Raw genomic sequence first — 288,358 nt, forward strand, 5'->3', positions numbered from 1 at the left:
TATGATATGCTAAAACAAGCACAAGTCCGGATGTACAGAGCAGACCCGGCTATCTTAAATTGCCATTAATAATAAATTAGCCTACTAAACGTAAGTGATAAACTTATTTTATATAACCTCATAATAATCGCGGAATTCGGAACCGCATATTACTATACTACTCGTACTGTTTACCATATCTTACAATGGCAGAAATAGTAAGTTTGTTAGTGTGAGAAGTTATTTCCATAGACAGTATATAAACGGTTATTTCTTGTGTCGTGGTGACGTTTTCTCAAAATGGGCGGGGTCATTGGGTTCTGCTTCACGCGCTGCTGTATGTCGGTCAGCTGATATTACCACGAGTAACTTTCCAATGGGAGTCCGCGCACCGCTGTCTACGTGACATCACCGTTGTGACCAAATCGAGAAGCGTTATTTTATCCGTGATTGCAGCTTCATCGGGTTACGCCGGACTTCAGCGGCGGAATAATAACATAACCAAATTCTGAAAGACAACAAAGGAAATACTAGCGCAATTCGCTGAAAAGAAACAGGGTTTTCCTCCAAAGGTAAAAAAAAACAAAAAACAAAAAACATATTTGCCTTTTCAATATAATACACGCTAACCAAATATAATGTTTTTCGTCTTAGAAATGATTTAGTCTCATTTGCTAGTGATTATGTTTGTTTTTTTGGTTCTGTCAAACATTGCCCACTGAATGGTAGGGTTGGTAGTCCTCAGGGTCTTACCGCCCCTCCATTTTCCTCCACACATACTATGGCGCACAAGAAATATCTCTTGCCCATGAGGATATTTTGCTATTCTATTATTAGCTAGTGTGACACATGGAATATATAACGTATTATTCAAGTTGTTGTGTTTGTACTTTAAACTACTGTGTTTTCATAATGTGTGTGTGTCGCACATTTATTCGCGTGGGTAAATGAGATCCTGACCTTTGTTTGGCAGCAGGTGAACAATCATCTTGTTGTGAATGGATCAGATCGCCTGATTCTGATTATTACTGCAGTGTCTGTAACACTACTGCATTCACCGTCATAGAGAGTGGGGCGTGTTAATGTATAGGCCAAAAACAATAGATGTACTTGACACTTTTTATCATCATTAGTTCAGTTCAGAGTCAGACTCAGCTCATTTCAGATGTGGTGTCTAGTTTAGCTAGGTATCAGCATGTACTTTGATCCTTCAGCTATTTTGCTGTCACTGTCCCTATTATTATCAGAGCAAGTTTGTGAAATATTTCCGAGTGCATGAAATTGTGTGAATAATAAATTGGAAGATTGAAGTATAAATTAAATGATCAGATTGAATTCATAAAAGCATCAATCTGCTATATTGGGCCCATGGTCTACAGTAGCCCAGGCCCCTAAAACACACTGTAATACTTGTGTGTGTGACATATGTAAATGGATATGCCTGTTAAATTATACATTTAAGGGTATGCAGAGCAAAGATTAAACCTAAAGTTTGGAATTCTGATTATGTTGCAATATTGTCCAGATCCACAACAATAGTTTTTTTGTGTGTGTGTGGATTTGCTCCGTGTGTATTAGTCATTTAATTCAGCATTGTCTCTGTGTTGTTTGAGTAATGCATTGTCAGCTTGTTCCATTAAGAGCCATTAAGTTAATAATTTACCATCACTGAGTCAAGAGAGCACTGTTTGACTTCAACTAGATCAAATACTCACACCGCCATTGTAAGTGTATTAGTCAGCGCTGATACCATTTCCGTGGACAGAATACCCATTGTTAATGAGGCTTGATATTCACTGATCATATAAAGAAAGAGGTGTTTTTTTTTGTGTGTGGCCCATGTACAGAGTGATGTTTAGAAATATGACTCATCATTTGATGCATCCAATGATTCAGATAGAGATTGGCTTCCATTTAAAAAAAATCCCCAAAACAATCACTTTGAAAAAATGACAGACTAGTCAAAGTAAACAGCTAAATGTCATTTTTAATAAGATGTGATTGAAAGATATAAGTATGTCTGTCCATCATAGCCTTATTGTCTTTTATTTCAAATGAACTATGCTGTTGATCCTCAATACGGTCTATTTGTTAATCTAACAGTTTTGTTTAATCTCTTGAACATTTTTATGTATATTTATATGATATACAATATCGTTTTAAAGTTTTTATTTAAAGAAATAATATCAGTTGATGGGCCCCATTTACTTCCATAGTAGGAAATAAAAAAATACTATGGAAGTCAATGGCTAGTCAACTGTCTGGTTACCGATATTCTTTAAAATATCTTCTCTTGTGTTTAGCAGAAGAACGAAACTCATACAGGTTTGGAACAACTTGAGGGTGAGTAAATTGGGACATTTTTGGGTGAACAGAAGAAGAGTAGTATAGTTTTACAGCTAGATACATGTCTAGCCTGTTAAAAACAATTAAACAAAAAAGGAAAAGTGCACATTTTAACTTCATAATTGTAATAAACAAAACAAAAACACAATTGCAATAACTCTTAACTGCTGCCTGAGTAATATGTTTAGCCAGTTTAAGAAGATGAGAGAGCCATTGGTGCACTTTGTTGTCTTTTGAAACTGCGACAGGAAGCAATTATAATTTGTTCATTGTTTTCTCCCAGCTAGCTAGCTCAGTTCCAGCGTGTAGATGAATTACGAGCAGCCTCCTCCCTACACAGGGCCTGGTCCCACCGCTCCGGGATACCCCCCTCCCAACGCTCCCGGATACCCTCCTCAGGGATACCCTCCTCAGGGATTCCCTCCTCAGGGATTCCCTGCACAGCCGTACCAAGGATATCCAGTCAATACCGACCAGCCCAACCCTGGTTACCCAAACTACCCTCCTGGACCCCCTGGGTCGTATCCAGTCCAGCCAGGATACCAGGGGTACCCACAACCACAGTATGGAGGCCCAATGTATGGGGAACCTCCTAAAAACACTGGTGAGGTTCTTGATTTCCTGTCATGTTCTCATTTACACCGTCATTGGGTTAGTGTCACTCTAATTTCATCATAAACATCCTCATTTGTACCAGTGGAATAAACAGATTTACACAAAACACAGCTAGAGCAGTTAGTGGAAATGTGTGTTGCTCATAGTTTCAGGAAACAGTCATGTAATCATTAATAGCTGTATTATTTTTCCTGGTGTTCTTATTTTTAAAACAGGAAGTTAACACAGGTCAGATGATTACAGTAGGTATAATAGCTCAATTACATACGTTGTTTAGCTTCGGTCACCTAATAGGTTTTTAAATGATGATTTAATTAAGTCTAATGGACTTTCACATACAGTGGGGACCCTTTGAGAACACTTTAAAAACATAATTACTAAGAGATTCTGATATTATCTATTTTAAAGTTGTTTTGGAGGTCTCCTACAACAGGTTTACATCCATCAAAGGTCAAAAAACGGTTTTAGTTTATCATAATATACATTACATTTGCACATCACCACATTTTTCAGTGATTCTCAAACGACTCGTCAGATGAATCGGTCTCTAAATCCCTCGTTTCCGCGAGCTACTCTGCTCTGATTGGCCAGACAGCTCAGTCTGTTGTGATTGGTCTACCGCATACAGCGCTCGTGTCGAACAACAAAAACGCCCATTGCCATAACTGAACGCCAGCTCTGCGTGTCCTGAGGCTTCCTACACCGTAAACTAAAGACAGTAACGAACAATGGCGCTGATTTTACCATATCAATCCGAGCGCGAGTCCGATGATGAAACATTGGAAGAACTAGTTATTCAACCCGAACCTCCGACTCGAGCAGGACGTTTCTCAGTGATACACTTCTCAGCTTGAGGTACATTATGAGATGTTGCAGCTGTAATTCCTCACCATCAGCATTAACAAGTCCATGTCCATCAACAAACTGATTATATTACTTGTACTTTATTTACCGATGTGTATTTTTCTAATTTATTGCGGTGAAAATGTGGGAACTGTTTCAATAACAGCGCATATGTTAGCGTATTTTTTTAGGTAATAGTGGCCCACAGCTGATAAGCAGAAGTATTTCAGTAAGACAGTAATAAGTAGGAGACCTAGACAATATAAAACTCAAAACTAAATATTTTGAACACCGGTAGTAAATGTATACATCAATAATTAGTCAAACTTACAGGTTGTGATTCTGTGGAGCAAGTTAGTCCAAATTAACTGGGTACTGACACGTCTTTCGAGAGCAAGCGTTTTGCGAATTATGCATTTGAACTCCGAGATTTGAGAAGCAGTCGTCAGTAAAATAAAGGGAACACAGCAAAAGTTTAGGATTATACTGCTGTGGTATCGTGGTAAAGATTAATTTTAACCACTGATTCTTCACATGCTCGTCCTTGGGCAGTGAAAAACAAACTGGATTTACCTTTACTTTGTAAAGCACACCGTCTTAGCGACATGATGCTGTCCAGAGGGTGTCTGCGCGCGCAAAAAGTGGACGGGCAATATGCTAATGTTTCGCCTTGACGTCACAACGTCAGATTCATTTAATTGACTCCGAGTCGACTCTTACTTTTGAAGGACAATAACTTTATATACAGTGCACTTTCAGATTTAAAACTTTGCAGGAAGTTTTCATTCACTTAGAGCTATGTTACAAACTACATGAAAGGTCATTTTCAAAAATCCAGAATAGGGGCACTTTAATTTTTCAATAAAAAAAAGTAAAATTGTGATCTATTCAATATTTCCGAATCTGAGCTGTGTGTGTGTGTGTGTGTTTTTCCTCCAGTGTATGTTGTGGAGCAGGGCAGACGGGAAGATTCTGGGGACCAGGCATGTTTAACTGCATGTTGGACGGCTCTGTGTTGCTGCTGTCTCTGGGACATGTTGACTTAAACTATTGAGGAAAACCCCGCTGTGACCCCCTTCTTCATTTGTAATGAGCTTTCACTCCATGTTTCAATCCTTATTTAATGTATGACTACTGAAAAATAACTGAGAAACAAAGAGAGCAATGTTTTTGTTGTAGCCTCCATTTCCAGTAGTCCAGCTTGAAGCACCTCTTTTTATTCCTTCAATGACGCACGATAAGCACTGAGAGACTGATTACACTCATTGATCTTATATGTAGAGGCATATTAAACAGAATGTTTTTATTATTTGTCTTATACAAATGTCATCTTTCTTTAATGAATGCAACAATTTTAACTTGCTTGAATATAAGGCCAGATTTGATAATCAAATATGGCCTTGCGAAGTCTGTGAATGTTTGATCTGTCTTAATATGAGTCAATCAAAGACAAAAAAAGTTTGTTTCTATTAATAAAAATGATGGAAATAAGCCATGTCATCGCTTTTGTTTACTCAAAATGTGTTTTCAGTGTAGGTTCTGCGCTACTAGCATCATCAAATGGGACTGCCAAACCAATGAGTTTTCAAGCAAATTTTCCGGGCACTCCTCCGGTGTTGTGTTGCTGTGCCGGGAAGGTCTTTGTGCTCAAACAAGCTGTGCAATGTTTTTAAAGCACCACAGTGTTGACCTATTTTGAGGAAACCAACTTGAGATGGAGATATTTTAACATGTAGTTTTATGTATTTATCTCCACCTCTGAAGCATCTGGTAAACATCCACTCTGAACATTTCATTGCACATCTTGTGACCTTTTTAAACACAATATGAGGCAACAGACCTGAATCTTTGCCACAAAGTATAATACATATTCAACTGATTATTGGCTAATTATCAGCTTTTTTTTTTGTCTGCATTTTCAGTTATAAATGTAAAAATTCTAGCTAAACTAAAATAGTATTGACTGGGATTCCTGTTAGGAATTGTTTGCTGAGCTACAAATGCATTTTTAATGAGGAATCTTTTTCTCACCGGCTCTTCATAGTGTTGTGTTGAACTGCTTCAACTGTCAGATACTACATCTACATGCCTTTATCTACTCTCAAAACTAATTTCTGACAGGAATCTAGTCAACGCTGTTGTATGCACTCAAAAAAATGAACTAGGAAGGTTGTGCACTTTACATAATATATTTATATTTAGTTTACTTATAATAATTGTGTTTGTTGACTTGAAATGTTTTTTCTATTAAGGTCCACGTAATTATGTCTCAACTTAACAGTACAAAATCCTAACGTGTTGTCTAAACACAAAACATTCATGTTAAGTAAAAAATTATTACATCCGGAGGGTGGCGGTATAGTGCGACGCCAACTGCCATTTTGCCCTAACTTAATTTGATTGTGTTCAATCTGCTTAAATGTAAAATTTAAGTTTACTTAATCCGTTTGTGTTGGATTACATGAAAGATTTGTGTTGCATTAACTGAAACTGGACGGTGCTTGTTAGTTCCCACCATGCTTTGCATATGGTTGAATTAAGAGAGAATAAATGTTAAGATTTAATTGTTATTCTATGTTTTTTTGAGAAAATTAGAAAAGGGGAAGACTTGTTAGTGTGTAATTGTGTTTAATGTTCAATTACATTGGAATTATTAGAACCATTTAAATTACAGTGGGTTACCATTGTGGAGAAGAGTGGAGCATTTTGTTTGGCTGTGGACTGATTCAGTTGACTTTAACTGCGTTGGCTGAAGGAGCATGTAAATCTTAGCATGTAATGCTACCTATAGTCTATATCAATTTTATTATGTGTCATTATAATAAATTAAATACTAATGGATGAATGAAAATAAAAAACACCTGAATCATGTCGGGAAACCTTAAAATAAGTTGGGCACTATTAAATTAAGCTGTGCCCAATCATAACAATCAACCTTAACAAAATGAAGGTGACCCAACGTAAGTACATTAAATTGGAATAACAGAATTGCACAATGCTGAAATAAAGCAAGTTAATCATGTGGAAATCCTTTCCATGAGTTTTTTATGTTAATTCAAAGATTTCTTTTTTTAAATTTAGACAGATTGATCATAAGGCTTTGCCTATGTTTGCCATGTTAATGTTTTACGTATGTTGGTGTGTGTAGAAATAACCGAGGTACAGTAAGGTAATCAGCGTTTATAAATAGCTGACATACCGTGTTTGTTTTGAGTCTTTTCAACATGTACTTAGCAGAATCTCGAGAGCAAAGTGCAACACTCTTGAGTGGTTTCTTCCCCCAGCACCAGTGTTCATCAGTTAACTGGAAGTGGTTACCATGGGTGTAAACTTAACTCCCACATTGCAACATGCTATTTAAAGCCGAGCTGTGTTACTTTATTTTCACTCTCAGCAATGACAGCTACAGCTGGCCTGATCAGTGGCCATTCGGTCTGACCCCTGAATGGCAATGACAGCTAAATAATTAGATTAAGGCAGAATTTATTATTATTATTATTTTTTACAAAGTTTAATATGAATCTCCGTAGCCGTTTATGTTTGTCAGTCCACTGAAATCTTCCCAAAACTCTTCCTAATGTTCTTCAGCTGACTGTCATTCCACATCACTGGCCCAAGACAATCACTGTTTGACTTCTGGCATTTTATCTTCAATTCTGGATAAGGGAATAACAGGACAAGTCATTGTTCTCTGTGCGTTCACAACGTAACAGTGTTATGGAACTGCCGAGTCAGTAATTACAATATAGGCTCAACTGCAGAGACATATATGCTGGTATTTTAGGTCGAAAAGAATCTACTACAGAATATAGTGCAATTTTGACGAAACTTTGGGAATTTAGATTTGTGTTGAGTTGACTGATCTTAAGTCATAATTATAAACAAAAACAGACATATTTAACAAAAACGAAATCCTTCCCCCCCAAAAAAAATCAAGTTACATTTTAGAAAAAAAATAAAAATGACATAATGGGAAAAAAAATAACCATGTACACCTAAAAAAAACGTTTTCTTTTAGACAGAAAGAGCTGTAGGGATTGAGGTTGGTCTACTGATAAATTAGCTGTTGCTCTTTATATTAAATAAACAGACAATCACCTAATTTTCATTAAGTGAAATCTGAACTTTCGCAGCATCACTTATGGCATTGATGGAACACGAGTGTTGGAACACTCAGCTGTAAAGGAAAGAATTCAAAATACAAATGCAAATGTTTTATTTTCATAGAATTTCCAAAGAACCTCCTTCCACCGGCGTCTGAGTGTAACTTTTCTAGATGAAGCTCATATCCACACTGACTTTACCACAGTCAGAAGAGATTTTACATCAATAAAGAAAAAAGGCCAACGGCTGCTTTAGCTTTCATAATATATAAAGAAAACAACCTCTGCGATGAGTCTTGCGATGGATTTTCACATTACGTAACGATGAAGCCACTTCCTCTAAATGATCTCACCCAAACTGTTGTCAATGAGAATATTTTACATGTGTAGTATGTTTCACAGTTTTAAAAGACTTAAAAAAAAACAATATATATATTACGCTTTCATCTGATATCACTTGTCAAGTTGAATTTAAATTAATAAAATAATAATAAAAAACCCAGACAATCAATAATCTCTTACATATTATACAAAACAGTAGTCCCATGTACAGTTCATTGATCAACGTATCAGCCCCTGTTGTGATTGTCATATATTACGGACAGAAGAGGACAGGTGGTGTGAGCTGATGATCAACACATCTAACGAAGGCCAATAAGAAAGCTCATACAGAACACTGCAGTGATGTCTGCCAGGAAAATTCATGAGGAACGAGACGAGGAAATGTCGAGATGCTGCGGTTCCTTTTGAATGTGTTCCAGTGTAGTTTCACAAACATGTATGAGAGCAGGTGACTGTTTATTGGGCAATGCAGCCCGGCCAGAGTGTGCGGTGAACTGTTTGAGTGTGTTTTTCTGTAATGTTTTGATATGCAGTCATGAAAAACCAAAGCAGTGAGCCATCACACTATATCATCACATGAACGTCCCCCACTCACAGCCAGTCTGAAATGACTAAAAAATATGTACCACTTCCTATAAAGTCAAAATGTCACTACAAAATCATTGTTCACAAGTGCTTTTTTTTCAATATTGGGTCAGTGTTCTTGCTGCTGGCTTTCGGTTCTCCATATTTGGGAAACGGCTCTGCAGCGCGCTGTTGTTTCTCTCCGTAGGAGATGGTGTGGCATCAGCAACAGCTGAACTCTGTTACCTCCTGCCCATCTCGTTCTGTTTGAGGAACTGGATGTTAGCGCTGCTGTCTGCCAGTTCAGGGTACTGCTCCACCGGGAGCACGTAGTAGCCCTCGTATCCCACGACCTTCCCCAGTGCTAACAGTTGTTGCTTCTCGTTTTCAGCCCACACGCGTCCTCCTTCCCTGCCCTCGCGCGCTTGCTGCTGCTCCCTGGCCCAGGCTCCGGAAAGCGCCCTCTGGTGGGCCTGTTCCAGTACGCGGCTCCGCTCTTTTTCCATAACCTCTGCTGACAGCCCGTATCGGACACTGTATGTGAGTTTGAAGGAGTGGATTTCTAGAGTGACGCCGCGGCGGGAGCGTCCGCTGATCGTTACATTTATCCCGCTCTCCAGCGATTTGTGGCCACCGCTGAGACCCAGCGCCAGCAAGTCGCTGTCAGCAAGTCCAAGCTTCACAAAGAAGTGGCAATCCCGGCCGTCGATGGTGTAATGAGTGCCGTCCAGGTAGATGGCGTTGTTGAGGATCTGTGATATTTTGCGACTGTCTTCGCTAGCTGAGCTGGACAGGTCTGTTAATACATGGCCATCCCTGATGGCGAGCATCATGCCTTTGCCCACGATGGGGGTGCTGGTGCCAAACCAGTAACCGGGCTTGTCTCGCTTGGCGCGCCGCAGTTTATTGAGCCTCCTCCCCTCAAGAACCATGAAGGCCTGGTTGTGTCTGTCTACTGAATGCTGAACTCCAGTGAAGAGCTGTAATGGAATGAATAGTTAGTGACACCTGATAAAAGTGGTTCTCGTTATGTAAGGTCACCTTCAGTTCTAGGTTGTCAGATGTGTCGAAGGCAGGGGTTCTCAACTCTGGCCCTCGAGATCCACTTTCCTGCAGAGTTTCCCTCCAACCTTGATTAAACCTCACCTACCTGCAGCTTTCTAATCCTGAAGACCTTGATTAGCTTGTTCAGGTGTGTTTAATCAGGGTTCATCAATCTATACCCTGCAGGAAACTGGACCTTGAGGGCCAGAACTGCTGTGGACTAGTACATTGTTGACACTAAAAATGTTAATGTTAATTCTGTTTGTCCATTTTATAGCCTCACAAATTTAAATATTTGGATTTGGTGCTTAAGAAATGCTGATTTGGTGCTCTTATTGTTATCAATGTTAAAAACAGTTGTGCTCATTATTTTTTTGTGGAAACCGTGATTCATGATTTTTAAAAAAGCAGGGTTTTTTGATTAAGTGAAAATTCAATGCTAGTTCTATAAACAGCAATTATTTGAAATAAATGTTTTGTAACATTAGAAATGTGGTAACACTTTACAATAAGGTTCATTAGTTAACATTAGTTTACTTCCTTAGTTCACATGAACTAAGAATGAAAAATACTTATTTTTATAAAATTAATCTTAGTTCATATAAATCTCAACATTAACTAATACGTTTTTAAAATCAAAAGGATGTATTTGAGCCATTTGCTCAGCAAATGTTGACAAATTACTTTATTTAAAAAGGAGCGCCATCTTTAACTCACCTGAGTATTATCCGAGTCCTGACTGGCAAGTATCTCATAAGGAGGGTCAACAAAATAAAGCGAGTGTCTAGGAAACCCTGGTATGATGTTGCTGAGCTGGAAGCCAAACATAACCAGCCAACTCTTCACATCTGCAAGACAAACCAATGTGAGTTATTTATACATAACTTCTGTTCAGTCCACCAATACCAAGCAGGAAGCTTTATCACGCTCTCACCTGTCACATAGTTTTTCACATCAATCATATCGCTGAGTGGATTATTGTTCTTGAACATATACAGGTTGAAAGGAGCTGGCTCTTTGCCTATCTTCGGCCACAAAGTATGGTCAGGTGCAATCCATCTTCCTGCCAGCACGTCATAGTCTCTCTGGGCAAAGTGAACCAGTTTTGTGAGAGGATCATAAAGCCCTCCATGAAAGCCCAATATGAGCTGGAAATCCGGGTTGGAATCATGGTAAATCTCGCCGTATGCTGTGTACTGCATCTGCTTGACCATTTGCCCATTGCTGCTGAAGATGGCCAGTGGAGTGCCTACGTTGTCGGAGGCGATGTAGTATTCCTCCCCACCGCTGACCTCCATAGCGAACAGATGACCCTGCAGGTCATAGTAGAAGGAGGTGATTTCAGCTCTCGAGTGGTTGTAAACATGGGTGACCCGAGTGGGGTAGTTCAAGTCGGCGTAGAAGTATTGCTGATGCTCGCCTTCATTAGTTCTGCGGGAGACGCGGCGGCCCAAGCCATCGTAGCGGTAGCGGACGCTCCAACCCCCTGCCGTGCGGCTGTAGGCTCGCTCGAGAAGACCTTTGGAGTTGTACTCAAAGATATCCGAGCCCCTCTGTGCAAGCATGCCGTCCTCATCGAGCTGATACTGCATATCACCGAGCCGCGTGATTCGGTCTCGAAGATCGTAGCGTAGAGGCAGCAGACGGGCACTGTTACCAGGGTTTAGCAAATGAAGATTGCCATTTAGGTCATAGCTGTAGCGCCACGTAGACCAGTCGTCTACTTTGACGCCCACAAGCTGCCCGTCACCGTCATATTCGTAGCGGTACTGTGTGGTATTAGCATAGGGACCGATCTTTAGTTCACGTTTGATAACACGGCCCATGCTGTCATACTGCACCGTCATCCAATACATCAATGAGCGGAAGATCTCGTACTGCACTTCCTTGATGCGGCCATGTGCGTCAAAATGCTTACTTAGTGTCATCACAGCCGTAGTGATGATTTGGTTGATGTCGTAGTATATGATGCCAAACTTGCCAAAGTGTTCGACCTTACCGGATATTTCATCGTAGCGGTACAGGTCCACAGCAAGTGGGGTTTCCCCTATAACTGGCTTTATGCTGGCCACCCTGAAGCTGTTGTCATGATAAGTGTAGTCAAAGCGAGCGTTGACCATTCCTTCCTCTGAGAAGCGGTACATCTGTTTGTCCACTAGGGGGCCCAGTTTGCGATAGCGAATGGTGCAAGAGAAGCCTCCACTCTGCAAGTTGACCATTTTGAGCACTCCAGTCGTCTCATCATAGCCAAAGGTGACCGCAGTGGCATCATACAGCACCTCCGAGAGCTTTCCCAGCTTCCCGTACTTGTAGAGCACACGTCGGCCTGTTCCGAGGTAGAACATGGCACGTGGATGGCCATCCTCACTGAAGTCATGGATAATGGTGGCATTACTCTCTGGGGGGTTGTAGGTGTTGCGAATGTAACCAACAGACACATGGGTGGCCATAGTGTGTCTGGCCATACTCGGCATAGTGACCGCCGTGAGCCGGCCTGCTGTGTCAAAATCAAAGACATACTGTTTCTGACTCTGCTGGAGCAGCAATACCATGGACTGTAGAGTGAAATAGAAAAAGAAAAATTAAAAGGTGAGCTAAATGCGTTCATACAAGAGTACTGTAGGAAAAACAAATCTCCACTGCAGTTGAAAAGAGTCAACTCACTTTGTCCATGTAGCTGAAGCTCCACACTTTCCCATCAACAAAGGTTCGAGACAAGATTCGTCCGAATGTGTCAAACTCGCTTTTCTCGCTCATGCTGCCCCTCTGCAAGCCCACCAACCGTCCGGTGGGTGAATAAGACACATTGACCAGGGCTAAGCTGCTGCTGGGGAGCCAGGTGGCTGGTCGGCCTTGGGCGTCGTAGATGATCCTCAGTGTGAATTTGCGGTGGTCATCGTAGATCTTCTCAGTTCTGGTGTTGCGGTCATAGTCAATGGACAGAAGATTTCTGCTGTGGACCTACGGGAAAACATTTAAGGTTTTACCAAGATCTTAACTCTTTTACATTTCAAACATCAAATGTTGCAATTTTACATCGCAAATCTCAACTGACTGTCTCAAAATCTGTCTCAAATCTCAACTGTTTATATCGTCGCCAAATGTAAACTCTCTCATCGTCCAGCTCTGAACTGTTACATGTGGACTATTAGGCATTAAAGTATTATAAACATTAATGTTATGAATTTCTGTGAAGCTTCTTTGAAACAATGTTTATTGTGAAAAGCACTATATATAAAATTGACTTTACTTGTCAACTAACTTCAATGGTAAAACGGAAAAACTTACGCGTAACTTTCTGCCAAACACAGTGACCTTGCCCTTGGTCAGCTCTTTTCTCATGCGCCATTCAATTGAGTTGAGGCCGCTGTCAGTGGGTAGGGTGATGTTGCGCCTCCCGATGGTCGGGCTCACAGATCCTGCAAGGACGTGGGGCTCGGTATGAAAGCTGATGCCCATCCCATTAGCATAGGACACCTGCAGTGTGCCGTTGTGGTACAACTGATAGCTATTCCGCACTTGGTCTGTGAAAACATAACAATAAGTTGTAAAAGAGGTTGACAAGATTATAAAACCAGATTATACTCTTTAAATAATAGAGTATAAACAAACATTATTTCATATTTCACATAACATTATGAATTTACACATACACACTACTGTTCAAAAGTCTGGGATCCGTAAGATTTTTCAATGTTTTTGAAAGAAGTATCTTATTCTCACCAAGGATGCATTTATTTGACCAAAACAGAGTAAAAACTGTAATGTAAAATATATATTGTTTTATTTGAATACTTTTTAAAATGGCATTTATTATTGTGATGGCAAAGCTGAATTGTTAGCATAATTAATCCAGGCTTCAGTGTCACATGATCCTTCCGAAATCATTCTAATATGCTCATTTCTTATTATTAATGTTGAAATTGATATTTTCAGGATTCTTTGATGAATAGAAAGTTAAAATAACAGCATTCATTTGCAATATAATATTTTGTCAATTTACTGTCTGAAACTGAAAATTGAAACTTTACTGTCAATTTTGATAATTTTAATGTGTCCATGCTAAATAAAAGCATTAATTTCTTTAAAATCTTACTGACACCAATCTTTAAAACGATAGTGAAATGAATATGAAAATATATAATTACTGTTTAATGTGATGAATATACATGAACTACTGTTTATCTGTGAAGTATTTTACAATGTAATGTTTGTATTGAGGCAAGTTATTATGAAGTGTTCCCTAAAACCAGCCTCATTTCATTTAGTATGAAGCATTAGGTCTGATCTGACAGTCTATTGTGCATTAGGGGAAACGCAGCACTGTGGGGCGGATGTGTGTAATGCGGCTTTTGGTTATAAAGAAGATTTAGCTTTGGCTAAAAGCAGCACAAACATCTTCAGTTCCATTTACAAGCTATAATTGGATCAGAAGCTGCTTTCCACAGAAATTTACCTGGGAAATACAATCATGTACAATTTCAAAGTCATAAAAAAAAATCCAAGTGCATTTTGGTATACTGCTAACAAGCAGATGGCACCCAAAGGGTTGATTTTCATGTAATTTGTCTTGAGTAAACAGCAAAAGCACTCTTTACAGGAAGTAACAAGTAAGTTGCGTGAGAAAATCCATCAACAACACATAATCCACTGGATATAAAGAAAATAATTTAAGCTTTCAAGCTTTTGCCTCCTGAAAGAACCCCTAAAGGAAGCCTATGGTAAATTGTAAAATGGGGATTTTTCTGCTCTGTTGGATTCCACACATTCAAACAATGTGGCCTCCCTGTGGGTAGTAAAGAGAAAAATCAGTCTACCTGCCTGCTGTGTGTTTTGGTCTTAATGGATGTGATTTTCAGGAGAAATGGGGGGCATCAGCATGAGATCTGGACTGAGATTTGTTCTTTGTGTGCTGTGTGTGTACCTTGAACCACAGTGTAGGACGCCTCTACAGATGAGAGATTAGTGATGACCGTGACATCATCATCTCGGTTTGAGCTCTCCATGTCAATATTGATGGACTCCTCCATCTCGCGGCGCAGACTGGTCACCACACCAGTGGGATATGTGACGTTGGTTAGACGACCCTCACTGTCATAGCTGGGAAGAAGAGAATCAAGACAAAACTTACTGTGATTGAAATAAATAGCCAGCAGTGCCTGTAGAAATGAATTCTTTTTAAAATTAATTTATAATTAATTTGTAATGTTTTAAACTGTTTAAAACCAGTGTGATTTTAGTATTATTTACATAATATAGTATTATTATCGTGTTTATTCATATTTTGAATTAGCTTTTATTTTTTAGATATTCAGTTTTCATTTTAATTTGAGTTTAAGTTTGAGTAATTTTGCTATGCACTTTTGTCATTTAAAATATATTTATATATAACTGTAATGCTTCGACTTGAACCTCAGTTAATTGCCAAGGATTTTTTTTAAGATTAATTAACTATTAACAATTCTAGGTTTAGTTAACAATAACAAAACAGTTTGAAAAAACAACTGCAATGTTACTTCATCTATTTAAGAGTCTTTTAAGAGTTTATGAGTTATTTAAGAGCAGTTCTTGCATACAGACACTAGGTGGCTGTGCTGTGCTGCAAACACATCCTCTGCTCTGACAGTAGATGAAGATACCAGGCATATGATAATAACCACAGTGCTTACACTCATAAAGAGTCCCAATTCATCATTCAGGAGAACTACCATGCTGAAAACACCATGAGAATCTGGGGTGCTAATTCTGAACAGTTGCACCCCTTTTCCGCTTTTCATAGATATGCAAAACATTTCAGCAAAAAAACCTGCATTATAATCACTCTCCGGGTTAACATCCATCTAAGTAAATGTCAGTGTTTTCAGTGCTAACAGGCCTCCTATTATGTAAATTGGTCTTATTATAGATTACCTTATTAACATAGGCCAATAAACATTGCGCTATTACTTCCCACAGAAAGAGATTTTAATGCACATTGCAGCAGTCATTTATCAAAAGATTTTTCTGCATTTTAAAAAGTTCTGTTGTCATATCCCACATTTCATACTCACTCGTAAAAGTTGGTCCATCCGGTCTCATCCGACTTGGAGGCTAAAAGTTCAGTGCTAGCATCATAACTGAGCTGTGCCACCTCCTGGCTGAGGGCGGACACTGAACGTAGGCTGCCGGCTGGGTCCATTCCCAGTGTCACCACCTGGTTCTCTGGCAACAGCACAAGCCTGATGGAGCCAGACGCCTCCCTCCTCACCCGAAGTGTATTGTTAGAGGCATCGGTAACTGCCGCTAACTCTCCGTCCAGTCCGTAGGTGAAGTTATACAGGGCCAAGCCTGTAATGAGGCTAACCGTTTGCTTATGAAGGCCGTCGGAGCCAAACACATAAAGCTCTTGTTCTAGAGATGAACCCACTTCATATTGTCCGCTTGCTGTGGCGTTGGGCCGGTTGCTGCGGACCGAACGCACACGGATGTTGTTCAGGTCAGCTATGTACAGGGTACCATCTGGTGACACCGCCAGCGAAGCGGGACAATTGAGGCCGGCGTCCGCAGCGTAGCCCTCATCTCCTGAGAAACAGTTGCAGTTGACGTCGTTCTTGCAGTCGCATTCGGAGGCGGCGCCGGCTAGCAGGGAGATCTCGCCGCTGGTGCTAACCTGCCGGATGCGGTTGATACGCTTCTCGTCGGTTTCGGCAATGTAGAGCACACCTGTGTGGGATATGGCGATGGCTGTGGCGCTCTCCAAGGCAGAATGGATGGCTAGTTTGCTGAGCGAGTAATCAATCCCAGGGACCTGGCAGTGCATGGGCCGCCCTGCAATAATGCTGACCTGGTGGTTCTCAGAGATACGCAGGATGATGTTGTTCTCCAGCACGTACAGAGAGTTGTCCATAGGGTTGATGGCCATGTCTGTAGGCCACTCCAGACGTACCTGAAACATCAAACGTTAGATAAACATTAGAGGAAAAAGTACATGAACACAAAAAAAGTACTATAACTGGGGATGTCGAGGAGTTGTAAATTCAGCTTTGCCGAGGGGTATTTTTCTGCCTCTGCTTTTGATATCGCTTTGTTCATTTTATCCCTGCTTCTGGTCAGATGGGATGCATTTTCCATTTCTGGCTGTAGATTTCCTACTGGCATTTAAAAAAAATGTGTTACAGATTCTTCTGAGTGGAACGAATCAGCGGGCCTATGAATTTATTACAGTGATAGACAAATGATGACAGCAGCTTGATTGATAATCCAGTTCCATTGTTTGTCACTGTCATTGTCAAACGTTAATACCCAAAGAGAGACTCTGACAAGCAAATATTGGCTAGTGCTATAGCTCAAACACGCAAGGATGAAACGTAAAGAAAACACATTTCGTAGTGCAGACTGAAACAAACAGGCTGACATGTGTTCACACAACTGTGTTCGAAAGCTTATCTAATTGCTTCGCAGGGCCTGTAAATTGTTTCATTTTGTATTAATTACACTGTATTTTTACATTTTCTCAACTTTCCATTAATACTTCAATAAAGACATTCTCATTAAAATGCTTTTTTTAACAAATGACACATTGTGTAAATTAATAATGATCAAACTAGCTCGAAAATTTTGAATTTAGAATATGCTCTCGTACAAAAATGATTTCTCGTTGATACCATAAAATGATAATAGATTGAGAGATTTCAGGAATCTGAATCTCGTTTAATGTGCAAGTGCAAGATCATTACAAGTCATTACAACCTGGCTGACGTCCATGCTGGAGTCACAGCTGAGGGGCCTGACTGCAGTCAGGTCATTGGTCTTTATCAGAGTGGAGATAATGCCATTCTGATCCACTTTTCGTATCATGGTTGCATCCACAAAGTACATCAGGCCATTCTTATCCAATGCAACACCTGCATGAAAGTAAAGAACTCAAAACTTGTGCATACAACTTATATTAAGACATACTACAAATTGCAAGAGACATGTATGACTACAACAAAGTAGAACACATTCACCAGGTTTGAAAAGGAAGGTTCAGACAGAATAATTATCTTTTATAATAATTACCTAATAATTATGATAATGTTCTTCTTCCGTAGAAATCACTGCTGACTCTTCTTAAGAATTTCACTGCTCCCTAAGTCTCAGATTTATTTCCCTCCTATTCTGATAATCCCCGGAGGAAAGGTGTTTTTAAAGGCAAAATAATTAGTAGTCTATGTGTGTAGGAGCAATGACCTGGAAAAGAGTCAGACTGCTACAGTTTGATTCACGCTGTCATGGTGATCATGTCTAGAATGCGTTTTATTCTGAGATAAGAAGGCAGAGTTGGTCTCTGAGTGCAGTCGGCTAACCTTACGATCTCTCTTTACCTTCTGTGTCATTTATTTCTCCTCACATCAGTGGGCCATGCTGGGCTTTAAGAATGATGTCTGGAGTCTAGAGAATTACAGGTTACTGAGGTTTGTGATATCGCAGAAAATGACAGCACCTGGTAACTGTCTAAGGAATTAAATGCTAACGGTTTCTAGGATCATGGAAAATAAATGAGTCTCAGACAGCGTGGAAATGCTGTCTCAAAAGCTGATTCTAAAGGAGTTCAGGCATTTATGTCTCACTCAGCTCACAGAGTGAAAAGAAAACGGGTACATTTCTTAAAAACCATCACCTCTCGGGCTCATTAGGGTGGCCTCCACTGCCTTGCCTCCGTCGCCACAGCGAGCCTCGTCGAATGGGACACACTGCTCGCCCGTTCCCGCCACCACCTGAGCGTTATCCAGCAGTGGCCGCGCACCATTCAGGGAGCGTATGCGGTAGATCTGCCGGGAGTTGGTGTCTGACAGGAACAAAGAACCCGACACAGGATCCACTGCCAAGTAGTACTTATGACTTGGACTGTTGCTATGGAAATAGGGCAAATTGGGAGAATGTCTCTTAATAAAAACCTCTGACAAACAGCATGGTTACCTTGGTGAACATGATGAAATGTGAATACTTCATTGCTGGTAAAGTAATTGGAGCTCAAAAAAGAAACCACTTTGATACAAAAAAAAAGAAGAGTGAAATTCTGCTACATAGAATGAACTAGAAAACAGCTACAGAATAGGGCACAAGCATAGAAATCTGCACAATATGTTTTATTTTTTAAATTAGCATGCTATTTAGACAAATGATGAATATTTTTACATTAAGCATTTATTTGAATTACCTGTGTCTCAAATCTTTATTTCTTCATGGAGCAGTGAAAGAGAAGAGACAAAAAAGTATGCATCAATTAAAAAATCATTCAAATATATTATTGTTAAAGCTATTCTAGTAGTTAAGAACCTATTTATTTAACAAATGTCCTTGGGATAGTAGTGCATGATTCATCAAGGCATGTTCATCAAACTGCAATAACTATTGGCTTTGTGGTCAGCTATGGTGCTCATGACAGACCCGGATTTCTCTCTCTCCCTTGACTTCCTGTCTCCCTCTACTTCTGTGTCTACCAATAAAATGTCTCCACACCCCTGAAATGCCCAATGATAACAGCCCACTTTTTATGGTTCAATTAAATTCTGATGGATAAAATCAACTTCAAAAAGTAACAAAAGTTTCAGGCCAACATATTAAAACAGTTATTTAAAATTTTATATAATAATATTTCACAACATAGTATAACATATAATATATTGTGTAATTCCACACTCCAAACCAAACTAAAAAAAAAAAAAAAATGAAGCTTGAAGAAAAGTTTGAATGATTATTTTTCTTCTTCAGTAAAGCTTTTTCTGTCAGTGGATCAAAGCATTTTTTATTTAAATGTGTTAAAATCAGTTAACTCCAAACACTGAATATCGAGTTGTGCTCAGTAATGCGTTACATTAAAGAGGTGAAATGCATTAAAAATGCTGTATCATGTTGTCTTTAAGTGTGCATCCTATCAGCCTTACCTGAGCTCTAGTACAGCTGTGGTATTGAGGGAAGGATAGACCCTCCGCACAAAGTTAAGGTCACCCACGTACAGGTTGCCCTCTCCATCACAGGCCACGGCCACCGGCGCCAGCAGCTTGTTGCCCTCTGCCATCCCACTGCAGCTTGGGCAAGAGATGCTGCGTCTTCGGCCGTTACCCATAATGCTGTTAATGATGGGCGGCTGCTGCTGGGAGAGGAAGATGTTCTCGCCGCTGCCCTTATGAAGAATTCCTGTGTGGAAATAAATCAAACACTGTCACTGAATGCAATTGAGTGAGATTTCAAACATGACATATTTCTTAATGGTCTTTACACGCACAAATGTGATGCTTAAATGAAAGCATCAATTTCTACACTGTGACATATTTATTGCATTTCTTGATCAATAGCGTGAAACCAGCAGTCATTAAAGACCTCATAATCATCAATAATGACAAAAAAAAAAAACTTGCTGGTCCCTCAAACACAGAATTTCACCCTAATACAGAGATGAAATTATGAGTAATGACAAATGTGCAGAAAAAGAGAAACATTAGGCAGCGTGTGCATGTTATTTTATAGTCCACTGGCACGCCCTCCATCCCTGTGTCCTTATTTGACTTCCCACTAGCCAAGTGGGAAGTCTCCAATCACAATCATTTATTTTTTTTATGCAAAAGCCTAAAGATAAACAGGTGTAAAGCAGCAGTTCTATACTAGTGCTTTATACCAACACGTTTTACACAGTTAGTCAGAAATGACAGAGAAAAAAGACGTTTTGTTATTGGAGAAGCTTGTTAGGCCTTCAGCTGCAGGGACGACCTGTCTCTTCTTCACTGTCAAACGTATTTCACAAAAATAAGTGACTCATAGGAAAACTACTCAACAGTGTAATTATTCTTATTGAGGAGGGTTTATTTGTTGTCGCGTGTTTCCATCTTATAATTCAGGAATGGGCAATGTGGTCCACGAGGGACACTGAACTGCAGTGTTTAGCTCCATCCATAATCAAACACATCTATAACTTAAGTCTTCAGGATTACTTGAAAACTACAGACAACAGTTTGAGTAGGGATTAAGCTAAACTTTGCAGGACAGAGGCCTTTAAGGAACGGACCATCCATGTTCACATATCATAGGCCCTCTTAACCTGTAAATATATCAGTCATTAGACTGATGTTGTGTTCTCCTGACACTTATCAAGTGTGTATTGTTGTTATACTGCAACATAATATGCAATATTGTGATTTATTTTATCCACATGCATTAAGAGTGTATGTGTGAGGCGGCCAATTGACAAAAAAAATATCGTTGCTGTGTTCGGGACGCCGAATTTGATCATTTTGACTACTTGGGTACTTGGCGAGGAGATTTATGCACACATTGTGTCTGTAAAAGAAACAATTTTGTTGTGTTTCTTTTTTCATAAATATGTTTAAAATATTTTTTTGCTAAGCTGACACTGTATGTTTTGTCCACCCACCATTAAATATAAAATGTATAAACCTAAGAACTATGGCTGTCAGTTCTCCTGATTTCTGACCAGTCTTTAAAATAGAAAATGAAACGGTATTAACGTACAATTTGGAAATTTCAATAAAATAAATGTTATTTTATTATTATTATTATATATTTTTTTTAATCCTTCTGCAGACTCTCTTGGAGCTCCCAGCAACCAACTGAACCCCAATGTACCACCCAAAATGCCACAGTAACCCTGTTCTGGACGTTTGTGTATAGCTGATTTCAAAACTTCCAGTGACAGTCCAATAACAAGTCCCGCAATTATTTCCATGGCTGATCATTGATGTCACTTGTGAGTTCTCCTGCCCTTCCCTATCGAGCAGATTAACCTTTGTTTGAATGGGTTTCAGTAGCGTACCACTGCGGACGTTCAGGATGTGGTGTTTGTCTAAAGACCAGCCGCCCAAGTTCGAGGGGTTGAGCTCATATCCCTGCAGCACAGCTGTCCTCTTCTCCCACAGGATCTGACTGGGACACGTCTCATACTCGTACCCCACAGACACTAAAGAGAAAGATTGACAGATTGAAAGAGGGATAGGCAAGAAATGTGAAGAATGAAGGAGAAAATGACAAAGAGGGAAGACACTTAGAGGAAGAGCAAAGCTGTACTATCTTAATTAAACACTCCATCACCGAGCGGGGACATAACAATTCATTAGCTCACAGGAGGAACTTGCCGCTGGCATACACAATAATGGATGAGAGACAGACAGTCTCATTAAACCGAAACTATCTGTGGTTTGGAGCTCAAATTAAGAGAAGACACTGGGGAACAGACAAAGGCGTAGACAAGAAACAAGATAACAGCTGAAATACACCTGTTTCCATGACTCCATATATCACTTACCCAAAGCCTCGGTCAGGCCATGGACCCTCTGCCTGTAGGCATCAGTCTTGTCCCAGATATAAGTGTATGCCAGGTTAGGAGAGGCATGGAACCATTTCTGGAGGAGATGGCCCTCCACGGACACCATCAGGTGCACTTTGGCCAGGCTGAGAGGCACTAGAGCTGGAGTCATGATCACCTTAAGTAGCGAGAGGTAGCCTGAGGTCCTGGAGCTCAGATAGCAAAGTTTAAGGCCAGAGCCAGGAATTTCCACCTGCTCGTGAAGGACCTGGAGAGAGAGAGAGTAATGTCAAGAATCAAATATTCTTACAGCTGCCATCAGTCTTGAAAAACGGCCTAAGAAAGCAGATAAAAGAGATGGAAAGTGAGCAGCTGAGAGAAACTGTGATTGCGAGAAAGGTATGAGAAAGTAAATGGGTCAAAGGGAGTGAAAACGGAGAGAGTGAGTGAAGAGGAAGAGTAATAGAGAATATAAAATGCAAATAAAAAGCCAACAGACGAGTGTAATGACCTACACGAACATGACAGAAATAAGATGTGATTAGAGCGGTGTTGAATGTGGCACCTGGCTCTCGGGGAGGATGTGTCTCTCTGAAGGGTTGGAGCTGAAGAAGGAGGACAGTGGGGAGGGAAGCACCACAGGATCGGGCCTGACAAAACCACTCAGGTCACATCTGGCTGTGGTTTTCTCCTCTGTTTGTAGCACCAGATTGTCCATGGCGTAGAAGCGATTCCAGGGCAGCCACACCGTCCGCTCCTGACTCAGAAACGGAGCCCGCTCGAACCGCAAAGTAAGAGAGCCTCCGCCGTTGGCCACCAGATCAAAACTAGAGAGAACCGGCACAGGAAACATACTTCAGCACATATTCAATAGCAAAAGGGGTTCAAATAAATTGAAGCTACTCACGTGCCATCCTGGCGGGTCATAGTGTGACCATAGTAAGGGTACTTCACAAAGGTCACGTTGACGCCCACCAAAGGAGTGCCATCTGAGGTCAAAACCTGACCTCGAATTAGAGATGCCAGGCTGCAATCACGCACACAAATACAAAAAGTAATATTAGAGCATGATAAACCATGTCTTTAGTCCATCAAAGGACAGGGCAGATGAGGTACCTGGCATTGAAGGGGTTGATTCCTGGGATGATGTGAGTGCTGTCTTTACCCACAAGCATCTTGATTCTGTCATAAAAGGAAGGGACTTTCTGGACCTCTGATTGGCTCTGCTGAATGACCAGGAGAGGGTCACGTGATCCACGGCACAGAGGATTGGTCACACAAGAGCTCTGCGTGCAGCAGTCCGGATCCATGCAGTCAACAAGACCATCTGAGTGGAAAAGATGTCACCACATGTCATAAAAACTTTAGATCTGTAGCATGCATTAGCAGTGTGACACATGAATTTTGTATGAAAATAAACCCACACTAGGGTTGTCACGATACCAAAAATTCATTTCTTGATAGAACTGCCAGTGTCAATATCTCAATATCTACTAAATATATTCTATTAACAAAAGAATAAAGCCTTCACTTATTTCTCAGTCAGTTTTAGCGGCATTTTTGCTGAAAATGTTCCTCACCGTTCAAAAGTTGTGTGCTCAGTAAGATTTGAAAGAAATTAATTATTTTATTCAGCAAATATACATTAAATTGATTAGTTACAGTAAATGCATTTATAATGTCTATTCCAATTAAATTATGTTATTTTAAACTTTCTATTAATCAAAGAATCATAAAAAAATTTAATCATGTTTCCACAAAAATATAAAGCAGCACAACATTTTCAAATATTGACAATAATAAGAAATGTTCCTTGAGCAGCAAATTAGCATTAGAAAGATTTCTGAAGGATCATGAACCTTCTGAATTTACATGAATATTTCTTGATAATATTGATAATAACATGATAATATATTTTTTTAATTGAAAGTGTGCAGCTGCATTTTACCAAAGTACTGAATTTAGTTTGTACTTAATATTATCAATACCATAGTACTTTAAAAAGAAATCTAGTATTGACTTGGTTCCAGAAGTACCAGCACATTTGACATCCCAAGCACACAAAGTTTCATGATTTCAGAGTGGCAGATGGTTTAAAGCGACTTCTGAAGTCTCTCTGTTCGGCTGCCATCTTATTCTCCGAGTGTGTACGTTTGATGAACCCTTCTCAGTTCAAAACCCAGCACAGCTTTGAAGTCAAGAGAGGGAGACAAAGAATGTGATTAAAAAAAGAATTGCTCAAATGCCGAATTTCTTATCATTATGGAAATGAAATTGAACAAATACATTTATTTTTTCCCTATTGTGGTAATGAGCTCAGCTGATAGAAATGATCAATGAATCGAAATGATGCTAGTTCCACTCTCTCTACCCCCGGTTTCACTTTTAGAGAACTTACATCAAAGTCACAGAGGGCATCGCTCACACCCCTGAGAGCTTCACTTCTCGTTTCATCTTTCTCTCTGTCTCTTCCCTTCTCTTACTGGCTGCATATCGCAGTGCACTGTACAGGTACATTCTCCTTAAATGGGTCTTTCTTGATCCGGAACAAACTCGCAACAAGCGCCTGTTGCCAGAGACGTTTGCTCCATGTTGTTTTTGCTTGTGCTCTCTGATCTCTGAAACCTCAATGAAGTAACCCCCAAACGAAGGGCAAAGAAAAGAGAGAGAAGAAAAAAAGCAGGAAGTGGTGTATCCTGGAGGACGCTTTTCTTTATGCTGTTTGTGTCTGGGATAGACTGAACATTGCCTTCAAACGTCTGCTTTAAGAAGTATTTTGTGATCATCTTTAAAATTTAATCCACAAGAAGTACAATTAAGATTAAATAAATTGCATTACAGCAATTCAAGTTAAATTAAATCACACGTTTGATGGTCTAGTATGATTGAGATTCCTAATCCCCTTCCCCTTTCTATATATAATAACCTATTCTAATATGAAAGACCATTTAGATTAAAGGGCCTAAAGTATTTTTAGGCCTAAAGACAACAACATCGTGATACCAATGGTTAGGGGTTTGTTCAAACACCTGCATGTTTGCCAGGCCATGTATGTAAGAGAGTGAGAGAACAATAAAGAGTAGACAACGCAGAGAAAAAGAAACATTTTAAAACAAGACACAACAAAGAGCTCTTTCTAAAAGCCCCTCTGTGCTGTTTATTGGTCTAGGGAAGACGCTCAGTGCTTAGGGCTGACTGTGAACATCCACCCGTTATATAATCATTCTGCCTTGCGGTAGTTTCAAATCCCTCACTCTGCCAGCCAACAGACGCATCACCTTTTCATACGGTTGATTGGAGCTGCTCTATCCGGTCGTTCAGAGCGTCTTCATATCTACTAATAAATTGGCATAAAGCAGCAGTTGATGTATATATATATATATATATATATTTTGGACAAATCTCAGAGTAAAATCCATTCTTTATGAGTGGGGAAAGGATGGCAAGGCATCAATTCTTTTAGAGCAGGGTTTCAAAAACTGGGATTTGTGAGGGAGCTGGGAGTTTATGAAAATCTGATAATGAATTAAATAATAATATATATATTTAAATTAGAGATGCACCGATTGATTGGCCGATTTTCACGTGATCGGCCATGACCAGCGACCGGCCGCTCTCGGGCAAATGCACTCGGGCGCCGCATGATTAACACCGAGCAACATCAGCATCACACGTGCACATGTAGGAAACCTCATGAATTCTAGTCGTTTCACACCGCAAGCGTGAGTGGCGCGTATTTTTTCTGGCTTGCATGTTAATCAATGAGTGCATTCACACCGGGAGCAGGAGCAGCACGTGAGCATCAGGCAAGCATCGCGTGAGCAGCAGTGAAGCGGGGGTTTCGCCGCAGTCTATTTTTGCTGCGCAGCTCACGCTCAATTAAAGTGAAAGCACACTTTTGATGGACAAAATAAATGATTTCACACAAAAAGTGGCCAAAACGCACAGAACTTGCATGTCTGGAGTAGGCTATGTCAGAAAAGAAAATGAAGACTGAAAAATATTTATAGAAAATGTACCCATTTACATTTGGGTAAAAGTATATGGTGTTTTTATAAATATATAAAATATATAATATATATATATATAGAAAATAAATATTTGTGTGTGCTGTAATGTGGTTAGAAAAAATATAATCGGAAATCGGTCTAGAAAATTGTAATCCGTGCATCTCTAATTAGTAATTTGAAATAGTTTATTTGTTGTCCTGCTGACCATTAACCAACATCAGAGAACCATGAACATGTGAATGTGTTTTTAAATTGTTGTAATTTTAATCTAAACTATCAGGTGGTAATTTTGAAAATATTGGGAAAAGGTTTGGGAATTCAGGCTGCAGGATTTAAATAAATTTATTATTATTCGTACAGTATGTAAAACATGATCTAACTCTAATCTAAAATAATAATAATAATAAATAAATAAAAACATTTGAGCTTTTAAAGTTCTAGAAGCTTCCAGAATTTCAAAATGAATTGTGTTTTTTTTTTGTCATTGTAATTTGATATATCAATACTTCCAGTTTCTGTAAATAAATAAATAAATAAAGGAACTGTTTGATTCTCGCATACACGTTGTCTGTTTAAACCACTGATCTATATAGAGAACTGGATTGCTCATGACGTCATAAAAGTGAAGCCATCGTGCCGCCATATTGGTATTCCCTAGTAAGCTCACACATTGTGTTGAATTAATAGGAAATTATATGATTTTAATCAGAAAACATTGCCTAACAAGACACCTTTTTATATAAGTCTCCCTGTACATTCTTACAATGCAAACGTCCATGCGGTTATTAGTTTAAAGTAAAAAAAATCCCTTGCTTAACAAAAAGTTACGTTTAAATTCACAGTCGAGAACATCAGCTCGGCTGGCGGACGAGACACTTCAGAATATGCATTACAAAAGTCAAAGTGCACATTCTGAAATCGGAATAAAGTATGCCTTGTAACCTGCAATCGCCTTGTACTGTTCTATATTTATGTTGTGGCATTGTTTTTATTCATACAGCAGGCTTTCAACAATGATTTCACTAACATAAATATATCGTAAAACTAATCCTGTGAGACTGCGATGCTGAAAACCAGGTGACTTTAGGTCAATGCTTTGGCTGTAAGTGAATGATGGCCTCTGTCAGTAGGGAATTGTAAGATGGTCGCTCGAACGCTTCCGGAGGCTTCATCGCCTGCTGGCAGTTTAGAACGCAATGAGCAATCCAGTCATTTACATAGATCAGTTACCCCGGTACACAGAGCGCTGTGCAACTTTCCATTTCTGATGCCTACTTGTCACAGAGAAAAAAGGAAGTCAACAGTATTTATTTACACGTTTTCAAACAGCTGTTCAGATTTTTCTATCCGCTATGGTGTTCATCAAACAACACCAAATACAAGAATACAGAGACAATAGAGCCGTTTGCGTTTTTGTTCCTCTGCTATTCACTGTCACTTAGCAAAACACTTGATCATGAATGCCAACAAGTCATAGTTTTATATAAATGCAGCTGCTCTGGGCACATGACAAAAAGAAAAACAAATCTTATTGTTTGGCCAGTTTTATTCACAGTGCGAGGAAATGAAATTAGAACACCTCTCCGAACAAAAACATTCTGTCGCATTGACGGCATATGAAAGTTAGTGTCGGTCTAAAGAGACACATTAACAACCGCTCATTCAAATTAAAATGCTTGTTGCACCGATTATTTATCGTTGTGCGAACAGGCCTTTGCAGTAGTCAGATAATAACTGTCTTATATCTTAGAAGTTTAGCATTTTCCCCTTCAAGTCTTGACAGATATGATGCAAATGAGGCCAAATGAGGAAGAAACAATTTCTGCATTCATCATGCATTTCTTACCTCCTTCATTGTCCTTATTGTCATTGCAGGAGGTCTCCATGGCAACACTGCAGCCCGGCCCTCTCCAGCCAGTGTGACACTCACAGTGCCAGCTGTTCTGACCCATGATGCATTGCCCATTCCCATTGCACAGCCCTGGACAGCCATCTGAAAAAGGAGAGAGAGAGAGAGATTGATCAATTGTGTGATTATATTGGATTTGAGATGATTTAGTTTGATGCCCATAAGAAACACAAGGAGAAATGTTACTCGCCACTTAAAACTCACTACCATACCGACGGCATGCAAACTGTCAGACAAACTCCTGATGGACATCTATTATCAATGAACCCAAGCGAAACCATTATGAATGACTTTGGTTTGACTGCTGCACTTTGGATGGTGAATTCAGTGTCAAAATGTGTTGTGTGCTCAGAATCCATCAGCTATAATTGTCTGAAAACAATGATTTGAAAACGGTGGCAGAGAGGGAGTCCGTTAGTATTCTACTTCCAGCTGGACTCCAGAGCTCAACAAGTCATTTAATATTCTTATAGATGCGGATCACACGGTGAAAACTGTATCCTTTGCTCAGAATGTGATTATAAAACAATGGCAACACACACAAACATAAGCATACGCACAAATATGTTTATGTACACGCGCTGATGCAAACATGAGCAAATCAATCAAGACCAAACAACAAAACAGCAGCTGAAGAGTCTTTGAAAAAGAAGTCGCAGAACCGAGGGAAATGCCTTTGACTCGCTCAAAGCTTCAAAGCAGAATAAGAGCGTGTGTGTGTGTGTATGTGTGTTTACCGATGGTGCAGTGTTCTCCGTTCCAGCCCTGTTCACACTGGCACTTGCCATCCCTGCAGGTCCCATGTTTCACACATTGTGGGTTACACAGTCTCTGGTCACAGCTTGTGCCTGTCCAGCCCTCCTCGCAGTGGCAAACGCCCCCGACACACACACCATGACTCCCACAATCTGCTGAACACACCTCTGGAGACAGAGAGAGAGAGAGTTGTTTTTACATTTGTTTTTCATCTTGCATATTTATCTTAATTTTATTCCTTCTTAATTAATTGAATTATTATTGTTTCTTTCAAATGTAAGCAATTTGCAGTTTTATTCTGTTATTTTAATGAATTGCTATTTGGCTTTGCACTGTTTTAATGATCTGCAGCAAAGCTGCAAATGCTTTGGCGACGTAATTAATTACATTGCCAAAAAATAACACAAATTATTGTACTGAATGCCATTTATGTCAATATCACAGTAAAATTGCTGTATTATTGACAACATTTTGGAGTCAGTAAGATTTCTTGAAAGAAATTAGGACTTTTATTCAGCAAGGATGCATTAAATTGACCAAAAGGGACATTAACGGTAAATGTTATTATAATATATATTATATTATAATAATTATTATGTTAGATATTATATCTATTTCAAATAAATGCTGTTCTTTTGAACCTATTCATAAAATAATCCAGAAAAATCATTGGTCAGCATAAAACACTTAATTAAAAATGTAAATCAAAATTAAAAATTAATTATAAATATTTTTAAAAAACTACTGACCCCAAACTTTTGCATTACATTTTTACCTACAAAATATTTGTAAATATGCATATTTGAGCACAAAAATATATATATTTTTAAATATTATATATATATATATATAATAATATTTTATTCACTAATCACTCACCCACACTTTCCTATCTAGAGAACTTTCTGTGCTGGTTGCGGCATGCATATTTTAACCAAGTTAATTTCATTATTAAATGAATCTCCTTTATGTAAATTAGAATTAGAATGATTGGTAACACTTTACTTAAAGCCTTTATGTATAATGCATTATAAAAGTATTTAAAAGCCAGTATTTTAATGCATTAATTATGCCTTGAAATGTATCTTATAATGCATTGTATGGTCTCATGAATAATTGTAACCAAAGCTATAATATTCTTTAGAAAAGTATAATGCATTAAAACGCAACAAACAACCAATTTCAGATGTAAAAAGGAATCTTTGAATATTATAATGCATTTTAACTTTGGTTACGATTATTTATTAAAAAAAAATATATATATATATAGTTATTATATATTTATATAGTCATTATAATGTACATTATGAATACCTTTATAATGCATTATAGATAAAGGCTTTAAGTTAAGTAAAGTGTTACCGAATATAAAAATATATATATATTTTATTTATTAAGCTTATTTTGGATTGCACCTCATCCACACAAGTTTGAATTACGTCCACACATTTTTTGAGGTGTCTTATTTACATATGAATCTGATGCTAAAACAGCACACAAAGCAAGTGCAAATAAACAACGCTATCAGCGAGCGCAATTAATGCTTAGTGAATCCCCCCTGAGAGTGTAGATGGATGAAAATGAAAGATTGCAATACATCGCAGCACAGCTTGAGAAGAGAGCGCGTGAGGAGGTGGAAACGCACCCGTGGAGCAGTCAGGGCCCATCCAGTTGGGGTCACAGCTGCAGAGGCCCGTGTCGGGGCTGTAGACTCCGTGGCCGTTGCACTGATCCGGGCACTGGGCTCTGGACACATCACATAGAGGCCCAGACCAACCCGGTTTACAGTGGCACTGACCGGACACGCAGCTGCCATGTCCAGAACACGTGGGGTCAAGACAATCCACTGGAGAGAAAGAAACAGAGCGTTTAAAAAAGCTTTTTTTTCTCCTCTCATTCTCTTTTTTTCTTTTCGCTTTCCTCCTCATCTTTCACTTCTCCTTCCTAAACTCACCTCTGGGATCTCAACACTTTCAGAAACCAGCTGCTCATATGAACATGCACTCAGAGACTCCGTTTCAGCCCAATTTCTTAAAAGCCCGATCAATAGAATGGATTTCATCACTTTAATAAAGTTTACTATGCTTGTATCAGCACGCTTTTATAGCAGACATTTGAAATCTGAGATTCTCAGAGGAAGAGGTTTTTTTTTCCAAGAGTGCTGAAACAAGTTTTGAGAATGAGAAGCTGTCGACACACTCATTACCTTCCTCGCAGGACTCGCCGCGGTAACCCGCTTCACAGGTGCAGCTGCCCTGGGCGCAGGTCCCGTGACCGCCACAGCTGGGGTCGACGCACTGGCTCTGGGGCACGTCACACTCCAGCCCCTTCCAGCCGCTGTAGCACATGCACACACCCTTGCTGTACTGCCCGTTCCCACTGCACAGCACGGGACAAGCCACTGCAATGGAGACAGGACCAAAGGATGCAGGAGGGAAAACAAATGAGGGAGTGAGGGAAGGACAGAAGACGAGGATGTTTGAGAGGAATTAGTGAAAACCAGCTTCATTGAGAGAAGTTCAGGTATGAAATGTAAGATAAGATAAGAGAAAAATGAAGCATAGAGTTAATTCAAATGAATCCACTAAACTGTATGAAAACACCTCAAAGTTGTGCGTCAAGAATAAATCTGAATAGAATAATAAATGACTAATTTAATGCGATTGTTTTCTGGCAATAATCAAATGCCCCCTCCAGAACTGTCCGGACATATATGTGGACTTGGGATGTTGGATTTGTTTTAGTGAACTGGTTTGATCAGATGAACAAGATTGAAAAGAAAAGAAATTATTCACCAAACACAGTCTCTATGTACAATCAACTCTATGGCAGAATGTTCCATCTTTTATATTGAAATACACATACATAAATTGAACTCTTAAGTTTAAGACACCCTAATCAAAAGTCATCAATTAACCATTATTATTATTCCAGTCTTTCAGAAAATGATTAATTTGGTGCTCAAGAAACATTTCTTATTATTATCAATGTTAAAAACAGTTGTACTGTTTTTTGGTGAAAACCGTGATGCATTTTTTTTCAGGATTCTTTGATGAAAGGACAGCATATATTTGAAATAGAAATATTTTGTAACATAAATGTCTTTACTGTGACTTTTGATGAATTTAACGAAGCCTTCAAAATAAAATAATAAATTTAATTTAAGATTAAAATAATTAATTTCTTTAAAAACAAAAAGTAAATAGTTCAAATGAACCAGATTAAAGATTAATAACATTTGTGTGTAGAATCAAACCTTTGGTGGAATTTGGTTTCTTTTATATTGGAATATAAAGTACATTTCTTTCTCCAAGTTAAATTACTAAATAAGATTTATTAAAAGAAAAAAAGCTTTTGTGCCAGTATACTGCTGAGATTAAATTAAAATTTGTTATAATCTGATATTATACTATTATATAATCTGAAAAATTCCATGTATTGCCACCTAATCACCAAGTTACAATGTAGTTAGCTCATTTTGATTACTTTTTGTAAAAAAGTAGCCTGACTAACCAAACAAGTAGCTTGTAACTTAACAAGGTATACTTCCTTTGAGTTTATCCAACATTAGCCTGCATATCCTCAAGCTAAGCAGAAACTTTTTAGAAAATCTTACAGTTTTCAATGAAAACTTGCCTAATGAATGAATATAAAGAAGAAAAGAATCATGCCTCGCTCTTTTCCGTCACAGGGTTCGATATTCGGCATAAACGCTGCATGATCTCTCTGTATAGCAATAAGAAAGACTATGCCATGTGTAATTAAGGTAGCCCGCTTCAAAGGTAATATCAACAGTGCTCCCTGCTACTCAGAGGAGACAGCGTTCGACAGTAATAAACTAGCCGTATATAGCCTCAGGTGAGCTCACACATATTTCTCTTTACGAAGCCTCCACTGAGAGCACTTCATCACTCAAAAAGATTTATCTGGCACAGTAAAGCCAACAAACCCATTAGACATTTTGGCATAAATGAGACGGGATTAATCAGGGATGTTGTAATTCATCCGTCTGGATCTCAGAGTGATGTGACAGTGTCATAGAGCCGTTACGACAAATGTCCAGAGCTTATGTACACTGACGATCTCGTGACAAGTTTTGAGCTCGAGGGAAAATTCTGCCATATGTTTCACACATCAATAACAGCTTCAGAATCAAACATGCAAGTCATATTTAAAACGTATGGCAAATTGCACATAAAAACTCACTTAAAAATAAATGCAGTGGATCACAAAAGGTTATTTTTAAGTCATGGTAAGTAAATGTAATATAAAATAAAAGGTTGAATAGCAACCAAGTTTTAAATGACACAATAATGATATTGTAATTTCTAACTTCAATACGATACCTTGAAAAATATTGATATTCAATGACATTTTCGATATCACAGGGGAAACTGCCATGCATCCCATCATACAAATAATTTGTTTTTATCTCATCATTTTGTGAAAATAATTTTGTAGTAATAGCTTACGCACAGCACACGGATGCTTTATTTGAATCACTGAACTGTTTTTTTTACTGGTGTGTAAACAAAATGAAAAAATTATTTTGCACCTGGCTTTATCATAAGTTCAGATCTATCGCGTATAATGATAATGCCTAATTTGCATAATTAAACATACAAATTTCAAAAACTTGTAATACATTTTTTACATACTGGTGTAAGTAATCAACTGAGGAAGTTTAATGGTGATATCTATTATTTTAAAATGGCCTATTCTCCTGTAGTGTCTCGCCTTCAGAGCTTATGCACGGATCACATATTCTGTTTAAAATCCTGAATAAAAGCTTCAGTGAGCGACATCTTCTGTTTTGTCATCAGTAAGACATTACAACACATGTCATTTTATTTAAAAGACAACACTACAAATTATAATAAAATGATGAACAGCCAACAAGAATGACAGTGTGACAAACAATGGTATATTCATTCCTAATTCCGTTTACACGAAACACTTTAAGTCATCCTTTATCAATTATTACTGTGCTAACTCTAAGTACTTCAACTTTATTTGCCACAACCAGGACTTATAAAGCATTTCTAATAAGCATAAATGTTCCTATGTAACTATGTAACAAGATATTTTTCAACATCAGAAGTTTTCAAAATAATTCCACATGTGTAATGGCGGGCACATTGAAAATGATTTTTATACGCAAACTGTTACCCAATCAGTGGGCGTTTACTTCAAAGTCTTGAATACTACACACCCATCAAAATTGAGTGTTTGAAAAAGAGGGTCAAAATCAGTATTGATTTTTATAGAAGTATAAGTATAAGTAACATTATAAGTGGACATCAGAGAACATTATAAAAAAGGCAGTTCATGACCCCTTTAAAAATAATACCACAATGTGAAAAATCTTAATTGTCATAATAAATATAAACTATATAATTTATTTGCATTTATATATGTGAAAGCGAGGTTTTATTTACTGCACAAACTGTTTTTATACAACACAGCTTTTCTGTAAGACTACTAAAAAATATATTTTGACAAATGCTGCAATGTGAAACAACATTTCTAATGTAAACTCTCCTGCAGTGTGACAGTAAACGGTACCTTTGGAGCAGTCCGTGCCGTGGAACCCTGGGAAGCAATGACACGCTCCTGACATGCACTCTCCGTTGCCATGGCAATTCTGCGGGCACTCTTCCACTGAGTCTGAGACGACACATAAGAGACGCACGCATTTTACAACCCTCAGTTATTTATGAGGGACAGTGGAATATAACATTCACAAATCAAGAAAACCTTTTAAACGCTGTTGTCTGACAGAAGAAAGCGAGTCATAAAACTATGAACTGTCTTGCATTTTGTGAGATAATCTTTTACACAGCATGGTGCAACGTGAACTTTCAGTCAGCGTTATTGACAGTTCAGTGGCAATGTGTGAATTACTGTGACACATTTCACCAAAGCCTTATGGGAAATATAACACTATGACTGTGGCAAAGCTAAAATAAATTATGCTTTTCAAATCAACAGTAGCCATCAACCGAATGTTACATACACACATTAATAAAGTATGTGATCGTTTCATTTGATCTCCAGATCTAAGACACACACACACGCACGCACGCGCACACACACACACACACACACACACACACACACACACACACACACACACACACACACACACACACACACACACACACACACACACACACACACACACACACACACACACACACACACACACACACACATTTTATATTCTATATACAGTACTCTTTCCCGTAAACCTACCCCTAATCCTTACTGATTAAGGATAACATTTATTTATTTATTTTTAGGTTATGTTTAGCTTTGGAGATAGGTTTAATGTATTTGTAAACATTGGAATGAACTCAATAATAATGGAATTTTTTTATGCTGTCTAATAAAGGTTGGTTTAAAGCACTTAATTTATGTAATTTTCCCATTTTACGTGACCTAATCTAAAGTGATAACTATTTACAGTTAATATGTTGTTAACAAAGCATGATCTAACTCTTTACATATGAGCTAATTGAACACTCTAAAAAATGCTGGGTTGTTTTAACCCAATTTTGGGTCAAATATGGACAAACCCAGCCATTGGGTTACATTTTTACATTGCAGTTTTAACCCAACATTTGAGTTTGTCCATATTTGACCCAAAATTGGGTTAAAACAACCCAGCATTTTTTAGAGTGAACAATAACACTTTGTTAATTACAGTGACAATGAATTAAGAACTCACTATTTGTATATAGTCTATTAATGTATTAACTACAGTTTATAATCTATCAATTAATTATTTGAAAATGCTTTGTAAATACTTTATTACAGTATACTTGTTATAAATTGTTACCAACATTTCTTATTATTATCAACATTGAAAGCAATTGTTCTGCTTAAATTTAGATTCTTTAATGAATAGAAGGTTCAAAAGAACAGTATTTCTATTCTACTGAATTTTGTTTGTAATGTAAAACAATGTAACACTGAAAAAGTCTTGACTGTCACTTTTGATCAATTTAACGCATTCTTGCTGAATAAAACAGTTGATTTATTTTTTAAAAAGAAGAAGAAGAAGAAAAAACTAGTCAGTAGTGCATTAATAAAATATACTTTTTATAAAATAAAATAATAACACATTCATCACATATTTGGTTTTAAATCTGATTAATAGATTTGTTTGTTTGTTTGAGATAATTTGGGACACAGTTCCTATGCATTTTCACTCATTCTTTGTCCATATATTGAAGCATACAACAGTTGCTATGTTCTGAATTTTGAATGAGTGAACAACTGAGCAGTTTAAGCATGAATATTTAAACATACAATATATACAGTACATGAATATGTAAAATACAGCAATGCCTCCTATACGCTTCATGAGTTCTGCATCACTGGCTGATATCATGACAGACAGGAGGTCAAATTCCCACTTTTCCATCCTTCACTGACAGCTCCTCTCAGCTGTTGTAGAAGAAAGCCTCGAAGTTGGCATTGCACTTATGCGAAGTCATCACTATGGCAACCTTCGTGGATTTAGTGGATATTGACTAAACTGCCAGGACAAACATTTTTCAGTGCTTACTTTTATTTTACAAAACCAACAGTTCCTTGTGTTTGCCTTAAGAAATGTAAAGTGAAAGCTCTCCTTCAACTGCACACATTCAAACTGAAATATAATATGAGGTTAAGGGTCTGTGTATCCTCTAAACAGAAGGTCACCAAGCAACCAAGTTTGTATTTTACCATCTTTTTGAATAGGTTGACCCTCAGTGTGTAAATAAAAGCTGGAGGTGTGTACCTAGAGCCACAGTGCTGAATGAGACTGGCTCTTTCTCTCTGCCGTCATTGTAGAAGGCCAAGTGCCAGGTGCCGGGGTCCAGATACTGAACAAAGATCGCCTCATTCTGAACAACGGTCTGAATACTGCGCCGCTCACGAGGAGACTCAATAACGCTCCACTTCTCCTTTCCATCCAGCCTTTCCATAAAGTCATACTGAAGAGACACAGAGAGAGAGAGAGGTGAAAACAGGATGTCATCTTCACTAAACACTGTAATGACAATCAAAAAAGTCAAATTAAATCAAAATGTAGAGGAGATAACAACTCTGAAATGTGATAAGACACATGTAAGAATGCTGTAGACAAATATGCAGCGATAATTTGGAAATCATTTACAATTCATTACGAAGAGTTGCAAAAAAAAAAGCCTGTGTACACAGATGGTCTCTTCATGGTAATTAACAAAAACCTGTCTTTTTAAGGAGGAACATTATAGAGAACCAGATTTCCTTGCTCTAAAACGGTTACCTCACACACTGTCCCACAAAATGGTGACAAATCCCAGTTTTCAGTGGTTGGGTTTTGTCAGATCAGTATGTTAACCATTTCTGTCAGGACCTCTCCCGTCAAATATGATTGACCAACATGAATATATTGCAGATATTTTAATGTAAAACAATTATTCAGGGGGAATCCGAATGTCATACAGACTGATGAGAGGAGGAGCTGGGGATGGAGGAGGGTAATTCGCTCCAGAGAAACACGATAGCTGCTGATAATACTGAAGGAGCTTATATATGTATACAGTGATAGGCGTTGTATTCCTATAGGTAGACGTGGATCAGCTGACAGTCAGCTGATGCGAGCTTGACTAACGTGAACTGCCAGAACTGACGCTACGCTTGATTTTGGTGTTTGCTGGGGCAGTGTGAACATAACAGTGTCAATCAATAGATTACGATATCAGCACTTGAGTATTCTCAAAAGCAGCCTGTTTAATTCTAAATCAGAGAGATTATGGAAAATTTTCATGAAAAACAAATTAGGTCTATAAATGGTGCAAAAAATACTGACTTACATTAGTTAGGATGAAAATCATCAGGATTTTAATTACCGTATATACCCAAATATAAGACGACCCTGAATATAAGACGACCCCCCATTTCCAGACTTATTTTTGTGGAAAAAATCTGGTTTTCAACAGAAAATAATTTTATTTGAAAATTGCACTGATAATTCATTCTCTCTCTTCCAGCACGCGCGCACACCTTTCTCTCTCTCTCTCTCTCGCTCGCACCTCTCTCTCTCTCGCTCGATCGGTCTGCGTCTCTCGCGCGCACTTCTCTCTCACTTTCTCTCGCTCGCTCGCTCTGCGTCTTTCTCGCGGCAGAGAGAAGCAGCGTTTTAATTCAGTTAACTCCTTATCAAGCGCCCCCTTTTTTTGAATATACATGAAAATGCACATTCCGAACTTAAATGGTTGTAATTCAAGAATGCTTTGGAGTATAGATGTAAGATTGGTCTTGTTTTTAAGAAGACATTTGGCAGATTTTTGTAGAAGAGAAATAAATTAAGAAAGTTAAACAGAAAAAAAGTTATAGAAGTTTGAGTTTATGGAAATGTACAACGTTAAAAATTTAATTATTCATATTTTATATAAAATATATATTTTCAAAACCTGGAGGACTCTAAAAATGCAAAAAAATCAAAGGCAAAAATCTGAACAAGTTGTGTTTAAAATTTTAGGTTGATATCTCAAAAAATAAGCTTTCAGTGAGATTTTGTTTGGGCGCAGTACCAAACTTTTTCACTAGTTGACATTACTGCCCATATAAGGGCGCCTCCATTTCCATATGTTGTTTGGGTGATCTGAACCATTATTTTTACAATTTTCATACAATTTATGAAGTAGAAATCCTATTCAGAAGTAGTGTTGGAAGTTTGGCAGATTTTTAAATGAATTCAACCTCTAAGAAACACAAAAAGAACACGTATATGTGCATTATAGCTCGCTGCCACGAATGGTGAATCACAAATGGTAAATCTATAATTTTTTTATTTATATTTAAAACATTTTCAGACCTTTTTTTCTAAAACAATTGAATGGATGCTATCTTTTGAACTCTTGGCATGAAAACAAACTGAGGTTTCTACCATTCTTTCATGATTTTTCATGTTCATCACTATTTCAAAATAAAGGTCTGAACACGCCTTAGGAGTATGAAAATATTCTTGTTGCACATTGATAAATTACGGCTCCTCTGTAATGTATTTTAAAAATCAGTCACCACAAATGAAAACTAGAGATTTTAAGCTTTCAAATGACATATAGTTTGTCAAGATTGGTTTAGGTTTAGTATAGGATATTACTGTTTAAAATATATAATGGCCGCGGGCCCGCCGGCGGGCCGGCGCCAATATAAAGGGTTAAGCACATATATTATGTTGCTTCTCTAATTTTACATGCAAGTATTGCCGAAATCACAGCACAGATATTGTTTTTATCTTATGTGTATTTGATTTCATCAGACGACGGCTCGATTATCAGGATTTTTGTCCAGATTAACATCTTGGAAGGGAAAGCTAGTTTTGTCTTAATGGGTCGCGTTTCAGTCACTATTTCATATCAATTCGTTCTTTCTCTCTTTCCCCCCGTGATTTTGTCTATATCGCGAATATAAGACGACCCACCATTTTTCAGCCTATTTTTAGGACAAAAACCTTGTCTTATATTCTGGTATATACGGTATTCTGATTTAGATTCAGATTCCATTAAGGACCCTTATAAGGAATCATAAAAAAGAACTGCCTCATAAGATTAATTCATTTGCAACACAGTTGCCCTAGTTAAGACATTTTGTCGGTTTAGTGCTCATTATATTATCTTTCTGCCTACTCTTTGTCTCTCAACATATTCAATTAAAGCTTATGAGCGTTAAAGAGATAGTTCACCCAAAAATTAAACTTGTGTCATCATTTACTCACCCTCATGTCGTTCCAAACCCTTAAGAATTTTGTTCACCTTCGAAACACAAATAAAATTATTGTTAATAAAACCCGAGAGATTTTTGTCCCTAAAATGAAAGTCTATTCCACCAACACTTTCATGATTCAAAAAGTCCATAAAGACATTGTGAAAGTAATCTATATGAATTGAGCTGTCTAGTCTAAGTTTACTGAGGAGACAATATCACTTTATATAATGCACAGATTTAATTTAGGCTTTTATTTACATATAAACATCAACACTCATACAATAATCAAATCAAATAATGTATGATAAACAGAACCAATTTAGATGGATTATGTTTATATGTCTTTATTAAATTTTTGAATTATTTTGGTGGAATGGACTTTTAATGAACAGACATAAATCTCTCAGGTTTTATTAAAAAATCTCATTTGTGTTTTTCGAAGGTGAACGAAAGTCTCGGTTTGGAAAGACATGAGGGTGAGTAAATCATGACAGAATGTTTCAGTTTTGGGTGAACTAACGCTTTAACAAAAACTGAGCCGAATGTGGTTTCAGTATTTAAAAACTGGATACTCGACCTTAATTATAAGTGGACATGGCTCCTTTAAGAGAAGAAACAAGACATGAGGCGATTTGCTCACCTGAGCATGTGAAGGAGGCAGGCCTTTCCGCATGTAGACCCCAAACAGTGCGTCCTTGCCCAGGGAGATGTTGAACTTGAGGAAGTGTGGTTGGCGCAGATGAAGCAGAGACCTCCAGAAGACGCCTGGGGGAACATCCTGACTGACACGCTGACCCAGCTCCAACTCCCCGCTGTTTATACTGCTGTTCTTCAACACCCACGGCCCTGAGACGGACGCCAAGAGAAGAAACAAGATTCGTTTGATAAAAAAAGTCTTTCAAAGACAGGGAGAATGGGGAATATCCTCAGCTGTGTGTATAAAGAAAAATCAACATATATTATCCCGCAGAGACGCAGCTCTGCGCTAATGAGTGTGTGGTGCGGGCTGCCAAAGTCATCAACCCTAAATCAAACCCTGTCTTTTCCCTTGAGATCATAATACCTCTGCATGACAGCAATGGCCACACACGCACACTTCCCTTCCCACTACACCTGCTAATTCTGTCCCCTAGAGAGAAAACTGCTGCCATGTTGACAGCGCAGATAGATCGCAGCAACTCCAATCACAAAATAACACAGCAAACGGGCCTTGATGGTATCAGAAGCAACATACACACACAAACACACTCTTTTTTGTGTCTGATGGGCCAGTGCAACATGAGTGGGCTTGGTGTTAGCTGTCAGTCTAGTCGGCGTTCTCGATGCTTGATGTGCCCTGATAAGCAGAGACAATCTGTTTCCTTGCCTGCAAAAACCTCTGGCTGCATTTAAACGAGTTATGGAGGGAGATGAATTGAATTGATAGAGCTCAAGCAGGCTCTTTCCCTAAATGGATCAAGCCTCCTTTTTTTTTTTGCCGGAGAACATGTGCACGTACATGCAGTGTCAGGTCTGAGTGACAGGTCGGTTAAAGCGGCCCATTCTGGTAACCAGTGGGAGCTCGCACCAACCTCCCTCATTAACACGGAGCACGGATGAACAGCTCTGTGCTGAAGGAGAGCAATACACTCAGAGAGTGAGAGAGAGATGGAGAAAATGAGATAGGTGGGGAAGCAGAAAAAAGTGGGAGAGAAAATCCCATGGAGAAGAGTCTTCTGTTGTGGAGCTAAAGTTCACACTCCTCATGCTCTCAATCTTGGTATGGATGGACTTTCTTGTTTAGTCTGGATACAACTAAGTCAGTCACCTCAGCCTGCCTTTTATAAACCTACAATTACTCTTATGAGTGTATTAAATAACATACTCTAATAAATTATTAGCTATCTCTAGAGAAAATGACAGATTGTATCAGTGTATGAGGAGTTTAAGGGACTGAAGAAAGGCTGAATGTGCTTAGGAAGCCATTATCCACACATACATAACCCTCTGGGGACATTCCATGTAAGTCCATATGGACCTCCTAATTCCGGTGTGTAATGCCCACAAATAAACTGATTCTGTAAGGCTGGTTGGCCAACAGTGGTTCAGACGGCAGGTTGCCGATTGACTAAAGAAACATCATTAGCAATATGGTATAAACCAGTAGATTTCTTTTCTTTTTCCATCCACTGCTACTTATACCAACGATGGAAATAATAGCAAAATATGTGGGAGAGCGTTGCTATAGTATGACGATATAGTATTGCAATAGGTATGTTAATACTGAATCAAAACTAGTTAGCACAGGTTACAATTGAGAAGGTTTAACAGTATTTGGTTATGGTCACACTTAAATTAGTTATAAATTCTATGTATAAAACTGAATAAAACACAGTTAATTGTACCCAGAATACAATGGTGCTGAACTCTGTATGTAGAATGTTACCTAAGAGATAGATAAAGAGAGAGAGAGTGAGCAAGAGAGAGAGAGAGAGAGAGCGAGAGAGAGAGAGAGAGAGAGAGAGAGAGAGAGAGAGAGAGAGAGAGAGAGAGAGAGAGAAAGTGTAGAGAGAAAGAGAGATGGAAGGCAGAGCTCAGGTGTATGAAGAGCAAAGCTCACAAGAGGAGAAAAGAAGAGCCAAAAGAGACCCGCGAGCAACAGTTACAACCTTCTTTCATCCCTTCCTTGACCATGTGACTGAAACCCAAATGTGAGACATTCAAACTGACCAATCAGCAGATTGCAGATTCCCAGCTTCACAATTAGCAGACCCTTAATGAACACACATCTTGGCCCCTGATCACTATCTCTATCAGTATCTCTTTGCCTTTAGGAATTCCAAATGGCCTTAGGAGGGGGTTGGAACAGAAAAGCAAAAGTCTGTTCCTTTTCAAGCCTTCAATTCTCAGTGGATGAAATCAAGTAATGTCCTATATTTTCCAACTGAAAATTCAGTTTCACTCAAATGTATTTCACATTACAAGTCAAATGACCTGCTATTGTTGATTCAAGCAAAAAACGTAGGCGAAGAATCTATCACCTCATAGCAAGGGCATGAGCTTAAAATGATCAAAGATTCCTCAAAAGGCTTAATTTATGTCCTGTAGAGGTTGCATTAAGACTGCAATAATGTAAAAAATGTGATATGCAGTCAAATGTCCCGATGTGTATGCTGTTAAACGAGTGTTCTCACAGGTACGCTTGTTGTGCTTCATGGAGTTTTGATGTGTTTTATAGACTCGATATGGTTTCTTATTCAAATGTGTTCAGCGATGTATTCTATTCAGTCTTGACCTCTTTTGCTTGCTTTCTGTATTTTCTGTCTGGCTTTTTTAATGCTATATGCATACATAAAATTGATTGTCCGTGACGCTATCAGAAGCACTTTTCATGAGGAAGTCGAAAAGGCACATGATGCTTGTGTTGAGAGATTCACTGAAGTCCTGACATGTATATCCTCATAAACAACATTCAAACTGGAGAACGGTGTGAGCCCAGCATCATGCTTCTTCTCCCCCACTGACAGCTCACCATTACACATGTGTCTGTGTCTGTAGGACAGCTAGCCCTTCTCCAGAAAGCTCTCCATCAAAGTGAAGGGGGAAAAAAAACACTTCAGAAAAGAGCAGGAGAGAAAGCAAATGCACTCTAAAGCTTTTGCCCATGATGTCCTTTCCTTCCACATTATGTTCATCCAGTATCAGACAGGAGTCCTTCCATTACCAACGCAGGCTCATTAGAAAAACGTGCCTGTGGCATTTCTGCAAAATGATATTGCGTTGCTTCTTGCATGTTCTGCTGCATTTTCAAAGTGGCAAGTCCAGTAAGTGGTGCATGTTCAATTTTCTCTGAAAAGGTCAATCACATTTGAATGTAATGTACATCTACATTAAATCCTACCCTAAACATAACTGATAGTGTTAACAAAAGCAAATGTGAGTAAACCATGGCATTTTAGCTTGCTTATACAAGTGTTTGAGCGTTGTGACTCGTGTTTCACAAGACTTGTGTCAGAAAAGCTATACATATAGAGCTGGTTATGTGAGGCAATCGGTAAAATATATTTGTTTAGGTCTTAACAGTATTGCATGTCAAGAAACCATCCAAAAGAAAGAATGTATTAATCGATAATATGTCCCATAAATCATAATTTGTGTGAAAGGAAATAAAAATTGTTGGTGTTTTACTTCCAATAGTGTTTATTTCAGCTGGACACTGTAGTGAATTGTATGTATAGGTACATTTTTTGATTTTTTCTCTCCAAAAATGTAGGTAGAAGCACGTTTTTCCAATGAGCCTATGTTGTGCATTATACAGTCCAAAACAAATAGGATTGTGCACACACACACACACACACACACACACACACCCCAGTTGAAACCATATTAGCACCTATGTGTCCTCTTCCATGAACAAACACTCTTTTCGAGCTATCTAAAGGGAGAAGAAGCTGTACTGTGTGTGAAGAACGTCAATACCGGCACTCTCTAAAGGTCAGCGACAGTCGTTATCATCTAAACGCGTTGACACTGATAATGATAAATCATTTGAGGTGAACGCACAACAGACAGAGAGATTCTTTGTGTCTGAGCCATTGAGAGTTAGCCAGAGCTTTGAACCATTAACTAAAGTCCATTGAGATCTAAATAACACTGTTTATCAAAGGTCGCTGTGAGAAAAAGGCACACAAGACTGTAATTTTACACTAATGAACTCTTTCAATATACAGTAAAGAAGAATCACTGTTTGGGCTCAGATTATTCTTACAAAGCCTCAGTCTGACGTAGACTAACATCTGTAATAACAAGCCAACTGTGACTAAATCAAGCATCGTTTCAAATAACTGCATTAGCATTACATACAGAACTGCAGGAGGAGCATTGAGAAGAGTTGGACCAGTTGAAGACAATACAAAATCTATTATAACATGGCATATTTCTTAGTGAAAAAAAAAACTCAGTTGGAAAAAATGTAAGGTTGCACTTACGCTATAATGTTACTGTTAATATTTTATTAAATAGCTATTGTTAGGTCATATTAAAACAATTTAAATTAATGAAAAAATATTCAGCAACAAAAATGTATTATTCTAAAATAGATTATGATGTAATTGATTTATATTTCATTACACTGTTATTATTTCTATTAGTAAAATAGCTAGAAAAATATAGAATTGGGTTTGATTTGTGAAACAAGCTTACTTGCATTACATTGTTTTATTATGCTATTACATAGTTATTACATTACAAACAAAATGTTTATTTTCAAATAATAATAAAAATTAGCTAGAAAATTATGCTAGAAAACATGCGTAGAGATTCGCGGATTAGCTCTAACGTATGGAGTCAAAATAGGGCCATATATATCTGCAAAATAAAACAATGTTTCGCAAAAAAAAAAAAATGTTTTGCAAAAAAAAAAAATGTTTTGCAAAAAAAAAAAAATGTTTTGCAAATAAAAATAGAGTATTGAGGAAAAAAAATGTTTTTTTGCAAGTAAAATAAAATAATTGCAAAAGAAAAGTTAACCACTGAGAGAAAAAATAAAGTTTAGCAAAGTAAAACTTCAGCAGCATTGACTGCAACACATATTTCCCTTTGCGCCGCTCCTTTAAATCCGCGTTTCTGTCATCCGTGCCTCTGCGGTGCACGCTTTCCTTTGCGCTTCCTTTTTCTTTGCGCCTCGCTTTGTGTCCCTGATTTGACGTGGGGGGTGGGGTCAAGAGGTTGGGGTGTGTACAAGGGACGAAGGCGCGTCCCTCTCGCTTACGTCATCAGCGCGAGCCCCAGACCGAGTGGATCGATCGAAATGGCGGAGCAGTAGTGATGGGATTTATGGCTCTTTGAGGGGATCCGTTCCTTTCAAAGAGCCGTTCAAAAGAACGGCTCTTTTGGCTCTTTTTAAATATTTAGTCAGTTTTAAGAAGCCAGCTTGGGAGCATCTTAGTTTATCCTCACTGGGAGGAATGATGAGGTGAGATTTGTAGTCAAATAATTAAAACTCAGATATCACACACCAATAGTTAAATTATTCTGAAATATTGATTATTACCTCATTTGTCATGTGTGGACTATATTCCATTGCACAACATCCCTCTGCTTAGGAAGTGACATCACTATTTTGGATTTACCTTTAGTACAAAGTGTGTGTATGTGTAAAGCTATGTTGACTTATGTTATTCATACAATACCTAACGTTACTCACAAATAAACATCAAAAACAAAGCCGGCTGCAATGAATTTCTGTGCAAAACAGCTTTTACTACAAACACTTCCACACAAGAACATTTTGATAAAAAACAAAAAATATTTAAAGTTTTAAAGGAACACTTCACCTCTGGAAAGATGAATGTGTATTTAAAATGGGTCATTTATGTAGAAGAAATGTGAAATTATTTTTGAATTTGGAGCCTTCTAGACTGAGAAAAGCCAGAAAATTTATTTTTGGCTTATGGGGATGAAAGACAACAACTCCCAGAATGCACTTGCTTCGCTGCCCTAGGAGGCCACGCCTACCGGTAAGAGATCACAGTAAACAACAAGGCTATGCTACTAGTGAGTCTCCGTGAGTCTGCTCAGTATTTTGATGTCGCCCAAAATGTCCAGGATTCGGCTTTTGCGTTCTACAGTCGCCATTCCTCATGTTTACTGTGACGAGCAGGAACGAGACTGACGGCCGCGGAGAACGATGCGAGCCCGGTGGCGTGATTACTGATGAGTGGCGCCGGCGCCTGTGAGACGCACCGGTCTCGTATCTCTCACGGAGGAGCGGGAATTTTCTTAGCAATGTTAAAACGCACATCAAACGATCACTTGTTTAGCGTTCATGTAAACACTACATTCAGATTCACCAATCGGGATGAGTTCAGTTAGATTGAAACAAAAGGTGTGCATGTAAACAATGAATGCGACTGCAGAAAGCAAAAGCCGAATCCCGGACAATTTGGACCATCTCGACGGCCGGACATGTCCGGGAAAAAGAGGATGGTCACCGCTACTACTCAGCTTTCTCCACAGAATAAGAAACTGTTAGCTTAGCGGCTGACACTATATGTACATTCTGTGAGTGAAATCCCTCTATGGGCGGGTTGAAAACATGCGGAACAGCGCCTTCTACTGGATAAATGATGAGCTAGTGTTTGTAGTCTTACCCTTTTCAAAGAAATTTGACTTCCTGCTTTTTATGACGCAAAATGACGATTTTTGCGTCATAAAAAGCAGGAAGTGGAACACTTAAATCCTTATTTCTCCCATCTAAGGGGAAAATAAGGGAATAAACCATGACCATTCGAAAATGTGACTGGGTTTCTAAAGATACAAAGTCTAATGCAAATGGGTGAAGTGTTCCTTTAAATATATAGTAGATGAAATTAGAATAAATAAAATGGAAATGTCTACATACAATCCACTATTACTACTGTAAACTTTGCAAATAGGACATCACCCGATGATCGATGATGTAATATGGTTATGTATGATCAACTCTGGAAATATTCCTTCATTCAAAAAACGTAATTTGATTTAAGGATGGAGATTGCACAGGAAAGTAAAGTGAGTGAGTGAAAGCAATTGGGACATTGCTTAATTTGTATTATCTTATTGGTGTCGTGCTACAGACATAATTTAAATATTATGCAGGAAACAGAAATCCGATCGGTTATCCAGATACATTTGTTAATATGAACAAATGTAAACGCACGGTGTTCTGATTGGCTAATGATCCGATCTGCTTGATCAGATCATGGTGATCGCATGTTAATGCCAAGTGTAAACACAGCCTTTGTGTGCATCTGTGTGAAACACGCATAGGAAAAAAAGAACGACAGAAAGAACGGCTCCCCTCCAGCCGCGACTCGGCTCCCATCGTTCATGTTTATGAGCCGTTCAAAAGAATCGGTTCGTTCGCGAACGTCACAACTCTACGGAGCAGAGACATGCGGGTGATGGATCACAGGTATGTATTATTGATAGCTTTCTTATTATTATTATTAGACTCCTATATTATTAATAACAGATACTTCAGACCGGCTAGAGGGTGGTATTTAGCAGTATCTGTTATTAATAATATAGGAGTCTAATAATAATAATAAGAAAGCTATCAATAATACATACCTGTGATCCATCACCCACATGTCTCTGCTCCGCCATTTCGATCGATCCACTCGGTCTGGGGCTCGCGCTGATGACGTAAGCGAGAGGGACGCGCCTTCGTCCCTTGTACACACCCCAACCTCTTGACCCCACCCCCCACGTCAAATCAGGGACACAAAGCGAGGCGCAAAGAAAAAGGAAGCGCAAAGGAAAGCGTGCACCGCAGAGGCACGGATGACAGAAACGCGGATTTAAAGGAGCGGCGCAAAGGGAAATATGTGTTGCAGTCAATGCTGCTGAAGTTTTACTTTGCTAAACTTTATTTTTTCTCTCAGTGGTTAACTTTTCTTTTGCAATTATTTTATTTTACTTGCAAAAAAACATTTTTTTTCCTCAATACTCTATTTTTATTTGCAAAACATTTTTTTTTTTTTGCAAAACATTTTTTTTTTTTGCAAAACATTTTTTTTTTTGCAAAACATTGTTTTATTTTGCAGATATATATGGCCCTATTTTGACTCCATACTAACGTCACTCGAATCCGCTGTTAAAAACAAATCATCCATCAGTCAACCCGATCTGCATTTACAATAATTCAGAATCTCAGCGTTATGTGTGATGATATGGTCACATATTACACTGAAGGCTGCTTTTAAATGATCATTTATTCAAAGCAAAAGTTCTTCTTTGGCAAAATGTTATGTCTTTAATAGCCTAAACTAGGGGTCAGAAACCTATATGGCACACAGAGGGGTAATGGCGGGCACATGCACAAAAGTGAGAGACGTGTGTTCAATTCAGATAAAGTCCATCGCACATACAGATCTACCTTTTGAGGTAATTATTCATCATAGTAACACAGCTTGTTTTATTAAGTTAGGAGCTATAAATATGATTGTGTGAGATTTAAATCACGCAAGTCAATGGAAGCGCACACTCTGAAAGCACGAGCGCTGTGCATCACGCGCACACAAAAGTTACAGCTTGTTCACATGCATTGCGTTTTACCGTGAACTGACAGTTGCAAATCTTTATTAAAATCAACACACATTAATGATTTATCTCTCATCCATCCGCAACCCACCGGCAGGGCCGGATTAACCATTAGGGCAACTGGGCAATTGTCAAATATTATGTCAAATATTATGATTAAAATGTCTCCACGATCTGCTTTTGAAGAAATATCGTAGGATCGTGCATTCTTTTAGTTTTCAGTTCTGGCGCCTCCGTCTCAACATACTGTACAGCGCGACGTATATTCACATGAAATGTGCTGCTGATGCGCTGTTCTAACGGGCGCTTTTCTGAGCGCAATAACGTTACACCCGCCGACGCGCACATGCACTAAAAGCCTGTCTAACAGCGCCTGGATACTGGACTAAGTTATCTTTCGAGTCTTATTGCTCTAATACCGTCAAATACACACAAGGTTTACATAAACAAAGTTTGTTATGTCTAAAGTGAAAGAACAGTAGAAAAAAAAAAGAAACAAATCTGCTTGTCAAATGCGTGTGTATTAGGCTATATTAGACTCGTTGCGGGCAGATCTTAAAGAGACAGTAGCCCTAATAGTAAACATGCTGCCGCTTGTCCTTAAAGGGATAGTTACCCAAAAATAAAAATGATGTCATTATTTACTCACTCACTCTAATGTTGTTCCATACATGTATTAATTTCTTTCTTGTGCTGAACACAAAAGAAGATATTTTGAGGAGTGTGGCTAACCGGGCGGTTGCTGGTCCCCATTGACTACCATAGGAAAAAAACTATTATGGAAGTCACTGGGGTACATCAACTGTTTGGTTACCCACATTCTTCCAAATAACTTTTATTTTCAACAGAAGAGGGAGACTTATTTGGGTTTGAAACGGCTTGAGAGAGTAGGCTAAATGATAACAATTAAAAATTTCCCTGTTAATAAAACAACAAAATACAAAGAGCAAATCCCTCACTCTTGACTGAGAACTTTAATAGTAGCTTTAATAAGAATCAATGTACAATTTATACAGTGACGTCTATGTTGTGTTTTATTTTCATATTTCATATAATTTAAAGACTTTCTTCAATGCTGTTAAATACACATACTGTAGCTGAAAAAATAAATATTTTTATTTTGGTGGGGGGGTCCTACAAGTCATTGTGCCCAGGGGCCTCTGAACTCTTAATCCGGCCCTGCCCACCGGGTTTTTTTTTAGGGGCCAAGCACTGAAGGTGCGGGCACCTATTGTATCTGTTCCCGTTCTTATTAGGGGCCAAGCACTGAAGGTGCGGGCACCTATTGTATCTGTTCCCGTTCTTATTCTTCTTTTTCTTTTTAGGGGCCAAGCACTGAAAGTGCGGAGGCACCTATTGTTTTCGTTCCGGTTCTTATTATTATTAGGGGCCAAGCACTGAAAGTGCGGAGGCACCTATTGTTTTTGTTGGCGTTCTTATTATTATTCTTCCGTTTCTTCTTCTTCTTCCGCCATTGAAGTCTATGGCAGCCCTATGAACCGCTTGCGGGAAAGTTGATTTTATTTGACATTCTGATAGAGGACAGTCCCAACATTAAATACACCAATTTTGGTGTCTCCAACTCATTCCCTCTAGCGCCACCAACAGTCCAAAGTTTCACTCATGTCTATGCTGATAACTTTTGAACCGTAAGGGCTAGAATCAAAATTCTTTTTTCCTCTGATTCCTGAGCTCACGACGATTCGATTGCACCCTATGACGTCATTTTCCGTCATAATAGTTTTCCCGCCATTTTGAATTTTCCAAAAAACCTACTTTTTCGAACTCCTCCTAGGCCGTTGCTCCGAATTTCACGAAAATTGAACCAGATCAACTCCAGACCATGACGACAAAAAGTTATGGAATTCAAGTTAATTCGAATTACTGTTCTCGAATACCGCGCAAATAAATTTTACGTAGCGCTTGCAAAAACAGACGTAAGGCCGTATCTCCACAACGCTTTATCGGATTCAGACCAAATTTGGTACATGTCATCACAAGCATGACCTGAGGCTACATGCTGCGTTTCGGCGCAGTGCCACCTACTGGTCCGGAGATATGAAGAATTTATATTTTTGCTTATAACTTCTGAACGGTTTGTCCAAAAATCACAAAAGTGGTCTCGTTAGATTCAGGGCATCGTGCTGAGTCGACTGATATCCAATTTTCCCATATCGGCCATTTTGGCTGTCGGCCATTTTGAATTATGTGCTAAAATGCTGTATTTTATGAACGCATGAACGTATCGTTACGAAACTCAGTATGGGTCATCAGTACAACGCCCTAAAAGTACTCAAAAATTTATGAGACAGCGCCACCTTTTGGTCAAAAGTTATAATGAAATTTCCAAAAATGCTAATAACTTTTGAATAAATTTGCCTATAGTAATGACACTGATCTCAATAGATTCCTTGGGTTATGCTGAAAACATAGATACCAATTTTGCCATAGTCAATCAAAGTTCCTGTCCGCCATCTTTATTTTCTTTTAAAACCTACTTTTTCGAACTCCTCCTAGACCGAACGTCCGATTTTCACCAAAATCGGATCGTGTCATCTCCAGACTGTGCCGAGTAAAAGTTATGGATTTCGTGTCGATAGACAAAACCGTTTTCGTATACCGCAGTGGCAAAGTTGAGGCATGATGCCAAAATGACTATTCAGGCTTTATATCTGCAATGCCTTGACATATTGACACCAAACTTTGTATGTGTCATTGTCACTTCACTCTGACCACATCACATCAGTTTCGTAACTGCGCCACCTATTGGTCGAAAGTGATAATCATATTTTTAGTTATTGTATGTGATTTTTCAACCATTTTGCCAAAATTCATCTTCAAATGTCTTTAATTGCTCCTTGCTGCAGTGGGTCTCACACTCCCAGCCACTTTGGCATGTCTTGTCGTCTTGCTTGCGCTTGGCCCCGGTGATTGCTGCTTGCAGCTATATTTATTATTATTCTGCTTCTTCCGACTGGGCGTCTATGGCAGCCCATAGAAGCGTATGCGGGAAAGTTGTTCCGGTTTGACATTCTGATAGAGGACATTCCCAACAGTAATTGCACCAATTTTGGTGTCTCTAACTCATTCCCTCTAGCGCCACCACCTGTCCAAAGTTTCACTTATATTATGCTAATAACTTTTAAACCGTAAGGCCTATCAACAAAATTCTTTTTTCCTCTGATTCCTGAGCTCACGACGATTCGACTGGACCCTATGACGTCATTTTCCGTCATAAAAATATGGCCGCCATTTTGAATTGTCCAAAAAACCTTCTTTTGCGAACTCGTCCTAGACGGTTTGTCCGATTTGCACCAAAATTGCACCAGATCATCTTCAGGCTGTGGGGACAAAAAGTTATGGAATTCAAGTTGATTCGTCAAACCGTTTTCGATAAACGCGCAAACAAATTTTACGTAGCGCTTGCGAAAACAGACATAAGGCTGTATCTCCGCATCGCTTAATCGTATTCAAACCAAACTTCCTACATGTCATCACAAGCATGACCTGAGGCTACATGCTGCGTTTCGGCGCAGCGCCACCTACTGGTCTGGAGATATGAAAAAAGGCTATTTTTGCTTATAACTTCTGAACGGTTTGTCCAAAAATCACAAAAGTGGTCTCGATAGATTCAGGGCGTCATGTTGAGTTGACTGATATCCAATTTTTCCATATCGGCCATTTTGGCTGTCGGCCATTTTGAATTATGTGCTAAAATGCTGTATTTTATGAACGCATGAACGTATCGTTACGAAACTCAGTATGGGTCATCAGTACAAAGCCCTAAAGGTACTCAAAAGATTATGAGACAGCGCCACCTTTTGGTCAAAAGTTATAATGAAATTTCCAAAAATGCTAATAACTTTTGAATAAATTTGCCTATAGTAATGACACTGATCTCAATAGATTCCTTGGGTTATGCTGAAAACATAGATACCAATTTTGCCATAGTCAGCCAAACTTCCTGTCCGCCATCTTTATTTTATTTTAAAACCTACTTTTTCGAACTCCTCCTAGACCGAACGTCCGATTTTCACCAAAATCGGATCGTGTCATCTCCAGACCGTGCCGAGTAAAAGTTATGGATTTCGTGTCGATAGACGAAACCGTTTTCGTATACCGCAGTGGCAAAGTTGAGGCATGATGCCAAAATGACTATTCAGGCTTTATATCTGCAATGCCTTGACATATTGACACCAAACTTTGTATGTGTCATTGTCACTTCACTCTGACCACATCACATCAGTTTCGTAACTGCGCCACCTATTGGTCGAAAGTGATAATCATATTTTTAGTTATTGTATGTGATTTTTCAACCATTTTGCCCAAATTCATCTTCAAATGTCTTTAATTGCTCCTTGCTGCAGTGGGTCTCACACTCCCAGCCACTTTGGCATGTCTTGTCGTCTTGCTTGCGCTTGGCCCCGGTGATTGCTGCTTGCAGCTATATTTCTTTTTCTTTTTCTTTTTCTTCCGACTGGGTGTCTATGGCAGCCTATAGAACCGTTTGCGGGAAACTTATACAAATTGGCACAGTGATAGAGGACAGCCTGAACTATCACCATAGCAAATTTGGAGTCTCCAACTCATTCCCTCTAGCGCCACCAGCTGTCCAAAGTTTCACTCATGTTTATGCTAATAACTTTTGAACCACAAGGGCTAGAAACAAAATTCATTTTTCCTCTGATTCCTGAGCTCACGACGATTCGACTGCACCCTATGACGTCATTTTCCGTCATAATAGTTTTCCCGCCATTTTGAATTTTCCGAAAAACCTACTTTTTCGAACTCCTCCTAGGCCGTTGCTCCGAATTTCACGAAAATTGAACCAGATCATCTCCAGACCATGACGACCAAAAGTTATGGAATTCAAGTTGATTCAAATTACCGTTCTCGAATACCGCGCAAATAAATTTTACGTAGCGCTTGCGAAAACAGACGTAAGGCTGTATCTCCATAACGCTTTATCGGATTCAGACCAAATTTGGTACATGTCATCACAAGCATGACCTGAGGCTACATGCTGCGTTTCGGCGCAGCGCCACCTACTGGTCCGGAGATATGAATAATTTATGTTTTTGCTTATAACTTCTGAACGGTTTGTCCAAAAATCACAAAAGTGGTCTCGTTAGATTCAGGGCGTCATACTGAGTTGACTGATATACAATTTTCCTATATCGGCCATTTTGGCTGTCGGCCATTTTGAATTATGTGCTAAAATGCTGTATTTTATGAACGCATGAACGTATCGTTACGAAACTCAGTATGGGTCATCAGTACAAGGCCTTGAAGGTACTCAAAAGATTTCAAGACAGCGCCACCTTTTGGTCAAAAGTTATAATTAAATTTCCAAAAATGCTAATAACTTTTGCATACATTTGCCTATTGTAATGACACTGATCTTAATAGATTTCTTGGGTTATGCTGAAAACATAGATACCAATTTTGCCATAGTCAGTCAAACTTCCTGTCCGCCATCTTTATTTTCTTTTAAAACCTACTTTTTCGAACTCCTCCTAGACCGAACGTCCGATTTTCACCAAAATCGGATCGTGTCATCTCCAGACCGTGCCGAGTAAAAGTTATGGATTTCGTGTCGATAGACAAAACCGTTTTTGTATACCGCAGTGGCAAAGTTTAGGCATGATGCCAAAATTACTATTCAGGCTTTATATCTGCAATACCTTGACATATTGACACCAAACTTTGCATGTGTCATTGTCACTTCACTCTGACCACATCACATCAGTTTCGTAACTGCGCCACCTATTGGTCGAAAGTGATAATCATATTTTTAGTTATTGTATGTGATTTTTCAACCATTTTGCCAAAATTCATCTTCAAATGTCTTCAATTGCTCCTAGCTGCAGTTGGTCTCACACTCCCAGCCACTTTGGCATGTCTTGTCGTCTTGCTTGCGCTTGGCCCCGGTGATTGCTGCTTGCAGCTATATTTCTTCTTTTTCTTTTTCTTTTTCTTTTTTTTCTTTTTCTTCCGACTGGGCGTCTATGGCAGCCTATAGAACCGTTTGCGGGAAACTTATACAAATTGGCACAGTGATAGAGGACAGCCTGAACTATCACCATAGCAAATTTGGAGTCTCCAACTCATTCCCTCTAGCGCCACCAGCTGTCCAAAGTTTCACTCATGTTTATGCTAATAACTTTTGAACCACAAGGGCTAGAAACAACATTCTTTTTTCCTCTGATTCCTGAGCTCACGACGATTCGACTGCACCCTATGACGTCATTTTCCGTCATAATAGTTTTCCCGCCATTTTGAATTTTCCGAAAAACCTACTTTTTCGAACTCCTCCTAGGCCGTTGCTCCGAATTTCACGAAAAATGAACCAGATCATCTCCAGACTATGACGACCAAAAGTTATGGAATTCAAGTTGATTCGAATTACCGTTCTCGAATACCGCGCAAATAAATTTTACGTAGCGCTTGCAAAAACAGACGTAAGGCCGTATCTCCACAACGCTTTATCGGATTCAGACCAAATTTGGTACATGTCGTCACAAGCATGACCTGAGGTTACTTGCTGCGTTTCGGCGCAGCGCCACCTACTGGTCCGGAGATATGAATAATTTATGTTTTTGCTTATAACTTCTGAACGGTTTGTCCAAAAATCACAAAAGTGGTCTCGTTAGATTCAGGGCGTCGTGCTGAGTTGACTGATATTCAATTTTCCCATATCGGCCATTTTGGCTGTCGGCCATTTTGAATTATGTGCTAAAATGCTGTATTTTATGAACGCATGAACGTATCGTTACGAAACTCAGTATGGGTCATCAGTACAAGGCCTTGAAGGTACTCAAAAGATTTCAAGACAGCGCCACCTTTTGGTCAAAAGTTATAATTAAATTTCCAAAAATGCTAATAACTTTTGCATACATTTGCCTATTGTAATGACACTGATCTTAATAGATTTCTTGGGTTATGCTGAAAACATAGATACCAATTTTGCCATAGTCAGTCAAACTTCCTGTCCGCCATCTTTATTTTCTTTTAAAACCTACTTTTTCGAACTCCTCCTAGACCGAACGTCCGATTTTCACCAAAATCGGATCGTGTCATCTCCAGACCGTGCCGAGTAAAAGTTATGGATTTCGTGTCGATAGACAAAACCGTTTTTGTATACCGCAGTGGCAAAGTTTAGGCATGATGCCAAAATTACTATTCAGGCTTTATATCTGCAATACCTTGACATATTGACACCAAACTTTGCATGTGTCATTGTCACTTCACTCTGACCACATCACATCAGTTTCGTAACTGCGCCACCTATTGGTCGAAAGTGATAATCATATTTTTAGTTATTGTATGTGATTTTTCAACCATTTTGCCAAAATTCATCTTCAAATGTCTTCAATTGCTCCTAGCTGCAGTTGGTCTCACACTCCCAGCCACTTTGGCATGTCTTGTCGTCTTGCTTGCGCTTGGCCCCGGTGATTGCTGCTTGCAGCTATATTTCTTCTTTTTCTTTTTCTTTTTCTTTTTTTTCTTTTTCTTCCGACTGGGCGTCTATGGCAGCCTATAGAACCGTTTGCGGGAAACTTATACAAATTGGCACAGTGATAGAGGACAGCCTGAACTATCACCATAGCAAATTTGGAGTCTCCAACTCATTCCCTCTAGCGCCACCAGCTGTCCAAAGTTTCACTCATGTTTATGCTAATAACTTTTGAACCACAAGGGCTAGAAACAACATTCTTTTTTCCTCTGATTCCTGAGCTCACGACGATTCGACTGCACCCTATGACGTCATTTTCCGTCATAATAGTTTTCCCGCCATTTTGAATTTTCCGAAAAACCTACTTTTTCGAACTCCTCCTAGGCCGTTGCTCCGAATTTCACGAAAAATGAACCAGATCATCTCCAGACTATGACGACCAAAAGTTATGGAATTCAAGTTGATTCGAATTACCGTTCTCGAATACCGCGCAAATAAATTTTACGTAGCGCTTGCAAAAACAGACGTAAGGCCGTATCTCCACAACGCTTTATCGGATTCAGACCAAATTTGGTACATGTCGTCACAAGCATGACCTGAGGTTACTTGCTGCGTTTCGGCGCAGCGCCACCTACTGGTCCGGAGATATGAATAATTTATGTTTTTGCTTATAACTTCTGAACGGTTTGTCCAAAAATCACAAAAGTGGTCTCGTTAGATTCAGGGCGTCGTGCTGAGTTGACTGATATTCAATTTTCCCATATCGGCCATTTTGGCTGTCGGCCATTTTGAATTATGTGCTAAAATGCTGTATTTTATGAACGCATGAACGTATCGTTACGAAACTCAGTATGGGTCATCAGTACAACGCCCTAAAAGTACTCAAAAATTTATGAGACAGCCCCACCTTTTGGTCAAAAGTTATAATGAAATTTCCAAAAATGCTAATAACTTTTGAATAAATTTGCCTATAGTAATGACACTGATCTCAATAGATTCCTTGGGTTATGCTGAAAACATAGATACCAATTTTGCCATAGTCAATCAAAGTTCCTGTCCGCCATCTTTATTTTCTTTTAAAACCTACTTTTTCGAACTCCTCCTAGACCGAACGTCCGATTTTCACCAAAATCGGATCGTGTCATCTCCAGACTGTGCCGAGTAAAAGTTATGGATTTCGTGTCGATAGACAAAACCGTTTTCGTATACCGCAGTGGCAAAGTTGAGGCATGATGCCAAAATGACTATTCAGGCTTTATATCTGCAATGCCTTGACATATTGACACCAAACTTTGTATGTGTCATTGTCACTTCACTCTGACCACATCACATCAGTTTCGTAACTGCGCCACCTATTGGTCGAAAGTGATAATCATATTTTTAGTTATTGTATGTGATTTTTCAACCATTTTGCCAAAATTCATCTTCAAATGTCTTTAATTGCTCCTTGCTGCAGTGGGTCTCACACTCCCAGCCACTTTGGCATGTCTTGTCGTCTTGCTTGCGCTTGGCCCCGGTGATTGCTGCTTGCAGCTATATTTAGGGGCCAAGCACTGAAGGTGCGGGCACCTATTGTATCTGTTCCCGTTCTTATTCTTCTTTTTCTTTTTCTTTTTTTTCTTTTTCTTCCGACTGGGCGTCTATGGCAGCCTATAGAACCGTTTGCGGGAAACTTATGAAAATTGGCACAGTGATAGAGGACAGCCTGACCTATCACCATAGCAAATTTGGAGTCTCCAACTCATTCCCTCTAGCGCCACCAGCTGTCCAAAGTTTCACTCATGTTTATGCTAATAACTTTTGAACCACAAGGGCTAGAAACAAAATTCTTTTTTCCTCTGATTCCTGAGCTCATGACGATTCGACTGCACCCTATGACGTCATTTTCCGTCATAATAGTTTTTCCGCCATTTTGAATTTTCTGAAAAACCTACTTTTTCGAACTCCTCCTAGGCCGTTGCTCCGAATTTCACGAAAATTGAACCAGATCATCTCCAGACCTTGACGACCAAAAGTTATGGAATTCAAGTTGATTCGAAATACCGTTCTCGTATACCGCGCAAATAAATTTTACGTAGCGCTTGCGAAAACAGACGTAAGGCCGTATCTCCACAACGCTTTATCGGATTCAGGCCAAATTTGGTACATGTCATCACAAGCATGACCTGAGGCTACATGCTGCGTTTCGGCGCAGCGCCACCTACTGGTCCGGAGATATGAAGAATTTATGTTTTTGCTTATAACTTCTGAACGGTTTGTCCAAAAATCACAAAAGTGGTCTCGTTAGATTCAAGGCGTCGTGCTGAGTTGACTGATATCCAATTTTCCCATATCGGCCATTTTGGCTGTCGGCCATTTTGAATTATGTGCTAAAATGCTGTATTTTATGAACGCATGAACGTATCGTTACGAAACTCAGTATGGGTCATCAGTACAACGCCCTAAAGGTACTCAAAAATTTATGAGACAGCGCCACCTTTTGGTCAAAAGTTATAATGAAATTTCCAAAAATGCTAATAACTTTTGAATAAATTTGCCTATAGTAATGACACTGATCTCAATAGATTCCTTGGGTTATGCTGAAAACATAGATACCAGTTTTGCCATAGTCAGCCAAACTTCCTGTCCCCCATCTTTATTTTCTTTTAAAACCTACTTTTTCGAACTCCTCCTAGACCGAAGGTCCGATTTTCACCAAAATTGGTTCGTGTCATCTCCAGACCGTGCCGAGTAAAAGTTATGGATTTCGTGTCGATAGACAAAATCGTTTTTGTATACCGAAGATGCAAAGTTGAGGCATGATGCCAAAATGACTATTCAGGCTTTAATATATGCAATGCCTTGACATATTGACACCAAACTTTGTATGTGTCATTGTCACTTCACTCTGACCACATCACATCAGTTTCGTAACTGCGCCACCTATTGGTCGAAAGTGATAATCATATTTTTAGTTATTGTGTGTGATTTTTCAACCATTTTGCCAAAATTCATCTTTAAATGTCTTCAATTGCTCCTTGCTGCAGTTGGTCTCTCACTTCCAGCCACTTTGGCATGTCTTGTCGTCTTGCTTGCGCTTGGCCCCGGTGATTGCTGCTTGCAGCTATATTTTTTACTAGATCCGCCCAACCCGCGGATTATCCGCAGTGTCCGCGGAAATAACCGCGATCCGCGCATCACTAATGGTTACTTTTATTACACTGTAATTATGTTTTTACAATTACAGAATTAGGACTAACTTTTTTTTACCCTACTAGAACAACATGAATGCTCATGAACTGTGAATATGAAATGATTGATGTGTAAACAGAGAGCAGTTTGGATTTTTATATTATAAGGGGGATTGCATTTAATGTCATCAGGTGATTTGGATTGCACATGGTCATGTTTCAGGGTTTCAGGGTCGTGTTTTGCTTTTACCTCTGCCTCCGGAGGGCACTGTTGCCACATCGCCAATGCCAGGAATACTCATGCTGAGGCCAGTGTTCACTAGATGCCCTTCTGTGGGCTTCAGCCGCCAATTCAAGCCAAGCAGATTAAGAGCTATAAGGGAGAGAAAGAGAGAATTAAAAAATAGAACATGACACTACATTACACCTTCCAACTACTTTATGTATGCACGGATGACACGTCCTGACAGCTGAGAGCCTGCGACACACAACAACTATAACTCGTGCTGACAGAGGTGACTTTAGCATACAAATACACTCATTACAGAAAATGACACTTTGACTGCAGTCTGTGCTTTGTTTGGGCTCTGTGCCCAGACAGGTTTTGTTGGACCAGGTTTAATCCAAACCACTACAGGAATGCTAAATCCTCCAAAGATATGAATATGTCACACAGAAGCGGGTGGCAAATGAGAAAAAACAAAACGATAAATGCAACACAATACGATTTCAGAAAGGAAATGACACTTATCTTGAAACTGCAAAGCAAGGTGAGAGAGGACAAGAAAATTGTCTTGGAAAAAAAATTAACTGAAGCCAGTTTAAAGTTGGTGACAGATGCCAAATGTTCTCCACACATTCTTGTGTGTGTGTGTGTGTGTGTGTGCTTGAGAAGATTTTTGGCGAGATGCCTGCTTCTCTCCGCACCCCATATGTACTATAATCAGTGCTTTAGTGCTTCGGCACTTCCAAGACTTTGTAGAGACTGATTAGCTCCAATGGAGATCACTCAATATGCAATATTCAAATATGTCAAGTCTGTTTAAGAAATATGATAATGATCAGAGAAAGTTCGTTTTTGTGATGTACTGGTGAAAATTACAAACGAGGTGCCCCAAGGGAAAACAAGTGCAGTCATACACACACGCGCGGACATCAAATATTGCGGGAAAATGCTAACGTTTGCAGTATCAACCATAACACCTCACCTCCGCCCCCTAGTTCTTCTATCCCTCCCTCAATCTCATCCACGCAAAATCAATGCCAACTCAGTTTTTTGGTACCTGACTGTACGTCTGAGGGTGTGTTATCACTCTTGTGCAGAGAAGTCAAAAGAAAAGCTGACTCCTTCAGGCTGTCAGATGCTCTGATGCCATCTAGTCATTGTCCCACACGCACTATTCCTCATCTTATCTCTCTGTCCTCTAATCAGCAATATCTCTCGCTCCTTCGTTGTTCTTTTCACCTTTCCCGTATCCTCCATCCCTCCTGCTTTCTTTTTGTCCATTTCTGTTATGACCTGAAACATCTTGTCGCAATAAGCAGTGATGTGGAGAAATACTTAACATAGGGTAATGTGTTATTCCTCTGCAAGCTACTGGTTGAATCAAAGTTGATTTTGCCACACAAAAGCAAATAGTTCATTTATATTATATATTTAATTCTATTAAATGTATACAATTAATTTCTTGTTTTTTTTTAATAAATAATATAATATGGCAGAAATGGCTTTCATCTGAAATAGATGCATATTTCTCCTTTATAATAGAGAGTTATCAGTCATATGCTTCTGGATTTCTCTTAAAGCAAGATGCCAGTGTCCAGGTTGCATCGAGTATACTTACAGGGCAGCAAGCACCGGTGAGCCATTGAAATGAATTGAAAGGCTAATGGGTTGCTCTCTTCACGTATATTAAACATTCTTGAATTCAATCACAAAGAAAAGAAAAATCACTCAACCTTTAAATATCACCGAAAAGCATTTTAGCATCAGTTTAAATTCAAATTGTAGCAAGTGTGGTCAACATATTGAGATTAAAGCATGTTTTAATACAACGTTTAAAAAAATAAATGGTAAGGATAAGGGTAAGGATGGAAGCCTTATCAGTTGTACAAGCCAACCTTTTCAAATCTCTGATCAATTAGCTTCAAATGTATTTAGCAATCCATGCGCATTTATATAAAGCATGTAAATGCCTCGTGAATTTAAATGTTCAGCCATTATAACACCATGTTTACAAGTTTTCATTTGCTGCAAATGTGTTAACAAGGCAACTATTTGTCAACAGAGGATATCCAATTAAGAGTAACAACAGTAACCACAGTAACAGTGTAATAAACAAATATAATTAAAATAATTGTTACATTAAATTACATACAGCAGGTTCATTCAGCATCCATCTAGAGAATAAACCTGACAGCACAAGAAGTACCTGGTTATTTCATATCCTCCGTGGAGGAATGTGGGCATAGTAAAGGGTCAGGTAAGGGCTGCACACTGGTCTCATCTGGCAGCATTAGCATTAGCATTAGCGTAACTGCACTTTTTTTTTGCTTATCAAATTTGGAGATCTTCAACAAACATTTTTGGTCTGTGCGATAAGCATTAATTATTAAGAGAAAATGTGTTAGATGTGAAATTCATGAGATGCTGCCTCTAACTTTATGTAATCTCTATGTATAATTCACCTCTTCAAAGTGATGAATAATATTACCTACCTAAAGCACGGAGAAAGAAACAGGAAGAAAGAGAAGGAGTGAGAGAACAGATGGGAATACAGATGACAAAAGTATTTCCCTGTCTTGGCTGAGTAAGTCTGCATCTTCAGTCTGGATTTCTTCTCTGACTTAAAAGCACTGAGAAAATGAAATCTAAGCTGCCAAGCTTATTTCACTGAGCTGTACCAGCTGAGTTGGTGCTGACAGCATTGCAAAAGTGGAACTCTTTCTTTAGCAATCCATTTCCATCACAGAACAGTAATGCATTTTTTACCTTATACGAGTCACATATTTAGTTTAGGGTCAGATTAGGGCTTTCATCTGACCCTATTTACACTAGAATGTTGAATCCGATATTTGACAAAAATCAAATTTTTTATCTTGGCTTAATAAAATAATTTTACTGACATAGCTATCTGGGTTTACACTAGGTTCAACAATATAAAAATGATGATAATCTATTAATTATTTTCATATAATTGCCCAAAACCACTGAAATTATATTATATTAATAAAAAAAAACATTGATAATAATAATAAATGTTTCTTGAGCATCAAATCAGCATATTATAATGATTTCTAAAGGATCATGTGACACTAAAGACTGGATTAGTGATGCTTTGCCATCACATGAATAAATTACATTTTAAAATTAAATTTAAAATGTCAGTTTTTATTTCAAATTGTAATAATAATCACAATAGTACTGCTTTTACTGTATGTTTGGTTACATAAATGCAGCCTTGGTGAGCAGAAGAGACTTTTCAAAAAACTTTTGTTCAAAAAACTTAACTTGCTGGCCCCAAAAAATTGAAAGGCGGTGTGTATATATATATATATATATATATATATATATATATATATATATATATATATATATATATATATATATATTAAACATTTAGTAGAATTAAAAAAATATTGTTTTAAATTAATTGTGCATCACAATAATAGTATGAAAAATGGATATTGTTTTTTAGATCTGTTGGTCAGGCAAACTAAGAACTCATTATTTTACTTGGTACATACATATAAAGCACATCTATTTTGACATTTCTAGACAAGATGTGTGTGTTGTTCAAAACCACTGGTGGTCCATAAGGGGCCTCTGATAGATGTGTACAGTATATGAAGGTGCTGCTGATGTGATAGCTACAGTATGAGCTAATGCATGAGAAGCTCTGCCCTCAGGCTCGGCCCTGAACAAGCCACAGGTAAGTCAGCTGATCTCCTTCGTGAGCTCACGCTTGCAGAATAACTGGAGAAAAGAACTGACTTACCTTTGACAGCATGAGAGATGCTTGGAAATTGAGGACGACACTAAACAGATAGTGGTGTCAGCTTTATGAAACAACTATACGTGGTCGATGTGCTGCTGAGGTGCCTGCGGATAGTCTCTGGAGGCTTGACGGTGTGTGTGAATGTTTGAGTGTATTGCTGTATTATGATTTTGCTCTGCATAGAATAAAATGCTAAGAGGGTACACAGAGGCTAAAAGTATTTACACAGAATCCAAATAAAGGGAGACAATATATCATGTGCTTAAATGTTGATTATTGATCAGGTGCATAACGAACAGAACACACACACAAATTAACATGATCAAGGAGCATCTGTCTGCCTTTCATGTGAAGAAAGGAAAGTTCCCTTTCGCTGTGTTATGATGTTAAAGGGGTGTTTGTGGCGAGCAGGACGAGGTCGAGGGCCGTGAGAGGACGGCACGAGGCCGGTGGCATGATTACTGATGAGCGACACCTGCGTGACGTGTATCTCTCATGGAGGAGCGGAAGCATAAAAGGGGGAGCGACGACAGTGGAGATCGAGAGAGGAACAGGCCTGATTGTATGTTGTGTTTTGTTTCTCTTTTGTGTGGCCAGCAGTCGTCCTGCCCGCCACAGTGATATCATGCCCCTTTTTACAAGATGTAAAATAAGTATCTGATGTCCCCAGAGTGTGTATGTGAAGTTTTAGCTCAAAATACCCCACAGATATTTTTTAGCATGTTAAAATTGTCCCTTTTTGAGGGTGAGCAACAACGTGTCGTTTCGTGTGTGTCCCTTTAAATGCAAATGAGCTGCTGCTCCTGTACAGAGGGCGGAGCTTCAAGAGCTTGTGTGTGTTAGCAGCTCTGATTACCTCACACAGACAAGCACTAAAATCTCAGAAACTGTTCTGCCTTTTTATGTTCAAATCGGTGTCGGACAATGATGAAGAGACTCAAGAAGTGACAATATGTAGAATCCAACAGGACGTTTCTGAATGGTTAGTTGATGAATTTATGTAGCTTATGTGGAGTTAACTATCTTCTAGTCATTGATTAGCATATTCTGTCATTATAATATATAAAACATGTAGTCCCTATCAGTCGTTTGTTGTCCTTAAAAAACGATTTCTGTAAAAGCACATATCTCCCTTTGCTTTGAACTTTGAGCGTCATAACTTTGCAGATGTAGTTTATGCTCAAACAGCAACATTACACTAAAGTTAGAAAAGTGAAATCATAATCAACCACCCCTTTAACACTATGGGAATGCTTCTGCGTGAGCCAGTGTCTAAAGCACATGTGGAAAACAAGCCAAGTACATAGGCCATAACTGTCACACAGCAGAGAAACAAAATTAAAGAAATAGACTTATATTAAAAATGTTATTAAACGAAAAATTTTAAATGCCGGAGAAGACCATAACTGCCTGTCTCTATTCTGTTGCACCCACAATAAGAAACGCTTGTGCATGATGTCACAATTTGTAGGCGGAGCCCCGTCTCATGGTTTGCAAGGAGGCCCCAGGATTTGTGGTACACCAATGTTTCAGAAAATCAAAAACACACAGACGACTATTTTACATAGCCAGCAAACCCAGTTCTACTGGCTATTATATTGCCAGCCTTTGAAACACGGCTCACTGCCAAATGCTTCAAATAAGAAACTACTGATATTTGCCCGCCGTTTCATTATTTAGTAAGCCTTGTGTTGCATTTATACCCACAAGGGATATGTATGGATGAGACAGGCTGCTCCCTATGGGCACCATTCCAGCAAAAAGCAAATAAATCGCACAATCTGAAGCCACTTTGAAGTCCAGCTACAAAGGCTGGGGGGACCAGAAGACAGCTAGATGTCCAGTGAACCCAGTGAGAGGGAAGCTCACCAGAGGGTAGGAGCCCTATTCATGGAGCTCCAAAGCTTCATCGTTCCAACTTCCCTCTTTGTCTGGGAAGAGTTGCTACCTAAATAACCTGTGTGAATGAAAACAGTCATGCAGTGTGTCCCCATGGAACACACACACACACAAACACACGCACGCACACACACACTGATGTACCTAAATCAACCTGACGCAACTCATCCTCACTTCACAGCAATCTTCACCTGATGTTACAGAAGACCTGTTTAATGTCTACACAAGGGCTGTGCAATGAATCTAAATACAATCAAAATCACACTGCAGGCTATTGCGGTTGTTATACTGCAAAAGGCAGTGATTTAATTAAATAAATCTATAGTCTGCATGCACTGTGTGCTTTAAAGTAAAAGAGCAGCACTCTGCCCTGCCTGTTGTATACTACACACTACACACATTCATGAGCTAATGATACAGTTTTCAGAGTCTTTAGATCAGCTTTCAGTTTGTAAAAGCTCCACAAAAGTGGTTTGTTTCACAAAAGGAATTAAGACTCTGGGGTTCAACCGAAATAATGTGGCATGAACGTAAAGAAATGACAGAATAAATATTATATATATATATAAAAAAATATATATATATAAAACTCTAATATTAATTAATATTATTATATTATAGTGGTTTATAATAGTGGTTTGTTTGCAAAAAATACTAAAAAAATAAGGGGTTAAACCAGAGTAATGCAGCATTAAAGTAAAGAAATTATGGCAGAAATAGTACATACAATTTAAATAAATTATAATATTCAGTGATCAAAAATAATATTAATACTTTTGTGGTGACATTATGCACAAGCATTTGTATAGGGATGAAATAGTATTTCTGATAAAGACAGACAGTTTTTTTTTTGGCAATATAGCGTTATTATTAATATTAAAAAAATATATCATAATAATAATAAACTATAAAATATAATATTCATGGGGACTGGATAAAAAAAAAGTGAATAAGTAACTAAAAGCTTAGTTACAATGTTTAGTTGGCGTGAAAGCAGTTTGCTGAAGGTAGAGGAGTACATTTGCAGATGGTATAAATGTAAATAAATTTTCTTTTTAGATTTCTGAATTCAGCAAGATTCTGAACCAATGAAATGTGATTTTCAAATTCATCCTTATGTAAACAAAACGATCTTACGCGCACTGACTGACAGATCCGAAGCGTACGGACAAAGACACCTCAGACACCGCGAGATCCCGACATATAGCCTACACAGAATTACAGTATTTCATATAAATATCTGTCTTGGTGAGTATTCACGCAAACATGATCTGTTATGTCTTAAGTGAACGTTTGGTTAACTATTGCGGGAAAAAATATCTGATGTGTAACTCTAAATTGACTTTGCTGACTGTATCGATTTAAAATAGGTGTAGCTCAGAATTTTGTTTGTCTGATTCCAACAAATCATACATAATTTGGAAGGTTTTTTAATAGAGAATGTGAAAATAACAATAACTAATGTGTGGAAATTTTCTCATTGTGACTAATTTTGCCAGCACGGGTCAGTGAGAATTAGAACCTAAACTAAAGTGTGACCAATAATTACAATATGATTTCTGACTTCCTAACTTCCTAACCCTCTGACTGACCATGAAAGAGGAATGCAAAAGCAAACACACACACACACACACACACACACACACACACACACACACACACACACACACACACACACACACACACACACACGTGCACACACGCGCACACACACACACACACACACACACACACACACACACACACACACACACACACACACACACACACACACACACACACACACACACACACACACACACACACACACACACACACAGTACTTACAAAACTAGTACTTTTGATGTGAGTGTGCGTTTAAATGAATGTGTACTTGTGTGTATCTTGTGTGCAGTGGCCTGTAAAGTGTTCTGTAAACTATTCCAAAACCTCAGGGACTTTCGCCTGTACAATGGGACTCTTAATGCATATGTGTGGCCCACTGAGCTGTAACCACCCAGTTAGCAACACTGTTCATTGCCTGAATCACACAGGTTCTTTAAAGTTTACAGTTAAAGTAAACACAGCCAGACTGAAAGCCAAAGCTTGAACCCAAACTCGGAACGGTAATGTATTTATACTTTTTTTTATTTGGAACTGATGGTTACACCACAATTTTTGAGTTGTTTGATTAACATTTTATGGAAAATAGCATTAAAGATCTTCCAAACCTAATGAAACTAATGAGTACATTATTAAGAATCTGCCACACGAGTTGTAAACTAAAACTAAAATATTTTATTTACCGTATATATATTTATTTGTATGTATCTATTTAAATATTTCACTTTATTTTAAACCCACTGGCTGCCATTCTGCCAGTCAGTGATATAAACCAGCTTCAAAAAGGTTTTTGAGCATAACCATTCCCAGAACTCCAAGTATGCTCCCATTCAAATCCAATATCCCAGTGCTTTGTCCAATACTCACCCATGGCCTAATTACAGTGTCAATCTCCTGGATGGCTTTTCCTGAGAATGTTTGTCTTGCCATTCTTATGTCAGAGGCAGCATCCCTTGCTTGAGATCAGGATACAGGTTGCTAGGAGACAGGTGTTGCAGTCCTGATGCGGGAGGCACAGCGGCTGCATCTGACTGCCATAAGGCCACTGCGACTAATGTGGACTAATTGGTGTAAGATGATGAAAGAAGCAGATGAAAGAAGGGGAGATAAATGATAGATGTCTAAAGGCTAAGTGAAGTATTCTGCCCCCCCCACCTTCCTCATTGCACATGTGAGCTGAGTGCAATGTTCCCTCTAAGCTTGGCCACAACCTTCTGATGTCTCAAACACGCAGAAAGATTAAAAAACGCACAAAGGGCAGACCCAAAATGTGTGGGGAAATCCATTCGATTGTAATCTAAATGAGAAATAATTGCAGTGCTCTGGTCTACCGCTATAGAGTTAGTGTCGCTATAGAGTTAGAACTGATGAATGCGGTTTACAGAATTCATAGAAAGTGAATTATGTGAGCACGTGTGAGCGGCAGTGAGCCAAATCAGTCGTTGTATTTTAATGTTTGTGGACCAAATAGCTTAATACCAGAGGCAACACGAAACGCGAAGACGTAAAATAATACGTCATCATGTTGTGGATTGATTAAGTGGTGGAAATAATGGATGATGTGCACAGCACGGTAACAAAACTCTGAGACATTACAGTACATGCCCACGACAAACTTAAAATACATCAGTTACGTTTAAATAGATTTGTGTTTGGGGGGGGGGGGGGGGGGGGGGGGGGCGGAGGGTCATGGATGTTTAGATAACTATAAAATAATTCACATGCTCACGTTTGAAAATATTTAGTTATTAGATCTGTTTAAATGCTTCAGTTTTTCCATATAATAATAATATAATATTAAAACAAGTTGAAGGATTTAAATTGATATAAAATATTATATTATAATAGTTTAAATACTTGAATTAGTTTTAATTTGATATTATATGTATTATATTATACTATATTTAGCATTTGCATAATAAAGAATTGATCTCACAAGGGGATTGTTAAGGGCTTCTTTCCATTACAATGTTTAAAAACCCCTAATATAGACAATCTTGCAAATTCATAAGCAATAAACAAACATTGAATTTTGATTGTTTAATGCTGTCTGTTACCAATTATTGACACGTACAAAACACACATGGGTTGTCCTAAACCATGTCACGATCACCAGTGAGAGTGCCCGGGATAACAATCAGAGGGCACTCCAACCCGGACAATCACCACACATCCACAAACTACATTTCCCATAATCCTTTGCCCAGACTTTTTTTTTCATTTGTTTTTGTCACATAAAAATTCAAGTGACTTAAAAATTATTTTAAATGAAGAACTACAAAAAATTGTTGTCTGGTTCAAGTGCAATAAATTATCCCTCAACATTAAAAAAACGAACTATATAGTGTTTCAATCAAATATAAGGGCATCAGCTACAAAACAGTTTTGCCTCAATGTAGATGATGAGGAGATACTATCAACCACTTCTACAAAGTTCCTGGGGGTTCACATTGATAAATGTCTAAACTTTAAATGCCACATTGATCACTTGATACACAAGCTTTCAAAATACGTTGGTTTGTTCTTCAGAATACGGCATTATCTTACATTACCTGCTCTTCTTACCTTGTACAAAACCTTGTTCGAACCTCACATTAGTTATTGTAACGTAATTTGGTGTAATACCTACCCGAGTCACTTAAATAAATTGATAAGTCTACAAAAGAAGATAATACGAGCTATATCGTGGTCTTGGTACAACACTCCTACAAGACCTCTCTTTCACAGCTTAGGTCTCCTTCGGCTTACTGAGTTGAACATATACCACAATGCGTGTATTATGCACCAAGTAGTTAATGTGACAAACAGCAGGCTATCTCAGCTCATTCCAATTAGTAGTCCGCTTCATGCTCATGCCACTAATAACAAACATCAAATTACTGGTAAAATCAGAAGACTTAAAAGTGCAAATTTGAGCATTACAAGTAGAGGCCCAAAGATTTGGAATGAACTAGATGGCAGGCTGAATGTGTTAAAATCCGTATCCATCTTTAAGAAAACACTAAAAAACTTTTACGCTTATATCTATAACTTTTCCAGTAGCTTACCTAGACTACAGTTGATCCTAAAAGCATTGTCCTGTCCTTGTGTGTCTTATGTTGTATTGTGTATTTTCGTATGATATCATTGTTGTGTGATTGGTGTTTAGTTTAAGTACTTGTTCATAATGTATCATTTCAATATGTCCTCAGGCTCCCTATTATAAGCTTTGAATAGCTTCTGTGGGAGACCTGATTCACACATTACAATATGTGCCACTTGGTTGTGCCAACTGTCTTGATTTTATGTGTGGATGAACTAATAAAGAAAGAAAGAAAGAAAGAAAGACTAATCAGCCACGATCACTTTCACCTGTATGTCATTGCCTTGTTTAGCTCACCCCATAAGGCATTTCAGAATGTTTGTAAACAATAGGCACAAAGATACGGTAACACTTTATTTTACGGTGTTCGTGACACAGAGTAATTACTTAATTAATGACTTAGTAGTAGACGTTGTAATAACATGTAACAAAATGTAATTAACATGTAATTAAGTTATGGAACAGCCTGTACTTACAGATTGTAACTATGCACATGTAATAGCAGTTTGTGACACCATCTCATTGTACCTCATTTCTTTTCTATTATTCTATTCTATTCTATTCTATTTTATAAAACGGTTAGTTCCAATCCTTGATTCTGATTGGTCAATAGCTGTGTTTTATTCACGATAAAACGCGCCTATGACCGCTTCACCCAACTGTTCTATGTATCACTACACAACACCCCAACCACTCTTAGCAACTTAAACACATGTTTGATCTCATCGATATTGTTCATATCGCTTCGCGTCCTGCAAATTTAACTGTTCTGCGTAAATTTTTTACGTTTTTGTTTTATAGAACTTCTTGGCAAATGAGCTTGATTTAGTGACTTTAACTGATTGTTATATAAAATATAAATAGCACATTCAAGTTAAATGTTAAAACTGCATGATGTAACCACTTTTTGTGTTTACGTACTCTGTACAAGTATGGTATAAAAATGTTTTTGCTCAGGTGGCCAAAATGTCCGCCCAATAGAGAAAAGTTTTTCTTAGCAAGAAAGAACAATTCTTGAACAGAGATTTGATCGTGAGATTAAATATTTCCGCAACATGAAATGACATTCACAATGCACTTCCAGGTTTTTGAGTAAGTAGCCTACATTTTCAAGGGGAAATTATTTTAAGGTGATGTATATATCACAATACGGGTCTGCACTAAATTTCACCTCAGCAGAATTTAGTATTTTATACTATAAACACTGCATAATATAATTTATGCAATTTTTTCAATAAAATAGCTTTAGCTACATCATCGTTCTCAGCAAGGAATCTGTAACATCACTGTTTTTGAAGAAGTTAAACTCTGTTTCAATGTCAATAGAGAAACGCGGCACAGACTGAGGTAATTCATACATGCACTCTCTCTCTCTCTCTCTCTCTCTCTCTCTCTCTCTCTCTCTCTCTCTCTCTCTCTCTCTCTCTCTCTCTCTCTCTCTCTCTCTGTCAGATGTATTACACTTTTCTGTGAATAGAATATCGAACCGGAGATCGCTAAACTGCAAGCTTACCGTGTTTTCAAAAAGCCGCTTTTATCCACAGTGGAGACAGAGCGCTTGCACATGGTTGCCCGGTTGAGAAAAATAAGTCAAACACTTAGCAGATATTTCTGTATTGTGTTAGTGTGAAGCTCTGAATGGGGTATTTACGGCTCTTGGTATCAGGCAACCCCAGTTATGTTCCTCTGCGGTCCAGATAAAACCTTGTTCTAACCTATGTATTATATTATATTCATTAATTTCAGCACATTTCCACTGTTTTACTAACACGCTGTTCTTGTATTCAAATGAAGTGCGGTCCACCGCTGCGCACGTGCTGCGGAATCGATAAAGAAGCAGCTGTATCAGTACTCTTATCGACAAGTAGTACTGTATGTGACGATACATCGTTGTATCGATGTATTGAACACAGCTCATGCTCCCTGAAGCCATGTCGTGTTCTGTTCCCAAGCCTTGTTCTGCCAAGTCAAGTTGATTGGTCCTGTTAATCACACTGTAGACCCTTCTCTTACATCTTAAGCCACCTTTTAACCTTGAAATACCCATACTACCAAACCTGTCTGTCCTTATAACCTTATCCCATATCCCACCTCATGCTTTCAAGTGTTTCATGTCAGAAAAGATTTGTTCAATAATTGAGATACATTTAGGCTGCATCCCAATTCGCCTACTTATACTACGCCCTAAAAGTATGTACTCTTTTTGTGATTTTTTTTTTTACATACTTTTGAGTGTGTAGCAAAAGAGTTGGCAAGCTTTGGGACATACTACTTCCTCATCTTTAACGGACAGATCTGTGTGCATCCTGTCAGTAAACTGCCCTGTCAATCATCTTGTCAGTTAAAATCCTCCATTCAATCTTATTTAATTTCCTACCGTTTCGGAGAGAAATGTTGTAGCACGTTCATCTGCCAGTCGCGGGTCTTTCATGGGGAGACTCTCCTCATGTGTTTGCAATTTGAATGTAATGATGCATTTAAAAGTTAATGGCTAAACGTGTCTTTACAAAAGTTCACAAGCTGCTGCAGATGCAATATAATGTAGACAACATTGAATAAATAAATTTTTGTCAGGTTAGATACTGATAATTAATCATTCAAACCCCTTTATTTAAACCTCTCCACATAACCGTCCTCCATGTCTGTAGTTTTTTTTAAACTCTTTTCACTCGTGTTTGTAGTTCTAACTGAATCATCGTCCAACGCGTGATGGGTTGAGGGCAATATTAGCCGTTAGAGTGTGCATCGATCTGCACTTCGGATTCTGACTGGAAATAGTAGACCATCCGTGTGTCTTTGGAACACTCATTTCAACATACTACGATTTGGGACGTACTTTCGAAAACTATTTAGGACGGATAGTATGCGAATTGAGACGAAGCCCTAATCGTTTCGTAATAGTGATTCTTTGAATCGGTTCTATGAATTGTAAGAAGCCTAAAGATTCTCATCCCTACTGTTGAATTATGTACATTAGGGATTGTGAATATAAATAATTTATTCAGTTTTGATTTCCCGTTGATTGTAAATCATCTATTCAGTTGCAGAGCGATGTGTGCCGGAAGTGTAATGACTCACCATTCCATCTCCTGCCAATGAAACAGTGACTTGTTTATGAAACAGGTCAAGACTCTGTCAGGTCTACGGTAACACGCTGTATGTCAGTCAGAATGAGTCATCATGTGTCCATTTACCACTGCTCTCTGTCAGCAGGGACTTTTAGTGCCTATTTTATATTTGTCCTCACCACACACACACACACCCTGGGAGCCTCGTGGCACGCTCCTCTGCCCATACGGGCACGCAAACAAACACAACAATCAGTCACACACCTACACACCCCGAGATCTTGGAGATTCTGTCTTGTGGAGATAATATGTTCACCAGCCAATCTCTAACTCGCAGCCCTGTGCCGTCTGCCTTACTGACACACTCCAGCGTACATGCCCGAAGCTGATTAAAATGACACTTTTCATTTTTTACTTTCACTTTTATATTTACTTTCCCCTATATTCTGTGTTTTTCTGACATCTGATTAATATTAAAGCCACTGAGTGACAGGGGAGCGAAATAGTTTGATTAGAGGTTTGCGTGCATACGCTCGGATCATCGCAGGACAGAGATTGTGGGATCCCCATCGTCACTCTATACCTGTGATAAAAAATGCTGTCAGTCAAAGCGTCAGGCTTTCCGCTCGTGCATAGGACTGAGAGAGGGAGAAGAGGTGAATTTTCTTTGTGTGTGTGTGTGTGTGTTTGTTTGTGTGTGTGTGTGTGTGTGTGTGTCAATACCGTGGGGGGTGATTGTTGTGCTCTGAGTATTTGACAAGCTGAGTGGAATAGATTGGATCCATCTCGTCATGCCCACGCAGGAGGTTCGGGGAATGTGTGTGTGTGTGTGTGTGTTAAACTCATAGACCTTGCATGCCTGAAGCAACATCCATGATTTTTTATTTATTTGTATTTTTTGAGTGCATATATGTGTGTGTGTGTGTGTGTGTGTGTGTGTGTGTGTGTGTGTGTGTGTGTGTGTGTGTGGCATTATAGGACGTTTTATCTGGGGACTGGAAGTTTTCCCAGGGTACTATGAGAGTGTTTTGGTCAACAGTCAAGACTGAGTGAGCTGATGTAATCAGATGGAGCTGGTCCTCGGGGTGTGGCGGTTCACTGTAGCCTTTCATTTATATTCATAGCAGCAGGACTTGTGCACCTCAAATCAAAACACACATCAAAGCCACACACACACTCGAAGGAGATCAGCAGCAATGCAAACAACGTTTCACCTTCAGGGAGAGGCTGATTGTGTGTGTGTGTGTGTGTGTGTGTGTGTGTGTGTGTGTGTGTGTGTGTGTGTGTGTGTGTGTGTGTGTGTGTGTGTGTGTGTGTGTAAATGTCTGACAGTATTGAGGCAAAAAATGGCTCTGCAATGTGCACAAAAACTAAAAACAAGGCCAGAGCCAAAGCTCCTGCAAAATAAACAAGGAAAAACAAATGAGATGTTAAACATGTAAATGTGCAGATTATTCGAGCAGAAAAGGCTGCTTATTTTCACTGCTTTGTAAAGGTGCAACTCACAGGCTGGCACACAACTCAAGGTGCTTGGTGACATTTACCGTTGACTGTATTGCTGGAAAGGGTCCGACTCTTATCAGACTCGACACGCAGTCTCTTTCTCGCATTCAGTGCCACCTTTTCTTTCCGTTCAAGTGCAACTCTCAGCAATGAAAAAACACCAAAACGTGTTCTCTGTCTTTTCTTTTCTTTCAAATTCACTTGAGGATGCATCAGAAAACCCTATAACTTTTCACTGCTCAGTTACTAAGAACTTAACCTACAGTAACTCTTTTAAGAAAAAGAGAGGCACTTTAGACTTGAAACTGAGCAGCACTCCCTGCAGAGGTGCCTTGATAAGACCAAACCCTCCTTCCCCAAATACATCCGAATCACAGCCCATATCAAACGGCGGATGAATCACACATCGCCGTCTGAAGTAAACGTCCACACGCTGAGGCTCCTTCCGCCCCTCTGCGTGGGTATTTGCTTTGCTGCAATTGTACCACAACAATAACACACATCAATGGTTTATCAAAGAAGCTTTGAAGCGCTTCGTTCTTCGTGATAAATGTCATTCTTCTGAGCGAGTCATCTCAGGGTCATTCTTTGAGCTTTGAAAGGCCATGTTGTGCTAGAGGACACTGAGCACTGCCCAGTCAACTCTCTGCTAACTACACTAACTTGTGCTCGTGACATTTAAGGAGTGTCTAATTACATTAATTTATTCATCATGCCGTGGTTGCTGACTTATTGTTTAGACAGAAATAAATGATCCATCAAGGATCCGTGAATTCAGTTCAGGAGCTAATTATGCATGACTGAAATGTAAAATGTGAATTAAATATCACTGTTTGCATCATGCTACATTTTAAATTGCTTATAAAGTAACAAGTGAGTTTTTCTACATGTCTCAAGTGTAAATCCTCAAGGACAGCGCAAAGAAAATGGATAATCACATTTAAGACTATCACTCAGCAAAACAAATTCAAGTGCTAGATTGCCATTCATTTAGGTATTGCCATCAATACCTACTAAGGACAAGAAAACTCCATCTGAACAACTGGAGATGCTTTCTCTGTAGCACACCCCAGTTGCATATTATTTGGGGACAAAATCTCCCATGGCAAACAATGAATGGCATGTTGCATGACATGCACAATCTGCAAAGTTGGCACAAAAATGAAGCCTATGCTGACCCAAGTACTTCTACGAACTGTGAATTTGACACACATATTTGACCAATGCCTTAGTGAAGTAACAGACTTCTTGTATAGTACAGCATAATGATTTTATAAAGAACAGTGCTTTGAAGAACATACCTATGACATAAGAGAGGAGGACGGCCAGCAGCACAGCGGCTGCGATCGCAGACACAGCGGCACATTTCCAGCTGCAGTACTTGGAGGGCTTCTTCAGCTTAAAGGAACTCCTGGAGAATGTGTTTCTGGGTAAGAGTCGGGGTGGTGGGGAGTAGACGGTGCCACCGGTCAAGGGATAACCTGGTGAAGAGCTGCTGAACAGAGGAGTGCTCCCAGACGGTGTCTTAAAAAGGAAGTGCCTACAAGAAGAAAGAAAAAAGAACAATAACATGACTCATTTTAAACATGACTCAGCTGCTAATCTGAACTAATGCCAGAAGAAGACAAATCTCTTATCAGTATCACTAGTCTAAACGTTCTGAAAAGTGTCAATATGCCCACGGCTTTACTGGGCTTTGATAAATCTTATAAAAAAATCTTCTTTAATGAGCTGAATGACTAAAAAGAAGCCTGTTTAAGCGTGCGTAATGGGGGAGTAGGCTATTTGTTTCATTCACATTTTTCAGAAGCTCATGATGTTCATTTCATTCTCATGCTGTAGTTCTTTCTAACAAACAGGAGTTCAATTTGTACATAATGGCTTTAAATGAGGCTCATTTAACACAGCTCTGGCCATTTAAAAAGTATTAGGCATTAGACTACTACTTTGTGTACTAGCAGTGTAGACTGAATGCATCATAAAGACAACTCCAATCGACTGCTCAGCAGAGAGAATTGATTTTTGTTGTTGTTAAATCCCTGTTCTTGCTAAGATTCAGTAGGATGCTGAATAACACAGTTCTAATCACCCTGGACTGCATCAAACCTTTAGAATTCAAAAGATTATGACCATCAGACAAAATGAGAGGTCAAATGATAAGGTGGATGGCAATGTTATTGCAAATAATGCCAGATCTGGTAGCCAGAGTCAAAGGTGGGCTGGAAGGGGTAACGTGTGTGTGCGTGTTTGGGGACGGGGGCAGATGGGAAGGGGATGAAAGCAGATGACAGTTGACCAGGAAGCTTTGATGAGCACTAGGTTTGGCTCAGGCTGAGGGTCCTATGCTAAACCAGCCTCAGATCTTTGTCCATGTGTCTTGTTCGGGACAGGAGGTCCAGTCAGACTCCACCAGGCCTCTCTGTTGCTCCCTGCTAGGCATCCAACTGCTCCCTGCTGCCCACAGCCAGAACAACCCATGAGCACTGGCCAGCATCTCAGTTCTGCAAAACTCAGCAACAAATCTATCGCTAGATCTGAGCTGAACCTGCTTCACAGTCTAGAATAACATGTGACACCATTTACTCACCTTCATGTCACTACACACTACCAATCAAAAGTTTAATATTACCAATTAAAAAAGTTGTTTTAATATAATTTTTTATATTTCAATATTTCTTGTTCTTATGCTGAACAAGGCTGTATTTGTTTGATCAAAAATACAGTAAAACAGTAATATTGAGAAATTAAAATAACTGTTTTCTGTTTTAATCTATTTTAAAATGCAATGTCTTCCTGTGATGGCGAAGCTGAATTTTCAGCATCATTACTTCAGTGTTCAGTGTCACATGATCCTTCAGAAATCATTATAATATGCTGATTTGCTGCTCAAGAAATATTTCAGATCATTATCAATGTTGAAAACAGTTGTGCTGCTTAATATTTAAGTTTCTTTGATGAATAGAAAGAACAGGACAGCATTTATTTGAAACAGAAATTATATTTTAAATGCCTTTCCTGTCACTTTTGAATAATAGTATTGTCAGTGTCCTTGCTGAATAATAGTTTTATTATTTTTTTTAAAGCTTAGTGTATGTCGTATGACTTTCTTTTTTCCTTAGAACCCAAAGGTTTTAGAATTTTTTAATACAATAAAGGAATGAAGTGATGAGCTGTCAAGCTCCAAAAGGAAAAATCACTATAAATATATGAAAGTGGTCAATATGAAAGTGGAGTTTATATAGGCTATATATATAAAAGAGTGTATTGGTCACTGTATTCTTTAACTTTATAGAAAAGAGCAGCGTGAACATTCTTCTGAACATCTCTTCTGTCCCACAGAAGTAAATAATATCCTTTGGAAAGGCAAGGTTGGGGAAAAAAAGAGAGAATTTTCATCTTAGCAAGAATTGTTCTTTAAAATCTTTTCTGCATTCGGTTCCTGCTGCTCATTTCAGTGCTGGAAAGAAGTAACAGGTTGTGAAATGGCAGTCAGGTTCCTGCACAGCTGTGGTTCGAATTCACAGCAGTGAATTGAACTGTGTTTTTCATATGAGCTGGATGAGAGCAGTGAAGTGGGTATAGAAAAAAAATCTGTCATTCCCTACTCCACTGCCTTTACTTTGTGTGTGTGGCCTTGCACTAAACAGTGCAATCTCACTGGGCAGACACGGTCATCTGTGGACAAGCTCAGGCTCAAGTAACTCATTCAAGCCTTTAGGATTCGTCTGAAAACAAACAGACAATCTTTTTACCAATCTAGCTTAATAATAATAAGCACATTATATGAAACGTTGTCCTACTTTGATAATATTCTTTATATGATGTCCAAACATATTTCATCATATGGTTTGACAGACATGTGATAAATCAACTTAAAATAAGCCTTAAAAGCGTCAACCCTCAAACTACATTACACTGCCGTGGAAGAAGAGAAGGGGAAAGATGTGTGAAAGTGAGACGGAGATGGGGAAATGGAGAAAGACCGAAAAGGAGGGACAACAAAGCAACAAATAAAAGTGTTATTGTAGCAAAATATTCATATTGTCAACCACGGTTATTAATCCCTGAACTGCATCTACAAGGTAATCTACTTAGGTTCAGTTCACACACACACTGATTACAGTTTTTCTCAGTCGCTTTGGTGCATTTCTTAGGTCAAAAGTGCAATTCTTGATACTACTTGTACAAATTCCAAATCATCTAGTCACTTGTGCACATCATTAAAGCAATTTCTTATTCCTTTGAACAAATTGCAATTGCTTTTGTACATATTGCAATTGATAATGTACAAGTGTCACCTTTTTTCCACATTTTCAATTGCTCATGTCATGTTGATCAAAATATAGTAGATGGTTCTCTGTTGAATAGTCTTACCCCTCAAAACATCTAGGCATTATTTCCTTGCATAAGCCATTACATGCAAAATTGTTGAACTATTTGTCATAAACTGTCAAGCATAGTTTTACACATTTACACAAAACAAATTCAACTGTGTGCTCTGGGATAAAGCGTATAATGGAGTTGGAATCAAGTGAACCCTCTCACAACTTTGTATACGTGGATGAGGCTGGCTTCAACCTGACCAAATGCAGAAGGCGGGATCGGAATATCATCGGTCACAGAGCTACTGTGGATTTGCCAGGCCGACGGGGAGGAAATATCACCATGTGTGCTGCTATTTCGAAGCATGGTGTGCATATCCCCCTTATAGGGCCATACAACACCCAGCATCTCCTCAACTTTTTAGAGACTCTACAGGGCTGTCATCCCTGATGATGAGAGGGGTCTGTTTAGAGAGGATTTGCCAAAGTATGTGGTCATTTGTGATAATGTGAGTTTCCATCGATCAGACAATGGTTTGTGACCCACCCGAGGATGCTCATAGAATTCCTCGCACCTTATTCACCATTCCTTAACCCAATTGAGGAGTTCTTCTCCACATGGAGGTGGAAGATGCTCGTCAGCCACACACACAGATGACCCTGCTGGCTGCAATGTGTGAGGACGTCACAGTAGACGACTGCAGAGAATGGATAAGGCATTACAAAATATTCTTTCCATGTTGCATTGGAAGGGAAAATATCCGGTGTGATGTGGATGAGAATATGTGGGCCGACAGACAGGAACGTCTGGCTGTGCCTTAGGGGTGTTTCCTGTGTCTCTTTCTAATTTAGTTTTTTTTTCCTTTGTGCCCCTTGTCTTTTTCTTACTGTAAATTATTTTTCATCTTTCATAAAGTAGCACTAGTAAAAGCTGTGAAAAACAAAATCCTGTCCAGTCTCTTTCAATCAATAACCCACATACAGTAATATGTAAATAGTACTGTTGAAATTGATATGCCATAGAAGTGCAGCCTTGTGCATTTTCAATACAGTAACTGTCATCCAAACTGTAGCCAAGTTTACATCAGGTAATACTGTCAAAGTACACAGTTACATTGACAACATGCCTAAACATTTTGACGACCTTGTTCGTGAACAATGACTCAATGACTTATCATTCTGATGACACTGACATGATCATTGGGATGAATATTTACTTTTGAGAGATGTACTAAAGATTTTTAGTGACTGACTAGCTTTAGAAACATATCCATTGTATATTGCAGTTTGTACAAATTGTTCTGAGAAATGCACTTATTATTTTGCACATGTTAGGGATGATGTGAAAAATGCACCAAAGTGACTGAGAAAAACTGTAATGAGCACACATACAAAGACAAACAGGACAGACCATGTGGTTATCACATGTGTGACGGAAAGCTACCTGATGGACACTAACTGTAAAATGGCATACAGAAGGTAAATTAATTGATGCTCCATCTTATTCTTTTTTTAATGTAGCTGTGCTTTTCACTAGAAGGTTTGAAGATTATATTGCATTAAACATATGGACGGACGGACGGACGGACGGACGGACAGACACAGACGGACGGACAGACACAGACAGACAGACAGACAGACAGACAGACAGACAGACAGACAGACAGACAGACAGACAGACAGACAGACAGACAGACAGACAGACAGACAGACAGACAGACAGACAGACAGACAGACAGACAGACAGACAGACAGACAGACAGATAGATAGATAGATAGATAGATAGATAGATAGATAGATAGATAGATAGATAGATGATAGATAGATAGATAGATAGATAGATAGATAGATAGATAGATAGATAGATAGATAGATAGATAGATAGATAGATAGATAGATAGATAGATAGATAGATATACTCAAGTGTTACTGCTTAATGCCTTTTCAACTTCCAACATAAAATCACATTAATTCCTCAAAATTATAAATGTTTATCACGGTTTATGCCAGAATATGAATTCCTATAGCTTCTTCATCACAATGAATTTGAAAGGTCCCTGTTGTAACACATGATGCTTATAATTACTTCTGAAACTTTAACCAATGTCAAGTTTTTGCACATTTTTATTTGTAAAAAAATAAATAAAAACTTGCTAACTAGTGTTAGCGAAAAAACAACAGCGAGCCAATCAGAGACTGCTTGCCCTACTGGGACATCTCACCAGCAAACCATCCACACCAACAAGCGCAAACAGAGCACGACCGAGAAACATGGCAATAAGCAAAAGCAAGGCAAAGCCGCAAAAATTCTCACTTTCACAGTAAACACCGTTTCTCTCCTCCTGTGGGAGAAGAGGAAAGGTCCAGAGCAATTAACAAGCAAACATGAGATTTAACAGAGAACGCAAACAAACACAAACATCTCTCAAGGTGAATTAGTATTCCACACAAATATATAAACAGTCCGAACTGTCCAAAACATTCCACTTAATTGGGATTTCCGAATCAGTGAGGAAGCTTCTGGTTTGGTGTTCAACATTTTTTACAGGCCCAAGGTCCTTTACTGTTTGCATATAACGTCCAAAATATATAGTCTTTTCATAGAGGCAAGTCTGCTGTTTATTTCCACAAACTCAAAATATGATAAATGCCTCCAGGAAGCCCAGCCAACCAAAAATGGTTTTATGTTGAGATGCATTGAAATGACTCACTGGAGACACTCTCTCTCTTACAGCACATCGATCTACCATTGTCCCCAATATAAGATGCGGTGGCAGCATTCAGAAACCTCAAGCTGAGGCTGTTACATCCTGTCCACTTTATTCTAAACCATCTCCAGCTAGTGAAGTGTCTAGATAAGAGTGATTCCAATCCACTTATGAAAATAATGTCACACAACGGATCTCCTTTTTGTACCATGTGAGAATTGAAGCGTCCACACTCTGGTCATTGAGAGTGAGGAAAAAAACAGCAGTTCAAGTAAGTCTGAAATGCATTTCAAATACACAACAACATCACACAGTTCATCAGCACAGATGTAAACCACAACTCCAATAAAATACATAATTAATACATGCACAGTGATATTAAAATATTTTTAAATTTAAAAATATTTTTTTTATTAAATATTTTTTTATTAGTGATGTCAGTAATATTTATATTTTTTTCAGGAAGGATACATTAAATTGATCAAATGTGACTTTATAATGTTACAAAATATTTATATTTCAAACAATGCTGTTCTTTTGAACTTTCTATTCATCAAAGAATCCTGAAAAATGCCAAAAATATTAAGCAGCACAACAATTTTCAACATTTATAATAATAAGACATTTCTTGAGCAGCAAATCAACATATTAGAATGGTTGAAATGAATAAATTACATTTTAAAATAGAATAAAACAGAAAACAATATTATATTGGTGAATTCTTTCAAAAACTTAAAGAAATTGTACCCAACACCAAACTTTTAAACGGTAGTGTATATATTTTCTGCTACCACTGAACATGTAGTACTCTCATCTTAACACATTTGACCATTTGTTTAATTCTTTGAAAAGATTTCTCCCCAAAATCTGCGCAAAAAGTATGCAGATTCCAACTGATTCCGCCGATTATATCTGGCGACGAACAAAAACAGTAAGTGATAGCTGAGATTCAGAGCAGGAGAGGCAAGAATTTCTTCTCTGTATTTTTCTGTGGAGAAGTTCGAGGCCTGTTAGCGGATGACAAGTCATGTGCAGAACAAGTGAGAGAAATGACACCGGTGTTTCAAACAAGCCCACAGGGAGAGCAATAGAAGGGGAAAAGAAAAGAAAGAGACAGCAGGCAGACACACAACCTCTTCCCTGACGCCTAATAGAGAATCGTCTCCCATTTCCGTCCACTAAGATGGAGCACACCGTCATTAGCTCCAGCTCAGGGGGGCACTGCAGGAGTTTTAGTCCAAGTAAACCACCTCTAATTGGGCTCTGTCTCTGTGGCAGGCCCAGTTTTTTTTCTGGATAAATACTGAGCTTCCTGAAAAGGAGCCTTAAATCTCAAGACTATGGAGGAGAGTTCCCAGAGCTCAAGTGTTCAGTGCACTCTGATGCTGCGCTAATAACACACACTCACGCTAACACTCGGTTGAGATTTTGATGGTGGTGTGACGTCCCGGAGGAAAACAGTTTGAGTAAAAAAAGTTTCTTCCCTCTGCTGTTCCTCAGAACTGGGCCATTTTTTATGCACTGACGGGAGATAACGATGGAGATCATATTTCATAAGATAATTAGTCTTGCATAGCTAGTCACAGTGAGCTTGCATTTTTTCAAACCTTCGAGCATCTGGAGTTTCCCCTCTGTGCTGCTGAAACCCAGCAAAACCAGGAATGGTCGTGTCAGAGTCTGTTCATTTGGACCAATACACTTGGGAAAATGTGCATATTAAGGTCCAATTGTGAGAGTGACCGGCATAACGAAAAAATCTGTCACCATAAGATTTAAGATTAGTATCAATTAAAAAAATATAATAATAAAGCGCAGGGTGCAAGATCACTTTGATCACTTTGATCACGTTGTGAACCCCCCTATAGGCGCACATTACTAACATGCTCTTTAAAAAATGTAAACAATATTGCGCCATTGACATTAGACTAGGTTTCAGTTGGTCAATGACGCAGTCTATTTATGTTGCCTCAAAATAGCAACGCGCCAACAATGCGCCTGAACACACCTGAACACACCTCGTTTTCAGACGAGGAACGCCCATGTGCGCACAAATGGGCGCAAATGCATTTGCTATTTAAACAACGTGGCGCAGGACGTGAAAATGATAACTGCGTCGGACTGAAACTAGCGAAAAACACTTGTGTCGTGCTTGGCGCTGCATTGCGCCGGGTGTAAGATAGGGCCCACAATCCAGGCAACTAAAAGAAGCTTCTAATGTAACAAGAATGTTTCAGTGTAGTAGTTTTTTGCATGACAGTAGTTAAGCTGTTTTCAAAATAAATAAATAAACAGCTTTTTCAGAAACAAGCTACTTTTTCCAACAAGAGACCAAGGCTTAATTTTTGCAGAAAAAAAAAGAAAAATGGATCCGGTCCTGGCACCTCCTAAATCCGATCCGGCACCTCATTTGGAGGATCCCCCATCTCATACACTAGAGAAACATATTTATGTTATGACCTGTGTACATATCTTCAGTATAATTAAAATAATGTTGTTAATAACTTGCTATGTTAAATGTATACAAAAATGATTAAGAAGTGGAAGAAATGCAGCTACAAAGAGGTTCTAGCTTGTTTTGGCAATGATTTAATGAATTTGATCGCTATTTGCATTTGTAACGCATGACAAGCATATTATTAACATATTGCCTATTATATAGTGTTGTGGGCAATGGTGCTTATAGAAAGCATTCAAATGAAGTTTGTTATCAATAAATGTTAAAAGAATATTCCTTATAAAAAAAAATTACAGACAGTCTTTTATATCCATTCACTGATCATTTTTTTATATATTTTTTATAAATAAAAAATGTAACCAATAATAATACAAATAATAATATATTATTATTGTTATTTTTTATTCATTGGTTACATTTTTTATTCATTGTTATGTATTTGCTTTATTATACCCTTCAATATTTATTTTATGTTACATATAATATTTCTTATTCAAAATGTATGCACTAAGTCAGTCAGCAACTTTTTGTTAGCAGCTTGTTTCATTTTATATTGTTAAATATATGTTTATATAGTTTATTATGTTGTTATATTGCATGTATTTAATATATTTGTAAACATTTTAGTTAATTTGCTAACTGTTTTTTTTTTAAAGGTTAGCTTTTCAAGTCCAAACAGCAGCATCAAATAGTGGGTGAAATCACCCCACCGACTCCACTACAAAAAGATGGCAGAGCTAAGAGTAGCTCTAAACTGCCTCTGTAAATACCCAACGGTATTTATCTCATTAAACTGTCGTGAGAAGTGCTGGGTTTGCACTTTGTGGCAGACAGGGCTGTCTAACAGACAATGCAATATGAGGTAGAGGCTGTTGGAGGTCACGTCCATATGCCCTGAAAGAAGTCATTCTAATCTGCCAGCCAAGGATAGAGCTTTGAAGTGTCAGGGGATTGTGGGTAGTCCATCCAACGTCTGGAGGCAGCTTGATACGTTTGAAGGATCTGAGAGTGCATTTGCCTGTGTGTGCATGGAGAATATTGAAGAAGCAAACCTGCAGCCGCTCAAAACTGTGATGCAGCTGCGTGTCGGAGGTAAAAACTCCTTCCGAACTTTTGCCTGCTCCACCTGCGGTCCCCTCGGCTACAAAATCCCGACCACTAAGACACTCTATTTCATGTGACAGCTGCACATTCCTCACTTTCTGTGACTCTCAACCAATCTGTCACCATATGGCCTTGTTTCTCTCTCCTGCTAGCACTCTAGCATTCAAAGCAGAACTTCTCGTATCCCGTGCTCGCCGTTGCAGCCCTGTTTTGCATGCGTGCCATCGCATGACCTATTTTTCAGGCGGTACTTGCTTCATCTGAAAGTGAGTGTCAATTTTTTTTATGGGAGAGAGCGACGGAGACAGAGAGAGGAAGGTATCTGTGGAGATAGACGGTGACTGGTGCTGATGGACGTGGAGTGTGTGCGAATGTGTGTTTATACGTGTTCATGGATTCTGTGGAGTGAACGCATATGCTGACACGGTATTGGACACACAGCGTGGTGCTGGGTGGGGTACTAAAGAAACTGGTTTGTGGTGTGGATCGGAGCACCTGGTGAATAAAACATCTGAAGGATAGGGGGATGGGACCCGAAAGAGAGAGAGAGAGAGAGACAGAAAGAGAACAAGAAATAGACACGAAAAGAGTGTGTGTCTCATAAATAGTGCATACAGCAATAGAGGAGAGTATTGTTGAGTCAAGGGGAGCAACCCTCCAGTCCTGCAAGAAAAGATACCCTATACTACACAGTAAACAAACACAAGTACAACCCACAGAGACCCAGCAGACACAATCCAGTGTGTGTGAGTGCGACAGGCTGTGACTAAGTGTTCGTTGAGGGTCTCTAGAAGGGTGGGTGATATGAGTCTGTGCCGTTTGTGTCTGCCCTGTAGACCAGGGGCTAATTACATGCAGTGACTGCCAAATTATATTACTAAAAATCTACTTCCATAATCTAAAAAAAAAAAAAATATATATATAGCCTATATATATATATATATGTGTATAATTATGTATAATTGTATAATGTATAATTATTATTATTATATTAGTAGTAGTAGTACTAGTAGTAGTAGTAGTAAGTGCTCATTCAGGTTGAGTTTAGAAATAACTAAACTCGATAACTAAATTCAGGTTGAGTTTAGTAATAATAATAATATTAATAATAATATATAGTGTTCATTCACTTTTAGTTTTTAATTTTGTTACTTTCAATGTTTTTCTACATTTGATAATTATCATTAATCACAAAAACAAATATATATATATATATATATATATATATATTCTTATTTTATATAATTTAATTTATTAAATCGAATTAAATGATAACATAATATATATATATATATATATCTTTTAAATAAATTTTAACATAATTAAATGTAAATTAATTCAGTTTTATAATTAATTATAATTTATTTATTTTTATATAATCTTAATAATATCATTTTATTATAGAATTTTCTATTATATGCAGATAAAAAACAAAACAAATATGATAACACCATTCCCTTTATTAGAACATAACACATGGGTAAAAGATCATTAATGACTATAATGACAACTAGAAAGTATGTTTATCCGCATCACACATCATGATAATGCAGCCAATAAAAATGGATAATATCTCTGTAGTTTTCTGAAAAAGGAATCTGAGGAACCCTAGCAGGTATCTTTTGGTGTATCTGTGAAACTAACCGTGTCTCCAGCGGGACACTGCTGTTGAGAGCCCAACTGTCCTGGAGCTGGACGGATTCAGGGGTGGAGGGTCCATCTGCCAGGGCCGCGGTAGGTGCGTGGCTCTGCAGGTTCCGCCGGCTGGCATGGTTATTGCGATTGAGGGAATTAGCCGATGACTGGTGGTGGTTGTGCGGGGGAGGCAGAGGAGGTCGAAGGGAGGTCTGACTGTGATGACCGGACGCACCTGAAAGAGAGAGAGAGAAGAGAGATTAATCACAGAACATCTCTTCCTTTATGTTGCCTCATAGGATGCTGTCTGTAAAATGTTTTCAGACCACAGATTCAGAACATCAAGTTATTTAGGTTACTTTGATTCAATGCAGCTGTAATCTGTTTACTGTTCGCTAGCCATGCGTGAAATGATTGTAACCCAAAGGAGGAGAGGTGAAATGCTAGACATTTTGCAACTGAGAGAAGGATCAATTATGGATAATAAGATAAGCAGACACAAAAAGAAGACTTTGATAAAATCTATTGCTAGGAGGAAAAATAAAACAAGCCTGGATTTCTATTAGATTGAATTCTCTGTATGAAAACTACAAAAATTTGTATTGCCTTCTAGCTCCTGACATGCTTGCTACAAAAACATTTATTTATTTTTGGCTGTGAAATCTTCACTGATTTTTAGAAAGTAAAAGTAAGATTTTTTTGATATTATTATAATATGAGATGAACATTTACTAGAACATTTATTCTGACAATAAATTAAATATGATACATCAGGCTTTTGAGGAATGTTTATTTGTACATCTTTGTACATTGATGAATGACTATAGAGCTTTGATCATAGAAACTACGCATCTGATCATAAAACTACGCATTTAAATATCATATTAGACATATTATTAAGAGATGCAGCATGACAACTGATATTTATATGCACTTTATTTAAGTAGTCTGCTATTCTTTTATAAAGATCTCATTGATTTACATGACAAGCTAGCAGAATGTCATCTTACTTTGTGCTAATTTAAATGTCACCAACTTGCTTATTTTTGCTCTCTTATTATTGTTCCTTTTTTTAAATAGATTTTTTTCTGACTATTATTTCATGTTCATATGACTATTATTTCATATAACAATCTAACATAATACATTACATTATGTTAAAATATAACATAATGTAATGTATAATATAATATAACAAATACAATATAACCTAAATTATTAAACAAAACCTTCATAATTACGCGACTTTACAATAATAATAAAAATAGCCTGCAGTGTTTTATGATTTAGGCATGTACGTATAGGTGTTCATTTAACTTATGAAATAAAAATGTGTGATTATCTCAGCCTGTTAACAACTGGGATACATTGGAAGGTAAGATTTCTCACAGCACATAAATGAAAATATTTGCCCCACTTGACAGTCTCTGAACAAATAGTGCAGTCAAGCGTGTCTAGAGGTTTAACAGATGAGTCTCCATTCCTGAGTGTCAAATGTAAAAAATCAATTATCCACATGAACTACCACAAAAGGCCTGGGTTTATTTCTGTCACATATTCCACCTTTATTTGTTTTTCTTCGACGTAACGGTTGCAAATAACACAGCGAATATGATAATGCGCATTTCACACCCTCCGCCGCACCTCCCGACATCCGCGCATGAGGTCAAACGGAAGCAAATTCCTCCAGGAGCCTGTGAAAAGAGGGGAAAGCAGGGGATTCAAAAGTGCCTTTGTGTCCCTTAAGAAGAGGTTCCGAGATGAAAGAGGATTTTAGACCAACGGGAGATCGGCTACGGTCTGAGGGCCAGGGCTGTGTAATCTCTCTACATGCAGTGTGTCAGAGCGCTCTAAAAACGGAGCGCGACAAAACCCGGCCGGGCACAAAGCCCTGCTCTCTCAGCTTACAGCACCAGAGGAACTCTGGAGGAACTCTCCGGCTCCAACAATGGTGCTCAAAACACTGGATTATCGCCTGATGACATGGCCATCAAAACCAGCCAGGCCACTCTCCACACACTGGAACAAAAGCATGGAGGAACTAGTGCTTTTATGGGCTCAAAGCGCTGCCACAACCGAGGCCTCATTCTTTGTTTTGTTTTTTCAAGGGGACCTGGCGTAGTCGGAGGAAATTGATGCGACAGGCGCAGAAGAAGCGCCCTGTGAATGGGAGCCTGTGACAGTGGCCTTCAATGGCCAAATGAAGGAGGGCGCTGGTGGGATTTTCTTCTCGTTCGCATGCGAGAGAACGCCTCGCCAGGGGTCTCAGTGTGAAGCGCTGCAATCACAGAGGGACAATGGGCCGCTCCTGGCGCCTCCATTATACCGAATGTGGAGCTCACGGTGCACAGCCAGAGAACGGCGCTAAAGTCAGTACAGTAATGCAGAGATTACAGGCGACTACTGATATTAGCACAGAGTTACGGGAAAGAGCTTAAATACAAAATCTCTCACTGTAATGTGCACGTCGTACCCGAGCAGGAGGCAGAAGACAGGGGGTCGTTGAAGACGCCTGTGGAAACAGATATTGATTGCCAGGGTGTGTAGCTATGAACTTTCTGTCTGGGACTTTCCTCCAACGGATGATATGGCAACTTAATTGAACATAAACAAGTGGACAAGAGGTCGACCAATAGTGGATTCTGCCTGATACATACAGTATAACTAAAGGGCGAAACTATATAAATAACAGATTGATAATATGCCGGAGTCACGGCTTACGGACCTTGTCTGATTCTGTCCCCCTCACTCTCCCACTTCCTGTCTACTCTATAATCAGGGGTGCACATAACTGGTACGCAGGTACGCATGCGCGACAAAAATCAGGAATGCGTAATGCCACTTGTGTTACTACGCGCCTTTGCGTACTGTCGCCAAAATGCAACCTAGGCAGTGTTAATTTAATTTTTTCACAGATGAAAACGAGACGATAACTAAATAAAAACCTTGTTTTAAATGACGACCACTATGGCGAATAAAAACTAGACGGAAATGTAAGGGAGGGACGATTGGGGAAGTGATCCAGTCAGAACTGATTTGCGTTTGTGGAAGATGCGCACATTTGAATTGTAACGTGCTGATCTACCGAGTCGGCATGCATGTCTCAAATCGTTAAAAAATGTAAACGTCTGGGAGAAAGAGAAGAGCAGACGTATGGATAGATCTGAATAAGAGTGACGATGCGAAAGACAGCTTTATTCTGTATTTTTTTCTGTGCGAACACACACACACACACGACCCGAAGCGTGCAGTCCCGCACATAGACACAGCGCGCAAGGACTGAACCGAGCTCTCTTTCGCGTCTGAATGGACAAATACACACAACATTATGTCTAAATGTCCGTTTTGGAGAGTATTCACGTAAACACAGTCGGTTATGTCTTTACAGAACGTACCGTGCATCAGTGCAATTGGATCTGCACACTCTTAAAGTGACAGTGCGTAATAAACCTAATGCCTTCTGTACACTTAATATTGAAACAACAAAATAAAAAGAGAAAATTCACTGCTCTTTAATATCTTTAATAAGGATTAATTATATTTAATTTATACAAATAAATATATCTGAACAATCAAATAACACTTCAAATAAATTTTTTCCAAAGGTGTTTTCTATCATTTTAGGTCGTTCTTTTCACGCTGATGTAAATTTAAGTGTTCGTTTATTTTTTTTTAATAAGTTTGGTTTTAGTTAGTTATTTTATGCTATAAAAACGGAAATGTGACGTCATGATTGACAGCTGTGGCCACGCTACATATGGGGTGAGTACCAAACACCATCTCCTGGTCCTCATCTGAGTAACTCACTGAAAAAGTTATGTGCACCCCTGTCTATAATATCCTGTCGCAATAAAGGAATTTTTATTTTTTAAATGAATGATATGAATGAAAACTCAAGTCTTTTTTCATGTTATTTTATAATAGTATTGTGTATTACACATGTTACAGATTTATATCATTTACTATTTTTAATTAAATAAAATTAAATAAATTAAAATAAACATTAAAATACAAACTTTTGCCAATAACGATAGCTCCTATCAGCACCAATTATTTGTTAAAAAAAAAACATTATTCTAAACCTAAAGCACTGGGACAAAAAACAGTCAAGGTGGTTCTTCTTTTCTCGCAATAAAGAAAATACCAAAATTTCACCCTGGATTGATTCTGTTAAAATGAAGTAAAATGGCTTTATTTGGGGCTGAGAAAGAAACCCTTTCATGACACAAGGTCACAGATTCTGCTCTGCTGCAGCTCGTTCCCTGTCAAAACTTCCGCTTCAACACGAGCTTCATAAAACCTTGATTTAGTGGGACACGAAACAGCTGTGAAGCTATTCTGTCCTCCACTAGTGACATTCATTTATTTCCTACCAGCCTCCATCACTCTCTCTTTTCACAAGGCTGTTTTCTCTTTCTCCCTCCGCTTTCCGTTCTTAACCATTTAGCAGTGTTTATGAATAATTGAGTTTTGATTCAGCGAGCGAACGGCGGAGGCAGACAAAATAGTCGACAAGCAACACAGGGAAAGCGACACTATGTGGGCTCAGAAAAGGCCTATTCGCCTGATTTGAAACTTCCTGCTCTTCCTGCCAGCCTGTCCTTCTCTACAAAAGAAAACAAAAAGACACATTTACATTCAAGGCATATAAATGAGAAACTGCTATTAAGATATAGTGGAAAGTGTAATTTCTTTCCAGCTTCCTCTGTCTGGCTACATGAGCGACGGGCGGAAATCAAGCTAAATAATATAGAAAGTGTGTCTCTTGCCACGCCCCAGACACACACACACACACACACACACACACACACACACACACACACACACACACACACACACACACACACACACACACAGTGAGTGAGTGTGTGTGAGAGAGAGAGAGAGAGAGAGAGAGAGAGAGAGAAAGAGAGAGAGAGAGAGAGAGAGAGAGAGAGAGAGAGAGAGAGAGATAAAGAGAGAGAGAGAGAATAGAAAGTTCAAGATGATATCTACCTTGCTTCCTTGTTTACTTTTACTGAACCAGGGACAAGAAAAGTATCTGTATAATATGCTAATTAAAATGTAACAATTAGGTTTGGACCATTTTCAAAAATATTTTAGGTCTGCTGTTGAACAGTCTCAGCCCAAACTCATGCCATTGGTCGAAACTGCTTTGTCAGGATTATTATTATTTTTAATATTTATAATTTTGTTGTCATTTCTATTTATTTAGTATAATTACTTGATTTATAGTTGTCTTTGCACATTAAGTTGGTATATGAACAATTTTAGCATTGAAAAAAATACGCCAGCTTTAACTTGAGCTACATCATTAGTAAAAAAGAGTGTAAAAAGAAACAGTAAGAGAAAGACAGATGCGAGAGAGTGAACGGGCCAGAAGAAATGAGCTGGTGCTGGTGAGACAGGCGGAGGAATGGAGGAAGAGACATGGGACAACAGCTCTGCGTGGCAGCTTCTTGTTTCCAGCGCATGGCAATGGTAAAATTACTGCAGCCAAGCTTTGCTAGGCTATAGGCCATGCCATGACAGGGATTAAAATAAATTGCCCAACATGAGCGGTGGGAACGGTGGAAAAACAATAGGAGTAAAAGCATAAATGTCAATTTGGAATGATAAAAGACACAATCTAAATGTGGCAGGAGGAGCCTGGAGACAGAGCGGGGGTAATTGAGCTCTGTGCTATAGAGTTGAGTGTTTACAAAAAGAGAGGGAAAGAGAAAGAAAAGGAGAGAGCTATGAGGTGTCATGATTGGTGGCCAACCACCTTCTGTCTTTCATCCATCCTCAGACTAATTCTCCACGCACCAACCGACGTTTTTTTCTTCCCCTCGCTCGACAGATCTGGCTAGACGGTATATGACAACCAGCAATATTTCAGAGGTCTACTGAGTGGGAGTACTTGTCAACAACATGTTCACACTTTCATTTGAAGGTATGAACACAGAACATGTGGACACAGAACTAATATATGAAACAGTAATTACAAAACATACAAAAATAAGTGCAACTGTAGTTCATTTGGAACTGAGCACTACAGTTACAGCACACACTGCCTTTGGAGCTGAGCCAAAAACATTGCCCAACTGCAGTGGTTCTCCAAGAGTGGGGCGCGCCCTCCGGGGGGTGTTGGGCACACAGGTACTGCAGGGGCGCGGAAGATCAGCAAAAAAAAAAGGAAAGAAAACAGTCGTTGTAACGGCATTCAAGTGTGTGAATAGAGGTTGGCGCTCTGCCTTTATAAAGCGCCACTGAACGCCAATTCCACTGAATCGTTCTTCTTCAGACCATTGGATTGTCACCGTCTGAACAAGCCCAACAGAAGGTCCTCTCCATTGGGATCAATAAGATTTTCTTTTATTCAGAAGATATGCATTAAATTAATCAAATGTGTTACAAAAGATTTATTTTTTTATATATTTCAAATAAATGCTGTTTCTTTAATCTTTCTACTCGTCAAAGAATCCAAAAAATATAACAAAAATGTATCATGGTTTCCCCAAAAATATTAAGCAGCACAGCTGATTTCAACATTGCTAATAATAAGACATGTTTCTTTGAGCATTAAATCAGCATATTCTAAGGATTTCTGATGGATCATGTGACACTGAAACTGGGGTAATGATGCTGAAAAACCAGCTTTGACCTCAGTCAGGAATAAATTACATTTTAATATATTAAATTTATATTTTATTTAAATATCAATTGTAATAATATTTTACAGTATTACAGTTATTACTGTATTTTTTATCAAATAAATGCAGCGTTGATGAGCAGTAAGATGTCAAAATCTCAAAAAACATTTAACAATCTTACGACCCCAAATGTTTGAACAGTAGTCTTTATCAAATTACACTGTAATTATGTTCATATTTAACAAATGACAGTAACTTCATCAACGATAGACACAAAAACCAAAAACATGCAATTATTTTGAATTATCAGTCAGGCTGATGCCTGTATAAAATATCTGTATAAAAACATGTAAAAATGTATATGTGCAATATAAAATCTTATATCAAAAATTATAAAACTGCTCAATTGTGACAGGATGAGCATCATGACCGTGACCGTACATTAGTTTGACAAGCATAAACAACAAAACTGACTTTGTGCCTATCAATAACCTTTAATAACAAGTTCTCAAGCTCTCACGTGTGAAGTGTAACGTCTTTCCCACTAATACATCTACAGTGGCAGTGTTCCCACACTTTCTGACCAATTAATTATTAATTTTAAATACAATACACTGTCTTGACATATCAAGCGGTTTTATTCTCAATAAAAGTCAAATCTGCGTGCAGAGAGATACAGTGAGATCAGCTGATGTCTCCCTCCTGTGTTATTGAAGAACTGAGAATCCAGAATGGACAAAAATAGCTCGGTGCTGGACACCAGCTGGCCTTTTTCCTTCTTCTCCATCTTAGCTCTAGGATTTAAATCTGAAATGTGTCCTTTTTAGATATTGAAAATACGTTCTCCTCTTCCAGTTTAATTAACAGCTATAATATACATTTAGTAGTTAAGGGATAGTTGACCTAAAAATATAATTTTGTCATAATTTACTCACCCTCATCTCGTTCTAAACCTGAATGAATTTTTTTCTTCTTCTTACTTTTAAATATTGTAAAAAATAAAAAAATAAAAAAAAAGGTCAGCAAAACTGTTTAGTTAGCAACATTCTTCACAATATCTTCATTTTTGGGTGAACTGTCCTTTTAATTTCCCCCAAAAGTGTGTTCAATTTCATATTCATTATCGCTATCCAATTAAGCCTAACACTGTAGCTTAGCCAATAGTGTGTGTTTGAGGTGGAGATATAGTTCAGCCTGACCAATGACTGATGGAGGAACTGTTCAGAGAAACTGTTTAAAAACAGTAATTATTTTTTTTAATTCGTTTAAAAATATATGTAATAATATAAGTGAGTGAAAGAGAGAAAGAAAGTTCATCGCTATTCTGAACACATTGTTTGGTCAGTCTCAGACACTTGCCTCCACTAATTAGGGAGTAATAACATCCTACTCTGATTACAAATGTCACCCAAACGCATCCTCAACACGTTCACGAATGCATCGCAATTAGGCTACATTCATTATACCACTAATGTTTAGGTCGCCGAATATACAATTTATTCAGATGCTTGACTGACACAAATGAAACCGCTTTATTTGTCTCACAGCCGAGAAAGGAGAACTCAAACATTCAAGTCATAACACAAACCTCCACCAATTTCCTTATTATACATTTTTTTCCCACAGTCAAGACACTCCAGAAATAGCAACAAAAAAAAGCACAACACAGAAACCATATATGAATAATTTATCAGCGGCATTAGCACGCTAAGAGCGAAGCTCTTTCCAGGAGCAGCGAGTGTCGAGCCGCACAGAGGGCTGAAAACTGGGTGAACAGGATGACTCGAAATGGAGAGGATGACAGAGGAAGGAAGGACAGAGAGGAACGAAACTGGCGGTGGAGGGAGGAGGGCGATTGAGGGAGAGAGGGAAGGGAAAAAGAGCAAGTGAACTGACAAGACAGGTCTCCCAGACGCAGGTTAAGCTCTGGTTCCCGAGCACACCTCGCCCGTGAGGATGAGCGCGACCCGTCTCACTGCAGCACACACACACACACACACACACACACACACACACACACACACACACACACACACACACACACACACACACACACACACACACACACACACGCCGAGGAGAAGAACATCAGTGCATACCAATGACTCTTGCTTCAGGGGTGAAGCCGTGCTGATACAATATATCAGTATTGACCAATATCAGGTTTTTTTATATACAGTATATCAGTATTAGGCCTAGACAGAAACTTGTATGGCTTATTGATTTATTCATTTCATTTCACTCATTTTCAGTGCTAGGTATAAAAATGACAAAATTATTAATCTGTACCATTGAACATTATGCATCATAGAAATTTTAGATACAATAGCATTTTTATTACAGCCAATTCATTATAATTAAATTATTAATATTAAGAACTAGTATGACGGTTGCGCATCAAAACCATGCATATATGCAAGCTAAATAAAATATATGCACTTTTTTTTAAATTTTTTTATTGTATTATGCATGCAGTATATTTGATATATTTGCTTGAATTTTGCATGAATAAAAACACAATTTTTAACACCCAGGAATATATTTGATTTAACTTTAATATGCAAGAAAAAGTTGTTTTGATGTGTAACCATCATACTAGTTAATACTATTAATAATTATATGATAATTAAAAAGCTACTTTATTTGCAAAAGTTTCTATATTGTTGCAAAACATACAAGAGAAAATTATAATTTTAAGTTATAATTGTAAGTTTTTTTTTTACAAATCAACCATCATAAATAGTTATCATCTAAAACATGAAAAACAATGTTGCAGCTATCATATCTACCAAATGAATATTCAGCACAGAGATAATGCTGTTTCCTGTAGACTCATGACGAATTGTGATAATTCACGCATTCTTAGAGCTGACCGTGGTTTAAGTTTTCAGTGGAGGAATAAAACAGTTCTTGATGGCCTGTATATTAAATGTCTGCAAGTGTTTCACATGCACACAGGAGTAATATAACTGTCATGTAATGAACCTTCATTATGAAAGGATTACTGAATATAAAAAGCAAACATCTGTGGTATATAATCCCACCTTTCTTAGCAAAGATAGGCCTATAATTTCACTTCTCTAAAATGATGACCCATTTCAGAAGCCGCTGCAGATATGATCCGTATTATTTCTGCTATGCTGACTGATAAAAAAAACGACTGATATAAATATCAAAGGTTTTTCTCATTCTGCATGTTTTCAAAGAGTGTTGAAAGACTCATAGTTAATTAACACTCTTAACTTAAAAAGGTGTCAAAGCTTGATGTTAATATATTTTAACTGGAATCATCACAGCCTTCATAATTCAATTAAACAGACACTTGTTTGTTTGCTAGGTTGTGTAGAACGCAATATATATTTCCCATGACCCTGAGTCAGGTTTCATTAGGTATGAAGAAGAGAAAGCAGTGAACATTTTTTTTTTCAATCTGATTCAATACATTATACAATTTAATAAAATATTTTCTGTGTAGAAAAAAAAAAAAAGACTAATATTATCATATTCATGTGGTAAATAATTACAATCTCACGCTATTTGATTAATTGCCCAGATGTAACAATTATTTGAATATAATTATAAAGCATTATTCTAAAAATCCAGTTGCTCTGATCATGCCAGTAAAGTATCTACTAAATGTATCACAACAGATTAGAGTACAATGGGTTAAACACACACAGGACAAAAGGTTTTGAATGTAAAATGTGTAATGTATACACAGTTACTACTGAGCAAAAAGTAGTACAGTCACACACACACACACACACACACACACACACACACACACACACACACACACACACACACACACACACACACACACACACACACACACACACACACACACACACACTGCATTAGTGTGAAATGATTTGCCGTTTCTCACACATACTGTATATGCATAGATAAACTATGGGTAAAAAAAACCCCAATACAACATATCAGTATTGAACAATATCAGAGAATTTTATGACTTATTTATTTCACTAATTTTCAGTGCTAGGTATACAAATTAAACAAATTATTCATCTGTACCATTGGACATTATGCATCATAGAAATTTTGCCAGATACAATAGCATTTTTATTACAGCCAATTCATTATTATATATGACAACCAGTATTGATGGTTGTGCATCAAAATCACTTTTTGTATGGATATATGCAAGATAAATATATGCATGATTATTACATACCATTTATGTGGTATTATATTATAATAAATAAACATTTGGGGGCAAAAAACAACAACAACAACAACATTGGATTTTTGTGAAATAATATAATGATTTTATAATAAAAAATAAAAAAATAAAAAAACACACACACCAGAAACACAGACCTTTGAAACTACAATACTACATCTAGTATAGGTGTCTGCATGAATGATTTGTTATGTTCTAAACAAATGACTTTGAATGCACAGGTAAATAAAAAATATATAATTAATACTCTGAAATGTATTTAAATAAAGCTTTATAGCATTTATCACACACACACACACACACACACACACACACACACACACACACACACACACACACACACACACACACACACACACACACAATAAAAAAGTGTGATTTTATATTCAAATAATAACATTGCTAATGTTATCAATGCTATCAATGTCATTTTTATTTTAAGAAATGCAAAGCAAAAATTTTCACAATTAAGTTAAGATTTCACAAAAGTCAAGGCCATTTTTTGTTGATTTTTGGAGGAAAAAAAAATACATTACTAATAATAGATTTAGCTATTAATATGCTAAATCTATTATTAGTAATGTAATTTTTTTTTTTCAAAATGAAATATTTTAGGCAAAAATGACAAGAAGGTTATCAGAGAAAACAGTAGGGTTTCTTTCATCCAAGTTTAACAATTCAAGCAGGATTATGTTTTAGGTCAAGAGGTTACGGAAAACAGGAGGACTGTCAGTACAAGCGTATGGAGAGAGAAAGAGAAAGCGGTAAAGAGAGAGATTGGGAGACAGAGCAAAAGCGCCGCTGCGGGCCGAGGGTGTCAGGCTAGAATCGCCTCAGATCTCGTTCCCGTGACGCACTCAAACACAGCACCCGTTTACATGAACACACACCTGTGCCAAATGCCCATGCTTTTTATGATAGAGCATATTACAAAATGTTGTTGACAAAATGTGAACAAAAATATATTGACAAAATGCCAAATATATTTGTACTCAATTATTGATATATTTGTTATTTATAATTTTACAACTGTTGGATGAGTGTAAATTATAATATGAACCAAGCGCTTAAATATTTGTGATCAAAACAAGCAAAGAGTTCACCTGACCCATTGCTCTCAGCTGAACGGTTCTGACCCCCCAAAAATGGTTGTGTTCTGATAGGCTCTCTAACAGCAGGGGGAAATAATGCTGAGTGCAAATGCAAACACCGAAAGTTTGACCTCATCCTTTTAAAAAATGAGCACAAACTGTGCAAGGTAACAAAAGATACGACCGAGACTGCACCTTTAACGAGAATAACACGGTTTGTGCTAAACACAGTGTGTGTGTACAATTAATTATTAGCTGCAGGGAGCATGAAACCTTTGAAATCGAAGAGACATTTAGAAATTATTTTTGTATTTTTATGAAATGATAAATTTTTCCATCCAGCATTGGTAGTGTTAATTATTTTGTGTACAGTTATATGAATACATTTAATTTGAGGTAAATGTACGTTTACTTTTGTAAACATGACATCCGATTTATAAATACAGATATCTAGATAATACAACTAATTCAACAGATTCTTAAAGAATCTGATTTTTTAAATTATTTTTTTATTATAGTCCCTGGCTCAGTTGTGCATGAACAATCATTTCATTTTGAAAGAAAAATGTTTTTCATATTTCAAAATGTAAAAAAAGAAAAAAAAGAAAGGACTCTTCACCCTCTGAAAGGACTGCTGTCATTTTACCAAAATCAATACTGCATGATAATATCATTGCTTAGTTTTCATTTACCGTACAATCCCTTTTGATTTCTGGTTCTGTTTTAGTTGGAAATACATTCCATAATAGAAGTTAAATGTATTATGAACACAGTTGTAGCTTGCCTTTAAAGAACGGGATAATAATAACCCTAATCTAATTTACACCCTATTCCTAAAATCTGGGTTATGGCAACGGGACAGCCTTGTACAGGACGCTTCAGAGTCGCAGTGTTGATTTTGATGATGACGGTAGGGTGCTGGATAAGATGGAGAATGCGGCAGCGCAGACGCTCTTACCGATGGTGGGGGGCTGTGCACGGAGCAGGTAGGAGTTGGGGGAGAACTCGTCGTCAGGAGGGGGGTCCAGTATGGCATGGGATGAGCCGTTGTCCAAAAGGGGCATCTGACACTCCCTGATGGAGATGGCGGCCTGGTGCAGGGGGGCGGAGGGGGGAGGAGGGGCTGGGGGAAGCAGGCTGGATGAAGGCGTGGGAGGGAGGGGGCGACCTGAAGGGGACACACACACACACACACACACACAGTGGGAAAAGTGTGTTACATTATGGAGTGAAGTTGGTGCTGTTTGAACTGAAAGTGAATCACAAGTTTTTTTTTTCTCCATTTCAGTTATATTTAAAAAATTTAGATACCCTTGGTTTGTCTCTCCTTCAATACTAATGACTGCTGGCAGCCGTGTGTGTGTGTGTGTGTGTGTGTGTGTGTGTGTGTGTGTGTGTGTGTGTCAATTGCTGAAAGACGCTACGAACAGACATTAGCTATGTTTCCACCCACAGTTGTGAATTTACCTTGTGCGCAAAATCGAATAATATCGAATAATATGGAATATCGAATAAAACACTGTTTCCTTCCAGTGAGCCGAAGAAAACAAAATTGTCACTTCCTGATGAACTGGCGCTTAATATCAGTAAGAAAAATGGAAGTTGCTGCAGTAGGAGAAGACACTGTACAAAATAATTTTGTATATAATAAATGATTTGCGCTTCAGAGAGCACAGATGAAATGCAATAAAGTTCTCTTGCTTTGGAGGCAGATTGTGTTGTCCAGTTCTGGGAGGTTATTACCGTACACTGAACCACTTTGATGACAGACCAAAACAGCATTTCAGAGATCGGTCCGCTGGTTTGTTCATATGTAGTCCCATCGCAAAGTCACGTCTTCTTTGATGTGCATTGAGGAATTTATTCAATAAATGTGTTTCCATATAGAACAAAAGTTTATCCGACTCAATTGAGCGCATAAGTTTCTTATGTGCATTTTTAGAACTTATGCGCATTTTGCCGTTTCCATCCAGTTTTTTTTATTTTTTATGCGATATCCCAAAATGCACATACAAATAGATGGATGGAAACATAGCTATTGGTGCTCAAGGAGACTGGGAATATTGAGAAAGAAGGGCATGTAACCTTTTGAATAAAATAGTTTCAATTCAAAATGCAATTTTTATGATTGCAATTTATTTATTTATTTATTTAAAAAAGAGAGTAGGAAACAAATGAGAGCAGGACTGTACAGTATGTGCAGCATAAATCCAACAGCACTGATTTTAGATGGCAACACTATCTGCTTCTAAACTGTCACCAAATACACTTTCTTTCACATATGTTTGTTCTCTGGATTTTCAATCTCTTCACAAAGTAAACTCTGACACGAGGCAGACAAAAGAAAACATAAATGAAAACTCAGAAATGGAGCATTGGAATACAAGGTAGAGATACATCACAACCAGCAGCTTGTAGAATAAATACCACATTGAAAAGAAAGAATTGTGAAGCTTTGAGACGCTCCAAAAAACCTTCAACTATAAAACCCTGGTCTGAAAGGAGGTCAGCTTTGATGTGGCTTTTAAATTAATGAACATGCTACATACAGATAGAATATGCAGATGATCTGTATGCAGGAGGGATGCGCAATATAGCGAAAATAGAAAATCCGATATCTTGACATTTTGACCAATATTTATATATTTGCACTTGGCTCAAAATATATTTTTAAATATATATTTTTTTCAATAAGAGGAAGCATTTAAACCAAACAAGCATTGTGGCCAAGTAGATTTTGCATTAAAAAAAATAAGAATAACCAAGCCATGTTTTCCTGATTTTTATCACTAAGTTAATCAAAAAATATATTTAATAATTTAAATTTCTTCAATTCAATATATAAAATTTTAATTAAATGATGTGCATCAATATAAGAACACGCTGTAATAATCGGCAACATTTATGTACAAAAACATCACTTTTTATACAAAAAGATATCTGAATCGATCAACTAATTCATGTAAATGATAAAAACATATCAACTCTAACACTCTTTTTACTAGTTAACAGCTGAGGTGCTATTAATAGTCATCTTACCACATATTGTAAAACTAGTCTAACGTCAACTTCCAAGAAGCTTAATGTCCAAATTAAAAAAAACAATAAAATCATCACAATGAGTATGATGGTTAATTTTACAACAAAATGATTGTGAATATATTATGAATCTTCAATACGCCGACGACATCAAGCTGTAAAATGCTGCAGTGGTTTTCTCATTTGGATGGCCATGGTGATGACACAACAAGCAGAGAAAGGGATTCAGATACATGATCAAACCATCAAGCACATGCTGGGTTTGTGATTGGGAGCAAGGCCAGCTGATATATTCTGGACATTTTACCACCCCATGCTATCTGCACTCGTGTGCAGCCAACAGTCAAAAGAACTGCTGTGCCGGAGTGGAACTGTGTCATCGGGGCTCTCCATGTCATGTCTACAGTGACTAATTGAATCAATTCCTCACACACACACACACACACACACACACACACACACACACACACACACACACACACACACACACACACACGCACACACACACACACACACACACTTTTTATACTGTACAAACTGTATATGCTATCCCCTACTACACTAACAATACACCTAAATCTTTCCATCACTAAAAATGTTCTGCATTTTTACATTTTCAAAAACATCACTTGAAACATTGTGTGATTTATAAGCTGTCTATTAAACAAAAATGTCCCCACAAGGACAAGGATTTCGGATATTACATATTTGTGGACACACACACACACAAATACACCAAATGTAATGGCTCTCATGCACAACTAATTATGAACAAGTGTTCTTTCTTACTGCTGTGTAAATGTCCTCGCACAGAACAAAAGGGCCATTTGTTTTTACCCTATTTCTAATATTTGGGAATGTGGACTTACAAATACGAATGTGGAATACAGGAATTCCTACACTTTTTTGTCAACTAGCCTAACACCTTTAACCTAAAACATTTTCTTGAAGTACCCCCTGAAAATGTAAGTTCATATTTATCACGGTCACAGTTCTCTGGCGTCGTTTAGTCTTCACAGTGACATGCAGGTAAACAAAAATATAATTACTTTTTAAGTTTTATTTTATTTTTATTTGTTCTTATTTTAAATAAAATTATTTCAATCCACATTGTTATGAGTAATGAATTACTATCCAAAACCTGGCTTAATAAATAGAATAATTTGTACTGAAATAATAATAAGCGATTATGTCAAACTACACAATAAGTTTCCATTCCATTCTTTAAATGAGACTTTTCTATCAGGACTGTTAAATCAACCTGACATTTTTGCCTTCATGCCCAATTTTTTTTAATGAAGATATTACATTATACCAAGTTATAATATAATAAAAAGATAGTATGTTTATACACTGAAAGGTTTGTATGTATCTGAATTGCATTGTTTTGTGTATTTTTAAATGAACAGATGCAGACAAAAAAATGTGCGTCATAAAATGAACTCAGTGTTAAGTGTTAACTCAGTGATGAATCACGATTTCTGCACGAAAACGTTTGCGTATGCACAGATATGTGCGTATACCCGGTCACAGTGATGTTCCGGCATCAACGTATTTAGATCAGCAGGAAATGAATAACAATGATGTGGAAGCACCAAACCCTGGCTGTGAGCCTAAACTTGATATAAACTTGTCCCTCAAATCTGATTGGTTGATTGGAATGTTGTTCCAGGTTCAACAAAGATGTTGATCCAGAAACATGTAGCACTTGGTGAAATCACGTTCACCGCGTATACGCCTTGCCCCACTGTTATTATGATTTAACATCCTTTTTCAGATGAGTGGACGAGAAAGAGAAAATCTGCAGTGGCACTTTATTGTCTACCATCAAAGGAGGAAAGATGGGAGAGGACGCAGTCCGACTGTGGGAAAAAGAGTGACAAATCACACCGTAACAAGCGCAATTTATCACTCACCACACTCCTTTATCTGTCGGGTACACAGAGCAGACACCTGTGGCAGACCAGGAGACAACAGCACACACACACAAGAGCTGCAAACCACACACTCTCTCTCACACACACACACACAGGCGATCGTGTTGCCTTTCGCTGTCCTCTGTGAGTGTGAGTTGGCAGGTCTTCAAGCTGGAGTGCAGCCGTTAGCTCTGTTTCAGGACTGATCCTCTCAGGCAAACACAGTGCAACTCCTGCACAATCCCTCTAATTCATTCTCCCTTTTTCCCTCTCTTCCTTCCCAACCTTTTCCTCTGTTACATTCTCTCTCGCATTCCCTCTTGATCTGCTGCATCTGCGTTCACAATAGTTTGGTCAGTGACATTTGTGAAGATTTATCATATCGGTGTCCAACACGACAAACAAAGGCAAAAGAGGATCATGGGCACAGAGGGGGACAGTGAGTGTGTGTCACCCCACACAAAATGGGGGGAATCATAAGTCATGCATCAACCGAGCAACACACGAGGCCGCCAAACAAAACAAATGTTATTGCCAAGATTATCTCGCAGAACACAATTAAAGCCTTCAAACTTCCAAAATAACTACAGTTATCAACTCAAATCAACTGTAGCAAGATCAAACACAATTCTCTAATTGGTCAGGTTAATCACAATAAGCGTAATAATGCCATTTTGCCAATAAACTTTGAATGCAGCTCTAAAGTCACAGAAAAGAACAGAAAAGAACACAAAATAACAGACTCACAATATAATCATGGATAATTTAGTTATGGAATGGGATCTGTGTTAGACCGGATATAGAGGAACCATTTATTTATTTGGAGGTTAATGTTTTATAGTTCAACATAATTCATTGAGTTCTAATTTATTTGTCATATTTGCACAAACTTTATCTCAGATTTTAAAATCCCTAAACATTGGTTCAGATTATCTATATATATAAAAAAAGAATCTTACGCAATTCAAATCCCAACACATATTGTTTTGGTGTACCAGCTTTCTTGAAGGGATAGTTCAATCAAAAAAGAAAATTACATCATAATTTACCCTCATGTTGTTCTAAATCTTTATTACTTCTTACTTTCTTAAAAATAAATAAAACAATACGATGGTGTTCAATGAAAATTAAATAAATAAGCAAATCAATTCAGATACTGTATTATAAAGATCCAATTTAAAGAAAGCACCTTATCTAAACTATAAATGTTCAAATTTGGTAGAGGTAGCACAGTAGAAAACTGCTGTGAGTCCTCTCGACATCTCTTGACTGTCTGAATGTCAGTGGTAGCAAACACACTGGCCAGCTGGACAATCACAGTCAGCAGGACTGAATCATTTTTTGGGTAACCTCTTCAGAAGTGCAGTAGTTCCCATGGTGACTGGGCACCTGTGGTTTGTAGATAAATCTGAGGGAAATGGAGTGGGCCACAGTAAGTTCCCTTGATAACACCCGTAAGCGATAAGTTCAAAGCAGCACGATGCTTCAGCGTCCTGGATGGTTTTGTGAAGATGTGTGTGGGGGTAATTATGGAGACGTTAAACTTGAGAAGAATATCTAGGGAAAAATGAACCGCTTATGCCAAACACATGCAGAACTATCAAGAGCTGTGCAGGTGTATGTGAGGATTTCTCTTTTCTTTTATAGCTTGGTTGAAAACAGGTGTGGGAGCTACCTTTTCATCTCACCGTCTGTCTCTACCCATCTGTGTTTCCTCGTTTCTCTCTCAGTCAGTTTGCGTACAGTGATTCTCCATTTCAGTGTTGTGGGATGCAGTAGAGCTCATGAATGCCCAATGTCTGTTTTCTGTGTAATAAATCTCAGCCTTGGACAATAGCAGAGTAAGTTCTGTGTGGTAACCTTGGCATTGATTTCAATGACCAACACACATTCATAAAAGGCCCTTATCAATAACTGTCAAACTCCCATCAAATCCTTTAATCCTTGAAAACTACACTCTAAAAAATGCTAGGTTGTTTCAACCCAATTTTGGGTCAAATACGGACAAACCCAAACGTTGGGTTAAAAATGTAATTTAAAAATTTAACCCAACGGCTAGGTTTGTCCATATTTGACCCAAAATTGGGTTGAAACAACCCAGCATTTTTTAGAGTGTATAATGGCCAAACATCATGAACCGATCAAATTGAAAATAAGCCACAACAATGTATTTTAAAATTGCAGCATCTATGAACACAAATGCTCTATAAAGTCAGCCAACATCAAGTCAAGTCCAACTATATATATATATAGGCTATATATATATATATATAGCCTATATATATATATATATAAATGTTTTGCTGTCAATTCAGTGATAAAGGAAGTAGAGAACAGACTGGAAATGACAGGCAGAAGCCAGATTTGAACTCATCTGTACATATACACGAGACGCTGTGCAATATGTCGCTGCAAATGCATGACACAGGCTGCGTATCTAACGGTTCTTTGCTTCTTACATGATCTAATGCACTCTAACAAGATGTGATAGTTGGCAATAATGTGAAATGACACTGATGTCACTGAGATTTGACCCTTCCTCTTTAAAAACCCCTGGAGACAAATTGCTAGTAGGGAGGGGCTCTCTATTTTTGGGAAAGGCGCAACAGTTTGGGGGCACATGGGACATGACATTATAGCTATGTTCAAAAGCCAAGAGAGCTGCCGACGGAGACAATATTTTAAGGCATTATAGGTACGCTTCTGACACTGCACACATTTAAAGACTCAGTTCTTGTTTTCTGCCATGTTGAGGAAATGATGGTGCTCTCACTTTACCCAACTACTAGCAGACTAGCGCTCAAAAGATTGCGGTCAGTAGGATTTTTTATGTTTCTGAATAGAGCCTCTTATTTTCACTTTTCAAGTATGCATTTATTTGATCCAAAATACAGCAAAAAAAACTGTAATATTGTGTAATATTACTACAATTTAAAATAACTGTTTTTTATTTTTATATATTTTAAAACACATTTTCAGCATTCAACAAACAGTAGAGCCTATGATTGCCGTGAACACTAATAATAATAATGATATATTGATATTGTGACAATCTGCGGCTGGAGTGCCCGCATGAGCCACTGGGGGGCACTCCTTCTCTATGTTTCACTCATTATTATGTTTTACTCTGGACTGATTAATGTTGATTTTATGCACCTGTGTTTTATTATCTTGTTTAGCGCACCTGTCTTAAGCCTGAGTGGCCCGTTGCACCAGTGCTCAGTATTGTTGTTTGTGTCTTACTGCATTACCCAGCGTTTTCCGAGTTCCTTTGTATTTTCTAGTTTCACTGTTCCTGGATTCTTTGCCTGTATCTGGTTTTCCCGTTTGCCTTCTCCCTGCATTGTACTTCTGATATTGGACTGCTTACCTGGTTTTGACCCCTGCCTGTTTCCTTGTACCTGTCTCTGGATTCTCCTCTCATTAAAGCCTGCATTTGGATCACCACTGTCTGCGTCCTCGAGCAGTTTATGACAGAATACTGAGCCCCTACTGATCCAGCGGCTGAGAGAGACACGGACCTCGTCATGGATCCCACAGCGCAGATCGTATGCCTCCGTCAAGGGGAACGTCCTCTCAAGGTTTTTGTGACCGATTTTTTGAAGCTCTCTCGTCAGTCCTATTTAGATGATTTCTGTTTAATGATGTTCTTTCGGGGAGGACTGTCTGAACCGCTCGGCTCTGCTCTACCGTTTCCAAGTTCAAGCTGGACTCTAACCCAGTATATTGACCTGGCCCTTTCCATGGGCGGTTCGCTTTTTACTGTGGATTTTTTGAAACTTTTGCTTCACAGAAAGCCAGACGATTCGCCATTGTACACTGAATCTACGCGTCAATTGTCTCCCGGTGAAGCAGCGATTCGTAAGGGGTCCGCCGTAACCACGCAACATGTGAATCCCGACGTTCGGACACTTCACGTGAGCTCAGTTGTATTCCTGCCTCAAGGGTTTTCTACTGAGTCTGAGCGCGTGCCAACCGAACCCACGCTTCACGTCAGCCCAGCCGAGACCGCGCTCGAGGAACCAGAGCTTCACGTCAGCCTCGACGAGCCAAGTGAGCCAAGTGAGCCGAGTGAGCCGAGTGAGCCGAGTGCGTCCTGTGAGTCAAGTGCATCCTGTGAGTCAAGTGCATCCTGTGAGTCAACTGAGTCAAGTGCATCCTGTGAGTCAACTGAGTCAAGTGCATCCTGTGAGTCAACTGAGTCAAGTGCATCCTGTGAGTCAACTGAGTCAAGTGCATCCTGTGAGTCAACTGAGTCAAGTGCATCCTGTGAGTCAACTGAGTCAAGTGCATCCTGTGAGTCAACTGAGTCAAGTGCATCCTGTGAGTCAACTGAGTCAAGTGCATCCTGTGAGTCAACTGAGTCAAGTGCATCCTGTGAGTCAACTGAGTCAAGTGCATCCTGTGAGTCAACTGAGTCAAGTGCATCCTGTGAGTCAACTGAGTCAAGTGCATCCTGTGAGTCAACTGAGTCAAGTGCATCCTGTGAGTCAACTGAGTCAAGTGCATCCTGTGAGTCAACTGAGTCAAGTGCATCCTGTGAGTCAACTGAGTCAAGTGCATCCTGTGAGTCAACTGAGTCAAGTGCATCCTGTGAGTCAACTGAGTCAAGTGCATCCTGTGAGTCAACTGAGTCAAGTGCATCCTGTGAGTCAACTGAGTCAAGTGCATCCTGTGAGTCAACTGAGTCAAGTGCATCCTGTGAGTCAACTGAGTCAAGTGCATCCTGTGAGTCAACTGAGTCAAGTGCATCCTGTGAGTCAACTGAGTCAAGTGCATCCTGTGAGTCAACTGAGTCAAGTGCATCCTGTGAGTCAACTGAGTCAAGTGCATCCTGTGAGTCAACTGAGTCAAGTGCATCCTGTGAGTCAACTGAGTCAAGTGCATCCTGTGAGTCAACTGAGTCAAGTGCATCCTGTGAGTCAACTGAGTCAAGTGCATCCTGTGAGTCAACTGAGTCAAGTGCATCCTGTGAGTCAACTGAGTCAAGTGCATCCTGTGAGTCAACTGAGTCAAGTGCATCCTGTAATGAATCAAGCCCAGTGAAGCGCCGTCGCAGAAGGAGAAGGAGGACTCGTTGGGCTCGCCAGGCTCCGGAGGGCCTTCCCAGACTCCTCGCCCTGCCGGCCCCGCCTCTGCGCCTCGCCCTGCCGGCCCCGGCTCTGCGCCTCGCCCTGCCGGCCCCGCCTCTGCGCCTCGCCCTGCCGGCCCCGCCTCTGCGCCTCGCCCTGCCGGCCCCGCCTCTGCGCCTCGCCCTGCCGGCCCCGCCTCTGCGCCTCGCCCTGCCGGCCCCGCCTCTGCGCCTCGCCCTGCCGGCCCCGCCTCTTCGCCTCGTGGTACCTGCGCCTCTTCCTGTGGCGGTTTCCAGCCTGGAGGCTTTAGCCTTAGACTTCCCAAAGTATTTTTTTGGGGGGGGCCGTAGGTACCCTGTGAGGGCCATGGAGGCGGCGCCTACATGGACCTTTGCACGTCCACCTTCGTCTGAGCTCTTGTCACTGGTCCTGTCCAGCACTGTGCTCCCTACGTCTTGGTCCTGTGTTAAGTGTGCTCCGCCCTGGTCCCCTGTTAACTGTACTCTGCCCTGGTCCTGTGTTAAGTGGGATCCGCCCTGGTCGCCCACGCTCCACGGCCCAGGCCCGGTCTGCCTGTGTCCTGGTTCCGTTCCCCTGCACGGGCCTGGCCCTCCATCCCATCCCCCGTTGACCTCCCCCCGGAGCTCTTAGGAGCGTCTGGAAGCCGCTTCTTAGAGGGGGGGTTATGTGACAATCTGCGGCTGGAGTGCCCGCATGAGCCACTGGGGGGCACTCCTTCTCTATGTTTCACTCATTATTATGTTTTACTCTGGACTGATTAATGTTGATTTTATGCACCTGTTTTATTATCTTGTTTAGCGCACCTGTCTTAAGCCTGAGTGGCCCGTTGCACCAGTGCTCAGTATTGTTGTTTGTGTCTTACTGCATTACCCAGCGTTTTCCGAGTTCCTTTGTATTTTCTAGTTTCACGGTTCCTGGATTCTTTGCCTGTATCTGGTTTTCCCGTTTGCCTTCTCCCTGCATTGTACTTCTGATATTGGACTGCTTACCTGGTTTTGACCCCTGCCTGTTTCCTTGTACCTGTCTCTGGATTCTCCTCTCATTAAAGCCTGCATTTGGATCACCACTGTCTGCGTCCTCGAGCAGTTTATGACAGATATATTGAGATATGAGATATTTAATAGAATTGATTCTTAAATCATTGATTTTTAAATTTGAATTAAACCATTAAAATGAAATCCAGAAAACAAACAGAATCCAGAAAAAAATAAAACGGAAAAAGATTTATTTTGGAAAAAAGTCAAACGGAATTTGGGAAAAAATAAAACGGATTTTATAGGGCCCTACAAACAGCATGGAGAATGGGCTTGTGTTTGATTTTGCATTAATCAATGAAAAAAGTGGACGAGATTGTGGTTGGAGAAACACAGTTGAATTTGTTTTAGCTCCCTCTTGCCATATCTCTGTCCTCCTCGCACACTCTGTCCTCTCACCATTGTATTGGTTGTTGTTCATCATTGCTCTCCGATTTATTGAAGGTGTGTACCTGAAGCCATGTCAATCAGATTTCAAACATGTCAAACTGGTTGCGATGTGGGGGCTTTGCTTCTATGCCATTTTAGTCTTTTGGTCAGGCTAGTAACAAACATCAAAGTAAGGAGGTAGGCTATATCAAGTAAGGATGTCATGGTGAGGAAATTTTCACATGGTATATAGATAACATTGGGATGATAAGTGATAAGTGATATCTGACTCCTGATGCACTGTGCTGTGACGCTGCGGCTAGTGCTGTATCTGTATGGAGCATAGCAGACGCTTTCAGTTTATAACTGTAGAAAGGAGATTGTGGCAAAGATTGTTTAAACAAAAAAAAAAAAACAGACTCAGCTGGGGGAGCCCATCCTCCTCTGGCAAACCACAAATAACAATAAACTGTATGGGATGGTATGTATAATACTTTTTGTCTTTAATTAATAAATTGTGTAATATGCAAGACAACGTTCACATTGTAATATATTGACTGGTTTAAAGTCTTTTAAGCCAATCCTATAAAACAACATTATTCAGTGAATCATGCTTCACTGTCTGGCTGGTGTAGTCAGTAGATGTCGCTCCCTATGATCATTTACAGTCTTTGAAATCCATCCTAAAATGACTGGAGGAGATTCAGGCAGTGCTCTGTGAAGCATCACTAGTACAGGCTGTAGAATGTTATGGCAGATTTAAAAATGATATAATAGTGTCAAAATAAATATTAAAAATAAAACACTAAAACTAAAATCAATAATTTATGCTACACGTGAATTTAAGAGTCCCAACATTATAATGTACAGTATGACAAAGGAATAGGGCTATTTTCAACTTTGTGAAATATTACATTTAAGTGTCATTAAATTTGTTTTTAAAGATTAACTTTAAGTGTTGACTGTAAATGTTATCTAAATAATAGCACTATCAGCCAATACTGATAAATTAAAAATTTAAAAAATGTAAAAATTAAATGTCAAGAAAAAATAACTGATAGATATCCAAAAAGTTATAAACAAAATTGTACATAACTAGTTAAAGTACTAAAATGTTTTAAAATTCCCATCATTAGATATTATGAAACTCAGAATATATATTATCCCATAGTATAAACAGGCTTCTTGCTTGTAGTTTAAGTAAAGCTTTCAAGTATTTTTCTCTGATTATATTCTGCAAGCTACAGTATTGAGATACATGGTAATATCAGTACTTATCAGTCAATCTGGACCGGTTTATCATAAAAGAGAGTCTGCTTGTGAACTGCTGAGTCTGCTCTCATATAACACAAAGCAGCACTTAGGACTTCTCTTCTGTCATCAGCTTTTGGCTCTCCTACGAGGGCATGAATAAATCACTGCACCAACCCACCGACTGCAGCTGCCTTTGACATCTGCTATGTCAAATAGACGATATTCTTAACTGGTGTCGCGACAGAACAAAAGTGGCCTACTTTTTTCACCCTCTCCTCCATTTTTTGCTTCTTTCTCTAAAGCTTCCTCCCCGCTCCTCCACAGAACATCCTCCCACCGATACGCCTTCCTATGTCTCGAATCTTAAGAACTCTGCAGCCTTGTCAGGGATCAAAGAGGATGAGTTTCATCCAATGAGAACGCGCCTCTCCACATGACAACACTTGGCTCGTTCCAATCAGCTTGCATCATTTTTGCAACTTCTGTCTGCATCACTGGCATAACAAAATACGATTTATTAGTCTGCGTTCTCACATTGTCTCAAATGTTTTTTCCCTCTTGAGCAGTTTACTTTCTGAGCACCGCAAACGGTGCCTTCTAATCCATAAATAGGGATTACTAAATTTAACTGAAGCCTTTGAAGTTAGTGCACTAGATTTGGTCACAGACACACCATATTGCCCAGAGTTTTCCACAGCAGGTCTCAGCGGTAATGAGTTTATGAATCTGCGGCCTCGCAATATGAGATTATCAACGACACAACGTCTTCATTAATATTTGTCTCTACAAAAACAGAATATTGCCCTTGTCATTTCGAACGTATTGCTTAAATATCACACACAAGCCTCAGCGAGAGGACTCACACGCTGAATGGACAATTCCTAAACTTCTCCAGAAACGACTGCTGTCTAAGTGATGAATTATTGAAATAAGCTGTGCCTAATCTAATGGAGATTGGGGTTGTTCCAGTGCTGGGAGGCAGATGTCAGTCAGAGCTGACACATGTGACAGCCGTGTGTGTCAGTGTCCAGAGGCGATGAGAAGGGCCCAGGGGAACAGCTGTCTAGGGTCATTAGTGAGGAGAGGGCTAGTGGGCAGGGTGGTCAACCCTGCATCAGGCTGGACAGTGTGGGGCTGTGACCGTTGACACGTGGGCCGGGCTAACCTTTGATTCCGGTAAGGATGAGGAACACTGCACTGAGGCAAACTCAGCAATGCTTTGCATCATCAGACCCCGAGGAGAAGAGCAGCGGCTGTTGTTCAGCACAGCTCCCCCTATAGAGTATCAGTGCTGGGAGTGATGCAACTCTTGTACAGCAAGGGAGCTATCACAACATACACATGCACACTCACTTAAAAGAAAAAAAGAAAAACAAACAGAAAATAAAGCATAAATGGTTGCAATTCTGGAGGATATTCCTCTGAAGCATATTAAGCATTTATTTTAAGCTCTGGCCACCTAGGTACTGTTGCTAATAAAACATTTCATTAAAGAACAGGAGAGTGTGATATTCAGTAAATGAGTGTTCAGTGTTTATAAAGAGGTGAACAAATGGATTAGCTATTATTCTTATGGGCTTGAATGAATAGTAGCAATTCAAAGTATTTTTATCTGCCATGATTCTTTGAAAGAAATTGTTATATTGCACAGAATCATGCAGATAAGAATCAAGGCACAGTTCAAATAAACAGTTCAACAGTCAAATACAAAGGCTTAATTTAACTGCGATTTAAAGTGAAAATATTTGTTTCTAACATTTCTACTATGCTTTCACTAATGTGAACTCTTTAGTTCAATCAACACTATGAAGTGACATTAAATTAGAAACATTAATTGACTTTGAAACATATGTAGGTGTGCTTTGTAATGACATACATTTAATCGCAGCATGAACCTCTGAAGGTTTATTTAAAGAAAAACAAGAGCATATATCCTCTTTGGGTAGCACGTGTCACTATTATAACTGACCTGGCAACAATGTTTTACCATATTTTTGGATCACGTCCACACAATTCAATCAAAACTAGCCAAACGCACAGATGCTCCATAGACTTACTCGAGAAAAGAGGAAAAAGCTTGGTCGAGAAAATGGCGGATGGCAACAGTTGCTAAAGTAGGATGAACAATAACGTTTTTTTTTTAAATGCAGGCTTAGTGATGCGTGAAATGTTGGATAAGCAACACAATGCACAAGTGCGCAGTCTTTAAATACAGTAGAAAACATTCTATTGCTGTTTGGGGAACAAAAAAAGAACTAGCTCTGAAAACAGTGTGCACTGAAGTCTAAATGAAAATGGGTTTATAAATATTAATAGAAATGAGTCATGTTTTAAAAATCTCGCTCTATAAGACACTTAATTAAATGATTGTTGAAATGCTGTACATTAGCATGACAATGATAACAAGTGCTACAAAACAAGCCGTCTTGCATTTAAAGCTTCATACATTCAACAGAGACTGAAAGAGAAAAAAGCACATAGTTGTAATTAACATGAATAAAAGACTGGGGATTTAACAGCAAACACTAATTCCATATGACCTACTTATTCAAAAAGCTTTTCCAGACTGCCTCTGGTTAGCAATACCGGAAACATCACAACAGCAAGTTCAAACACAAGTGACACCATTTGCTATCCAATCATACTATCCTTAGTTTTATGCATATTTCTCAACAAGAACTGAAACTAAAACTTATACTACAAAGCGTGAAACGAGAGACCATGGCAGACGGACCAAACTTAGTCTAGACTAAACTCCTGTCCATTAAGGATGATGGAGTGGGCCTTTGAGACGCAGGCCATTAGGCTGGTGGAGTGTGTGTGGAAAATGGGCACCATTTCTCACGTACTTCCTCTTTGACAGCACCAGTGATGATACTTAAAGCATGGGCAGGAGTGAGGGAGTCAGAGATGAGCGGTGGATGAGAGATATGAGTGTGTCCCTGGAAGACTGAAGCTGTTGGACAATGGTGATGGGAGAGGGAGTGTTCCCCTGTCTCTCAGAAATGTAGGACAGGGAAGAGAGGAAGGGAGATGAGGGGCCGCAGAGGTAATGGCTCTACGACTCTCCATAAATCATGAAACATCGTGAGACAGTACCGCCGCTCTCTATACACAGAGTACGCATTTTGTGTAGGGCAACAATCCCGGGGGTAAAAAAAAAAATTTCATTCTTATATTAATATTAACTTAAATATAAATAAAAAAATGTGTTTTACGGTGAACACAGTAAGCACTTGCGACACGCCATTCCCGCTTCTGCTCCGTCACCACCTCATAATTGATGGACAACTATGCCCGAAAAATGACAACAGCAGTCTGGTGCTGAGAAGCCAAAAAGTAAAACATTTTGTTCTGCGTGGGCCTCTGAGTGAGGGTTTGCGCACAAAAAGTATTCTCGTCACTTGATAAGCTTAAGGTTGAGCCACTAGTCACTTGGACTATTTTAACGATGTTTTTACTACCTTTCTGGGCCGGCAAGTTTCAATTACAATAGAAGCCTATATGGAGGAGGGAGACAGCTCTAAGATTTAATAAAAAATATCTTAATTTGTGTTCCGAAGATGAACGAAAGCCTTACGAGGTTGGAACAGCATGAGGGTGAGTAATTACTGACAGAATAAAACATTTTGGGTGAACTAACCCTTTAAAGGGTGAGATTAAATATGCTTAATTATGTTAATAATTTGACCACCACCATACTAATGCAATCTACTGTATGTAATGTAATGTGCTATATACATTGCATTTTGAACCATGATATTTGATATTATATTGATAAAGATATTTGTAGGGCTGTCATGATTCCCAAACGAAATTGTTCGATTTAAAAAAATCCTTGATGGCAATTTTCGACTTGATTGCAAGTCGATTAACAATCAAAATACCAGAATTCCACAGATGAGAATCCACAAACCGAATTATTAGACCGTTTTCTAAAGCTGCTTAATATATTAAAACAATTAAAAAATCATAATATAGCATAGCATTGTGCTAACATTTATATACGCTAACACAGGAGAATCCATCAATATGTTTAAACCCTTTCTCTGAGTTTGCAGTTTTAAATGTCCACATGTTCTTGTTAAAAAAACTACAGAGGCTGTAGCATTTCTATCGCATAATAATCAATATTAAGTGGACATTTTAATGAAATGTTGTTTGGCCAATATTAAACAAGGATTTGATCGTGCTGTAAAGTGTAACAAAATTAGTCACCAGGCCACTTGCGCCCTCTGTCAGCATTTGTTATAATAATTAATGTACACAAGTTGATTGTTAAAATTATGTGTAATACATATTTTAACAGTGTTGTTCAATACAACCATAAAACTACTTGCTTTTGATATTTTCTTTGACCCAATTAATATTGCCTTATTGTTATTATATGCATTTTAAGTCACTTTAAAGGCTGTTGTTCACTTAGGTCTATTTTTATAACCGCAGAAAAAAATATTATCCGATTACTCGATTAATTGTTAAAATAATAAACAGATTACTGGATTGCCAAAATAACTGTTAGTTTTTATTTAATATGTAGGCTATCATTTTAGTTTTGTATTTTATACAGTAGAGCTACAATTGTAAATCATTTAAAAATAATAAGTGTATTGTAGATCTATTCTGACCCCTATTAAAGTTGTGTGAGGTGCACACAAAAATATTCCACTTAGGGCACAGATTTGGCCAGCAGTGGCCCTGTCTTAAGACATAAATGTTTAGCTGGTGATGCTAATGGGGAGTATCATCTCAAGAAAAAAAAAGGACAAGGTAAAGCAGTAAAAAACAAGCTCCAAAAAAGTAAATGACTAAACTGCATGAGATATCCTGATAATTACAGTGTCACAGATGCAAACTTTGATTGCAATCAGGATGCCACAAGTCAAACTTTACATATGGGTGTGTCTCCTGACATAATCAAAACTCAGACGAATATAAATTAGCACTATCATGCATTCCAGACTCATCTGACAACAATCATTACATTTAACAGATGAACAATGTCAAGCCTGAATATAAACTCACTTGTAACTTACGGCAATGCTTATTCTCGCGACACTGATGCTTATTCAAGGTGAACGGTAATTTGATTATAATGAGTAATATTTAACTTGAGTCATTTCTTGGTGAGCTAAAAAAAGGATTTGGTTGCCTAATTCAGTCATGTAGGCTACTATACGCGCGCATACAAAAGAACTACTAAATAATGTACATAGATGTTTACGCAGTCATGGAGATTAACACATTACCGTTGTGACTATGACTCTTCCGTGAATAAAACCCAATTAAAACTGTCCTCCCCTTGTTTATATCCACACGAATTAGCCTATCTCACTATAATTATTACGAAAATAAATATCATGCCATACTGCATAGTGTCCCAACGCATCAATTTACGTCTCGCGCGGCAATCCATGTCACCATCACTGAACTTAAATGTATCTCCTCAGGAAAAGAAGAAAACGCCACTAAAAGTCAAACTCTCTGTATCACAGATTCGTAAATGGATCTAATATAGACAAAATGAGAGCCTTCTGTCAAATGACAGTCTCTTACCTTTCCTTTTCTCCATACTGCGAGCACAGTGTCCTCTCTCTCACTGTCACTCAGTCATTCTGCCGTTACAAGAGTGCTGGGCACGAGAGTTTGCTCCTCAACGGCGCGAATTTTGAATCCCCGTGTTGTATTCGTGTCGTCGTGTTTGTCAGTCAAGCGACGCGTGAGCTGTTTAGGTGTGTCAGGTGCGCTGGTGGTTATACCACGAGATGCGCCACAGCCAGCGGTTCACCGAGACGCGGGCGAATGAGAGAGAGAGCGAGCGTTAGGTTGGTGAGGTGAGCTCATAGTGTGTGATGATAGTCACTGAGCTGATTTGAATCAGGGCTCCTCCTGCGCGCCCCTCACGGTTATTCTCCTCCCAAAAATATATATGCGCTCATGTTATGCGCTCTGGTGTCGCGGCTCCGTGCCTTAGGAAACCAAAACTGATCGCATCGGATACGCAGTGATGTTTTATCGATATTTCATCACTGACGCCGTTTCCAAAGATCGATATTAATTAATTAGGTGCTGAAAGATTCATATTTGAAATTCCTGCTGCTGCCTTACAGCCAGAATATTATGGTTTGAGCATGCAAATGTCTTGCTGAAACCGTCATTAATGGCAAGCCTCAGCGGGCAAAATGTATTGCAGAGATACGAGAATTTCCAATCCGGTTTATCCGATTGACTCAACACTACGAGGCATTACACACACGTACATAGTCTATGTTGACCATACTATATAGGCTATAAGTTGTATCCACCTTGCAGTTTTTTTGCAACGCGAAAGATAGCTGTTTTCTGTGAATGTGCGAGACTTCAGATTATAGCCACTCTAAATAACTAAAGTGGTATAACTAATGGCAAAATGGTAAAACTATACGTGGTACGAACCAGTGCATTTATGAATGCGATAATGAATAAAATAATATAAGAAAAACGACATATTTTTGTCCTTATAAAATAACAGGATGCGGATGACACATGAAGTCTTGCACATTCAATTTTCTAATGTCTGCACCAATGTTTATGTTGAAAATAAGGTGGATATAAAAATTAACAACAACAAAAACTTCTTCTTTATGTTATACAGAAGAAATGTAGATGTAAATGATGAACTAGTTTGGGTGGAACTATCTCTTTAATGCTAAAGAATAAACAGGCGTTGGATATGAGCCAAATCTTTCTCACAAAGGTCAGAAGCGAAATGTCCGTTGGAACAAAACTGGACGAGCATGTTGTGACTGGTTCAGCAAGATCATTTGAGGTAATAAAATAAAGTTGAAAGATTGAATTCCAATTATTAACATTTAAACCTTATTAACGTCTGTTTTATCCTCACTTAAATGAATCAGTTCAGGAGTATAAGGCCTGTTTGCTGTCACATTATTACAACAGAATCAATTTTCCCTGGGATGTTCCCTGGGATTTCTGGGATGTCACAGTGCCCTCGCCCAGGGCTTGTCAGCTTCGTGCTCTTAATGGTATGGATACACTCATGTCACTGCATATTATGATAATACATTAGGTGCGAGTTAGACATTATTAAGGAGCACAAAACATTACCCATGCAGCACCTCTAGCACTGCCAGGTGGTGTCACTTTCCTCCGAGACAAATCTGAAGGCACACCCTCCCTTTTAGAGATATCGGCTGCGAACACAAGAAGAGATCTCATTAGAGCTTAATTCAGAGACAAACTGTCTCGCCTAAAACTGACGTTCTTTTGGCGTGGGGATGTATTTGCTGTGTTGCGGTGCCGCTCCTCGACCATTTCCAAGAACCTTCGCATTGTGCGGAGAGACACTACAAAGCAGCCGGCTCTTCCCACGCGCGGGCATCCGTCCTCATTACCCCAGCACGGGCCCTGCTGCCAGCACTCACAAAGAAGCCAACCGCCCAGAGACAACGCAAGTACTGCTGCTCCAGCACACTGACAAACAAGAGAGAGAGCCGTGCAGGAATAGAAGAACAATGGAGGAGAGAGACTATATGTGCCCATATTTAAAAGAGCAAGAGAGGAGGCCAAGCTCAACTCTTTGTGTATGCAATCGCCATAAACCTACTTAAAAAGTAGTGGGAAATGTGTAGGCACTGCTATGGCATGAAGCTGCTCTGAGGAAGGCTTGGCGTGAATGGTTGATAACATACATGTTATGTATTGTTTTGGAGGTATGCCCATTCTGTCAGTCTTTAACACAGGGGACACTGAGAGTGGTGGGTGAATACCTTAACACATAGTTTAAAATAATACATTATTAGCTCACTGTGATTTGTATATGTACATTTCTGAAATGCATAACTTGGACATAGTCACCTCTGATTACAGATCACTCTAAATTGTAATGTAGACATGCATTTTCTGTAAAGCTGCTATGAAATAATATGTATTGTGAAAAGCGCTATACAAATAAATGTGAATTGAATTTAATTGAATACCGGGCAAAATGGTTGCGATCCTGTACACAGAACAACTCAACGGCCTTGTGCAGTTTATGACTAAATTAAACTTCCTCGGTCTTGCTAACAAGGGTAAAGGTATTGATGACACACACAAACAAACACACAAGAGAGAGAGAGAGAGAGAGAGAGAGAGAGAGAGAGAGAGAGAGAGAGAGAGAGAGAGAGAGAGAGAGAGAGAGGAGAGAGAGAGAGAGAGAGAGAGAGAGAGAGAGAGAGAGAGAGAGAGAGAGAGAGAGAGAGAGAGAGAGAGAGAGAGAGAGAGAGAGAGAGAGAAAAACTACTTAGTGCCCTTGGTGGTTCTGTTTCACTGAGATAGTATATGACCCCAAACTCCTGAGTCTCCATTATAGGGAAGAGAAAGTAAGTCTCGACTGATAGCCATGCACAGAAACACCTTTATACACTTTAAAAAAAAAAACTTAAATTAGCTCAAAAAGAAAAACCAAACTTGCGCAGAATACTTTTAACACAGATCACAATAGCATCACAAACTAAACAAATAAACTGTCTGACCTTGACCCAATAGCAAGAGAAAATACAGTAGCCCACTAATCATGTAGAAAATATCAACATATGTTTAAATCATTGAATCACCGACTATGCATGACATCATCCTCTCATCTTTTATTGATGTCTAAATGCATTGCACATTTCTATTTAATGACAGATGGAGGCTATAAGTGTGTTCCTGCTGGACTTGTCGTTTCATATCGTGCAACAGTCAAGACCAAAATATTTGACCTCTGTTAGGTATCAGTGCACACTAGACAAGTTTGAGTTACTAAAGTTACATGTGTCATTCAATCTAGTTTCACTTTTCCATATTATCCTTTCCAAATGCATAGCAAGCCCATGCAACCACTAACAAAACTTTGCTTTTGGGTTAGTCCGAATGTGTCCCAAGAAAAGAAAAAAAGTTTAAATTGACCCTAAAGTTACCTACAAAATATTAGCAATGGCATTTGGAATTAGACACTAGCTTATTTATTTATTTAAATACTACTACTACTACTACTACTACTAACAATAATAATAATAGTAGTAGTACTAATATATATATACAGTTTATATAACTCCTGAGATGGTCTGTATTTAAATCTATTGGAAACTCTGTTAAGACCTCAGACACAAAGAAAACAAACTCCTCACATGCATTTCTTACATGGAAAATGTGTGTGCTGCATGCATGAGCAACAGAGTGCCACTGAACATTCAAACCAACAGCAAATCAACAGCCTTTGTTTTTTATATGTTCATCAAGACACAATCAAATGTGTTTTTTTCAAGCACGTCTTTGCATCTAAGCAATGGGGATTTCTTGTCAAATGTCAATATAATGTCTTACATGTCAACCGCCACCAAGGGCGGTAGACAAGCAAAATTATCCCCCACTGCTCAAAAAGTAGCAGCATGTGGCGGATGGTGGGTTTTAATTCTATACCCTGCTTCAGTCTGTCCTCAACTTATGAACTGCAGAACAAGTTTGTCCTCACGTTGTGCAGGAAAGTCACAGGCTGATCTAATGCGGCGTGGGCAGAATCTCCCTGAGCTCAAACGCAGAGAGTGGAACCAGAACATTAAGCACTCTAATGAGCCGCTCAGGTGTTCCAAGCTGACCAGAATGCTGAAGAAGATCAGCCTGCGCTCTGCCCACCACACTTTTTCTCTAATAACCGGCTGTCTGTCCAAGCCTGAAACTTATGGCGCTTTTCAACAGCATGGTATGGCTCAGCAGCACGGGCCGTGACATCATCGTAAACGTGACGCAAACAAACTGACAACACAGGAGCAATGAAGCAGATGGAATGGTTTTCTTGATTCTCGGCATGTGGATATTTTTCACTGCAAGAAGAAGAAGTTTGTTTGTTCGGGTTTGGAGTCTCATGTCGCAAACCGAATGACGCTGGTAGGGATGATTTTCTCCGACCAATCAGTGATCTGCAGTGTTTACATGTCGCATTTTAGTATCGGTACGGCTTGCTTGGAACCTCAACCGAGGTGTTACTATTTAAAGGAGAACTCCGGTCAATTTTAACATTGAGCTCATTTTTTTGTAAATGTGGAGTGCTGTCAATACAGAGAACAACGACAAAAATCTGTGTTGCCTACACTGTGTTATCCTCTTTTTAAAATTTGCACCCTATTGACTTCAATGGGGCACGTTTTAAACCTGCTTTTAGCCTCTTAACATCTTTGATGTGTCATACAAGTGCCCAGCCATGTTGAGTGATTCCTTCAGAGTGAACACGAGTGAATCTGACTGCATTAGATGTGAAAGATATTATTAAAAATGATGTTATTTCAGCCAGCGCAAATACCTGTATTTACATCCTGTTTTCGGTCGATGTCCAAAGTAGTCGATTGTTGCACGTGATCATAGGTAACTAAACCAGGCACACATAAATAGCAAACATGCAGTTCTCGTGGCTCTTTGGAGCAGAAGCAGTGTCCTGGCGATAGACATGCTTGTTTTGGGGGGCTGTAGTGTCCTTGTCATCCTATCGTCTATGTGAGAATTATGAATGTCTAAAGGGACAGTTCACCCAAACAATAACATTGTGTCATCATTTACTCACCCTCAAGTTGTTCCAAACCTGTATTAGTTTCTTTCTTCTGCTGAACACACAACAAATATTTTGAAGAATATGGGTTACCAAACAGTTGAGCTTCATTGACTTCAAATGTATGGAAAAAATACTATGGAAGTCAATAGGGTCCATCAACTGTTTAAACATACTTCCAAATATCATCTTTTGTGTTCAACAGAAGAAAAAAACTCATACAGGTTTGGAACAACCTGAGTAAACGATGACATAATTTTCATTTTTGACTGAACTATCCTTTAAAGCAAAGTGAACCAGACTATACAGATTCCAGTCTGCAGTCTGTGTAGAACAGTCTGTGCTATATCAGCAGTCTGTGTAGAACAAACCTGCGCACAAAGTTCATTATTCATTATTAGAAAACATATCTGATGTTCTTGTCGTTTTTGGCTTTGATGAGAGGATTATCACACTAATAAAGGTTGAGCCGGGCTGTCCTTCCCTTCTCTGTCTGCATCGCTCCGCACACACTGCGTCTCTCCACAGGGACGGCGAGCTTTCTCCTCGTGCTTCTCATCCTGGCAGTGGGCCTATTGTGTGGCAGCAACCTCTCGTCTCCTCTCATCTCATCTCGTATGATTCTCAAACACATTCACCTTCCAGAAGCAGTCTCTGTCAAAAAGGCATCAATGGCTAAACTGCAGAGAACGGCCTTTGAAAGCTCAGCCCCTATTACCTCCCATAATCGAAAGAGACGAGAAAGAGGCAGAGGGAAGAAAAAAGAGATAGAGGGAAAGTCACTCTGGTGTCAGCAACTGGTTTGTAAACGTGTCTTTGCCTAAAGGTGCACCAGTCTCTGTTTAAATTCATGTTATCTGCCACAAGACTTTTCTTTTACTGTGAAGCGCATCCTTTTAGTTTAATTTCTTCCTTCGCAAGATTAGTTTGTTTCTGCTTGGCCCATTTACGGTACGTGGAGTAATTTCTTCTTTTTGCCCTCCTCTGCCATGTCAAAGCTCCCATGCTGGGAACCACTCCCCTATCAAGAAAAATGGTACCAGAAAACCTCATTTTTTTCCTAAATGGAATCTTTCCACACTGCTGGGCATCAGATAAACAGATCCAATTTGGCCTCTTGCTGGTCGTCCCATAATGAAGTCAAAATGCAATTATCAGTAATGTTTTAGAAAAGCGCAGATATAGAGAAACGGGGGTGCTGTGCACATACAAAACACACATGCTCTGGGATTCAGTACTGAGACGCCAAGAACTGATGATATAAACAAATAGACGGAAACACAAAAGACCAATAGCTTGTGTTCCACGGGAGACATTTTCAAGCAACATCATATAGTTTTTCATTCAGAGCAGCAAGATTGCCGCGTGTAACAGTTCTTTTGTGATGACAGTGAGCAGAAAGCAATTACGCCAGCGTTGTTTGAGTAAACCACGGCCTGAACTGAATTTGCAAGCTGCCAGGTGCCGTAGACTTTTGCAAGCCTTTGTGCCATCCAAGCTAATAAAATGCTGTTATTATTCTCTATGCACCCATTTTTATTTTATTTTTTTGCTGAATGCAAATAGATCTCTCATTCTTTTTTTTTTTTTTAAACAATTAAACTGCTTTGTGCATGGGTCCAGAGCAGCAATGAAAGCTCAATAATTTTCTAAATTTGACGCACTTGGGAAAGCTTGAGGTTGCGAGGGCTTATGAATTTTGTTATGCACAACAAAGAGTAAAACCTTGAATATAGAGGGGAAGTTCAACCAAAAATTACCTTAATCATTTATGGGCATTGTATGGAACTGAAACAGTTCAGGCATTCTTCAAAATATCTAACTAGGCTCATTGGAAAAACACGCCTCTAACTACATTTTTGCAAACCATCAAAAACATACCTATAAATAGAATTCACTGCAGTTTCCAGCTAAAATGAACACTAGGGTTAATAAAACACCAACAATATCTATTCCTTTTCAGACTAATTATAATTACAAGAGCAGATTGTCGATTAATAAAAACGTATGAGTGTTTCCTTTCACAATAATGTGTTAAGGCCTCAAAACACAGTGCATGATTTGTAAACTAATACATTTGGACATTTGCATCACAAAACCAGCTCCATATCGCTGGACATTTCACTTTCAAAATGCAAGATGTGCAAGAAGCAGCCTAATATCATTTTACAGAAATGTCGCCACAGCATGTTTTTTCAATGAGCCTGGTGTTCTGCAGAAGGAAGTACAGTCATACTGGTTTAGGACAACATGATCCTTTTAATATGGACCACTCAGCCAATATAATTGCCATCCCTAGCTTTTAACAAATAATTATAAAGGAATTAACTGCGCTCATCTAATATATATATATAGTATATGCTTGGGTAATAACCTACATCCTTCAACTACATCTTCAAAACCTTACATGCACACTCAGAGACGCCATTAAGGACAGGCAGAGTCATGTCTACCGGAGCAGTGCTGTTGCATTTTGGAACTCTAATTGAAGGTGCTGTACATTCCACTCAGGTCGTCCTCAGGGAGTGTGTCAGAGAACATTGAGTCAAAGAGCTACTTTCTATTTCTTCAATGTTGTACACCCCTGGAGCCCTCACTCCCAGTCCAGATTTCTGCTCATAAAGTGGATGTCCCCGCTCATTAAATTTCACTTAGTTGTGGAACACAGGCCTGGACGCCGGCACCAAGTCGTGCCGTCCCCACTGAAAAAGGAGGGGACGGAGAGGGACCAGTGGGACTGTTCTTCCCCAAGCACTCTGCCAGGCTGCCTCTATGTCTCCTGACTTATTAAAGGAGAGAGAGAGAGAGAGAGAGAGAGAGAGACTGAGAGAGAGAGAGAGAGACTGAGAGAGAGAGACTGAGACTGAATGCTGGACAAAGAAACAGGCCAACAAAAAAGAAGCCCCAGAGATGGAAACATGTACAGGAGTGAGCAAACCACTGAGATTTCAGTACTTTAGGTGTGTGTAGTGGAGAGGAGATTATAGAGCAGGTGGTGCTCAAAGGGCCACAATGGAGACCAGATACGGTAAAGTTAAACACACAGTAAATGACCGTTCTCTAAAGACTAGCCGGTGGCAGGAGAGGTAGCAAAAAAAAAAGCATCCTGAACCTCACCTGGATCTGCTCTTTGGATACCGGCATCAGTCTGGACTAAGAATGGCAGTAGTCAATAATTCCGCAAGAAAAAAAATCGGATGTACTGTAGGCTTTATTTCCATCCTCTCTTTTCCAGGGCACAATTATTTTGGCGTGTATTTGAATAGAAACGAGACATCCTGAATAATCCATAGTACTTGAAAAGGACCAAAAAAAGACCTGCCCAAGCACCATCTAAAACAAAAGTTTACTTTCCTGATTCGTCTGGACTGACAATCTGCTTTGGGACAAAAGTAAGGGTATTTATGTACCTTTAAAAGTAGGTTGATTTGTACTCATTTAGCTTCTGACTTTTTTTAAGTACTTCCATGCATTCTTCAAACCACTTGTCCAAAAGTATGTGTGCCCAATTCACCTATGATGAAGAGGAAACCCAAACCAAAATGGAAAGAACATGTAAACTCCAGACAGAAAAGCATCCCGGCTCAAACAGGACACAGACCTGGGATCTTCATGCTGTGAGGTGACAGCGCTATCGACCGAGCCACCGCACCAACCAATGAGAATACAAATAAGAATGTTACAAAAGTTACTTTGCTGCATTTCTCCGGCATAGTTGTTAGTCCTCTCTGACACTATGATATATTGTTTCAGATGATGCTAATTCTCTGAATACATTGATGCAGCAAGATATGATAAACGAGTCATAACTTCATAAAGCTCAATTAAGACACACATTCTCATTACTGACAATAACAGAAACAGCATAAGCTGATATGAGTTGAATATTAAATTATAGTTATTTTTCATGCTATAATTTAGACTTCCACAATACATTATGCAAACCCCATCAAAGACTCAAAATGACTCGACAGATGACTCTGATTAGAGGCTAAACCTGACCTCTACAAACATCTAACACTGCACATGACAAAAATATATTGTATCCTTATTTTTGCACATAGAGTAGGCCTACTTAAAATATGCCTTGAAAATAATAAAAACATTTCAAAATGTTTATACACTACCATGTCAAATTTGTGTTATAATTATTATTATAGGAAATAACACTTTAGTTCAGCAAGGATTAAATGTGTCAAATGTTAAAGACGAGTGTAATAAAAACAATTCTGGGGGAAAACATTTAATTGTAATAATATTTCATAATATTATATGTTTTTACTGCAATTTTGACCAAATAAATGCAGCATTCGTGAGCATAAGAGACTTCTTTCAAAAACATAAAACAATCTTACTGATACCAAACTTATGAAAAGTAGTATATATTTTGTAATTTATAAAAAATAAATAACCCAAGTCACATGAATTTGACTTATTTAGCCTTTAGTATTGCTTATTGTTTTTATCTGTTCACTTATATTTTCATGCATATCTTTCCATTTATTTACATAATATATTCTTGTATGTATATATATATATAATTTTGCATTAATTTCAGCAATATCAGTTATACAGTAGCTAAATTAAATATTTTATCATAATTGTATGTAGCCTATGTAGTATCAAATTGTATTATCATATCACATTATGATTGTCATTGTTGTAAAAAAAAAAAAAAAGAAGATATTTGTAAAAGATCCAATTTCTTTTTAATCATAGCATTTTATTGAAAAGGGTACTAAATTAGAATTAACAATCCACAACGTTCCTCATCAGCCCCTTTACCCATCGGGAGAGGCAGCACCTAAGGGTAAAACTGGGTACCAACCGTCCCTATGTGACATGGGATAAAAAGGCTGTAGGTCATTAGTCTGATGTAATCTAAAGTCTCCTATTGAGACTCTGCACTTAATTAGACCATTAATTGGACAGAGAGTCACATCACCTTTCCAAGTTAAAAAGAAAAATAACTAACAAACAAACAAAAAAAAACGCTGATAGCGTTCCTTTGACTTCACCCTAATTAATTACCGTGACACCTGGGGAACACGAGAACAACATTGCAGACCTGCAGTCGTATCCTCCTCCTTGTTAAGGTTATGCATTAGTGAATATGAAGTCATATGTCATGTGGTGATATATTTTATGGGACGAACTTGGAGTAACATGCATTTTGAGAAATGCTGTACAAACAAAATTGAAAAAATGTTATGTAAAGGCATAAATCAGTACTTGTGAAGATCTAGTTGCATCCCAGTGTCAGAACATGAGCAGGGCTTTCCAATTCATTCCCTATGCACAGGGAACTGTGGGATTGGCAACGTGAGAGCATCAAAAAGTTGTGAAATGCTAAACTTTATGCAAATGAGAGGCAAAAACCCAGAACAAGCCAAGCTAAAGCTGAAGGCAAGCCAAGGTTGTGACACTGACAAAAAAACAGTTGACAGTGCTGGAGTTTTGCTATATTTATATAGATTGTAATACATTTCATTTAAAGAAATACTATATATTCATGTATTAAATATAGACATTCGGAAATAAAGTTCCTAATCATGTGTATGATGACTTTATTGAATTAAAAGCAAACACAGCGAATGGACCCATTTCAGTGGCTACATTTACATGCAACCAAATAATCCGTCAGTAATCGGATTGACGGCTCAATCGGACTGAAAAGCCTTCATGTAAACACCTTAATCGATCCGAATTAAATTCCGATCCGATTGAAAGAGGCGGTTTATTCCTTTTCTAATCCGATCGAGAGAACATGTAATCACTTAATCGGATTGAAAACCTAAACTGAAAGGACTGCACACGTGCAATGACGTTGAAATAGCGTAATGACGTATGATGCGCGGAACGAGCTGTTAGTCCTGTTGAATAAAGTGTCATATAAATGAGTGTCCAGTCATTCTAAAATTCTCTTTTCACTCATCGTCTGTGAAGTGGAGCAGGGCAACGTCCCACAAGTTAATGTTGCGGATTCTCATCCACAGACGACTGGTTTTGGGAGCAGGGAGGGGCATTTTTACCACAACGGTTCATTGTCTCCAAATTATGACCAGAAATGGATAAATAATAAGTCTGTTGTTTAAAGCAAATAAAGAACCAATGTAGGAGAATAGTTAGTATGCGCAAACAGCAGGAAACTCGTATATTCGTGCAGTGTGCGCATATAAAAAAAATTATTCCGATTTGAAGCTTGTGACATATAAACGCGCACATCAACCCGGTCACATGTTTAGCGTTCATGTAAACACTACATTCAGATTCATCAATCGGAATGAATTCAGTCCGATTGAAACAAAAGTTGTGCATGTAAACGTAGCCAGTGGTTCTCAGAAGCTGAAGTCATCATGGTTAAACTTCTATAGTGGTGAACGGAAACTACAACTCATATCATTTTTCAGTTCCTATTTGCTTTAAGTCAAAAGAAAAAGAAAAAATCCACAATGGCATTTATGACTATACAAAATAGTCGAGAGATTAATTCTGTGAACTCGTGCTGTAACACACCTGCCTGTAATTTTCGAATGAACTCAAGGACCTCAATAAGCCCCCGACCTTGACATCAGGTGTGTTTGATCGAGTTGCAACTAAACTCTGCAGGAAATTAGATCTCCAAGAGTGAGATTGAGCATCCAAGGTAAATGGAAAATCACAGACTTGCTTCAGTAATGGACGGTAATGTAGTCACAAGCTACGCAGTGTCACAGTGATCCTAATTCTGTTGGTACACACCCTGAGATCTACAGAGGCCCAGCTCAGATCTGTGAAACAATCAGGAGAAGCACAGTGAAGAGAATCTGATTAGCCCCACTCGAGAGTCCAGTCCAGCTCCACCATTATCCCATTACTGCAGTGTGTCCTCTCTCTGCTGCAATTAAGACAAACCTTCAGAGACATAAGAGCTCCATCTCTTTACGGCAAATGCCATCCATCAAACATTTAGCTTCATATCAAGAGGGAGAGCGGTCGAGGCTCTTTATCGGTATGTCCATTCGTTCCAGAGCTGGTATGAAATTGCGCCCGCAAACCTCTGGGCATCTCTGTTAAGAAATCTGCTGGGCCGATGCATCCTACGGGGATCTATGAGGCTCGAGAGGCTGGACTGATGAGATAGGATCTGATGTGTCCTTGCCAGCTGTGGAAGTTTAATTAAAACCTGCAGACACGCCACCGTGGGAAGTGCGAGTGTGCGACGAGAGACAAAGCTGGAGTGTGAGAGGTTGTTGTCCAAAACAAGCAGATAAAGATGAGGATGGCTTCAATGGGCCCTGCGCTTGGCGAGGGACGTCATGGATATTGCGGGAAACGGGGCATGAAGGAACAATGATTTAAAGCACTTCTAGCTAGTGGATGAGTGGGGGATGTAAATGAAGGTTGTGAAGGGTCTTGTTAGTGGGTAACAAGCCATGGCACTGATGTCACTACTCAGAATGAGATAAGAGTTGGAGGGGAGACAGTTAGAGGCTCTCGAATTCAAGGGTGATATATGGCGGTTCGTTTCATCTGCATGAACTAAAGCTCAGCAAATAACTAGCTAACTACAGGTGATTTTATGCTCTATTATTTTCAAGTGGTTTTATGCTCTTTAGTCTAAGATTTAGTCGCAATTAGTTTTGTTTCTAAACTTAAGCCTTCAATTTTGGGGGGAAGGGGAGGAGTTTTGCCTCGTTTCAGTAAAAAATAATAATAATAATTTGGAAAATGACAAGAAGTTGCTGAGGAAAAAAGAGTGGGAAAGGGTTCAGGGCTGCGTTTTTTCCGAAACCTTCTTAACGCTACGTCGTTCTTAAGTTATACCTAAACTTAAGGTACCTCATCGTTAATACGTGTTTCCCAAAACGTTCTTAGTTAAGTAGACCTTCTGTAAGTCATACGTTCGAAAGGTTGGTCTGGACCACTCTTAGCTTTACCTTATATCTGTTGCAGGTCTATACGAATATAATTCTGAAGTTTTAATACACCCAGACAGTGTTCAATTAGGCTGCTCCAAGTGTTTTCAGGCAAAGAATAAAATTGTCATTACATTGATTGTTGTTAGATTTTTAATTATAATATTATAATTTAATTAATTATATTATCCAAAGGTACATCAGCTGGCACACCATTAAAGGCTTAATAGTCTATTTAAAGGGAATGACTGTGGTGGGGAGTTTGCACAAACTATGGCAGCGATACAGTGAATAGTTGTTCTAAAAGACGGTGCCGTCCGCAGAGAGCTTTCAAAGGCCAGTAAGAGCTGTCAGTTAAGTCCTATTCGGAAGCTAATTGTTTCTCATGGGCTCGTACGGTATTTTAAACATTTACAGGGGTCCGTCTGTGATTTTATTGCCGTCCGAAACCATAACGTCAGTGTTTTTTCTCACCCAATCCACGTAAAAATCCCTGGCCGAATTACCTACTGTTTTTTACGTACTACGACCCGTTTTTTACCAACGACCACCAAACATGTCGTGTGGGGATTTAATTGCCGTTTGAATCAACATCTCTGAGCTTACAAGAAGAGATTCAAAACTCACTGTTTAAATCATTTTTGATCACTGCCGAGCACAGTATGTAAGATGTACACTTGTATTACTTAAATGCTGTAAAGTATTTCGTGAACAATATTTCATCGCAGCTCCACCTCAGCACGTAAAAGCAAGTAAAAAATTGAAATGGTTATTGTGGCAGCAATGATACAATTTTAAAATAATAGGCTGAGCTATTATAGGCTATTATAGTTTGGAGGTCCTAATAAATGCAATTTCAACTATTTCTGAATTGCTTCTTTTATAAAGAACACCGCTTTCTCACATAATGCAGTGAATTAGCCCCTGCACGAGAGAATAATTGATTCTCGAGCCATCGATATCAACAATTCAGCACCATCGCCACGGACAGCGCCAGGTCGCGTCGCACGTAAGAAGGTATATCTTTAGCAGCTTCCTAAGGTATGGTTCGGGGAACACGCCTAGAAATGGTTTACCTTTATTTAAGTTATACCTTTAGAGTCTTCGTAGCACGCTAAGAGACAACGTTATCGGGAAACGCAGCCCTGAACAGCGCAGGCTAGACTTGAACCAGGGTTATTGTAGTTAACTAAAACTAAACTTAAAACCAAAACCATTAAATACAACCTTGCTGATACTTTAAGTAGAATAAACTTTAACTGAATTGAAATCAAATATTAAAAAAACTTACATTTATTTTATTTCAACTAGCTGAAGGCAACAATTCTCTTTTTCATTTCACTTGACGTGAAAAAAACTAAAAACTAAAACTGAAATAAAATAAAAACTGCATATTAAAAAAACAGAACAATTGCTAAAACAATTGCTTATGTATGTATAGTGTGAATATAAACAAATATATATTTTATAATGACATTATAATTATAGATTATACATTTTATATGAATGTGAATATATTTTGAATAGAATTACGATTACTGTAGTCTAATATATGTAGCAGGGCATTCAGTTAGCCTACTTTTGAAAGAACAAAAATAAGTCAGTGTATTTCATTCGACTTTAACTTTGCCAACTATAAAAAAACTAGCATTTCCTCACGTTTTACCACTGATTTTTAGTGACAGTCGATATGCACGTGCCACTGGCCGATAGAGTTAAAAAAAACTACGGAAAAAGTATTATGAGTCATAGCTTTACATTTGAACAAGGCATTAAGCAGGAAATACATAGTTCCAGTGACTTTCTAACACCTACTTATGAGTAAAATTCTTTTCTTACCTGGAAATAATTCTCAGTTGTTGTCACACACAAAAATATTGTGAAAGAGCGGAATCTAGGGAATATGATGAGACTTTTCGCACAAACAAAACATATTTACCTGAATTGTTGTCACTGTCATTCTCATGCAGTGACACCTTCCTACTCTGTCTTCCTTTCAGGATGGATGAGGGGAGAGAAGAATGACAGAGATTTTATTTAGGAGGGAAAGGCAAATGGTGCATTTGGAAAACAGCAGGAAACAAAAAAACATGACAACCAAAAAGAAGGAAGGGAGGAGACAAAAGTGGCTTGTGAGACAACATTGAAGTACTGGTGGAGGAGAAATAATGTACAAAGAGGGAAGCAGACAAGAAAACAAGCTGGATGCTGTAGAGCGCACACACTTGCTTACTTGTGAAAGGCGAAAGCAAACGTCTAGAATACCCACTCTAATGAGAGAGGTGACCTATCGATTGTCTGGAAGGGAGGTGAGAGGGCTGACAGGGAGCTGGGAAGAGGATGATAGAGGCTTCTGTGGGACAGATTGAGGAAACAGACTGTGGAACCATAACAAAGACCTGATCCTGTCCAAATGAGAGCAGTCAGAAATAATCCCGAAGAGAGAGTCTCTGATTTATGATCTGACAATATCCGCCTGGAACGCTTCTCCCTCAAACACTGTGCCCCCAGTCACCATTTACCGGCAACCCAGACAGAAAAAGACACACTGAGAGAAGAAAAAGACAGCGAGTGCTCATTAATTACCTGCAACAGCAGGGTAAATGGTAAGTGGAGGAAAAGGATTAAATACTATATTCTGAGTGAACATTTTAGCTAACACTGACCAGGCTTGTTTCACAGATACTCACAGCTAAACGCCGACCTTTCCTTTTATTCCACTCGTCTAGCTTCATGTAACTGATGGTAAATTGAGGTAAGAGAGCAGACAGTGAGCAGGAAAGATAGAAAGAGCAGACATTGGCAACGTTGGTAGTTACGGATGTCACTCGCAATTCATTCATTGTGAATGCTTAATCTCGTTCTGTACACACTGGTTATTTACAGGAGTGAAAACAGCCTTCGACAATCATAGGTATAGTGAACCACATTAAATGTATGTGGTGTGTAAAGAAAGAAACAGTAGGTTTAAAAAGATGAAAAATCTGATAAAAAGGCTAAAAGAATGACAATTCAGTCCAACATTGTCACTCAACACTTTGCAGTGTGCAACGTGAATGCTTTCTTATTGAAAGTTATTGATATAATATTGCATTTGCTGAGAGCTTGGCATCATTTAGTTTAACTAGTGGCTGAAGGAGTTTCAGAAATGCTCAATGTATTTTTCATCAAGAGAGACCGTTTTTGACTCATCATTGTTTCTCATTTCAAAGGATTGTTATGTATATCAAAGGACATATTTCCTTTCTTTATCATCTAATAATCCTTTGACGCTTTTACCACATACAACATGACATCCACTTCAAAACTCATCCCTATGGCCGACACATGAAAAGCAAATGGGACCAATTCCAAATAACAAGCAGCACAGCTATTTCTGCAGAATAGTTTATGTGCCAACAACACCACCACATCACCATCAAAGAGTGAAATCATTGATTTACCGAGGTTTAAGTGGGGCTTTACCACAGGGATCCCTCACTCACTTGTGCTTCTTGTTCCTGGACACCTGAGTGGAAAAGTGTGACGTGGGTGAAGCTGAATGATCTGACAGCAACGTGTGTTGTCTGCTAAATATAATTGTCTGTGTGTTTGAACTCATGAAATATGAATTTAAAGTTTTTACTTTTTCAGAAGAGTGAAAAAAGAAATGCATATATTCTTATGAGTAACTAGCCTGGGAAAACCCAGACCACTCCGGCAAATTTAGATTTGCTCTGCAAGTGGGTCTGGCAAAGAGCCCATTGAAACCCATTTCCAATCCGTCGAAATCGCGGCACCAATCAGAAACGTTGGGGCGGGCTTTACACGATGACGACAGAGCAGAGACGGTGACGCAGATTTTGTACATTACAGAGATGGATGCCACCGTGGAACATCACAACATCACTCGTTCGAATCAGCTATCGCGTCTGTTTCAAGCGATTTAAAATGGTCATTTTCGTTAACACAAACAGAGAATTGCTGAGAGTCTCGAGATGTTTCTCCGTCGCTCTGCATACGTCATGTCATTCATCGCTCTGATTGGTTTTAGATCTATCCGACGTCCGTTGGTGACGCCCCTGTGGAAATGAATTGTCTATGGAGCTTTGCCAGACCCTAACTCAGTTACAACTGAGAGTGGTCTGGGTTTTCCCTGGCTAATGAGTAACATTTTTACTGCCGAAAATTTTACTGCAATGTAATGAAAGTGGCTTTTGTAAAGGCTAAATTTGCATATTGTACTGTATACTGTACATGTAGGCCTATTTACTATTTATTCTATTTTGGAGGCGAGAAGATAAAGTTGTATTAACACATTTAATGAATATGCAATGAGACAAATTTACATAAACATGAAAATGCATAGGCTACATAGGGAATCTGAAAGATCTAAAAAAATCTGAAAAAAGCCTAAAATGCAATAGAAAAGGTAAAAAAAGAGTTCTCAATAAACAAGGTAAAATAAAAGTTCTGATGAGTAACATATTAGCCTTATTTACACACACATCTTTTTTTTTGTAATTTAACAGCATTTTTCTGGTTAGAGGTAGTAAGACATATGCATATGTCTATTATATTGTCTGAATGTATTTATTTTTTGGCCTTTATGGAAGGTGAGAAGATATATCTTAAAACAGCAATTGAATGCATGCACAATGAAGCAAATTATACACATTAAAGCATGTCAAAAACTAAATTGCCTACAGAGACTTTTGTGTACGAGACAAGACTTAACTATAATGTAATTTAACTACAGGTTTTCTTTAATGTGCCTATATTTCTAATGTGGTGAACAGCCTCAGTAATAGTTCACCTTCATATCTCTGTTTAGCATCTTTGATTAATCCGTATGCTAGCTGACTGCATAGCACTGCAGCTAAATGCTTCCCTCATGAGTTTTCATGAACTACTTGATGCTTAAAGCCTCAAGATCAAAGAGAGTGAGATTATTTGATGGTGTTGCCACTGTGACAGTGTTGCTCGCTCTAGGTCTATATGAAGGGAATGCGGTGGCTTACAGGGCAGTTTGGGAATTGTCAATTGGCCCTTGAAGAGTTTTTGCGCAAGAAAAACGATCATGTTGGAGGATGGCGATTAGGGGGTTTGAGCTCGCACACTAAGAAACAGAGTTGTGAACATTTTCAAAACGGCCTTTGATGACTCAGATATTGATTTAATTCCTTTTTAATGATTATCCTTTTTTTATGCTGTTATCAAGAATTTATTATGTTTTGTTCTAACTTGTCTTTTGTTAATACATAATTCCTTTGTGATTTGAATTGCTTTAAAAAAACAAATCTATTATATACAATCTAATTTATTTACATAATCGTATTAATTTATTTCATGAATAAACCTTTTTGGTGGCCTTTTTGTGTTTCAAGGACATTTTTCTCCCTTTTTTAAATTAAAATTGTCAAAACCTTGTACATAAATAATAATAAAAAAATCACAAATCTTGTTTGCAAAATGAGAAAAAAAAAATTGTCAATGAATAAGAATCAAGGCCAAGTATAATATTTGAAAGAAGTTGTGGCATGTCATGAAATGACCGAATACTCATTGAAATACAGAAAACACGTGGTGCATCTACACCTTTGAGAAGCTATAGATCACTTTTTGGAGTGTGAAGTGTGAGACCCCACATCCAAGTTAATGATTGAGGGTCCTAATGGGATGGTGTAGAATTCTATCTTGTAATATCTGACACCCAAACACCCATTTATTCGCCCTGACGGGTGCACCCACACCAAAAGCCAAATCATTCCTTTCAGTTCATTGACCTCCTCGCACTCCTATTCTTTCCCCCTCTTCTATCCCACTCCCTCATCACAGACAGGCATTGTGAGGACGTGCCCGGCAATTAAAGCCAGCCTGGCGCCGGGGCTAATGAGATTCCAGAGCCACACTCCCTCTCCCAAACACCTCACCAAGGTTATCGGCTAGCAAGCTCGCCCCACACGCCGCTCCCAGCGGACCCCGGGAGAGATGCTCTCTACTGAGGCAGAGCTACAGAAAGAGCCAAGATAATGTTAACTCCTGAAATTCATTTGCTCTGGGAGGGAAAGCGAGAGAGAGAGAGAGAGAGAGAGAGAGAGAGAGAGAGAGAGAGAGAGAGAGAGAGAGAGAGAGAGAGAGAGAGAGAGAGAGAGAGAGAGAGAGAGAGAGAGAGAGTGAGAGATGGGGGAAAGGAAGAGGAAGAGGAAGGTAATGAGAGAGCGAAAGCAAGAGACCGAGCTGCCTCATTAGTGTTTCAGTCACAGTTTCACTTTCTGCTCACGCCAGGCTTACATACTGAGGAGAAAAGCTGCAGTGGAAAATCACCTCACCTCTGACAAGTGCTGTTCACCAGGCAGACACAGAACAATAACGGTGTCTTACAGCGAGGCCTCCACCTCACTCCGTCTCGCTCTCGCTTTCTCTCTCTCCCCTTCTTCTCTTTCCGCATGCTGTTCCCTCTTTTATCAATAATGGATATGGTTTGAGAAGCTATAGATCAGTGTTATTTTAGTATCATTGCGAATGCGATACTATAATACTGGGCAACGATTAATCGCATCCAAAATAAAAGTTTGTGTTTACATAATATATGTGTGTCTACTGTGTATAATTATTTTGTATATATATATATATTGGATGAAATTAATCGCGATCACTAATTTTTTTATAGTTTAATTTTTTTTTTTACTTAACGTTTATTCAGTTAAACTAAATAGAAATGAGAACTAGCTCAAATAAAATGCTTACTTTTTTTATATTTTAAGTTAAATTCAGTTAAACTTTATCTTTACATTATAATTAATTAAAAAGTGTCTATAATGGATTTTTGCACCAAAACTTCTCAGGGTTATGTATATAACCCGGTTCCCTGAGAAAGGGAATTAGGCACCGTATCATGGTGTTGACGCTATGGGAAAGAGTGAGCTGGTGTCTGAGTCATGTGTAGTACACGCCAAGCCACTGGCCAAGAACGAAGTCAGGTGACGCAATGTTGTGCATGATCAAGTCTTTAATTAACACTTGCGCGAAAGCGACACCAGATTCGCTTGTCTGAAGAAGCAGCGCGGGCGTACTTGAAGTATGGCAACGTGACACGGCGTCTTGTTCCCTTTCTCAGGGAACCGGGTTATATGCACAACTCTGAAACATTCCCTTTTGAGGGAACATCGATGCCGCGTCATGGTGTTGACGCTAAGGGAACGACAATACCCATGCCACCATACTGAGAGGATCCCCTGCATCACAGGTTGTGAAAAGGTTGCAGAAGCACACACATTTAAATACCCTGGGGTTGAGCCGACATCCACACTTATAAAACCTGGTGAATGTGTGATGACCAGCTTGCTCCAGCACAAACATCCCACAAAGCACTCCTCTTGCTAACACCTTTGAAGCAGCCACACTTTGGGTAGAATGGGCCCTAAGACCCAGAGGCGAAGCGACACTGCACACCTCATTGGCAAGGGAAACCGCATCCATAACCCAGTGAGATACATCAGTTACACCCCCCAAAGCAGACAAAGAGTTGATCAGATTTACGCCACTGGCCTGAGCGGTGGACATAAATCCTGAGAGCCGGAGTGGACACAACTTGCCTCTCCTGCTCCTGAATTTTAAACAATGAAGGGGAGAACGCTTGAAGAACAACAAGATAAAACAGTCCAGGAGTGAAATCCAGGCAGGAGGAGGCTACTGAAAAGGCCTGCAAGAGAGGTAATAACTACAAGCAAAGGCACCTTGAGAGACCGAATCTTCTCTAAGGCCGACTCTAAGGGTTCGAAGGCAGCATCTGACCTTCCAATACAATTGAATGATCCCATGAAAGAACCTGCAGTCTGTAGATTGGCCTCAGCCGCCTAGCACCGCAAAAGAAAAGGGACACCAAGACATGTTTCCACACCGAAGCCCCTTTAATCCGGTTGTGCCAAGCCAAAATTATGACCACATACACCTACAGGGTAGTGCGGGTCAGAATAGCTGAAAGACGCTGTTGTAGAAACTCCAGTACTGAACCAACCAGGCAGTCAACTAGGTTAAGATGGCATTGCTCACAATGGCATCAGAAAAGACGGTATTTAAAAGCATACAGCTTTCTTGTTGAATGAGCCCTAGCGTTGAGAATGGTTTCAGATCCAAGTGGGACAAAGAGTCAGGAGAAGGAGCAAGAGAAAGGGGAATACCTGTCTCAAGCTCCACTTAACCAACTTAAGCTACAATCCCCATGATCAAAGTCACCGCGCCGCCTCGGCAAACGCGGGACCCGAACCGTGGGCCGTAGATGTCCGACTCTCATCCCTCGAGAAGAGAGCCAAACTGGTGTGGAGCCTCATAATGAACACAGTCAGCCCCCTCGAGAACTGACTGAGCGTGATCCTCTCCCAACACACACTGTCTGTTGTCACAAGGAATAGAACGAAACATCTCCTACACTTCTTAATTAATTTTTAGTCCAAACTGCTGATCTAAGACACAGAAACAGACAGTTTGACACAGAGTTACATGAGACATGCGGCTTCTAAAGACAAGACGCTGGTGACGCTCTCACGCAGGTGTTATTTCTAGACTTGATCACGCACGACGTTGCATCACCTGACTTCATCCTTGGCCAATGGCTTGGCATGTACTACACATGACTCAGACATTCCCATAGCGTCAACACCATGATGTGGCGTCGATGTTCCCTCAGAAGGGAACAATAAGTTAGTTCAAACATTTAAATATATATTTTTAAAATCTAGAATTAGAATCATTTTAATTATTATAATATTTTTATATTATAATATAGATTTTGTGGGTTACAATAATTTTGACAGTAATATGATTTTACACATCACAGGAATTTAAATATTTAAAAAATGAACTAGTAAAGAAAAAAATTGTGAAATAGAAATGGTGACCTTTTGTAGGACCTATACTATAACATGCACAACTTTTTTTTTTAAATAACTAATATATTGATGTTTGGTAGAAAGATGGACATGTGAACTTTTTCCACATTCTCTCTGACCCTGAGAGTTAAACAGACTGTTTTTGCTACCGTACCTAAGGCTATGTAAATGAAGACAGCTTTGATTGGCTACTCTCTGACATAGTTCTCCCCGAAGGTTCTCGTGGTTTTGATGTTATAATCATAATGATTTCTGACTGAATCTTTATGGTTATGTACAGCTTAGTTTTCATAAATGGTGTGGGTGGAATGGAGAAGGAGCTCTCATCAAACTCTTATATTTCAAAAGAGTAATGCTTGATACTGTGTTTCAACCTAAATATGCTGACATAAAATTGAGAGCACTCAGACACTAACTGTCTCATCCATTCCGAAGCCAAAACAGAAGGAAATATACAGTATTGGATTATCCTCTGTACACATAAAAATGTAGCAGGGAATGAGAAAACAAACACTACTAGCTTCCCAAAAGGAGTTGAGGGCTATTCTTCACAGTACAGAGAGCAGCTGGGGGTGTTAAGCCCATAGTCTCACCAGATTTACTGTTGTGAGTCACATCAAAAGCAGAAAAAATATTCACTATAAATAACTTCAGTGGCTAGTGCTCAAACCCGTGTTTTTCAGTTTAGAAGAGGCTCTTCATCCAGGGAGAGTGGGATGCTGTGGGGCCGGCTGTGAAGAAGAGCTGCTCAATGCCAGTTTGTGTCAGTCAGTGCAGACGAAACCCCCTTACGGACATATTCAAAACAAGGCCTGCTAAAGAAATCTGCCAAGGGTTCCTTTAGGATGAGACTTGAAATTTCTGGGTCGCATTTGATCACACAGTGGCCAGATGTTTAGCAGAATTGGTGACAACGAGGCCTATGTAAATAAATCGAATGTGGGCTCTAAAATGTCAGAGGGGAAGCTTTTTGTCATTTTTTTTTTCAACAAAGGCGATGCCATCCCCCTTCAAAACGAGCCCTGCCTTTATTTTATTGCTTTATTGTTTTGATATCCCCTCCCTCTCTTCATCCTTGTCTGAATGTGGCCAACACCAGGGACTGTTCTCCGCAGGGACCCTGGAAGCTCAATGCATCAGATTGTCTCAAAGAGGGAATTCCAGCTACTCCAACAACCTGACAGCCAGCTTCCTTCAACCATGGCATCTGGCAGAAAGGACGTCAAGAACTGGAAGACTAACAGACAGTGTTCTCCATTGGGATTCAAATGCTCTTTGGATCCACATGACATCCTGAGTGTATCTTACAAACAGCACATTATTCTTAATGCGGCTCAGGTTTCATTAGCATGAGGCTATTCACGTTGCGATGTAGCAAGTAAGCTTGCTATTGCTAGATGTTGTCGCTATTGTCTCTATACCAAGCAGTGGCTGTAACTTAATGTGACATGATTTAAGAGTATTAGGAGAGGCGCCGGTCATTACAACTCAGACTCACAGATGTGAGGGAGCCCGTCGCTCAGCGTGGTTTGCATGCAAAGTTTAACATGCAAATTCAGCGGTTCAATGGGGCGACAAACATGCACATTAGCATCGCCGACACTCAAAACAAATCTTCTCGCCCTACTCTCAACGTGACACGTTCCACCAGCCAAAAACCACTGAAAACAATTAGGCCACAAGGCTTTTAAGTTCACTCATCTTTTCTTTGAGTCACAATTGTGAACAAAACCGTGTTCTTACCGATAAGCCTGATGGAAAGGTTTATTATGCTATTTAACAAAGGAATGAATCGGCCCCTTTTTCTCTCGCGCCAAGCGGCATACAAAGCAATCGACAAAAAAACGCTCTGGCCTGACAGGCTCAGCTCACCTTCGCTGTGGCTCATTTGAATATTCCCATCATGCCTCATTTCATGGGTTCAGCCAGGTGGCGAAATGGGGTAAACCAAACACTTCCAAATGAGAGGCTTTCTAATGCGCGCTAAGAGACCTCTCTTATTTTCATATTTCAGACCGACCTGTGACTTTGTGTCTGTAATTTGCATGAAATACAATTGTTCATCTAACACAGATGGGGCCTGATTGAATCTTTTCTTTTCATTTAATCAAAAAGAGGACAATTGCTCTATTTTTCTCAGGAGCAACGTGACCATACCTTTGGCCCAGAATGAGATGATAGTGATTGTTCCAAAGAGTTTTTGTGTTATATCATTTATTCTTCAACTTATTCATAAATCTAATATTTACCATTTCATATCAGTATCTAGAAATTTTCCCCTCATGGGACTGGTTTGTAATTGAGATTGCTCCAGAAGACCACAGCCTTCTGATCCTGTCACATTCATTTCCTGCTTCTGCCTCACAAGAGAATTCCAATTACACCTGCCGTCTATTTGGTAGCCTTAGTGCTCCGTGCAGCTTTGCTGTTTGTGCTGAAAAAGTGTTTGCATCATAGAAAAAGAGGGCTTTAATCAGGAGGAGGATGCAAAAAGTGATTGCCAGGAGGGAAGTTTGCTGAACTCATCAATGCCATGCTTATCAATGGTGAAGTTAGTGGCCAGGCTGCAGAAATCGATGGTGACTAAAGGGAAGAGTGAAGAATCCTCTCATGGAACACTTTGGAAATAGATTGTGTATGTCTGTATCAAAACTTGGACTATTAATAATTGCCAATTTTTTTAAAATGAATTAATATATAATATATAAGTTATATCATATATATATATATATATATATATATATATATATATGAAATCATTTTAATTAATATATATGAATATTTGCTGAGAAAAGTCACAAAATAAATATAATTTCTGACATTACCTTTATGTGACTACAAAAGCTTTAGGCTTTATGGGTTAATATTTTGCTTGTTTTATTTCCATTATCAACATTATTCCATTTCAACTGGCTTACAGACTCCAACAATCCATTTTTTTATTGAATTTCACACTTGTTTCTGGTGCAAACTCAAGTCTGTGGGTTGTCAGAGTTTGGTTTGTTCAGTGTCTCGGTCTGAGAAAGTGTTTTTTAAACCACACCGGGTCTACGTGAATTGGACTGTGAATTTAATTAACACAATCTGTCCTAAATGGTAGTTCATAGCCATTTTTGATGTTTCTGCATTTATTTAATAAAAAAATATACAATGGTAAAGTTAAATTTCAAATGAAATGTGTCCAATTTGTAATAGGCCTATATTGTAACATTAAATGTATTCCTGGGATGGCAAAGCTGAATTTACAGCAGCCATTACTACAGTCTTCAGTGTCACATGATCCTTCAGAAATCATTATAATATGCTGATTTGGTGCTCAAAAAAAGAATGTTGACAACAGTTACTTTCACTTTGGATCAATTTAATCTTATGGTAGTGTGTATACTGTATCACTATGTATCACAGTGTACTGTAGTTCTGTTTTGGTTTAATTTTTTCTCTGTACTGTTCCTGTTTGCCTGTGTTCCCTTTGGTAATTCATTGAGTTTGCACATGTTCCTAAGTTACATTAATAATATATAAGCCCTGAGTTCTCTCTAGTTCTTTGTCCTGTATTGTCAATGTTAGTTTGGTCGTTTTCTTCTGAGTTTCCCTTCATTTATCATTAAAGATTGTTTATTCCTTTGAATCTCCTGCGTCGTGCGATCTATACAGCCCGGCCGTTGCAATGTGTAGTATCTCACACTAAATGAACATTAATTTGACAGTCCTATTCAAAACATTCTAGTGATTCAGACAGAGAACAGTACATCCCAGCTACTGAGTCTCACTTCCCTTAAGACGAGCTTCAGTTAATGTGCTCAGTAGTAACATCCTACAGTGGGCACAGTTCACCACCATCAAACTCAATAAAACCCACATCAATCATCACATATTTGGCCCTACACAACACTACAGTTGCGAAGTGAGATAACTCCGGCTATTTACCATCTATTTTAATCTTTTGGATCAGTCTGTGGGTTGTGCTTTGGGAATCCGGGGGTACTAACTGGCAGATAAGTAGTCTTTGATGGAGCGGCTCCTCCTCCTGTCTCATTGTCATGCATGAGTGTGCGTGTAGGACACTTATGCGTGTGGCAGAGGCAGCAGACTGTGAAACAAGCCTTCTTCACTCAAACTGAGAGCTAATTGGGTGTGGCTGAAACAATATGGCGTCCCACGGCTCAGTGGAGTCGAATGGCCCCACTCCCGAAGATGGCTAACTTTCCTCTTCCAGGGCATCCAATCAGCTTAGAAAAATCAACAGACATTGGGAGGATCCATTGTAAATCTCGCCTCGACAGGCCACCGAAATGAGAGATTTTACTCAAAATGACAATGACTGTCAAATAGAAATAGGATAAGGATTCCTGCGTTTGAGGCTCACATTGCACATTGTGAGTGAAAGATGTCATCATGACTGTGGCTTCGCAGTTTGAATTGAGTGATTTTTCAGGTTGAGTGAAGAAAACCTAATGTTGTTTGAGCTCGGAGTAACGCTGGAATTCATCTAACAATGGCATGAGTGATTCGTACACATTATCAGCAATTGTTGCAGCATTGAAAAAGGGTAAACAGGGAGACGTCTGATGGACTGAGGGAACATTCTCCCACAAGGATGCACACTAATCTGCCGAGATTCAACCACACTCACATGCATTTGTCCTCTCTTGTCCTCCATGTAATATTCGAGGGACTATCGTTGAATTAATAACCCATATCAATCTGCCGCACACACAATAAGCATTGACACGAATTGAAAGCTATTTTTTTTTAAACCCTAATATTCTGGTCCTGTGATGGACTTCCATCCAGGGTGATTCCTTGCCAAGGCCCGAGACGCTGGATGCTGGACGTACATTGGATGAATGGATGGCGTCCCAGTTAACAAAAATAATAATAGTCATTTTGAAATAGAAAATGAAACTATTGACTTTTAGATTTATTTTATGTTTATCTTACCAAATGAATCTAATTTGAGAGGTATCATTTTAAAAAATTCCTCTGTTTTAACAGAAAGTAGGCATGCACCTTTTATCTAGAAATTCATTTTCCTCAATTTATTTTTGGAGTCAATTGTAGAAAAATTTGATTAAAAAATTAAAAAGTAAATAACTGTAGGCCTATGTGAAAATCTACCATGTGAATATTAATTGCATTTAAATGCTATTACATGCTTTACATCTGGAGTCTCTGAGACCCAAAAAATAAGTAATGATTTGTTTATATGGTGAAAAAAACAAGACGCATAGATCATTACGTTACTGACTAGTTTGACATTGGTAAAGTATTTTTATATTATTACATTTCACTAACCTTTACATTATTTAAACCATTAAGAGGTTTTACTCAAACACACACACACACACACACACACACACACACACACACACACACACACACACACACAATCCCATAAACGACTTGTTGCAGTTTAATGGCAGCACACGGTAAAAGCCAATAAGTACTAGCATTTGCAGTTAGCTACAAACCACAGTCTGGGTCTTCAGTCTCCAGCTCAGATCTTATCAGCATCCTGTGCAGAAGCACGACCTAACTTATCTAAATTTGCCATGGACTCTGCTAGAGAAATCAATATTGCACCAACTTTGTGCACAACAACACACAAACTACAACCAAAGGAAAACACACTTTACAATCTCTTGAATCTTCGCCCTACAACTCTTCTACAAAGAGTAAATATAAAGAAGAGACAACAAGGAGGATGTACTATGTTTATCTTAGCAGCCTCAAGCGATCTTTAGTGCTATCAGTGTTGTTATATCGTTTGGATTCAATTAACATTTTGCGTTTAATAATTCATTGTCGCCAGTGAATTACATGCGGACATAGTGCCTTAAAGGGACAGTTCGCCCTTTAAGAATTTACATGTGAATTTCACAAATAGAAAATTAAATTGTGATTTCTTGCCAAAGACAAAAATTGTTCAACCTATTTTGAGCGTATTTAAAGTCTTCTACAATGGTTTGAAACCAGTCATCTACAATTGAACATTGGAGAAAACAAAGGAATTATGCTGGGGGAATCAAAATAAGGAAAGGTACAGCTGGCCTCCCATGTGAACAAGTTATAAAAGGTTTAAAGATAAAGCAAGTTTCAAATTTTAAATATCTAGGTACAATTATTGATGACAAACTCTCATTCCAGGAAAATATGGACCATACACATAAGAAAACAAGACAGAGTTTAGGTCTACTCAGAAAGGTAAGAGATTTTAGCATTGAGGATCCTAACTATTGTTTAGCGTATACCGTTTGCTAAAAAGAACAGATAAAAGATAATTTGTTCCATTGGCAGTGACTGTTTTAAATCAAATTTTCAATTGAGGTAGGTGTATGAATGTGTGTATGCATAAACATGTGTGCATGTATTTATGCAGATACATATTGTATTCGTTTCTTTTAATCATGTATGCCCCATGTGTTTTATTATGTGGTATACAATGTGGTTGTACAGTGTTGTCTGATGTATCTGTTTTTATGCCAGTGTTAAAGATGAATTTATGTCCAGTAAATCTGAACAGACAATAAAGTCAAACAAACAAACTCATTTTGCCATTCACTTTGCTGTCACTTTTCATAGAAAACATTTTGAAGAGTCTTTATAGAGTTTAACATTAATTCACGATGACCATGGCTGGTAGGCTCCAAAAATGTCAAAATAGCACCATAAAAGCTTGAATTGCCTTGATTACCTACATTTCAATGTCTTTCTCAAATATAGCTACCAAATGATTTGGGATATAGCACAGAAGTAATTTTGGACTACATTCATCATACTTTTAATGCAGTGGCATTAAATCTGAAAAAGGAGGCAACGTCCTTGCTGCTTTTTATGTTTCTCAATTAAATATAAATTCATGTTCCAGTTACTTATTGTTGACATATTTTTAGGTTAAATAAACAACATTTATTCGGACTGATTCGTGGAACATGGAACGTATGAAAACAAGAGGGACAATGGAGGCATAGCCACTTCTCACATGACTTTCCTCCATTCATTCTCAATTACCCCCCACCAAACTCATGACACACTTTATAGGGGCTTTCTGCCTTCACTTTAACTGCTGGTGTTGCTGTTTTTTATATATTAATATTATTATATTATCTATTATATCCGAGGGACCAACTTTGACTTAATCACCCATATCACTCTGGTGCAAATGCAATAAGCTTAAACACAAATTGAAAGCTAGATTTTTTAACACAAATATTCTGCTTTGTTGAAACTCTCTTTGTACGATTTTGGGCCATCTCAGACGAAAGATGACCAATCGTGGCAATTTCTGTGGTCTCCTAAACGATGGTCTTACGACGTACAGTGAGAGAGGTGCAAAGACACCCGTTGTCACGGTCTTGCGACCAAAGATAGCCTGCGATAATTGAATGACAGTGTCAGGAATTCAGCATGATCATCTCACAGTGTGTTTGCTGCTACGATCTACGTTTACTGACTAGCCAAAAAAAACTGCAACACGAAATTTATTGAACAAAGCAGGATGGTGCTAAAACTTAAAACTACTTTCCTCAAGCTCCACTTACAAAATGTGCATGCCAAGTTGGCCTCTTCCCTAGCCATGACTGTGTATTCTCCTCTTTCGCTTCATCCTCTTTGTTTCAGCGCACATAAAAACCACAATCGCTAAAGTGCGATTCATCTTGCTCTATTTGTTCCCCAAAGGGACATATTGATGACGTTTTATCTGTACTAATTTGCATCTTAGCCTACAATTCAATAGGTTTCATCATTGAACAGTCTATATATATTTCGTACCCAAGATTATTATTGGATGGATGGATGGATGGATGGATGGATGGATGGATGGATGGATGGATGGGGTCCCAGAAAGCCCAATGTTGGGCTTAAAATTTTTATTTTGAAATTGAAAATGTAACTATTGGCTTTCAGATTCATTGTATATATACCAATAATGAATCTAATCAGAGAGGTACACATTTTTTTCTCTCTCTCTGTTTTACCACAGAGTAGGCATGCACCTTTTATCCAGACATTTATTTTCATCCAGTAAATTATTTTTGGAGTCAATTCGTAGAAAATTAAATAAAACAAATGAAGTAGTAAATAACTGACACAATGAATAATTGTACAAATCTAGTGTGAAAAGTAATTGCATTTAAATTCTATGACAGGCTTTATATCTGGAGTCTATGCATGTGACCCCAAAAATACGTTTTAAAAAATTTCATTGTGGAATGTGATGCATACTGTTAATACTTCTGATGCATGTTATCTTCAACTCGATATGTGTTACTGCAAAAGCAAAAATAAGGGCCTTGGGGTGTGTTAGACCCCAAACATAACATGTTCCAAACTTGAATGACTTTCAGTTATCTTAGTCAACTGGATTTTACTTAAAATGTATTGAAAAAGCTGAGTGCAAAAACTTCACTTTAATAAAGTCCAATTCCACGTATTCTTTATTTCCAGAGTACAGCACGCCATTAAGGCAGAATGCCTGTTGGTCAGGCATTAGCTGGCCATATTATCAAACACCAGGACCCTTCTAACTCCTGCCGTGGAGAGGCAGTAAACGGGATGCATGCTGCAATTACAAGTGTGCATTTTTAATCAGAGCAGGGCCTCTGATTCAGGGATAAGCATGTGACTCAGCCTCACATCATATGCTATATTATGTTTCAGAACCCAAAAGAGGTCTCACATATCTCTGCATAAACATTACATCAGTTTCATACATATGTTCTGATACCAGACCCAGCAGAGGATGCCAAAATGGGTGCAGTTAATACAGCTGGATCAATTAGTAGTGCATTGAAAGCATTTGCAGTGCCCAACCTACACTGGCTGAAACCCATAAAGATATATAAACAAAGGCAAATGGGCTGGAGAACATACAGCCATATCCCCGTGAGGGCAGTTAGGGAAAACGGGGCAGACACAGCAGCTCAGGTAATTAAACTCCATTTATGCTGTTAGTGAGGATCAATACTGCCAGTTAAACCGCACATACTGTGCACAACTAAAGCCAGATGAGCTGGAATATTAAAAAGATGTCTTCAAAATCTTTACATATTTCAAAAAGTCACCATTAAAAAGCAGGCCGAGCGAATCCCACAGATGCCACATATCACCTCATGGGAAAATGAACGCATGTGTGTGGCGCAATTCACCCTTGCCTGGATGTCAAATGCAGATTACAGTGATTGTGCTGCATGCTTCCCTCAGGGCTAAGCGGTTCTAAACACACTTCAGAGACAGAGGGAGAAGAAAAGCGCTGGCCGGGCCCCCTGTGTGCGCCTGTTCCTGGACCCGGGCAGGGGGCGACGTGGGCAGCGTGTTTGCCGCTGCGGGGTGCCCGCAGACAAAGGGGCATGAACCGCATGCCTACTGCTCGCCGTGGACGCCGCTAGGTTTCTTGGGACGACTCGAATGTTTAGGTATTTACCAGGACAAAGCCATCTGCTTTATAAACAAAGTGTCGTTTTTCTATGATAACCACAGAGACGCATCACAAAGACCACAGAGAGAAAAAGGGTTCAATCATAATTAAGAGAAACTCCCTACATTTCAGCTAATGAGATCCGGTACCCTGTTGGCATGGAAACATGACAGCACGTGCCCCAACAGCCAATCACCACAAGCCTTTGGCAGGAACTGGCGTCTCGTCTAAGCAACGACTAGCCTATAAAATTAAAAGGCTAAGAAACCATTTAAAACTGAGATATTGTAGACACATTAAGATGGATGTATTTCCGTGTGCGTGCGTGCGTGCGTGCGTGCGTGCGTGCGTGCGTGCGTGTGTGTGTGTGTGTGTGACAGCGCACCTGTTGGAGGCGTAGGAGCGTGTCAGTAATCATTAAGTTAATGACAGGAACAATTATCCAGCGACATGAGTGACAGCCTATGTGCCACTCATCCATCATCAGTCGATTTGACTGACATGTGTTCAGGCTGCTTCTCATAACCCTTATATTATGGCTAAACACCATTATATCATCACAAGGCAAATGGAAATATAATACAGCATAATTAAATATATAATACAATACAATATAATATTATACACTACCGGTCAAAGTTTTTTTTTCAGCAAGCATTACATTGAATTGATAAAAAGCGACAGTAAAGTGTCATGATTCTGTCCTCTATCCTTGTTTTATTCTAGTTCTGAGGCAGGATCATGACAGACTCATGTTTTGGGTGCGAACACATGGCCTGTTTGGGCTGCGTGTTTGCATTGTCTTGTGTCTTTACCACGCCCCCTTGTTCTCCTCCTTCAGTCATTATTGTTTCATCAGTGTCACCTGTGCCCTTGTGATTGTCTCCCTTATATAATCTCCTTGTGGTTGTTACTTGTTGCTTGTTCGTTTTGTATCCTGCCTGTGAGTAAACTAGTTTAGTGTTTTGTCAGAATTACTGTATGTTCATTGTCAAGTTCAGCGTCTAGTCTTGTTAGTGTTTATTTGTCTTGTTAATGTTCGTTTGCCCCCTCGTGGGTTTTGTTTTCTGTTTGTCAATAAAACTGTTTATTGAATACTGTCTGCGCTTGGGTTCGTATCTGAAAACCGTGACATAAAGATATTATTTATAAAATTACATAATATTTATATTTCAAATAAATTTGAATCTTTTGAACCTTATTTTGAACCTTCAATTCATCAAAGAATACTGAAAAAAAATGATATAAAATATTGATAATAATAAGAAATGTTTCTTGAGCAGCAAATCAGCATATTACAATGATTTCTGAAGGAAATTGAGCCATGCACGCACGCACGCACGCACGCACGCACGCACGCACGCACGCACGCACGCACGCACACACACACACACACACAGCATGAATATGAATTTAAATAATCTATTACATGTAACAATTGCAAACAAATGTAATAACACAACTTGTTTTATAAATAATGAAATTTGTCATGTGCAAAAAGCCTACATTTAGTATTTTAGTCAAACCTCAGTGCCAGTGTGATGTACTGTACACAAAACTGGTGTGTACATTGTCTTCTCCAAATCCTGAAGTGATGTATTTGATGTAAGATGGCCGCGCACCCTCTTCGCAGAGCAGAGTTATTGGAACGCACCCACAGACATCACCTTGTGTAATGTTCTATTTTTGATGCCCAGTCAGCGTCATGAGCAGACCGAATGCAGTGTGACACAAAGAGAAATGCTTCTGCAGTCCCACAGACCCATGAGTCAACGCTTCTAACTATCAGACACAGGCAGATTTCTCTGCGAAACGACACCCAGGCACTGAAGTCTGCATGAAAGCAGACGCTCTGGGCTCTTCTCCTACGTGGGAAGAAGAGAAAATGCAACACGGTTTGACTCTAAACCCCAGACATGAGCTGTCATCCGACATAATGACAGATATCATAAGATTCTCTTCTCCCTCTCTCTGTCTCTCGTCCCGTTTTCTCTTCATTGATCTGTTTGAAATCCAAACTACATGCACCTTTCATCAACAAACCGACTTGATTCAAGACAAAACACTCAGACATGATCCAAACCAAATGATAAAAATATATATAATTTTGGGATCAGTACTATTTTTTTTATATTTTGAAAGAAAGGTCTTATTCTACAAAATCAGTTTTTTTATAGGTTATATTAAAATATATTTTAATGTCATTTATTTCTGTGAATATTCAGCATCATTACTCCAGTCTTCAGTGTGACATGATCCATCAACAATAATATGCTGATTTGCTGCTCAAGAAACATTTGATTGATTTTTTGATGAATATAAATATCAAAGAACGGCATTTATTTGAAATCAAAATCTTTTGTGACATTATAAATGGCTTTACTGATTATAATGACACACACACACTATATATATATAAACACAATTTAAAGCGTATGCACGTACAGACCTCAACAGCTCTTGTGATGAAAAAAGAGCACATAGGAGCTTGATGAAGGTCAAATGACAGTCTCCATCACTGTGACAAACGAACGAGACAGAGACAGAAGCGATATAAACAACTCTTCTCCCAGAGGTGACGATGCGCTTTTGTTCGAGAAACAGAGAGTGTGTGTGTGTGTTTGTGTGTGTGTGTGAGAGAGAGAGAGTAGGCCAGTGATGGATGAGGAGGGCACTCGTCTCTCCCCCAACCCTCACCCCCCCCCCAACGAAGTTTACCGCTGCTTATTTGTCATTGCCATCAGTGGGCCAAAGCTCTCACCACGGGATCAAGCCCCACTTTATCTCTGTCTTACAAAACAAGATGGTACCACTAAAACTACACAAAAACATCATTCAGCCACTGAATCCTCTATTCTTCTCAGTGATCATTCAGTGCCACAAATGTGGTGTTTCACAGAAAGCTGGATGTGAAATCTGCAAATTAATGTTCTCCTTAAACCAGGCTGTTTGTTGTGCTGCCCTGAGACCTTAAAGCAACACTAAAGAAGATTTTTTTTAGCTTAGGTTGTGTGTCCACCAAAGCGTTTTTTTTCACACGGCTGGCGTGTTTTTTCAATTGTTTTCACTGAGAGCGCCGCATTTTTAAAACACCATGAGGCGCTGAGCGTCTTTTGAGCGTCTTTTTCACGCTGAAGCGCTGAGCTCTCTGTGTTTTTACAGGTTGCCGAGAGTTGAAGAATGTTCAACTTTGGGTAAAACGCAGCGCTTATCACTGTCACTTTTTACCCAACCGTCCAATCACAGTGGAGGAGGGGTGGGACTAATACCACACCGACCAACAGATATTCTGTATCATAGCAACCAAGCGCCTCAACTGAAAAAAAAACTGCGCTGCCAAAACGCTCTCAAGCGCACATAGCTCGGCGTTTTCAGCTGGCTAAAAACGCTTTGGTGGACACACGGCCTTAAAATATTGTTTCCAAAATCGTTTCAGCGGTTCATCAAGTCGTAACAGGGTGAAATGCAGTTCTGCCTTCGCTTTGCGGTCCTATATCTGCTATAACCACACTATGTAAGTTTGCCAGATCGGGTCGCGTTTCTGTAGTTCGAATGAGACATAAGAAAACTACAAATTTGGCTTGCTTTACATCAAGCGTTACAATAGTCATTATTTTGTTTTTCTTCGTTTCTGATGATGCAATACATACTTTCATGAAACCATGCAACACTCTATACCTTGTCTGTGGACATCGTTCATTCCAAAGTCAGTGCTGGATAAACAGCGAGCGTGCGTGCGACAGTAGGCTGCGGTAGGCTACATTATTTACGACAGCGTTAATGGACAATTCCGCTTCCAACCTGTAGGGCGACCGAAGAGGAAACGTTCTTGTTTTAAGGTATATAATATCTCACTATTGCCCTTAAAGTGATATGTAGTGATACGGTAATGTCTGTTCATCCATAAACTTTATCGTGTACTTTACATTAATGCGCATATGATTGTGTCCTCGGGCAAATCCAGAGCAGAATTTCAACAAGTGAGAACATGATCATATCAACATTGAGAAAAAAAGAACAAGCACAGACATGATCACATAACATTTTCACCTCTGGTCTCACCTGTGTGACTGTGACTGAGAGGTGCTAATGGAGAAGAAGAACAGGAAAGGAAAGGAAAGGAAAGGAAAGGAAAGGAAAGGAAAGGAAAGGAAAGGAAAGGAAAGGAAAGGAAAGGAAAGGAAAGGAAAGGAAAGTAAAGGAAAGGAAAGGAAAGGAAAGGAAAGGGAGGACGAGACGAGACGAGGACAGGTTTCAACAGGAACACTCTTGCCATCTGACCAAGACGCAAAACAAGTGAGCGCATCGAATCTCCTGGGCCTTCACACTACACAGAAAGACGACAGGGGTGGCAAAGACTGATCATGCAGGGCAGACTGGACCATGTTTCATGTGACACTGCAGCTGTGCCCTTCAGCATGGAAAGATCCCAGAAGAATAGCAGCTGTGTAATGCTCTTCTACATCTCCATTTATAAGGACGTGAGCGCACACAAACACGACATCAATTCATCACAACATAACTGCTTTCCAGCTCTTGTTCTTTTTTCCTCTCGTCTTACCGTCTTTGACCCACTCCAGTCTGACCCTGCAACAGTGGCTGTAATGTGCCAGTTTAACACATAAAGAGCTCAGAGCACCATGGACTCACACACTCAAACTAACTCTTTATAGCTCGACCTGCACTCACACAACAGCTTCATGGACTACTTTCATTTCTCCCTTCAATGAATCACAGCCCATTATATTATTGTCACGACTTCTCAATGTATAACATTCTTCCCAGTGTCCAACGACAATTGCATTGATATCTGATAATGAAGTTAAAACTTTGCACAAAAGGGTTTAAACTGCACAAAAAAACACTGAGTCAACCCCAAAATAATCTATTAGATATTCAATTGTTCCAGATTAATTTGAGGGTTTGCCAAATGACCGATCAGATAAATCAATGGGGATGTCACAGTGAGCCCTTAATCCCAGTGTTAATTAAGGCCGGCCGTGGGACTGATGAACTTGGTACTCATTTCCCACTGAGAGCAGCAGAGGTGCAGGTGAGCATCTCTGCACACACATACACACTGTGGTCTGCTGCTTTAATAAAAAATAATAACAATAAAAAGAAGCAGAACATAAATGAAGTGGTCACCGAGATGTGTTTAAATTAGTCCATATCAGTAGGGATGCTGAATGTATCGGTGGTCATAATCGGTTAATAAATTACAGCCAAATACTCATGTGAATTCACATAATTTCTAGTTGACATACCTAAACAGAAAAATCATTGCTGTATTAATTAATGATTTTTTTAAAAATATTTTCCATTTATTTTTAAAAATATAAGAAATTTGCCAAAAACATGAATATTTATGTTAAATGATTGTGGGATAAGAAATATTGATACCTGTTTTAAATTGGAAAGCATTTTTACAACATACATGATGTTTGGTGTCATTTTGAGCACATAGAGATCTGGACATTTAAAGGGGCAGTAAGCAATTTCTGTTGAAAGTGGATCAGACTGAGAATCACAACACATTTGCAGCCAATCGGCAGTAGGGGGCGTGTCCACACATGAATGGGAGAAGAGAGAGAGTGTGAGCGAGCAAGAGGGAGATTTGAAGAAATACTGTATAAAGTGAGAGGGCTGAGGACATTACAAAAAGAGAAACTGTCAGACGAATATTACTGGGAAAAGAAGGGTTATGATCAGGCAAGAGCTTTAGGACCCGCGTTAATATTTGAAAAGCTTTTAAGTGCTGGAGAGACTTAAGCAGGAAGGCCTGGAATTGGATGGTGAGGTTGCGTTGTTTTTGCTCACTATGCAAATAAGTTTGGTTTTGCTATGTTTCACAGAACCAATATTTGCTGTTGTTGTAATGTTAGCTAGTAACAGGACAGTATTGAGCATTAATGCTTCTCATCTTGTGCACTATATGTTATTTTTTTGTTTGTCCTCATCGTTAGTTCATAACATTTGCCTTATTTTTCGTGAAGCATTATTTTGTTTTGATAAAGTGACATCCACTCCTGCATTGCATGTTCGTGCATTTTGGGGGCGGAGCAATGAAAGAAGGGGTGTGTCTGTTTTGGCTGATTTCAACAGCTCTTCTCAGAAATCGCTTACTGCACCTTTCAGTGTTATATGCAGGGGCGTAGAATTTAGTAGGGACGCTAGGGACGTGTCCCTACCAATATCCAATGACCACTGATTTGTCCCTTGCAATAATTTAGATTTTTTAAATATATATATTTATATAAAACGAACTTTATATATAAATTAAAATATATGTATATATAAAACCACTCTTACAAGAGCGTTCTGTGAAAAAAGCGCAATTCCTGGTACACAACAATTGGTTAATAGATCTCGTAGAAGTCCCGCCTCGCGAACCCACATTGCTAATCCGATTGGCTGTGCTTTTTCTTTCTAACTTGTGAGAGGCTGTAGATTAATTCGGTTGTGAGAAGCGGCAAAATTCCTCCGAAACCTAGATGCGGTAAGTGAGGGAGAAAGAAATCAACAGCTCTGTGGACAAAAATAATCGCGTCAAATATTGATTCTGGGACAGTGCAGTTTTTTTTCAATGTATGACAATCGCGGGATAAGTAGCCAACCCAAACTGTGTGTGTGTGGGGTTGGGTGTTTTGTGTGTGCGTGTGCGTGTGTGTGTGTGCGTGTGCGTGTGTCTTTCTGTCTCTGTATGTCCTGCTAAACCCTTGTGGGGGTAAAATGCCCCACAACGATGGCAATATTTGAAATCCTTATGTGGACAAGGATTTTTTGATTCACATTAGGAAAACAGCTTAAATTATCTAACTGATGTTTTTGAAAATGTAAAAATGCAAAAAAGTTTTCTGTGATGGGTAGGGTTCGTGTAGACTTTTTTTTACACAGTTTGTACAGTACAAAAAATGTGTGCGTGTGTGAACAAAGTTGAGTGAAGTTAAGTCTCTGTCAAACTGCCTCCTTGTCATTATTTGTTACCTGTAACATTACAGAATTAGTTTGCATTACACTATAAGCGGAGTAAAGTTAATAAGTCTGTTAAACTGCCTCCTTGTCATTATTTGTTATACTATTAATTTCCTGAATCCTCAGCTTCCGGGAATGTCCCCACCAATCTCAAAATCAAACCTACGCCTCTGGTTATATGTGTTATATTTTTGTAATCAGTCTCATAAAATGTAGATTTATATACAATATCAGCCAATTTATTAATTATTGGCTTCAAAATAAAAATAATTACTAATTATAAATAATCTATAATTAGCATAAGTATCAGTACAGTTAACGGTAAAGTTTAAGCAGTCTGAGGTTTTATTTTTCACGTCTGTTTGCGACCGACGTGAAAGATAAAACACCAACCTGACACTCAAAAAGAAGCTTTGCCCTGTTTCCACACATTAGAAATTCTCTCAAAGCGGCAGCGTTTCAGCACGAGCTGTGCATATGCGTTTCTATCAGAGTGGTGTTTATTGAGGGCTATCCGAAACACTCTAAGCTGCTCCCAATGTGCCTATTCCATTAAGTTGCTATTGATGACAATTTGTAGTTACACTCAAGACCCTGTAAATTAACAAACTGTTGGCTTATTAAAACAATAATATGTTTTTCTGTGTTGCTCAATTTCCCTCGCCTCTAATGAGATGCCAGCAAGTGGCCCTTGCCGGCAAGGTTAATGGATTCCATATTTTTCAATTTAAAAATTGGGTTCTTCTAGCTCAAGAACCAATGCAAAAAGTACAGCTAATTAGACAGTGACGGCTCAAAAGAGATTAAGAAGACTGAAGTAAACAGGCACGCATCTTGCCGCTCAACATCCACTTCTGGGGCTCTTTTTCCCAAAGATTTACTGATCTAGGATTTGTATTTTTCCCCCTTCAAACTCTACTTACAGTATCTCACCCCACTGCATGTTTAAAGCACAGCTGCTCGTGTTGCTTTGTGAACACATGCTGTAAAATAGGAACACACTGATGCTGTAGCAATGGCCTTCTCTAGCAGGGGTGTGTGGAGGAGGCAGGATCAGGACTTTGAACGCCACAGTGTCTTTCTGTATGAGACAGAGGCGGATGGAGGTGAAGTCGAGGGGTGATTGCCCACTGAGTTCTGAATTGATAGAGACAGGCGGTGAAGGGGAGGGTGGAACTGCCTGCCATTGATCACATATTCTGGACAGGAGGCTTTTCAATCACCCCCTCTTCTCTCTCCATCTCCTGCATCTGTGGGCTAAGAGGCCTGAGCCGAGGTAAATTGCTTCATGCCAGTCTAATTTTAAGAAGCTCGTAAAAGCAGAGATATGCCGCTCTCGCTCACGTTCTCTCCCCGGCTCCCCGAAGTGCACAGCTACGCTCTTGTGTAGAGATGAAGAAAAAGGATCACTTTCTCTGCAGGAGACAGCACGCTTTTACCACACACGTGTACATGCACACACACACACGCAGGCCAGAGTATCTGCTGGACCTGTCTTGGTGGAAAGCATTTAATTTCAGTTTGGACCTCTGGGCAATTTATCCAGCCGTCTTCTCCATGTGTGGCCTCTCCATCATACAGCTAAATATGACTGAATCCATCTCACAGCCATTGAGTTTCACTCTGTGAGCATTTATAATCAATGTGGATTGTATTTCAGATACAAATGCAACTGTTCGTCATTATGCAGGTTGCTTGGGATAAATTATGGCGTATAAAACATTGTGAAACGCTCATTTGCCCGCCTCTTCAGCATGAATCAAAATGAAAGTTTAAAATGGCTCAAAGTGACACATTATTAACTATATTGTTTCTTGGCTACTGTTCACAGCATGTGGATGAATCATACTAATGCTGATAAAACAAAGACAGAATATAAATAAAACACACTTGGAAACTTCATTGCTTAGTCATGGTAATTAAGCATAAGTACAGCCTACTCGTTTCATTCACTTTATTGTCTTAAAGGAATAGCTCACCCAGAATTGTTAACTATTAACGCCCTGCTTTCTTTTGTCTTTCATCTGTGAAACAGCACATTTTTTTTGTGTCAAATGTTCAAGCTTCTGGTTTCCATGATCAGAAAGTGTTCTTTTAGACATTTCTGTAAGTTGTACAGTTATTTCTATATCACCATAATACTGCTTTCTCTTTACAGTAAATAACTGTGATTCCCCTTTGCATTATAGGAATTTTCGGTGGCATCAAACACCACATACAGAGATTTACTGTTTTTTTATTTTTTATTGCTGTATATTACTGTATTTGCCGTGACAACCTCTTCGGCACCATTCCATCGTGGGTTTTTTCATTGTTTGGATTGACAGGATTTGCCTTACACCGTGTCATGTCTACAACGCAGCAACAGCTTGAGTCTGTCTACATTGGACATGTCAAAGCAACTGTAGCAAAATGCAAATCCGTTTGTCCTTCGTGTCAGAAATAGTGCGAGCGCTTGGAGTACTGTACATCAGAAATGCACATCAGAAATTGATCATGTCACACCGAGCCGCATCCAGTGTAGACAGTGTCAGTGATTATAATGGGTTCTATTGTCTTTTGTCGCACCGCTCGCATCCGGGGGAGACGCGGAACCAGCACGGAGCGCCGCAGGTTTTGCCCCGGGATGGAACTCAGGAGTGGAAGAGTTCCGGAGAACATATGTTCTGCGTATCAATGCACCTTACGGAGAGAATAAGAAAGACCAGCAAGCAAGGTAAAAATGTGTGCGTGTTGTGAGGTTTGTGCACCCCAGTTTAACATAGGGTAACACTTAATAGTCAGCATGGCGGTAACAAATTTACCACAGTAAACTTGGCTAACGTTTCATTTTACAAAAAAAAAAAAACGTTTTAAGCATAATTATTGAATTACCGAATTGAAATTTTTTTTTTAACGAGCAACACTCAGCTACATTAACATTAGGTTAACTTGTGTAAAAATTCTGTTCAAGTTGTAGTTAAAGTTGGCAAGTAGCCTAGTTGAGAAAATAACTTTGTATGTTAGCTATAGGTTCAACAAAAGTTTTATGGCTAGGCACCTTTTAGTTTTAGCAGTATAGTTCTTGACAGTTTTTTATGGAATTTAAGATTTACTGCATTTTGTGTGTGTGTGTGTGTGTGTGTGTGTGTGTGTGTGTGTGTGTGTGTGTGTGTGTGTGTGTGTGTGTGTGTGTGTGTGTGTGTGTGTGTGTGTGTGTGTGTGTTTTAAAGGCAACTGCAACAAAGCACCACAAGAAAGACCATGTTGAGACTGACAATTAAGAAGACTTGCCTATGATTTTGAGAGGTTTGTATTCCGTATGCCTTTTAAAGTGTGTAATTTCTACTTCTTGTTTTTCAGGGAACACATTTCTCTCTGTAACAAAGTGGATGGTGAGCAAACATGGCCTACGTTTTGGAGCAGCACCTGGGTTTTGCAGATGCCTTATGTATTCTTTTGATGCTTATATTTTTTCCCATTCCCTAAAGATTCATTGTGAGGATAAATCCAGAGGATACTGCAAAAAGTCGTAAGACGGAAGAAATGGTGAAGATGCACTGTCCCAACAATGTCAGTACCAATAGATGTCCATTGAGTAGGATAAAATGATTTATACAAATCATAAAATCTCATTTATATTTAGTGCAATTGAATGTGTTACAGTAGTGAACCGATAACCTGGGTGTCACGCTAAACTATTATTGACGATAACTGTGATATTCAAAACATGAAATATTGATATCTTGTTAATTAAGGGTGTGACAATATCTCGATAACCGTACTATTTAAAATTAATATTACACATATGATAATATGGCATGTAAATAATCCAGTCCCAATGCCTGGTTGACATCCCAAAGTGCAATAAGCACATGCTGCTGCTATTGCCATGCAAAATCCTGTCGTCCGATAAGAGAGAAGAGGCTCTACCCACACTCAAAAAGTAAGTTTGCTAGTATGGGAGTTTTTATGAATTTAGAGAAAATAACTCATTAGACACCCCAGTCTACAGGACTTGCCTATCTACAGTGAATGCAAAAAGGGGGGAAACCACCAAACCACGTGCTAAGCTAAAAATGGTTAGCATTTTAGTCTCCTCTAAATGAAATCATATTGCATGGTCTTAAAAAATAGTCCATAAATGTCAGTACTTTATCATTGATTTAATTAATTCTGACAATATGACAACAAGCTGCCAAAATGTTATTTTCTCTGTAAATTCTTTCAAACGAGTCTACAATGTTTAAAGTCCAGAGGTTTCATGAACTACAGTATGTATTTTACTTTGGGTTTGCCATTCCATTTCTTGAATTTGGGTTCCAAATTGGGTTTTGTTTATAGTAGCCTACAGTATCATCATACACTTTCACTGTACAGAGTAAAGAAGCTCAAATTCTGCTTGTTGTGTTTCACAAAATAAAGATGGGTCAACGACATGATTAGGGTGATTAAAGATGACACATTAACACTTTGTTCAGTTATTCATTTTAGGGGCAGAAGACAACAAGCAAATAAAATGTATTTTATGTAAATTATGTAAATTATGTATTTGCTTGTCATCATCTGAATAAAACACTTCTAGTATAAAACAAGTCACAATAAACCAATAGCTTCACAAATCCCTGGTCAACTATCTGTAACTTTAGGCTACAGTATGACGATGAATGATAATTTATGGATATTTTCGACACACAAAAAAAACAATAAAAAAACAACTAGCTAAATTATTGAAGCTTAGCCTACTACCTGATAAACCACGAGGCAGCTTGTGTATTTTGCTCAAAGACTTCTAAATTAGTTTGTTTAATTGTGGGCAGGTTTTTATAGCTTTCGTCGAATGTTAGTGTTTGTCAACAGAATTTCGTCGTGTAGTTACAGAACATTTGAATATTTTAATACACGTGAACATTCCATATATTTACAAAGAGATATATCAGTTTATCCATGGCAGAGAAAGTCCGCGTTCGTCTCACGTGGGCGCGCGCGCTTAAATTGCCCGTGGCACTCTTTGCCGACCGTTTACGCGATGATGTCAGTGAGTGAAAGAGTGAAGCGGGGTTTTCTTACCTGGGTCGTGGTGGAGCACTTTCGCCCTGTGTATCCCCGGGTGGTGCATCTCTGATGCCGCCGCTACCGGGTCTGAAGTCAGTCAGAAATCCTTTTAAGCAGGTAGAGAAACGGATCCTAAAACTTCGCAGTGCTGACAGTGAATCTGCACACACAGACACTAACGCGTCTCCCCACAGCAACAGCGTTCTGTTGACAGATCTACACACCACTCGCAGTCATCTCCGTTTCTTTTATTTTGCTTCGTTTTGGAAGTAAACGTTCAGAAATGTACATGAATTAAAAAGTAGCAGAGCGGAGAGAATTCCTGGAACAAAAGAGTGTAGCCTAGTTCTGGAGAGACAGAGCGGAGCTGTGCCTGTTCTGTACTCCACATAAAGCAGATGCTCGCAGCGCATATTGTAAGGGAGGGGTGGGATGTGTCATGTCATGTCATGATGGAGAGAGTGAGGGACAGCTTGACTCAGATTACTCAAATATCACGATTGTTTATTTGTTTGTTTATTATTATTATTTAACTCATACATGGATGATATTTGAATAAGAAAGAGAGAGAGAGAGAGAGAGAGAGAGAGAGAGAGAGAGAGAGAGAGAGAGAGACCCAGTCAGATTTGTATGTACATTGTCACCATTTTAAACTAGGGTTACATATTATTTCACTAGTTTCTTATCTGCATGCAGTATTTTAATACAATATCTGATATGTTCCTTGTCTGCATATCTGAAGAAAAAAAATTGAGTCAATTGCTTAATAAATATATTAGAAAATCTCTTATCAAAACTAATATATATTTTTTAAGTTTACTTTAAAACCGCTTCGGAATAAAATTTGTTTGGAAAAAGTGTAATTCAATTTTTTTTTTTTGAATTGATAATTATGTTTGGGTTTATGCAACTAATATTAATATTGGGTAGGGGGGAAATACATACTTTATACAAATTCAGTATTTCCCAGAAAATACTTTGCTACTTTCAATACAGTAACAATGTGGAAGATAGTATACAGTACAATATATTTTAGAGCTCCTCACAAGGGGATCATGATACGCTATAAAAAGTTGCAAGATTATTGGGGTACGTTTTACAAGAAAATGCAGTTACTTTCAAATTTCACATTTAATTTAATGTGCTACTTGCAGTTTCTAAGAAAGTATATGTAAAATTTACAAGCAATTTATGAGTGAAAACCTTTTTCTTCAGTGTATGTGAATGTCTCTGGCATCAAAAAGTTTGAAACCCCCTAACTTAGACAAACACCAAGTGCTGTGGCAGCTTTTGGAGCCCAGTCACTAAATGTGAACCAAAGGATCATGTTTTGTTCAGGTGGTAATCAAAACGGTATCACTGACCATTAGATTTCCAACGCTCCTGTGAAGCTCAAGCTGCCACATTGTTGCCCTGGGACTGCTGGGCTTCACATAGCCAAGCTTGGCCTGCTGCTCACCATCCTATCCCATATGGGTCAGCTTCCTGTTCCCGCTGGGCAAAACCCTTACAGAACCTGTCCTTTCACGCTGACCTATGAGCAGTTTTGCTCACCTAAATCCCATCCTGACTGTGAGCCACTTTCATAAACCTGCTCTCTGACCAGCGCCCATGAACACAGAAGAACAGGCAGATCTACCAATACTGCACCTATAGTCTAAGTTTGGACGATACGAGTTAACTAATGTCGGCAATTCCATCTACCATGGTCTATAACTAGACTGCAGGATCTGTTCATGAATACGTGTGGGGTATGTAAGAGCAGTACAATTCCCAAACCAAGAGAGACCACTTATGACAGTGGGATTATTCAATAGACCCAAGTGGTGGTACTTACAGAGGCTGGTACCTTTGTACAGTATGTATGATGGACAGCTATTTTTGGCCACGTATAGAGGTAAGGATCAATGACAAGATGCTCAAAATCCAAGGCATAACGCACAATGACATGAATACACACATTCTATGATGAACATGTTTTTAATTTTCAAATTAAAATTCATTTTGATATTCATAATGCAGGAAAAAAAGCACCATTAAAATAATTAATTTATTGAAAAGAAATCCTTATTAAGCTTTAATATAATCTTCTTCTTTTTTTTTGGAAACAATAAAAATTCTTCACTGCTGATTAATATTTGAAAAAATGTCCGCCAAATCAAAGTCATGTGGTCCAATCAACATGCGGAAAAAACATAAAATAGGAAATTATCATTTCAAAATGATCAAATGACTGTGTTAAAGCCCTAAAATATCAGATGATTTAAAAAATTTAAGCAAGGTTAGTTCAGGTTGTAATTTATCATGGTGCGACTCCCCATGACTTCATGATATTTATTAATTGGCAATTGTTAATAAAAATACATTCTACCTTAAAAAACATTCACACATTTTCCAGAAAAGAATGATTAAAAGGTGTACACATCAATGTTATTTTTACTTGATGGTTGCACCACGTGACATTTTAGAGTCATTAAATCGAAACTTTTCTTAAAAATGGCCATGAACGGTTTTCAAAACCATAAAACCAACACAAAAACAAAGAAAATATTTCTAAAAACTTGCCACACATTCTATGGGCCCTATCTTGCACCCAGCGCAATTGACGTTGAACACCGACGCATGTATCATTCCTATTTTGCACCCGCGCACAGCGGACTTTTCCCTCCACAGACGCACGTCGGTAAATTAGGGAATGAACTTGCGCTCGCGGGGGGCGGTTCAGCGCAAAGAGAAGGCGTGTTCCGGCGCAAAACTTCCCTGGTGCTATTTTCCAGTTTTAGAAAGCAATTGCGCCACTGACCAGGAAAAAAACAGTCTAAAGACAGTGGCGCGTTGCGCGTTAGTGATATGGTATTTTAAGGGCGCGTGCTTGGCGATAATGTAGCGTGTTAATGCGCATCCACTTTGATTCTCTAATAATTATAAACAGACGCAGCAGTTTTCATTTTTGAAAATCATACATTATTACAAGGAAAAATGGTAACACTTTACAATAAGGTTCATTTATTAAACATTATTTAATGTATTAACTAACATGAACAATACATTTGTTACAGTATTTATGAATCTTTGTTAATGTTAGTTAATATGAATAAAGCTGTTCATTGTTTGTTCATGTTAGTTCACAGTGCATTAACTCATGTTAACAAGATTTTAATAAAGTATTAGTAAATGTCGAAATTAACATTAACAAAGATGAATAAATGCTGTATAAGTGCAGTTCATTATTAGTTAACGTTAACTAATGTAGTTAACTAATGTTAACTAATGAACCTTATTGTAAAGTGTTACCGGAAAAATATTAACACACGAGGGAAATCATTGTTGTGTCCGTGAAGATGTGAAAAAGATCTATCTAGATTTTTTTTTTAAAATCTAGATTAGGCTACACATTTACCCAAATTATACGCCTGTTTAACCGAAGCTAATTTGTGTGGGTTTCTCCCATCATCCTCATACAATGTCACTTCTCTGTGTTTTACGGCCCTGACGAGAACGTCTGTCTCCTCGGCTGTGAACCGCTCCTGGCGTGCGCTGGCAAATCCGCCGTTATAATAGTGATCCGCCATGGAACAAGCGTGCCTGCTCTTAAAGGGAATGTGAGAGGACGCTCTGATTGGTTTATTTCACGTTACGCCCAAACCACACCTGAATAATGAAGCTACTTCAGACCAACCCCTTTTAGATTTGCGCCAGGCGCAAGAGTCATTTATCCCGCCAGGAAAATAGCAACAGCGCCGGGATCCGCCCACAAAGTTACTTGCGCTTTGCGCTTTGACACTTGCGTTTCAGATCGTTAAAATAGGGCCCTATAACTTTCAAAGACTTTTCTTTATCAAAGTTTTTTAAGCGTCACTGGCCCTTAAAAGACCTGAACCTAAAGTATTTTGCCATAAGCAATCTTTCCTCCACTCAGTATTTTAGACATTGTATATGTTGTAAACAGCGACTTTTTGGTTCACAACATCCCCACATAGTATGTATCTAGCATTGGAATGTATTTTTCTGTATGTGCAAGGCTTTGATCAGGTAGACACAATTGGGTCAGCAGCAATTCATTTCTTTTTTTTATGAGATACATTTCAAGGAGGAGGAGAAATACAAAGAGACAATGGAAGACACCACACATAAGGCATGAAATGAAAACTGATTTCTGGATTTGTTCTGCCATGTTACAGATGCAAGAGCAGTGTATTGATGTGAGATTCTCAGGATAATGAATATCAGGAAAAAAGCAGAGATAGTAATATTAGTAATATTAATTCTAAAGATAATGATTATCGATGAGGTCAGAAATTAGCAATGAAAATGTAATTACGCACATATAAAATACAGAAAAAAAAATCTAATACCAAGGGAAAACTGACGTCTCTTGAGAAGCGACGGCTCATTCCCTCGTGCATCTCTGTTCTAACACTCTGCAGGCTGTCATGGGTTTGGGCTAATCACTGCACAGGTGTCTGCCTGTGGCTGTCACTCATCTAGCTCACTACGATATGCAAATTATCTTAAATGCTGTTGCCTCTGCTGGATGAATCGTCCAATTCAATGTCATTTTGCAAGGATGGGTTTGTGCCAACTGCATCAGTTTTAACCTCCCACTCCTCCCCAAGCTGAGAGCCAATCAACCACCATTAATATACACCAAACGTATTTGTAGATTTCCTCCAGGGCTGAGCCTAACTGTCGACGTCTCCAATTAAGCGCAAAACAGAACGTAGACGTCCACCTTCCCAGCCGTCCCGTGCAGCCAACGGCTATCAGTAAAACCGCTTACGCGGAAGCTGCTTTTGGCTATGTTGCTCTAAAACGCCGCTAGCCATGCACTTGACAGTTCTTGCATATTGCAAATTACTTCCAACATATCAACAGTTCGAGTGAACTGAGGCCATAATTGCATACTTAGTCAAAATTGTTCAATTCATGCCCAAGTCATATTAGTGGAATTCAGAGTGGGCAGATAGTGTTTAAATTTATTAGTGACTCAAAAAATGCTGGTGTCATATCACTGAGCAACAGTACGACAGTCATCCAGAAATGTTTTAGGGGCTAAGAATATATTACAGGCTTTTACTAACAAACTCGTGATTTCTACTTACTTCAAATGAGAAACATTAATGAATAGCTGTCTCTCTCTCTCTCGCTCTTAAAGATCACATTGAGTTTTGGGAGACGATAACTAATTACAGCACAAATTTCAGTTTCATGAGGCTGATGGTGAAATGAAAGTGGTTCAGAGAGGTGGCCCTGATCAAATATTCCCTTTCAGCCGAGGAAGAACAAAGGCTATCAATGGCGGAGGGATTACTTATGCCCTTTTCCCTCGTTTCTTGTCCAGTTCTCACATTCTCTTTTACGTGAGGAGCAGCTTTCAATGTGTAGATAAAAGCAAGAGCAATTTGATTAGAATAACCCACCGTTCACCTGCACGCATGTGACGTTTTGCTGAAGAAAGGAAAATAAGCTAGAGAGAGTTTTGCTTCAGGACCAAGATTTTACATTGGACATTAGGCAGCGACCCAAGTAACCCATAGTGTAGTTTGTGTCATATTTTCTTTTAAGTTGGGTAGTTTTGTTCACAGTTTTCAAAATTGAGGGCATGTTACGCAACCTGTCCATATTCGCAATGGCTTAATTTGCCAGCTTCTTCCAAGTTACAGATGAGTTTACAACGGAATACCCTAGAGTTTGACAATCGACATTAACAATGAAGCATATGCAGCATTTTCTCCTTTTAAAAATGATGCTTTATGTTGTATTTTGCATACATTTTATATGGTTAGTTGCATGTTAATATTCCTGTAGCTCAATTAGCAACAACAAGGTTATGGGTTCGATTCCCAGGGAATGTATGATCTTATAAAATGTATACTTTATATTGAATACAATGCAAGTCGCGTGGGATAAAAGCATATAGGCTAAATATAATATTCACATTTAGCATTTATTTAAGAGAAAGTATACATTTTATAAGATCATGCATTCCCTGGGAATCGAACCCATAACCTTGTTGTTGCTATTGAGCTACAGGAATATGAACATGCAACTAACCATATAAAATGTATGCAAAATACAACATAAAGCATAATTTTTAAAAAGGAGAAAATGCTGCACATATTTTTCAACTTATGTTTCAATGTATACTTTACCTTGAATACAATGCAAGTCGCGTGGGATAAAAGCATATTGGCTAAATGTAATATTCACATTTAGCATTGTTTAGCATTTATTTAAGGGTAAAAAACAACCCCTTGTTTCAGTGCCTTAGGATCCTAATTTATTTGGGATTATAAAACATTGTTTACTATTGTGTAAATGTCACTCTATTAAGGTGTTTAATTATTCCGAGGCTTACGATACAGAGCGCTAAAGGAAAGCTAAGAAAGCTAAAGGCGATGTCACAGAGTGATGTGTCCGTCGGCCTCACCTTTAACCCCATTGACTAAAGAACATCCGTAGACATCCTACGGCTCATTCCGTTGTTTGTGTTTGGCAAGGAGCAGCTCTGCAACTATCTTTGTCACATCACATCGGCGAAACCCCCCAGCCGTCTCTCCCAAGAGTGATTAATCTTCTAACACTAATTAGATATTTGCTAATTAGCATCTGACATATGAGGGGAGGAAGAGAAACATTTGCATGCGGACGCGGATGGCTGCAGTCGGCAAATGCCGGGCTCAACCCCACCCGAAGTGTCATCGATGGAGTCGGGGACACGGAGCACCTCGTGGAGCGGGATATTCAGGTGTCAGAATGCCTGCTGGGTGATCTACCTGCATATAAGAGAATGTCAACGTCCAGGGGCTCAGGCATTATTTTATTCATTTTCAAATGAAGTCACCCCCTACGTTTCAAATGAGCACCGTCTAGATTTTAATGACCATCGTGGTTGAAACCTGGAGCTGAAAGGACATTAATCTGGATATTGCCAATTTAGCAGGAAGCCTGGTGGGAGAAAATCAGCAGGATTTTGAACCTCTGTCTTCGCCTACACAGTTTCTTTCTGTCCGTATCCAGCTCATTTATACGCCTTCATCAATTAATGACGACAGCTTATTATCATTTCATTGTGAGGGTTAAAAGATCTGTAGCAGATGGAGAAATGCTACCTGTGAAATTGATAAAGCTGAGCCATTATCAGACTTGTAGATTATAGTGCAGAAAGAATGACTGCTCTGGCCCCGTTTCACTGAGTAAGAAACAGGCGGTTTTTTGTTTCTTTTTATAATAAGCTGGCACTAAATGTACTATATCATATTACGGTACACTTGTCCTACAAGAAAAAGTTATTGGGAGTCATTCCTGCCAAGGGATTGGAATTGTAAATAATGAAACAGTTCTAGTTCCTTAATAGTCATTTATTTATTTATTCAAGAAAAAAAAGATATTTAAAAACAAGTAAGTGCCATTCCAATAATTAAAAAAATGAATACTACAGTTCGAAAGTTTGGGGTCAGTAAGATTTTTTAAAAGAAATGAACACTCTAATTCAGCAAGACTGTATTAAATTGATAAAAAGCTTCAGTTAAGACTTTTACATTGTTGCAAAATAATTATATTTCAAATAAATGCTGTTCTTTTGAACTTTATATTCATAAAAAAATCAGTTTTAAGTCAACATAATCAACATCAATAGAGTGATTTATGAAGGATTATTCACTGATGAAGACAGTTATTTTAAATTGTAATAATATTTCACAATATTACTGTTTCTATTGCATTTTTGATCAAATAAATGTGACCTTTGTGAGTACAAGAGATCTGATTGGAATCTGATCTTAATACTTGACTGACACTCTCTTTTGCAACTGTTTACTGTTTCCTGTGGCTCTTTTGTTTTCCAGAATATCTGCATTTCTATATGCAACAACGTTGCGTTTGTAAGTATACACCAACAACAACATGAAAAGCAGCAACTTGAAGGTGTTTTCAATACAGATGCTGACTTATTTACAACATGACAATATGTAGCCGCCTACGTCTTATGAGGCAGCGGCAGAAGCGAACCAGGCTGGTTTGTGCAGCTTTATTCCGTGCTGTCATCTACACATGTCTCTTATTAGGCCTTAAAAGCTGTAGCAAAAGGCTACAGGAAACAGTTTGTGCACCATCCTGTGCGTGGTCCCCACTACCATGAAACCAGAGAGGGTACATTCGGTGACACATTTGTTAACTACTGGAAAAAAAGCTTATCAATATCGGGTCCTTCCATACGGTATAGCCTTGTCATTAGGGCTTAAAAATGAAGAAAAAAAAATCAATAGTTTTACTCCGAGCAAAATCAGTATTATAACGTTTCTGTTCATGTGTTTCTCATGTAACATTATTGTTCCGAAAAAGGTTTGATTAGAAAAACACTGGTTAGAAACGTTATTTTTTTTTGCCTATACTTTATACCAGAGCTTGAATTGGACTAATATACTAAGAGCTTGTGCACTGTGACTAAACTGCGTAACTCGAGTGGATCCTAAAACTGTCTGCAAAACCCCATACAGTAGCTCTACCTCAGTGAATAAGTCCTGCACGCATTTTGGAGACTGTCGCTGCTTGTTTGCAGTGCAAGAGTAAATAGAAAATTTGAGGATTTCAAACCACATTTGAATGTAGCTCAAAACGGATTTCATGTGATTTTTTTTCCGTTCACACTTGAAAAATATGATCGCATTCCAATCAAATACGCACAAAAATTTGGATTTGGACTGACAGTCATAACGAGGCTTTAGTCCTTTGCGACAGCGTGTCTGCAACAAATAATAAACACCTCTTACTGTACAGCTGAACACGTCAGAAAGGAAATTACACTTATTCCAGATCCCTTATGTCTTGATACTAATATCGCAGTATCGTCTTCAAGATAAAATGACTCATGTACCATCTGTGAGCCCATAAAATGTGGATGATTCTGACAAGCTATCCATCACACGACTTCAGGGTGACCGTGGCAAACATGGGCCACCAACCCAGCGTCCGAGAGCCTCTCGATGCCCTGCTAACGGTTTTCACGTGTCGCAGGATTTTTCACACTGTAATTAAATCCTTAACTAGTGGCAACTTTAGGGGGAATGCGCACTGTCACAAGGCGGTGGTTAGCTGCATGCGTTTGAGTTGGTGAAATATGTGATTTCACAGGGAAATCGGCTCACAGATGTCTCATTAACTTCATGTCATTTGCACCCACTTTTCTACGTCATTGTGGAAATGATCAAATCCAGAAAATGATAAGAAAAAGTTTGCACTTTAGGAAGTTCTGATTGAGGTTTGTCAGTTCATTAGCATTTCTGGCACAGGATAACATCCTAAATAATTGAGGTTGTATACAAAACCATTTATCTGGTGCAATATAAATCTTTTTTTTTTGATGCCACAAACAACTATACAGCATTTCAACAAGGAACACCGCCTTTGGTGTACAATATGTGCCACACACGTTGATGATCTGGTGTGTGTGTGTGTGTGTGTGTGTGTGTGTGTGTGTGTGTGTGTGTGTGTGTGTGTGTGTGTGTGTGTGTGTGTGTGTGTGTGTGTGTGTGTGTGTTTTATTCATGCACTTTTCGCTTCATATTGTGGATGATTTGCATCCAAATCTCCCATCAGGGATCAATAAAGTCCGTCCGTCTGTCTGCCTATCACACGTGCTTTTGCAGACTCCAGCTATACCATAATGTGCCACTGCTGTGTGTTTTGTAAACAGGAAGAGCTCCTGCTGACCAAATAAGATTATTTAGAGGACACATTGTTTTGTTTTTTTTTGCTTACAGCTCAAACTGTGAACATAATCAGCCAGCTTCCTCTGCCCCCTCTTCACAATCACTCTGAAACACATCAAGGTCAAGTGGATGAAGACACTGTTATTACAGCAGAGTTAAAAAAGAGATCAAATCCACAAGTGTTATTTAACAAAACGATGAAAGATCAGGAGAGCATTAATGCAAGCTGTATTTATGCATCACAGATACAAATGGGGTCTTTAAATGCTACAAACTGATCAGATCTACAATTTTTCCCTGGCAACCACCCACAACACCCTGTGACGAGTGCTTTTTGCCTTGGTCTCGGTCCATTCGCGTCAATGCATTTGTTTAATGCTAAGTATCCTGTGAGTTTGTTTATTAAAGTTTTTCCTGCGTAATCCTCGTCTACATGAGCTTTTATAAACGTTTCGTGACAGATTAACGGACCGAGACCAAGGCAAAACTGAGGATTTATAAACACTGACCAAACAAAGGAACTAATGAGTTAGTTAGAAGACAGGTAAACAGAATGACATAATTAACAGACTGAAAGAAACTAGGTAAAATGACAAAAAGCATACTTGTTACACTAGCTCCATGTGTTTCATGGGCAAACATGACTCACAAGAATTGGAAATTTGATCATAAAATACTGGTATAGAAATATTGATATTTGGCGTTTTTTAATATTATCAATTGTATTACTTATTTAGCTTCAGTATTATAACGTTTTAATAATTGTTGTAATTCTACGAGAATAGGGAAGTCCACAAGTCGCTTATAATAAGAGGACTTGGCAACTCTGGCCTTTATTCTAAAGTTATTTAACTCTACTACATAAATATCAAGTTAAACATGAAATGAATTATATATTAACAGTTTTTTAGGTAAAATAAAAATTAATACAAGGCTTTTTTTTAAGCTGTTATGAAAAAATACAATTTGTGGTATTGTCTCTTCCATCACTCATATTTTCTTGAGAAAATTAAAAAATCTAGTTTAATTGAATACTATTTGTCTAATCCGCCTACACACGCCCACCCTAAACAAACATAATGAGTGATATAAATAGCGCATGTTATATTATCTATAATTTACAGTAAAAGACCTCGTCCGTGCTTATTCTACTTTGAAAACTATTACGATATTATGCCATTCAAGTGTGTGTGTGTAGGTGTCAATCTCAAAACTAACTCTGCATATCCAAGCGGCCAATTAGTGTGTGAGGCAGGCAGGCAGGCGTCCACATAGAGAATCCAGTGTGTGTGTGTGTGTGTGTGTGTGTGTGTGTGTGTGTGTGTGTGTGTGTGTGTGTGTGTGTGTGTGTGAGAGAGAGAGAGAGAGAGAGAGAGAGAGAGAGAGAGAGAGAGAGAGAGAGAGAGAGAGAGAGAGAGAGAGAGAGAGAGAGAGAGAATGAATTCCAACGACACTTGCTGAGAGCAAGTAACTTCTTTTGGGCTCCTGGTAGTGAACGGTTGCAAACATCTCAGATAAAGCAGAGAAGTAGCCTTGCAGAAAATCAATAATTCATAGGTGACGATCCGATTTCTTCTCTGCCCGTTGTCAAGGTGAGAACATGCCGGGCTCCAGGCTGAGCCAGCTTTCTGCAGCGGCCTGGAAAATGACAGCAGGCTTGTCAGGGAGAAATGCGTGCTATCGACGCCTGCCTGCGTAATGATGTGCATGGCACTGCGCACTCGTGCAAACGTGCGTGCGTCCTTTCGCCATTGCTGACTGACAGGATATCTCTCTCGCTGTGACACTAAGAGCTCCACGGGGCTGAAGTTCCAGACACTTTCAGACCACAATCTCACCGAAATCCAGTCGCAGTTCTGCTGAGCTTCTTGCCAACACAAATATTTCAGGAGGATTCAAAAACCACCAGGCCATTACTGAGACCTCTGGCTCTGCCTGTCAAAGCGTTTCGTTTGACTTTGCATCTCGGTGATTGATAGAGAGAGGGCGGACGGACTCGCAACTGGCTCGGTATCAGATCCAGAGATCTGATGCGATGTGACAGGCAGCCATGAAGCTCCTCAGAGACCCAAAGGAGAACTCAACTCATTCTTGCGTCCACGGTTCCTCAAGCGCAAGCAACGGACCACAGCCAGATGGCAGAGCGGCAAGGACAACGCACCCAGCGCAGGCCACGACCAATCGGGTGTGACGAGCAGAACTCTGTGACAGTATCCATAGAAACGGCGGTTTTCTTGGCCTATGGCACGCGAGTGACAGGGAGCTCAGGTTTAAGATCTCGCAGCTGTAATCAATCACTTCAAAGCAGAGGCTGCTACACCTCCGCAGTGCGGTGAACTTTAAACAAAGAACAACAAAGAGACGGGCTTTCAATCAATCATAATGACACTCTTCTCCACGGCCTTGTTCAACCAGCAAAGCTACTCGCAGTTCACTACACATCACTCTTCATTTAGTGCTTAACGTCCAACCCTTCTACTAAAGCATTAATGTATCTCCCCCTCTCGAACGCAGGCAACAATCAAACTTCTGATATGGAGGTGGCGGGAATGTTATGGAGAATGTCGGAGAAAGCAAAATAAGACTAGATTTGTATGCTCAAAAGGAAATGTCAATGCTTCAAGCTAAAAAGGTTTGTCATTACTGAATGCAAAACTGCTGCATGGTGTGAGAATATATGTGATGTTAATAAAGGAATTTGACCAATGAGATGAGTAGTGCATCTCTGCATAAATAGAAACGTTGTGTTGCTTTTATTTACATGGATAAAAGATATCTCTGTGCAAGACAACCATTTACCTGGTTGTGCATACTAAGTGCATACTTTGGGTCTTTAGTCACTCGAGACGTCATTCACTACCCTACTCATTCATTTTTTAAAGTTAGACATCAACCTTCTTAGTATTCCTCAATTAATTAATAATAATAAAAATATAACTAAAAATAAAATACAATTATTAAAGAGTGCCTGTTTTCCCATTAATTTTTCGTAAAAATTGTATAGGGTCGCTAACGACCCGAGGTGTGTAACAGTGTAAGTATATATTTTTCTGCATAACATAATTTAATCTTTTATGACTGAATAAGTGCAACCCACCTTTATTCCACAAGGTGCAAATGTCTGATACATAATGATGAAGTGACGTTTCACTCATAGTTACCGCAGGCAGAAAACAAAAGAATAGGAAAAATCATCAGCAAAACTTGAAATGGCTCAGAGATTTACCGCAGAGCAAGTACTGAACGCAATCAATTATTAGTCTCACTGATGGTGGATCTAAAATATTGATTTTGAAGATGTTGAAAATGACAGTTTTGAGAATATGTTTGAGATTGTGAAAATAAGCCAGATGCTGAATGTACTGGGAAATGAGCTCTGACGAGGACAGTGATGATGGTATAAAACATCAACCATTCCAAGCCCCAAAAGGTTACACACTTTATTTTATTCTTCTGTAACTGTTACTCTAATATCAAGAGTGTTTTTATATTATTGCGACAGGTAGAGATCCATCCGTGTCAGATATAAATCAGGGTCGCTAAAGACCCAAATATGTAATAAGGATTGGTAAAACATTCGTGCATTTAAGGGTGAATATTTATTTAATTGTCACAGTCTAACTATTATTTAAAGTTAACAGGCAAATAACTGCAAACCATGGAAGAGACTATGGGCCCTATTTTAACGATCTAAAACGCAAGTATCAAACGCGAAACGCAAGTAACTTTGTAGGCGGATCTGGCAGATACCGGTGGGATAAATGACTCTTGCGCCCGACGCAAATCTAAAATGGGTCGGTCTGAAGTAGCTACATTACTCATAGGTGTGGTTTGGGCGTAACGTGAAATAAACCAATCAGAGCGTCATCTCACATTCCCTTTAAGAGCAGGCGCGCTTGTTCCATGGCGGATTGCTGTTATAACGGCGGATTTGCCAGGCGCACGTAACTTACATGATGGTAAAGGGGATTTCGCAGTCTTCAGAATTTTGTTTCTTGGTTATTGACGGACAACCCACTTTGTCAGATGTCCTTATACACCGATGTGTCTTGCCACTATTGATCAAACAGGTTTGATCCTTCATTACTATAATTAGCCTGAATAATTTGGGTAAATGTGTAAGCTAGATTTATCTTCATGGACACCACAATGATTTCCCTCATGTGGTAATATTTTTCCTTGTAATTATGTATGGTTTACAAAAATATGAACTGTTGCGTCTGTGTAGATGAGAGAAGCAAAGGGTATTATGACCAAGCATGCGTCCTTAAAATAGCATCTGAATAATGCGCCACTGACTTTAGACTAGGTTTATCCAGGTCTGTGGCAGTATTGTTTTCTCAAACTGCAAAATAGCACCAGGGAACGTTTGCGCCGGAATACGCCTCCTCTTTTCGCTGAACCCCCCGATCCCAAGTTCATTCCCTAATTTACCGACGTGCGTCTGGTGAAAAATAGGAATGATACACGCGTCGGCGTACAAAGTCATTTGCGCTGAATAGAGATAGGGCCCTATAACTTGTAGTTTTGCTTGATATATCAGAACAAAATTGGTTATTGGCTGATATTTGAGTTGTTTTATTTAATTGACATAGTCTCTTATTTAAAGTTAATATGCAAAGAAACTGCAATAAAGAAGACCAACAATGGAAATATCGAGTATGCAAATATTATTAAAATTGGAAACATTCTATTGATGTAATGAAAGTCAATTTTGAAAATGGAATCTTAAATTCTGTAAAAAGTATAAAGTAAAAAAAAAAAAAAAAACATTTAATATTCTTGAGGTGTGGGCCAATAATATACAGCCTTTGGTCCAATGAGATTTCACTGTGGGTGGGGCTTCTCAGCATGAATTTAAATGAATGCGAACCTACATGGAGGAGATTATTAACTTGTCGCTTTGTCATCATGACTTGTTAGAACATGGTTAAAGGCTGGAAAATCCATGAAACCGAAAAATATACAAAACAAACTTTGAATGGCAGAAAATTACCAAGACAAATAAGAAAAAGTGTAATATTCTGTAATAAAATGGAAGAAAAAAAAGATCCAATATATTCATTCTCAGCAAAGGAAACGTCCACGTGATATGAACCGCCTCAGTAAAATGTTCAAACCTAATAATGACTCGCTGTGTAGTTTTGTCTGAAGCTTCCTGTTTTAACATGTTAGTACATTCACAAGACTCTATAAAGAGCACAATCATTTACTGCGGCAAGTCGCAGCTGTTGAGTTTTTATATCTGAATGCAAAACAGCACGAGTGATGAAGAATAAAAACAACCTTTTGCTCAAAGAGCAGCTAAAATTAGATTGAGACTGACAAAAACACAAAACATCAACTGGGTAAAAAAGCCTTTCTAGGGCTCGGCGAGACTTTGAGGAGGCTGGCTGGGCTTAATTACGCATGTTGAAGCAGTTGTTTGCAACACACCTTTATGTCTCCTGCTGCCTCTTTACCTGTGATCCCTGTGATTTCGGAGAGAAAGCGCTTGTGCTTTTTGGCAGACGTATCAAACGGCATGAGGGAAAGAAATAAGGTAGAGAGAAAAAGAGAAGAGAGATGGAAAGAGAGAGAAAAGAGACGAAGATAAGGATACAAGCACATAGCTCGTTTGATATGTCTGCACTCAACGCTGAAGCTGTGCCAGCACTATCTTCAGTGCTACACATTGGCAATGGGGTGCGGATCGTCAGACGCTCCCCAGGCAAGTGCGCGTTTGTTGAGGCCGCACTTTTTCGGCTTTGAATGTTCCTGTGGATCTCTGTGTCTCCTCTCTAGGCTGATTGAACAGCAGATCTGGGCCACTGCAGGGTCGCAGCATGCTGTGTCCCAAACAGAGAGGGTGAGGTAGGGTCACGCGCCGCATCACGTACGGATCAGCAGGCCCACACGGAATCTGTAGAAAACTTCAATTTGTGTCTGTCCTTCACACAAAGCTATATCTATACAGAAGACTTCGGAGTATAGGTAATGTCGTAATAGTCATATGAACTACTTTTATGTAGCTTATTATACTGTATATTAGGTTACAGTACAAGGCAACAAAATACAGAAATACTATATCATTCAAATGTTTGGGGTCAGTGTGAATTTTTTCAAGAAATTAACACATTATATTGATCAATAGGACATATACATTGTTACAAAGAGATGTATATTGCAAATAAACGCTGTTCTTTTGAGCTTTCTACTCATCAAAGCACACACACAAAATATTAAGCAACACAGCTGTTTTTAACATTGATAATAAGATATGTTTATTGAGCAGCAATAAATTAGAATGATTTCTTAAGGATCATGTGACAATAAAGACTGGGGTAATGATGCTGAAAATTCAGCTTTGTCATCACAGGAATAAATTATATTTTAAAATATATTACAATGGAAACTGGTTATTTAAAATTGAAGTATTTATTCACTTTACTTTAATTTTAGATAAACAACTTTTACACATTTAAATCTATTCCACAGAATTCCACCAATTTGTAACACAAATCAAATTCTGCAAAGTCCATATGGGCCTGTGGATCGGGAACCAAAAGCAAACAGACGAGTTAAACAACCTTGTTTGGAACCCGTCGTCTTTCAGGGTTTGTGGATATGAGGACTTTGTGACAGATGTTAAGAGAAGGAAACAGTAAACAGTGTCTAAATGATCCTCATATCATCTTCCGCTCAAATTGTGCTTGCGGGGAAAGAAGGTTGATTATGTAACCACAGCTCTTCTCCATCATGAGTAATCCTGAGTATATTTTTTTCTGTCTTGGCCCTGCTGCCAAGCTAAATGTTGCTGGAATGCTCCATCAACTCAATCATACCAGCAAGGGGCAAATTTATACACTACACTGCACAAATCCTGCTGAGTCCTTTTACTGTGTCCGAAGTGTGTGCGATGGGACAGGTTTTCAGCGACAAACAATTTGACTGTGCACAATAAACACAATCAGAAGATATTTCATGTTTAAAAATACACTTATATGGAGCACGGTTTTGGACCATTAAAGTTTCACAGTAAGCGGGGCCAAACAATTCAGTCTAGCGATTGACACTGATGTCTGTGATAATAATACGGTAAGTGATTTTAACTCTAATGCTGCTTTGTCACCAAGCAAGTTATTTCTCAGTCCAAACTTAACAAAAGACGGCTGTAATGTAACACAAATACAGCCGATTGGAATGTTTTTTAAGTATATGTGCATATAAAATTAGTAGTATATCATATTATATGATATATTATAAATACTTAAATGTTGTAAATATATACAAATATTTACATTTCTTTGTTATATTAAATCCAATAGGCAAAAAAAAAAGCCTCATGTCGTTTCAAACCTGTATGCAGTTTTTTTTTTTTAAAGAATATTAGTAACTAAATTGTTTTGGTGACCACTGACTTCCATTGTATAGACAAAAAATATACACACAACTAAACGTTTTAAGTTGAAAATACTTAGTAGATTAAGTAAATAAAACTTAACTGAGTCAAAGCAAAAAGATAATAAAAAAATTTAAGTTGAGTGCACAATTTTTTTTTGTTACAGTGTACATACAGAAATAGTTTGTCTCTCTCTACAGATAATGTAAAATTGTTATTTAAGGGATTATTTGGTGTTTTTCCACTGCTACTAAAACTTACCTATACTGAAATGGAAGGTTTCATGACATTTTTATGCATATAATGGGAGCTTTTGGACCAATAATATTTCAAAGTGGGCGGCGCTACCCCGCACAACGCTGCAGAAACAGAAACCGTGCGGTCGACAAAATATCCTACTGCTTATCACTCTTTCAGTAATGCCGCTGAAGGAATGTGTCTACGACGGCCTTCATCTCCTGCTCGCCAGGAAACACTTATCTCTCAGCAGATGCCGGGCCTGGAAGAGCACGAGCGAGGCCTGAACTGCCCCTCCGGCTCTTATCAGGCCATTGCAATTGGGTGGCCGCTTGTGTAAGGCAGAAATCAGAGCACCAGTGCAGCCCATGGAATCATCACTCAGGTGGAGGAAGAGACGATAAGTCCTCACATGCGTGCTGATACAGCAGACACACGTTCTTGCGTAGATTAGCATAAATGCCGTAGCAATGAGAGCCGCATACTACGTCATTCTGTAACTTATTTTGCGCCTAAGTCTATTTCTAAATTTTCGCCAGTAAATCTTTCACAAGCTTCTCCATTTCCATAATAATTGCCGTCAAATTGTGCCAGGCTTTATTTGGCCTCACACAATGCCGGAGACTCACTGGGAGCCATTGACCCGCTCAGGATGGCCTCTCCGTGGGGTACGAGTCTGTTTGTCTGTGTGCATATATCTTCCCCGGAGAAAGCCTGTTAAGTCTCTCTCTCTCTCTCTCTCTCTCTCTCTCCTGCCCTCTCAGCCCCATAAACAGGCCAGCGGACAAAATCATTATGCTACAATTTTCCAATTTATTCAGTGCCTTCAACTTCTCATTAGTTTCTGCCTCCTCCATAAAGAGGGCGCATTATCAGAAGCTGTCAGCAAAGAGCTCACAGGAGCTTCATCATCCATTTGGACTCTGGGAGAGGAGACGCGTCTGACCACAGGACATTTCTCCAGCAACTGCAGAGACTTCCTTTACCACTCGCAGTCAACTCATCGTCTGTTCACTGAAGCCAAGTGAGGCAGATACAATATGCCAGACGTTGTTTTCATAGCTGATATGATGCATCAAATTAAAATCAAATTAGCAAATGCATAAAATAAAATAAAAAACGTCACAATGTGAAATATACTGTAAGGTATAAAAATCACAATAATGAGGAAAAATAGCAATTGTGAGATATTAAGGTTGTTGTAAAATAGTCGCAACATGGCTTCAATGCTCTTCTGAACACATGCGGCAGGTACTTGTATCTCTCATTTGTGAATCACTTTAGATAAAAGCATCTGCTAAATGATTAAATGTAAATGTGCTTTGCCACCTTGACCTCCACACGAACAGCAGTGCAGAGAGCGTCACAGAAGGGTGATTTTACCAGGTTGCCAGGAAGCAAGACAGCAGGAAGAGTAAACAGTGAAAATATTGAAAGCAAATGAAAGAGTATTGTAATTCAGAACGGGGAAAAAAAGACTGTTGAAAAGACCTGTCAAGGTTCTGGCACTTCGATCTGGTTTATTCTTGTTTGGTGACAGAGCCCAGACACTCCTACTTTCTTGCGGTTCCGAGTTCGCTCGGGTCGTGCGCTCTTCCGTCCTCGTGAGTTTTGTGTGTGGAGTGTGGTGTTCGGATCACGGTACTTCGGTCTAGTTTGGTTTTGGTTCTTTCGGGGATCGGACATTCATGTTTGTCTTCTATTGTTCACTGGTCTCGTTGAATGAGCGTGCAGTTTCGAGTTCGCTCGGGCCATACGACGTACTTGTGTTCTGGATAGCACGCGGTTTGTGTTTACATCTGCTGATTGCTTTAATATTTTGCGCGGACACGCAGTCGGCGAAAGCTCTCATTGGCTGCGTGTTCTGTTTGAGCACATGGATTGTGATTGTTCTCACTGGACACAGCTCTTGTTTTTTTCAAGTTAGGTGCAAGCAAATGGCTTGTCATGTTTGTTTCTATGTGCCATGTGCTCTCCTGTCTTAACCCCACCCTTCCTGTTCCCTGATTATTGGTTCATTTGTCCCAGCTGTCCTTCCTCGTTAACCTCATCATTTTCTCTCCTATTTATTCTCATCCAAAATTGCACACTTCCCTAATATACAATAGGCGAAAAACAGTATGTGATAAAAGAAGGTTGTCTGAATTCATAGTATTCATAAAAGAGTAGGTGAAAAAAATTACCAGGATGAATGTTTATGAAGTGTGCATACGATCGATACTTTACTATCCCATGAGGCCACGGGAGAGGATTTGTGAATGGCAGTGAAGCGACGCAAGTGACATTGGTAGATCACGTGATGAGGGCAACATGACAAATAGTATATCCAGATTACATTCATACTATATAGAGCATACTTTTTTAGAGCATACATTTTCGTTGTTTATAGACGATAGACGATAATGGTATAATTTTCAAAAACTTGCACTTTAAATCCTGTTTTTTAAAAAGTTTGCATTCTCAGGCCCCCAAACAGCGTTGTCATGTAAATCAAGTTAGTTTAATTTATTTGAAAATTGTTTAGTTTAAAACGGCCTCGCTCCTCCTTCAACTCCACTCTCTGACAAGTCAAGTCAAGTCAAGTCACCTTTATTTATAAAGATATTTTTACAATACAGATTGTTTCAAAGCAGATTTATAGTGATACCAGGAAAATAATGCAACAAAGTTTGTTTCGGCTGTACAGCGGAACTAGAAGAAAATAGCGCCATAGTCCAGCTTAAGTAAATTCAGGGATGGTTAATTTTTGCTGTAAAAATGTTATTCATTTAGTTCATATATAGTCGCTCTGGAGAAAACAGCTCAGTTCTCATATAATGGTGTCAATGGCAGGCAGATCAATCAAGACCAGCTTATGAATTTTCATGTTGATTCAGGATGGATTTTTATGGAGCTAGAAAATTTACAAATTATTTGATTTTGTAAAATAGAATTTAGATGTTAAATTTAACAAAATAAATTGTGGCATATGTCAGAGTTGGCCATTTTAATTGTGAGATTTTATTTTGAAAGTTTTCAGATGAAGAAGAAATTCAGAACTCCAAATTCAAAATTCTTAAATTCAAAACTATTAATTAAATTTGCATTGTACAAAAAATAGGTCAAGTGTCTGTGTTCTACAGGGAAAAGCAGATGTCTAAATAAAAATCATTAGAATTTTTCTGCATGGGGATTTTTTTCACTCACACGCATTTCGCCCACAAAGATTCAATGATCAAAGGTAAAGGTGACTGCATTATAATTTATGGATTTTGAGTTTTTGTTTTACAGTGTTTTTTCATTGATTACAATAAATTTTATTAAAAACTAATTTGAGATTTTGTTGATGTGAGTCACGTTAGAGGGTCATAACAACAAGCAAAAAAACATCACATGAGGAAGGCAGTGTCTCCATAGCACTCTCATTATCCTGTCAATATGGAATTGAAAAGAGTATGGCAAAGTGGCATTGATCTTTGAGAGCACTTCACCAAATGGCAGTGGTGGTTGTCAGTCATTCTCATTCTCTTCCATAAAAATCCATTGTCTTCTATTTATTTTCCACTACAATCATCAACACAATTCCTTTGTTATTCTTTTTACTTTCTAACAGTTTTTTCTATTGAATAGAACAAATGAAATTTGTGCCAAGGATGCGTGAAGAGTGAAACTCTATGCTTTCTCTGGCGCTGAGCTCTGGGAATTGAATTAATGGAGAAATTTCCACTTAGAAAACAGGCTCTTTAAGAACGAGAAGGCAGCATTGTTCTCTGTCTGCCGGCTGACGCTGATAAATGGCCCGACACACCTGTAGAGCTGTGGATCGATCAGGTGGATGTCTAAATTGATATGGTTCTGCAGAAGGACCTATATGATAGCAAATCTGGTGAATAACTTTGCTTCTTCTTCTTCTACTGGTGTCTGGTGAGCTGATAGACTGTATAACAAGAGAGGACAATATAACTTTTTTTTTTTTATCCAGTTGTTTATTATTTTATTGTTCAGTTGAGAGGAATAGATGAAAGATTCGCACCGAAGGTGTCACTGAACACCAGAAGCCAAATTTGTGTAGCTTGTAACTTTCATTAATAGTCACTTATAGTCATCAGATCCTCTGTAAACACAACAGATGTCGTGAAGGTCGCAGGCGCAGAGATGCAGCTTTAATTCAACAGAGATGTAAAGTCGCTAAAAAAATCCAGCTCACTCACAAACAATCATTTCCCTTATTTCATTTAATATTTTTCATCATATCACTTCACAATAAGTTCATTTGGATTCAGATGTGACTAAAAGTGATGATTTCTAAGTGGGTGAGTGCAATTTTGCAACTAGCCTATCTATTTTCACCAGATTGGCCTATTTAGTCCAATTTTGATTCAATTTGGACAGGTTGTGAACATGAAAGGTGGCCCTTCATAGAATAACCTCATATGATTTTTCATCTGTATTTCATCATTCCACCCTCATATTCATACCACGTTTAACCGACTAGAGTCTGAGGTGTTTTTGTGCCGTGAATACAGTATGTGTTTACATGCCCTGACATTTGTGCTTATTTCAGTTACTTAGAACCTTTTAATGGCTAAAATATGATTACACTGCATTCAGAATAAACTGTGCTATAATATGTGAGTAACATGTATGTACATGTTTGCATTTTTGAGAAAATCAAGCGCAGTATATGGTGGTTAGTAAACAAAAATGAGTTTTAAAATATTCCCCTAAATGAAATTGCAGAAAACACAAGCTTCTGACAAAGTTAATAGCTTTAGTCTATTTAAAATGCAATAAGCAAGAAATAAGAAGTATGTGAATCATCATCAGAAGAAAAAAATCACTTGTTTAATTCAGCGTTTTTGAATGAATTGGTTGTACTTTATTAGCTGTCACTAATATGCAATCACATGTAATCAAATTTGACCCCATTTATATTATAAGTGCACACTACTAGTGTTGTGGTGAACAAAAAATAATGGAAGTTAATACGCAGAAAAAATAGTTACAATCTTTAGTTGGAATTCTAAAAATTTGATTTCCCTTTGGAATGGCATTCCTTCTCTGATGATAGAAACGAAACATCATTAACCACTCCCCTAAAGTCTGCTGTGAGCTAGAGATGTCTAAATTCAAGTCCGTTTAACTCAGAAATAAGTTACAATACTGAAGTAATGTCGGCCGCAACTTCCGATTCAAACAGACTGTACATGTGAAGTTATTTAAACAGCGTTTTCTCCTAAACAGCCATTACTCGAGCCACTGTGGTTCTGTTCTTCCTCTGCAGGCTACTCAAGTTCTCAGAATAAACCCAATAATCTTCTCACAACAAACAGCCCCACTGACAGATGATTTCATATTTGGCACAGTGCGAGTGGGCTAAAAGAAATGTCTCGATGTGTTTTGCATTTCATTTATGACACATTGAGGTGTCATCATCCACGCGTGATGTTGCAGTGTTTTTTCGTCCTTTTAAGTGCGGAAGCAATGGTGACAAATGTGCAAATATCAAAACAGAACATTTAGACGTTACGTAACTGACTACGGATTTAAATCCACAAATGAATGTTTTCTCTGGCTTGGAGTCGTATGAATGGAGCCATGGCCCTTGTGTAGCTCCAGAGCTATCCGAAAGCCCCTTTAATGTGCTGCCAGGGCAATAACACTGGGGCAGAATGAACTCCAAATGTGCAGCACAAACCCGACTCTTATCATTTCATATGACCTTCGGGCGAATACACTGAACGCCTGTGAGCTCGAGTACAAGAAAAAGGGAGGAGGGGGACTGAGCGACAGAGAAAATATTTCATATACGAAACAATATTAAGATGATACAATCAAAGAGTGAATCATATGGTGCATTAGTCTGTGTACGGTAAAATAAACTCTACTTCATTGGCCCTTGCAAACCCAAGAACAGTTCTGGTGGGTATTTTATAATATATCTTCCATCTGTATCTTTCATAAATCTCTCTTGCAATTCATAATCAACACAAGTTGCCCTGCAGCTCCATTTCTTTATAGCTTGTTTATATTTTAACGGTCTCAACATTTTAGTAAGGTCAAAATCATGGTTGGTGAAGTATTATGTGCTCATATACAGATTGTTTGGTCCTTGCAGCTCTCACTTCATTTCCCATGTTTCTCAGCACAAACATTTATCACGTCTTCGCATGCTGCAAGTGTCATCGTTCCAGACGGCATGTTTCCTTCTGGAAAATGATGACTGTCGGTAGCCGACAAGGGCATTCTGTAAGTTAACTTAATAGGTACAGTTTCAAGGAAATTGCTAGAAGCAGGTAGATCGGTTTACTATGATAATATCATCCACGCTCTCCTTTTTACGGTTCCTAAGAGAAGAATATGTTTCTTTAAATCTTCTTAAGACACCACTTCACTTCTATGTCTATGCAATCTCACTGTAGAAGTGGTGAAAATGAGACTATCGCTTCATAATTGAGTGCCAACCACAGATGCCATTATGAACGGATATTATTCCTGACCTCATTCACACTCATTTTGAAGCTCATTATGTTGATATTGAGGTCAAATGGGAAGTTTGTTCAAATGTGAGAAAACGAAGGACGAATTCCATATGAGAAAAACGAATTATATTAACATGAGAGTCACGGGTGCGTGTTTTGAAAATTATATTCAAGGTTTGTTGTGGGAACGCATGCTAACCTCCATGAAAAAAAAAAAAAAAAAGCAATAAGAACACTAACAACCACAGCAACAAAAGGGCAGATGAGAGCTCTGGCTTTATACATTATATTACACTGAATATTCAAATACTTTCATATAAGTAGATCAAAGGTTAATTGTGTAATTTTAAAATGGACACAGACACACACGCACGCACACACACACACACACACACACACACACACACACACACACACACACACACACACACACACACACACACACACACACACACGCCTAACAGGGTTATTCTGTTTGTAAAATAGGCCTTTCAGGGTTTTGAATGCCATCTAAAAAAAAAAAGTCACTATAAAATGACTTTTCAAAGACAGTTACTCGTGTTATTGAGAGAAATAGACTGACGAGTCTGGCTTCATGCCATGTGAGGCTAATTGGCTTTGGGTTTGTTTAAGGCATTGTGATTAATGAAGTTTCTAATGAGAGCTTTATGATGAAGGCAGCAATCTGTCAGCCGGTGACTGCGGCTCTCAACAGGGCTAGAAATGAACAGCTAATAGGTGATTTGACGAAGGGAATTTTTCGGACACAAAAAGACTATTATTTTTACCAAAAGCTTTCTTAAAAACCCACCGCCATCCAATTTGTAGCACTTCCACTAATAGCTTAGTCTGAAAATTCAATAAAATAATTTTAATGAATTAAAATGGCTTATTATCAGATTTGAAAGTTGAATAAAGATATTTTATGGCACCCATGATTCCCATTACACACCAAAATAATTATGTATCTATAAAATATGTACAGTATACACACTCATCGGCCACTTTATTAGGTACACCTGTTTATGCAAATATCACTAGTTAATGCAAATATCTAATCAGCCAATCACATGCATTTAGGCATGCAGACATGGGGCGAATTCCAAATGGAATGTTTGCCCCCTTGAAGGGCACTTCGTGAAGGGGAAGCCATTTCAAGGGCCCTTCCAGAAGTCTGTTAGCGAAGGGTCATGATCACTTCAAGGAAGTAATTTTATTGTTTATAGTCATGTGACCCATGGTGGCGAATCCTCGCGATTAATTTTAAAGTTAGATAGTAGATAGTAAATGTCACTACATGCAGGGACCAAAAAAGAGTTTTAAAGATGAGAGCAGAGAGGGAATATACTCACACACACATACGCAGATTTTTTTGGCAACAATTATATTACCAGCAATAACAAGAAATTTGTGTTTTAAGGACAGCTAATGGGGTGATAGGCGCCATGCTGCGTTGTCATAGTAACATTTCATTGCTCCCTTCGCCAAGCGTGTTCCTAACCACTTCATTATGACACACAAGTGCCTTGCTCCCGCCAAAATCCCACTTCAAGGGCTCTGCCCTTCATAGTGAGTAGGGCATAGGGATGCTCACTTCCGATTGGGATTCGCCCACAGTCAAGACGATCTGCTGAAGTTTAAACTGAGCATCAGAATAGGGAAGAACTGTGATTTAAGTGATTTTGAACATGACATGGCTGTTGGTGCCAGACGGGCAAGTCTGAGTATTTCAGAAACTGCTGATCTACTGGGATTTTCACGTGCAACTATCTCTACAGAGAACGGTCAAAAAATGAGAAAATCTCCAGTGAGCGGCAGATCTGTGGGCGAAAATCCCTTGTTGATGCCAGAGGTCAGAGGAGAACGGCCAGACTGGTTCAAGCAGATAGAAATGCAACAGTAACTCAAATAACCGCTCATTACAGCCGAGGTTTTCAGAAGAGCATCTCTGAACGCACAACATGTCGAGCTACAGCAGCAGAAGACACACCGGGTGCCGCTCCTGTCAGATAAGAACAGGAAACTGAGGCTACAAATCACACTGGCTCACCAAAATTTGACAATTGGAAATTGGAAAAACATTGCCTGGTCTGATGAGTCTCAAATTCTGCAGCGACATTCAGATGGTAGGGGCAGAATTTGGCGTAAACAACATGAAAGCATGGATTTATCCTGCCTTGTATCAATGGTTCAGGCTGGTGGTGGGGGTGTAATGTGTGTGTGGGGGGATTGGGTGGTTCTTGGCACACTTTGGGCCCCTTAGAACCAATTGAGCATTGTTTAAACACCACCTGAATGTTGTTGCTGACCATGTCCATCCCTTTATGACCACAGTGTACCCATCCTCTGATGCACCTTGTTGAATCTATGCCACTAAGAATTAGGGCAGTTCTGAGGGTAAAAGGAGGTAAAAATCTGTATACTTTCAAAGTGTACCTAATAAAGTGGCTGGTGAGTGTATACATTTATGTACAAATAAATATATAAATACACAGCAAACACATGAACACATTGAACATATTGTAACTTACTGAAATAGTAATCACCAAACAGATCTTCATCCTCGTCATCAAAGTATGCTTGTAATGAAAAATGAAATAAGGATAAAAGGATAGCAAATTATAAAAACAACAAATGCAGTGAACACACAAACACACACACAACTGAAAATGAACTCAAATTAAAAGACCTTGGAAATCAAAGAAATAACGAGAAACAGAAAGCCCAGTTGTTCTTTTTTTTCTGAACAATCTGACGCTGTGAGATCAATGCATTGCTCATAAAAACCCTTCTCAAGTCTTGTGTGTTATTCGTGGGGAATGTTAAGGATGTCCATACTGAGGTAACATGCCAAGCATACTGCATTGGATTTATTTCAGTTCAGTGTGCTTCTGTGCAAACAAAGCATGCGTTGACTACGCCAGAAACATAATTTATGCAATAACAACAAAAAATTAATTTATGTGTAGACTAAAGCATGTAAGCACAGAAATTGTAATTACGGTGTGCCTGTGCATGAGGCAACCTGACGAATGCAACATGCAAACAGAAAAGATCCACTGTGCATTGCATCACCGGCGCATATTATTGACTCAACCTGTTATACTATACGACCCGCTATTCATTTTTCTTTCTGTAACTGGTTTTTGACAGAGCCAATTCAATGTGTAAGTCTTCCCACTTTAATAATCAACAAATGTTGACCTTAAAGTGTAAATTGCAGGTTAACCAACACAACCAATCTACATCAATTATGAGTTCATTTTATTTCAATCATGACAACTCTCTAAAAAGAGTCTAAACTATTTTAGCATGTCTTGGTGGACTATTTGCTACACACTGCTGCAAAACAATGAACTGACAGTACACACACAGACACTGTAAGCATGTAAGATATGCTGCTGCTGCTGTATGAATAGGCACATATAAATCCAGTAGCTGATCTAGACAGGTGGAGCTGGGGGAGGTGGAGGATTTCAGAGGAACTGAAACAGAATATTTATGTTTAGCAAGCAATTTCAATGGCAAGCAAATCAGCTTGTGCCATTTAGTCAATTATGTGATTGCTATAGCAGACTGCAATGTAGAGGCCATCAGCCTGCGCCATCATGGCTAGACATTAAATCAAACAACAAATCATAAAGGTTCATAACAAAAGTAATAGTTTATGTCCTTGGAATATGCCTACTTCCAGACTACAGGATATGCAGTACGTCAAAAGAGTCGGATGTTCAGACACAGTTTATATTTCACTACAGGCTGAGACGACTTTTACACTGGATATTTTGTAACCCATGATTTATTTAATGAGATATTAATTTGTTCCGTCACCTGTTAATAGTTAGACCTAGATCAGGAGTGTTTAACATTTTGATGCCATTGCCAATGGCAAGGGACCTCTTCGCAAAATAGAAAGTCATTTATATTTTAATACACAACACCCATTTATACAGTGTCAGAAAAATATTAAATAATTTATTTTTATATTGCCATTGTAAATCAAATAGTTAATGTGGAAAATATGTATTTTATATTTCATATTTACATTTTATTAACTTTTGTTTGTTTGTTTTAAAAATATATATAAAGCAGATTGATTTATTTTATTTTATTATTGTTGTTAAAAAATTCATGGGTTGAAAAATAAAACTGAAACACTGTTTTCAATGGTTATACAGAGATTTCACACCTATATACTGTATGTGTGGGCTGATGGCCAATCAGGGTCAATATTCATGGACTGGCTGCTAAAGCCAAACCTGTGGTCACATTGGTGCCAACAGTGCAAATCTTGGGCTGTGGACAACTGATGAGTCCGCCTTCACTGTCTTTCCCACATCTGTGGGAGTTATGGTGTGGAGAAGCCCTAAAGAGGCTTAACACCAGGACTGTTGCTGCCCAGAGTGAAGCACGGGGGTGGATCGGTGATGGTTTGGGCTGCAATATCATGGCATTCCCTACTGTGCTTGATGGGCGCGTCACTGCCAAGGACTACCGAACCATTCTGGAGGACCATGTGCACCTAATGGTTCAAACATTGTACCCTGAAGAGGGTGCTGCGGATCAGCATTATAACACACCAATACACACAGCAAGACTTGTGACAGAATGGTTTCATGAACATGAAAGTGAAGTTGAACATCTCCCATGGCCTGCACAGTAACCAGATCTAAATATTTTTGAGCCACTTTGGGGTATTTTGGAGGAGCAAGTCAGAAAATGTTTTCCTCCACCAGCATCACATAGTGACCTGGCCACTGTTATGGAATAGGAATGGCTCAGAATAACTCTGGCCACTGTGAAGGAATTGTATCTGTAATTCATCAAGTATTTGCCGCAAAAGGCGGCCCTACACCATACTAATAAATTATTGTGGTCTAAAACCAGATGCTTCCGTTTCATTGTCTAACCCCAGTAGTGCTGTCAATATGCAATTAATATAATTCTTCAAAAAGTAGTGAAATATCAATATTACCAACTTTGCTTAATGTGAATGCTAAAATCATGATGTTTAAAATATTTAATTCAAGTGCACACATTAACTTTGACAGCCCTAAATAAACAAAAAATATCAAACAACATTACACACTGTAAAAAAAAATGTTGGTTTGACTTAAAAAAGCAAGTTACCTTGTTGCCTTAAATTTTTGAGTTCGTTGTAATTAAATATTTTAGTTAATACAATGAAGAAGAATGGTTTTATAAACAGAAACTCAAAATAGTGTGTTATCTTCACACATTAGTTATCCAAGTTGATTTGACAAAAGATAAAAAGTTGTGATAACAAATCATGAAAATATTTTTTTACAGTGCAGCCCCCAACCTCCAATTTGAACCTAGATCAGAGAACTAGAGATTCTCAAGCCTTGAATTCTCACATTTTTATGAGTAACATAACATATATGCTTAGTATTACTTGAACAAAGTATCGTTCGTTTCCACATTTTTAGTTGAAAGAAACAAAGAGTGCACTTGTAACATTGCAGGCTCAGGAAATGTACTCAGGTGTTAGTATCATCAGCTTCTGCTGCAGTTGTGGAGGCTGTGCGGCAAGCTGGAACTAAGAAACTTCCCTCAACAAAGCGGATGATCTGAGGTGACAAAAGCGAGAGCAGATTAAACCACACAGCTCTGTACAATGACTCCGATGCGGACGACACCCCTGAACACTGTCCCGCTATTACCACTTCTCACATTGTCAGTTTGTCTTGTGCAAAGGACAAGGGCAGACCCCATTAAGTGGCAAATTGCCGTCTCACGGCTTAATCAGGCGGCATCAGCATTCTTTAGGGAACATATGAAAAGCCATTATGGTCAAATCAATTCTCAATTACCTCTTTGCCGCCGCCATCGACACGTTAAATAAACATTCTGCGCTGTCACAGCTATTTCTCCTTGTGAGGCGACGATGAAATAGCTGCGCACGCGTTATTTGAGAGCCATGCGAATGCTAATGGATTGTAAACAATCATGAAATAACAAAATGATGTGAAAGTGGGACAGATAAGCATCGGAAGGAACAAGCAGCATTAGGAGATTCATTAGAAACGGTCACACTCTGACCCGAATAACTGCTTGCCGGGCGTTTGTCACGGTGTGCCACGCACAAGCACAGAAACATGATGAACTACATGATGACACAGAGACGCTAACATGTGTATACAGGACAACATCCTTTTAGCCATAAAGCAGTATTAGCAAAAAATAGGCCACTCAAGTAATGTAAACGAATGAGGGAATTAAGAAATTAGCTTTTTTTTTTTTTTCACACACTGCTGTGATTGGCTAACATCTTTGCATATGAAATTATTATTACACATGTTTGTATTGTACAGTATTACATGTGGAACTCTCTCGAAAACTTTTACTACATTTTTCTATTACATCTCTCGAGATTAGTTAATCGTGAAAAGTGTTGATTATAGCATTATATTTAGTTCTACTCCCGTCGTATGAAAGGTTGCAGCTTTCTACACTCTCACAAATGCATTATCATCATAAGTAACAGTGCAAACACGATGTCATGATGGTGTGTCAGTGGTGTACACTTTCAGAGGTTCAGAGAATAATTACGCCGAAGAAACAAAAACATGTTTCCCCAAAACATACAAACACACTTTCGTAGACACACCATAAAAAATTTAATAAATAAAAAAATCAGACACTGCACACACAAACTCATCACTGACCTTTCCAAAGAAACACTCCTTCCAATGGGTTTCACCTGTTGTCATGGAAACCAAAGCTCTACATACAATAAGTCTTTAAAACTTGTATTTGTCGACATACCTCTTACTAGACATATTTGGATTGTCGTGTTCATTAAAACACTAGCTGTCTTCAGCTTCAGTCCTCACTTCCCTTTTCGATTCAATAAATGAGGTTGGACGTTAACAGATTTTTTTTATTTCTACCACCAACATGAAAATGAGCAGGAAATTTGAAAATCCAGATTACCAAATTTTCATAATTGTAGATAATCTTCATGCTCTTTATTCTGACACTTTAATTGTGTGTGTGTGCCATAAATCTACTGGAAATTAACAGATGATCCTCTTTGCCTAATGATTTCAACACTAATTTTCTGTTTTAATTGTATGTCTCTACAGTGGACAGACCTTAAAAAGCTATTTTAACCATTCAGGGTGTGATGTTTTCAACCAAAACAGCATAAGGATAACATGTCATGTGCTGCTTGACAATTTGCAAATACTATCCATTCTAAATAGTATTTGAAATTATAGTATGTTGAAATGAGTATTCCAAAGATATCCGAATGGTCTACTATTTCCGGTTAGAAAAAATATTACCCACAACCCATTGCGCATTGGACAAGGATTCAATTAGAACTACAAACACAACTAAAACGTATTTTAACAAAAACTACAAACATGGCGGATATGTGAGAACAACGGTTAAGGGGTTTGAGTGATTAATAATCAGTATCTAATTGAACACAACATATTTATTCAATGTTATCCACATTATATTTCATCTGCAACAACACAGACTTTTATAAAGATATTTACTTTTATTAACCTTTAAATGCATCATCATGCAAACACACGACTGGTAGATCAACGTGCTACAACATTTCTCTCAGATACTGTAGGAAATTAAATGAAATCAAATATGGAGGATTTTAACTGTGACAAGATGATTGAAAGCTGCAGTTTAAAGGGTGACAGACAGGATGCAAGTAACTAATTGACAGAACGCAATTACGACTAGTGCTGGGTAGTAACTGATTACATTTACATTTATGCATTTGGCAGACGCTTTTATCCAAAACGACTTACATTGCATTTCAACGTACACATTTACATTCTTATAAGTTCTTGCTTTCCCTGAATCGAACCCATGACCTTGGCATTGCAAACGCCCTTTAAAGGGGAATTACATGTAATCCGGATTACATAATCAGATTACAAAAATGAAGTACAGTACTTGTAATTAGATTATTTTATGTTTTAAAATGCTTGTAATCAGACTAAAGTTACTTTTTTATTGATTACATGATTGCATATCATTCACACAATGGCAGTAAATCATTCATAATTTATTGATTCTCCCTATTCTTCTTTTCCATGTTTTAAATTTTCCTTTTTTTAAAAGCCTAATGCTTATATACGTTTAGAAAGTCTTCTAGTTTTTGTAAAATTGCACACACAGACCAGCAACTAGTCCGGTGGCTATAGTTACATGGAAAATTGAGAGGCCACAAAGCATCATTTGACCACTGCATTCCATTTACAGAGATCATTTCATTTTTAAGGAGTGTTATCTCAACATTTCAGCATTGTATATTGAATCAACCCCTGTGGAACACATTAATTACTATTGAATTGTCAAGCTGTAAGTCGTTAAACCGTGTATTGCTATGTATGCTTTTGTCTTTAAAACACATTTTTATTAAAACATTTATTATTTAAATAAAAAATTTGTATGATTTATTTAATTATTAGCTTTTCATTAAACTCACAAACCTGCAGTTCCATCATGAACCCCATTCTGGGAAACCCTGACTTTATGCAATGTTTAATGCATGTTGTTTATAAAGAATGGAATACAAATCTATATTCCCCTTTTATATATCAATATGGTACAATATTATTCTATTTAATTCAACGTGATAAATGCGTTAGGTCAAAAGTAATTTAAAAGTAATCAGAAAGTAGTCAGATCATATTACCTAATATGTGTAATGTAATGGATTGTTACTAACTACACTTTTTGTCATGTAATTTGGACTACAATTTGTAAGCACTGATTATGACAAAGTAGTACTGTATGTCCCAAAGCTTGCCTACTATTTTGCTACACGCTCAAACACTCTTTTTCTTTATAAAAAGTACATACTTTTAGGGCATAGTATATTCAGTATATTCTTTTTATTTTTTTCAACTTTAAATATTGTTGCTTAGATCATGTAGAAATAATGCAACAGAGAGCAATAGAAATGTGCGATATAAACAAAGATTTAAAGTAAACAGAAACACTTTTTCCCTTTGTGATAATTTAATAATTCATGCATGAATGAGGATTAATCCGCATGCTCATATTATGCAATCATCTTTGGCCAAACTTTGTTTTCACATTTCAAATATTATATGATAATGCTACAACTTCTCATAACACACGCAATGATCCCGAGAGCTGAAGTTTGTGTCCTTAGACTCGTTAATGGCCTCAGTACAAGCTGTGTGACAGTTCACCACGAGAACTTAAAAGAGTGCGAACAGAACCACGGGCTAACTGTGGCATTTTAATGAGCGCTCCTTCTCTAATCATTTAGCTGTAATCTGCCAGGGACACGAACCCAGTGTCTGTAAAAGTAACCAAGGCTCAGCAAACAACTGAAGACGGGCAGATCTGAGCGAGGACACTTGGGATAGGGAGCCCGGGAATGGCGGCGGGGCATTTCTTCGGCGCTGGCGAGCTAAAGAGTTGACCCGTGAATGGCAACAAAAGCGAGTGGTAATGAGTGTAAGTGTTGCCTGAAGGTGCCGTCTTTATCATATCATCATGCCGCGCTCTTCACGCAAACGGTGGCTGAACACGATGCCTCAGGACTCACTTCTGCAGCTTGTCTCCCAGCATTCTCTTGATCAAATCCAGCTCTTGTCGTCCCTATTAATTAGCTCCCACAGTGGAAATTCATTAGTGGTCTGCGCCCTGCTGTGTTTGGGTTTATTTCAATGAAGACAAATACACACACAAATGGAGAAACTTCTTTTCTTAAACGTGGCGCATTAAAATAACCCACACAGACTTGACGTGGTCTTCAGTCTCGGTAGGGGTGGAGTTTGAGGGAAAGGGATTCAATTTCTGCCCGTGGCACTGAAAGAGAAGTTCAGAACAGAGAAGAAAGAGAAAAACAAAGATCAGTGGGCCGCCACAAGGTTGTTTGAAGACTGCGTGGCTCATAGCAGCGGTGGAAACAATGTGAACGATTCTTCTGAGAACGTCACGCTGCTCCCAGCGTGTGCGCACGCCGACGCACTGGTGAATGTCTGCCGCAGTGGCAACACGGCCACCGACGCCGCCCACAGGCCAAAACTGCTACAAGCTAAACTTTTTTTTTGAAATGCACGATGTGACTCAGGTGTTCATTACCTGAACAAAAGAACCCATGTCGACAAGAACGTAAGACACTGGATTTGGACAGCAGGTGGCTACGAAAACGCGTAATTTTGGTGCTTGTGTGCTAATTACAAACACAGCTGCACACAAAGCAGATGCTCATGTCTGGATGAAGATTATTCAGAGAAGCAGCCATCTGAGAGGGTGTGGACCATCGAGAAAAGATTTAATTATGGCAGTAAAAGAAGTTTGATTAAGTGGGAAACTGTGTGTATGGTGATTCGTTCTTTGAGGAAGGTGAAGATGAGTGCAGCAGTGTATATGTCTCAAATGCATATGGTCATTCACAATTGTGTCTATAGTGCTTCATTACTATATTTCTATTGCAAAAATAACTGTCATACTCTAAAAAAAACGTTCTCTGTTTTGGAAACTGTCCACATTGTTCACATTGTCCACGCTCACTTGAAAGAAAGGGCAAAAGCAATAGAGGAGTTGAACTTGTCAAAATTGCTTTTTACTGTTTTCAATGTCTTCAGGGTTTGAGGCTTTCGCTGCAGTCTCGAGAGGTTTTTCGGTGGTGGAGAAATCAACCACCATTCCAAACAAAAAGACTCAAAGTCCCTTCAAAGACACACCGAAGATTCTATGAAAAGTCCCTAGGGGTGTATAGCAGCCATTGGCACCTTCCACAAAAGATGGTACAGGGCTTGAAACTTTCAAATTTAAAGGATTAGTTCACTTTTAAAATTAAAATTCTGTCATCATATACTCACCCTTAAGTTGTTTCAAACCTGTATGAATTTCTTTCCTCTGCTGAACACAAAGGAAGATATTTAGAAGAATGTCAGTAACCAGACAGTTTTTGGTTCCCATTGACTTCCATAGTATATTTTTTTCCTACTATGGAAGTCAATGGGAACCAAAAACTGTTTGGTTACTGACATTCTTCAAAATATCTTCCTTTGTGTTCAGCAGAGGAAAGAAATTCATACAGGTTTGAAACAACTTAAGGGTGAGTATATGATGACAGAATTTTCACTTTAAAAGTGAACTAATCCTTTAAGGGTAATAAAAGATTAACTGTCATAAATCTTCCCTGTCTACTGCAGAAGGTCAGTCTATAAAATGATCTATAAATAATAATAATTTATTTTAAATATAATTGTACATATAATAATTGTTACTTTTCATTTGTTTTAAATGACTGTTTTTAGGAAACATGGGGTTTTGTTTCATTGCTATGCTGACGAATGACGATACTTAAATGTACCTTCCCGTGGCTCGGCACTATCAAAGTGCTTTAAACTTTACATTTGCCTGTATGGATGAGGTTACATATTGGCTTTCTAAAAACGTCCTTTTTTTGAATGCAGATAAAACAGAGGTGATGGTTTTTGGCCCCACTGTTTCTTCGGGAAGTAACAAGATCGATCTTGGAAATCTACAACCTTTTGTTTCTTCTTTTGTGAGGAATTTGGGTGTGGAGTTTGACAATTCTCTTAAGTTTAATAAACATATGAACTCCGTGATTGGTTCTAGTTTCTTTCATCTCCGCTTGCTTGCTAAAATTAAGCCGTTACTATCCGAGAAGTCTCTGGAAGTTGCAATCCATGCTTTTGTTACGATTAGGCAGGATTATTGCAACTCCATGGTATGTCTAAGTCTCAAATTTCTCATTTACAAGTGGTTCAAATTGCAGCTGCCCGATTTCTGAAAGGATGTTAAGAATTTACGCATTTCACTCCCCTTTATGTAAGATTTAGATTGCACTCTAAAAAATGCTGGGGGTTTTTTAACACAAATTTGGGTCAACCCAACAGTTGGGTTCGTCCATATTTGACCCAGATTTGGGTTAAAACAACCCAGCATTTTTTAGAGTGTGGTTACCAGTTAATTATAGAATTGAGTTTAAAATCCTATTACTTGTCTAAGAATCTTTACTTAATCAAACGCCAAGCTATCTGTAACTTACTCCACCCCAATAATCTCTCAAGAAGCCTATGGTCAGAAGATCAAAACTTACTACAGATTCCAAGAACTCGCTTAAAGTGTCGGGGTGACAGAGCTTTTTCTGTGGCTGGTCCCAGTTTATGGAACAGCCTTCCAGACTACATTAGGGCTGCTTCTACTTTATCTGCATTCAAATCTAGTCTTAAAACATATCTCTTTCTATTGGCTTTTAATACATTGCAATGTCTTATTTTGTTCTTCTCGGTTTCCTTTTATCTGTTATCTTACGGTCATTTATTTTTTATTGTACTGCACTTTGGTCAGCCTTGTTGCTGTCATTAAATGTGCTTAAGAAATAAACTGAACTGTATATATATATATATATATATATATATATATATATATATATATATATATATATATATATATATATATATATATATATATATATATATATAATATATCATTTTGCAACCTTGTCACCTAAATTTAGGACACTAACGTTGTAAAGTTTGGCTCACTGATTTATTGTTTTGTTTTGTTTTTATTTTTTGAAGAACTTGATACTTTTATTCAGGATACAGTATATGCATTAAATAATTTATTTACACTTTACAATAAGGTTTCATTAGTTAACATTAGTTAACTACTTTAGTAAAACAAAAATACTTCTACAGCTTTTACTTGTAAATTAAAGTTCATTTCAACATTTAGTAATACATTATTAAAATCAAAAGTTGTATTTGTTAACATTAGTTTAAGCAATGTGAACTAAACTAACAAAGCTGGATGTTTATCAACTAACATTAATAAAAATTAATAAATACTGTAACAAATGGTTTGTTGTTAGTTCATGTTAGTTAATACATTTACTAAAGTTAACTAATGAAACATTATAAAGTGTTACAAATTAATCAAACATAAATCACTAAACAAAACATAAATCACTAAAAGACATTTATATTGTTTCACACTACAAATAAGCAGCAACTGTTTTTAACACTGAAATATTTCTTAAAGGCCCAAATCAGCAGATCAGAAAACTGTTATTTAATTGGTGAGTGTGAGAATCTTCTTTGAAAAATATATATATAAAAAAAAACTCTTAGTGCCCTAAACAGTTTAAATAATATAATATAATATAATATAATATAATATAATATAGTTCATTGGTTGAATTTCACCAATGTTATTGTGTAAAAACAACCACTAGAAACATTTAATGTTATTTAAATTTTTCCAGTTATTTTATATAGTTTTAGTTTTCACTTCAAAGAACACAAGATTTATTGCTTTAAGTCACTGAACACCAATTTAAACCCTATTAGTGCAAACGTCCATTTTCTATGTTAAATTCTCTGACTGTGTGAGAGATAATCAATGCCCATGAGTTCCCCTTTTCAACATCATCATCATCATCCTGTCCCTCATCCCACAAGCACATGTGAAGGCTCACAATAGGAAGAAGGGAAACAAAACTGGAACACTGCTGGCAATGCGTGATGAGACGCACCTGGTGCTTATTGCGTCTCGCCGCAGGTATCATAAATCCCACATTGTGCCTTTCCTTTGCACAACCTGCTTCCATTAATGCATGTGGCGGCCTTGATGTCCAGGAATGGAGCCGCAGAGCTGGGCCGGCTTTGAACGATGACTGCCTGTTTTCAGCCCCTCTAGATCTACTTCTCGTTTCTTCACATTTGCTCACCTCAACAAGGAAACCTCGCTTCTTTTTTTGTTAGCACCCCCTGGAGTTTCACATCTCCTCCCTAAACACTTTGCTCCATTTGCTTCCTCTGTTTGGTCTGTTTTTCTTTTCTGCTTGCAAGGCTTTCTGTAGCGTGTAACCTTTAATCTCAACATTTTGGAGAATGAGCAGTTCTGTTTCCAAACATTAAAACCAACGAGTTTACTTTTTTCATTTCGCCCCATCTTTGATATCGCCGACTCATTATGATGACAATAAAACTAAATTAAAAGAAGTTTAAATTCAGAGAACTGATTCTAATAATCCACTTAAAATATGTTTTGCCACTCTTGCAAAAGCTGAACGCCAGTAAACTGAACTGATTTGCTAGCAGGTTAGTTAGCTCACTCAAAACCATTCAATGTGACCCTGGACCACAAAACCAGTCACATGTCGCACGGGTGTATTTGTGGCAATAGCCAACAATATATTGTATGGGTCAAAATTAGCGTTTTTCCTTTTATGCCAAAAATCATGAGAATATTATGTAAAGATCATGTTCCATTGAGATCTTTTTTTAATTTCCTATCGTAAATATATTAAAAATGTATTTTTGTGAGTGAGCATAGCACAATGGCGAATATAAATGGACAACTTTAAAGGCAATTTTCTCAAGGTTTTGATTTTTTTGCACCCTCAGATTCCAGATTTTCAAATAGTAGTATATTGGCCAAATATTGTCATATCCTAACAAACCATACATCAATGGAAAGCATATTTATTCAGCTTTCATGTGATGTATACATCTCAAGTTAAAAAATGTACCCACATGACTGGTTTAGTGGTCCAGGGTCACGTATATATATATATATATATATATATATATATATATATATATATATATATATATATATATATATATATATATATATGATCAGTAATCTGTATCCACAACATAAATCTAACAATAGAATACAATTTATATTTGCATATAGAAAATCCTTATTGCTTATCGAGCATAGAGGTCAGTCAGGATGATGCGGTCAACATGGGTCTGCAATATATCCTGCAACACCTGGACAAACTAGGGACTTCTACAAACAAGGATTTTGTTTGTGGACTTCAGCTCAGCCTTCAACACCATCATCCCAGAACACAAGTTAACCCAGTTCTCTGTTCTAAAGCTCTATTTGTCAGTGGATCACCAGCTTTCTGACAGAGAGAAAACAGCTAAAGAGACTGGGGAAATTCACATCCAACACTGCTCTCCCCACTGCTCTTCTCCAACGGCAGCGCCAACGACTGCACTGCCGAAGACCATTCTATCAAACTTCTGAAGTTTGAACTACCATCATCAGCCTCACACACAACGGTGACGAGTCTGCATATAGGCATGAGGTTGAACAGCTGGCTGTCTGGTGCAGTCATAACAACCTGGAGCTGAACATGCTCAAAACAGTGGAAACACCCCAGCATTACAACCACTCACCGTCGTGAACAGCAATGTTGAAACACTGGAGTCATTCAGGTTCCTGTGCATCACCATTTCTGAAGTGGGTCAATCATATTTGCTCTATTGCAAAAAAAATAGAGCTGCCTTCGTCAGCTGAAGAAGTTCAACCTGCCACAGGAGCAGCTGATGCACTTCTACTCTGCAGTCATTGAGTCTGTCCTCTGCACTTCCATAACTGTCTGGTTTGGCTCAGCTACAAAATCAGACATCAGAAGACTACAGAGGACGCTTCGGACTGCTGAGAGGATTATTGGTGCTCCCCTGCCCACCCTCCAAGAACTGTATACATCCGGAGTGAGTAAAAGAGCTGGCAAAATCACTCTGGATCCCTCACATCCAGGCCACTTCCTCTTTGAACACTTGCGGTCTGGTCGGCGCTACAGAGCACTGAGCACCAGCACAGCAGGCACAAGAAAAGTTAAATGTTCTCCCCACTGTGCAATGATAAATATGTGCAATATCACTTATATGTATTTGACAATATCCTACCTCTTTTATTTAATTCACTGTCAATTGTATTCTACTCAGCTGTATATACAGTAGCACACCTGTACATACAAATTTGTCTATTTTTGTTTATTTATATATTATATACATATGTGTGTATCGTATATATATATATTATTTTTTTTACTATCTGTGTACTGTTGTTGTCTCTGTGTACTTTAGTATATTACTGCTTTTATTTCAGTCCATATCTTTACAAAAAGTTTTCACACACTACTGCACAAAGGTTTGGGGTGAATATTACTTTTGAATGTTTTTGAAGACTCTTCTGCTCACCAAGGCTTCATGTATTTGATCAAAATACAGTTAAAACAGTAATATTGTAATTCAATTATTACAATTAAAAATGTTGAAAATGTTGAATTTAATGTTGAAAACAGTTGTGCTGCTTAATATTGCACAATTTTTGTGACCTGAAAGTTCAAAAGAACAGCATATATTTTCAAACTTTTGTAACATTATAAATGTCTTTACTGTCACTTTTGATCAAATGAAAAACATTTTTTAAATAATTTCTTGACCCCAAACTGTGAACGGTAGCGTGTTAATAAATGTTTATGCATTCTTTTAAATGTACAAGTTTGTCGTTTTGCATTGTTAACTAAATATATTATTTTTATCAACTAAAATGATGTAATATCAGTACATGTATAATGGACGTAATTTACAAGACATTTCAATCGAAAGACAAAAACTATGAATAGGCCCTAAAACAAAATTAAATCTAAAATGAGCAATGATAAGATAAGATAAGTTTTTTTATTGAGTTTAGTGTCTAGTGACTAGTTTTCAAGTAACTAAGTAACTGGATTCGTACATCCACTTCACCAATAGTACATCCATACAGATGTCTCTGAATTCATACACTAATGTCTGATGCTCTTATGAAAAGAAGAAACTACAACTGTGTCAGTTTAACATTCAGCGAACAGCATTTTATAAATATGACCCGATAACCAGTTAAATGCATAAAGCGGTACTCGTCATTGGCAAGTTAGACGTGCAGGCAATAAAGTCTTGTTATATCAAAGAAAACGCCACTTGAGATTGCAGGCATTGAGATGATTCCTCTTTGGTCTGTAAATTGCTTTGATCTCACCAACGCAGTGAATACAGTCTTCAAAAAATGCACAGGGTTTACAAATATTGTTGTGTTGAGAATCATATAAATAGTCCTTATTCAATGATTCAATATGCTCAATTTCACCTCCCAAAAAACTGAAGGCCTTTTGGGAATGAGCAATGGGAACATTTCATTTAGATGTCTCATTGCTGGAACTAATGTCTTACCAAATTACAGATTTTCCATTTAATTTAGAGGCACTAATCTTCTGATAAATCTCCAATCATCAGTGTCTTTTCATTTGTCTCTTCATTTGTTTTCAAGAGTTTTTTCTTTCTCACCTACCTGATTCTTCATCAGTCTTGTGTTCGTTTTCAGAGTCGGTGAGAGTGAGAACCGAGTGGTCAGGACTGGACAGGCAAGAGCTGCGGCGGGACTTGAGGGGCTGCCCGCTCCACAGCTGGACGGCGCGCTCAGGGGTCATGATCCCCTCGGGGTCTGAGTCAGCGTCGGATCCGGCGCTCAGAGCGTATCTGTCCTGCAGCAGGCTCATATTGGAACAATATACACTGGATGACGGTTGAGGCTCACACATGCCCAGATCAGCCAAAGCGAAGCTCCCTGTAATGAGAATAAAAGTATTAAATAAATAAAAAGAAGAAAGTGTGTGTGGCTGCAAGGCATCTCTGACCCCTAAACGAGCTGGATGACTCTGACTAAGAACTGGCTTTGCTAAATTACATAATGACAACACAATCTTCATTCTAGCAAGTCTTCATTTTAGTGTGCAAATTAATTTAAGCTCTGTATTGTCCCAGTCATCTTCATTCAGTAAAGCAGTGAAAGGAATGAATTTAAATGATGTTACGGTGGGATAAAGACTACTGGCTGTTTTTACAGCTATAAGAACAAATGTATCACTATGCTAACCCTTTCAATACAAAGTATAGGAAATGTATAAGCAGTGGACCAAATTGCAGATTAATAAATAAAAAAAAGTAAAAGAAAAACGTTACACACTGTGAGAAAAGTACACACCCATTTAGTCTTTATTATTACTTACTATTTTTCCATATATTAAGGCAAACTATATAATACTAAAGTTTATAAATATACATTATTAAATGACACATAAAATTAACACTAACACATACGCGCTCGCGTGTGTGTGTGTGTAAACTATATATCTATATTAGCTTTTAAATTATATTGCATATATATATATTGCTTTTTGCATATTCATTTAAACTAATTATTTCATGTATTTAATCTATGCCCTTAGCAGAAAAGTTTTTTTTTAAATCTTGAAAGTTTCAACGTGTCCAAACGTGTAGTATATATAAAACAATGGATATACAACAGATATATGAATTCAGTTAATTTACATATGAATTAATGAGGGAACGACTATGCATTAATGAGATAAACATTAAAAGGACAGGAATATTCGTGAATTAGGAAAAACCACAAATCTGTGCACTGCATAAAATCACAGCCATTAATGACTTCAAAATAATGACTCACTATTACATTAGAGTGATGCAAAGCAGGAAACCACCAATCTGTAATAATAATTTCATAAGCAGCTAGAAACATTATGCTGAATGTGCATTGCATCCTACTACTCAGCAGGTTGGAGGAGCATTTTGCAAGAACATTTTGCTCAAATATGGGGGGAAAGCACAGTGCACGTCCACATAATACGATTGCACGACACAATATTTAATGAGGGTCGAGTTAACAGAATAGAGGGCACACAAGGATTTAAATAGGAGCAGGAGGTGTTGGGGGGTGGAGTCTAATCCCACACCAAGACATACCTATGCAGTGCATACCTGAAACGTAGTAACCAACGGCAACCGGGGCCAGCTCCACGTAAGCTGTAAGAACAAAATGTCCCTCCATCATCTCATAACATCATCCGCAACACAATGCAAAAGTTGCATTGTGCACAACAAACCTGCTCCATATAGCAGAAACTCCCTGGCTGTTTTTATGTGTGGAAAAGTCATGCGGAGCTCTCTGCCTCCCCGCTGTTGTGTGTCTATTCCAAAGGGAAAAATCTTCCAAGGTGTAAATTTGAGATAGTGTCTAACTGAACAGCCAGAAGGCATTCTAGAAAAAAAATATCCCAGAAGACACACTTTATAAAGAAAAAAAGGCCAAAAACTCAGCCTCCTCCAGCGCCTTGTCTGTTTAGACACAATTTCCCCCTTTTGCTCATACACCCTGGACATTAAAGTGAATATCCTTTTTCACCAGGTGCTAAAATCAGAGAGAGAGGCAAGGTCATTTGTTGAGGGAGGGGTTACCATGGCAACATAGCATTTTTCGCATGCCGTCAGGTACGGTGAAGCATTTCGGAAAAAATCTCTTTTCACTTCAATCATCTCTTTTCAGGCCTCAGACACGCCCTGATTGACAAAGAGTCCTGCTGTGATGGAGATGCAAATGTTAACACAGCCTGCTAAAACTGTGAGGTCCCATCAAAACATTCCAGGATACGAAAAACAAGAGACATGCTGTTTCAAAACCCCAATGATTTGAAATGTTCACATCTTCAGAGCACAGAGCAAAGACGATGGTTTCTCAAGTCCTACGTGTATGGTGAGAACTATCAGCACATATCAATTGTTCTTGCAGGGTGAACACATGTTTGCTGTTAATATTCAGATAATACAAGTAGATTTGGCTGAAAACCTGCAGGTAAAAAAAAGCGATGGATGGATGGATGGATGGATGGATGGATGGATGGATGGATGGATGGATGGATGGATGGATGGATGGATGGATGGATGGATGGATGGATGGATGGATGGATGAATGGATGGATGGATGGATGGATGGATGGATGGATGGATGGATGGATGCTTTTAGATAACTGGTCTTAATCTCAGACAGGTTTGTTAAATAGTTCGCCAGGTAGGTAAATGGCAAACCTACTTAAAGAGGTTGTTACACATTATTAAGCAAGTCACAGTTCTCATGCAATATGGGGAGGAAGAAAGATCTTTCTGAAGATGAAAAGCATGAAATGCTGCAATGTCTTGCAAAAGTAATGAAAACAACTAATATTTTGCTCAAAATTAATAGAGTTTGTCGACCTGTCAAAGATTTGTGAGTAATTTAGAGCACAGAAGAACCCAGTCAGATAAAGGCTTATTAAGGAACGTTTCTGTCAAATAAATAAATTGTATTAAAAAGGCCAGCTGTAAAACAAATAAAAATAAAAACACTGTTGAGCAGCAAACAGGTATTTGAAGAAAGAAAGAAAGAAAGAAAGAAAGAAAGAAAGAAAGAAAGAGAAAGAGAAAGAAAGAAAGAAAGAAAGAAAGAAAGAAAGAAAGAAAGGAATGAAAGAAAGAAAGAAAGAAAGAAAGAAAGAAAGAAAGAAAGAAAGAAAGAAAGAAAGAAAGAAAGAAAGAAAGAAAGAAAGAAAGAGAATATAATTAAGCACGCTTACACTGTTGTACTGAATACCAGCATGTGTGGATGAGGCTTTTTCTCATTTCCTGCTGGAGAAACAAATCCTCTCTCATAGAGAAGTCAGACATTCATGGTGTAAATGATGCTTTCTAAAAAGGCTAGAAGGCGGCTCAATGAAGCCTATATTACTTCATAAATGTCAGCCAATTTCAATATATCCTCCGACCTTTCTAAATTCCATCCCTTATGCTTTGGTCTTCGAGCATTATTGTCTATGTTGCACTTCTTTCTTTTTTTGTGAAGCCAAGCAGTCACGCTTTCCATCTCCAGAGATCAATACCATCAGGGTACAGAGGATGCAGTCAGCATACCCTGAATAATGGCGGCCCGCCTGACTGCACTGTTGGAGAATATAGCTGCTGTGGAAAAGAGAGCTTCCCCCAATTCCTCTAGCCCCAGCGTGGGCCATTTGGATCATTTTGATATCGCTCCGTGCTTGAGCTGACTGTCTAACGGCTGTTTTCTCGTCTGGGTCTCTTATTCATGAGAGCTCCTCCGACTCGCTCTCCTCTTTAAATGCCTGTGGTGACATCACAGCATTGCATCCCTTTGCTGTGCCACCTTTATTATTTATCCCTCTGCTTTCTTTTGTTTGCCTTTCATTCGCACAGCAACTGTTAAGACAGCAGCTGCTGTGTGTGTGTGTGTGTGGAATGCAGCATTTTCATCGCTGACAAAGAGGAAAAATGTACAGGTATGTGTTCAACAGCACTGGCATGGCGTCAACTAGACAGAACAGGTGAGGCAGCATCTTGTACTTAAAGAGTACTTGAAAGAGTTTGTTCCAATGTTATTTTAGTATCATTGACATATGATAATAGTTTATATATACACAGGGGTTGGACAATGAAACTGAAGCACTGGCCAATATGATGTTGGAGGTTTCACACCGCTGATGGCCAATCTTCCCTAATATACATTCCATCAGTCAAGTCAAGTCACCTTTATTTATATAGCGCTTTTAACAATATAGATTGTTTCACAGCTTTACAGTGATAATAGGATATTACAGTAACACAGATTGTTTTGGCTTTACTGCAGCTCTAGAATAAAGTTATTGCCCAGCTAAAGTTAGTTTTCATTGATTGATTCACTTCTGTTGCAAAGATCATTAGTTATTAACTTAGGGGGCGCTAACACGACACCGTTCTAACAGAAAACACTCAACGCGCTCCGGCCCACTCATCCGCACAAAACAGGGCCTGGTGGCTCGAGAACGCAAACACTGAAATAGATTCCAAGGTGCAAGCCTTAAAAAAAAAGAAAAGAAAAAAAAAGGATATCTCTGCGCAGACCACAAAACGCTAACCCGTGAAAACGCAGACGGCGTGCACATGCGCATCACGTGTTTGGTCTATGTGTGTGTGTAGGCGTGTAGTCCTTCTTTACAAACCAACCCTCACAACTACTTGTCTGGCCTTAAAAAATGATAATAAAGAATTATTTATCGCTTCCGCGTAGCCACGTGAACCGGAATTATCCCGACAACGTTTTAAAGTAAGAGCAGAGTGTGAAGGTTAAATAAGCAGAGCAATAGCACAGCTGTCCGTAAAATATTGCAATCCACACAACATAATGGGAGACATTTCAGAGTTCAAAAGAGTACAAATTGTTAATGTGTACATCTCACTGGCTCATCTGTGACTAAGACAGCAAGTCTTTGTGGTGTATTGAGAGCTATGGTGGTGTATTGAGAGCTATGGTATCCAGGGAAATGTCAGCATGCCACCCCGTAGGACTAACCACATCTAACAGTAACTGTCGACGCAAGAGGAAGCTGTCTGGAAGGGTCCAGGTACTAACTCGAGTTGTATCCAAAAACCATAAAACCACAGCTGCCCAACTCACTGCAGAATTAAATGTGCACCTCGACTCAACCCTGTTTCCACCAAAACTGTTCATCTGGAGCTCCACAGAGTCAATATTCATGGTTGGGCTGCAAAGCCAAAATAACTTTGGTCACTTGTTCCAATGCCAAATGTCAGTTTTTATTGGTGCCAACAGTGCAAATATTGGGCTGTGGACAATGTGAAACATGTATTGTTCTCTGATGAGTCCGCCTTCACTGTCTTTCCCACATCCGTGGGAGTTATGGTGTGGAGAAGCCCTAAAGAGGCTTAAGAGGCTGTTGCTGCCCAGAGTGAAGCACGGGGGTGGATCGGTGATGGTTTGGGCAGCAATATCATGGCATTCCCTACTGTGCTTGATGGGCGCGTCACTGCCAAGGACTACCGAACCATTCAGGAGGACCATGTGCACCTAATGGTTCAAACATTGTACCCTGAAGAGGGTGCTGCGGATCAGCATTATAACACACCAATACACACAGCAAGACTTGTGACAGAATGGTTTCATGAACATGAAAGTGAAGTTGAGTGTTTCAGTTTCATTGTCCAAACCCTTTATGTATGTATTCATACAGTATGTATGAAATGTCAAAATAAATTCACATTTTAGTTTTCACTTTTAGTAATTGTGTTGTGAATTTTTGTAATTTGTATTAGTTCTTTTATGTTTTAATAGTATTCATTCATTTGTATGTATTAGTTTTAGCTATTTGTAAGCATCATCCTCAGATGCTTTGTATCAGGTTTGACATTATTCCAAAGACAAGGGTCTCAAAGCTACCAAATCATTAGTTTTAAAAAACTAAAAGAGGGCAAAAGAAGAAAAAAAGAAGGAAAAACTTGCATTCACAGGCATGAAGATAATCAGGCTTTCAATAGGCTTATTTTAGACAGGTTATAAAGCACCATTTTTTCTTCATAAAAGAGCCCATTTTGATTGCCAGGCTAATTTGCAAGGCTTATGAACCCCTGGATACTTGCATTAGAGCCCATTAGGGTCTGGAGGGGGGGCAGAAATTAGGGTTCACTCCACTGGCTTATTTGCCTTGTGCAGAGTCCAGGTGCTGGGTGTGACTAAGAGTCTAATAGGCTACCTTGAGTGCAAGGAGAACAGCAAAATGCCAATGCCCTTTTCTCTGGAGATTTTTTATTTTCTTTCACTGAACAGCACATTTAGAATTTTTAATCCTTATAAGCTATAGAGGGAACTTAAAAAATACATAAATAAAAAAATGCTCATTTCAAATATGACTTGCTTTCGAGATTTGGCCAAACTATTCCTTTAAGTCTCCCCCCAGCTAAAAGAACATTTCTGAAACATGCCAGAATGAAGAATAAAACTAATCATTTTTATATATAAAATGTTAAACTCTAAACCAAGGACAACACTGACCTTGGTGATAGTAAAGACCAATACTAAATCTCCGAAAGATGGGCTGAGAAGAGGTGAGATGAACCCTGGCATAGTTTGTAGCAGATCCTTGAGCCCGTGCTTCACTAGATAACCAAAGCCACACACTGTGAGGGGCAAGATAAATAACAGGACTTTGAAACAAGAATAAAAGAGGTATTTTTCTTATCCCTATAGAAGATCCGTGTTGGGTCTCCTTTAAATGTAAAAAAGAAAAGAAAAAAAGATTATCATAGGATCAGCATTCAAGGTTAACATCTATTACCGTGGTAAGAGATATTCTACATCCACAGGGTATTCCGAGCATTTTACTAAAAAAAGATAACCAGCAGTTAAAGAACATGTATTGTAAACATTTATTTAATTCATACACTCCAAAAAATGCTGGGTTGTTTTAACCAAATTTTGCCATTGGGTTAAATTTTTAAATTACATTTTTGATCCAACGTTTGGGTTTGTCCATATTTGACCCAAAATTGGGTTAAAACAACCCAGCATTTTTTAGAGTGTACCGCATTGTTTCCCTTCTAATGTTGTGGCCAGGTTTGATGAATTAGAAAATGAATCTTTTCATAATGCATGTCTTTCCCAGGATTTAGTTTTCAGTTCACGGATTAATTTGTGGCTAATTGTTTGCCTTGCCACAAATGTAGCTCTAAATGTCTCCTATCCTAGTATATCCTAGTAATAAGCATGCTAGTAAGCAACTAGTTAATAGTGAGAATTGGACACCAAACTAAAGATTCTCAGATTTAGAGGGTATCCATCTATGCATTACCATTTCAGTCGTATCTGACTCATAGTGATTCTATGGCCATCTTTTGCCATATGCAAGAGACTGTCCATGAATGTTCTTGGCAATAATTTTTACAGGGTAGATTGCCAGTCTTTTCCAAAAACCTCCCCATAACATGGATTAGGACTCAAACTCACAAGCATTCACAACTACTGTCAATGTAGCGTCTCCAATTAAACCATACTGCATGTTTTTGGATTGTGGGGGAAACTGGACCTGCTGTGAGGCAACAGTGCTACCCACTGAGCCACTGTGCCGCCCTTAGAGAGCATATGGCTGACTAAATATAAGATCTTACAGAATGGTACAGTATTACTAATGCATTTAAAGTCATGATGTATTTAAATGGTAAATAGCTGTAATGTTTACACATTCAAACATGTCTCGTTTCTCGAGAACACCATGGAATATGATCCAACAGACACATGCAGTGACATGCAAACAACAAATTATGCTGTTATATAATTGTTATAAAAGATACCGCCTGCAGAAAAGAAGAACAGACGAGTAATTAAAACTACTTCTGTCAAATGAAATGTTAACATGATGTTTAAGTGCACCATTAAGTCCTTCTTACAATCTAAAGTACAACCAGGCAAAAACAATTACACACACACACACACACACACACACACACACACACACACACACACACACACACACACACACACACACACACACACACACACACACACACAATCGCCCAATAGTAACCTAAGGCTTAGCCCATTGCTCAAAAGCACAAAGGATTGCCCTTTGTGTGATTCGAACCAACAACACTGAAGTTTCCAGATCTTTTTAACCCACACAATTTTGTAAAAATAAAAATAAAATAAAAAATTATATACCAGATTGGAGCCTAAATGAATGCTAAAACTGTACTTAGCTTTTGGGCAACGTTATCTACCACGTCTTAAGTAAACGACTTAAGTAAAAAGGCATATTTTGCTTCAGAGAAAGATCAAGTTATTACATTTCCATTAAATAAAAAAAATTACTTATTTGCTTCGAAATAACATTTTAACATTAACAACTGGACGGTTGAATCATTCAGAATAAATGTCGACATAATTCTACCAAAGATTGCATTGCATCGACCATAGAGAGAGTGAGAGGGTGAAGAGGAAGATAATAAATGAGAAAGAGAGAAAGAAAGATGGCATCACAGAATGCAAGGTAGAGAAAGAAGTATGCTCATATAGTAAATGCAATACATTGTACTCAAGGTCAACATCTCCATGAATGGAAAAACCACCGCAGACATCAATAGCTACTGTATGCCAATGAGACAGTTCTGTTTAGGTGTCTGTACACCCGCTAACTCATTTTCACCATTCCCAGTGCATTCTCATTCTTATTCCACTTGAGCGCTCCCATCAATATTACATCTCAAGCACTGCCCATTACACACCACTCTCTAGCAGAGGCCTAATGTTCCTCTTCAACATGGAAATGATCTCTAATTGAGATGGAGACTCACCTGGACCCCCACAATATTTCAAAGTTCCTCTAACAGGCGGTGGGTGTAGGAATACGTTAGATCGGCATTAAAACATAATCTGCTTTTCATTGTCAGTTAAAGACCATGAGTGTTGCAATACTATCGCAAGCTCCCTCTGTCGGCTTTGATGGCCGCCGGCTGTAATATGGATGAAAATCCTATCAAGAGCTTGTTAAACTACCTACTCTTACTCCAAACAAATCGAAAGCCTGAAAGCGATGCAGTCACATTGGTATTGATCTTGAGCGACAAGTCCATATGATGCAGATCTAAAATTAGCCATCATGTGGGAGAGCAAATATCTAAATGGAAAAGTACAGACTAGTATTTAATATTCCTTTTTCTGTTTCCTCACTATTCCTTTAGGCTTTGCAGTTTACACCTGGAATTAAAAGAATAGTTGTCAGTATTTAATTAACCTCATGTCAGTCCAACCCTGTACATGAAAAATACAAATAAAATGTTTTAAAGAAGCTCTTACATCCATGTCGCTAATAAAGCTAATTTGAAGGTAATCAAGTTAAAGCTACACTGTGTCATTTTTTAAGTTGATTCTTAGCAAAAAAAAACACTCAAAATGATATGTGCTCAATAATGTATAATTACTTCTACCAACTAATCAAGTATTCTCGTAAGTGTAGAATCTGCCATTTATAATACATATGAGTGAGTCGCTCGAATGGCGGAAGCCATGTTGCGCCTCCATCTTGAAAATACATTAGCCAAAGTGGGACATACCTGGAAATTCAAGCTTCGCCTTTCGCGGTTTTACACTCAGTGGCACCGTGACGAATGTGAGGGGGAGATTACTCACGACTGCCGGCAGATTTGAAATAATACGGCCACCGGAGTTAAAACACCCTGGAATGGGAGGGGCTAGAAAATAATATTCAGTTGGTAGTCATATACAATTTCACCGCTATGGAAGTAATTCCTACACAGTGTAGCTTTAAGTTGGAGCTAATTAAGCTAAAAAAAAAAAAAAAAGCATAAAAAACTACTACAGTTCCAAGTTTTTGAAAGCCATATTGTCATGATCTCTGCCTTTGTTCCCCTTGTCTTGTGTGTACTTTTATGTTGCTTCCTGTTCTTCGCCATGTTTCGTAGTTCTTTGTAGTTTTTCTAGTTGTTTAGCAGTGTTTCTTGAGTTCTTGGTCGAGTCTTGTCCTACATTGCTGTATGTTTTGGTGTTCTCATTTTATCACCGTGTTGAATTGTTATTTTTTTTATTCTGTCATTAAACTAAAAATTAATTAATATAATATAATGTAATGTAATGTAACATAACATAACATAACATAACATAACATAACATAACATAACATAACATAACATAACATAACATAACATAACATAACATAACATAACATAACATAACATAATAATATAATATAATATAATATAATATAATATAATATAATATAATAATATTTGTTATGAATATGAAAATGACCCATTCATGCTCATGTTTTTTGGTAGTGAAATTGTTATTTAGAAACAAAACTGTCATTAAAATGCTGGTCACATTTATTTTAGTGTGACATTGTTACAGTGCAATTACACTAATAAGTACGGAGTCATTTTAATTAACATGTACTTACTACAGGATTAGGGTTAACCACAGTAAGTACATGTATCATGTCTAACGGCACATTAAATAAGTGTTGCCAAAATTCTGCATACCAATTATCAAGGATAAAAAATAATCGGCATCGTACCATCCATTAAAAGACAATGTTGTTGAATGACAGGCTGATCTGATGAGTGCAGTCATGAAATCAGAGACTATCCACTTGACTAAATCTGATCAGAAGTGGTCACCAGCGATGCATCTGCCACATGATATGTCCATACCAAGTATAAACAGTAATCCCTCTCGTCTGATCACTTCTGATAGGATCATCTGAGCTGGATGTTAATCTCAGGTGGAAGCAGGGTCATAGAGATTGATATAGTTGCTTTCCTCCAGATGTACTTTCCCCCATCATCATCTCTCCCGCTTCCCCGTTCACCCACATTACCCGTATACTGTAATCTCAATGTTCCGCTATGTTAGGAGCAGCTCTGCTTAGTAAGGGCTCGGATAGAGGACGATAAGCACATGCTACCAGATGTTGTGCTGGAAAAAAAGTGCACTAAAGGGACCATAAGGGGGTTCTGGGCTGCCTGAGAGGCAGAGCACTCCTTCCCGCAAATGTCCATAACGAGTGCTCCCGTATTTCCGAAGATCCCTCGCCAGATGGCCTTTGCTGAGGCAAAGCTGCCTGGAGAGCCCTGTACATCTAATACGGCCATGGACCACCAGCTTGGAGCGTCCTACAACCAAAAACTCCTCCCTAAGCCATGTGAGCATATCCACGGCGAGTTTGTTCAGATGTAATGTGGAGCCAACTACAGCAGGTAAAAAATAAATAAATAAACGTGGACCAGGAACCTCAGGCTACTGAAAGCTAGAGACTGCTAGTCCTGGTTCTGTGTCTATCATTTTCTGTCTCAGTCTGTCTGATCACTCTGAAGATTAGGCAGCAGTGTGTAGCTCGGTCTCACCGGTTTGGGCTATTTTTACAGCACACGGTGAAGGAGAAAAGTGACGACAAGGTCACCTCTCGCTTTAGGTAGATGAAACTTTGCTATAATGAGATGTGGGCACTGCTAGTGGGGCACATCTCATCTCAGACTATTAAAAGATTCTCTGTTTCATGCCATCTTTGAACTACACCTGAGCCAGCATCTATGGAAAAAACACTGAATGACAGGCAGTATCCCTCTCTTGGACATTCCCGAATCAAAACCTGACAACAACTAAAAACGCTTCAGGCTGTATTGTGAGTTTGGCTGAGTCTCCACAGAAATATTGTGCTGCAAAACAACCGTATGTTGATTCTGGAAGCAATCCGGACTGAGAGTGGAAAACCCCAAATATAATCAAGAGTAATAAAGAGTTGATGAATAACATGAGTTTGTTTTATTCAACATCAAGACTTGTTGTTCGCATTATTCTTAGTGTGACCAGATGATTTTTAAATTTGATCATTTATTTTTATTAGAAAAATCTCATTCAAACACCTTCGTATAAAAATGTTGGGGTCAGTAAGATTTTTAAGTCTCTTATTACTCTATGTCTCTCATCCCTTCTGCTCACCAAGGCTGCATTTATTTGCAGAGTAAAAGAGTAATATTGTAAAATAATTATTTTATTATATTTTAAAATATATTTACTCCTGTAGCAAAACTGAATTTTCAGCATCCAGACTTCAGTGTCACATGATCCTTTAGAAATGATTTGCTGCTCAAGAAACATTTCTTATTATTATCAATGTTGAACCAGTTGTGCTGCTTAATATTTTTGTGGAAATTATAAAAAAAAAATCTGAATTCTTTTTAATAGAAAGTTCAAAAGAACAGCATTTGAAATATATATTTTTAAAACAATAGAAATGTCTTGACTGTCACTATTGATCAATTGAATGTGTCCCTTCTGAACAAAAGTATTAATTTCTTCAAAAAATGTAACACATTTAATAACAAAAAATTTAAAAAATAATTATATTTTAACACTGAAATCTTCCATACACAACAGTTTTTGTTACAATTCTAATTCCCCTGGACATGATCAGTGTCATGTGATTCAGGTCTTAAAGTGACATCAGCTGCAGTCTGTGTCATTAATGTTAATCAAATAAATCACTCACTGCTCTTAACTGAATAACATTTGTAGCTTAATAAAAAAATAATCTATATTTAATTTATAAATTATGCAGTGAAGACTGTTAGGTGTTTAATAATTTTATTTAATTTCTGGACATTTCGTTATAGATCAAATATTTAAAATATACTGTGTTTATGTTGTTTCTACATTAATATGGAGATTATATGTGAAAATTTTACAATACAAAACTATATTTAAAAACGTTAATGTTAGGTGTGATTAATCGCGATTAATTACAGAAAATGTCAGCTTAATCAATAATTTTTTTAAATCGATTGACAGAACTATATATATATATATATGTGATATGAAAGACATGGAGTAATAAGAGTAATAATATATATATATATATTATTACTTGACTCGTCGTGAAATATGTGAAATACTAAGTCTAGTCAAAATGCTTTGAGTGGGTTTTATATATATATATATATAGATATATAGATATATAGATATATAGATATATAGATATATAGATATATATATATAACCCACTCGACTAGATTAAAATAGTCAAGTTAGTTCATATACTGAAAGGATGAAGGTTCCAGATCGAACACTGCAGCTCACCTCTATTATCCATTTATCTGATATTGACAAACCTGGCTTAAGGTGTGTTTGTAAGGATATCTTTCAACATGGCTCAAAGTTTTTAAAACTTCATGTTTACAATCAATTTTCTGTGCAGGAAAATAAGGTCAGTTGGTCGAACCGTAATTATAACCGGTTAACACTTCATAGCAAAATCAATTTGAGCAAAACAAAACCTGGCGGCACAATTTTCAAAGATAAAAAAAAAATTCAATTTCTATTTTTTTCCCACCCAATTGCAAGATTGTGTTCTTGGATGAACTGACCCTAACAGGCAAATAAAGTTACGCCTAAATACCAGACAGAGCACAACTTCTGTCAGAAAGAAAATTCTCTGTAAAAATTCCCGGTTGTGATTAAAATGAAGAAAAAACTGATGAAAAGTGCTCAATGATATTCACATGGCAATCATGAGATCCCTCCTGATATAAATGGCCTTGATGTAAAAATGAAATGGCATATAATTTAATATGTTAATAACAATCAAATTACATAGATGCAGGGTCCTTCCGTGTAAATTCAAGGACCAAAACATTTTTAGGAACCACGGTCTAATGTATTCAGGTTCATTTAGTAATTTAAAATAGATCCTTTAATTTATCTTAAATTAGTATATTTAGTGAGTTTTCCCCCCTTTTTTCAGAATCACTCTTCTCCAATCCGGTTTGTATTTACCAGGTCAGTGTCACTTGCATGAAAGGAACTATAGCTTTCAACAAATATTTGTCTTGGAACTTTAGCATACTTCTGTGCACACAGATCAAAAGTTTCAATAGCTGCAAATTAAAACTTACCACAGAAAATCTTCTCTGTTTTTTATTACAGGGGGATTATGCGGTTTTAAAATGGATAACATTCATCCATGATGGCATTTGTGTTAAAGCCCCAACTAATGAGAAATGTCTGACCTAAAGACTGCAGTATCCAACATGCACTTAAGAATTGCACATAATACATAGTCCTCTATTTGCTTTACATCTGTATTTGTAATATTGGATGAAAGTGAAAAGACAAACAAAAACATAAAACAAATTAAATTAATTCAAATTGAAATCATTTTAATAGAAATCCATGCTATCGGGAATTTCGCGTGAGGGCTAAAGATTTCCCTTCACACATTTCACGACGGGTCAAGTCGCTCACAGAAATGCATCGCATTGACCAACAGAAAAGCTGTTTGGTTTAAAAGTGACTTCTGTGTGACCCATGCTTTATACATCTCTACACTACTAAAAATACACAACAGACATTGTTTTTGCTTGCAAAATTTGGTCGAAATGTGATGTACCTGTAGTATAGCTGCCATATTATTTACCATTATGATTTCTTTCATTAATATATTAATTACAGTAACAATCTTACCTTGTCTGACATACTCTTCTGTCTGCTGGTGCACCAACTCCGCAACACATCCTCCATAGCGCAAGCGTCTGTCCTGCTGGTAGGCCTTCAGCCTCTTGGTGGAACTGTAGGATTTCTGTGACACTACATGGCAGTTCTCATTGTCCAGAGAGCATGTAGCGTAGTGCAGATCCTTTCGGCACGGACCCCGTGTCAGAGAGCGCTGCTGTCTGTCCTTCAAATCCATCACTGCAGAAGCTGACGGACAATTATGTCAATTACCTGCAGAAGAAGACACAGAGGACATGTGTGTTGTGGGATTAGATGTATTTTAAACTACAACTACAACAACCATCATCACACTTGGCTTTGCAATGTTGGAAATGTCCTACTTCTGAAGTTGTGATTAAGCTTGTGGCATTCAATTGCTTTGTTGTCGGAAACAACAATCATGGTTTATTCTTGCCACAAGGTTCATTCTTGCCTATTTAAATTATTATTAAAGCCAATATGGTATTTAGCGTCCCATTCATTGACAACAATATAAACATTCACATTGTTATCGATCATTCTGGAATTTCAGTCTATTTTTGCGGTGTATACAACATAAAATATGCTTCAAATGATCATTCATATATGTAAATATGCATAACTTCAATGACAAGACAAGGCGATATAGCTGTTGTGGAATAACTAATAAAGAATGTCAGTCACAACAATCGTTCTTCCCTCCGCCGTGTTTAAAGTTTATGGATTATTGATGGATTTATAGATTTGCTTGTTGTTTTTTGTAGAATGCAACATTTATTTAGATGGCAATTTTCACAATACACATAGTTTCAAATCAACTTTACAGAAAACCATAATGTTACTGCTTATTTTAATACCTTCATGTTGTATTTAGCAGATTAGAGATGGGTAATTATAGTTAATTCTTTGCTATGATACAAGCAATCAAGTTGAGATTTGATAGCGTATCGTTTTGTGTGAGTGCACTGTATGTATGCGAATAAAGTTTGATATACTTACTGTATATAACCAATTTTATATAGAGAGTTGTGTATATTGATACATTTTGCAATGAAATAAATCAGCCAATTGAGATTGGCGCTTTACTTGAGAGTACTTTATATGCGAATAATGTAGGATATAATATATATACACTACATAGAACTGCGCGATAATACAGTATACATTTATGCAATGTTATAAACAATCACACAGCTGAGACTTGCGATATAGTACACAGTACATTGTATTTTTATGTGAGTAGTACTGTGATTATTCACTTAAATGTATAGATCCTCTGCATTATCATTCTAAAGCATTTTGATAGCAGCAATTTCCCCAAAAAAAATTTACATTGCCAAGACAACATGGCAAAAAAGCAAAAACTGTGCACTCTAAAGATATGTTATTGTAGACAGGAGATAAAGATATTTAATATTTTTAGAGTACTTTTCTGCATTTTTGAATTGATAGATCTTAATTAGCTGGGAGAGCGCGGTGAGTGTTATGATTCAAGACAACATGATGATTTCATGATTTTCCATTAAAATTGCACTTTTGAAAAGCTTCTATAGAGTGATGCACAAATGCAAATTGGAAAATATGTCTATCTGTACCTGTTAAAACCAACAGTTGCTTCTCTATTAGCAAATTCCCAAGCTACAGATATACCGAATGCCTCACTATCAGCTGTAGATCAAGCTGATAACCTGTGAAAACTCTGTAAGCAGATCAACCATTTATGTCATATTGCAGGAGAAATGCATATCCTAAACATCACAACAATATATCAAGCCTCCCAAACAGAATGTGCTATCTTCAGCTCGAGACAGGCGTATCCTCATGATGTCTTATTATCAGGTAGAGACAGAGAGACTCTATCACACCCTCCCACTCTACATCTGTGTTGGTGTGCTGAGTTAGCCAGGCATGGGAGCCACCGGAGGATCCAAACAAAACATAGAATCTCTGGCAGAAAGCCTGTTGTTTAGGACATCATTTAGTCATGAAAAATACCACTTCAAATGTTACATACGGGAAAAACAAAGGCAATGGATACTACACCTCTGTAAATGACCATCAGGTCTTTTAGGACACATTACTCTAAAAAACTGTACAGCAAAGCTAATATTTTCACTGCAATCTATAAAATATAAGCCAAGGGAGACATTGCTTTTACTTCCCCCAAAGGATTAATAAAGTACCGCCCTACGCTATACCATCCACTTTACTGGAAATTACCACTTGGTTTCGCTTACAATATTTAAAGTGGAAGTTGGCAGAGAACTACTGCAAGTTGAATTAATGATTTTGCATGAGTATGTGAATGAAGAGGTGAACTTCTTTTGGCCAATTTTATCTGACTTCATGTGTCCAGAATCACATTCAGCACATTCTTAACTTTGTCTTATGACCTTGAAGATCCTGAATGAAGAAATAGCCGTATCTCCAAGATAGTGCCACATGCAATATAAAATCAGAGTAGAAAAATATGTATTACCATAATTATTTTTATAAAGAGTATATATACCTACACACTAATATTCAAAATGAAGGGGTCGTTCATTTTGTGTGTTTTTGAAAAAAGTCTCTTATAATCACCAAAGTTGCATTTATTTGATCCAAAATACAGTGAAAACAGTCATATGCATTTTGCATTTGCATTTGTGCCAGACTTTTGCTACCATTAGCATCAGACAGTTAACTTCAGGTACATATGACTTGACAATTTGACCCTAAAAAAGAAAAGGAAAAAAAAAAGTTTGAGAAAAAGGTTGTTTGGTTTAACATTAAACCAACAATGCTAAAACACAAATTTGAAACTTCACAGAGAAATCAATTTCCGAGGAAGGCAGCAGGAAACAGTTGTGTAATTGTTCAGGTTGGACAGGGCGCTGCGCTGTCAATATGTTCAATGAGGAACGTGTTTACATATGGGGAGGCACTCTAGTTATGCTTATTGATTGCCAATTGGTATTTGCATTAATAAATGTTTCATTGGCAGGAGGGACGTGCAGGCAATGCAAATCATGTGTTTTGTGGAACAATAAGAATGACACATATACATTAGTTTCATAATGTACAATTTTCAAAATAAATATGTGTTTGAGGTCACCCTTGCCATTAATCTGGCCTTTGATAAAGGGACATGAAAATAGAGAGTTTACCAAGCCATTGGCTTAATCATGTGCATTACAGACATGCTGGTTGTAATGTCATAAAAAGGTGTAGACTTGGTGTCAGTGGAATTCGGCCATTTGTACATTTAGTTTCAATATCGTGGACTTTTAGTTTGCTTCTCATTATTTGCTGTTGTCTTTGTTCATGTGCTACCATGTGTTGCTGTGGATATTTATTTGATCATTCCTTCTGTTAGTCTTTTAGCTCGTTATATGTGTATATTTAAATTCCTTGTTTCTCTGCCTTGATTGTCGGTTGTTGTTTCTGCTAGTGTTTGAACTAGAACACACTGTGACGCAACCTGTGGACTATCAGAGTTTGTTTTATTAAAATACCTTTATTTTTTAAATCTTCTTCGTCTCTTTATCATCTATGGACTTTACACACAGAAAGAAGTGACAGAATAACCGACCACAAAATAGATTTAGCAGCGTGGTTTACTGCTTTTGCCCAGAGTGGCCTCACTTGAATGAACTACACACCTTACAGTTCTGCCATCTAGCCGTACGTTCTCATTATGATGATGAGACACTCAAGTCTCTGTATGGGATCTGGGAAAATTACTACCATCAAGTAGACATCCCAGACAAGTAAGGATTCTGCTGGAGAGACACGATTATTCGATGTCTGGAGAGAGTCTACCCCCTGATCCATATCGGACCCAGAGCCCAGCCCACACGGAGCGACTGCTGGAGCCCCCAGCAGATGGAGTAGCAGTGCCTGCCGCAATGGAGCCGCCGGCACCAGGATATGCGAATGATCCCCAACATCGCCACAGAGCCGGTATCCCACAAGTCTGCCCAGGTGTGTGAGTCCCCATTTCGACCGCAGTGGAGCGACTGTAAGTGGAATTCGAAGGAATGGAGAAATTCCTCACCCACAATCTCCCAGCAGTGAGTGAGTTTTACATGTTAATCCCAGCCTCCCTTCCTCTTCACCCACCCTTTCTAGTTCCAGTCTTCACTGTCTCCTGTCTGCCCTACTGTTCACCATCTGCCTCATCACCACGTCTGGAATTCACCTGGGGCATCCCATGAGCCAACTTCAACCCGGCTGGGGGATTTCCTCGCTCCGCCTCCAGCCGATGTCCCCGCCACTCCGCTTCTGTCTGTCGCCCTAACTCCATTGGGTCAGCGACGTCACCGTGCTCCGTCGACCTGCCGGCTCCGCCTGGGTCGGACATCTCCGGCCCATGGGCTCAGACTGGCTCCGTCCTCCCTCAGGCTCAGCATCAGTCCTCAGTCACACCGGTTCCGCCGCAGCCCTCCGGTTCTCCAGTTCCACCTCGGGGGCCGTCGTGGCAGCTCCGTCGTGGCTGACGATGCCTCCGGTGTCGCACGGATCCATCAACCCTCCGTCTACACCCAGGACTCCTTCCCCCTCGGCATCGTTTCCGTTGTTTGTCCCCAGGTTGGCGTTGAACATTGAACCACCATGGCTTTTGCCGTGGGGCACTACCTTGGTGGGTTTCTGGGTGTCATCCTGCCGTCTCCTATACAAAACCTCCTGGTTACTGTCACATCTACTCCTCCCTGGTCAAGTCCACCATCCATTCATCCCTGGTTTCTACCGCCTCCTGCTCCTCCCTGGTCTCTTCTGCCTGCCTGTCTGTTTTCCAGGCCTTCACCTGCTCCTCGTACGCATTTTCCACACCGTGGCGTGATGGATATTAATTTGATCATTCCTTTTGTTAGTCTTTTAGCTCGTTGTCTGTATATATTTAGGCTCCTCATTTTAAAAAACATGACACTTGGATTATGAATTTTAATTAGGTAAAGCACAAATAATTTAACCTAATCTTTTGTTTTTAAATTTTGATTTTATCCATTGATTCAGAGATAAGGTCTGTAGATTAGTATTCACACATTACAGAATCAAAACTCACATTTAAAAATTATGTTATGATTAGAAAAGCCCACAAATCCTTTAAGCGACCATCTCAATTAATTTGCTAAGTGAAAACATTGAGTTTCTATTAGTAAGTTCTAATCAAATAATGATTTGAGGAAGAGCTCAATCACCCTGTCAAACTCAAGTGCTCAAATGAACTGTGATATTTAATAACTTGTAATAACAAGTGATTGTTTTGAACAAGTATTAACTTAGACATTATTAAAAACATATGATTTAGCTTGTATACGGTGTGCCTTTTGCCCCATGCTGGTGAGCGTTTACCTGTGTGTGGGGTAAAAGAGCCACCTTGGCACCTCATACATTTTTTTTTAAGATATTTAAACAAATGAAACTAAAAAAAAATATTATTTATTTTCACACAAAATCTGTTGCTGCATCAATGTTCAATACAATATATATATACATTCTGCAATCATACACTATGGGAGTATGTGAAAAGCCCGGTTGTACCCTATGCAGCAAGCAAAATGACTATCATGAAACACTCAATAGTCAAAGTATGACTTGATCGAGGTCAACCATTACAGCTTTCAGATAAACACGTTCAGAGTGCAATTACATCCACTGTATAACATTTTTAAAGGACAGGTCAAGTTTGCAGCATTGGAGACGTTGCATACAGACACCGCTTCGACAGCGATCCATACGCAAACTGCTGAATGTCAATAATTGATGCAACCTCCCTATCCATTCGGGAATCTCAGTGGCACAGAAAGGCAGGCCGTTTCGGGCTACTCCATTAAAGATAATCTGCCAAAAACCATCTTGGGCAGAGAAGCCTCTTAATCAGTCTAGATACAAAAGGCCACAGTGAACGTCACGCTGAGACTGACTGGTGCTTGCGCCTGGAACAGGGTGACCAACTGTTAACTGTGACTGTTCAATTAGAAATGCTTAGATCAAGCGACGGGGAAGGGAATGATAATTATAGCAGGAGAAGCTGGTGGAGAGAGTGGAGAGATTTATAACGGTGTGAGAGGTTGGTGGCGTGATCAGGAAGAAAAAAATCCTGATGGGTTCAATTTAAAGATAGAGGGAGAGTTCAACTAAAAATGGAAATCCTCTCATCATTTACTCACCGCCGTGCGTTTATTAAACCTGTACGTCTTTTCTTTCATCTTTTCAGGATACATTTTTATTTCCACCTTATTTTAAGTATCCACTTTATTTTGCAACACCGAAGTACGTTATTTTATGCAAGACTTCTGATGCATTAATAGCTATAAATAACTAGAAGAACAAAAAAGTGCAGTGAAAAGAAAAACTATTTGCACTACAAACCAGTGTGTTTATGATAATACATTTTAAAAAGCGGCATAACGTACTGTTAAAGCAACACACCGGACTGTTTTTTTATAGGTAAAATAACTGGAAGCGAATAACAACAGAATAACTCCTTGGTCCCCATTCATTGTATAAGAGCAGCATGAACATTCAGCAAAACGTCTACTTTTTGATTCCACAAAAGATATAAAATTATATGGGTTTGGAATGAAGTAAGTGTGAATAAATGATGTCTATTTTCATTTTCATGGTCCTCTCTCATTCATTTTGATTCATTGTTCACTCTTAAAAGCTGCCAAAAGCTGTAAATTGTATTTAAAGAGATGTGTCGCATTACAGAAAAGGGTTTTAAAACCGTTGGAAACACTGTATGATGTATCATATACTGTACCATGTACCGTATTGACACATATACCCAATTTGACACAAAACCAAAGAACTATATTTGAGCATCCAGGGATACAGGGTCTGAGATGGGGAGAAGATGCAAATTATTCTCTAATGAAAATAGTCATTTCAGCAAAAAAAAATTAAAAAGTGTAGGAACTGATATTAGCCAGAGCTGAGAAGGCAATATATTTGTGCAGCTCTTCCTCTTCTGGAATCACACCACTATGCTCTGAAGAACTTTCCAGGAGAAGAACAGTGTCTATTTTCAACATGGCAAACTCTATGTCAAAATCTCCTCCCACTCTGCGGGCACCGGAGGCGATGTTGAGCTCTTTTGTGCGGTTCTGAAGTCTTTGAAGGTAAAGTACCGCGGTACAGAGCATGTAGCCGGAGCGCAGTACACCCTAAAGCGAGCACAGAACCATTTTGCTGAACCTAAAGCCCTGGGGCTGCTGTGCACTCTGTCTCCTGGGCTGGGATAGATCAGGAGAGGGACGGTGGGGTTTTCTCCATTTATTTTTACTAGCATCTCTTGTGGATGGGTTTTTTATGTGAAAAAGAAAGAAGCAGCTCTGGAGAGACCCTAAGAGATGTGCAAACGGGCTTAACAAGTGGAGAACAGCTTAGCTTGTGTTTAATAGCTGATCTAATAATCACCACTTATACTTTGTTTCTCAGCAATCTCCTTCACACTCTCTTTTCCTTCTTGCTCTGTGCTGAATATTTATTACTTAGAAAAACGCTCCCTCAGACCGATAAGCCTCTGCTGGCTGTGTTAACTGTGTTACTGTGCTATTCTGCTACCACGAAGCATCTTTGCCCATTGATGGACATTTTAAGTAGCTGTATATTCTCATGAAATAAAAAGAAGTTGTGAATACTTATTTTTATATACAGTATATAAATATATACAAATTTGAATTGTTAATATGAAATCATAAAATAGATAATAAAATATGAATAGTTAATATTTAGTTACGATATCAAATAGCTATAATGTCATTTAATATTTCAGGATATTTTATACATATTTTCCAAATACTGAATTATATTATTAGAGTCATCGTGTTTAATAAAAAAACCGAATTACTAATATTAAATTATAATATAGAATAGATGGATATGCATACAGTAGCTAATATTAATTATATTTGTTTATTATACCTACATTATAATGAATTCATATTTAAGTATATTGTAGAATGAAAATAGAATTTGCTAATATTTAATTTAATTATAGAATAAATATAATAAAAACATGAATCACTAATATTAAATAATAATATAGAATAGATGATACACATGAAAAGTTTATATTTAATTATATTATGAAATGTAATAATAAAAATTGTATCCATTAATATTGAAGTATATATTATTATATATACTATAGTATATATTTGTATAATAAGTATATTGAAATAATATAATTTGTTGATATTTGATCACATAAAAAAATAATATAATAAAAACGTGAATCACTAATATTAAATTACAATATAGAATAGATCAAACAAATATGAATAATTCATATATAATTTTTTTACAGAATAGCTATAATAAAAGCACATTAATGGCTCAGGTGACAGCAGGCGGATGGTATTTCTCCAGGTATTATAGACCTCCTGAACGTGCTAAATCTGTCTGCTTAAAATACAATAACTTTGGGAGGAACATTTCAGTGAATAACAGCTATTTTTCACAAAATTACCAAAAAGTGGGCTGAATACCTCAGTTTGCCTCTCTCTGTCACTCATCACGGCCCTCTATTATCTCATCCAGCATAACCCGCCATTTAGCTCTCCTGTGAATAACAAATGACACTTCAGTCCCGTTTCAGCAGTGCCAATACTAGCGTCTGAGCAGCGCGACGAAACCTGCTTTTACAAGAATACACTCACATACACTTGTACGTTGTAATAGTTTTAACACTATGTTTCAACAAATGCGGAATTAAAGGAAGAGACAGAGATCAGGAGAAATGGAGATGCTCTTCGGAGGTGTTCTCTCACTGGTTGGCTCTCACTCGACCGCAGCACGAGTGGCTGTTACGAGGAGCGACTCTAATAAAGACTGAGGTAGCGCTGAGAAGTGGCTCACACACACACACACACACGCACACACACAAATAGACCTGCACTACTGTCTAAGGGCTGCTCCACTGGCCACTTCAGCCTCCTTCTTCCCAAGCCTGGATAATAGGGCTGCTCTCAAAACACATTATATTGCATGGCAGGCGGGCAGCACAAGTGGCCAGAGAGGCCTGTAGTCTGTACTCCCAAATGCCATAAAATTAGAATGCAGACACGACATGGTGCTTCAACACACACTCTGTGCGCATCTCTTTCCCTTGCACAATCTCATTATTTGCTCTATTCACAACATGGAAGTGTATTTTTCACTCCTGCTTTTTAAAAATTTCTCGCTCTCCTTTTCCCTTAATGTTCCTCTCCCTTTTTCAGTCAGCGCAGTTGTATTCTGGGGGAATTATTTGACCATTATAAAAACATGGACAAAGTGAGTCAGAGCACACCGTGTCCTGGTAAAGTCCACTGAAAGCCACCCCATTTAAACATTTGGACTTATTTGACTAAGGGCCCTTTCACACCTACCTTGTTTGGTCCGCATTTTCGGACTTTTCAGTTTGATCCGAACCAAAATTACAGGTGTGAAACCTCCCCTGGACCACGGTCCGGACCAAACAGACGAAATTTGGTCCGATGAAAAGTGGTAGTCTCGGTCCGGATCAAACTGAACAAAGGTTTGGATCGTTTCTAGTGTGAAAGCATTTTCTGTAAGGTTCGGACTTTCAGACAATTTACAGGAAGTTCCGGTGGTTTCCGCGTTGCTGAAGAAGACAATGATAGCGGGAAAAATGAGCCGTGGTAGCACATGGGGAGAGGAGGAGACAATGTTTTTATTTGAAATATGGTCTGACGACATAATAAGAAGTCAACTGGAAAAACGCTTGCAGTCTTCTCCTCCTTTCCTGCCGGCGACGATCAAATGTTCGCACAACGAAGACGTTCATTTGGTGAATTTTAACTAGCCTCGCGTATAGTTGGTGCTGCAGGTAGTAATACCATAATAATAACAATATAGTTTCAACGATATGCGTCTGTTTATTCATTGTTGTCAAAGTTAACCGCCGATTTGACAACACGCTGACGTCAGACGATGTCAGACGAGATGCAGCCCACATAGATGATGACGACAGGGCGCAAGCATGTCATATAAAAGTTCTTTAGTGCGTAATTGCAGTGTGAAACCAAACCAAAATTTACCGAATGTATCAAAACATGAACTTTGGTTCGGACCTTGGTGCGGCCTTTCAGGTGTGAAAACACCCTAGCACTATCGTTTGGGGTATTTATTTATTTTTTCAAAGAAATAAATACATTAGCCAGAGCAAATTCAATTCATCAAAAGAGACAGTAAAGACATTTATTCAGTTTAAGACAATTTTTCAAAGTATAGGGATGCACCGATACCGCATGCACTCGATGATTGTGATACCATACTCTGATGATACCATACTCTGATACCAAAAACCGATATTACATAGCGCGTGTAGTATTTGCGTACAGCAAACGGTAAAGTAGGTAAAGCAATCGTTCGTACTAACACAGTCTCACCCCAAAACGTCACATACTGACGGGTCTTGACCATACGTCAACATACGACGAATAGGGTACCCCTATAACGTCCATGTGTGACGATTCGGGTATGGTTGGGTTTAGGTATGCGTTAGGGTACCGCTGCTGGTGCGCTTATGTCTGCGTCTCATATTGACGTCAAGACCCGTCAGTATATGACGTTTTGGGGTGAGACCAGGTTGTTCGTACCGTACGTTTTACCCAAAGTTGAACAGTTTTCAAGTCTCATGGGGAAAAAAAGAGGGCAAATTAATTTGAGAAATATTATTATGGTATAGTGTTACCAAAATGAATCATAAGTTTGCCTAATAGAACACAGATCGTTTTAATATTTTACACACCATTTATGCGTGGTAGGGAGCAGGAGTAAATTTATTTCGTACCAACTAACATTTTGAACATATAACGTCAGAATGTAGGATTTACACACAAATGTGTTCTGCTCATGTTTCATGAATGAGGCCAAGTAATTAATGAATGTGTTAAATAAAAAATACAAAGGTTAACAAATGCATAAACTTGTCAACTTAAATAAATAGATTAAAAAAATAAAAATTTGACACAATAAAGAAAAGCAATTTGTTTATGCTTTAGAAAATTAAAAATAAATACAAATAAATTTAGAAAATGTTTAATATATTAATTTTACTCTTCTAAACTGCATTTTACTGTGTTTATTTATTTGTCAATTTAAAATGTAATTTATTTTCAATTTTATTTTTACATTAATAATTGATTTCACCATTTTATTTTTAAATGACACATTTAGTCCACCGTAAAATACATATGAGAGTATTTATTGAATAATAAAGTACTTTTTGGTTAGTATATAATAGCCATACTTTAATTGCGTCAATTCATAATTTTGTAGACTTCATATTGTTATTCTAAAATGTCAAAAACAGCAATAATAAAGAATAAGTAGGTGAATCAAAATGTTTGGTTGTGCATGCAGTCTCTTTAGCTCTATAGCGACTATCACCCAGTCACCACAGAAGGTACAGCAGATCACAGAGATTTGCTTGTGTAGAATTACACCCAATTACTGCCTCTGCACAACACGAAAAACCTGGTTGTTTGCCACTAAATTAACAGATTTATAAGCGGGAACTGTTTTGGTTAATTAGCATTTATCAGATACTTTTCATCCAAGCAACTAAAGGCGGCATCCCACAAAAGCTGTCTCAAACAACTACAGATTGTTGTAGAGATGTCACACCTACCGACTGTTTTTCACTGAAATCTCACCCTTTTCATTGGGAGGTCTCTCCAAATCCCTCACGTATTGCAACGGCCCATTTTGGCAGCAAATCAATGTGAAGATAAGAACAGGGGCAGCACGCAAAAAAAAAAAAAAAAAAAAACTATTGTAATAGACTGAATTAGGATATGGATGTGTATTCGTCCCTTTGGGGCCATTATAAGTCATGCGCCGCTTCAGCAAGAAAAAGATGTACATTCAATAAACACAGACTGCTCTGCCTCCGCTTTCTTATTTTATTAGTCATTTAAGTGTAGGAGAATGGCTGTAAAAAAGAAATATTGGTTATGCAATCGGAGTATGTGATTTGTGCGGAGGAAAAAGTTTGGATCAGATCTGAGCAGCAAAATGTGCTTGTCGGTTCTTCAATGTGAGAAGAAGCTCATTGGTCACTGCCAAGGCCACGAGAGTCTGTCCCAGCCACTGCTTGTAATAATATCAAGCATTCGAGATGTTGTGATTTAGTCGCAAGGCCATTAACTCAGCAGGGAATTGAGTCACTGCGGTTGTTAACGTTCCCCGCTGAGAGACGCTTCCTCTGATTCTTGAATGGCTATGTAAATGAAGCTTCCAATTGAAAACAGAACAGCAGCCTCAGAATATACCAATTGTAGGACAGTCCCTTTGGAGCATCCTTGGGTTAAGTGATTTAAACTGCCCAGTTGTTAGTTAATCTGTACTTTAAATGTAGTCAGTAAATATGCAAGCATACGTGTTTAACATAATTCTGTATTTTCAGGAATTACAATTTTTATTCTGGTGTCACCATTGCCCTGTGCATTGGGACAAGGACCAAGTCCAAGCTTATTCAAGTCCAACCCTGATGTATTACTAAATTTAGCATTTTAATCTACTGTACATTTTTGTAAAATGTATACTATATGTCTTAGAAATAATAATAATAATAAAAAGTAAACTCTTCATTTTGGCCTAAAGTGTTGCGATATCGTATCAGTTCAGTGAATTGTATTGAATCACACATGAGTGTACAGTATATTACACCCACAATAACCTTGGTTTCTTCAAACGGGTGTTTAGGACATTGCTGTGGTATGCAATTTTCTGTTTGGGGAGAAAATAAAATCAGAGGGGCCTCTAGTTTCGTTGTATGAGATGAACGGCACATACTGTAGCACATCTTTTTTTCCTGACCTCTCATTTTAGTCAAGGCCGTCCATACCTCTTCCAGGAGTCCTAATTATCTCAAAACAATTAGCGCCAATTTGCCGCCGCGCCACTGAGAGATGAAAAGGAAGCTTTTCTTCCTGTTTTGTGCAAGATTCAGAATGGCTGAGAGGGGAAGTTGAGGTCAGGAAATGACAAAAGAGCTAATTACAGAAGAGTACAGCTATTTCAATACTGTTCGCGTTTTCGGGGATGTTAGAACAAAAAAAGCGAACGGCTACAGAAGACATCAAAAGGGTCAAAGTCACAAAAGATCCTGCGATTCAGGCTGATAAACTTCCTGTGAGGTTTTACTGTTTCTGGCCCGCATTTGTGTGACATTTTTACAATGGATTTGTCGTCGATGTCACAGTTCATGCGTGATCTCTTTCAGCAGATGGCTGGAGGAGGTGGTAAATGTGAGTTTTACTGGCAAACATGTACCACCATGTGGGTGACTTTTCAGAGAATCATTCTATTGTATTGAAATGGGGTTGTTTCACCATGCAGTAAGCAGTAAGCACTCCATGAGACATCCTGTAGAGCAACTCCAACATGTCATCTGTCCCAGAGAGTCAATGTGCATTCCTGTACTAGATGCTATGACATATGGGCATATCAAACACAGCTCAAGTCACTGGGCGCAGCATTACTCAGCCACTGAACTGGTTACAGGTGAGCAGATGCATGAACAGAGCGGCTGAAATGAACCACGTAAGTGAACAGGAGGTGCTCAGTTGCCGCGCGCAATTTAGCAACTAACCAGCTAGTTGTAGGAAGAAGCAATTTACAAGCTCAAGCAAAATATTGTTCAAGGAATGTTCTTGGTGTGCTCAGCAATGTGGATTGTGAAGATCTGTAAAGCAGACTCACACAATTACATACACTCATATCCCTGTGGATCGCATTTAATGCCCCTAACACACGTGTGTCCAATTCCTGCATCAGCAGTTACAATGCAAGTATGTTATCACTCAATATGTCAATATTCAGCACTCTCCCCCAGGTCGATTAGTCTTTTTATTAGTCTATTAAGATCAAGATTTTTACAGTTTTTTGGAATAACATGAGGGTGAGTAAATGATTTTTGGGTGAATGATCTCTTCATCACACATTTTTTATAAAGGCTGCATCATATATACCATTTACAACGGCATGTGATTAAGTGATGCACATGGGAAAAAAAGCATTTTAAAGCATCCATGGCTGAATGAGCGTGTGTGTGTGTGTGTGTGTGTGTGTGTGTGTGTGTGTGTGTGTGTGTGTGTGTGTGTGTGTGTGTGTGTGTATTGATCTATACAAACACACGCAAACCTACGTTAAGCATTTTTTTCCAAAACGGCTGTGGAAAGTGTGCCAGATGCTTTGACGTAAGCTTTGCCAAGTGATAGTAACGGTAAGATTTCTGTAATAATTTTAAGATTATTACACTGGTCTCATTGAAAAACTTTAAGTGGGAGTCAATTTCTTTGCATAATTTGCACTGAATATTATGAAATATGACTGTGAAATGTAATAATGCTTTTGAATAGACTCAAATTTGAATCTCTGACACACGCACAATGTCTTTTGAGCATTTGTGCTAATTGCAAGGAAACAGAACATGCTGAACAAAATGACAATGAAGGTAAAAGAATAACATGTGCTGATAATGAACACACAGATGCAATGTATACTGGGAAATATTGTTACTGTGACCTTTACATCATGACTGCCGCAGACAAAAACACCTAATATGTTTTTACCTCCTCCCTCTCTTACTCTCAGTCTATTCTAATGGACTCTCCCAGCATCTGAAGAGCAGGCCTGACAGTAATCAGATTTGTCTGTCCTATAAAAGTGCTCAGAGATAAAAGCGTCTGAGACTTTCCACACTTCGACCAATTACAAAGCAGGAGAGAGGCAGTGGGAGAGAATGACCTGTCCACTTTATCATTATCGCAATGTCGGTCTCAGTACAGTGACCAAATGAACATGGAAATAAAGCGAATTTGAGAAGCTGGTACTATCAGGCAGGTGCATTTGATGTCGGACTCAGCAGGTAGAGCACTTCCATTAAATATCGTCTGTCAGCAACCCCAACAAAAGAAGTCAAGCAGAGTCATCTAATGAAAACCCACTGAGCAAAAACTTCATTAAAATGTTAATAACCGTTCCGCTGAAACATTGTTTTGCCACCGACAACAGCTCCAAATTTGCTTGATTGATTGAAAACAGGGGTTTCAGACAGTCAACAACCAATTCGCCACTTAAAAATGTATTATGCTAATCACTGCCTTTTCAACATTATTTAAAATTAATGCCACGTAGCAATTGTATTTACATAGTGAAATGTGTCAACAAATAACAACTACAATTGTTCAAACCAGTGAAATTACTTTTTTTTAACATTTTTTACACTTATGTTGACACAGAAATTTTTAAAATACACACTGGAGTACACAGCCACCCAAATGTAATAAACAAGTTTGGTTAGTCTCCTTAAATGCAAAGAAGATCCGTCTTAAAGCAACAGATCACCCAAAAATTTAATTTGTCATTATTGACCTGTTTGACTTTCTTTCTTCTGCGGAACACAAAAGGAAAATAAATATCCAGTTTGGTGAATACAATACAAATGTGCACCTGCTTTTTCTGCACTAATGCATAAGGTACATTTACACCACCTACTGGGGTGGAGTGCAAAGTGCTTTATAGCATTAAAGTCCCTTTCAAAGCTGGTCAGGTCATCCTGCGACCATCTTGGAAACGCATTTAAAGCTACAGTTGTCCAAATACACCTCCTATGTAATCCAGGTCTCTTATCTTCAGATAGAATGTAACATATTTCAAATCAGTAAGTAATAAACTGTTTTTTTTACTCTAAAAACAAGTGTATTTCAGATCGGTCAAGGCCCACATCTGAGCTGAACACTTGTGGGATGAATTGAAACAGCGAGCCAGGTCTCATCACCCAACATCAAGGCTGACTTAACTAATGCTCTTAAAATACCAACAGCAATGATCCAACAAATAGAAACAATTGTTTTGTATCATTTAGAGACTGTAAAAAAACAAATCTGCATTGTTTATCCTTTTGATCTTTCATTAAAAAAAATAGCAAAAATCTAATCTTTCATTGAAGTAAAATAGCTGAAAGTGGGGGAGAAATCACATTATAAAATAAATGTTTTTTCTCCAAAACACGTTTATCACAATTATTGGCACCCCTAGAATTTTTTACAAGTAAAATATGTCTGAAGTATATTCCCATTATTATTGACCTTTTTTTTAGCACACCAGGGTGACTAGGAACATGAAATTGTCTAGCTATGACTTCTTGTTTTACATGAGTTTAAATAGGAGGCAACACAAAGGCCAAATTCCCTTAATCGTCCATTACAATGAGTACAACCAAAGAATATAGTTCTGATGTGCAGCAAAAGATTGTTGAGCATCACAAAATAGAAAGTGGCTGTAAGAAAAGAATTGAAAACCCCCATTTTGACCATCAGGGCAATAATTAAGAAGTTCGAATCAACTAAATATGTTAGGAATCTGCCAGGAAGAGGACGTGTGTCTATATTGTCTGAATGCACGGTGAGGAGGAAAGTTTGAGTGGCCAAAGACTCTCCAAGAATCAGAGATGGAGAATTGCAGAGATTAGTTAAATCTTGGGGTCAGAAGCCTACCCCCCCCCCAAAAAAAAAATCAAACAACCCCATACATGTTGTTTGGGAGGGTTTCAAGAAAAATCATCCTCACTCATCCAAAAACAAACAAATTCAGTTGTCAGACAGACACGACTGGAACTTCAAACGGCACAGGGTTCAGTGGTCAGATGAAACTAAAACAATAGCTTTTGGGCAGCAAACACGCTAGATGGGTTTGGTGCACACAAGGATAAAAAGTACCCCATGTGTACAATTTAATACACCGTTGGATCTTTAATGTTGTGGGCATATTTTTCTTCTGGAGGTCCTGAACTTCTTTTTCAGATACATGGCATCGTGGATTCTATCAAATATCAGCAGATAATAAATCCAAAACTGACGTCTTCTGCTAGAAATCTTATAATGGGCCGTGGTTGGTTCTTCCATCAGGACAACGATCCAAAACAAAACATCAAAATCAACACAAAAATGTGTTACGGAGTACAAAATAAAGCATCTGCCATGACCGTCCCAGTTCCCTGACCTGATGAGTGGATTGAACTGAAGAGAAGAAGCACCAACATGGATCTGGGAATCTGAAGGATCTGGAGAGATTCTGTATGGAGGAATGGTCTCTGATCTCTTGTCATGTGTTCTCCAAACTCATCAGACATTATAGGAGAAAACTCAGAGCTGTTAACTTGGCGAAAGGAGATTGCAAAAAGTATTTAATAAAAGGGTGCCAATAATTGTAGCCAACGTGTTTTGGAGAAAAACATTTATTTCATAATGTGATTTCCCCCACACTTTCAATTATTTTACTTCAATGAAAGGTTAGATTTTTGCACATTTTTTGAATGAAAAATCAAAAGGATAAACAATGCAGATTTATTTCTTACAGCCATTTCTGATTATATTTAACAGGGGTGCCATTCATTCTGACCATAACTGTATGGTTGCAAAAGGTTGCAGCGATTGTAGCCGATGACAACATGTATGTTGAGTGCGTGAATGCAGTGATCTTGACATTGCAACTTGATTTCAGCACTCTCACGAATGCTTTCATCATAAATAATAGTTCAAATAAGATGTAAATAAGATTAATTGTGCAGTGTAGACACATCATTGATTGTAACGGGAGTTTTGACGAGAGTCCAGAACTCAGTCACTGATAAAATCACGATGTATGATTGACAGCTCCAGCAATTATAAAGGGTGAGTTCTTTGATCGCTTTCTGTATATAATTTAAATCACAATTTAAATAACAGATGTTATTCATGCTACTAGAAACAAAGTGAAGTTGGTTGTTTGGCTACTGGCTTGATTTACTGACACATAAACAGCAATATATGATTTTGAGACAAAGAACATCTGACTAAACATGAATCATTGCATCACAGATTAGGCATTAGAAGTAATACGGTTACGTATAAGTTGTGGTACTGTCAGGTCCATATCTTGCAGTAAAAGTCTATTACAAAACCAGCGATGAAATGCGACTGATTTACCAAAGACTCCACAGTCAAATATACCGAACAAACAATCAATGCACTACGGAGACATTCACATAGTTAGAATAAATAACCACTTTCCTAGCATTAGGATCGTTTGGAATGTAATGCTGTTTTCTCACTGCTGCGCCAGTGGGCGGGGCCAAAGTTGTGATGATGAAGAGGTGGATGAGGCGGTCTTTCGTCGCACTATTACGTCATAATGTGACACAGTTCATAATGAGTCGTTTTCTGAGCTTGGATTCAATAAAAGCTGTTTTTGGACTAACAAGGAAGTTTTGAGTTCTGAAACTTACAGGATGTTTGTATACTACAATGATTTCTTACATGTCAAACGATCAAGGAAAATTTTATTTTTTCAATTCGTGTCCCCAAGAGTTTTATGTTTTACTTTTAAACTATTTCATTTCACGAAAATGATTTTTAATAGTTGTGTAGGCAACAATAACAACACTGATGGAATAAAAATAAATGAAATGCCCAAAAATAAATATAGGTGTAATGTCCGGATATCCATATTCTTTTGACCACTTAGCGTTTAATTAATATGTACAGTACACTTATAATTCAATGGTTGGTAAAAAATTAGAAGGCATCACCAACTTTCCATTTGGAAATGTAAACAAGAGCGTCACACAGGTCCAAAAACCATTTGGAAACACAGAAAGAAGTGGAAAATTAGCAGAGAGACCTTTAATATTGACGCAACCCTGAGACAAGACATTGATGGATGGAATCGGGATCAATTATTTAGATAGAGCTTTATACGAGAATGGCAGAGAATCCTGAGCTTCTAAAGGGCAAAATGGAGTGCAGTATAAAAGGGCATGATAAGTGATTATAGAGTAACGAGAGATGTGGATTAAGAGCATGTGAGCACAATAAATTGTGCAATAAAAGCTATTCTTGACTATTACCCAACCGTCTCTAGAATTTCTGTATTTGATACCCGGCATTCAATTGATCTTTAAACAATCATCGGCCGTTTTCATCCACTTCATTTCTATGGAAATGTCTACATATTTCTGATAATCAAAAATTCATTAGAGTCAAAGAGAGAGAAAAAAAGAAATCCTTGAGGAATCCTCTTTCAATTTCCACCCTTTCAACCATCCTCCGAACTCCTTACACTCTTTCCTCATAAATATTTAAGCACGGAACCGGGATGCTGGTATTGTGCCACAGGAGGTACAGAAGTGCGGTTCTTCGGCATCGATCAAATAGGTTCAGGCTAAATAATTAAAAGCTCACACTCCCCGGACAAACGAGGGAGGCTGCTGGCGGCTCTCTCTTCTCCGCCGTGCTAACAATGGTCAGGCCCCAAATTACATGTGCACATGGGCTTTTTGACCTTTCCATGTTTGTAATGGAGCCTCTAATGGTAAAAATAACCCTGAACAAATCCCCAGGCCGAGGCAGCCTATAAGGAGACACGAGGCAGATAAGGAAGGTGGGGTTTTGTGGGCCTCGGATACAAGAGGAGGAGGAGATGAGGCCAATTCCGTGCTCCGCTGGTTCCTGCAGTCGGCGATTTGTTTTGGGAAGCACGGAGCGCACTAGACACCACGGCCAACATGCTCTTAGTTTTAATCAAAGAGGAAAAAGACTTGCCTCAGTACACTAATGAAATGGGGAGCAGCTGTGCTCAGGAAAGCGCAGTAACCACACATTTAGTTTGGCAGAATGTCTGCCAAAGGCAACTGTATATTTTCAGGCGGAGGGAATGTGTTTGAGGGCATTACAAGGACGTCTTGGCTAATATGAATCTAGTAATATCTGAGCATACGGTGAAATATCCTCACATGATTAATTATAGTATTATATTACCATTTACTTGGAAAGTGAAAGTGGGGAAGTGTGAAGTTTCAATAAATGTTATTTATATGACCCTAAAATTAATGAAATAAATGGCCATAAAGTTTATGATTTCATACTTCGGTTAACTCTTTCCCAGCCATTTGACGGAAATTTCAGTCATTTGTGAGAAAAAGCTTCCCCGCCATTGACGGAATTTTCTGGCTTTCCGTGTTTTTACTGATGTACGCTAAAGGGCGCTATGACAAGTACTGAATCTACTGATCAAAACACAGGCGAAGAAGATGCAGAAACAAACGATCTCATATCATCATTATGCATATGTAAAATAACGCGATCACCAACATTAAACAGCGTATACAGCATATCAAAACTGCATATCAAAAATGATTATGAAATGTCGACCCAGGATGAGCTATACGACTGTCCAAGGATTAGGGGTGTTAATAAACTCGATTTACTCATCAGTGATTTTGATCATCGTTCTAAATCTGATCCAGACGTAGTCTTTGACAAAATTGTGATTTTCTCAGCATTTTGCTAAAAATATTGCCTTTTTTATGAAACTTACCCATATTCAAGTGTTGATAAAAAAAAATTATGCATTTTTTTTTTTAAGAATGGGTCTTTTCTTTCTTTTGATATATTGCATGTTCAGATATTCATACAAACAAATACTCTGGGGGCCATGATTTTTTATTTATTTTTATGATCAGAAACGCTGGTTTTTTAAACACTGAAAGAGTTAAAAACATAATAACTTGCAGTATAGTAACATTTCAGCACTCATCTTCAGATTTCTATAAAGGTGACAAACTATAAATGGAGCTGCTTTCCTCTTAAGTATAATGAGTAGTACATATGTTTTCTCGCGTTTACAGCAACACCTACACACCGACTTGAATGGGAATAATAATAGTCCATTAGAAGACATTAACAAACTCTTACGAAGGCACTCCATGCGTCTTTATTAATCGGATCGCTATCAAACTGGGTGTGAACGTTCCATTTACACTTTTCCACTTGCTTCACAAAGCAGATTTTTGTGGGCTGTGTGCAAGTGTAAGTTTGGGGGAGACAGAAGAGTGTGCTGCAAAACTACCGAATGAGAAACCATATCAGCATTGACTCCAGCATCCTGTCCGAATCATGGCTCACCGAGCTCCTGAAAATCAATGTGATCACTGAGATTCAGTCACACTTGCATCTACACCATCGCTGCGGTCTGGGATAGTCATATATTATGCACGTGTAATGCCAAGTGAAGACTCTGCTTCTTAATTCAAGCAAATTTTCTGATCCATTAGGTTGGTAGATTCAACCACGATGAGTTAAAAAACAAACCTCCACTCCAGAGGAAAGCTTATTTGCTCAATTGACTTAAAGCAGTTATCGCTTATGTTTGAAGTTAGTAGAAATTCAGTCTCAGATGTTTCTCCTAAAATCCTTGATAACTGCGATGACTTTTGCAGAAGAGTTTTCAAACTTTTTATTCCCATGAAGCAAATATGATAGCCTCCTTTCTAAAATATAAAGGTGTATGAATAAATAAATATATATATATATATATACACACATTTATACTGTGTGAAGAAATATATATATATATATATATATATATATATATACTGTATTGTGATTTTAAAGAAAATATGTTGTTTCCAAAAATATATTATCATAATATTTTATCATAATTCTATACTGTCATTGAACTAAAGAAACAAGGACATTTTTAAACAATTTAATAATTAAACATGTATTTGTCTTTCTACCCACAATTAATGTTAGATATATAAATCTTAAGTGAATATCATTCAAATTTATTTGTGCTTAAATAAAACGTCAAAAAGATTTAACAACAAAACATTAATAATTTGTTGCACAAAAGTATTTGCAAATTTGGCTATGGCAAAACAATAATATATTAAATATATTAAAGAGATATATTCTGTATCTTTTTTTCTCTCAAATATTCTAAGGACCTCTTTGAAACCCCAGCTTGAAACCTCCTGAACAAGAGCAGACAAGTGCAAGACTAAACATTTTTCAGAACAAAAAAAATTACAAGCAGCAACAACAATAACCATAAAAAAGCACCAACTGTGCTCTATTTCATCTCATTACCATCTAGGAGGAACAAAAGAGATGTCATTGTGATTTGTCTTTCTTATGGGACTGCACTCGGACCACACACTTGCCAGACCCCAGCCGGACGGACAAGTCTTCCAACAAGCAGTGGGCAGAGAAAGAGAGAAGGTCAATACTCCCTCTACAAACAGCACTTTTGTGAGGAGGCAGGCATTAGCAGATGCAGATATACACGCTGACCAGGCTTCCCCTGATTAAACAGGTCAGGCTTGTTCTGCAGCGGAGGGAGGGAGTGAATTAGAGCTGCAGGAAAAGTGCTATCTGCCAGGTCTGATATTGATGGAGTCCCTAAGTAAAAAGCCACTGGCATGAGTCCAGCTCTCGGCACTATCCTCACGTTCAGTAACAGATGATTGACTGGATGTGGTCCAAGCTTGGCACTGGACACAAAGCCCGGCTAATCCACGGCCCAGGCCATGGCACTTTTCACTCCAATTAGGTCTTCAATTGAATAAACACTATAGATTGTTCACAAGGATGTCAGAAATATTGTACGCTATTAGGAATAAAACGTGGGTTAGAGGAGGTTTTGTCGGGGGGTGGAGCCAGTGTAAATCTCACTGTGGGAAGAAATCACATATTCCTTGCTCTTTTCTCATTCAACTAATCATTTTTATGAAAAGTATGGATACATATTTAGGACACATTAGAAGATTAGTAATTAAATAATATTTTATTTATACCGCTTTAGAACTGTTAACAAAGTGATTCTGCTAAGGGATTTGTTGCTTTTATACAACATTATAAAATAAGTTAAGTATAACAACAGTATAACAAGAAGTGAATACTACCTTAGACAAAATATTGCCAGTCACTTGGTCTATTTTTGCTATTCCCACAAAAATAACTCAGAATGAACCCAGAGAAGGGGGGGGGGGGGGGGGTGTCTTAAATTAATTGGTGTTTTGAATAAATGAATTGAGTGAATGACTTAGTGACTCACTTATAAAGACGGTCACTTGCTTTTGCATCAATAAATTGCCATTTTGAAAAAATCATCTAGGTAAATGTTTTCAACTGAGTAAATTCAGTCACGCACTTATAAAGAAAAGTCACTTGTTTTGTCACAAATTAATAGGTGTTTTGAACAAATCAATTGAGTGATTCATTCTGAATGAATCATTCAGTAAAAACAGTTTCATTCTCACTCATGAAGACATTCTCTTGTTTCGTTTCTGAATGATTTAGTGTTTTTTAATGAATTTCAGAGTGAATAATTCAATGACTCAATTATAAAGACGGCCACTTGTATGTTTCATTCCTGAATACATCAGAGTTGTTGAACAAATCGGTTGAATGTTTGTATGAGTTAATCATTCAATCAATGTATTGTTTGAAAGAGTCAATAAAAAAAATCCCCACCATGCACAGGCTGGCAATCTGCCTAATCATTCACATATGGAAGCAGACTAAAGAAAATAAAGCCAGAATAAGCAGAATAAGCAAACCATGAACGAATATAAAAATGAATAAGAGGATCTTGAAATCAATTCTCTAAGTAAAATCAAATAGATCAAGTTTTTTACACTGCTGCTAGTTACACGTATTGTTAGCACATTTCATCGGTCTCTACGTATTACTGTCTGTGGCATCCCTCGCTTTTCCCCAAAGGACAAAAATGACTCATAGCACAAATACACACAAACAGCCGGCTCATCAAACAGCTCATCAATCTACTGAGTAATCAGAAAAGGAAATCAAAGGAAAGCATGTCCTTGAGATACAATGTGCGTTTGAAATATGTGACAAGTTTGACAACAGTTTTGATACAGAATTTCAGCATTTTCATCTCACTTCTACCATTTCCATGGGGTTATTTGTAGCAAGTGTTGAAACCTTCAAGACGTCCCATAACCATAGCAACAAGTGTTGAACCAATGTAGGATCTCGCCGCCACAACATTCAACCTATTCTCTTGATCCAGTTCAAAAAGATAAAGCTACAAAAGCACCTTAGACATGTAGTGATGCAGATAAAACTGACAGTTAGTTTTGTTATTAAAAAACAGTGTAGAGACAATGAGTCATACCGCCTACTTCTGGCAAACACTACATGAATCCTATAAAATACATTTAAAAGAAAAATCTCTAGCTGTTTCTTGTTTCATACAGAAAAAAAAAGTAAAATCCCCCTGTTGTCAATATCCCTTAAAACTCATCTTTGATCACCAAAATGACATATTTACATGTTTTTTGTCCTTGAGAAAAATCTTCATGTCTTAAAATAGCTTGAATGTAACTCTACACCCTTGCCTCATTTTAGTATGTGGTTCTATGTACAGGTATATGCAAATTAGCCCCGCATCAACTCACTCACACACTTTTAGAGATCCACTCGTTGACGATCACGCGTTGATGTGATTGGTTAAGGTAGTTTGTGACGTCAGAAACACCAGCGATTTCAAACCGTGTTTCTGAGACTGTCTTTGGTTCACTGCAGTTTTAAGGAGAAAATACTCAGCAATGGTGTTCACTTATGAATTTGCACACATATAAACGACATTAAAAGCTTGATTTTCACCACAGGGGGACTTTAATATATGGCCATTTAAAATCAATAGAAGATTTACAAATAGGATAAAGAAATAGAAAGAAAAAAATCTAAATAATTAATTGCATGCAGGATCTAATAAATGAGAGATAGTCTGTTCACTGACCGTGATGTTTTTTGCTATAAAAAAAAAAGTATTGTCTTGGTCTGACAAGCTCTAATCTGATTGGCTGACATTAAGCAACATCTGTTTTTTTATCAGTCCTTCTGGAGAATGAAATATATACACGTTGACTTGTGTAATTAAAATAGTAACAGAGCCCTGCTCTTGATACACTTAGAAGAAAACATTGCATTTCACACTCTCATTCTGAATTGAGCTAATTGAAATGGCACGTCTTGATCATTTGCAGACTTGATTCATGAAATAAAGACCTATACTTAACTAATTAACTTTGTTATTTATGTTGTGTTCTAAAAATGATGAATGGTATTAATTAATACTTATTCTTTTGTCACGATAAATGTAACATTTGACAATCTTCAGTGAAGTTTGGCGTTAACTTCTGCATTTCTCCAAACAGAGGATTGAAGGATCTGTGGAGTGAAATACATTAACAATATTTCACAAAAGATAACTTAATTCGGTAACAATTTATTTCGATAGTCCACTTTAGACATTTTACTAACAACAAGTAACATTGCAACTACATGTCAAATAACTCTCATCAGGTTATTAGTCGACTGCATGCTTAATATCTGCTAACACTTTATTGTGATGCTCCCCCAACAGACACTCTATTGACTATAAGTAACTTGGCAACTACAAGTCAACTTATTCTCCTAACCCGAACCCTAACACCTAACCCTAACATAACAGTCTACAACAGTCTACTAATACTAGTGTAACCCTTAATTCTGACAGCTTAAAATCCAAAAGTACGTGCATGCTCATGATGTCTCATTAAAGTGCTCATGAGCAGCGAGTTTCTAAGTGGATGACACCAGCGGCTTGAAGAAAACAGCAGGCACTTTTATTTTAACTTTTTGAGAAATCATTTGTGGTCCAGGTATAACCAAACTCTGGTCCAGATCGGGACTGTGTTCTGCTAGCTGGTAATATTTGGTGCATACACATCCATTTTCTTTTCATCTTCCTAATATTTTTTTACATGTGTAAATATGAAAAAAACATGTTAAGGTAGTCAGGAGCACATTACACATTTGCGTCTGAAGTGTCAGGGGACTCTTTTATCGCCCTTACAGAGCTGGGACATAATTCATTTCATAAGACTCAATTTACAGAGCAATCAGGGATTAATGTTCATCCCGGTCTATAAATCAGCATTTTTATCAGGCCTGAGACCCTCTTAGCATGCTAATGGCCAGCGTGAGAGCAGCTGTGTTTGAGAGAGCTGGAAGGAACAAGCTCGTGGCAGTAATTGGAACGGTCACCCCCACAGGCCACACAAAAAAAAAAGTTGACTGAAGGAAAGAGTGGATAGTGTAAATATAGTTTTGGGAAGGAAGGAGATGCCATTTGGTGTGACAGAAATCAATCAGACTTCCAGCTTACTACACAGACTAAATGGAGGGCAACATAACATCAGTGAATAATGGCTTAAATTTCAGTCCGTTCCTCGCACAAAGCTACACTGAAAAAACATTACAGACTTCACTGCTGCCGCACAAGTCGCATATATGAAATTACCCATAGCAGATCTATACAGGTGGAGCTGGGGAAGGTGGAGGGTTTCAGAGGAACTCTGAAAATGCACTACAAACTGCTACAGCAAACACTGACCGACTATTTAAATTTTGAGCAACAAACTCACTGGCAACAAATGCAACGTGAACCAATCAGCTTGCGCCATGTAGTTAACAATGCGATTGTCAGCCGGTTGCGTTAAGGACCCATCAGCCTGCACCATCTAGTTTCATGACAGAATATGGTATATCATATCCATCCATCCACAGTATCTTCCTCCGGCTTAGTGCTGGTATCCATCTCAGATTTATTCACTTACAACCAATTACTGTAATACTTACACTGGCCAACTTCATTCATTTAAATGTCATGATTACATTTGTCTAGTGAGGTAAAAGAATGAGACTACTAAAGTGAGAGAGAGTGAGAAATAGATAGGAATAAACGAAAGATAGGCCTCTGCGCCATTATTTGGAAGATTGCCCTGGAGAGCAGTAAGATACAACCTACTGAAGTGATCAGATTCTACTCAAGTAATGAAGCAGTCAGCCATTTTAATGCCTTGGAAATTACAGAAGAGAAAATGGCTATTTAAATGCAGTACTTGACCGTGCTGAAAAATGACTTACTCTCTCCATTACCCAGCCTGGCTCTCACATTAAGCAAAAGTTACCGGCTAGGGGTTCATATCTATCACCTTAGCTACATTCATGGTAAATGCCATGTTAAAACTGCCTGTAGATCGAACGACTGAATGACAAAAAAAAACAATGTGGTTTGAACTCACAGCGCAATAGTGTCTACAACTGTCTCACTCAATTCACACATTTTCACATTTACTGTGCATGCTGAGCAAAGTCAAAGTCTCTTTTCCCCAATGCGTCTGAAGAAAAAAAGCCATAAAAGAGCCTCTTATCAAAATATGAATTTTTTGAGGCCCAATACAAGGGAATACTGAAGGCCTGGAACTGGAGTCTTTTAACGTATAGCTGAACTCATCATTGTCTACTCTATATATGGAAATTTCCAGATTGAACACATCATAGCACAAACGCAGCATGCCACAGTGCACACAAAGATCTACTGTAGATTAATTTAAGAAAAAGACATCTGTGTTATGAACCTATTAAACTGCGGAGCATTAACCTCATGCTGTTAAATGAAAGATATTTCACACTCATAAACATTTGCAGGGCATTTAAAAATACGGGAAATGTTATAGGGTATTCTAGTTACACCAAAAGAGATATTAAAACCTCTGTATAGGTGTGTTTTCCATGACCTAGTGATGATGAGTGATCACTGGAATATAGTGGCTCATACACACTCATTACATTTTTGTGGAAACCGTGATACACTTTTTTCAAGATTCTTTGGTTAATAGAAACTTCAAAGAACAGCATATATTTCAAATAGAAATATTTTGTAACATTATAAATGTCTTTAATGTCGCTTTTGAACAAGTTAACATATCCTTGCTAAATAAAAGCATACATTTCTAAGAAAAATATCTTTTGAATCTTACTGGTCCTATTAGTGCGCAAAATAATGTTTGTGAAAATAAAGATCGTGTGCTTGAGTTGTAGTTTTTCTTGCACACTGATGATTCAAGTTGTAAGGAAAATGTGTTATTACTTTTTACTTGATGGTCAGACCACGTGATATTTTTATTCAATTAAATTTTCTTAAAAATGGTATTAAATCGCATTGCAAATCACATGAAACCAACATGAATACAAAGTACATTTCTAAGAACTTAAACGTGTTTTGAACAAGATTTTTTAATTTTCTTTATAATGGATACTCTTAGATGTCATTGACCCACATCAATATCATAATTGGATCACAAGTGAAACTTCAGGTTTGGTGTCAGCTTTGCCGACACCTCGGTCTCAACTCACACTGCACTATTAATTGACTGAGGTAATCTAAAAACTTAATTTAAACTTAATTCTAGTGCTGGTGTAATTGTTAAGCCCCAAGGGCTCATTAGACATCAGCGTCTACGCCACTATTACAAACAAACAGCTCTTTGTCTCAGTTCAGCGATCCAGAGTCTCTCGAAGGCCGCGGAATGGACATATGAAACTTGCTCTGTGGATGGTAAGTGGCCTGACAGATCACTAAAGGTCCTGCTCGCCATATGGAGCTTTAGCTCTGAGAGTTTCAGAGCTGAATGAGACTTCTGAAGCAGTTGGGCAAAAAAAGGGAGCCATGATCTGATCACCCTCTGGCATGTGCTTCTTCATCCCTTCTGTTTTACAATAATTCTCCATTTCATTGGCAGCGAGCTGCCAAGCGTGCCAGACCCAGCCCCACCACCAGCTGGTCCTCCAACCTGCAGTTTTATGTTGTGGAAATGGGTTTTCAATTAAAAAAAGTCTATTCAAACAAGTTTTTTTTTTTACCCCCTGAAATGGTGGAACTCATTAAAACCCTTCGCTGAAACGTGATACATCAAGTGAAGTGTGAAAGTTTTCTTGTTCTTTATTTATGTGGTGATTTATTATAAGTAAATTAATAATTCGATAATGTGAAAAAAGCAATGGTGCACCATTAGAGGCTGATGAAATGCACCATGCTTGGTTGCTCTCAGGCTCTAAAACAGGAAAAAGAGTCAAGGCTAATACAAACATACTGAATATACACACACAAACAAACTTGCTCTTATTTTTTATTTACTGCTAGTTGAACACTCGCTTTCTGCTCTTAAATATCTTGTATGCACTTGTATACTTGTGTGTGTGTGTGCTCAAGTCTATTTTTGCAAACCGAACCATTTAACATCGGATAGTTTGCCGGTTGACGGAACACCGGCGTAGGAATCCATAAAGAGGCCACTGACTGAAACATGCCGGAGCTTCGCCTGAACAGATCTGTCCACAAGCGTGCAGAATAAATACATAAACAAGCAAAACTTTTAAATACACTCATGCATATGTGAGCAACCCCTGCCCACTGACTCTGAAGCAAGGAAATGACTCTGGAGATGAGGTCCACTAAATGCACTGGGCCATTAGAGCTGGGCAAAAGGCAGTTATCTTTGGCCACTGATGGCTAAACTACCACAACATGTTAGTGACATCCAACAAGCTGCAGACAGCAGGGCTAAATAGACAGGGAAAACATTTAGGGACTCTGGGAGGCAGCTCTGGGAAGCCTGAACAATGGCTTTCTTTTGACACGGGCACTGTTAATGCAGACTGTCTCAGAGCAAAAGCATTTAGTGTAGCCTAAATCTCGAGCCGTATATGAAGGAGATCATGAGAAATTATAAGTAAAATGAATAATGGAGAGATAGAAAAAAGGAATATTACACCTGAAGGAAGCATTCCTATTAAAATAAAATAAAATAAATTTTACATAAAAAGTACATTTTGGTACACTTTGAACTGTTGCCTTGTGGAAGCGAACCGAACCAAGAAATAACATTGTAAAGAACCTGTTTCAGAACAAAGCAAACAATCTAGAGGTGTAAAATTCCCCTAATTAAAGGGGTCATGAATTAAGAAATCGAAATTGTCCTTGATCTTTTTACATATAAGAGGACAAAAATTATATTTTTTTGTCCTCTTATATGCAAACAGGATTGCTTGAGCAACAATAATGATAGAGATGCCTCTGAGGATTACAAGACGGTTTGAAGTGCCAAGTTGTGAAAAAACACATTTGTTTTGCCTTCCTTGAGATCCTACACATGGATGACATTTTTTAACTATAGTTCCATATCGCATCAACAAGACACTGTTCGTTTGTCCTGTTCATTTTACTGCGACTTTCCAGCGCAGGCTTTTCAGAGAGATTGGCGCGGTGTCAACTATATTGGATTGTACTGTAATGTCGCAACACACAAGTGTGAGTAACCGAACTGAAGCGCTTTGCTAGTGGGTTATTAAACGCAACCAAACACACCCTGTATGAGATTAATCAGATATAAAAAGTATTATCACAACTTACATCTGCACAAAAGGACACAAATGCACACATTAACTTTTGCTGCCTTCATGTGCTATCGGAATTATTTAAATACAAGTTTTCAAGTAAAAAAATGGACAGGAACACGCTTGGGGATAATTGTGATACCCAAATACCCAAGTTGGGTGTGCCTAGGGGTGGGCAATATACCAGTAGATATGATTAACCAGTGGAAATGTGTCAACCGGTACAGATTTTGGACTATCGTCTCTATGGCAGTTGTGCTCGCGAGATGTTGCTGCCTGTGTCACGAAAGCTTAACTTTTGCATGGGTTTTTAAACACATGATATTAAACCGTTAAAGCGCAAAGGCAGCAAAACAGAACTCATTTTGTACGTAACACATACAAAATGCCTGTATTTGCAAGTATCCTTGTAAACACAGTAAATTATGCCTTAAGTGAACGTAAACAGCTGAGAAAGGAAACGCATGTGTAACAGTATATTGCATCCAGGCAGCTAATAAAGTGGCAGCAGTAATATTGTTGATCAAACAACAAAAGGGTGAAAAAATCACAATCTGCTCTTGACTAAATCACTTTTTGTAACTTTAATAAGAACAAGTATATCTAATTTACTCAGTGAAGACCACACAGTGTTTTCTTTTAATACATTTGATTACTTTATAATCAAACTATATAATAAGCATTTCTTATTAAGGGCTTGAAGTTTTTTCAGGTCTATTTTAGTTGTCTCTGGTCTATTGTACTTTTTTTGCCTTATTGCTTGTAATTAGTTTATTTGGTCTTATTTTATCACTGACTGTTTACATGCATGTCTTCAGTAAGCTTGAGGGATTTTTTTAGGCATACATTTTTTAGGTACACTCTAAAAAATGCTGGGTTGTTTCAACCCAATTTTAGGTAAAATATGGACAACCCCAAACGTTGGGTTAAAAATGTAATGTAAAAATTTAACCCAACGGCTGGGTTTGTCCATATTTTACCCAAAATTGGGTTGAAACAACCCAGCATTTTTAAGAGTGTATGTATTCGTTTTTTGTGATATTGACATTGGTGACAAGATAATTTTTTTATATTATAACAACCTTATTTAAAGCAAAAATTACTATAAAGTGATATATATATATATCATCATCGTGAAATAAAATTACTCATATCATGATATAAGATTTTGGTCATATCACCCACCCCTAGGCGGTCCATAAACTTTAAACATGGCGGAGGGAAGAACAATTGCTGTTATGACTGGTATTCTTTATTAGATGTTTCCACAACAGCTACATAATTAATAATGAAGTTGAATCAAGCTTTAAAAAGTTGTCATGTAGACAAAACATTGGAGGAAGCCAAGCCAATAAAGGAGAACCCTCATTCACAAGATCAGTAAACATGGGACAGTAAACCTTGTTTGGGGGAGAACTGGAGCAAAGCAACTGGGCAGCAGAACAAGACCAACATCTGCCAACATCCATGGAGCTCAACTGTCTGGGCGAGGGATTAAATAAGAGGGCATTATACAAAATAGAGGCTCCATCCTGTTCCGGGATCAGGTCTGCAGGTGATGCAGATGAGTGCTGTAATGCTGTAATAGGACTGCATGAATGCAGAACAGGAAATGATGGGCCAGAACACCTCTGGCCAGGTCTTTGTGATGGGTCAGAAAATGACATCTTTAATGGGGCAGTGATTCTCAAGCTGCCTTGTAGCTGTTTTTCCAGGCAATTATAATTTTAGGGTGTTCAAGAAGAAAAGTACTGAAATGCTTTCTTTGCATGTTGGCTGTCAGTGTTGTTAGCTGTCGCCTCATTTTAGGTTCTGTAACAATCTCTTAAACATTTTTTTTTATCCACAACTATAAAACATGATGCTCTTTTTCTCCTTTTCAGCTTTTGATGGACCTGAATACATTTGACGTCAGAGTTTATTCCAATTGGTGTGCACCAGAGAACAAGTTGACATCAGCTGCAAACGGCAAATGGAGCTACAAAAATTAATGTAAATCATGAGCTGTCAAAAACTTTAAGAGTTCATTATCAAGCCAGTTGCAAAACAAATCCATTAGTGCCACAAAGTCAAGCTGTCAGATTGTATGTATATTTCCGGCGAGATTTTAATGTGCTGAGACTGATTTGAAATGAAACAGTTTGACTTTAATGAAAAGTACTGATAATGTCTTGAATATTAAGGTGTTCAGTAAGATGAATGCATTATGATTCGAGAATTTACTCATGGTGCTTTTACGCCTTTTTTCTTTTTCTGTGATGGAAAAAGAATGTTAAACCATCCATCACAATGTTAAACCAATGAATGACAACCTGCCACATAAGACTTTCCTATAGCCAATGCAACCCTCACAAAAACACCTTTCATTCAGTAGTCACTCAAAGCGTACAAATGATCCATTCTGAATCACACAAATGACAAGGGTATTAAGCAAAGTGATTCCATAGTTTATTTTGTTGTCAACAGTATTTTGCCATTCTTCATTACATTGTTCTAGAAAGATCCAACACCTGGCCCACAGCACACAATGCATGTCACTCTCCTGACAAATCTAATAATCATAAAGCTGCTAATAGCCAAAAAACAAAGCACCGCGAATCTGCTCTCATCATCCTAATAACAAGGATTGTCTATCATATGACACTTTTCTTAATTCAACCCTAACGCACTGTAATTAAGTCGACAAATTAAATCAGTCATATTTCTATAACAGCAACGGCCCACAATTAAGCATTTTGCAATTCTTGCCTTTATACTGCTGCATATAACCTTATTAACCTTTATTTATTAACCTTTTTATAAAATATTTTACCAAATAACATCAATTTAAACACAGAGCATAATGTTAAAAGTACATTTCAGAGACATAACCATTACATGGTGCCAACGCAAACATACATATATTTGCTGTCTGATCAATACAGTCTAAATATCAGAAATGTGTGTTGATATTTCAGTATTTCTGCCTGCCTCAGTTTAAACACAATACAGAGCTTTTGGAAAGAAGGGTGAGAAAGGTGACGAAAAAGACAGAAGTAGAAAATGAGAGGGAAAAAGTCGATCAACTGGACATGTACCAAAAGGAAAAATGAGCCACAGAGCCATAATGCAATGAATCCAATATGAGCGGTCTCCTAATTCTCTTTTTCACTGGTGAAATATTACAAAAGTCAAAGAATTTTTAGCAACCCTACTTCTTTAAATGGAGTTTCAATGATTACTTTATGACCAAGAGCAAGAAAAAGAGGAAATCGCTGTTCTTTTCAGTAGTTACTTTCAACTTACAGCCAGCACGAATAATTGATTGCATGCTTTTATTAACTTAGACAATATTCCATTACCTCCAAGGCCGGGCTCCTTGTCGGTTTCCTGGGATAAGTTGATTTAAAAGGATCATTATGAAGCCTCCTGAGATGGCATGACTAATTGTACAAATGATAAAAACTAGTCTGCCATTATCTCACAGGTGACGCATTTAAGATGAGCTAAAATTATCTTTAAAATCCATTACATGAGGAACAGGGATCCAGCTTAGGGTTCTGGTACATTACTAATATTCCCCCATTTTATATCAACTTGCATGCTGTTCGTAGTCACTTGGCAAAAAGAGTTGAACAGTTAAACAAATGGTTCATCAAACGAATGACTCTTATGTTATTACTGAAGTTTGGACTGTGTTGACTTAATCTTAATAACTCTTAAGAAAACATCATGAAAGCAGAACCTTGTTTCCATGGCAAACGCCTTCCAAATAAACTACAATCTGGAAGCGGGTGATGCATCATCAAATTCTCTATTGTTTGAGTATCATGCTGCATTTGATTTTGTCCTTTGTCTGAAGAGTTCTTAGTCTCGCTCCTTAGAAACAATGCAAATGTGAAAAGCAATCAGTGCATCCGATCAGAAATCTAAGCTCACTGGCTACTTCATTTAGTTCAAAGGTTCATTTAGTACAAAGGATTGAATAAAAGCGTGAAATCAAATGAAAAGTCTGGCTTTCAAGGCTAGAGGTAAGCCAGTCTTAATTCAAAAACCTGTTCCCAGCTCTAATGAGTGCTTAACAAATTAAGCCGAATGGATTTCTTGATTTGCAAGCCAACACAACAGAATCGAACCAAACTCTGAAATTAATGTATAGAGAAGACCGGGGCTAGTTGTCACAAATATTTGTATGTCTGGCAGACAAATGCTTGTCTAACAGGATTGTGTGTTGGCTTCAAAATACTAGTTCAAAAGTTTCCAAGTGCATTTTAGATGTTGCAATTGAATTCAGTTCATTAACTGTTTCTTGAATTATTTTGTTGCATTATTGTTTTACTGTTTAAAATGAAAAAATAATATTTAAATAGCAGACTCCATTATGACAACATGACCCGTTAAAGGGTCAACATGTGTTTGATGAACTGTATTTCTATGCAAATGCCCAAGTTTATTAGTCTTCAAGGTATGTGTCTATACAGAAACAGAAATTGAAGCTGAAGGCAGAAAAGTGACAACTAGCCCCGATCTCCCTTATATAGTTTTTTTGTTTTGACTGTGGCTTTCAGCTGTAGTATTTTCAAATAACAAAACAGAGATACCACAGACAAATGGGTCAGTCAGCAAAGGTCCAAAAATACAAAGCCACAGGCACGGAGGTCAGTCGTGAATGTCTCTTGGCGCATTAGAGAGAAGCGTGCCGCGCGCTTTCCCCCAGTGTCTGTGTTACCGCTGCGGCATTATGGATATTGCACAAACTCTAGGCTATATCTCTTAATCCTCTAATCTGCAGAGCTCAGGGAATAGCTGGCTACATCTGTAAGACCCTGGAATGCCGGGGCAATGCTCTTAACATAAAAATGTCATATTCACTTCCCTCGGCAGAGATATGTTTACACAAGTCGCCCACACTCATGCATTGTAATTTGATGTAAGCTGTTCAGTTGATAGGGTGCCGTTCTGAGACGTGGCTGTATGAGTTTCCCAGGTGAGTTGCTCGTGACAGGTTGTGCAAAGCTGCTGCTGATGTCATGCATGACCATGAGACGAAGTGCCCGACTCCCTAAGCAACTGAATATTCTGCAGCAACTAAAGAGTTAAAAAGTGGTAATGAAATTACTATTATTTGTGAAGTCAGTCTACAGCGATCAATGCATTCTAAAAATGGACTGAATACAATGACTATATTGTCTATTGTCCATATGACTAAATATTACTAATATAAAATATTTGTTGCTGTTATTTTAAGACGAATACCAGCTGTGTCTATGAGGATACTCGCCGAGACAGGCATTTTGACTTTTGCAAAATGCTCAAACGATACATCGTGCAGCCCTAATACAGGACCTAAAATTATCAATTGCCGAGCACCAAATGCGAGTAAAAATTGGCTTTGGTGAGTATGTGAAACTATTGTATGTCATGAACATGAACAAACATAAACAATGCTTGCAATAGTGCTGCGTCGTCACAAATGTTTAAGCCATGCCAATTTAAATATTCAAGCATGTTAATCAATTGCGGTTTTGGAGGTTTTCTATGTGCAAACATCCAATGCGCGGTGCGCGCACCCAGAAAAGCCGCATCAGACAGTGTGCGAATGCTGAATAAAGCTTCGTTAAATGCCTTGCACTTGAACGGATAAATTTACACAAAATTATGTCCAAAAATTATCTGGTAAACATAATCAGTTATGTCTTAAGAGAAGGTAAATAGTAAACGTGTATCATTATATTGGATCCATGCATTAGCTCTTAAAGTGACAGCATCCTAATAATCCTGATGCTGTCTGTGTTTTTAAAGTTAATTGACTTTTGATTACTTTATTAAATCTCTGTATCTGAAAAGTACATTTTCACCAGTATCTAAAATTTTGTTGTAACTGTCTGTTTTTGCTAAAATAGTTTCACGGCCGGGAAAAAATATTTATATCCAGTCAATTTTCTTAAGTCACCGGCCATTGGCAGGTGTGGCAAAAAGTTAGTTTTAGGCCCTGTATACATACATACATACATATTCAATTTGCGTACTGTATTAGAAGAGAACTCGCAGCATGGTGTGGAATATTTATTTTTCACACAAAAAAAAAATGTAAAATACTGTTTTTATCAGATTGATTCATCAAAGAATCATCAACAGATTAATTAGCTAACAAATAATAATTAGCTGCAGCCCTAGTTGAATACATAACACTGACACACAACATCTTAAGGAACAGTTGCTATTAGTCAGGACACTGATGTGCAAACAAGAAGAACATGAATCACTTGTCCACCTGCTTTGCTGTGTTGTTTTGAAATGCAATCAGATACAGCCTCATTTCAAGCCTTCATTTGCTGTAGTAAGGCTTTTCAAAAAAAGTGTAATTAAGGTGACAAGTCTAAGGCAGGAAAATGGAGTCACTTTCTCTAATGCGTATCTGATGGGTGGTTAGCGATTGTTTAAAATGTCAAAAGACTGACACTAATCTACTATCTGTTGTGAATATACAGTGGATAAGCTCTTCTATTGGTATAATCTCCCATACAGGATGCCTAAAAATATGTGAACCCTGTTTTTTTTGTTACAGAAGAAGAATACGTTTTATTTATTTATAAAGGACCATATAGCGCCTTTCAGTAGCTCAAGGTCGCTTTACATCACTACAATACATTTACACACCCGCACACACATTACAATCACATAAGGACATCATATAATCACATTATCCAAAATACATGTTAAATAGATGTTTATAGCTGAGTCTCGAATGTAGCCACAGATGAGATGTTACGAAGTGTAAGGGATTGTGAATTCCATAATTTAGGATAATTAAGACTAAATGACCTTCCACCTACAGTAGACAACCCGGAAACGAGGGATGGACAATAAACAAAGTTCAGCTGATCTAAGGGACCAGGCAGGGTGGATGCCTTAAACGTCAGAAGTAATACCTTAAAGTGAATACATGATGCCACGGGTAGCCAGTGAAGGTCATAAAGCAGAGGAGTAATGTGAGCAGAATTCCTGGTGGAGGTGAGAACTCTTGCTGTTGAGTTTTGAACATACTGTAATCTTGCAATAAGTTTTTTGGGCAGACCAAGAAATAGAGCATTGCAATAATCCAGACGTGATGTGATTAATGGATAATTAGCCTAAGGTTTCAGCATCAGCTAAAGGGAGAGAAGATCGAAGACGTGCAATATTACGAAGATGGAAAGAAGAGTTTTTAACAAGAGAAGAAATATGAGAGCCAAAAGATAGTTGAGTCGATTAAGACACCAAGGTTACGAATAGATGACGGAGGCTTAAAATGAACTCCATCAATATCAAAGGACTGGTCCATCCTTTTTGACTGACTTTAATTTGAGGAAATTCAGGGACATTCAGTGGTTGAAGTGTATATACTGTATATATAGATGATGAACAATAGTGGGCCAAGAACTGAACCTTGAGTAACACCCTGTGTAAGCGAAGCAGTGGCAGATCTATACACTTGTATGGTGATATAGCCTAGTACTTTCTGTCGCTGATGTAAGAAATGAGCCAGGAAAGAGCGGAACCAGCGATGCCGATATCAGAAAGCCGAGAGATCGGTATTTCATGGCAGGCTGTGTCAAATGCAGGGCTTAAATCGAGAAGCATTAAGATGCTTATTAACCCTGAATCCACGGAAAAAAGAATGTCGTAACCACCCGAAGAAGAGGCGATTTCTAGGCGGCGATCCTCAGTTTTTATCGTTCGAAGTTCAGGAGTGAACCAGGGTGAGGCCCGAGTAGATGGAACCAAAGTTTTAACAGGAGCATGCCTCTCAAGTATTTGAGAAAAAGCATTATTGTAAATACAGCAGATTTCTGACGGACAGTTAGATAGTAAACTTTCTGACCAGGTAGAAACAAGGGAAAATTTAAACAGAGAAAGAATTCAAATTCAAAATTCAAAAAAGCTTTATTGTCTATCCCCACATGGGGTAGAACATTGTCTTTAGACAAGGGCTCAACAAACAATACAATACAAGAGACAACCACACAATTTAAGATACACCCCCTCCCCCTATTTCCTATTTAAAATATCAATGGCAGTTGGAATAAAAGTCTTCTTATACTTGGCCTTTTTCACCAAAGGTACTTTATATCGTCTACCAGACGGAAGTACATGAAATGAACTATGCAGGGGATGTGAAGAGTCTGTCACAATAACGGAGGCTTTCCTTTTTACAGCCACCGTGTAAAGATCAGACAGAGTTGATGGAATCAGAGAATTGGTTTTACGATAGGTGAGCATTTTCTTCAGTGGTGTTTATGTTTATGAAGTTTATGAGTTTGTGATCTGAGAAAGCAAAATCAGAGCCACTAACAATCTTATATAAGTCAGATGTACATATGAGATCCAGTATATGACCCCTGGAGTGAGTATAGCAAAACTTTCATGTTAAGTTAAGTTGAAACAGTCCAGCACAGACATCAATTCTTTGCATTGTGCAGTCTTTTCATGTATATTAAAATCACCAAGCAAAATAACAGATGAATGACTACCACAGACAAGAGTAAGTAACTCACTAACCTCAAAAAGTCAGAGGTCGGTAAATTAAGATTACAGCCAGTGCCGTTTGGCCAGTCATATTCACCGCTAGGTATTCAAATGCTGCAACATCATGAAACTTGATCTTGGATATTTTAATAGTCTCACGGCAAACTACAGGCATTCAGTCTCACAGCAAACAGGCATTCAGTCTCACGGCAAACTACAGGCATTCAGCATCAGTGAAGGCACCTTTAACTACAGCATAACAAGAGAGAGTGATGGAATAGGTGCATAGAGTTTTCTAATTAAAAAAAAAGTGTATTAATTTGAATCCCTTATTTAAAAATAAATGTTATTCTACATCCTGCCCAATGTTGGTTCCAAAACAATGTGTAATTTGAAGGCTCTAAAAACTATGTAGGATATGCTTTACTATGTTTACAGAAAAGGTTAAAAAAAATATAAACATAGTTTTAAAAAAATCTGATTGCTTACCATTTTTACGCAGTAAATAAAAATCACTACATTAAAAATGAAAAACAAAAGCACAAATGGTACAAGGAACACAGAGTCAACTGAACAGTAGACAATTTGCATAACCTATTACAATCTTCCCTTTATTCTCATAAAAATGCAATTCCATGCATGTGCGACATGCCGAATTTGAAACCTGAACTTAATGTATGACAACCTACATTTAATGTAAAATGATGTATAAAGTCTGACCATGAAGTCAAAATTGACTATTCTTTTTATATGTAATAGTGCAGTATTTATTGCAAATCATTTATCTGTGGAATTAAATGTATGCGACCTCGAAATCTTGAATCAAAATAACTTCCCCTTCCTCTTGCAATGACAACATATTCTCTGATAATGTATTTTTGGCGCGAAGGCGAGACAACCTGTCACTCACATGAGATCACAGCAATAGCAAACCAAACCGATACCAGGTGGATGAAATCAAGTCCCACCATACATTTTTTATTGTTCGAGAAGATTGTACATCACAATAGGGAATAAAATACTATCGCAACTTCCATTTCATGCTGACTTTAACAGAGATTTGCCTGCTGTTAAGCCTTTATGTAAAATGGATTTACAGATAAAGATATAACTATAAAATGTATGTTATAAGCTGTCAATGTGTAAAAAAAAAAGTCCAACCAGGGCTTCAAAACTGTTCTACGAAAGAACGAAAATCATTTGGACCAACATAGAGGTGGGTAAATAATGACAGAGTATTTATGTGAACTATCCCTTTAAGAAACAGCACTTTCCCAATAGAGGCTCAAACATGATGGATGTGTCAAAGGTGGCGATAAATGAAGCTTTTACTGAGGCAACTGACCACCAAAGCTTTATACACAGAAACAAGCTGGTCGCAGCTCACAGCGAATGCCAAAAGCGCATCATGCACATTACCTGAGTCCAAACTGAAATGCTTATTATCAACAAAGTAGCCTATGCAAATGTTCTTCAGATCTTCACATTACAACCAATAGGCTAAATGCAAAATAACCTACTTAGTAACATAATGCATAAGAGAACACTGATCTTTAAACTGTCAAGATGTGAGAGAATTACCAGACTTTATAAGTTAATTTTAACAACAACAAAAAAAAATCAGAAAAACACTTAGTTTACCTGTCTCCTTTAGCTAATGTCTGCGAATATTGACAGCTGTGGAGTTGTCAAATAATAATACAAAATTATTGTTGTTTAGGCCCTTGAATGCGTTATTATTATGCACGTTCACTGCAGCATTAGTTAGTATGCGAGCACCGCTACTGCGGATGAGATAAACACACACACACGCGCGCACAGCCGTATGATAGCCTATAGCGATATGTGAATAAATTTAGACTGACAGTTAGAAAAAATATATATATTAAGAATATTTACCTGTTCAGAAAGATTATTTTCTTATAACCACATCTTTTCTCTCTCTTCTTGTGAAGTTTTTGTCCTCGCTCACGTCGGAGTGTTTGTTCTCGCGCTGTTTCTTCCAGATACTTATTTAATTCTGTCTCTTCTAACGCTAGAACAAACCGGTACTGGTGATGTCCGTCGAGGAGGACCTAGAAAACTAAAACAAACAACCCATTCCGATGTGGATGTCCATGGTGTCTCGGACAAGGCGAATGGTTCAGTAGTAGAGCGAGCAAGCACATGTGTAAATGTTGTCATTCGTGGAGCTGTGATAATCAGAAGGGAGGGTTAGGAGATGTTTGCCTAAACCAGTCAGAGTGTTGCTCCAAGTGTTGTTGCTGCTCTGTGAAGGAAGGTATCAGTGTGGGATCATTTGCGTATCATCTTAGACTAACTGAACCTGTATATTATTTTAGACATTTTTAGTACTTCAAGGTTTGGAAGCCCGGAAATGTAAGATGAAAACAAAAACAAAAATCATGTAGTGCTTCCATTCCTTCCTTTATTTATTTATTTATTTACTTACTTAGGCTACTTGCTAACTTTAATGTGTTTTTTTGTGTGTGTGTTTTTTTACTTACTTTAATATTTATTTATGACTCTTTGTTTCCTAATTTACAAGAAATAAATAATTTAAAGTCACTATTAAATAAAAATGTACATTTTTATGGACTATTTGCAGTATTTATTATAAATGATTGGTCTGTGCATTTTTTTTAAATTCACGTGCCCTCATAATCTTTAATCATAATAACACATAGCCTACCCCTCCCTCTTGCAGCAACATCTCTTCTTTTCTTTAAGGCGAGACACAACAGGTTTAACTGACATATATCACCATGAAACTTTACCAGTTGATTACCCACATGAATAGGAGAAAAAAAATTATTGCAAATTTTCTGTAATTTTATGTTTAAATATGCTAATCAGGCTATATCTAATTAAATATGCACTAATTTGCATATATTTTGAAGTGACAAATCTGACCATTGAAAAAAACAAGGTTCAAAATTATTTTTGCATTTTGTTGACATATTCAATGAAAAGACATAACCAGAGGGGATTATGAAAATCTCCTTTTGTTACCCTGTAAATCAGAAAATACTGCCAATAGGGCCAAGAATGATATATTCTTTCCTGTAGCTCAGTGGTAAGAGCAAGGTTGTGGGTTCGATCCCAGGGGATTGCACATACCTATGTATAAATGTATAGGATAATGCAATGTAAGTCGCTTTGGATAAAAGCGTCTGCCAAATGCATAAATGTAAATGTATATATATCAACAAATCCCTCCGGACAAACCTTCACAATATAGTGAGAAATACGACTGTAAAGTTTGGTGTATGTAGGTGCTACAGACGTGGAAAATCGTCTCTAGGAGTGTGAGAAAAAAACTCATTTTGAGAAAACGGCCTTTAAAGATTTGTATAGCAAAATTCCACTAATTTCTATTGAAAGCCATGAATTACAGACAAAATATGCTTTAGGTCCAAGTAAAATCCATGTATCACACTGTTTAACATACAAAACTCATTATTGCTTAATCCATCACTGATCATAACATCCAAAACATGACAACACAAATAGTATGAAATGACAGAGCGTGTCACGTGACGATTCTGAACGAATCACGTTGTCAGAAATTGGCATCAGCCAATGAGATCAGCATTTTGAGTTAAATCGACCATTTTACTTTCATGATTGGTTGCTGATAAGCAAAAAATGACCATATTTGGATCTGACAGCATTGTAAAGGAGAGAGAGAGCTTTTTTAATGGTATATGTGATGACAGGGTGGAGGCAGCGATCGCGGAGCAGCGGGATGATTTAGAACGCCAACTTTTGATGAATTTAGGCGAAATCTACAAACGCAAATCTACAAACGCAAACAGACCAAGTATAGTAAAATAAAGACCTAAATGTGTATCTTTCAGCACAAGTCTGAGAGAAGACATGTTATTGAAGACAAATAGCCCAAAATTTCAAAATTGTGAAAAAAAAAATTAGTTTTTGCCTGCCGTGTCTCGCCTTAATGATGAGTTCACTGGTCCAAGAGCAGGACATCCTGTCACTCACATGAGATCACAGCAACAGCAAACAATCTAACGATTCAATTTCCGAAGGTCAAAATCAAGTCCCATCCTACATTTTTTCTTGTTCAATATCTCGGTTCATTTGGATATATGTCGCAATAGGGAGAAAAAGACTATAGCAACTTGTGTTTCATGCTGACTTCAACTTGCTGGCTAACAATTAGCATGCGGTTGCAACTCTGACCACTAGCACTAACAGAAAAAGGGCAATCAATGGCCCTATCTTAAATGGCACACTTACAGTGCACTTTCGGTCTTGTGGACTTACAATGGCTGCCGCGTACGCATGTCTAATTTGTCCATGAGACTGAAGAGTGTCCCATTTGTCATTTTTGGTTTCAGAAGGGTGCTCGCGAGCTTTGCGGTCGATATGCACCCTCGATGCGCATTTTTTCCGAGCACACAATGAAGCAAGCTCCGCAGCTGACTTCTATCCGACAGTCAAAGCAGCATCACATCAAAGTGTGGACTCGTAGGAAGACCGCAAGTGTTTAGGGTGCCATTTGGGACAAGGCCAACAGGGGCTTTCACACCGATTGGCGAAAGTACAATCAGGGGCTTTCACACCCATTGGCGAAATGTTTCTGGTTTGTTCGCACCGCAGAAACTTGGAAAATTCAATGCAATTGAGGGGACCAAGCGAAACATGTTTGTGTATTTCCGCTCAGCTAGCGACATTGGACATCAACCACATGGCAAATGCTAATACATTTTTTGATATACTGTCTACTTTCTTTGTATAACAGTTCTATCTAATAACGTATTAGACTGGACTGTTCATAACAGATCTGGACAGATCATAAACTAATGAAGACGGAGAATGTGTGCTCAGGCACTGGCGTTCTCAGCATAAATTTTATTTCCGCTGTGCCGGAAAAAAAAAGTCACAATGCGGCTTGCGTTACTTCAGAGTTCCTGGTGGTGTGAATGCATGCGGTAAATGAGTGGACACTGAGTGGACCAGAAGCATCTGGCGAGACACAGGAATTAATTTGGTGGATGCTCGCAGTGCATAGGTATTTTCTAGCGGCTAGCCGTTGAGTGTACATTAGGGTATAACAGCAGCCTAGCGGACAGGTACAGAGGGCCCGCAATAACCACACCCCGGAACGCTATCAAGGGGGCCATGGACTTGTGGTTTGTGAGGGGGGCCACGTGGATTTGCGCTACACCACTGGGTATAAGGGACGATTTCAGATGCAGCCAATGACTTTGGCCATAAAATTAGCATGCAATACCAACTTCGGCCACTAGGAACACTAGTAGTTAAGGAGACTGAAACTGACAATAGCTTGCAATACCAACTTTAGCCACTATGAACACCAGTAGTTAGGGGCGATGTCTCGATGACACTGACATTAGGATGTGGTACCAACTTTGACCACTAGTAAAGTGTCATTTACAGTGACTTAGATCAGCAAATTACCAATAGAAGGTCAGACAGTGATCATTTGCATGATAGCGGTGAATATCAGCAACCTCCAGTGATCTATTTTCTGTTAAAACGGGCTTAAGCATGAAATCTTTTGCAGCATAACTTTATTGTTATATAATGAATTTGAATTAATAAAAAGGATGTTTTACACATTTTAATAAATAATGGTTTTGTTTTTGTTTAGTTTTTTTAGGGGGGGGGGGGTTGAAAATGTGAACAAAAGCAAAAAACAAATACAACTTTTTGTCTTCCTATGAAGAAAGAAATTGAGGGTAAGTAAATGATGACATAATTAACATTTTTGGCTGAACTACCCTTTTAAATGTTAAAGGTGATGCATTTATAAGTGTAAGCTGACATATTCATAAATAACTAAGTGTTAAAAAAAGTGTTTTTTGTTTTGTTTTTGTTTTTTAAATCAGCTCTTCGCATTCGTGAGACAACCCAATTCACAGAAATCAGCTCAGGATAAATGATTTAAATTCTCTTTCTTTTGGTTATGTAACTGTCTGCCTTGTGTCTACATAACTGATGAAAATCAATTGAATGAACCTTTGCTCACGGGTGTCAAGCTGGATTTGGGGAGGAAGTAATCACACATTTCCACCTAGGATATCTGACTGCGGTAAGATACAAACATGTTTTTCTCCACAACACTGCTGGAAAATATGGTCCGTGCCCCGCTTGATAATGACATATTGCATTCATTTAGTCCTGCGACAAAGACGCCCCTCCAGAAAAATGCGACTAATGGAAATGGAGGCCAGAGATGAGAGAGGCCACACAAATACTCCACTGAGCAAACACAGTTATTAATTATGCCAAATAATACCTGCTTCAGAAAGAAAGAGTATTTTTGAAAACAGGGCATATTGTATAAGTAGGTTTCTTTTATGCACATAACAAGGATCCTTTACAATTATCCTTTTGTATAACCAATTTTTTTAAACTGTAAGTAGAAGCCAAACATTGTTATAAGATAATCAAACAATTCACCTTTATAAGCGCTTTCTGTATTGCAGGGCTTTATCACAGAGGGATACAAAGCACCGGGGGCTAAACAGTATAGACCTAGTGTCTCTACAAAGCTGTTCTACAGGTGTCCCTATCCAAAATATATTTTTGGAGACACGTCTTACGACGATGCATTGGAGACGCTGTGAGCTCAGGAGGTGGTCGGCTCCTGTGGTGAAGTGCTTGGAGCATTTTGAGTCAGTATGGGGTATGGAGGTATGGGGAGCAAAGCGCAGTGTGTCGCTAATCGCTGTATTTTTTGCATCCTGCCGAGATATGTTCACGCGGGGCTCCGACACAAAGCCACAACATAGTTTCCAAAGCAACAGAGCCACCGACATATAGGAGATGCAGAAAGGAAACCGTTTCCCCAGGTGCCATTGATTGGCTGTCATTATAACAGTGCAATTTGTATATTTTTGGCTTGATAAGAACAGAGAAATCCAAAAACATGCTTGTGTTTGGAAGGAAAAGGGAACCAAAGTCATATATTTTTAATACATTTTGGAATAAATGTTAATGAATATTTACTATCAAAAAGTAATCAGTATAACCTCTGTGATGCACCAGTGAAGCATAGACGTGTGAAACTCAAATGACCTAATCGTTTTCATAATGCTGTGGTTTTACTGCTATCCCATTAGACTTGCCTTCAGGCCTGCGGGATATATTGAGCAGCGTCACTCATTCCAGACTGAAATGAAATTGTAACGATGAAATAATCAATAGGCAGCAATTGTTTCTTCAATTAAGACAATATGGTGCATGGTGGAAACTAATATACTGTAGTGCACCAGCATCTTTTAACAACTGATACAGTTTGTGTGCAGTGTTATTCAAGGGGTCAAGGTTTATCTATCTATCTATCTATCTATCTATCTATCTATCTATCTATCTATCGGTCTGTAAGTCTGTCTGTCTTTCTTTTTGTTTTCAAACCTTTCAAGCAATGAGTTCAGAGTAAAAAATGACAGCAGTACTTTGAATTTCTATTTATTTTAATTCTACTTCCTTACATTCAAATTGAATCCTGTTTGCTATTCCTCAATTCATTTTCATATACAAAATGTTTTATACTTACAGTTGTTCTTAGTCACTTTGGTACATTTCTTGAATCATCCTTAAGATTTGCAAACCAGTAAGTGGGTTTCTCAAAGCAATTCGTACAAACAGCACCACACAATGGGTTACCTGCAAAAGCCTGTAACTAGCTCAAAATCCTTGGTTTGTCTCTCAAAAGTAAGTATTTATGTCAATGATCAGTGCCAGTGTCATTGTTCACGAACAAAATAGTCAAAATGCTTAGCCATGTTGTCAACATAAAAGTGTACTCTGTCAGTATTTTCAGATGTAAACGATATGGCTACAATTTTGATGACAATGTTTGAAAATGCACAAGACCGCACTTTATCTGTATTGCATATCAATTTCAACAGTGCAAATTTACACATGCTCTATGTGGGATATTTATTGCAAAAGACTGGACATGATTCACAGCTACACTTCTACTGTTGTTCTGTCAACAAATATAGTACAATCACAATGTCATTGCGAAATGAAAAAAAAAGACAAGACTCCCTCTCTCTATACACACACACACACACACACACACACACACACACACACACACACACACACACATACTTTATATTTACTGTATAATGTAAAATACAAATCGACTACTGTAATTCAGCATTACAGTCTTAGAGTATACTGAACATTGTCTGATTACATACCTGTTCTACTGTACCTTTCTACCCGCCTCAGCCATAAGCTCATGACTGAGAACATGGTCCTCAATAGAGGCCCCTATTACAATCTTGGCCTCTTCTACATCTTCCACTATTCTGCCTCCCTATCCTTCAACCATATTATTCTTCCATTGTCAGAATTTGTAACACTGTATTTTGCTCTCCATCTATATATCTTGCCAAATGAAATGGTTTATTTTGGAGAAATAGGACATTGGTTGATCTAGTCCTTTACATTTCCCGTTCATTAGTGAAATTCAAAATTCACCTTCACAATTCATCAATTCAGGACACATTTACAAAAAAAGGTCTAATAGAAATGTATATCAAATATGCTTGACAGTTTATGACAACTAGTTCAACCATTTGGCATTTAATAACTTTATGATTTAATGCCTAAATGTTTTTAGAAAGTAAGACTATTCAACAGGGGGCCAACATAAGCACTTGATAATGTAGGAAACAGCAGATTTGTACCAAAGCAATTTGTTAAAAATGAGACATTGCTTTTATGATGTGCTCAAGTGACTACATGATGTGGAGGTTGAACAAGTAGTTTTGAGCGACTGAGAAAAACTGTAATGTCAGATTTAAAAAATGAGGACAAGGATAAACAAGTACTTTGACACCTACAATGACCCACAGAAATACAATGCAGGTTTGATCTGGATGAACAGAAAGAGTTAACTGTCCAGTGGATTTATATTTCTCCTTGAGATGCAACATTCTTCAAAAAGCTGTTTTTGATGTTACGCTCACCTTTATCTCTTTCACGCTCCTCAGTCATTGCCTTTTGTGCTGTACTGAGGCCGAATCTGTTGACTGGACAGGATTCTCCGAGACAACATTGAAAGTGCTTATTAAAATTTTCTCCTGTCTGCCTCTGTCTTTGAGATAATGGAGATGCTGAAAACATTCAGTCTGTCCTACTGCCTTTCCAGTAGCTGCAGTGTGTGACGTCTTTTTGTTTGGTTTGTTTTAATTATCTGGCAGTAGTAAAGTGGTCTTTATTTTACATTTTTATCCTGAGCTACTTAAAACCTGTCATATTTTAGTTTTCATAAGCATTTTTTTAACCCTCCCTCTGAACCTTAGAATTAAAAAGTCTGTTTTTTATTTGCCTGGTGTGCTTCGGTGGCTGTTGTGTCAAATATAGTTTTGTTTTGGGGTTTTTTATAGCTACTTGCTAGACTTTTTTTTTTTTCTTGGCAATTGTTAATGGGTAGTTCTTGACAGATAACACTTAAACCTGAAGGTGTAATGTCTTCAGCTGGCCAGCTGTTCAATGTAGCATCCAAATAGAAACACAACACATACCAACACATTACCTGAGAGATTGAACTTTAAAATAGAACATTGCAAGTGCTGTCAGACGGTTTTCGTGATGGTTCAATCCATAAAGGTTTTTCCCCCCTTTGTCTGTTTTAACTATTGCCATTTGCAGATTGCATTTCATAAATTGAAATGTCAACAGGAGAGTACAAACACTTAAAGTGGTATTCTTCCTCAGACATGAACTCTTCTTACATAAGAGACTCCATTAGAAAAAATGACTGTTCTCTCAGCCAGGAGAAGGCTTTGAAATGAAGCTTTATAGAAGATCAAAAAAGAGAAAGTCAATCAGCTTCATATTTGCGGTGGCTGATAGCGGCACAGTTGTTATGACAACTTCGTTTTAAAAGCTCCATAATGATAGATTAGAGGAAACGTGACTCGGTTTTGCAGAAGGCTTCTGTGATCGACTAGCAGACACAAGCACATCAAAAGAGGTTCTTCAAACTCATTAGCATTTCACATTAATCTGTGTTTGTGGAGCCACGTTCAGTTATCCATAAAACACCATGTGTGTTCATTATTTGTATTCATACGCAGTGTGAAATATAGCTTTTATATGAGCATTTAAGAGGTAGATACAATCATAAATTAAATACTGATAGTTCATTATGAGGAAATCCATTGAGGCTGAACCGAGACTCACCATATTTAGACAAATCTCATCAAACTTCATTTCATATTGGCACACATAATGCCCCATTAGCATTTTTATGGTTCAAATGTGTCATAACTCGATATTTATTGAACCAAAGTTGTAAAATAATGTCTTAAAAAAGTTAAAATATGCTTTCAATTATTTTACCATTTTCAGATTTGAGCACTAAAATGTAAAACGAATACTTTCTTCTGCTTGAACTGTTTTTGTCAATTGGGGCTAGAATTCAATCTGAAAAAAACACTTTAAAAAAATCCCTTTTTTATGTTCCACAGATTAAAGAAAGTCATACAGGTTTGGAACGACATGAGGGTGAGTAAACGATAGCAGAATTGTCATTTCTTTGGGTGAACTATCCCTTTAACATGCTCTTATTTCCTTTGACTAGTAATCAAATGATTTCTGCAAAAAGCTTCATGTCAAGCTGTTTATTCAGGGTGAGGTATGTTTGGCAAACACAGCTGGGTGTCTTTTTCTCTCTGTCTTACTCGCTCATCCCATCGCAGTCACGTCCACACTGTCTTTCCCTCCTTCCTGGCCACGTCTCAGACCTGTGTTTGCTCATCTTACACTCTGTTTGCTGTGGAGCCCCTTGAGAAGGCCTCTATATCCGAGGTCAGAACACGTGTGTGCGTGCGTGCGTGTGTGCGTGCGTGCGTATCCTTACATTCATCCATGATCCACTACACTGGCCACTTTGACAAGATAGGACATTTTGATGTGCAGGATAAATTAAATTATTCCACATCTACATTTTCCACAAAGATTATTCTGTGAGAATTGTATGCCATAAAGGTTCATAAGATGTGCTCTTGGTGTGTTTAGTGTGACACGAATGGATCCCACAACATCAACACTGTTATTTCTAGTGACCCTATGTACTAAGGTGCAGCATATGACATTTTGAGTCCGGTATCATAATGTTTCCTTGGAGATGGTGGTAAGAAGAGAAGCTCATTAATGTTGCACAGGATTCATGGCTAAATTTTTCAGTTTAGAACATGATACACTCGTATCGGTGGTTATCGTTTGAGAGCAATAGTTGTTCAATGGTCAGTTCTGTTAATGCTGACTCTAATATATTGATTTGGTTTTGTTGTCATCTCAGCTGCCTGACAAATACAGTGCACCATTAATACAGGTATATGGCTATGGATATAGTACTGATAAAAAGCATGAAGCAATAATTAATTAATTTAATGAGAAATCTTTTATAATCTAGTTTAAAACGCACTTGTCTGCTTCTTAGAATTGTAATCTGTGTATTTGTGTTGGTTTGGAACTTTTTATACCATTTTCCAAATGTTTTTATTTAACAACTACATATTGAGTAAACAATTGAGTAAAAAGTGATTGTAACCATTATATTCTGTTATGTTCTGTTTTGGATTTGTTGGTTCTGTTCCTGTTTGCCTGTGTGCCCTGTTACTTGACCTAGTTCCATAGTGTGTTTGATTATGATTCCGTACAATTAATACAATTAATTAACTCATGTAGTCTGTGTATATACTGCCTATTTTGTTCAGTTCTTTGTCCAGTCTCGTCAATAGTTCTACCAGAAAGACTAAGAGCATTACCGGTATTAACAGCCCAGCAAGCAAATATTTATAAAGATCTTTGGTGTAGGCCCTGTCCGTAGCGTGCAGTCCGAGGGCAGCTGAAACTGCGTTTCCTGCCTGAAGATGAAGGCAGGGGCGCAGCCGACCCTTGGGAGGTATGGAAGGGACCATCCTGGTGGTGGTGGGAAGGATGGAGTGAAAGAGACCATCCTGCTGGAGGTGGGGAGGATGGAGGGAAAGAGACCATCCTGGTGGAGGTGGGGATGATGGAGGGAAAGAGACCATCCTGCTGGAGGTGGGGATGATGGAGGTAATTGGCTGCGTCAGCATCTGCGAACTCAAACATGTGTAAGTACCAATCTTTTATATTACAAATATAAGCACTTGATTGTTTAGATGTGAATATAATAAGTTCTACCAGAAAGACTCGGGAGAATAAATACTGTGACAATTAAACATTTATTAACAGCCCAGCAAGCAATCAAGTTCTTTGGCGTAGACCCCGTCCGTAGCTTGCAATCCGAGGGTCCAGACTCTGCATATCCTGCCTGAAGACGAAGGCAAGGGCGCAGCCGACCCCCTGCAAGGTATGGGAAGGGACCATCCTGGTGGTGTTGGGGAGGATGGAGGGAAAGACCCGTCTTGGTGGTGGTGGGGAGGATGGAGGTGAATGGAAGCGTCAGCATCTGTGAACTCAGATGTGTGTAAGTACCGATCTTTTATACCACAAGTAAAAGAATATGATTGGATAGATGAGAAGGTAATAAGTGACATAGCGATTGAGTCTTCCCGGCAGAACTTATGCTAAAACTTTCATTGATGCAACGATTGCGTCTTCCTAACAGAACTTACGCTAAAGCTTATATTGAGGTTGTGTTTCCTAAGTTTCTCCTGCCTGTTTCATGAATTATTGAATTAAATACTGTTCCCTTGAACTATTTGTCTTGATGCTCTTACTTAAAGCACCCATTCATGACAGAAGACCAGACCTGGAGATTCACACCAGGGATTTTTTGGAGCTGGACTAGGGCATGCCTCCAAGGAAGCGGTCCTTGTGAGGACTTCACCGCATTTGTATAGTGGGTGGATGCTAGTGAACAACGAGTAGGCGTTCACCATTAGCCATGCAGAGGACGAGACCAGCCCCACTCTATACCCAGAGCCCAGTCAGCCTTCACCTCGCTGGATGGTACGATGCCTGTGCCCACCACAGACATTGAGCCAGAGCCTGGTTTTGAACAACGAGCCACAAGGCCCATCTGTGCCATACCCCACCCTGGAGCCTGAGCCCAAGGGCATGTCTGACCAGGTACGCGAGCCGGCAACTACGCCCATCCCAGAGGGAGTTCTGGTGGAATTCGCTGGCATGGATGGAAGCCCACACTCCCACCCCTGTGAATGACTTATGCCTGGCATCTGGAAATATTTTGGATGAATTTGAGGAGGTAATACCCCTTAATCTGTCTTCTCCACTGGTCCCATCCAGCTCAGAGTTTCCTGTGTCCCTGCTGGAATCCAGCTCGAAGCCTACACAGATCCCTCCCAGCCATCCATTCCCACCTCCTCTACCAAAGTCAGCCAGTTCCCCGGCCCGCCACCGTTGGTTCTTGTCAATCCCTTGGCTCATCCTCAGTTGGCTCCCGGCAGTGTTGTGGACTTCCTGTAGTGTTGTGGACTTCTAGTCCCCAGGATTTCCTGTCTCCACCTCCAGCCACAGAGCCCCAGACTCCATCTCATTACTCTGACCCATCGGCTCAGCCTTGGCTCCATGCTCCCTCATCTCCACCGTGGCCCGTCATCCCACCAGTTCCGCCGGGCTCCCTCCTCCCCCCTGTCTCCACCTTGATCAAGTGTCACCCTGGTCCCACCATGGGAATCATGGCTTCCGGTTACACCTCTACCCTCTTTCCCTTCGACTCCACCTTCCCTCTGGCTCCACCATTGTCCTCTGTCGCACCGGCTCCACAGTGATCCACAGATCCCCGCCTCCACCTCGGTCCCATGAGCCGTCAGCTCCACCTTGGCCCTCCAGACATGTGTTGTCACTCTGGCCCTGTGTCTTCTTGTCTCCATCTTGGTTTCCACCGCAGCTGGCTCCGTCGCAGTAGATCGCATTCTTGGTCCCTCCATCCAGGTCTCCACCATGGCTCCTCCCTCATGCGACTCTGCCATGGAACATTTCACTGGCTGTTGCCCGGGTCCCTGCCTGGCTCCCTCTGCTCCTGGCTACTCCCTAGCGCCTCCCTCCTTCCACTCTCCCATGGAGTATTTTGCCTTTAACTGACTGTTTCCTACCCTCTCCTGTTCCTCATCCTCCTCCGGAACCCCCCTGACCTCCCTTCTCAGTTGGACTGTTACGGTATGAGGATGCACTTTTCTGGGGTGGGAGGGTACTGTAACCATTATATTCTGTTATGCTCTGTTTTAGCTTAGTTTCATTTTGGTTCTGTTCCTGTTTGCCTGTGTTCCCTGTCATTTGACCTATGCTGCGTCCCAATTCGCATACTTTCCGTCCTAAATAGTATTTGAAAGTAGAATTAGTACGTCCCAAATGTTAGTATGTTGAAATGAGTGTTCCAAAGATACCCCGATGGTCTACTATTTCCGGTCAAAATCCGAAGTGCAGATCGATGCACACTCTAACGGCTAATATTGCCCTCAACCCATCACGCGTTGGACGAGGATTCGGTTAGAACTACAAACACGAGTGAAAATTGTTTTTGTTTTTTTAAAACAGGACGCGCAGTTATGTAGACAGGTTTAAATAAAGGGGTTTGAGTGATTAATTATCAGTATCTAACCTGACGAAAATGTATTTATTCAATGTTGTCTACATTATATTGCATCTGCAGCAGCATTGTGAACTTTTGTAAAGACACGTTTAGCCATTAACTTTTAAATGCATCATTACATTCAAATTGCAAACACATGAGGACATGGTCTCTACATGAAAGACCCGCGACTGGCAGATGAACGTGCTACTACATTTCTCTCGGAAACGGTAGGAAATTAAATTAGATTGAATGGAGGATTTTAACTGTGACAAGATAATTGACTGGGCAGTTTACTGACAGGATGCACACGACAGATCTGTCCGTTAAAGATGAGGAAGTAGCTAATCTAGGAAACTAGGGCCGCATCCCAAAGCTTGCCTACTCTTTTGCTACACACTCAAAAGTATGTACTTTTTCTTCAAAAAAAAGAGTAGGCTACACACTTTTAGGGCGTAGTATTAGTTGGCGAATTGGGATGCAGCCCTAGTTTCCTAGATTATTTGATTATGATTCCGTTCACCTGTTGTTCAATTAGTTAGCTCATTTAGGCCCCGTTTACACGTACATGGTTATTTTGAAAAACGTTGACATTTTCCTTCGTTTGTGCCGAATTCTCATTTGAGAATTCGCCTCTGAAACCGATTATTTCTAAAAACTCCAGCCAGAGTGGAGATTTTGGAAAACTTTGTTTGAATGTTTGCATGTAAACTGAGAAAAACTGAATTTTAGGCAGCCGATGTCACAGTATGTGACTTTTCTCAGGATTCTGATTGGCTAACGTGGGCTTGAGCTACACTGCCACCTAGAGGTTTGGCATGCTCTTGACGGCATATACACAGGTTCGTGTACACGAACACTTTTCAGAAAATTGACAGGTGTGCACAATTTTATTTTTGAAAACGGAGAGGGGTAAAATGTCTGTTTATGAAAATAGCCGTCCACGTGTAAACGTAGCCTTAGTCTGTGTATATATACTCCCTGTTTTGTTCAGTTCTTTGTCCGGTCTCGTCGATGTTAGTGGTTGTCTTTCCTGAGTTTTTCCTGACTGTTTTGTGAATCATTCAATGAAATACTGTTCCCTTGAACTATTTTCCTTTGTGCTCTTACTTACAGCACCCACTCGTGACAAGAAGTTTCAAAACCCGAAACAAATTTTTGGGAGAAAAAATTTTTTTTTCCCTTTCTTACAAATATCACAATTCATTATCAAGTATGTTAATTCCATCTGACAATCTGATATTACATTCCCATGCAATAAAAAAGGTCAAAGCATCTGATATTTTTAAGGACAAACTTATCATAACACAGTCATTACACCAGTAATTTCTATGATATAATTTCCTATTTTGTGGTTTTCTGAACAGAATGGCTTCCTGCACATTGGTTATACCACATTGGTGGACCAATATTTCAAATTGAAATATTATTATAACAAAACTGCCTCATTATTAAAAAAGTTATAAATGTATATTCTGACACAAAAAAAAAAAGTGTTCTGAAGCAGCTACTTCTACTTAATCTGACCATTGGAAATTATTTTCATTGGTGTAGCCAAATCAATGTTTATTTAGTTATACAAAATAATTTGACTTCAATAAATCCAGCTAATTTAAATCATACCACATAAACCATTTTCAGTTTAACTAATAAAACATTTAGCTTTTTCACCATAGTAGAGGCATATAACTATGCATGCCTACTCGCATGGAAATGCAGTGAGGATAAAAACATTGCATTCCTTCTCTGAGGGTCTGTATTTGAATGTAATGTCTGGCAAAAGATTTATATTTGGCTGAACTTCAGGTCTGCTGAGTCAGACGTCAATGAACTCATCCTGATCGTGATCGCCTCTAAACTTCTCATGATCATGGGGCGCCTGTGGGCTGAAGGCAAATTTCCGGACCTCCACGTACATTATGTTCCCTTACTGACATCTGTGCATGACAGACAGCTCATAGTTTAGGAGTTTAGTTTACTGAGAGTGACAGGCTAGATTGATTTATTGTTCTTCCTAAAAGCAGGCATTTGAGAGGAAATAGTACTGGTACTATTTCTCCAGTAAAATAGTACATAGTATGTAATGCTTGCTGTGCACAGTATGCACATTTTCTGCATGCACAGAGCACACATATGACCAACTACATTTGTCAAAATGTGCACTATATTATATTATATAACCAGAGCACACTGTGTGAAATACTTCATCACATAATGCAATCCACTTGGCTTGACCTTCAATGTAACCAGAAGATCATCAGCTGTGATTTTTTAACATCACTTTATTGACATTGTTTGGTCAGATTGCTAAAACATCCAAATGGATGTAATTTCTGAATTAAACATACACGATGAAGTCATGCAACTGAAATATATTACTATTGTTTTAAATGTTTCTCAACGTATTGCGTTCATCTTCATATACTTTTTTTTAAAGCATCGGTAGTTAACATGAAGTCCTTGTTAAAACTATTTCAACAATGTATATTTGTGTGTGTATGCATACAGTCCTGTCATGACAACTCTCGGAGTGATTGGCTCCAGTTTGAACATTGACATTGACTCTGGTTTGAACATAAAAGGCTAAAAGTTTTTGAAATTTTCAGTGCATGTCTGTGTGAGGTAAAAGAACATGAGCTGTTGAAGCTCCGCCTTGTTTGCCGGGAGCAGCCGCTCATTTGCATTTAAAGGAACAGACACAAAAAAAGGTGCGTTTTTGCTCACCCTCAAACATTTCTGTGGGGTATTTTGAGCTAAAACTTCACATACACACTCTGGGGACGTCAAAGACTTATTTTACATATTGTGAAGATGGCATTATACCACCCCTTTAAAACAAAAGTGATCAGTTACAGCATTTAAATATATATAATATTGTTTATATATGAGCATTTAAAATGTAGATGCAATTTATATATTTTTATAAGTATGGGTAGTTAACATGAAGTCTTTTTGGGAAGTTGACATGTTCTCTATTGTGACATGTTATACGGGATCTTAAACAATTTTTAACAGCATTTCTATATATTGTTAAGATGTATATGTATACGTATTATAAAGAAAAGGTGACCAGTTACAGCATATATATATATATATATATATATATGTATATATATATATATATATATATATATATATATATATATATATATATATATATATATATATGTGTAATACTGTATATATGTAATATATATGTAATATATATATGATCTGATACTGCGTGGCATAGCCAGATATTTGATCTTTCATTAGCATGCTCTCCACATTCATTGGAGGGAAATTAGCATCAACCTCTGTATCTAAATAACTGTTTGGTTACATGCCTGATGGTTAAGTAAACCACCAATCAGGCAGTGCACAGGCCTCGTCTCACATTCTCGTCTCATTGCTGTGTATGTAACTGATGCTGCTGTGTTTGAGAACATCATAGTAGACTCCTCCACTTGGCAGCTCAGCGTGGATTCAGTAAAATGAGGAGATATGAAAGTCCAGTTCCAATGTTAATCCCCCTGATGCAGACATGGAAAGCTGGCCTACATTAAGACTGTGTGTGTGTGTGTGTGTGTGTGTGTGTGTGTGTGTGTGTGTGTGTGTGTGTGTGTGTGTGTGTGTGTGTGTGTGTGTGTGTGTGTGTGTGTGTGTGTGTGTGTGTGTGTGTGTGTGTGTGTGTGTGTGTGTGTGTGTGTGTGTGTGTGTGCGTGCGTGCGTGCGCGTGTGTGCGTGTGTGTGTCCAGAGGGTTACATAAACAACATGGCCAGATGGCATGGCTAGAGGAGAGACTTTGAACTGAGCTGCTCAAAGGAAATAGAATTTGAGAAAGAAAAAAAACAACAACCAGGAATAGATTCTCTCAATAAACACACTGGTCCATTCAGTCATAATCTGTGGAGGTAAACAGTAATATCCATAAATACACAGTAGTTTTACGTGATTAAATCAGATCAGAATGGATTTGGATCCTGAGTAGAACACGTGAGGTGATGAGGTGGAGGGAGTGTGGATCAGTGCTTCAGCCAGAGGGAATTTTCATGACCTCAAACAGCTCTAACATCATGACATGCCTGTTAGGAGACCAAAAACGGGCTTTGCAGATGCACAGACATCCACGTGTGCTCTTCCTGTTCCATTCTGACCTAGTTCACGAATGCTAAACTAGCTTGTGAACGTACCATGAGCCATAGTGATACATGAGAATCGAGCTGGGCCGCATTTATCATACAGACACATCATGCTGACATCTCGTCCACATTAATCTATCCCATGAGTCTCGAGCCCCTACATTGAAACGCTGTACTCTGGCTGTACTGTGAGCAACACTCAAAGCTTTTTCTGCTGGGGTGACATTTTCTGAATGCAGATTTATGCTTTGTAAGGCATTTGAGCTGACCTGTGGCTTTTTACCGGTTTCCAAGACCTCCAAGAGTCTGAAGTGGATGTTGGTCAACAAAAAGACATCAGGAAATAATATTCACGCTTCACAACTTATTCAGAGAAAGGTCGCTGACTGCATGCGTATTGGATAAAAAAACCTTGAAGCTTTATTTTCAAGCATTTCTACTGTCGCTCCGAGCAAGATGATACATGCTAAACCTTTGTAAAATAGTATGCATTTTAGTAATAGGGGAGGATTGTATGAATTGGAATATTTAATATATATTCAAATGAATTTTTTGCTAATGATCCCATTTATATGTTCATGCTTAATATTTCCTGCATAAATGCATAGATAAAGAAATCTGCTTTGTGTTAGTTCAGTTTCCTGTGTCGGCAGTGTGCAGTAGACACACGCATCTTAACGATTTATATATATCGCCTATCCTGCCTGAAAAGACCACAAACAATAAAGTATCAATTAATGTATATACACTACATTGCCAAAGGTATTGGGACATCCCTCCAAATAATTGAATTCAGGTGTTCCAATCACTTCCATGGCCACAGTAAAATCAAGCACTTAGGCATGCATTTGTGAAAGAATGGATCGCTCTCAGGAAATGAAATGAAGTGAAATGTCCTCACTACTAAATATTCTATGGTCAACTGTTAGTGGTATTATAATAAAGTGGAAGAAATTGGGAACAACAGCAACTCAGCCATGTAGGCCGTGTAAAATCACAGAGCCGGGTCAGCGCAGTGTGCAGAAGTCGCCAACTTTCTGCAGAGTCAGACCTCTAAACTTCGTGTGGCCTTCAGGTTAGCTCAAGAACATTGTGTATAAGAGCTTCATGGAATGGGTTTCCATGGCCAAGCAGCTGCAGCCGTACATCACCAAGTGCAATGCAAAGCAGTGGTGTAAAGCACGCCGCCACTGGACTCCAGAGCAGTGGAGACGTGTTCTCTGCAGTGATGAATCCCGCTTCTCTGTCTGGCAATTCGATTGACATGAACATGGATGAGCGAGTATGGATGCGGAGGAACTTGACTGGCCTGCACAGATGAATTAGAGCGGAGACTTCGAGCCAGGCCTTCTCCTCCAACATCAGTGCCTGACCTCACAAATGCACTTCTAAAAGAATGGTCAAAAATTCCTATAAACACACTCCTAAACCTTATGGAAAGCCTTCCCAGAAGAGTTGAAGCTGTTATAGCTGCAAAGGTTGGGCCAACTCCATATTAAGCCCTACGGATTAAGAATGGGATGTCATTAAAGTTCTACCAGAAAGACTCGGAAGGCAAAATACCGTAACAAGTACACATTTATTAACAGCCCAGCAAGCAATATTATGATACAAAGTTATTTGGCGTAGAGTCCTCAACTCGCAACCCGAGGGTACAGAATCTGCATTTCCTGCCTAAAGGCAAAGGCAGAGGCGCAGCCGAACCCCTGGGAGGTATGGGAAGGGACCATCTTGGTGGTGGTGGGGATGATGGAGGGGAAGGGACCATCCTGGTGGTGGTGGGGAGGATGGAGGTGAATGTAGGCGACAGGATCTGCAGGATCCGCCCCCTACTGCTGATTGGCTACAAGTGTATTCTGGTGCTCGGTCCAATCCATTTTCAACAGCGTTTTTCAGAAATCCACCACCTTTTAGGGTGTACTCACACTAGCCAGTTTGAACCGTGCCCGAGTGCGTTTGACCACCAAAGCGCGGTTCGTTTGACTAGTGTGAGTGCTCCGAACCGTGCCCGGGCGCGGCTCGATTAGCCGGTCCTGGCCCGCTTGGAAGAGGTGGGCCAGAGCACGGTTCAGTTGGACTCGGGCGCGGTTCGCATGCAGTGAGCGCTAACCGTGCTGGAGCACGGAACAGGACTCGTGTACGGGAACTGTAGTCCGTAATCAAAGCTGAATAGTCCGTAATCAAAGCTGCAAAGTCCGTGCTGCACTTCAGCTGGTACCTTGCAAACCTCCTCATACGAGCAGCACGATTACGTGAAAATTTTCGCGCCACTAAGGCACCACATCTGTTTAACAACAGGCTGTGAGAGGGCTGTGGACCACCGTGGACCAAACGACACAAAATTATCCACAAAGAAAACAGAGTGATGGACTCCATTGTGTTCAGAGAGCGCCGCTCTGTTTATCCATACTGTCTATGTGTTTATCCCGAAACTGTCTCATCATAATGACGTAAGCGTGCTCCGGCACGAATGCTGAAACCCTATGTGAGTGCAGGCCAGAGGGGGAGTGGGGAGGGGGGACAATCGTACTCGGGCCCGGTTCATGGCAACCGTGCCTAGTGTGAGTACACCCTTAAAGTCGGCATGAAATCAAAATTGACCCTATTAACTTTGTTAGCGGATATTACTCGTCTTGTGGTGAACAATTAATCCGTGCAAGTTAATACACGGAAAAAAATAGTTTGCCGAAGTTATCCTTAATCAAAGTCTGAAAAGTTACTTCCGGGTCTGGAATGGCGTTCTTTTCTGATGACATAGGCTTGACTGCTTGGGTTGGTTAATCGCTTAACCACTCCCTCAAACCGTTACTCTGCTATGGGCGAGAGATGGAGAGGAGGAGCGCTAAAGTAAAACCCTGCCCTCTGTTCAATATTCCGTTTCACTCGGAAATGCGTCACGACACTTGAGAAAAATCGTTTGCAACTTCCGGTTCACGCGGACTTTAAGGGACTGAACAGAAAATGTCAAATTATTTAAAGAGGCCATCATACCCCACTACTGGGGCAAGAAGTCCTCCTGGCTAAACTTTGACCATTTAGAGTCTCGTGCATGTTAACAAAATACATGTTAATTTCCATTCCGCTGCTCTGCGTATCACATTTTTCGGCTTTTCTCAAAGAACAATTCTTGGCATATTGCAGCATTTATTATAAATGCTTTATCAGTGCACAGTATTTTTTACATTCATGTGCCCTCGTAATCTTTCATTAAAATAACTTCCCTTTTCTGATGACGAGGGCGGGACAATTTACACTCGCATGAGATCAACCAATAGCAAACCATTATGTAATCAATTCCGGGTGGACAAAATTAAGTCCTTCCCTTTTTTAGTTGAAGCCTAAAAACTATGTGTATGCTATATGCAGGACCTCAAAGTTCATCTCGTTCAAGATAGAGCCAGAGCAAGAGGACGGGAGAAGAAACTTCACTTTTTACTCTCCGTTCATCCTTATTTATTCTGTTGGATATCCTGCTGTTGATTTAATGATTGAATTTCTTTCATTTATTCCAATTTGAAGATGTGCATTTGGTTTGAGCGGAGCCATTGCAATACACCATCAAGACTTCAGGCTTCAAAGGCCTTTTTTCCATCTTATAGCCACAGTCTGAAGTTTCTCTGTAACTTAAAAGTGAATATTGAAGTATGCAGCACGGATGGCGCGGTGAGCACTCGCCATAATCTATCAATCAGACATAACATTTTTCAACAACACACCTCATTGTCTGACCACGACGAAAAGCAAAAAATCAAAGAGCTCCGAACCTGAAGAAATATGAGAGTGTGATTGAAATTCTGTTAAAGTGTGTGCCTGACTAATATGACCTCACTAGTATCTGTATTCATGCGCTAGCCCAACAGTAAGCCTCTCAAGGATAGAGGTTTGGGATGGCTTAAGGGCTTTGAACTGAAAAAAGAAAAAGAAATAAAGACAAAAGTGTGAGAGATGAAAATCTAGGGAGGATAGTCAAATCAGTCCTCTTAAAAACTGTATGTGAACTCCGGGTTGGCACGAGCGGACGTTGATTATGACAGATGTGATAGGCGCAGGTTTTATTATAATCAGATTAAAGCATTGTCATGGTTTAATCCAGCGGATGTGGCATGATTTTATCTTTATTTGGACCTACTGCTGAAACCACGCATAGGGTTGAGCGGCCCATGCAAGTACATTATTTACTTCAGGAAAGGGACGGGACTTGATTTTATGCATTAAAAATAGGGATAGATATGGAAAATGAGCATTATATGAGCATTTTAATTACTTTGAATTACTGTAAAAACAATTATTGCCTGGCTGAATTTGGTTCATATGCTAGAACTTTTTAAAAGAGGAATGTTAAAAAATAATAGAATAAATGCATGTTCAGCACCACGGTCAGGACCATGGACAGCTCCACTGCAACCTTGTAAATGAAAATGATCATGTAGTAAATGTAATTCTTAAATCTTGTGGGATCCGGTCAAGGCCTGTATTTGTGAGTATGAGATCTTTAACCACAACATTTTCTCTTGGGATCTGTACTTTGATCTTCAGAATGTTTCTCTGGTGTCCAGCCATCCGTGTGTGTGTGTGTGTGTGTGTGTGTGTGTGTGTGTGTGTGTGTGTGTGTGTGTGTGTGTGTGTGTGTGTGTGTGTGTGTGTGTGTGTGTGTGTGTGTGTGTGTGTGTGTGTGTGTGTGTGTGTGTGTGTGTGTGTGTGTGTGTGTGTGTGTGTGTGTGTGTGTGTGTGTGTGTGTGTGTGTGTGTGTGCAGAAAGTTTTCTGTGAGGGGTTGTTTTAGGGGTAGGGTTAATGTTAGGGGTTGGAATATACAGTTTGTACAGTATAAAAACCATTATGTCAATAGAAAATCCCATAAAACATAAAAACCCAACATAAGTTAAATAAGAGTATTCTAGGAAATTAAGTGTTGTTCCATCATGGTCCATAAAATGAAAGTTAATTTATTAAATTTTCACATGCTTGTTACCGTTTCCTTGTTAGTCTCCCTGCTTAATTAGTTAACACCTGTTCTGTTTTAGTCAGTCATCCTCTGTGTATTTAAGCCCTGAAATTCCAGTTTTTTTGTTTGGTATTGTCAATGTTAATGTGGTTGTGTTTCTTTGGAATCCCCTGAGTTGTTCTGCTGTGGATTTATTAATTAAAAGACTGTTTTTGTTTCTGAATTCCCTTCGTTGTGCCCTTCAGTGTAGCCACAGCATGCTATACTGTTGGCTATTATTGTTATAAATTTTTTTTATTGCATTCCATTATAATTATATTTCTTTACATTAAAAAAAAAAGTTTAAATTATTTCAAATTATTTCAAAATGGTCACTTAATTAAAATGGTACACGCCCCTGGCATTCGTGTGTATAGGGTTTAGAAAACTGCCTCGACTTGAGATACACACTGCTTCATATGACAATTCTCCATGTCCACATCTGTAATCTAACAATATCTCTCCTGATGCCGCTATGTGAGGGGACTTAAGTAGCCGGATCATTGCTGGAAATAACGAGCTCTGATTTCCATAATTCTAATGCATAAAATCTGACTACTTCTGTAAATTCTCCTCTGTGATGTATGCATTAAGGATAACTGGCTACTCTCATATCCAGATCTATGAATATGCAATTGAGATGACAAATCACATTGCTTGTATTGCAAAATTACCCACCCAAAGAAAAAAAAAGAAAAAATAGAAGAGAGAGTGGTAGAGGACAACCACAGAAACACTGGACAGTAATATCACTGAAGTTTAATGCATATAAAGTTAAATATTAGATAAAGTCTATTATTTTACAGATTCTCAATCAATGCAAAATGCTAAGTAAAAGTAGCTGCCATTGAGACTAACATCGACCAGCTTATCAAAGTTATTCTTATCCATAATCTATTCAAACAACTAACTAATTAATAAGGGTTACCAATGAACAGATTTAATTGTTTAATCAGCTGAGATTCCCTGTAAAGGGAACTCGAGCTGCGTCGAGACGCTGTGGGAACGCCCCTTCGTGTTTGCGTCATGAAGCACGTGTAGAATCAGTCCAATGGTGTGACGAGACGTCAGGCGGGTGACGTCACAGATCAGGAAACTTAAAAGCATACCCAGAAACAACGCGCTAGCTTCTGTGTCTTCAGCAAGTGCTCTGTGTGATACTGTCTCTGTCTGTTTGGTGTTGTTTTGTCATTGCACAATATATACGGCTGCTTGTTTGCCATTGTCACAAAGCAGAAGGAGACGAACAGGTAACGTAAACAGTGTTTATTGAACAGTAATGTTAAGGTAAAAGGTAGCAGGTGAGTAACCGGATGTAAACAGTTTCTGATGAGTTTTGATGATGAAAGTGAACCAGTCTCTTATCTGTGGCAGGTTTGGAGTTTGATGAAGGATCCAGATGACAGAAGGCGGACAGAGGGAACCGGGTGACTGACTGAAGAAGACGGAAGATGGTCCTGGTGGAAGTATGATGAAGGTAAGTAGTTAGTTGGTAATCAGGTAGGTGGATAGCGATCTCAGAGAAGGAGTCAGGTAGTCGGTAGTGCAACGACGAGACCAGACAACTGGCAGAGTGAAGGAGTGTGGTATATGAAGGGAGCGGGTGATGCGGGATGATGATGTGCAGGTGGTGAGGACAGGTGATGGTGATTAGTACTCAGGGGAATGGGAACGAGTGGGCGGAGTGATGATGTCTGGTGTTGATGACGGTGTCTCTGTTACAGTACCCCCCCCCCCCCCCCCCCCCTCCACGGCCAGCTCCTGATGGCGGAAAAGACCGACGACGGGGACGACCACGACCTCGAGGTGCTGGACGGTTGGGATGAGCAGCATGGAAGTCCTGAAGAAGAGATGGGTCTAGGATGTCATCACGAGGTACCCAACACCTTTCCTCAGGACCACAGCCCTCCCAATCCACGAGGTACTCCAGGTGGCCGCCCCGACGTCGGGAGTCGAGTATGCCTTGAACTTGATAGATGTTGTCGTCTACAGGGTCCACAGGAGGAGGAGGAGGTACGTCATCAACACCAGATTCTGCAGAGATAGGGATCAGAGGGTTAGCGTAAGGCTTTAACAGAGACACGTGGAATGAAGGTGAGATTCGGTAGTGTGAGGGTAGTGACAAACGGTAGGTGACATCATTGATCTGCCTCTGTATGGCGAACGGACCTATGTAGCGGGGACTCAGCTTACGGCAGGGCAGTCGTAGACGGATGTCCCGGGTGGAGAGCCAGACCTTCTGTCCAGGTTGGTACACCGGAGTAGTGCGTCTTCTGGTATCGGCCTGGCTCTTGTGTCTACGAACTGCCCTTTGGAGATGAATATGAGCTGAGTCCCAGACCCTCTCGCTCTCCTGGAACCAATGATGGACTGCTGGAACGTCCGATGGTTCGCCTGACCAGGGAAACAGAGGAGGTTGGTAGCCGAGTATGCACTGGAATGGGGTCAAACCCGTGGTGGACTGTTGGAGGGAGTTCTGTGCATACTCGGCCCAGGGCAGGTAACGACTCCAGCAGTCCTGATGATCGTGGCAATATGACCGCAGGTATCTCCCGATCTCCTGTATCTTCCTCTCAGATTGACAGTTCGATCGAGGATGATATCCAGATGTTAGGCTTACAGAAACTCCCAGCAGGTTGAAGAAGGCCTTCCAAACACGGGAGATGAACTGAGGTCCTCGGTCAGACACGATGTCTTCGGGAAGGCCGAAGTGTCTGAACACCTGGCTGAAGAGGGTTTCGGCTGTTTCAAGTGCGGTGGGCAGACCAGGTAGAGGGATTAATTTGCAGCCTTTGGAGAAGCGGTCTACTACCACCAAAACGCAGGTGTGAGAGTCAGACGATGGAAGATCGGTTATGAAGTCCACTCCGAGATGAGACCAGGGCCTGGTGGGTAATGGTAGAGGAACGAGTTTTCCCTCAGGGAGGCGACGAGGAACCTTAGCCATAGCGCAGACTGCACATCCCTTGACGTATCGGGAGACATCCTGGGTCATATTGGGCCACCAGTAGCGTTGTTGAAGGAGCGAGAGGGTCAGCTGGCTGCCTGGGTGTCCAGAGCCCGGAGAGGTGTGCACTGAGTCCATGAGGGACGGACGTAAACGGGACGGAACATAAGTCCGCCCCTCAGGACCTCCCGGCGGAGCAGGTTCTGTGAGAGTGGGTTCGGCGATGAGGTCATCCAGTTTCCACTGAATGGGACTGACTAGCATGGCTGGAGGGAGAATAGGTTCAGGATTGGAGTTTACAGAATCCGGTTGGAACTGACGAGAGAGTGAGTCAGCTTTCACGTTCTTGTCCCCTGGTCGATAGGTTACCTTGAAGTTAAACCGGGTGAAGAATAAGGACCAGCGGGCTTGACGGGAGTTGAGTCTTTTAGCGTCTCGAAGATACTCTAAGTTACGGTGATCCGTGATGACCTCAAATGGATGTTTCGCTCCCTCCAGCCAGTGTCTCCATTCTTCCAACGCCAGCTTGATGGCCAGCAGTTCTCTGTTTCCGACGTCATAGTTCTGCTCCGCCGGGGACAGTTTCTTGGAATAGAAGGCACATGGATGGAGTTTTAGAGGCTTCCCCTGCCGCTGGGAGAGAACCGCTCCTACCCCGGTGGTTGAGGCGTCTACCTCGACGAGGAACGGAAGATCTGGGTTCGGATGAAGGAGGGTAGGAGCGGAACTGAAGGACGCTTTAAGCTTCTTGAAGGCATTGGTGGCTTCCGCGGTCCAGGACAGAGACTTGGCCCCTTTCTTGAGCATGGATGTGATGGGAGCACTGATCTTACTGAAGTTCTGGATGAATCTGCGGTAAAAGTTGGCGAATCCGAGAAAGCGTTGAAGTTCCTTGATGTTGGTAGGTAACGGCCAGTTGCATACGGCCTCCACCTTCCTCTGGTCCATAGTAATTCCCTGTTGACTGATGACATATCCCAGGAAATGGACTGTGTCCAGATGGAACTCACACTTCTCAAGTTTGAGGAAAAGCTGGTTATCACGGAGGCATTGTAAGACTTGTTTCACATGAAGAACGTGTTCGGACAGGTTGGCAGAATATATGAGTATGTCATCAATGTACACGATAACAAACCGCTGCAGGAAGTCTCTGAGGATCTCGTTCATGAAGCCCTGGAATACTGCGGGAGCGTTGGACAATCCGAAAGGCATGACCCGGTACTCATAGTGGCCAGCAGGGGTAATGAAGGCTGTCTTCCACTCGTCACCTTTTCGAATACGGATCAGATTGTAAGCACTTCGGAGGTCCAGTTTCGAGAAGATGGGCTCCACGCAGTTGTTCCAGGGCGGCGGGGACCAGAGGAAGAGGATATCGGAACTTGACTGTAGAGTTATTGAGGGTACGATAATCAATACAGGGGCGCAAGCCTCTGTCCTTTTTTCCCACAAAGAAGAAGCTGGAAGCGGCAGGGGAGGTAGATGTCTGAATGTATCCCTGTTGCAGAGCCTCTTTGATGTACTCCTCCATGGCCTTCTGCTCCGGGATGGACAACGGATAGATCTTTCCTCGGGGTGCCGTGGCCCCAGGCAGCAGGTCGATCGCACAGTCCCATGGCCGATGAGGAGGAAGTTTGGTGGCCAGCTGCTTGCTGAAGACATCCTGGAACGCCCGGTAGACGCTGGGAATCTCGAGATGTTCACCAGTGGGAGGACTTTCTACTGAAGTGGAGTTAATGGGGATCTTGGAAGACTCTACAGAAGAAGGAGTAATCTTATTGATGGAGGGTAGGCAGTGAGAGAAGCAGTTCTCCCCCCACTGGCAGATCTCACCGGAGGACCAGCAGATGGTGGGTTCGTGATATTCGAGCCACGGGCGTCCCAGGATGATGTCAGCGGTCGAGCCCTCCAGTACCAGAAAGGAAAGTTTCTCTTCGTGCAGGCATCCAATGCGAACAGTGACTTCCGGACTGCAGTGACGAATCTGTCCGCGGCCTAGCGGTTTTCCCAGGATAGTTTGAACTTGAAGAATCTGAGGGTTATTCTGGCGTCGAGCATGCAATTTCTGTAGAGTGGTTAAGGAAATGAAGTTGCCAGCGGCACCGGAATCGATCAACGCTTTCGCTGAAACAGATTGTTTGGCATGAGTGAGTAATACAGGGGTGTACTTCATAGATGAAATGGGTGATGGAAGGCGAACTGAACTCACCGCCGGCCGTGGAGGGCGAACAGGACAGGAGAGGAGAAGATGACCAGCCGCTCCACAGTACAGACATAAGTTATTAAGGATGCGGCGCTGGCGTTCAGTTGAAGACAGATGAGTGGAATCAACTTCCATAGGTTCTGGTACTGGAGGACTGACTGAACTAACCACGGTTGCTGAGCGAGGAGGAGGAGGAGGCAGGACAGGGTTATTCAGGAAGCAGGCCGAGCGACGTTGAGCCACTCGAATGGAGCGCTGAATGAGACCTTCAACTCCGATATGATCATCGTAGATCGCCAGCTGTAAACAGATATCCGGGTTCAAACCCTGTCGATAGGCGGTGATCAAGGCTGTTTCATTCCATCCGCTGCTGGCGGCCAGTGTGCGGAATTGAAGGGCATAGTCAGCAACAGAAGATTTACCCTGCCGTAGACGGAATAGTTGATCGTGGATTGACAGTTCATTTGATGCTTGAGAGAAAACCTCCCGGAAGTGAGTGATGAAATGGGAGAATGACTGAATGACTGCTCCTTTCGCATCCCAAAGAGCCCGGGCCCAGAGAAGTGCACGTCCAGCGAGAAGTGAGATAACGAACGCGATTTTCGCTCTATCCGAGGTGAACAGTGGAGCTTGCAACTCCATAAACAACTCACATTGAAGCAAAAACCCGCTGCACTCCCCCTCCTCGCCAGAGTAGGTCGCTGGTCGGGCCATGGGACATACAGAGGCAGATGAAGAAGCCGAAGAAGAAGAACTGATGGCTGGGGAAATGACAGGTGGAATGATGTTCGCGGCTCCAGCCAACGCTGAAGCTTCCACTCCGCCGTCACCTGTTGGATCTTGCATTGTGGTCTGGTCTTCTGTCACAAAGCAGAAGGAGACGAACAGGTAACGTAAACAGTGTTTATTGAACAGTAATGTTAAGGTAAAAGGTAGCAGGTGAGTAACCGGATGTAAACAGTTTCTGATGAGTTTTGATGATGAAAGTGAACCAGTCTCTTATCTGTGGCAGGTTTGGAGTTTGATGAAGGATCCAGATGACAGAAGGCGGACAGAGGGAACCGGGTGACTGACTGAAGAAGACGGAAGATGGTCCTGGTGGAAGTATGATGAAGGTAAGTAGTTCGTTGGTAATCAGGTAGGTGGATAGCGATCTCAGAGAAGGAGTCAGGTAGTCGGTAGTGCAACGACGAGACCAGACAACTGGCAGAGTGAAGGAGTGTGGTATATGAAGGGAGCGGGTGATGCGGGATGATGATGTGCAGGTGGTGAGGACAGGTGATGGTGATTAGTACTCAGGGGAATGGGAACGAGTGGGCGGAGTGATGATGTCTGGTGTTGATGACGGTGTCTCTGTTACAGCCATAATATATTTATTTCTTTGCTCCCGGGCGTTCTGGAGAGGGTTCGTAGTAGCCCCGTACAGGCCGGCCCGAGTGTGGTTCTCTGACCTGGTGTCCCTTCTAGACAGCTTTCCGGTGGAGATTCCGATCAGGAGGGACCTATTGTCCCAAGCAGGGGGCACGATTTATCACCCTCGCCCCGAGTTGTGGAAACTGTGGGTCTGGCCCCTGAGGGGGCCCAGCTCATAGAATCGGGTCTCTCGACCAAGTTCGTGTAGACCATACTCCAGTCCAGAGCTTCCTCCACGAGAAGACTGTATGCACTGAAGTGGAGACTGTTCTTTTCTTGGTGTGGAGAATACCAATTGAATCCAGTTAACTGCCCTGTTTGTCCAGTGCTTGATTATTTACAAGAACGTTTCTCTGCAGGATTATCTCCATCCACCTTAAAGGTGTATGTGGCGGCTATATCTGCTTACCACACTCCTCTGGGTGGTGCATCATTGGGGAGAGATCCTCTCATTACTTGTTTTCTTGGTGGCTCTGAGGCTGAGGCCTGCACTGCGCTCTACAGCACCGGCTTGGGATTTGGCCGTTGTACTTGAAGGCCTGGCTTTGGCTACCTTCGAGCCTATTGCAGAGGTTTAAGAAAAGTTCCTTACACTAAAAACTTTATTTCTCCTTGCTATTTCTTCTATCGAGAGAATTGGAGACTTGCAAGCCTTTTCGGTTGCTTCTTCGTGCCTGGAATTTTCTGAATTTGGTATGGTGAAATCCTTCCTTCACCCTAGGACGGGTTATGTCCCTAAGGTCCCTACTAATGTTGCGGGTCCCATTCTGCTCCAGGCCTTCTGTCTTCCACCTTTCGTATCATCAGATCAGGAGAAACTTAATCTGCTATGCCCTGTCCACAGAGCTGCCCTGTGGCGTAAATCGGATCAACTCTTTGTCTGTTTCGAGTCACCTAGAAAGGGTTACCCTGCATCTAAGCAGAGGATGAGCATGTGCGTGGTCAAGGCTATCTCCCTTGCTTATGAAGCGGCTGGTTAGCCTTCATCTATGGCTATACCAGGAGTATGGCTGCCTCAAAAGCTTTATTGTCGGGTGTCTCCCTTCATGACATTTGTGATGCGGCAGGCTGGTCCTCACCGCATACATTTGTGAGGTTTTATGACTTGGATCTAGGCTCCACTCCAGGGTTTAGGGTGCTTGTACCTTAGTGTGCCATACTCCCTGCATGCCTGTGAACGACTTGTTTCAGCCTATCAGAAGGTAGCGCGGTCTGATTCTGGGTATTTTTATAGTTTCCTGGTCTGTGACGTCTCTGCCTATGACGTCTCATCACACCATTGGACTGATTCTATGAGACGTTTATACTACTTTTGTCACGGGTGGTTGCGGGAAAACTGAACAAAGGAATACATGATGAGAATGAAAACAAACTAAAAGTTAATGATGATGACAACAGAACATAATGGTGACAACTTTAGTATATATATAAATGTACATGTATTAGAATACATTTATATGCTAATAAATTGTATATAAATATATAATAATGTAATGGAGTAGAGGGTGAAGGACTACAAACTAGATGGACTACAAATCCCATGAGTTAAGACGCTATAAAGGAAAACAAACTGTTTAGACTTCCTCTTTCTGGTACCATGTGTCAAGCAGGAAAAGCTGTTTGGTGTCTTTCAAGGCTGTGTTATAGCAGATGAAAAACCAAGTTTATTAATGAGCAGCATAGAACTGAATTGAGAAGGTAAGGGTTGTCATTTATGATGACTTTAGTGAGTTTGTCTAGTTTTAACATGTTTGTATTTGTTTTCTGTTTTTTTATAGTGTTCTTATGGGAATGGTGTTGATTGGTGCCTCCGAGAATTAAGTCGATTTATTTGTATTGCAGATATATCGAAATTGAATTATTGAATAGGGAGATTTGGTTTTAAGCTTAATTTTATATTTGTAATTTTTGTTTTATGTTTTAATGGTTTTAAGGTTTTTAATCCTTGTACATATTTTATAGGGCAATCATCAGTTTGTACTTTCTTTTGTTTTCTTTACAGATGATGCATGATTGCTGTTTACTTTATTGAAAGCATTGATGGCTTAATGGGTGTCTGAAGAGATTACTTTAATGTTGAATTGGGTCTTGTGTATGGAAGTGGCAAAGGGATTGTTTTAATTTGTGAGATTGTCTTTGTTTTTTTGTTTTGGTTTTGGTTTGTTTTGTTTTGGACCTACAACTGACGGTGGGGTTCCCATTTTCTTGTATATGGTTTACTCTGTTAAGGTTTGGGGAATAGATGGTAGTGGTTTGATTTACTTTACAATTGTGGAGGTTGGAGTGAAATTGTGTTTGGTGAACTTGTGTGTGTGCACATAGTTTCAGAGCAATTTCCATTGGGTAGGATTGGGAACCCTGTTGTCTGTAACGGTTATAATTTTGTTTGTTTTCTCTCTTTGCCAGTTCTGTGTACCCCATGTGCTCCTTGTGAATATTGTGCAATAAACTTTGTTATATTTGCAACGAAACACACTGTGGTTGTGGCCCTCTTGAGTTCTCCTCATCTCTGATGGGGTTACAATAATAATACAAATAATAATAGATTGTATATAATATTTAATATTTTTAGTTACAATTTTCCTCTCAGTCTCCAAAAAAAATCCCAAAATAGCCCATAATCTACCTTCACCATCACTACTAAACGGATTACACACTCTAAAAAATGCTGGGTTGTTTCAACCCAATTTTGGGTAAAATATGCACAAACCCAGCCGTTGGGTAAAACTTTTACATTACATTTTTAACCCAACATTTGGGTTTGTCCATATTTTACCCAAAAATGGGTTGAAACAACCCAGCATTTTTTACAGTGCATGCGCATGAGAAAAGACAATATTTAAGGAAAGGCTCATGAAGAAAATCCCAACTGCTTAACAATGATTTCTGAAGATCTTTTACCAACTTTATCATAATCATTATCTGTTTGTTCAAAGTAATATACACTTGTTACCTATCTAATATAAAATTCAAACATGACATGGCCACAAGGGGACACGCATTCCTCCCTTACATCGAATAAAAGTTCGATAATATTTCCTATATTCACAAAAACCAGTGCACAAAATGTTTATCATTCCCAGAATGAAAACAGGGATACCCCATCTGTGCAGAATATCTGAAAGCAACATGATAGTATTCAAACATATTCATATAATTATATTTAATAAATGGTTTAATTAATGGTCATTGCTGGACAATGGAAGTGATCCGTTCCATTTAATAACCAGTGAAACTTTCTTTGAGCCAGTAGTAATAATGTGCAATGTTTTTATAGGTCAGCATTTCAATGAGTCTGAGACATTTCGAAAAGAATATTTCTCTTGTTTTGTTTAGTTTTTTTTTTCTTGTCTCAGAATTTTTGGATCATTGTCATATCACATGACACGGCTATGGGTTTTGGATCAGACAGAAGCTCTGACATTCTGCTCCACAATTTCTGGATGTGACTTGGATTTCAGCGGTCCCTCTGTGACTGTAATCCATACATGCCCTGAGGCGGCACGGCACATTTTTATAAGTAATTATCACTTTTCTTTTTTTCTGTGACTCGGTAATGAGAACAGTTGGTCTTAATCGTCCTCATCACACACAGAGCATTCTGTGAGTGTAACGGTGTGACTGGGGTTGGAAGGGAACGCTTGTGAGAGTTCTCCATGTGTCAGAGTTCATCTGCATGCGGCCCATCTGCTCTGAGAGTTAACACGACATCAGTTCCGACTCACGAGTCAAAGAAGATCTCAAAGCTCACGGGGTTCTCCTGATGGTATTTCACACCCTAAATCGTTTAATTGTGGAACGCCTAATTTAAAGCCTTGTTTAATCTCTGCCAGTCATCATATCATTTCAAAGTTTGAGGTCAGTAAGATCTTTAAATGTTTTTGAAAGAAGTCCCTTACCCACCAAGACTGTATTTGATAAAAAACAGTAAAATTGTGAAATATTATTGCAATTTAGAATAACCCTTTTCCGATTTGATATTTTCAAATGCAATTTATTCCTGTAATGCAAATCTGAATTTTCAGCATCATTACTCCGGTCTTCAGTGTCACATGATCCTTCAGAAATTATCTTCTTATTATCAGCTGAAAACAGTCATGCTTAATGTTTTAGTGAAGTTATAGGCCAACGTGTGTGTGTGTGTGTGTGTGTGTGTGTGTGTGTGTGTGTGTGTGTGTGTGTGTGTGTGTGTGTGTGTGTGTGTGTGTGTGTGTGTGTGTGTGTGTGTGTGTGTGTGTGTGTGTGTGTGTGTGTGTGTGTGTGTGTGTGTGTGTGTGTGTGTGTGTGTGT

At 38.8% G+C, this 288,358-nt stretch overlaps 4 protein-coding genes across 10 annotated transcripts in view; 2 read left to right on the forward strand and 2 right to left on the reverse strand.

Annotated features, from left to right (window-relative positions):
* The first annotated feature begins 265 nt into the window (after positions 1–265).
* LOC306984108 (cysteine-rich and transmembrane domain-containing protein 1) lies at positions 266–5,277 on the forward strand. Of its 5 annotated transcripts, none has more exons than XM_079585144.1 (4): positions 266–551; positions 2,286–2,322; positions 2,609–2,929; positions 4,723–5,277. In XM_079585144.1, the coding sequence occupies exons 3-4, from the start codon at positions 2,635–2,637 to the stop codon at positions 4,827–4,829; spliced, it is 402 nt and encodes a 133-aa protein (XP_079441270.1). In that variant the 5' UTR covers positions 266–551; positions 2,286–2,322; positions 2,609–2,634; the 3' UTR covers positions 4,830–5,277. The 5 variants fall into 5 exon arrangements, with proteins under 5 accessions (XP_079441270.1, XP_079441269.1, XP_079441273.1 ...); XM_079585143.1 differs by having other exon boundaries at positions 280–551; positions 2,283–2,322; XM_079585145.1 differs by having other exon boundaries at positions 412–551; positions 2,283–2,322; positions 2,613–2,929; positions 4,723–5,276.
* Positions 5,278–7,984: 2,707 nt separating this feature from the next.
* On the reverse strand, positions 7,985–118,619 carry tenm2b (teneurin transmembrane protein 2b; the record flags this gene model as incomplete). Its single annotated transcript, XM_079585960.1, has 30 exons — positions 7,985–9,772; positions 10,554–10,684; positions 10,771–12,391; positions 12,501–12,797; positions 13,125–13,360; positions 14,761–14,936; positions 15,887–16,761; positions 17,565–17,719; positions 18,478–18,710; positions 19,018–19,038; positions 19,745–19,997; positions 21,628–21,771; positions 22,117–22,384; positions 22,682–22,943; positions 23,024–23,143; positions 23,233–23,443; positions 27,973–28,119; positions 28,773–28,958; positions 30,437–30,637; positions 30,998–31,192; positions 34,357–34,458; positions 36,581–36,776; positions 40,178–40,383; positions 59,477–59,599; positions 75,680–75,918; positions 86,613–86,838; positions 99,492–99,701; positions 108,829–109,206; positions 118,357–118,431; positions 118,499–118,619. 30 exons carry the CDS (start codon positions 118,617–118,619, stop codon positions 9,035–9,037), a joined length of 8,346 nt encoding a protein of 2,781 aa, XP_079442086.1. The 3' UTR covers positions 7,985–9,034.
* A 56,776-nt stretch (positions 118,620–175,395) lies between these two features.
* Positions 175,396–256,056, reverse strand: LOC306984181 (teneurin-2-like). 3 transcript variants are annotated; one of them, XM_079585284.1, is made up of 5 exons: positions 255,765–256,056; positions 215,296–215,556; positions 207,319–207,443; positions 200,938–201,213; positions 175,396–175,609 (listed from the first exon to the last, which is right to left on the reverse strand). In XM_079585284.1, exons 2-5 carry the CDS (start codon positions 215,343–215,345, stop codon positions 175,590–175,592), a joined length of 471 nt encoding a protein of 156 aa, XP_079441410.1. In that variant the 5' UTR covers positions 215,346–215,556; positions 255,765–256,056; the 3' UTR covers positions 175,396–175,589. The 3 variants fall into 3 exon arrangements, with proteins under 3 accessions (XP_079441410.1, XP_079441409.1, XP_079441408.1); XM_079585283.1 differs by lacking the exon at positions 207,319–207,443 and adding an exon at positions 223,782–223,855; XM_079585282.1 differs by lacking the exon at positions 207,319–207,443.
* A 27,843-nt stretch (positions 256,057–283,899) lies between these two features.
* Positions 283,900–288,358, forward strand: part of ca4c (carbonic anhydrase IV c) — a gene marked incomplete at both ends in the record, with an annotated part of 44,712 nt that continues 40,253 nt past the window's right edge. Inside the window, one exon of the mRNA XM_079585961.1 lies at positions 283,900–283,933. Coding sequence (XP_079442087.1) covers positions 283,900–283,933 — 34 coding nt within the window. The remainder of the gene's footprint in view (positions 283,934–288,358) is intronic.

The sequence above is a fragment of the Phoxinus phoxinus genome (assembly GCF_949152265.1).
Source record: "Phoxinus phoxinus genome assembly, chromosome: 17".
NCBI classification, from domain to species: Eukaryota; Metazoa; Chordata; class Actinopteri; order Cypriniformes; family Leuciscidae; genus Phoxinus; species Phoxinus phoxinus.

Bases quoted from the DNA above. Each gene is read 5' to 3' on its own strand.
- LOC306984181 (XM_079585282.1), bottom strand. From the start codon at position 215,521: ATGGATTTGAAGGACAGACAGCAGCGCTCTCTGACACGGGGTCCGTGC. The intron at 201,214-215,295 runs GTAAGATTGTTA...TTCTCATTACAG, and splicing joins AGAAGAGTATGTCAGACAAG to GGAGCTTCGCTTTGGCTGAT. The intron at 175,610-200,937 runs GTAGGTGAGAAA...AGTTTTCTACAG, and splicing joins CAAGACTGATGAAGAATCAG to ATTCCGTGTGGGCCTGCTGA.
- LOC306984108 (XM_079585144.1), top strand. From the start codon at position 2,635: ATGAATTACGAGCAGCCTCCTCCCTACACAGGGCCTGGTCCCACCGCT. The intron at 2,930-4,722 runs GTGAGGTTCTTG...TTTTTCCTCCAG, and splicing joins GGAACCTCCTAAAAACACTG to TGTATGTTGTGGAGCAGGGC.